The sequence below is a fragment of the Myotis daubentonii genome, chromosome 4, assembly GCF_963259705.1.
Source record: "Myotis daubentonii chromosome 4, mMyoDau2.1, whole genome shotgun sequence".
Taxonomy (NCBI): Eukaryota; Metazoa; Chordata; class Mammalia; order Chiroptera; family Vespertilionidae; genus Myotis; species Myotis daubentonii.
In genome coordinates this window covers 107,591,527-107,875,498 of record NC_081843.1, presented here as the reverse complement: position 1 = coordinate 107,875,498, position 283,972 = coordinate 107,591,527, and the positions used below count along the sequence as shown (strand labels likewise).

General features: G+C 41.4%; 3 protein-coding genes and 2 long non-coding RNA genes across 17 annotated transcripts; 3 read left to right on the top strand and 2 right to left on the bottom strand.

Moving 5' to 3' along the window:
• Positions 1–100,411: 100,411 nt before the first annotated feature.
• OXCT1 (3-oxoacid CoA-transferase 1) lies at positions 100,412–230,797 on the bottom strand. Of its 2 annotated transcripts, XM_059694861.1 has the most exons (17): positions 230,565–230,797; positions 222,608–222,716; positions 222,146–222,236; positions 214,309–214,444; positions 209,018–209,167; positions 204,466–204,572; positions 202,028–202,088; positions 165,014–165,121; positions 163,419–163,533; positions 158,840–158,934; positions 156,734–156,782; positions 152,458–152,530; positions 151,770–151,845; positions 126,177–126,266; positions 115,395–115,475; positions 109,513–109,614; positions 100,412–102,294 (listed from the first exon to the last, which is right to left on the bottom strand). In XM_059694861.1, the coding sequence occupies exons 1-17, from the start codon at positions 230,640–230,642 to the stop codon at positions 102,253–102,255; spliced, it is 1,563 nt and encodes a 520-aa protein (XP_059550844.1). In that variant the 5' UTR covers positions 230,643–230,797; the 3' UTR covers positions 100,412–102,252. The 2 variants fall into 2 exon arrangements, with proteins under 2 accessions (XP_059550844.1, XP_059550845.1); XM_059694862.1 differs by lacking the exon at positions 115,395–115,475.
• On the bottom strand, positions 187,380–189,217 carry LOC132232459 (uncharacterized). The gene is made up of 2 exons (XR_009452430.1): positions 188,449–189,217; positions 187,380–187,595 (listed from the first exon to the last, which is right to left on the bottom strand). It is a non-coding gene; the product is annotated as an uncharacterized LOC132232459 (long non-coding RNA).
• LOC132233727 (uncharacterized) lies at positions 229,435–234,144 on the top strand. Of its 2 annotated transcripts, XR_009452705.1 has the most exons (4): positions 229,435–229,498; positions 229,709–229,740; positions 231,269–231,328; positions 232,014–234,144. It is a non-coding gene; the product is annotated as an uncharacterized LOC132233727 (long non-coding RNA). The 2 variants fall into 2 exon arrangements; XR_009452704.1 differs by lacking the exon at positions 229,435–229,498 and having other exon boundaries at positions 229,524–229,740; positions 232,014–234,143.
• Positions 234,145–246,473: 12,329 nt separating this feature from the next.
• RIMOC1 (RAB7A interacting MON1-CCZ1 complex subunit 1) lies at positions 246,474–263,025 on the top strand. 6 transcript variants are annotated; one of them, XM_059694854.1, is made up of 8 exons: positions 246,532–246,694; positions 247,885–247,991; positions 251,226–251,369; positions 252,413–252,544; positions 253,635–253,749; positions 258,959–259,145; positions 260,184–260,295; positions 260,419–263,025. In XM_059694854.1, the coding sequence occupies exons 1-8, from the start codon at positions 246,595–246,597 to the stop codon at positions 260,449–260,451; spliced, it is 930 nt and encodes a 309-aa protein (XP_059550837.1). In that variant the 5' UTR covers positions 246,532–246,594; the 3' UTR covers positions 260,452–263,025. The 6 variants fall into 6 exon arrangements, with proteins under 6 accessions (XP_059550842.1, XP_059550841.1, XP_059550837.1 ...); XM_059694856.1 differs by having other exon boundaries at positions 246,541–246,673; XM_059694860.1 differs by lacking the exon at positions 246,532–246,694 and adding an exon at positions 246,802–247,428.
• Positions 263,026–264,847: 1,822 nt separating this feature from the next.
• Positions 264,848–278,595, top strand: FBXO4 (F-box protein 4). 6 transcript variants are annotated; one of them, XR_009452703.1, is made up of 7 exons: positions 264,848–265,079; positions 266,448–266,683; positions 268,309–268,529; positions 273,030–273,105; positions 273,206–273,381; positions 276,880–276,974; positions 278,230–278,595. XR_009452703.1 is itself a non-coding variant. In XM_059694851.1 (7 exons), the coding sequence occupies exons 1-7, from the start codon at positions 264,891–264,893 to the stop codon at positions 278,317–278,319; spliced, it is 1,008 nt and encodes a 335-aa protein (XP_059550834.1). In that variant the 5' UTR covers positions 264,848–264,890; the 3' UTR covers positions 278,320–278,595. The 6 variants fall into 6 exon arrangements, 5 of the variants coding, with proteins under 5 accessions (XP_059550834.1, XP_059550835.1, XP_059550836.1 ...); XM_059694851.1 differs by having other exon boundaries at positions 273,206–273,326; positions 276,880–276,954; XM_059694852.1 differs by having other exon boundaries at positions 273,206–273,326.
• Positions 278,596–283,972: the final 5,377 nt, after the last annotated feature.

Here is a 283,972-nt window from a genome sequence, read left to right as displayed (position 1 = left end):
TTTGGCCCCTTGAGTGTGGCTCTTCCACAAAATACCACGTGCAGGCGCGCACGTACGGTGCAAAGTTGACTTAAAACTTTAAGTAAAGTTTATTAAGTTAATTTTAGGGAACGTTGTGGAGTGAAAGAAGATGTAGTGTCGAGGATTGAGAAAGGATGTTGAGATGGTTTGGACATATAGAGAGGATGAATGAAAGGAGATAGACGAAACAAGTATACAAGATGAGTGTGGATGGGAGAGTTGGAAGGGGTCGACCTCAGCGAACGTACCTCAATCAGATTGAGGATGTTTTTAGCAAAGGCCAGCTGAGGAGTACCCTAATTAAGTTAATAACAATGTACCTACCTATTTTTTAAGTTTAAAAAATTTGGCTCTCAAAAGAAATTTCAATCATTGTACTGTTGATATTTGGCTCTGTTGACTAATGAGTTTGCCGACCACTGCCCTAACCTGATAATCCTTTTACTGTTTACCTTACCTTTGAAATGTATGTTTGCTTTGCTAAAGGGCAAAATGTGTAAATAAAAAGCACTTCACTAGAGGATGAGGCTTCCGCCTGGCTTTCCCCCATGCCTTCCAAATTTATATTTCTTGTCTAGCCCCTTTTCCAGATTCCTGAACCCTTGCTGCAAAAAGACTGAGGCATATATCCACCTGAACTTATTTGCCATTTGACTCACTGTAGCCATATTCCACATGTTTCTTTTGCTGATGTAATAAGTATACTCGAACTTTCTCTCTACATGCCTTTCTTATGTTTTTTCAATAATTTAACTTTACCCATGCCCACTCTCCTATGATATTAAAGGGAAGGGTATAAAGGAGTCTGGGCATAACACCAACATTGTCTGTTATCCCTTTGCTCATAGCTTTGATCAGGAATCTGATTTATAAACAAAATTAACTTGTAGGTGGTTTTTGCTCTTCTTTCACTTGATTCCTCCTATGATCTTCCTTTCAATCTAAATATCTTTAAGTTTGATGTTATTCCTCTAGAATTTAAATTCAAAGGACAGTTCTTGTCCTTACCTCTATATTTTCAGATCAAAATTAATATTTTCCCATAAAATTTCTCCTTTCCTTTCTAACTTGCATACATTATGAATCTCTTCTGTTGTACAGTAATTCAGACTGTTCAGGTCATTTCTATGATGGGTCAACATATTAAACAATGGCATAACTAATATATATATATATGTATATATATATATATATATATATATATATACACACACACACACACATACATACACACACACACACACACACACACACACCTAATATGCAAAGTGTCCTCTTGGGAGTTTGACTGACCAGTTCACTCACTCGCTATGACATGTGTTGACCACCAGGGGACGGAGTGGAATGAAGGGAGGCTCTGGCTGGCAGCTGGCGGCCGCCAGGGACCCTACCAGTACACGAATTTCGTGCACTGGGCCTCTAGTCTCATTATAAGAGCTCACTAAGTTCTCAGTAAACACGCCTTTCTAAGGAAAAGGAAAAGCTCTGTGGTAATCCCGAGGCTCTGTGCTTTGAGGAGCAGGGTGCCCAGAAGAATGGGCAATGATTCACAGAAGCAGCCAAAGAAAAGGATCTACACATGTGAACCTCTGTTACATTCCCTGGGTTCCCTACTGTGAGCACTAGACCTTGTACTGGAATGCAAGAATATCCACTTTCTACTCTAAGCACACACACACACAAACACACCACTTCAGTTTTGCCTTTTGTGGATTATTTTCCCCTATAAACTCCATTTTTTACATAATCTAATTTCAGACATACATATAAATTATAAGTTTTAATGTGATCTGCTCTGTGTCCCCAACTTCTTCCACTCAAACCTTAAGGTGTTATCTTTTTAATGAGAATATACTTCATTGCTTTGACTTCTGGTAGATTTGTATCACATCAGCTCCTCCGAGTGTCTCAATGACTTTAAAGAGCCATATAGGCCATTAAGTTGAGAAGGTGGGAGACAGGGGGGAAGAGGATCTGGACATTTAACAATGATTACATTAAGTCCATTAAGAAGAGTGCACAGCTTGACAAACATCATTCCTATCTGATGAACAACCTCTTCAAAGACTGACTGTGCAGCTTTAGAAGGGGCTCTGGGTTGGTAATTAATGTCAGTGTATAAACAGCAGATTTAAATGTGATCAAGATCACATTTCCATGATTGAAACATTATATTATGCCAAGTGCATTTATCTCTGGCAAGAGTGTAATCTAAAGAATGTTCAACCACGCATTAATGAGGTCATAAATCGAGTGTGGTTTCACTGCAGAAATTCAAATGGATAGTTTCTTTGGGCAGCTTATTTGAAGACTATAAATTTATAAATCTCTGAATATTTATCTCTCTTGTACACGTGTGCACACTTATGTGTGTGTAAAATTTTATTAAGATCTTCACTGTGTTGGACTATTTAAATGACTGGCATTAAAAAAATACATATGTATTGAATTAAACTTGCCCAAACTAATAGTTTTAACTTTAAGATGGATTAAGACTTTCTAATAATCCTGTATTATATTCCTTTGAATAAATTTTCTGCTTTAAAAAAATCAAAGTCAGTGTGAATGTCTTTTGGATTATGGTTGCTTCACATTAAGAAGAAAATTTTGAAATGACTCTGTTGGGAAGGTAGACTTGTCTTTCTGTACCATCATGTTTATTGCAAAACAACCAGCATCAGACAGGCTTGAGATAATTTCTCTATCCTCACCACTAACTCCTAGCTATTTCTTCTAAGGCTATTATCAATCACTTTTTAATCTTATACTTATTTGTTGAGGGAATTAAAAACTGATCATAACTGACAAATCTAAAAATGATCACTATAGCAATTATTTAAGAAGCTGCTGTCATCCCTAAGGTTGGAGAAACAAGGAAGATGATTTGAGGCTATCAGATTTCAGGTGCTTGGAGCAGGGGTTCTGATGAGTAGAGACTCGGACCTCTGAAGAGATCCATTGCCCAAGCTGTGAGGGTGCCTCTGAGGGCAATGAGACTGATGCCAGAAGTGTGGCCATTCTGGAACATGGGGAAAATCTGGGACCTGCTGCCAGTGAAGACCCTCGCTAGGGCAATGCCAATAAGAGCATCAAGCTGCACAGAAAGGATGAACTCCCTTCTCCATCATCCGGCCTTCCAGTATCCTTTACTGCCCCCTATTGGCATCACCTAGCAGAAAACCAGCTACTAAAGCAGAAACTGTGCAGACTTCCTTATCTCAAATCTGAGATAAAGAAAAGTGGATTTATCACCAAGGAAAAACAGCTTAGCAACTGGCTTGTGTGTTATCCACATCCTAATCCCTGAAACTTGTGTATATATTACCTTACGTGGCAAAAAGAGGCTTTTCAGATGTAAATATGTTAGGGAATCTCTAGAGAGGGAGATCATCCTGAATTATCTGAATGGATCTGAGGGAATTACTAGAGTCTTTACCAGAGGGAGGCTGGAGGGCAGGAAGGTCAGAGTCAGGGGAGGAGAGGGCGGGGACAGAAGAGAAGAGAGAGAGGGGTTTAAAGTTACTGTTCCAGAGAGGACATAATGTTGGATTTTTGTTATACACTTTAATCTAATATTTTTGTTATCAATCAGAGCTTTAACTCAAGACAATTGAGAAAATAACACTTCCCACTCTCCTCTCCAAAGACAGAAGCTCAGAGAAAATTGTAAGGCACTCTCCCTAAAGTGCTCAGTAAATATTGGCAACTAACTAATACCTCTTTTTACATTTCCATTACTTCCTCTAAGAAGTTGCAGTTTAATGGATTTTTCCCCAGAGGAGTTCTGCCCACCAAACTCAATTCAACAATGCTGTCCCCTGCTGTGGAGAGACCAGCGTGCCCGCAGTGCCCTGAGTGCTATAGCTTGTGTGGGCTGATCCTTGAGCAAAAGCTGGAATAATCAGTTCTTAAAGAGGAGGGAAAAGTCATGTGATGGCCTGTAACTTTGAAAAGAAAATTGCCTGTGTAGAGAGTGGGAGAAATGCATGAGAAATTTTTAAAAAACAAAATTCATTGAATAAATATTGACTGGCTTGTCAGTGGTCTGTCTTTTAGAGACGGCATTTCCGGGGTTGGCCCTACAATACTTTTAGCCAAGATGGTAAAAAGAAAACAGGACACTTTTTAGAAAACAGAAAGAAGGAATCTTGCCACATTTCCTTCTCTCCTTCATCCTTGTTCCCCTGCCACTGAGGTCTTAAGTACAGCTCTGGCTGGACCTCGGGTCAGTTTTCTCGATCTCATATGGGCCATGTGGAGTCTCAGAGAGAATGGGCTGTACTGTATCCACCTAGGTCTCCTTTAATATATTTTAAATTAGTTTTATAATTATCAATATAAATATTATATTCACACAGCAACAACAGGGGGCTCTCCCCTGTGGAGTTAATTAAATGCCTATAAATTAGCTCAGCTCAGTCTGCCAAGGCTGCATAATTTCATGATTTAAACGTGGGCTTTAATTGCAAATGGAATGAGTTTGAATTCCTTTGAGTTTTACTTTTATTATAAACCTCCCTAGCTCCTTCTCCTTCTGATAGCCAATAGATAACCGTAATTTTTCATTTCATCATTTTTTTTCATGTCGCTCTGTCTTGGAGCTAAAGGAAATATTTGAGTAATCTGTGGTTCCACGAAGGAAAAAGCACACATCACATTAAATCTAATTTTCAGGAAATTTACTGAAATTTTTGATGGACAAGGAACTGTGCTCCTTGGCCCTTTAGAGTGCCTCATGAAATTCTGTGCAGTATGCTTTCCTCTCCATTCTCGGTGTGACTCTGCAGCTTCAGGAATCAAGAACAGACCCCACAGCAGCGATCCTTTGAAAGGGAATTTTGATTGACTAACTTTCCATCAAGACGAGTGTTCCCAGCATGTGAGAATATAATGATGCTTGCTACATGCACAGTTGGATGCTGCCATAAGCAGCACATTTTTTAACGTCAGATCAATCACCCCTCTTTCCTCTGGGTGGGGTTGCAGTCCAGAAACATTGCCCATTGATAAACTAGCCCTCCCTTACCTGATGGCCAAGTCGCCACTAGAATCAGAGAATTATGGAAGGAAGCATTTTTGCAAGTACAGCACAGTCCTGTGAAGTCTGTTCTCTAACAGATTTCTACTGTAAAAGCCAAGCAGTGTTCATACAGGGGAGAAAAGTCTCACACTGGGCTCAGTCAGAAATTATTGACAAAGGAGAGGTTGTGCTGTTTTCCAAGAAAAAACATGTTTTCCCCCCGAAGTAGCCAAGAAGTTGGAGTTCACTCCAGAAGGTCCCCTTCCCTGATGGAAGGTCTTTCTTAGGTCTGTCTACATATGCTGGGGTACTCCTTAGCCTTCTCTATGCAGTTCTCAAGTGTGTACCTGGAAGAGGGATGGATTGGGGAGTACGGTCTCAACCCCAGCTTCATCACTTTGGAAAATGATTGACCTCTCTGAGCCCCGATTTCCCAGTTTGTTAAATAAGGACAAATAATGCCAAAATATAGACATATTTGGATATATATATATATATATATATATATATATATATATATATATATATATATATATCTATCTTAACCTCTGTTCCAGGATGTGATGGCCTGTCAACATTTTAGGTAATTATAGAAAGTCATATAAAATAGATGACATAGGATTTTGAGGGGGTGATATGTTCTGTTCTATATCTTGATTTGGATGGTGGTTACACAACTGTATGTCTTAGCCAAAATTTGTAGAACTGGACACTAAAAAAGGAGAAATTTTGCTGACTGTAAATCATGCCTTAATACAATGGTTCTAAACCTTGGCTACACATTAGAATCACCTGGGAATCTTTTTAAACTCCTGATTTCTGGGTCTCATCCTCTGGAAATTCTGTTTCTTTGTTATGGGGTGGGGCCACAACATTAGTAACAAAGAAACAGAATTTCCGGAGGATAAGGCCCAGAAATCAGGATTTTAAATAGATTCCCAGGTGATTCTAATGTGCAGCCAAGGTTGAGAACCACTGCCTTAATGGAACAATGGAGAAGGATAATGTGGATAGTGTAGGAAATGGCAATAATTAATCATATCTTTTATTCATCATTTCAGGTGCTCAATGAACTTATAGAGAACTTAGTTTTTTAAAATATTTTCCTTCTTAGACTTAAATCCCATATTTTTTACTTTATAAAGTTGTAGTCACTTCCCAGGTGTTGGAAATGAGTTGCCATCTCATTCTCTAAACATAAAGCAAAATGTGGAGCTTTGTTTATCTTTCTTAACAAACTCTCCACTTTTATGTATTAATTTGAGGAACTATTACAAGATCACCCTGTTCCTTGCATGACCTTCCTCAGAGAATGGTGTGACGAAGACCTCCTGTATAAGTGTCAAAACTTGCAAAGTTCTGTGCCAGTACGAAATGGGAGAAAAGGACACTTGCTGGTTCAAACACTCAGACTTGAGAGCTCAAAAGCAACAGGTTTCGGCAGTGCCCTCGGCCATCCCGGATCTGTCTCCTGCTTCAATGTTGGGGGCCAGATGTAAGCTGGCAAGGTCCTTGCACCTGCAGGGGCTAGCAAGGCTGGGACCCTTACCCACACAGTTTTCCCAGACTTGTTTGGATGGCGATTATCAGTAGAATGAGAGCAACATTTGTAGAATGAGAACAGCCTTTCATGGCTTACCAAGAAGTCTGTAACTATTTACTGAGATATGCTGTACTGAGAACTTGTCCTTCTGCTGTGTCTCTCCCTTAGAGATTAAGAGGAACAAAGAAAACATTCCTCTTGACAGACCTCCGATTCAGTGTTGTGTATAAGTAGGATTGCATAGCTAATAAACTCACTTCAGTTCATTGAGAGAGCTGGAGTCCTCCCGACCCAGCTTTCCTGTCTTTCTTTCTTTTCTCAATTCCCACCTCCCTGCCTCAGCCTGGCTCAACCTTGTCAGGCTGGCCCTGACACTTCAACAGAAGAGACCCACGGACACCCCTTCCAGCCTCGGGCCACTCTCCTGCGTCTTATCCTGTCACCACCTTCAGAGCCACCTCCCGGGACCAGCCAACACACCATTTTTTTTTATACCTTAAATTCCTTATTGCCGAACAACCATAAGCTCCCAAATTCATCAGAATTATTCCACCCACCCAGGGGGAGGCTGCGGTCCACGCCGGGCCAGCCTGCTCTGCGCCGCCTGCACCTACCTCTCTCTGGGCTTCTATTTCCTCCCGATGTGGCTCCGGAGGGCGGAGAGTTGGAGGAATGAAGCGCGAGGGCTCCCAGCGCAAAACCAGCGCGGTGGCCGCATTCTCTCCAGGACATGCTGGGTGGGCAAAACTCAGGACTCCATGGAAGCCCCCTGGCCTTGGAGAGGGGCCTGACCCAGGCCCCCTGGAGCTGCAGGCCCTCAGCACTGTGACTTCCTGCAGAACCACTTCCGGGTGAGGAGGTGAAACTCATTAAGAAGATGGGCGACACCTGCCTCACCTCCACAGGCTGCCGCCCCCGGGCTGGGCGGGGTGAGCATCTTTTCAAAAGGCGTCCCTCAAGCTCAGTGGTTCTCAGCCTTCCGGCCCTTTAAATACAGTTCCTCATGTCGTGACCCAACCAGAAAATTATTTTCGTTGCTACTTCATAACTGTAATGTTGCTACTGTTATGAATCGCAATGTAAATATCTGATATTGGATGGTCTTAGACGACCCCTGTGAAAGGGTCGTTCGACAGGCAAAGGGGTCGCGACCCACAGGTTGAGAACCACTGCAGCCTCTGCGTCTCCTGGTGTCTGACTTTTACCTGAGCCTCTCCCCCAAACTACTGCCATTGTTTTAGCCACCCTGGAGCCATCTCCCATGCATTGGACCAAATGAAACAATAAAGCTTTTTGCAGAAAAAAATACAAGCAACAGGTTTCACTTGTCCAAGTCCTGCCTCACCAACCACAGAAAGGGGCATGTAGTGACTAAAACATGTGAGTTCTAGTCCCAGCTCCTCCCCTTACTTGGTGACTTTGACTGATCCTTCAATAGACACAGTACCTATTTTATAAAAATTGAGGTCAGCTGAGACAATGTGTACAGAAACATGATTAAATTGTTAAGTCTCATATAAATATCTATAATGATAAAAGCGTAATATGCTAATTAGGCTTGGCAGCCAGACGACCTTCCAGATGAAGCTGGGGCTGTGAGGGCCGAGCCTCTTGCATGAATTTCATGCATCGGGCCTCTAGTAAGATAATATTACTAAGGATGGATATGTGTGGGCAATTTTGACCATACAGCTATGTGTCCTTTTACATATGCATATACCTGTGTAACCAGCACTGAATTAAGGCATAGAATATTACCAGCACATGAGGAATTTCTCTCATACCTTCTCCCAATAATTACACTTCCCCTGAGATAAACACTATTCCAACTTCTGTTAAAAACACATCAGTTTTACCTGTCTTGAACCTCATTTAAATAAAATCATAACTTTCTTTGTCTAGCTCTTTAGAGAATAATTATTTTGATATCCATGCATGCCATTAATCAGTAGATTCTTTTTTATTGCCTGCAGCATTCCATTGTATAAATGCACCATGCTTGTTTACCCATTCTACTATAGATAGTTTGTTCTTCATTATTTTTAGCTATTATGAATAATAATTCTGTTAACATTCTTCTAGAGGTTTTGGTGAACATATGTATACATTTCTATTCCTTGTGTAACTAGGAATAAAGTTCCTAAATTATATGAATGCACATTGTATTTTATATTTTTGTAGGGATTTTTAATTGTCTGCCTCCTCACTGGAACGTGAATTCTATAAGAGGAGGAACTGGAGGTGGTCACCAGTGCACTCCAGTCAATAATTGTTGAGTAAAAGTCGAAAGACTTTGATAGAATACAATGAGATGGTTGTGGTATGTGCCACAAAAGTATATACATATAAAAGAGAGGATAGTTGAGTAGAGAGACCTAAGCAATATGAGGAGTACGCCACGTAATCCTTGGGTATGGATTCTCTGCAGTGGGCAAGTAATAATCTCAACTCCTTTTCTAAAATAAGTATTTCTGAAGAGAGACACCTTTTCTGCAATTTCAAAGAATCTAGTTATTTTCTTAACCACTTTGCAAGCCTAGGAAAATCGCACATTTTCTTTCCCATCATCTTCTAGAATAGCAAAGGTCAGATTCTGATCTGAGTCTCACAGCAGGAGAGCCCCCTTAAGCATCTGTGGTGCCATCTCAGAACCACACTGGTGTTACTGTCTGTAATGACGTAAGAAGAATTCTTAATTAAAACATGCCTCATTTGTTGACAACTAAGCTCCCTGCTCAGATGGCCAACCAAAGCACAGATCAATCAAGTTCCCGGGTCACTTACAATTTGATGTGTTACTTTAGCCAGGCAGTTTTAAATCCAATTATCTAACAGCCAGTTTCACCCAGTTCTGGGGGAAATTGAACAAACCGCTGTATAATTTTTATCTGCCATGGTATGAAATAAGAGAGATGAAGCTAATGCTGGGGTATCAGAATTCCTGATATCAGACTTTAAAGAGGAATATGATTAGGGAGGCAAAGAATATGATTAGTTTGCAGGAGGGCCTACTGCCCTGTCACAGTCAATTCACACCTAAGGTGGAAGCTTTTCAAGGAAACTTGCTAAGTGACAAAACTAGTAAGGCAACAGTAGTAAGATTAGCTATTGGAATGTAACCGTTCTCTTCCTACGTGATGCTGTGAAATCTGTGAGTCCATCTTCTCTAGAAAGTCAGGGGAGATTTCCTATTCCCCAAAGCACTTCAAGTGTCTCAGTGATAGGCTCTAGAAAAAATGGGTGGATTTGCCTAATTAGTGAATAGCTGGAAAGCACTTTGAAGAAGCCTATCATCAAAGGAGTTATTTAAGTGAAAGGATCATTGGATTATACATTTATAGTCAAGTGAGATGAAAAGGGTAATCAGGGGAGGTGATATAGCAGTTAATCCAGAGGCTGTGAATGGTTCCCTTCCCACAATAATAGTCATTGCCAACAAGTACATTCAGATCATTGACCGGAAGAAGATTCTCTCCCTATATCAGTGAGCTGAGGCTCTCTCTCACCTGATATTCTTTCACAAGATATTAAAATACATCTCATCTGCAGGTAGTACTTGCGTTGGGAGACATAACAATAATGTACACAATTTTCTGAGGACTGAGCTAAGTATTTACCATGTGTATTTTATTTACAACCCAAAACAACACTTGGAGACAGGGGTTGTTACTGGGAAATTTAGGATTAGTAGTTAGTGACCAGCTGTTGAGCCTTGAAATTAGAATTCAAATCCAGCTCTAACTCCATAGGCTATTTCCCCAACTGTTGCACTATATTGCCCTGAGAGTCCTCATTTTCTTTTTTAGTTCCTTAGTTATATCCTCCTAACATTTTCTATTTATATATACAGACCAGGGACAAAATATAGGGCATCTTCTTGGTGATGGACAACTTTTTGGTGTCAGTCTGAATGCTCTAATGCTTTGTACATTATGCATCGTTTTCTAATATGTTTAGCTTCAGAATTCAATAATGCATATAATATTGTATTACAAAAGTAACACATTTTCCTTTGGGGCAAAGTGTTACTGAGTCATTTTGAGGACTGTGAAAAAAATAATTAAAAGCTGTTAAAACTAACAGTACGAGGAAAAAATAAAGACAAATATTTGACAAAATAGTTTCATAATTTCCAAGAATTATCTGAGCTACCTGTCCTTCTATGTCCAACCAATCCACCAGCATTTTTTCATCTAATACTCAGACACTTTCATAACTTCTTTCATCACTCAGTCTGGACACAAGGTCAACATTAGATGGGAGATCAACTAGATGACTTCCTACATAGTAGCATCATAGCCAGTATAGTCTCCAAATTCTATCTTATCCCAAATTACTCTTCTACTATCATTAGAAGGAAGCTAGGATTTCCACTTCCTGTTTTAAGTTCAATTCTTATCTTCATGAGATTCCATTGCAGGTTTCACCCATGATGCTTTAGGACCACTTAATCTTTAGGCAGAAGTCCGATTGGGTAGAACCCAGCAGAGATCAGAACAGAGCATCAGGATTGGTCCATCTTTCCTGGAGCTTACATTACAGTGTTGGGGAGACAGACAATAAACACAACAAATATGTAGAATAGGAGCACATCAGTGTGATACACGCTATATTAGTTTGATAGAGTTGCCATAATGATGTACCATAAGTTGGGTGGCTTAAAACAACAGGAATTTTTTTTTTTTCATAGTCTGGGGGCTAGAAGTCCAAAGTCAAGTTGTTGGTCAGTCCATGTTCCCTCTAGAACTCTGGCTAGAACCCTTCCTTGAATCTGGTGGTAGACATCAACACTTGGCTTGTAGCTACATCACTCCCATCCCTGCCTCTGTCATAACATAGCATTCTCTCTGTGTGTCTGTCTCTTCTCATAAAGACACAAGTCATGTGAGTTAGAGCCCACTCCAATGACCTCATCCCCTCCCAGCCTGCCCAACACTCCTATCCCATCCCACCTGTGGGAAAGCTGAAGTGAAGAATGACTCCCACCACTAAGGTCAGAGCCAGGAGTAGCCTGAGAGCACATCTGGCACTTTGTAGTCAGTGCCCAAAATGCCACACTTGAGAAAGTCAACTTTCAAAAACTCACCAATTTCATGTCCAAATACACAGAGACACTTATGGAAAAGAGGCCACTTGGGTGGTGGTTTTTTCTTCAGCTACTTGTTGAAGCTTCCTTCCCACCCATTTCATGCCCCGTCCAGCCAAAGGGTTCACCCCAAAGGCTGCGATCTCCTTCAAGTGTGTGGCCCTGTTTTCCTCTATTGCGGCACAGTTGGCCTTGTTAATGAGGCCCTGGGGGGCAAGTTCACCATTGCCAATGCAGCTCTCGCCCTGGTTGCTGATTGCAACCCAGCATCAAAGCTTCAGAGCGCTTATTACCATATGTTCCATTTCCCTTTTTAGCACTCCTTGGGCTCTGTGTTCAGAGACAAGGTACTTCCTCCTGTCGGGCTGCAGCAGTATTTAGAAGATGACTTGGGCTAGAACAACAACACTGAGTCGAAGACACCATCTGGAAGAGAACGTTCTCACTTTCATGAGTAGCTATGTTTCAGCACATGACTGCATATACGTATTAGAAGGTGCTATCAGTTAGCCTGAGCAGGTAGCATGTTTCTCTAGACTAAGATTACCTCTCCCCCGTCAGCCCCAATAATATCAAGGAAACCTGTTTGGATGGAAAGAAATCTCAGACAGGCATACTAGGAATGTTTCCTTGTAGCTGGAAAAACAAAATAGATTCCGCAAATTAACTTCTTGTTTGTTTTTCCTGAGATGATTTTCCAGAGGGTTGACATAAAAAAAGAATTTCTCCTTCAAGTTCCATGCTCTGACTGTGAAAGAAAGCCTTGTAGAACTAAAATCCTGTAAGTGTTGTCTCTTAAAGCACCAGTGATTTTATTTGTAGCTTGTTTAAGGGAATGTTTTACAAGTGTGGTTTGTATTTATATTTAAGTACCCTGGCCACCCCCACATACCATACAATATGATCAAATTTATGGGGGGAAAAAGATTTATGTAGCAATATTTATACCACAGGCAGGAAAAGGCTACAGAAGCTTATAAATATTAACTTGTTATGTAGGAGTTCAATTAAACCATGTCTTACACATTTTTCTTCTTCTAAAACTCTTAATAGATTTCTTTCCAGTTTGTGGTCATGATTCCCAAAGGAAAACTCCAAAGCTGCCCTGGTTTTCTTAGTAACGGAATCAGGTATAAATTACAGTCCTGTATTTCCAATCATCTGTGTCCAAGAAACATATTAAAGCGTGCTTCCAATTGACATATTAGAGTCTGTAGGTAAGCTGGACTTTACAGAAAGAGGGTAAGAGGAAGGGAAAAGAAAGGCACAAGAAGCAAAGTAAAATAAAGTCACAAGGAAAAGTAATACAGTTTTATTTTTCTTATCTTCACTACAAAATCTTCAAACAAACAAAAAAGATGGTCAGGCTATTACTTTTTTAATAAATTGCTAATTTCTGGGGGATTTGTAGGTTTGCATTAAATAATAATATGTTACTAGATTCTTCTGTAGCTACCCACGCTAGCCTGAAAGGTAATTCGAGAAAGTTTCCTGGTGGCCACCTACTTCTTGGTGAGTAGAAGAGAATCATAGAGGCCCAAGGCATTGATCATGAGTAAGAAAGATTGTGGAGTAGGAAACCCATCAGCCAGGACTCTAAGAGTAATATGTTAACTGTTCTTAAGGATATCTGGTCTTCCAGAACTCAGACTTACCCGTCCTAGCACACCCTTCTTCCTTCAGTGACCTGGGAACTTAAGGCATAGACTGGCAATTCTGTCTGGAGATCTATATTCACTTAAAATCAAACTCTTCTAGACACATAAATTCCAGAATCTAAAATTAAGAACACATACCAGCTCTATGCCCTTAGGGAATAATTTTTACTTTCTTTAAGTCTTACAATCATCTTCTAAACAGAAGGGGTGGAGGGATTGGGCCTTGTTCAATGGGCACAGAGTTTCAGTTTAGGAGATGAAAAAGTTCTGAGGATGGATGTTGGGATGGTTGTACAGCAATGTTAATGTACTTGGTGCTACTTATGCTTAAAATGTTAAGTTTTCTGTACTATATATTTTATCACAATAAAAAAAACAACACAGGAATAATAGTGGTACCCCATGGGATCATTTTGAGAATTACATGAGGTAATAAACAGTCTGCATGTGGCTGGCACATAGAAAGTGCTCAGCAAATGCTTATTATGATTGTTATAAGTCATATTAACGTTAATGAAAATTGACTCAGACCCCTACAGGAATCACAACCAGTATCACTGCTCATCATTCCCAAACTCATCACGTCTCTCAGCTCCACTGCATGGTCATCACCTTCATGTCTTTTTTTAAAAATATAGTTTATTGATTTTTTACAGAGAGGAAGGGAGAAGGATAGAGAGAGTTAGAAACATCAATGAGAGAGAAGCATCGATCAGCTGCCTCCTGCACACCCCCTACTGGGTATGTGCCCACAACCAAGGTACATGCCCTTGACCGGAATCGAACCTGGGACCCTTGAGTCCGCAGGCTGACGCTCTATCCACTGAGCCAAACCAGTTAGGGCCACCTTCATGTCTTGGTCCCCAATTCCTCTCTTTACTCTATTCCTATTCCAAGTCTGTGTTCTCTCCAGCACCTTTATAAAAGACACAGTCATCACAGAAGTCCAAGCTCTTTTAGTAAAGTGTCATGTAAAAAACAATCTCTAAAAACACTATTTTAAATTCAACTACCAGTTGAAAAAAATACCTTCAAAGTGACTAAAGCTTTGACAGTTGCAAAACTAGCCATAGATAAAACTCTGAAATAAAATTTGATTTCTGGTTCCTCCTGCTTTTGCTTAGATGGGAAAGTTTCCAACAGCCAGTACTTTAGGGTTTAAAGTCATCTTCAGACACGTCCATTCATTCTCTTCATCTCCCTACAGGTGACACCCCGGGATTATCATTCCTGACTCTGCAGTTTGATGGTGTTGTGTTGCCTGTATACACTAACACGATCCACCCTCCAAGTCTTTCCCCTTCCTCCAGACACCCCCAAAACATAATGGTTAGAGATGGAAAGAACCTTGGAAATCTTGCCGTCAATGCCCATCGTTTCACCAATAATACATGTCTCTGCTCTGGAGCGCGCCATCTCCAGGCTTCTCAGAGACCCTGCATCGTCCATAACCCCTCGCTCCTCCATATCTGCAATATTGCCTCACAACTTGTCTTTCCAATTTGCATTTTATATGCTCAAATGTCTCCTACCTTAAAAAAAAAAAAAAACCGTTCTCTATCTATAACTCCCTCCAATTCCTAGTCTATGTCTCTCCTCTTGCAGTCCAGTTTCTCAGAGGAGTTAGCTCACTCTTCTCAGGTCCTCTACTTCACAGCCCAAGATGGTCTAATGTCTCTCATCATCACTCTTCCAAACTTGTTCTCTCAGGCCAACAACCCAAGTCTTCTAGTCTATGTGTTCACTTTCCAACCCCATCTCCCCTGACCTTTTCATCGCATCTGACACTGTTCCAGTACTTCCCCCTTCAAGTACTCTCCCCGGACTTCCTTGTTGCCATTCTCTCTTAGCTTTTCTTCAGCTTCTCAGGTCACGCAATGTCAGTGGTTTTGACTAGCTGCCCATCTCTGCCCACACAAATGTTAGAGTGCCTCCGGCTATATCCTTGACCTTTATTCCTTTAGCTTTCACTCTATAAAACTCTTTCTGGGAGATTGTTTCACTTCAATTAGTTCATTGGTCAATAATTCTGAAATCACTTGCTTCCGAGCTCTCTATGTAACTGTCAACCTGATGCCCCCACTTTGATGATCTGTAAGAAACGTCAAGTTCAAACTGCTCCTATCATTTTCCTTTCTTCCAAAATATGTTTTTCCTTCTCTTGTTTTTTAATTAATGGTTATGTTATGCATGCAGCTGCTCAGGAAAAAATCTGGAAGGCGTCTTCTTTCCTCCCTCTTCTTTAATCCCATTTAAATGTTCATTTTTTTTTATGCATTTAGACAATTGAGTGCCTAGTAGGTTCCAAGCACTATTCCAAACTATCATCTCTACTCCATCCTGTTGAATCCATTCTCTTACTGAACTAATAATCTAATTTGTCAAATTATCTTCTTCACCAACCCCTTAGTTTATGCTTCAGGTTTTACCTGAACTATTGTAACAGTCTCCTCACTGTGCTGCATTCTCTCTTTCTTTATTCCTCTCTATCTTATAATATTTAACCTTCCATATTGCTAACCTCTAATTATGAAAACCTTCAAAAAAGTTTTACAATGAATGACAAACAGCATGTACTCTCCACTTATATTCCACAATCGTTAATATTGTATAGGTACATTTACTTTATTTCATTCTTTTAGGTACTTTTATGAATATAAAAATAGTCACATTTTTATCTATTCTATTTGAAAGTAAGTTGTACAAAACATGACACTTCACTCCTATGACTTCAGTATACGTATCTTATGAATATGAAGACTGTCCTGTATATGGTAACCACGATACTATATCTAAGAAAATTAACAATAATTCCATGATACCCTGTAATATAGTCCATATTCCCAATTCCCCAATTGTCTCAAGAATGTCTTCTATGGTTGATCCCTTTAGCTTCAATCAGGGTTCCATCTGGGTTAACCCACTGCATCCCATTGTTATCTCTTTTACATTTTAGTTGAGAATTATTCCCAGTCATTTTTTTTAATGACATTGACTTTTTGTTAAATTCCAGATAGTTGCATTGTAGAATGTTCCACTTTCTCAATGTGTTGGCTTATTTCCTCATTAATTGATATGCTAAATTTTAACACTTAGTTGGGATGCTGACTGACAGCTCTCTGCTTTCTTCATTGTAACTGTACACTTTCCCCCTTTTTAATTGGAAAGGGATTTGTCAGGTGACTCTCTGGCACCATGCTAATATTCTGATGCCCAACAACATTTTACCCAATCTTTTAGCATCAATTACTAAGTTGGGGTGATCTTTTCAAAATGTAAACTGATAGTTTTTTTCTCTTCCGTCATTTTCTATTACTACTGAATAAAGTCCAAAACACTTAGGATGTCTCTGAGTCCCTTGAGGTCTGCGTATCCCTCAAACTGCCCTCTCTTCTCACTCTATGCATTCTATCCAAATAGGTTTTCTTTCAGTTTCTCTGCCTAGATACTTCACACATTTTGTTTCCTCACTTGAAACATTAACTCCTACTCATCATTCGGATCTCTTCTCACATATTATTTCATGGGGAAGCTTTTTATAGCCTCTCAGACTAGAATAGCTTCCTCCACAACATGCCTCATTGTATTTCATATCATGATATCAGCTCCAGAATGCCTGCTCGATGCCTATCCTGCCTGCTATGCCACATACTAACAGCAGATCCGGGGTAGATGTGCAAGCCAGACTGAAAGTTCACATATGCTGCCTTTAGCGATGCATTTGACCTTCTAAATATCTACTTTTCTGCCCTTTCTGTTTACATTTTTTAGAAAAACACACAACAAAAACCACAGGACTTGAAGCAAAGCTGAAAGTCTCTGTAAAGCCAGATAATAATGTTTTCCTTTAATCTAATCTCTCTTGCAAAGCTATAGATTCCAATGGTGCTTAGTAGGCAACAGAGAGTCTGCTTCTCTGAAGGGATAAAATATCCACAACAGTTTCACCCTGATTTTTGGCTTAAGGGAAAGAAGAGAAGCGATTTGATGTTCTTTTTGTGTAACTACTGTTGATACAAAAAGGTTTGGCCTGAAATGTTGGCCTCTCTGTTCCCTCCAGAGGAGGATTAAAAGGGAGGCAAATGGTATTGCATTTAATTTTTCTTCCTGCAACTTAAGCTTCAACTAAATTTCGCTTTTCAAGTCCTTTTAACTTGTGGAGATTCTTGCTGTGCACAGAAGCAATAATTGCTATCATTATTATGTTATTCTGCCATCCGGAGGACATCAAAACTTAAAACAACCCATTGTTATCATTTTAGGTGAGAGAACACATCTGGACACCAGCTGCTGTGGCAATGGTTGGGGTGTGTCCCTCAAAGGCCAGGACTTCCAACCACTCAATTGTATATGTCATTGGGTAGCCTTCCTCCAAGTAAATAACAGAGTGGAGGGCAACTTGGGATTTTTTCAAGAGCATAATAGTTTGAAGCAAACTTACAAATTTTCCAATATAAGATTAAGTTATCCATGCTGTGTATATTAACAGTGAGCATTCTGGCTGGAAATAAGCTGGATGTTCTTCTGTACAGTTCTCACTTGACTGTTTTTCATTTGGTCAGCTCCTGTCACTCCCCTTCAGGATGGCCTCCTGTGCCCATGGGAGGAGATAACCAGTTTTCATCATGTGCTTCTCACAAGGTCAGCCTTTGGGGTGAAACAGGGCCCTGGAAGGCTGATCAAAAGCTCTTGGTCCAAAAATGACTGGTCTCAGTCTAAACATGAGCAGTCCTTGAGAAGAAAAAGGCAGAGGTTTAGGTGGAAAGGGACCAAAGGCTTTTGGTTTTTTCTAACAGCCACATTTGAGGTTGCTGTCATGGCCTCTTACTGAATCTGTGCTCTCTACAGTCTCCTCAGCCCCTCTGAGCCTCTCTTGTCTCCTGAGGAGAAGCCACTGGCGGATACTCGATATTCCTACTAAAATGATGACGGTCCGGTCGTTTGGACCATGAAATGAAACAACCACCCAAAGGACACTTTCTCCAAAGGCCACATGTCAAAACCCACTGAAGACAAAACCTACAATCAGTGAGGTAAGGTATTACCCTTATTGGAATCAGAGAGGTCCAAGTGCCTTCATTATAAATAGTTGGAAGTACGTGGAAAAGTATAGATAAACTGAGTATAGAAATATTATAACTATATTCAGCATTTAGACAATACCCACTAGGTATGTGCTTGAGTGAAAGGATAAAGGTCCTCACCCACAAGGGGCCAATAGTTTTGTGGAGGGAGAGATACAGCAACAATTTACAAAGTGTTTGCACAGAAATAACTGTGTAATAACTGAGGCGAGGTCACAATGATAGACATTATCTCTAGGGGAGACAGAAGAGAGTTCACAGCAGAAGTACAATATGAAAGGGGCCTTAATGGATCCGTAGGAGTGGATTAGGTTTAGCAAGAACAATGGTATCTGAGGGCAGAGGGAAATGTAGCAAGACAGATCTATTTCTGGCTTGGTGCTACTTCTCTAGGTGAGCTTTTCATTTTTTAGCACCTGCCACCCAGCATCAGGTAATTTTGGCTAATAGGTTGAAAATGAAGACTCTATATTAATTGAAATGGCCTGAGAGTGTAAGAGAAATGTGCTACTCAGGAATGTCAAGTATAGATCATTTTATTAGATTGTACATAATGGAATAAAATGCTTCAATGTGAAGAGGTTCACAGTCTTTCCCTGACCTCATTTGCCTGGTTATTTTCTTCTCCCTTTCCTCTTCCTCAAAGAGAGAAAGGATGAAATTTCCCCCATGTTCAGTTTCTTCAGAAAATAGTGCAAAAGAAAGCACTATACTTGCAGAGGCCTGACTACCTCTGAGGTATTGGAAGTATAGGAACATGTTGTGGCCACAGATGGCATAGAAAAAGAGTTGGCTTTAGAACTGAGATGATGGGGATTGGATAGCATGGATGACAAAGTTCTTTGGGGTAGAGGAAACCAGAAGCAGATAAGAGCAGTTAATATAGTTGCCATGAAATGTATATTTGGACCCTTTAATTGAGGGAGGAAGACAAGGAAAGATTAGAATTTCTGTTTGGGTTTGGCTTATTTAGCTATGACCTGCTCTGATTGTGAGTCAGACAGCAGATAGTTCCAGAAGGACTTCATACATGAATTACATAATTCTGTACTGCAGATTCATGCTTAGCAACATGGGAAAGGGAGAGAGATAGGCATTTACATTTATCAAACACCTGTCATATCTGTCCCACTTCAGGCATTTTGTTAGGCATTTTACATACATTTCTCAAAACTCACATTGGGTTCCTTCACCTTACTTTCAAAGCTGCCCACCCTTGGGAACCTCTAGCTGCTGTTAAATGTTCCTGCCGCACCAGGTTTATATGGCGATGCTCCCAATGCCAGATTTCTCATCCACTCAACACTCAAGCCATCAGACATTTCCCAGATCTTTTAAATCTCCACCAAAATTTAGCTGTGGGTCAGAGCCAAGCTAGAAAATTGATTCACAATGTATATATTAAAGTTTTCCCATATACCATTCCCCATATATGTGTAACTTTGAAAAATGTGGCTGCGTGTAATGAGATTTTCACCCCACCCATGCTGTGGTTATCTGCTCTTGGTCCTTCTCTATTAACAAAGAAGGGCTTTGCCCTGCCAGTGTAGCTCAATGACTGAACATCACTGGTTTGATTCCCAGTCAGGAAACATGCCCGGGTTGTGGGCTTGGTCCCCAGTAGAGGTGTGCAGGAGGCAGCTAATTGATGTTTCTCTCTGATCATTGATGTTTCTATCTCTCTTTCCCTCTCCCTTCCTCTCTCTCTCTAAAAGTCAATAAAACATATTTGAAAACAAAACAACAAAACAATGAGGGGTTTTTAATGGCGCAGGGTTCTAATGAGGATTCACTATTATCTGACAGTTCCTCAGTGGTGCTCCCTCTTTGTATCAGACTCCTAAGACTGTTGTAACAGATTACTGAAAACTTAGTGGTTTACACCAAGAGAAATTATTCTCTCCCACTTCTGGAGGCCAGGGCCACACTTGCTCTGAAGGCTCCCAGGGAGGGTCCTTCCTGTCTCTTCCAGCTTTGGGTGGCTCCTGGTGTATCTTAGTATGTGAAAACATGAATCCCATCTTTGTCCTTGTCTTTACATGGCCTTCTTCCCTGTGTCTGTGTCCTCTCCCCTTCTGATAAAGATACCAGTCATTGGATGTAGAGCTCACCTTAAAAATAGGATGATTTCATCTTGCAATCCTTACCTAATTTGGTCAGCAAAGACCATATTTCTAAATAAAGATCACATTCTGAAGCTCTGGCTGGACACGAAGAGGGGGTGGGGCCCTATTTGACCCATTACACTCTTTTCCGTAGTCGAAAAGGGAAGAATAAAGGCTGAAGGGGGACAAAAGCTCCCCTGGGCCCTCCTGGGGGTGCTGCTTCTCTGTCTACCTGTTTCATGAGGTGGCTCTGCATGGCGACAGCTAGACCTCACCTGCTTGCTGACAGTCTAAGAGGCTCCTCCAGAGCAGCTGAAATACTTTGCCTTTTTATTGCCTTTCGTCACCGGTTTCCATGAGCCTGTTTCTAAGATGTCCAAGCCACCCAGAACACTCACGGGGACTTTAAATTACCTTTCAACCCGCGCCTCCTTCAGGCTGACTAATTTGTGAGTGACTCCCTCATTGAGAATTGCTGTTTACAATGATTTTTCTCATGCCCACTCTGCATTTAAATAAACTGAATTCTAGATGTGGCTCAGGTACTGACTGTTGTGCCTATTTTCAGCCTGCTCCCCGTGTTCTTTAAGTCACTTTTCACTGTGTGACAGTTTTTCCATTCCAGCCAAATTGAACTAAGCTTTTCAAGTGAAAATGGGAAAATTGGTAAAATCTGCACCACTCTTGCTGCCCGAGTGTGAAGTCTGTGTTTTCTGAACACTAAGCTCAGACACGTGATCTAACGTGGATGTGTGCACTCACTGGAATGCCATATTTAAAATTCAACTTCTCTGCAAAGTTAATTTGTTATGAATACAGGAGTCTCAATAAACACTAAGCCAGGCTTTGTGAAAACATCCAACTACAGTGCCATTGCCTTCTGTGAAGACAAAAATATTTCCAAGAAAAGAATATTCTCAACTTCCAGGTAAGATAATGGCGTCGGTAAATGCAGTACTCACCTTCTCTCACAACCACATCAGAACTACTAGTAGCCCTGGCCGGGTGGTTCAGTTGGTTGAAGTGTCATCCTGTGCATCAAAAGGTTTCAGGCTTGATTCCCAGTCAGGACACATACCTAGGTTGTGGGTTTGATCCTGGGTTGGGGCATGTACAGGAGGCAATTGATCGATGTGTCTCTCTCCCTCTCCCTTTTCCTCTCTCTAAAATCAATATCTTTCAGAATTGAAGAACAGATAAAGAGCTTCCAGGCAAGAAAAAGCTAAAGGGGTTCATCATCACCAAACCAGTACTATATGAAACATTAAAGAGTCTTTTTTAAGAAGAAGAAGAAAAAGATTAAAAATATGAACAACAATGCGGCAATAAATACATATCTACCAACAATTGAGTATAAAAAAAAACAAAATAAATGATTAAGCAGAACAAATAGACGTTATAGATATAGAGAACCTTTTGATGGTTGCCAGATGGGAGGGAAGTTGGGAGTATGGGTGAAAAAGGTGAAGGGATTCAGAAATACCAATTGGTTGTTTCCAAATTGTCCTGTGGGTGTACAGCATAGGGAATATAGTCAATGATATTTTAATAACTAGGTATGGTGTCAAATGGATGTGAGATCTATTGGAATGAGAAGTCACCTTCTCATCTCTTTAGCTACTTTTGGCAGATCATTGAGTAAATAATGTAATGTCTAATCACTGGGGTATACACCGAAACTAATATAATACTGTATGTCAACTGTAACTGAAAAATAAAAATAATTTTTAAATTAAATAAAAAGAAAGACTATTCTCTTATGTCAAACTTTTGTTTACCTGATTTAAAATAAAAATTAAGATAGAAAATGGAAAAGACACTTCAATTTTAGAATTTTAGGATAATCTGTGAGAAAGCAAGATTTGTCCTAATATGTACAAAATATCTAAATAGTTTGTCTTAATATGTGCAAACAAAGCACTATTTCATGATTCAACAAATGAATTCCAAAATAATCATCTTACCAGAGAAGAACTATAAAGATGTTTAAGCTTTAGCCAATAGAGTGGCAAGGTATTCTAGACAACCAATTTAGTAATGTGATATGCAAATTTATCAACAAAGTAGATAGAAGTATTCTAATTCACTCTAAAATGCAATATCCTTCTTTAGGCCTTTTAAAACTATTTTTTTGCAACTTCTCAACTCCTAATTTGTTTAAACATGTTCACTTTATTTTCTTAGTTACAAAAGGATATTCTTAAATAAGGCAATTAATTAGGCTACCCATTTAAAAATATTAATTTCCTTCTTATAAAAAGAGAATGTTTGCCTTCTCTTCATTTCACACAGTTATTTTAAGTCACCTTCTCATCTCTTTAGCTACTTTTGGCAGAAAAAAAGAAAACACAATCATCATCATTCACACCCTATTTCAGGACTCCTTCCTGAATCTGCTAACAGCTTGAATGAAGTCCAGCTATTATCCTTGGGGTACAATGTAAGTAAATGAGCCCAATTCAGATACCACAAAATTTCCTGTAGGAAATAACTGTTCTAATATCAGCAACAAACAGGTCAATCCCAAGTTTGTCCGTCCTCAAATGCATATTTTTGCTGTTTCATTCTAAACAAATCTCAGAAATGGTCATATAGTCAAGAGAGGCTGAGCAGAGCCCACATTGTTCTTCCTCTTTGCTTCATTTCTCTGATCTCAGGCACATCTTCAGATGAGTAAACTGCCTTGCTCTCTTCCTAACCTTTCACGTTCATTCCTTGATCACTCCCAATTGGATAATCCCATTTGACACAGAGAATCAGAGAAGAGTTGCAGATACAACTTGGGGCATCTCCTTAGCTCACACCCATTGCCTCTGAGGTCTTGCTCATGTCCAGCCCCTACTTGGTAACAGGCCTGGTCACAGGGCTGGGCAGACCGGCCAGGCTGAGACAGCCATCATCTGTGCCCTACAATGACCGCTCCAGTCTGGACAAGCGACATGTGCTGGGAAAGAAAACCCTTCTTTTCTCTCTGGTTTCTCACTGAACGGATACAAACCCTGAACTCTGGCAGCTTTGTTTCCTGACATTCACAGCAAAAAGGAGTGAGGGAAGCAGATGTCAGAGATTAGGAGATAATCCTATGAGTCACTCCCATGATCCAGCTGCCCCAGAGGACCGTCCCATTCCCTCTGCTGGATACAAAAATAAATCAATCATTTTGTTCTTTCAGATTAAATGGGATTTAGTTGGTTGTGTGCCTCTTACAACTGAAAGATTCCTGAATAATTGTAAAAAGGTGGGATTCTGGGAACAAAGTTGAGCATAAGCCTTAGGCACACTATCAAGTGAGACCACCTAGAGATTTACCCTTTTGGGGGGATGGGGTGCTGGTGGCAGTGACTGGAAAGGGAAATAAAGGGCAAGAGAGGAAAGTCCAAAGCGTAGGATGTTGTTGTAAGTAGAGGTAAGGCAAGCATTCTCCAATCTCCAGAGCCCTATGTATCAGGGGATGTACAGAGCCCAGGCCAAGTAAGAGGTGTGTGGCAGCAGGTGTCACAGGTTTGACCTCTGGGAACTACCTGACAGGTAATGAATGACTCGGTAAAGGAAAACAAGCCGTAAGTAACTAGCCGATAAAGATTCCTTGAGCCAGTAGATTCACTATGCCCAGGGGGTTGATTGCTCGCAGAGTCTGGGGTGGAATAAAATAAGTTGCAGGCACAGGTATCTGTAGCCTCAACCACTCCTCCCCACACAACCACTTCGATTGACAATGTCTTTCTGCAGGCTTGCATTTAATTCAGAGCCCTGAATACACTATTTTACTCTTCTTAACAGGTAGGAAGCTCTTTCAATCCAGTTAATTCCAAGTTTCCAAATAGATCAGGCTCCTAATACTGGTATTTGTTTGTGTGAGTTTAAAAAGTAATTCTTCAAAATGTATTTGAGTTTAGTAGCTTTTTGAGGGCTGGTCTAGAAACCCAGTCATGAAGAAAATTGTTGCAATGGGAAATGGACTCTTAGCTGAGACTCAGGACTCAGCACATTTCTCCTCAGCCAGTTTCAGCTTAAAACCCAACTACCGCAGACAGAGCAAGATGGGATTGAGAAAACCTTTTCCATACCCTGCATTAACAGCCAGTGCAAGGGAAGCCTTGGATGGTCAAGTTATCTATTGCTGTAGAACAAACCACTTCTAACCCATTTTATTATGTAAGTATAAAATCTGGGGTCAGGAATTTGGGTAAGGATCTGCTTAGCAATTCCGCTCACTTACAGTCTATTGGGATCACTCATGCCTGATAGTCTCATTCCTTAAACCTAGAAGATCCCGAGCCCTTTACACATATGCCTGAAATCTCTGCAAGAACAGTTACAAGACCAGGCCCATACCTCTCCATGTGCCCTCAGAGCCTCAATGACATGGCATCTCAGATTCCATGAGAATAAAGTAAAAGCCGCCTGTCCTCTCAAATGCCAGGTCCAGATGTGCAGAGTATTGCTCATATCATAGTCTATTGGTCAAACTGACACAGGCCAGCCCAGATGCAAATGGAGAGAAAATAGACCTTCATCTTTCTGTGGGAGGAGCATCAAAGAATGTTCAGCCATTCTTAATTCACCACGCTGCTCCTCAAGGACTCCTAAAAATGCCACACACTCATAATGGCCACAATCCTGGGGTCTTGCCTTGTTTTACTGTTCAAACTCTACTTTAGATCCCATTTCTACAAATTGCTTCAGATGAGTTCAATGAGTTATCATTTATTCACTACTCATTGGGAGAGAATAATATTCCAGGACCAGTGCCAGATCCTGGAACTATAAGCAAGGCAACCAGATCATTTCTTTCCTTATGTAGATTGTACTCTGATAGGTAATATAAGAAAGTGAAACTCAATCACCTTAGCCTCTGACAAGGTCTATTATGGGGTATTTGGGGCATGGAACATGTTCCAGAAGAAGTGACCTATAAAGGAGGACCTACAAGTTGAGTGGGAGCTGGCCAGACAAAGAGGGGAAGAGCATTCAAGGCAGAGAGAGCAATGTGCAAAGGACTGAAGTTTTTATAGACAGCATGGCGCCAACCTGCTTCTAGAGTCAAGTCGGAAAGCGATGGTGGGTCTATAAAGAAAGAAGTAGTTGAAAGAGGAGGCTGGAGAAGTTATCAGGAACCAAGTCAAGAAAAGCCTTGTAATCATTGTAAGAAACAGAACTTTATTCTTAATATGGGAGTCCAAGAATAATAGAGAACTGAAGGATTTCAACAGAGAAAAGATATGATTCGATTTGTGCTTTTGAAAGACCTGCCTGATTGCTGTAAGGGGAACGCACTGGATGGGCACAAAGTCGGAGGCAAGAATATTTAGCAGATAGCACAAGAATACAGGTGAAAGGTCATGGTGACCTGAATAGGGTAGTGCAGTCCATATAGGAAAGAAGTGGGTCTAGTTTTGAAAGTTATTCAGGAAAAATTGATTGGATCTGGTGACTGGATGTAGAGGGCGAAGGAGGTGAAAGAAAAAAGGCTGCCACCCAGCTTATGATTTAAGTTTTTGGGAAGATGATGATGCCATTCACTGAGGCAGGGAACACAGGAGACATGTCTGGTTTGGAGGCATTGAACTTGACATATCAATGAGACATCCACATACAGATGTTATATATGTGGTGAGAAGAAACCCTTCAAAGGAGATTAAAAAGGCATGGTCACAGGGGTTAAAGAAAAAGGGCAATGCCACCAGAACCACAGTAGTCAGTGTTCAAGAAAGCGTGAGCAGAGTGATCAGTAGTTTCACATGCACGCCCTCTGCGCCAGGCACTGAGATGAAAATGGAGCCTAAGCGTGACTAGGCTATTCGTCCTGCCCTAGGAAACATTATTGTGTTATTTCCCTGTATCTGATCCCTACCTTGGCTCCGTTCGTACTGAGGTTTTTATCTTTCTTCCAAAAATTCTCCTGGAATCTGAAGTCCTGGCCCAAATCCCAGTATAGATGGCATGGTACCCAGTCATGCTAACTCTTATTATTCCTTACAAATCATCCCTGATACGGTGCTTAACTTCCCACTGCGAGAAACTGTCTACATTCCTTCCTCGATTTGATAGAGATCTGTTGTTCCAAGACCCCTGTTATGACCTGGCTTATTTTGTTTCTAACTGAGTGCAAAGACCAACTCTCCTTCCCACTGCCCCTACTCAGCAGGAGCCACTTGCTCTTGTATATAGAATGACACAAAGTTGGATGGGCAAGTGACAGAGGACCTGTTTTCTTGAGGAGAAGAGTTCAAAGGAGCCTCAAGACCTGTTTTTAGTCAAGAGTGTTCTCATTCCCATCATTCTGGCAGCTCTTTTGTATGTTCCCTTAAGGAAGGTACTGTGAAATGTCTTACTTCTCTCAGAGGACATTTATCAGTGCGGTACTGACCCTGCAATATCTTTGGACGGACAGGTTTTATTCACGACTGAAGTTCTCAGCCTTTCCTCCTATTCCGTCCTATACATTGGGCTCCCTGCAGGGGGGGAAATCAGGGCAGACCATGGAGTCATCTGCCCTGGTTCTGCAGTGTCACCTGGCAGATGGAACCTCACGGCTGGGCTTTGGAGGAGGGCATTCCTTCCTGCCACTGGCAGGAATGTAGGGCAGCTTCTTTTTGGCTCATAAAGTTGTCCTCTGTAAACACCATAATTTTGGCTGTCTGGTCCTTTCTCAATTTTCCATGCTAAAAGGAGCTGAGCCTTGGCATAGATAATACACAGTATACTATGTGGATAATAGCTGGAGAACATATTATAATGGATGATTTTTTTTTTGTAATAGACATGATTTTTTTTCTATCTATGCTTTGCCTAGACTGGTAGTAAATGGGCATCCAGCAGTGTTGTGGAGAGAGGAGAGGGTATTGAGGAAAAGTAAAGCTATGATTTTTTAAATTTCTGGTGAAACATTGACATACAGTTTATAAAGTGCTGATTGTGCTTTTAACCAAAAAAACACACACACAAGAGAACTTAATTATGGTGCAATTCAGCATACAGCAAAAATTTCAGAAGAGGGAAGTCAGATCACACAGGAAGGTGACCTTCAAATGAGTACCTCATAAACCCAAATTTGCATATAGTCAAAATTATTCTCAACATTTCTTAAATTTTGACAATGTTTCATGCTTTTGATTTGAATGTACTTTAATAAGTTCAGAATAGTCACTTTTTCTTACAGAGTTAACGTGGATCACTGTTCCCTTGGTAATCAAAAGCATACACAACTCAAGGATCTCACCAAGCCTTGTCTTAGAGCTCCCTGCTGGATGAAGAACTAAACATAGACATGCTTAGGGTGCTTCCAGCTGGCTACTGGTCCAGAGATGGCCTGGACCGAGGAGTGAGCAAGAAGTCCCAGTTCAAAGTGCTGGTAGCAAATAGTTGGAAACAATTGGCAGTAAGTAAATCTCATTTGAACTGAAACATGGTCTATATAATACACACAATTCTGTGAAATAATGGAATGGTCTACATAGTTACACTAAATGTGTTATGTGTCAGTAAGAGGCAACATGGCTGCAGGAGGGGCCAACCTGGCTCTCACTCTCATTTGAGTAAATTTTCGCTTATTAACTTGCAAAGCAAAAAGAGCTTGCATCAATTGATTCCAGCAAAAAACTCAGAAAAATCTCTCAAAATATTCTCATTGAAAAGAGAAATATGACACATTTTAGAGAAGCTCCTCTTCTTCCCAAAGCCACCATCAATCCCGGTGACCACAGCAGTATCACACAACGGCTTCTCCTTCACTTACCCAGTAGTCCTTGAGTCTCCATCCAAAATATTTCCTCTTCAGATGTTTCCTTTTCAAATTGGACCTCAGTAGTATTTTAGATCTTTTCAAGATGGTGACAATTAGGTAAGTTCTAGGAGAATTTAATCCATACTTATGTTTTGCTGTTGTTGCTTGAGGCAGGATAGCATAGTGGGGAAGGGTGGGCTTCAATGCAGATGAGCGTGGATGCGAAACCTCATACCTTTATTTACTGTCTGTGTGACTTTGGGCAACTCTATTTGCCTCTGTAAGTAAACAGGATTAATATGACCTATTGCATAAGATTATTGTGAAGATTACATAATATTTTAAGTTGTTAATATCCACTAAACCATGGTACTCAAACTTCATTTATTTATACAACAAGCATGTGCAGAGATTACCGTATCCTTAAGGTGTTGGGGATAGACAGAGGCATAAGTTTGTGACTTTGAAGGAGGGGAGGGATATCTAATCCAGATCTGAAGGGAGGCCTCTTAGAGGAAAGACCTATAGACTTCATGGAAGTTGACCGTATAGGGAGGGGGTATGACTAGGACAGCAGGACCCTGAAGTGTGGAGCTTGTGCCTAGACCCCGAGGCAGGGACAAGCACATTGAGTATGGCTATCACATAGGAAGTATCTCAAAGTAGAGTCTAGACCTGAACTCTCCAGTTTGTTACCCAGGAGGTATTTAAATTTAATTCACTTAAATACATTACAATGCAGTTTCTCAGTTGCACTACTCATATTTTAAGTGCTCACTAACAGCATGTGGCAATGGCTATGATATTGGACAGCACACATAGAGAAACATTCCATTGTCACAAGAAGTTCTGCTTAGAGAGAAACTGGTCTAGACTGTCAGTATGGGGTACTGTTTAGAAATATTAATTTTCAAGTCAGACCCTAAACAGAATAAAACAAAATCCCTGGGGATGAAGTTTGGGAATCTGAATTTTTTAACATGTCCCCAGGTAATTCTAATTGGAAACCAGAAGTATAAACTGTGAGGAAAAGTCAAGCAAGTGATAAAACCTGAAGAGTAGGGATTCCTTTGAAAAAAGAGAATGAAGAAATTCAATTAGCACCCTTCAAACTTTTCTCCATTGTGCTGCCAGAAAGATTTTCACAAAACTCAGATCTCCTCTTGCCAACAATCTTCCCTGGGCCAGCCTTTCCATTGTTTTTAGCAAATAACCAAAATCTCTAACATGACCTGCAGATATCACTCTCCTTCTTTTAGATCCCTGCTTCTTTCCTGTTCCCAACTACACCATGACACTGGGTGGTGCTCTCATTCTCCCCACATTTTGCCTTCAAAGCCCTAACCCTTGTTTGCAGCTGTCCATGAAGGTCCCTAGGCTCCCTGAAAACAGAGGCCATGAATGCTTAGTTAATCGTTGTCTAATCAGCACCCGGTAGAGCACCTCGCTCATAGAAGGTGTTTCACAAATGTTTGTGAATGAATGGATGAATATTTTAGAAAGATCACTGGTATCGGAGTGGAAAATGAATTGTAGTAAGCTTGCAAGTGGCAAGGCATAAAGCAGAGAGCCAAACTGCAAGTGTTGTAAATAGTCCAGGTGAAAGATGATGTGATCCCAACAAGAGCATTGGTATTGAGTATGGAAAGGCAGGGACAAATCTAAGAAACAGAACACAAGAGTCAGCAAGAACTGCAGAATCTGCATGATGGTGAATCTGCACTAATTGTCATTTTCTAGCTCTTTAATGTACTGCTTTCAACCTATCTCTTCAAATGCCAATAGTCCCTTCTCTTTGATTCATTATCCATTGCTTATTCTTATTCTCACCAGTTGGTTTTTGGTCTCAGCTACATTTTAATGGATGTCTTCCTCAAATGCTCAGGGCCATTAACCATAGGAATCCTCAATGAACTTTTCTCACTGGCTCTCTCTTAATCTATAAGCTACAATTTGATTTTTCTGTAAAGAAGAAGGAGAATGAAACTCAACAGGAAGCTCATTTGTTCAAAAGCAGAACATCTGACAAACTTGGGGCTTGCTTTTTCTGAAAATGTCAGATCTCTGAAGATAAAGAACTCTTGAAAAGGTTGTCTAAATAGCTAGCTATCTCCTTTTCACTTACTCGTAATTCCACTACATCATAGCAACCTATACTGAGGTAATGTAATTTATAATTATAAATCGCATTAAATTCCAAATCCTATATTTTATCTTTAGTTTGCTCTGCTTTATCACTCAGGCTCTGCATGATCAACCGACTGCATCAGTCACTCCTTTCTCTATAGTCCTATGGCCAGAACAAATGAACCACCCAATCTTACATTTTGTTACATTATCTTCTATTTATTGCCCTTAGATTCCTCCGTGTGTGTCTGTCTGACCTTCCCACCTATCCAGGAGCAGGCACACCTGTCCCTATTGTCTCCCTGCCTGCACTCCAAGTTCTCAGTAAGCAAGCAGCTGCTTAGTAAGTTGTTCCCTGAAGTTAACAATTTGAGTTGCTTGGTTTTCTTCAGAACATTTTTCAATTATCGAACCTCCCTGCAAAAGGTAGGATAGCCATTCTCTGAAATAGTTACCCTGTTAACCCATTTCAATTTACTCTTTAACTGAATATCCACATCCTCCATGTCTTTGCTCATTCTGATGCCCACAAGCAAACATGCTTCATTGACACTTCCTTGCTTACCTGCTTTATATTCTTTTAAGATGGAGGGTCTTGGGGTTCTGGGTCAAGATGGTGACATAGGAGTATCTTGGGCTCACCTCTTCCCACAAACACACTGAATTTGCAACAAACTATGGAACAAATTCCTCTGAAAAAGAACGAAAAACAGTCTTATCCTACGTGTAGGGTGAACGACAGAGGCCCACATCAGAGCAGGTAGGAGGATGGACACAATCTCGCCATAAAACCCAGCCCCGGGGCAGTGAGCCACAGTCAGAAGGGAACACACTAAAGCATGAGCTTCTCCCTGAGGACTGAAATGTTTGAACCCTAGATGGAACCCCCAACTTTTACAACCTGCACCTGAGGAAGGAGTCCCTAAAACATCTGACTTTGAAACACAATGCAGCTCATGTCCAGGACCCACAAGATTATGGCATCTGAAACAGCTCTTAAAGGGTTTGTGGACACACCTGCCCCAGAGCCCAGGGCAGAGGCAGCCAATGGAGAGGCCCTGCCTTCATAGGAATGAGGCTCATTTCCTAATCTTCCAGCATCGGCCTGAGGGCAGGCATCTAGTTTACCACAACTAGTGCTGCTGGCTGGTGGGCACCATCTCCCTCTCCTCTGCCTGCTCTGGGCATCTGTTTTGTTTGTTTAATGCTATGCTAATGAGAAAGGGAATGCCTTCAACTCTATGTCACCCCAGCCTTCCTCTGTCTATCCTGAGCCTTCTCCAAGCCCCTTAGAGAGGAGGATAGCTCATCTTTCTTTATGTTTCTTTAGAGCACTCTTTTTTTTTTCTTTAAATAGCCTTAGGTTCCTTATATATTTTTATTATTATTGATTTCAGAGAGGAAGGGAGAGAGAGAAACATCAACAATGAGAGAGAATCATTGATCAGCTGCCTCCCGCACGCGCCACATGGGGGATCAAGCCTGCAACCTGGGCATATGCCCTGACCAGGAATCCAACTGTGACCTCCTGGTTCCATAGGTTGACACTCAACCACTGAGCCTTGCTGGCTGGGCCATATCACTCTTTTGTTTTATTCTTTCCCTTTTTGTGTGTGTGATGGGGAAGCACCACAGTATAGGAACTACGTGTATAGGCTTTGAAGTAAAATAAAAGCCTTGGATTCAAATTTCTGGCTCAAGCAAATCATGTAAACTTCTAGGACACCTATTGTCCTCAGATATAAAACAGGAACTGCAGTAAATATTTAGGCTTATTTGTAAGGATTAGTGAAACAATAAAGTGCTTAACCCCCTTAATATAATAAGTAACATACAAAAAATTGCCACCTGTGTTCTTTTGCTTGATGTAGTCACATTTATATTAGACACAAGTAAACTCTAACACATCCTCTAGTCCAGCAGTGTCTAACTATTAAATCTCATGGCAAATGAAAATTCCAATTTTGTTGCATTGATTATTGTATATTCATACAAAGGCACTCTCAATACAGGGGCAATGAATGATCATCAAATGCATGACAAAATAAATAATTATAATAGGTTGAATACCAGCTTTTAAAATACATTGTATCTATACAAAAGACAAATGAGAGGGAAATTAAAAATAAATACATTCACGGAGACCCCTAGCTGTTTTCTGTTCATCTGAGTTGTCAGTGTGCTTTGTTTTTAGTTTTGTTTTTCCTGCAGAACAGTAAAGCTGCTGGATTTTGCTCTGGAAATGGAACCAGGAAAGGCAGCATTTGTTCTTTTTCTCTCTGAGAAATATTGCAGAGTCCCATGTTCCATGAAGAGTATAATTATTTCCACAATAACAGAAGACAGAGCAGTCCCAGGTGCTGCGTTTGCATTGCACTCTGTGGGTGAGGCCATCATTAAGAGCTTTGTTCTCAGTGTCACTAGATACAGGCACCGCTGTGCATTTCACAGTTGCCAGCTCCAGTGTGTTCAGAGTCAGACTCCCCCAAACACCCTGAAACAACCTCTCTCGGAGGAGGCCACCCCTTGTAGAATTTTCATCCTGCCTTTCTCTTCCTCAGCCAAAGACCCGAGGAGAGCAGGTGTCCAGAATGACAGGGCTCTTCAAGTGCTGGCAAATATCCCCTCCAACATGCACCTTCGAAGGCTGCCTATGGACCTGCCGAGATGAGATTGGCTCCTACTTTATCTGTATGTGCTCTCCATCTTCCTCCCACACAACTTTTGGGCCTCATGTCCTCTTTGCAATGATCAGAGGGAAGCACGACTCTAGTAGTTTTGACCTGAGCAAATGAAGGATGGAATTGTCGTAACTGAGACGGGGAGGAATGCCTGAGAAGCATGTTTCAGGAGGAAGGGAGGCAGGGTGGCAGAGCAGAGTTCATATTATGTTGGAAACATCTATTATGCATCCATGTGTAGATGTCAAGAAAATAGTTGAATATGAGACTCTAAAGTTCCTGGAAGAGGTCAAGACTGGATATATAGATGTGATAGTTGTCAGCATGTAGATGGTATGTGAAGCCATGTGAACAGATGCAATGACCAAGGGAGTTAGAATAGATGGAAAAGAGAAAAGCAAGGAACTGAACTCTGTGACAATTGAGCAATGATAAGATGTAGGGGAGAAGAGGATGGATAAACAATTAGCATGTTTTTATTAAATTCATTTGCTTCTCTGCATTAAATATTTCCAGGTTCTCAAAATCACTTTATGGGACATGTTTGCCCAATCTCAGTACCATGTTTCACTTCCCTTGTGAGAAGTAAATGAACTGAGCATGCCAAATGGAATAGAGCATTATGGCATGAACTATACAAAGAAAAGAGAGACCCCTACATCCCACAATTTGAGCCCCAGACTTTTATTATTACAGGCCATGTACCATTAGTTTCTATAGAAAGCAAGCCACTTAAAACCCCTAACTCTTTTTATACCTGAATCATTGTAGGTTCCATTCTCAAAAATATATGTACCAGATTGAATTCTTAAACCTAAATGCAGTAACTTACTTTTTTTTTTTTTTTTTGCCTATAGACTTCACTAGAGACCTGGTGCACGAAATTCGTGCAGGGCGGGGGGGGGCGGGGTGGGGGGATGGCTCAGCCCAGCCTGCACCCTCTCCAATCTGAGATCCCTCTAGTAATCCAGAACCACTGGCTCCTAACCACTCACCTGCCTGCCTACATGATGCCCCTAACTGCTCTCCCCTGCCAGCCTGATCACCCTAACTGCCTAACTGTTCTCCCCTGCTGGTCTGACCCCCCTAACTGCCTATCTGCTCTTTCATCCTGACCTGATCCCCCAAACTGCCTAACTGTTCTCCCATGCTGGCCTTATCCCCCTAACTGCCTATCTGCTCTCCCCTCCTAGCCTGATCACCCTGCCTACTGCCACCTCTCCCTTCTGCCTTCTCCAGAAGCACTGGCCTTCTCACCTTCTCCCTTCTGCCTTCTCGTGGCATGGTGCTGGCCTTTTCACCTTCTCCCTTCTGCCTTATCCCACAGTGCCAGCCTTCTCACCTTCTCCCTTCTGCCTTCTCCTGTGCCGCTGCCCACCCTCGAGTCGCCTCAGGCTGATCCCGCCTTCTCCCAGTGACTCCTAGCTTCTGTCTCATCTCCTGGAGCAATGCCCCATGGTGCACATAGGAGCTAATAAAGAGCTAATATGCTAATGGTTCAGTTGTGACCCATTATGGCATCCTGGTTAATTTGCATATTACATAGATAGATAGATAGATAGATAGATAGATAGATAGATAGAGATATAATTAGATGTAGCTCATCAGTAGTTGAGCAAGGTATTTTTGAATCCAGGGCTAAATGCTCATTGCATTAAACTTATTAGCTTTGTGTTACCACATACTTGAAAAGCATGCCTTTTGAGTCTACCCATTTCCCTTTCTCCAGGCAAGCCCTTCTCTGCAGAACTCTAGATGCGGCCAGACATGCCTGAGGCCCAGTGAGAATACTACTGAAGCTCAAGTTGGAGCCCCTGGTATACTCAAAAATACCTCCTAATTTATTTGTTTAGACAACATGAGATATTTTCTTTCCCAAGGACATGCATGTAAGTCTATGTGTGTATTCCTGTTGAACACCAAAGTAAGGTAGGTGCAGGGGTGTGTGTGTGTGTGTGTGTGTGTGTGTGTGTGTGTGTGTGTGTGTGTTTAGAGTCATGTCTATTCTTATTAAGGGTGAAAAAACTGGATTTTAAAATATTATTATTATTTTTTTAATATTATTAGTTGCCTGGCCATGTACCATTTTGCATTTCAAATGTTGCATTAGAGCTTTATTCTTACCCTGCACTGGATTTTTAAATGCAAGAAATAACCTTGAGCCTTCAGCTGAGAGTGTCTCATTGCGCACAGACAAAAGCTAAATCAGGACGGTTTTAATCGTGCTGAGATGTACTCTCAGAGTCCCCTAGAATCTGCGTGACTCCATTGACAGTGACAAATGAAAGCGGTCTCCACTCTTCACCAGACTGCTCTGTCCTAACTGGGGTACATTTAGTACTAAGTCGGGAAGCAAGTAAAGTGTTCCTGTGTTTCCATATTAGCACATTTTGGGTGTTCTGTTGTTACCTTTTTTTTAGTTAGTTATTTTACTTTTAAGCTACAAATAATAGCAAAGAAAAAGAAGCACATAACTGCGCACAAATTCTCCTTTGCTATTTTAGCCCCTAAAATGGAGTTTCATGTTAATATTAACGAAAGGTAGACACTGAGGCTCAAAGGGAGTTTCAGGTTATTAGGGAAAATTGTTTCCTGGAAGAAAACTGATACCCAAATGGTATTTATGCCATATTCTGAAATGATTGTGACATTTGAGAAAAACAGTTAAATGTGACCTTCACCAGGAATCATAAGATTATATCATTTTCAAGAGAAATAAAAGGGCATTAACCAAGGCTTCTTTTGGACTACATTTCCAAATTTTATCTACTGACTAGCATCTCAAGTAGGAGACACTTGGACTTTGTACCATGAAATGTCCAGGAAAGAGTTTGTCAGAGTGATTTCTTTCACAGACACTACAATGATAGCATCCAGCAGTTCAAGGAAATGAGACACCATTTACCTAATAGATAGCAGACCATAGGTAAACGAGGATGCACCAATCTTCTTTTCCCCTCCAGTGTGAGGCTAAAACCGAATTTGTCTCCTAACTATGTCCTCCTAGTATTCCAGGGGATAAACGTTCAAGAACAAACTAGAAGCAAGAAAGTCAAGGAGGAGGTGATATTATCATAGTTCCCAATATTGCTTGCAAGAAAAGCTTGATTTCTTCAAAATTACTTTAGCAACTGAAGTGATTAGTCATCTTGTGACAACATGGAGTGCTCAGCACTTTATTCCAGAAACTGTTAATAACCTATGGGCATCTGCTGGGAAAAGGCAGAAAGGAGCTGTGTGAGAAACACACCAACACAGAAATATATTTAATGTCCAGCTGTGTCATATTTTAAGGCTGGGTTCAGATCATAATGTTCTGGTCACTTACTTCTAGCATTCTCTATCCCAAAGAGTTCTTTTTTGGAACAGGGACCATTTGCTCCTTAACCCTTTGAGCATGTTAAGGATGTCTAAGTCTCTGCATGTCTAGGGGTCTCCAGAGACCAGAGCCTCATAGAGAAGCAATTTTCTTCCCATCTTGGTCTGATTTCATTGTCTTGTCTCCTTGCCATGAGAGCCAGATTCTGAGCAGGTAAATTTCCCAAGCCAGAGTAGCAAAAAGGCTACCAGAGAGTATGAATTCGTATGACCTGGAGTGAGACAAGCAACCCTGTGGGCAAAGCTCCAACCTCTGGGTACCAAACTCTTAAGTTGCAAAGGATAGAAAACCCCACTCAAACTACATAAGCAAATGAGAAATGTAGATTCTCGGAACATAAAAACAGAAATGGCTCCATTCAGTCAGCATCGTCTGCAGGAACAGTATCTGGCTTATGTTGCCCATGCCTTCCTCTGTGTTACTCCCTATCAGAGAGCTTTGCTCATGTTGGCAGGACACCTGTCAGCAGCTTCAAGCTGGCATCTTCCCAGGCCTAAACCCATGGTCAAGAGAATAGCTCAATGAGTAGAGCAAAAGTCCTGGAATTAGTTCTGACTGGAAAAAACTCACCTTCACATAGGCCCTGTGCCATTGCTAAGCCAGTCCTTACAGAAAGAGAAAATGATGCCCAGATCACTCATTCCTGGATAACCAGCTATACCTGGAGCCAGAGCAGCATCCGTTCTGCAGGAAGCACACAGACCAGGCTGGGTGAGGGATAAAGTCCCAGGGTAAAGTCACAGCACTCCACCATGACCAGAAAAAGAGGGCATAGACATGTGCAGGCAAGAGCAATAACTGTCCATTAAGCATTATTCCACTGATTTTTTTTTACAGTTCTAGCTATGCATAGTCCATTGAGCTTTATACATAAATATGCAAACATACATGGGCTTCATCCCTCAAAAATTCTGCAACATTAGATGCAGGGTGGGAAGTGGATGTTTGTATTTTGAAAAAGCTCTGTAGATGATTCAGTGATCGTCTAAGTCTGAATCAATAAATGGTCTCAATTAGTTCATTTTTAAGTGAATGTGATAAAATAACTTAGCAATTCTTAAACTTCCCAGCTGTGAACCACTTAAGCAGTGCCGAGAACACTATCTCCCAACTCGCCCACTCATACTTCAAAGGCACTAAACACACCTCCCTCATCAGTGTTGTTTCAATAGGGTACCACTCAAGGAAACCTTCTTTTTAAAACATTTGAAACAGGACTCTGAGCTCTGCCCTACTTATAGTAATGTGCTTGTCAAGGTTTCCAATGTACCTCAGAACATTTTTGAAGTGTTTGGTTAATGAAAAAATTCAGCTTAGTAGTTAAGAGAAATATTAAAATATAATAATATGTCAAATTCAACAAACAGCCACTTTTCCCATGTTACACATAGATCTTGGCATCACATGAAGCTACACTTTCTTTAAAATAACATCACACATCCTCCTCTGACAAGTCTCCTTTCCTGCTCACTATTTGTTTGACCATTCTTTGTCCTCATGAGCCTCAAGTTCATTGACAATTCTATCCTATCCATATCCAATGGCCTCTACTTGTCATTATGTCCTCCCTTACCCAAATTAGACTCTAGAGTCAACAAGTTCAATAACAATGCTCAATACCTCTCTGTCTTCTCTCGGTACTTGCCAGCCCAAGTCCTGGACTTGCTCCAAGCTTGCACTCAGGCAGCTGAGCTTTGCTGGAGACCGATCCCAACATGCAATATTTATCATGTCCCTGTTCTGCTCAGAACCCTCCAGTGGCTTCTCATATCATTCTTAGTAAAAGCCCAATCCTATCCATGCTCTGGAACACTCTGTAACTTGCCCCACTGTTTCCATTCTAGCCTTGTCTTTTCTCATGTGACCCCAGCCACTATGATGCACTCTGACCTCATTGCTGATCCTTCTTCCTGCCTCAGGGCACTTGGATTTACCTTTATCAGGTATTTCCTTGCCTAAAACACTCTTTCTAGACATCTAAAAGTCTCTGTGCAAATGTCTCTTTCCCTGACTACCCTGTGTAACAGATATCCTATCTAGTAAAGAAGGAATATGCTAACTGACCCTCACATCATCGCAAAGATGGTGGTGCCCACAGCTACAAGATGGTGGTGCTCAGTCCCCTCAGCCCCACTGGGGTGGCAGGCGCATGGCAAGGCCTGGCCCACCCATAGGCAGGCCCAGCTGCTCCACATGCCTTCCTCCAGAAACCCCCAGTCCCCCAGCCCCCCAGCCACCCAGGGTCAGCCCAAGGCACAGGCAAGCCTCGGATGGTGGCTACCCAGCTGCCCAGGGCCACCCGAGGCTCAGGTAACCTGGGCGGGCTGAGGCTTGCACTGCCAGCAGTGGCAGCAACAGAGGTGTGATGGAGCATCACCTTCCCCTGTCACCAGATCACCTCCTGCCCCTAAGGGCTCCCGGACTGTGAGAGGGGGCAGGCCAGGCTGAGGGACCCCCTCCAGTGCATGAATTTTCATGCACCAGGCCTCCAGTTCTTTCATAAATGTACATGGTGTTTCTGTACAGCACCCATCACCACCTAACATAATATAGATGATATTTATTTCTATGACATTTTCTTATCTTCCTCTGCAGGAACATAGACTCTATAGTGATATATAATTTGTTTTGTTTGCTATTATAGCTTAGAACAGTACTAACAATAAATATTTGGGGAGAACCAAGATGGCGGCGATATAGGCAGACGTGTCCCAGGTCGTGTCCCGGAGCAAATGGAACGAGCAGCTGAAGCTAGTAACACTCACACCGAATTGGCGAAATTGCTCAGCTGGTGAGAGGGTTTACAGCCTGGAAGAGCAGAACTCCCCTGGTAAGGTAAAAAAAAACCAGGGATTTGGGCAGGAAAGTTTGCCAGACCTCTGAGCCCAGAGAGTCGGAGGGAGACCGCGTGGCAGACAGCCGCGTCCCTTGGGACAGGCACAGCCCCTGACGGGGGAAAGGAGAACCGCGGGATTCCTGGCGCCGCCAGGGAAATTGAGAGCTGGGTTCTGTGATCACGGAGGACTGAGCCTAAAGGGGGCAGCCTGAAGAGCTGACCTGACCATGCAGTCCCGGTAAGAGAAGAAGCTTACAGAAACCAAGCCTTCCCCGTTTCCGCGGCCGGCATTTGTTGGTTTGTTTTCACTGAATCCTGTTCATGGGACATTTCGGATACAGACACTCACCTGTGCTGAAGAGAGGGAGAGTGTGCTGGGGAGTGGAATCTGGGGAGAGACTGGGGAAAGAGGGGGAGCCAGGAGAGGTGGTAGTGAATTGAGTGCTGATACACCCCAGAGCCCGGGACTGGGGCAGCCACCCGCTCCTGAGAGGGAGTCTCCTCCCCCCAGCCCCCAGGCAAGGAGCACAGCCACACCCAGATTCCACCCTGTACGAGATCAAGGATTAAGATAACCTGATCAGTCCCTGGGAGTTAACAGGGTCTGGCCTATAGGGGGATTTTCAATCCCAGCAACAACATAGCGCCGGTAACTAACTATTATGCAGTCAGCTCTGGGCAGTGAACTTCCACTGGACAGAGAGGCCCTATAGCCTCAGAGGCCAACCCCAGAACACTGCCACCCAGAGGCTGACCCACAAACTGACTCTTTGCTAAACACAAAATAAGGCAGTCTGGGAAATAAATGCGGCATGCTTTAAAATAAGGACTGTGGTTTACAACACAGAGGAACAGTATATCGCAGGGAAACTCAACACTCTCCTGAATACCTGGAAGGTCTAAGGCGAGCCACACTGAAGAATAGAAGAAACGAAGGACCTTCACTACTGCAATTTTTTTTCTTTTTTCACTTTTTAACTAAGAAACCAATTTTTTTTTCATTCTTTTTTTTTCTGTTCTTTTTTTTTTTCTCTTCTTTTTTTTTTCTTTCTTTTCTTCTTTTTCCATCACCTGATTTTACCCTTTTAATTACTATTTTTAACCAGTATTATTACTGCTACCATTTTACCATTTTTTAAAGTGCCATTTTATTTTTTCTTTATTTTATTTTGGGATTAGTGTTCACCATTCTATTTTCATCGTTATATTATTGGTTGTTTCTAGTTTGCATTCATATCCAGGGAGCTGTTGCTGGAATTTGTTGGGATTAATGGCTGTTCTATAGGAGTATTCTCCTCATATAAAAAGTCTCTTCCCTCTTCCACTTCATTCTCTCTTTTCGCTCTTTTTTTTTTTTCTTTTCTTTTCTCGCTTTTATTTTCCCCCTTCCTTTTTCCCAATTTCATTTTTGCACTCCCTTTTTTTGGTCCCTACTTTTCTTTTCCTTTTTCTCTTTTATCTTTTTCTCTTCCTTCTTCCTTATCCCCTAATTCTCTTAATTCAGGTGGTCACCTTTAATTGGGGTTATTAATATCGTGAATATATTTGTGTATAGTGCCTGGTACGTGGTGCCTTGTTGTGTTGTATTTTGTGCCTTTAAATCAACGCAGCAGATCCAAGCAACAGCAACCTCCTGAGCACCTCATCCTCTGCTGAGGAACAGCAGCTGTACGTGAAACCTCGCCCCACCAGCCGGAAGAGCCACCACAGCTGTGAACAGCACCCACCAGAGGAGCTGCTGCCAACTGAAGAGCAGCTGCTACCGCAACCGCCCGAAGAGCAACCACAGACCAAGGAGTCACTGCCACCAAGGGAGCAACCACCGAACAACTCAACGTCTAGATATGTCAGTGAGATCAAACATGGGTAGACAAAGAAACCCCCAAAGGAAAGAGAAGGAGGACTCTCCAGAAAAGCAGCTAAGTAATACAGAGGCATGCAACATGACAGATAAAGAATTCAGAATAAGGATCCTAGAGTGCATAAACCGGATGGAGGAAAAAATCGACAACCTCTGCAAGAAGCAAGAAGAAACAGATGAAAAAATCGATAACATATGGAAGAAGCTAGAAGAAACAGATGAAAAAATCGATAACATATGGAAGAAGCTAGAAGAAACAGATGAAAAAATCAACAACCTAAGTAAGACCCAAGAAGAAATGAAGAGTGATATAGCTGCAATGAAAAACTCCATTGAAAGTATCAACAGTAGACTAGGAGAAGCAGAGGACCGAATAAGTGAATTAGAAGACAAGGAAGCAAAACACACCCAAAATGTACTGCAATTGGAGAAAAAAATTAAAAGACAGGAGGAGAGCCTAAGGGAGCTTTGGGACAACATGAAACGAAACAACATACGAATAATAGGAGTACCAGAACAACAGAAAGATGAACAAGGATTAGAAAACCTACTCGAAGAAATAATATCAGAAAACTTTCCTGAGGTGGGGAAGAAAAAAGTCACACAAGCCCAGAGAGTCCCAAACAAGGTGAACCCGAAAAGACCCACACCAAGACACATCATAATCACCATGGCAAATGTTCAGGACAAAGAGAGAATCTTACAGGCTGCAAGAGAGAGACGGAAAGTTACATACAAGGGATCTCCCATTAGATTGTCAAATGACTTCTCAACAGAAACACATCAGGCCAGAAAAGAATGGACTGAAATTTACAAAGTGATGCAAAGCAAAGGACTGAATCCAAGAATACTCTATCCAGCAAGGCTATCATTCAAACTTGAAGGGGAAATAAGAAGCTTCACAGACAAAAAAAGACTAAGGGAGTTTGTCACCACCAAGCCAGCAATGCAAGGAATGCTAAAGGGACTGGTATAAAAAGAAGAAATAAAAAGCTCAGAAAGAAAACAGCCACACACACACACAAAAAGAAATGGCTACAAACAAGTACCTTTCAATAATAACTTTAAACGTAAACGGACTAAATGCTCCAACCAAAAGACATCGAGTGGCTGAATGGATAAAAAAACATGACCCATACATCTGCTGTCTACAAGAAACCCACCTCATTAGAAGGGACTCACACAGACTGAAAGTGAAAGGATGGAAAAATATCTTTCAGGCAAATGGAAAGGAAAAGAAAGCTGGGGTAGCAATACTTATATCGGACAAAATAGACCTCAAAGTGAAGGCCTTAACAAGAGATAAGGAAGGCCACTTCATAATACTAAAGGGATCAATACAACAAGAAGATATAACCCTGGTAAACATATATGCACCCAATGTAGGAGCACCCAAATTCATAAAAAAACTCCTGGAAAATATCAAAGGAGAGATCGACAACAATACAATCATAGTAGGGGACTTTAATACACCATTGACAGCACTGGATAAGTCCTATAGACAAACAATCAGCAAAGATACAGCAATCCTAAATGACTCACTAGATCAGATGGACTTAATAGACATCTTCAGAACACTTCACCCCAAAGCCAGAGAATATACGTTCTTCTCAGGTGCTCATGGGACATATTCAAAAATAGACCACATATTGGGTCACAAGCAAAGTATCCCCAAATTCAAGAAGATTGAAATCATAAAAAGCGTCTTCGCAGACCACGATGGCATAATATTAGAAATAAACTACAATAAAAACAACCCAAAATACTCAAACACCTGGAAGCTGAATAGCATGCTATTAAATATTGATTGGGTTACCAATGAGATCAAAGAAGAAATTAAAAACATCCTGGAAACTAATGACAATGAAAACACAACAATCCAAAACCTATGGGACACATTGAAAGCAGTCCTGAGAGGGAAGTTTATAGCTCTACAGGCCTATCTCAAAAAACAAGAAAAAATGGTAGTAAATCATCTAACTCTACAACTCAAAGAATTAGAAAGAGAGCAACAAGAAAACCCCAGAGTGAGCAGAAGGAAGGAGATAATAAAGATTAGAGCAGAAATAAATGACATAGAGACCAAAAAAACAATACAGAAAATCAATGAAACCAAGAGCTGGTTCTTTGAAAGGATAAACAAGATTGATAAACCTCTAGCCAGACTCACCAAGAAGCAGAGAGAGAGGACCCAAATAAATAAAATCAGAAACGATAGAGGCGAAATAACAACAGACCCCACAGAAATACAAATGATTGTTAAAAAATACTATGGACAGCTTTACTCCAACAAACTAGACAACCTGGAGGAAATGGACAAATTCCTAGAAAAATACAGCATTCCAAAACTCAATCAGGAAGAATCTAAAAATCTCAACAGGCCAAGAACTATGGAAGAAATTGAAGCAGTCATCAAAAAGCTTCCATCAAACAAAAGCCCAGGACCAGACGGCTTCACAGGGGAGTTTTACCAAACATTCAAGGAAGAACTAAAACCTATCCTCCTCAGACTACTACAAAAAATTCAAGAGGAAGGAACACTTCCAAGCTCATTCTATGAAGCCAGCATCACCCTAATACCAAAACCAGGTAAAGACAACACAATGAAAGAGAATTACAGGCCAATATCCCTCATGAACATAGATGCCAAAATCCTCAACAAAATCTTAGCAAATCGGATCCAGCAGTACATCAGAAAGATCATACACCATGACCAAGTAGGATTTATCCCAGGGATGCAAGGATGGTACAATATCCGCAAATCAATAAACGTGATACATCACATAAACAAATTGAAAGAAAAAAACCACACGGTCATATCAATTGATGCAGAAAAAGCATTTGACAAAATTCAACACCCATTTTTGATAAAAACTCTCAGCAAGGTGGGATTAGAAGGATCATACCTCAACATAATAAAAGCCATATATGACAGGCCCACAGCCAACATCATACTCAACGGACAAAAACTAACACCATTTCCCCTAAGAACAGGAACAAGACAGGGATGCCCCCTCTCACCACTCCTGTTCAACATAGTACTGGAAGTGTTAGCCATTGCAATTCGGCAAGAAGAAGAAATAAAAGGCATCCAAATTGGAAAAGAGGAAGTAAAACTGTCCTTATTTGCAGACGACATGATATTATACATACAAAACCCTAGAGATTCCATCAAAAAGCTACTAGACTTAATACATGAATTTGGCAATGTAGCAGGATACAAAATTAACCCCAAGAAATCTGAGGCATTTCTATACACCAATAGTGAACTTTCAGAAAGAGAGATTATAAAAACAATCCCGTTTACCATTGCACCGAAAAAACTAAGCTACCTAGGAATAAACTTAACTAAAGAGGTAAAAGACCTCTACTCAGAAAACTACAGGATGTTGAAAAAAGACATAGAGGAAGACATAAACAGATGGAAGAACATACCGTGTTCATGGATTGGTAGAATCAACATCATCAAAATGTCCATACTACCCAAAACAATCTATAAATTCAACGCACTTCCCATTAAAGTACCAACAGCATACTTCAGAGATCTAGAACGAACTTTCCAAAAATTCATCTGGAATAAAAAAAGACCCCGAATAGCTGCAGCAATCCTGAAAAAGAACAAAGTAGGTGGGATCTCAATACCAGATATCAAGTTGTATTACAAAGCCACTGTTCTCAAAACTGCCTGGTACTGGCACAAGAATAGGCATATAGATCAATGGAATAGAATAGAGAGCCCAGAAATCGGCCCGAACCAATATGCTCAATTAATATTTGACAAAGGAGGCAAGAACATACAATGGAGCCAAGATAGTCTCTTCAATAAATGGTGTTGGGAAAATTGGACTGATATATGCAAGAAAATGAAACTAGACCACCAACTTACACCATACACAAAAATAAACTCAAAATGGATAAAGGACTTAAATGTACGACAGGATACCATAAAAATTCTAGAAGAATCCAAAGGCAAGAAAATCTCAGACATATGCCGAAGCAATTTCTTCACTGATACAGCTCCTAGGGCACTTGAAACTAAAGAAAAAATGAACAAATGGGACTACATCAAAATAAAAAGCTTCTGCACAGCAAAAGAAACCATCAACAAAACAACGAGAAAACCCACTGTGTGGGAAAACATATTTGCCAATGACATATCTGATAAGGGCCTAATCTCCAAAATTTATAGGGAACTCATACAACTTAACAAAAGAAAGATAAACAATCCAATCAAAAAATGGGCAAAGGACCTAAATAGACACCTTTCAAAAGAGGACATCCAGAAAGCCAAGAGACATATGAAAACATGCTCAAAGTCACTAATCATCCGAGAGATGCAAATCAAAACAGCAATGAGGTACCATCTCACACCTGTCAGACTGGCTATCATCAACAAATCAACAAACGACAAGTGCTGGAGAGGATGTGGAGAAAAAGGAACACTTGTGCACTGCTGGTGGGAATGCAGACTGGTGCAGCCACTATGGAAGACAGTATGGAGTTTCCTTAAAAAACTGAAAATGGAACTCCCATTTGACCCTGTGATCCCACTTCTAGGAATATATCCCAAGAAACCAGAAACACCAATCAGAAAGGATATATGCACCCCTATGTTCATAGCAGCACAATTCACCATAGCTAAGATCTGGAAACAGCCTAAGTGCCCATCAGTAGATGAATGGATTAGAAAACTGTGGTACATCTACACGATGGAATACTATGCTGCTGTAAAAAGGAAGGAACTCTTACCATTTGCAACGTCATGGATGGAACTGGAGAGCATTATGCTAAGTGAAATAAGCCAGTCAATAAAGGAAAAATACCACATGATCTCACTCATTCGTGGACAATAGAGACCATTATAAACTTTTGAACAATAATAGATACAGAGGCAGAGCTGCCTCAAACAGATTGTCAAACTGCAGCGGGAAGGCCGGGGAGGGTTGGGGGGCAGGAGGTAGGGGGGTAAGAGATCAACTAAAGGACTTGTATGCATGCATATAAGCATAACCAATGGACATAAGACACTGGGTGATAGGGGAGGCTAGGGGACTGTCTAGGGCGGGGGGATAAAATGGATACATATGTAATACCCTTTGTAATACTTTAAGCAATAAAAAAAAAATAAAATAAAAGCAAATAGATTCTTACTACAAAAAAAAAAACAATAAATATTTGTTGAATGGATAAGTAAATGAAACAAATATATTCTTACTATTATAAGTTCATGGTCACTAACTTCAACTAGGCTTCAACATTCCCTGGTAATTCCATTATTTCATCTAATCAACACAATCTGTCACTGTACACAATTATTATTTCAACTCTTCCACTCTCTTTAAACCTCTGACCCTCTTCTCCACATAACCCCTCCCCAAAACACACACTCATTTATATATCCCACAACCCACCAATCGTCCTTCACAACTGACAGCCTTACTTGTTACTTTATAGAGATTTAGATGCTCACAGACAAGAAACCCCTATATGCCCTGTTACAAAAATTACATACATTACCATCTGTATACTCATATTTTTCTAATTCCTCTCGTTATATAAGTTAGTCCCTTCTCTTCTTTTTTTTCCCCCTCCTACCTTCTCAGGAAATACCGCTTTCTGAATTTTTAAATAGCTTCCAGTCTATCCCACCTTCTTTTTTGGGGAGAGGGAGGTAAATTTTTCTCTTCTTACATATTTACTTTTTATTTTATTGAATGTATTGGGGTGACATCGGCTAATAAAATCATACAGGTTTCAAGTGTGCAACTCAATAAAATGTCATCTGCATACTGTATGCACTTACCACCCTAAGTCAAGTCTCTTTCCAACCCCACTATCCCCCCTTTGCCCACTTCCACCTCCCCCATCCCCCTTTTCCTCTAGCTATCACCATACTTTTGTCCATCTCTACCAGGTATGTGTCATACACACACACACACACACACACACATACACACACACACACACACTTTTTTGGCTTAATTCCTTTACCTTTTATCACCCAGCCCCCCTTTTCTCCTCCCTCTGGAAACTATCAATTTGTTATATGTATCTATGTTTCTGTTTCCATTTTGTTTGTAAAATTGTTTTGTTGAATAGATTCCAAATATAAGTGAGACCCTATGGTATTTGTCTTTCTCTGACAGACTTATTTCACTTAGCATAATAATCTCCAGGTCTACCCATGTTGTCACAAAAGGTAAGCTTCCCTTCTTTTTTTATGGATGAGTAGTAGTTCATGGTATAAATGAACCACAGCTTTTTTATCCACTCATCTACTGATGGGCACTAGGGCTCTTTCCAGATCTTGGCTATTGTAAATAACTCTGCAATTAATTTAGGGGTGCATATATTCTTTTGAATCATTGTTTCAAAGAAGTTTATCCCATCTTAAAACACAGAATTCTCTCTTTAGCCACCAAACCCTCTACAGCAAGCATGTCAAACTCAAAGGCTAACATGGGCCAAATAAATGAGGCATGTGGCCCACAGGCCACGAGTCAGTCTCTCTCATCTCCCATTCATTGCCAAACTTTTAAAAGTAATTTCCTTCCCTCATGTCTCTTGCCTCACTTCCCACATTCCTCGGGCCACTCTAACCTGATTACAGTGTGCACCCAACCTCTCACAAGAATGGCTCTTGCTCAGGTCACCCTTGGCCTACTTCAACACTGCTAAAAGGCATGGGCATTTTCAGTCCTCATCTCAGGTGAATGGCCAGCAGGATTTTGCACTGGTAGCAACTCCTTTAAAAATTCCAACCATCTTCTTTATACTTTCTTCATATCCTCCTAACTTTCCTCTCACCTCTTCAGCCTAATTAATTTCTACTCTTTTCTTATTCTGCAAATCTCAGTTCTCAACTCAAAGGTTACATTATGTTGTTTTTTAAAATATGTTTTTATTGATTTTGAGAGAGAGAAAGGAAGAGGGATAGAGAGATAGAAACATCAATAAGAGAGAAACATCATCCATTGGCTGCCTCCTACACACACTCCCACCAAGGATTGAGCTCACAAGCTGGGCATGTGCCCTGACCTGGAATCGAACCGGCAACCTCTTGGTTCCTGGGTCCATGCTCAACAATTCAACCACACAGGTTAGTCTCAAAGGTTATATTTTTTAGGGGAAAGTACCCTGAGTGCCAGACTGAAAGGTTTTCCTTGTTCTAATAGCTCGCTCTAGTCCCTTCCTGGCACTTGTCACAGTAAATCATCATAAACTTGCATAATTACATGACCAACATTGGCTTATTAAGGAATACCTTCAGAGCATAAACATGCCTATACTTTACCACATCATTAATTTGCTAATTGATATTTTGGTGGTCTACAGTTTTTATGCTATTATTCTTTAAATTTTAGGCAGTGAAGATTCACTACTTCTGCATTGGGAAGAGAAAACAATTATTTTAAAAATAAACACTTGCTGGTTGAACAAATACTTTCATTATTTTTTCAGGAAAAAAAGTATGAACATTGCCATTGTCAAAGACCTCACAATTTTAAATAGCAGCTGATGCCTCATCCCACCTCTAGAGGTTTCTGGTTTAATTGGTCTGGAACGAGGTTTGGGCATTGAGGCTTTTAAAAGCTCCCAGGTGACCCTGATGTGCAGTCACGTTTGAAAACCACTACGGAAGAGGATGCTTCTGAAATACTTATCAATACCCTTTTTACAAGTCGAGAACTGCAAGAGGGAATGTACCTGTCGGTGTAAATACAGATCACGTGGCTCTCCAAAGCCAAGACCATGTCAGTTCACAGTTCTGTGTAAGTGCCATGGAATCACAGGCTCGTGGTGATTAACACATCTAAGTGGGGGACCATTGGCTGAAATGATTCAGGGAAGATTCCTTGTGCCTACTGATTTGGAATGTGACTTACATCTAAAAGGGACATTGCACAGATGCTCGTTCCAGGCAGCGGCCTTGAGTCCCTTTCACTAAAGAGGCAGCCAGCTTCCCAACTGGTAAGTCAGTACAACAGACACTCTCATCCTTCAACAACTGCAAGACCCCAGCTCGGGGCTCCAAATGGCTGGGTTTCAATCCTGGCTTTGCCACTTGGGAGGCTGTGAACTTGGTCAAGTCCTTTAAGGTTTTTCAGCCTTTTTATTGTTCATATTGGGGAAACAATAGCTGTATAATAAACTATATAATAGTAACTATTTCAAAGGCTTGGTTTGAAGGTTAAGCAAATAGTGCATGTAAAGCATTGAGCATAGTGCCTAGCCCATAGTAAACACTTAATATACAGCAGTTGTTACTTTCTCAAGTCAAAACTGGAAATCCTACCAAGGACTGGAAAATGTTCATTTTGTCCATTTAAAGCTTATTTGTAGGTCAAAGAAAATCAAAACTGAAATTGTGCAATACCTGTAAGGTAATAAAATTGAAAATAGAACTAAAGAATACTACTAAAGCTATAGTCATATCCCTATATTCTTATACCAATGAAGAAAAAAGACTATGATTGGTGAAATAAGTATTCAACAAAAGAAATCTAAATAAAGCAAAAGAGATTTAATATAGATAGTAGCAAAATTAATGAATTAGGTAACAGAAAATTATAGTCTTAATTAATAAAGTCAAGATCTAGTTCTTTAAGCAAGGACAAAATAGATAAAATCTGAGGTCAGCAAATGTCTTAACAGGGCAAGAAGAGAAAGCACAAATGTAGGGTGTGGAAGGAGACTAACTTTAGATTGTTTACCTTTAATTGTTATATCCTGGGCATGGCATGAACTAGTAGCATGAGATTCACATCTTGTTAAGTGTTACATTTACATTTTTGCTCTTGTTCTTAATAGCCCATTAGTGGTTTGGGACAAGTAGCTGTAGCTCCTGGAGCTTGTGAGTCCATAGAAAATCGCAGACTTATTGGCACCTTGGGAACCAGTTGCCAAAGCATCCAATGAATTGCTAATTGCAGTATTTGTGCATCAAGTTACGGTTTAGAACAATATGTTTGTTTTTTGGTGTCTGTTACTAAGGAAATCTCAGGGACACACTCTGGAAGCATAATGCAATCTCTAGAGAGGCTGATGTACTAGAAGAGACCGGGAAAAATGTAATTGAAAGGAAAGGTATCATCACTATGATGGCAAATTGCAATGGAAAGGCTAAAAGTTCAAATGGCAACAGGCTTAAAATATCAACACTTGTTAAACCCCTGGGACTGGGGCCAGGAAAGGAGAACATGTGTTTGCATTGAGAGTTATTGGTATAATAATGCTTCTTTGAAGTCAGGAAATCTTCTCCATTCCCTTGAAAGGCAAAGCCCTATTGTTGTGTGATAAGCTAGCACCTCAAAGGGGTTCATAACTGGGCAAGAGAAAGTGAGGATGTCTTCACATCCTGCTGTGAATGAAGATCAGTATTATGGCCAGGTGGCTTTCAGAACATATTATCAGCTGATCAATAGCTGTCCTAGCCAGACCCACCTGCAAGCACACTGAGTTCAGGGACCCTGGGCATTTTTATAAAAAGATGTATTTGATTAAAATATTTAAATTTTTACATTTATGAGGACCAATTGAACTGGGGCATGTTTCTGAATTTGTATTACTGACCTTTTTTGCACTTTTGACAGTCTGATTTGTAAGCTTTCTCCTTTGGGAAATTGGAGAACATGCCTCCTTTGAGACATCTCCCCTCCTTCACCCAGTCTGTCATACACACACACACACACATTATAGCTGAGCCTCAGAGGGTGTGCTGGTAAACCATCTGACTAGGAGGGGAAAAGCTCTGATTTGTAGTGTTCGCCCATTTCCATGGTGTAAATATTCCCACGGTGGTTGATTTCAAGCTATGAACCAGCTTTAACAACTGGCAAAGTTCCTGAATATTTGCAATCAGCTCTCATAAGCCAGTTTCCTCCAACTCCCATATTGCTGTTAGAATGTGTCTTCTTTATATTCTGCTCCCTATCCTATAGTACTTAATCATCAAGCAGTTTATGAATTGGGGGAAAAGACACAATTAAAGTTTGGAAATAATGGGTTTAGGTAGCATTACCTTTCTTATTGACAAGATTAATTCCACTAGGATGATTTTGTTTGGTGTGGAATTAGAATAGACCATTCGAATGAGAGCCCTAACTGGTTTGGCTCAGTGGATAGAGCCTTGGCCTGCAGACTGAAGGGTCCCAGGTTTGATTCCGGTCAAGGGCATGTACCTTGGTTGCGGGCACATCCCCAGTAGGGAGTGTGCAGGAGGCAGCTGAATCAATGTTTTTCTCTCATCGATGTTTCTAACTTCCTATCCATCTCCATTCCTCTCTGTAAAAAAATCAATAATATATATATGTGTGTGTGTATATATATATATATATATATTTTTTTTTTTTTTAAAGAAGCTTCTTCCAAATGAGAAACTTTCTCCTACCTGAAGGCATGTATGGCTGCCTGCTCCAACAAGACAGGAATAACTAGAAGATGTTAGTAAAGCAGTGCTGCTATATTTGATTGACAAGCCAGTTCTAATCTGTGAAAGTCTAGATAGTACAAGTCTGCTCAGAGTTCCTGAAGGTATATGACAGCCCTCAAGATCTAAAAAAAAGAATATTGAAAAATGTACACAAGCACTTTATAGAATTATTGTGTAATTCAAGGAAAGAGATCACATGGGTTAGAGAAACAGCCCAGAGTTAGCTTTGGGAAGATGTGAGCAATTCCAAAAGACTATTCTTTGGGAAAGGGGGTAGAGGTAGGTGGAGGTGGGCAAAGGATAGATGAGGGCGGAAAGAGACTTGACTTTGGGTGATGAATATAGCACACCATGCAGTATGCAGATGATATTTTGTTGATTTGTACAATTGAAACCTATATGATTTTGTTGATCAATGTCACCCCAATAGATTCAATTAAAAAATAAAATAAACACTGTTCTCTACTGCAGCGCTGGTTCCTTTGAGTTCTTATCAGTGGTTTTGTTTTTTTTCTGTCCCTATTGTTATGTATGTCATAGATTTAAAGGATTACATTGGGATGTTACCAGAGTCATTCAAAGCTGGTAGAAAGTCTGCTTCTTTTTACCTATGTTCCTGTCCCTGGCATAAGAAATGAAGGATAAGGCATAATTCCCATGTCAAATGCTAGGTGAGTCCATACAAAGCAATAAGCATTATTTTACCTTTGTAAAAGTTATGGGTGGTGGTGATGGTAACCAGTCCAAGTTAGTAGAAATGTTAGAATAAGAATCCTAAAAAAAAAAAATCCTTACTAAAAAATAAGAAATCCTAACTGCAACAAAAGTAGGAATAAACAAGTGGGATTACATCAAACTAAACGCTCCTAAAAAGCACATCAAAATAAAAAGCACAGCAAAGGAGACCATCAACAAAATGCAAAGGCAACCTACTGAATGGAGAAAATATTTGAAAAGTATATATATGATAAGGGGCTATTATTCTAAGTATAGAAAGAAGTCATACAATCAATAACAAAAACAAACAATCTAATTTAAAAATAGGCAGATCTGAACTGACATTTTCCCAAAGAAAACATAGAGATGGCCAACAAATACATGAAAGGATGCTCAAAATCACTAATCACCGGGGAAATGCAAATCCAAACCACAAAGAGATATCACCCCTCCCCTATTAGAATGTCTATCAAAAAGACAAGAAATAAGCACTGGTGAGGATGTGGAGAAAAGGGAGCCCCTGTGCACCGTCAGTGAGATTGTGAATTGGTGCACCCACTACGGAACACAGTAGGGGGGTTCCTCAAAAAAATTAAAAATAAACCACCATATCATCCAACAATTTCACTTCTAGGTGTTTATCTAAAGAAAACAAAAACACTAACGTGAAAAGCTATATGCACCCCCATGTTCAGCACAACATTATTTACAATAGCCAAGATATGGAAGCAACCTAAGTGCTCATTAATGGATGACTGGATAAAGAAACTGTGGTGGTTTATATACAATTCAATCATTAAAAAAGGAATGGAATCTTGCTTTTTGTGACAACATGAATGGACTTCAAGGGCATTATGCTGAGTGAAATAAATCAGACACAAAAAGACAACTACCACACAATCTCCCTTATATGTGGAATCTAAAAACAAACAAACAAACAAAACCCAAGCTCATAGGTGCAGAGAACAGATTAGTGGTCTCCGGAGACAAGGAGTGGGGGATGGGATAGATGGGAGAAAGGGGTCAAAAGGTAAAAAAGAAAAGAAAAAAAAAATTCCAAACTTGAAAATTAATGGAAATTACAGAGTACAGAAACTCCAGATCAGAAGTGGAATTCAGTTTGGAAGGTCTTGATGATTTTTCCTTGACTTGAAGGCAAGCCTGCTTAGTCGACCTCTCTGTCCCTCCTTTCCTGTTTACCCCAGCTCCCTTCCCCATCTCCCCAACTCCTGCAGCTTTCCACTCCCTCCCTCCCTTCTTTTTAGTCTCCTGTTGCACTCTCTCCCAAGTGTAATCTGGTTTCCGTTCAGATTTTCCATTGAACAAATCACTTCAAGCAGCTTGTATATAAGGTAACTATGGTTACCAATCTACAGGATTGTCCATGAAAGATAATGTGAAGATAGATAACCATCATCTACTTGGGGCAAACACATTGAAGAAGCACCATCCAAAATGCCCAATCCTCCCAGGTTCAAATAAAAACAGCCTCCGTTGATACCATCTCCTGAGGGAAAAATCACGGCCAAAGAATGCATTTTAAAAGTTGATGCAAGACATGGGTAGAGATTTAATCCTCACAATGCTCCAGGTCTATAGTCCTTAGAGAGTAAGATCAGCAAGCATTTTTCTAATTCCAAGACTGGCCCTGGGTTCATTTTTTTAAACCCTGCTGTACTTTTACTCCTTTCTATTTTTATCAAAGTAGCATCCATAGCATTTATAAATCAAACAGTATAGTAGAAGCAGTACAGTTTTGTGGGTAAGAGCATAGACTTTGAACCAGGTTGCCTGGTTCAAATTGTGGTTGAGCCCTTTCTAGCTAAGGGTACAGGGAGGATTACAAAGGGGTGATGGATATGATTACTATCTTGGTTTTGATTATAATTTCATGTGTGTGTGTGTGTGTGAGAGAGAGAGAGAGAGAGAGAGAGAGGCGGGCAGAATGGTCAAATTGTGAATTTTTAATAAGTGAATCTTGTATGCCAATTATACCTCAAAAAGCTATTGCAGAGTAAATACAGAGACCACAGGCAGTATGCAATAATGTCATTGATCCATTGAGAGTTTTGTCAGCTACTTTAAAGCAGTGCAATGGATGGACTTCCATTTTCTTGCCTAGATGATCTGGCCCCATGTATTTTGGTGGATAAAAGTGGGTGATTTCAAAAGGAAGATAAACAATCCAAACAAAAAATGGGCAAAGAACATAAATAGACACTTTTCAAAAGAGGACATACAGAAAGCCAAGAGACATATGAAAACATGCTCAAAGTCACTAATCAGCTGAGAGATGCAAATCAAAACAACAATGAGGTACCATCTCACACCTGTCAGAATAGCTGTCATCAGCAAATCAACAAATGACAAGTGCTGGCGAGGATGCAGAGAAAAAGGAACCCTCATGCACTGCTGGTGGGAATGCAGACTGATGCAGCCACTGTGGAAAACAGTATGAAGTTTCCTCAAAAATTAAAAATGGCCCTGACTGGTTTTGCTCAGTGGATAGAGCATTGGCCTGCAGATTCAAGGGTCCCAGGATTGATTCCAGTCAAGAGCATGTACCTTGGTTGCAGGCACATCTCCAGTGGGGGGTGTGCAGGAGGCAGCCGATCGATGTTTCTCTCTCATCAATGTTTCTGACTCTCTATCCCTCTCCCTTCCTCTCTGTAAAAAATCAATAAAATATATATTTTTTAAAAAATTAAAAATGGAACTCCCATTTGACCCAGTAACCCCACTTCTAGGAATATATCCCAAGAAAACAGAAACACCCATCAGAAAGGATATATGCACCCCTATGTTCATAGCAGCATAATTTACAATAGCTAAGATTTGGAGACAGCCTAAGTGCCCATCTGCAGATGAGTGGATTAGAAGAGTGTGGTACATCTACACAATGGAATACTATGCTGCTGTAAAAAAGAAGGAGTTGTTACCATTTGCAACAGCATGGATGGAACTGGAGAGCATTATGCTAAGCAAAATAAGCCAGCCAGAGAAAGATAAATATCACATGATCTCACTCATTTGTGGCATATAATGAACAACATAAACTGATGAACAAAAATAGTACCAGGGACATAGAAGCATCAAACAGACTGTCCAACCTATGATGAGATCTACCAAAGGACTTGTATGCATGCATATGAGCATAACCAATGAATACAGACAGTAGCGGGGGTGAGGGCATGTGCTGGGGGTGGGAATAGCCCGGGAGAGGTCAATGGAGGAAAAACGAGACTCATGTAATACTTTAAACAATAAAGAATTTAAATTTTTAAAAAGTGCGTGATTTCTAGAACTCACAAGATTTGATGATGAATGTTGTTGAAACAGACATACATTATTTAGGGCATAGTCTATGACTACAAGACAGGACGAGAACCCTCAGCCTACTCATTTGAGATCCTGTAGATCAGTGGTTCTCATCCTGTGGGTCGCGACCCCTTTGGGGGTCGAACGACCCTTTCACAGGGGTCGCCTAAGACCATTGGAAAACACATATATAATTTAATATTGTTTTTGTGATTAATCACTATGCTTTAATTATGTTCAATTTGTAACAATGAAATTGGGGGTCACCACAGCATGAGGAACTGTATTAAAGGGCCATGGCATTAGGAAGGTTGAGAACCACTGCTGTAGATCATTCTCCATCATGCCAGAGGCAGACCATGGGCAATGGAATGACCCTAGGGTTCTGAATCAGATCTGGACTGGAATCCAAGTTCAGCTAACTACCATCTCCGTGGCTTTAGGCAACTTCCTTAAACTCAAAAATTTTATATCCATAAAGTGAGGACAATAAGAAAACTTGTCTGGTCGGAGTTTGATAATTAATAAAATAGCGGACATAAAGACTTAGCTCAGTGCTTGACACTGATATAAGCTTCCTACCTCCTTCCCTGTCTACTCCAGCAAGATCCATCTCCTTCCCATTCTCCAGGTAAGTCATGCTCATCGTTGTCTCACTGTTCATGACCACAGTTATTCATACCGGCCTCATGTATCTGACTTTATAGAGTATAGTGTGCAGATGACCAAATGTGTACATAGGCTGAATTAGGGGATGGCTATCCATGTTACCAAATTGGTGCTTATTTTATCAATAAAATAGCCACAAGTTTCCTCAAGATAGCTCCAAACCACAGAGTATTAACCAGTTAACTGCCACGCATCCAAAACGGAAACCATCCTGCTTGGGTCTATAGACGCTTATGGCGTACAAAGGGTTAAAAATGCCCCTTGCTTGGCAAACTTTTATGTACATGTGAAATTAGGTCTAACCAATACATAATTTTCCAGGAATCTATCAATTTTTTAACCAGAATAAAATTTTTAAAAAGCAAAATGTGTCCTCTGCTATGTAATAATATTCAAAGTGTCCTTTAAAATAAACTTCACCATGAGACTCATCTATACCTTGAATGCAGAAAATCCAATCCAATAGGAGCAATGAGTTTGCTCTCTCATTGAATTAAAACAGGAGAGATAGATACAGAGAGACAGGGGCGCAGAGGGACAGAGACAAACCTAATAGATTGGAAAGAAAGTCTGACAGTTCACAAGAATTCCACTTATATCTTTACCATTTCCAAATATATTTCATTCTGTAGGCTTTTAATATCAGAGGGGTAAACATGATCAAATGTTCTTTTTTTCCAAAAGTTTTGCTTAGATCCAATCTTGCTGAAATGAAAGTTCTGGTTTGAAGTTGACTTCGTGAAGCAATATTTAGATACATATATTTATGTCTTAAAAATTCACTCAAATACAGTGATAAAATAGATAGTGGCAAGATTTTCTGGCATTCTGTATTCATTTTGTTTTTGTTCTTTAAAATCCTGAAATAGAAACTATAAAGTACATAAGAGCAATAAAGCTGAAAATGGATTCAGATATTATACTGTCATTGGTAACTCCTCAAATCTGAGCAGCAAAGGCTAAAATGGCACTATGACAATACAGGCTGAGGGTTCCTGCATCACAGATCTCTGGGTTCTTATTAGAAATACTAATTCCTGGCCTTACTCCATATCTTCTGAGGACAGCTCCCAAGAACCAAGACTGGTTTTTCATCACCCATGTGACTCTTCACACTGAAAATATTGAGAACTCCTGGACTGTCCATTGGAATGGAGGCCAGGAAGTAGGCAGGAAATACAGTAAGTCCTCACTTAACATCATCTTTAAGTTCTTGGAACAGAGGCAAAACAACCATCGGGTAGCCAACTTTACTATAGGCTAATTGATATAAACAGGAGTGAAATGTCTAGGAATTTCATCAATGTTATAATAAGATAGTGTTGAATGAAACAATGTTATTTGAGGCCCTGCTATAGAAAGAAAAGAATTGAGAGAAAATCCTATGTAATAAAATATGATAAGTGTCCGACGATTGGACCATTCAACCAGTTGCTATGACGTGCACTGACCAGTAGGGGGCAGATGCTCCGACTGGTAGGTTAGCTTGCTGCTGGGTATCTGCTGATCAGGACTGGGTGAGAGCGGCTGGACACACCCTGGAGCCCTCCCGTGGTCTTTCCCCGGCCCTGGACACTGGTGGGGTCCCTCTGCCTTACCTGCACCCTCTCACAATCCGGGATCCCTTGGGGGATGTCAGAGAGCCGGTTTCTGCTCGATCCCTGCAGGCCAGGCTGAGGGACCCCACCGGTGCACAAATCCCTGCACCAGGCCTCTAGTTTCCTATAATAGGCAAAAGAAAAATTTCACCATCCAAGGAGATGCGATACTGAGCCCACTGTGGAAGGTCTATGGAGTTGGCTTTGAACAGGCTCCAGGACAGCCCAGCTCTGGACCACGGCATCTCAAACACTGCTGTCTCCACTCAGCAGACCAGCAGGTGGACGGTGCTGAGGTCCTCCCACAGAAGCAGGAAAGAGCAGCCTCAGGTGCTGGGAATACTGAGCGGCTTCCCGAGTAATCCCAGGGTTCCTTTGTGTTCAGGGCACCTGGTTGGGAGAAAGCGGGGACAGGGCCACTAGCTGCTACTGGGAACTAGTGAGGAGTCACGGAAAGATCTTCCCCACTGGAGACTCCACTGTGCTGCCAAATGTTGTTAAGTAACAAATGTTTACTTAAATCTTTGGAATTTAAATGAGCTTCCCTGCTGTTTTGGTGCTCCCCTCTCCTCCTCCTTATCCACCCCCCCACCCACCCACCCACCCACCAGCAGTCCTGCCTCAGACCACAGCAGGCAGATCACCCCCCATGCCAGCTTCCTGCCTGTTGATAATAAATAGTCGGGGAGGCTGCAGCGGCAGCCCCCACAGACAATGGTTCCCAGAGACTGATAAACACAAATTCCCTTGTAACTCATTTCTCTTCTTCCTGTTTGAGAGAGTGAAGATAGAAAGCAGGCATATTTCAAAGGGCTGGGGAGCCTGTTTTCATCCTCAGAGCTTGCACTGTGAGCAGGACTGATAACTTCCCTTGTTCTGGGAGTGCAGGCCTTGTGATGGGAGGAGAGCCATTCAAATAGCTCATGTCAGCCTATGAGGACACACCTTCAGGATTGTGGATGAGCTCTGTAAATGCGGGCCACCTTCCCTGGGAAGTGGGACCCATGTTGAAAGTGGGAAGGGCAAAATCCAAAGAGACTTCTCTTCCCTCTTGCAGAGGTCCTTCATCACATAAATGAGAGTGCTAGGACTCTTTTCTTTTTAAAGGTATTTGGAATCAAGGAATTTTGCTATTAGAATATCTTTCTAAGCTCCATAGAGCCCAGATGCCTCCAAGGAAAAGGAATGGGGTGATCCGCCCCTTTTTTTCTACTTAATTCTCTATTCTATGGCTCCTAGGTGATTGTATTAAACTGGGAATATACCTAGACTCAGGGTATACTAGTCCCAGAGGTTGTCTGTGGTGGAAGTCCTCTGGACTTTCTGGTTAATGGTCCTTTATGGGGAGTAGATCTCCCTGGGAACACTGCTTGCTTTCTGATACATGTCAAGCTCATGACTTTTATTTTATTTGTTCCCCTGGATCCCAAGTCAATCAACCTTCATTGTATAAACAGGACAAATACACTTAATCATTTTGACCTTTACTTTTTCCAGGTTAATCTTGGAAAAAAAGTCTTCTAGCCTCCATGCAAACTTTCCAAAAACAGACATCCATTTTCAATGACTGAGAAGTGTACATGGATTTCAAACTCTAAGGAAGGTGAGCAGAGGGAGCCACTCATGTGCTTCCTTGGCCTCCCTCCACTTGGACTTAATTAAGATCTGGGTCACTTGACAGTTCTGCCCAAGTGTGTATCGAGGAAGCCAGTACATCGAGGAAAAAGAAGAATCCTCATCAGTGATGGCAGAAGGGCATCACCACATGAGCATGCGGCTCCCAGGACAAGCCCACCTATCAAGACCCATGTCATTCATTTATCTGAATCAAGCCAGAAAAGAAGGCAGGCAGTGAATCACTTAAAGTCAATTCTGAAAGCTGAACTTAACCTCAAGGGCCATGAGAAGGCCTAGACTGTATTACAATTGTGTAATAAAGTGGCACAATTGATTTATTTAAATACTAGGGGCCCGGTGCACGAAATTCGTGCACTGGGTGTGTGGGGGGGAGTGTCCCTCAGCCCAGCCTGCCCCCTCTCACATACTGGGAGCCCTCAGGCTTTGACCCCCATCACCCTCCGATCGCCTGATCGGCCCCTTGCCCAGGCCTGACGCCTCCGCCAGAGGTGTCAGGCTTGGACAGGGGACCCCCATCTCCCCCCAATCACTGGCTCTGGCCCCCACCCAGGCCTGAGGCCTCTGGCCCAGGAATCATGCCTGGGCAGGGGATCCCCATCTCCCTCTGATCGTTTGCTCCACCCCCCGCCCAAGCCTGACGCCTCTGACCCAGGCTTCAGGCCTGGGCAAGGGGACCATCATATCCCCCCAATCTCCAGGTCCGCCCCCCACCCAGGCCTGATGCCTCGGCCAGAGGAGTTGACCCTCATCACCCTCCAATCACCAATCACCGGATCGGCCCCTTGACCAGGCCTGAGGCCTCTGGCCTAGGCGTCCGGCCTGGGCAGCGGGGACCCGCAGCTGCAGTGGCCCCGCGATCGTGGGCTACGCTTTAGGCCCAGGCAAGGGGCCCCTAGCTCCTGGGACTGCCAGCTTCGACTGTGCCCAGCTCCCATCGCTGGCTCCACCCCTACTTCCTGCTATCACTGGCCAGGGCGGCAAAGGCACCTGATTCTCCGATCATGGCTGGGGGGCAGGGCAAAGGCGACCCCAGGGCCGCCTTTGCCCTGCCCCCCAGCTCTTAGCTCCCCCCTGGGTTTCCAATCACTGTCAGTGGCAGGGGGCTTCTTCCTGCTTTCCCTTTCGCCTCCCTGCATTGTGCCTACATATGCAAATTAACCGCCATCTTGTTGGCAGTTAACTGCCAATCTTAGTTGGCAGTTAACTGCCAATCATAGTTGGCAGTTAATTTGCATATAGCCCTGATTAGCCAATGAAAAGGGTATCGTCGTACGCCAATTACCATTTTTCTCTTTTATTAGATAGGATTACCTCCCTGGTAAGAACAAATATTCTGATATTAAAAACATTACCCTGAAGAATGGCAATAAATTCCCTTTAAGGGGACATGTGTGATCTCTTTGTATCATTAGTAAAACCATGCCATCCGCTGTCTAATGTAATAACACACCCACACTCGTCCCCACATACATTTAAACTACTTTTGGAGGATATGAGGAGCTTGTCTCCCAAACCATCAGTGATAAGGTTTCGCTCTGAGAATCATCAGCATCCAGAGAGAGCAGCTCAGCCTCTTGATTCAAGTCCTAAATATTGATAGACCAAGAGAAAGAGTCATTGCTTTCAGGTAGACAGCTGTTTTCAGTTACTTTCCCCCTTTGTCTTTTCATTTAAGTGAAATGTAGCCATCCTTTGTCAATATATATAATTATTTATATCTGAATTTAACTTATACAAATAAAGGATGAAAAATCAAGATGCGTTTCAAGGATGTGGAGAAAAGCAAAGCCTTGTGCACTGTTGGTGGGATGTAAATTGGTGCAGCCACTGTGGAAAACAATAGGGAGGTTCCTTAAAATATTAAAAATGGAACTACCATACAATTCAGCAATCCCAGGAGGGTATCTATTTGAAGGAAATGAAGTCAGTATCTTGAAGATGATTATTTTCATTGTATTAGTTACAATAGCCAATATATGGAAACAGCCTAAGTATCTACCGATGAATAGATTTTTTAAGTGGAAAAGGAATATATATACAATGGTATGTTATTCATCCATAAAAAATATATGCTGCCTCTATTCATCTTATAACTGAAAGTTTGTATCCTTGTACCAACCTGACCTTTCTACTCTCTGTTTTTATGAGTTTGACGTGTTTTTTTTTTAGATTCCACATGTAAGTGATACCCTGCAGTTTTGTCTTTCTCCGTCTGGCTTATTTCATTAGCATAGAATGCCTTCCCATTTGTGAGTTTGTGATCAGCTAGTTGTAAACGCATTTTCTTTCTGCTAATGGTTGGACCTCGTAGCTTTTCAGAAGTTGCAGGTTTAACCAATGATTAAATAAGCAATGCTTTTAAACACTCCCCTTGGTCCTGATTTATCTTGCTTCTTCAAAAAATATGTTTGTCAGTAGCCCTCACAAAACCCATTTTAGTATTCTTTTCATGGTCTCCGGCATCAGCTAAGCCCTATATTCTGCCTGATCAAAACCTATCTAATTCCCCAGTTTCCATGGTTAGAATCTTTCCTCTGGTATAAAGTGGTGACCACTAAAAGAAGGACATAAAATTCCAGCTATTAGCCCCCAAACCATTAATGCAATGTCACACATCTGCTTATCACACTGATGTAATAGAAAGAGAATTAGACTTAAAGCCAAAGAGTGGGCTCTGAATTCTTGCTCTACCATGCGTTATGAAAGCCACTTAACTTCATTAGGCTTTGGATTCTGGAGCTGTGAAACAAAAATAATAACTACAAGAATATGGTAAAGATTAAATGGGATGATATATTTTAAAGCATATAGAACAGACTTTATGATGCCTATTATTGTTTTAAGAACAGAGCATTGAACAGTCAGATTTAACGGAGTGTGGGGCAGAAACTAAGATTTGTCTAACCAACAGTCAATTTCCTCCTCTTTTTTTAGTAATCCAACTTTGCTCAGGTTGAAAATAGGCCCGGAATTAAAATAATCCTTGTCAGCATGAACTACCTGCCTCTGAACGTGAGAAAGTAGACCTGTCTTTGCTCAGGCCAATAGAGCTGGGTTTCTCTTACCTACAGCAACTGTAATGCTGACTTAAGGAGGGAGAGACGGAAGAAAAAGGAAGCCCCAGAGCACAGGTTGCTGGCTGGAGCACATAGGGTCATAAGAACAGGTTGTAAAAGGGGCAGGGAAAAGAAATGGAAAAGGTAGCAGGTTATTACAAAAAAGAAAACTCTTGACTGTGTTCACACTGGACCCAGACTCAGCACAGTCCTTGGAAGGCCTGATGGCTATTTATCGACCACAGTGGAGACTGAGCACAGGCCGCACAGCAAGCAGCAACTCGGAGCTGCAGTCCTCCCTGTAGGACAGAATTTCTATTTCTCCACAGAAAAGTGTTTCTTGCTGCCATGTTCCTATTTTATTAGGCGTAAACTCATTTAAGAGCTCTTAATTTTGAACCATTTTTCATGTTTATGTTTCAAAAAAGGCTTTTTTCATTGCTAAGCCAAGCAAATGGATTCGCTTGCTAGATTCATTTCAATCTAAGATCAATGGATTCTTTCTTCCTTTCCTTCTATTTTTTCTTCTTTTTTTTTTCCCGTGCTAAATTGAAACATGCTTGTGCTCAGTTTCTACTTTTAAAGAAATCAACTGATCTTAAATAAACTTCGGGCCGAAACCAGTTTGGCTCAATGGATAGACCGTCGGCCTGCGGACTGAGGGGTCCCAGGTTTGATTCCGGTCAAGGGCATGTACCTGGGTTGCAGGCACATCCCCAGTGGGAGATGTGCAGGGGGCGGCTGATCGATGTTTCTCTCCCATCGATGTTTCTAACTCTCTATCTCTCTCCCGTCCTCTCTGTAAAAAATCAATTAAATATATTTTAAAAATAAATAAATAAAATAAAAAAATAAAAAAATAAACTTCAGGTGTGAAAATGACTCGAAGAGATGGCCAATACTTAATAGAAACCAAAGCCACAGAAATTTGTTGACTGCTTACCATCTCATTCCCACACCACCTGAAGATACCATTCCCTAAACTTCATGAGCATACAATGAGGAAACATCAGTTTGGGCTGTTGCTATTGAAATCACATCTTAAAACAAAGCAAGGGGCAACACATAGAGCTAAGGTGATACAAGTGAGGGCCTCCCCTCAGGCACAAAATGTAAGGGCGTTCACTAAAACTCAGTAATTAAGATAAACAGTACTTTATGCAATATTTTTAGAAATGCCATCCCGTTATGCCCAGATTTCAGGATCCCCAAGAAACCACACCAGGGAGCCAGCCGTGTCCGATGCAAAAGCATAAGAGTCTTTATTTCAAACCCAGGTTTGGCTCCCCTACCCTCCTTACTGACTCAGTGGCAAGTGGCAAAAGAGAACTAGCCCGGTGGGAAGAGGGGTTTAATAGGGGGGTTGGAGTAAGGGGAGGAGAGATGACTGTGGGCCCTGCCGATTGGCCAGGTGCAAGTCGGTGTCTTGTTACACAGGATGTGGTCATATCTATGGCGCGCACGTCCCTTGATTGTCATTGGTTAGTTTTAAGAAGTCCTGGTTGTGGCTAGCAGAGGCTTGGGCTTCCGGGAAGAAGCCTTGCCGAGCACATGGCTGCCCAAAAATGGAGGATTCGGGGCAAGATGGAGGGCGCAGACCTCGCCCTTTCATCCCCCAGACTCCATGATGAATAAAATATAAAGTTAAATTAAATGAAATCTGATCCCTCATTTGCATGACTACCCTCACTTATTTCATCTTAATCACAGCCTTGATGTCACATTACATTGTAAAGTCTTCTTTGGCTCCGATTCAATCCTTCCCTGACCCTATAGGCTGGGACAGATGCAAAATAAAAGCACACAGAGAGGCAATAGGCATCGGGGTGAACCTTGGGGCACCGACGGCTCATGGAGGCTCGAAGCCCCACCCCTTAGTGGAGCTTGTTAATGGGTTTCTCCAGAGGATAAGTGTCTTCCCCTCCCCTGGTCCCATCTCCAAGGTCACATTGATGTCCACTTGACCTCTGAGTGTTCAAGCACAGCCTGGAGGATTCCCTGTGTCCTCTCCTTGAATGGGACATCCCTACTCCGGCTCCACTGGAATTGATTTACCCCATCCTCATGAATTCTATAGCCTGGGTCACACCCAGAGGTCCTCTCTGAACCCAGGCTTTAATCACATCCCAGCAGGTCTTGTGCTCAAGCCCTCCTGGTCCTAACAGAGAATGGTTTTTTAAAAAAAAAATCAAGTCAGTAAACAATAGTGAGTTGATATTTTTCTGTATTTTAAAAAAGTTAACACTATGTTTTTCTATTTTCATAAAAGGAACCCAGTGATATGGCTTCCTGTTAATAGCTGTCTCCTTCCTCCCTTCGGTGTGGCTAGAACCACCCAGGCCAAATTGGTCTTCTTTGTGAAGCTCTCATTAGTGCAAATAGCACAGTAGGTAAAAATGGAACTCCAACACCAGGCCTTGTTTTAAATGCCAGGAGTCACATGTTATGCTTTTAGGCAATCCTGCCAGCAACAATACTTGATTTAGGAAGGTGTCTGATCTGAGGCATTAACCAGAAAAAAATAATTTATTCCTCCACTTCTGTCCCAGCAGAGTACTACCTTGTGAAAATGAAAACAACTCATGTGGACCCCACAGAGCGAGCAGCATGCATTGCTACAGAAGCAAATGTTTCCGAAATATCTTGCAGACCACATTGGAGATGACCTGTTATCTCCTGGTAGTAGTTCTGAATGATACAATCTGACTGTCACTAATGCCATTTGATTTAGGCAAAACTCTAATCCTCCCAGCAGGAGAACCAAAACTATTTCTGAAGTTCCTTTTCTGGGAGGTCAGGCACCATGCTTGTGCATAAACCCAAGTTGAAATGAACTGTAATCTGTTGCTTTCTTCTAGCATCTTTGTATATGGGGTTTCCTAGGGGCAACTGTGAATCATATGGCATATTTATAAGGACTGAGCACTAACTCTAATGTTATGATTTCCTTAATTTTTATGACAAATACAATGTCTATTTACTTCTCCCATATTTCAATCTTCTGGCTTCTGAAAAGTTGGATCAAGTAGAGATCAAGAGGTCGATCTACTTTAGGTGACTCCTTCCTTATTCCTTATTCTATACCCTTATTGCTCCCCACTAAAGTACCCCAAAAGAGGCTGGCTCTGTATCTACTGTGGACATCAGAGGGAGGCCAGCTCCATTTAGACTATGATGTCTCCGAGGTAGGTGGCTCTGTGTACACTGTAATGGTCATTGATTAGCACAGGGGAAGGGGCCCTATGCCTGGCTGCTCTCTGAGGGAGAGCACTTTGCTTTTCCACCACGTACTCCTGGGAACCTACTGTCCTCAGTGTACTGTTCAAGCACTGAGGTTGTGAGGTGAACTGTGGGTATATAATGGTGGATGAGGGTAGAGGCTGTCCAGAAGGAAACTTGGTTGTCTGAGGTCAAGAGCACAAAGGAAAAAGGAGGCTTTTGTTTCACATGGGGCCTGGTTTTAAGACTTGTTTTTGCCCACGTACACAAGCCCTTCAAAAACCTGCCTGGTTTTCCATTCTTCTATCTGCCCTGGCGCCCTGTTTTACTCTTCATTTCTCCATGGTTATTTCTTCTCTTTTGGTTAAAAATAAACAGTCAGAGAAAAGGCCAGTACTCTCAGGATCTAAGTGAGAGGGGTAGTGGGGTAAGGATGGGGTGGGCTTGAGCAATCGAAAGGCTTTAGGGCCTCAATGAGGTTCTGGGGTCTATTTCACAACATATCTCTCCTCGGTAACACTTGCAGCAGGAAGCCCGAACACAGAGCCTGAACAAGCCTCCTTTAGAAAGCAGCCCTGGCATGATTATCTGGATCTCCAGGCTCACCGAGTACGCCACTGTGATCCAGAGGCCGTCATTCAAGGTGCAGCGAAGGTAAATGCCTGCATTCGAACCAGTCAGCCTGGCAGAGACTGACGACTGATCACCACGTTGGCATGAAACTATCCTCACAGGTGGTGTCTGCTCTCACCATGACCCAACTCTGAGATCAAATATCTGGCTGCAGCCAGCTTCTCATTCTTTCTCTCCAGCAGCCTTAGCATCCCCACGGCTATCAAAGGGCATTCCCCCTGGGCTTGATGAAAAGGCCAGGCTGGCACCTCTAATTGAGCTAGCAGGAGCACAGGAGTGGGGAAGTTAAGACTCCTTTGAAATGTGCTTCTGACCTGAGGGTGAGCAGGGGCGGCCGGAGTCAGTAACACAGTCATCTGCTCCTGGCCTTTGCCAGTTTCATCCCAGAATTTCTACTCTAGAGGGAAGACATACTATATATAAACTCATTCGTTTCATCAGATTTAAAGTAAGGAAGGGAGAAAAGCAAACACCATATGATATCACTCATATGTGGACTCAAAAACAATATCAACAAAAAAACAAAAAACAGAAACAGACTCATAGATACAGAGAACAGACTGATGGATGCCATGGGAGGGGGGGGGGGGGTTAGGGAACTGGGTGAAAAAGGTGAAGGGATTGAGAAGTATCGATTGGTAGCTACAAAATAGTCATGGGGATGTAAAGTAGAGCATAGGGAATGTAATCAATAATATTGTACTATGCAAGGTGCCAAGTGGGTACTGGAATATCAGGGGGAACACTTTGTAAAGTATATGATTATATAATCATTATGCTGCCCACCTGAAATTAATATAAAATAATGTTAAATGTCAACTAATTGAAAGAATTAAAAATGTAAAAAAAATAACAAAAAATAAATAAAATAAGGAGGGGCACATAACCTTTTTTTATTTGGTATGTCATACATTTGTAGGCATTTTCTGGTTTTCTCTACCCTTTAATGGAAGTGGCTATCAGTCTATTCATTATCCATGATTGCCCCCTTGATTAGATAGATCCAGATGCCATCCAATCAAAGACTTCATTGCCAGAGGGACTAATTAGTTTTATCTCATTTCAAGGCTTCTGTACTCATGAATCCCAAACAGCTTGGAAATGTCCGTCATTGTCACATAAGGGACAAGAAGATGAATGGTTTCACACCTGCCTTTTTTGGGATCCATACCATCACCTTCACATCCAGTGGACAACATTGATTTGTTGTGGTGCTGGCGGTGGTGGTAGCTGGCATATCACATCACATGATACTTTAGAATGGCTGAGAGGCAGCAGCCAGAAGTAGGAAATATGAAGGGTCCAGATGGTCTCAGGCCATTTTTCTTTCTGTCAATTCCCAGATATGTGACTTTGAGTAAGTCATTCTCCTTCAGTTTCATCATCTGTAAAATAAAGATGATAAAACAAATCTCTGTACTACCTTCTACACAAGACTATTTTGAAGTTCACAATGGATCAAACATATGGACATGCTTCAAACATAATGTCTTTAAAAATTACTCAGTAGTTATTTCCATTCACCATTTTGAGCTATAGTCCTCCATCACTTATGAGTAGAAACCAGCTGGGCATAGTGTGAGGTAGCACACAATAATTCAAGTTCATCACCAGGACAATTCAGTCATTGACTCAGAGTAGGGAGAACCATTAATCTACTTCTCTCCGGATAGTTCCAAAGCATTTATTACATGGTCATACCAGGACTGAACTTCAAGAGTCCACTCCCTCCCAAAGCAGGTGAGCCAGAGGTGAAAAAATTGGGCTTTCATCAATAGAGTCAGAGTTAGGAAAATAAGTGATGTAAAGAGAAGCCATTATTACTAATAGAGGCTTGGGCCTAAAAATAAGGGGCATCCATTGAATTTGTGGCACAGAGACATAAAGGAAATATATCTGACCTGGAACAGATAGGAGTGGGGTGGGATATCTCTGAGTTGGATGATCATTTTACCATAGGCAAATCATTATCACAGAACTTACAAGGATTCTTCGAGTCCTTAGAGGAGCCCAAGCCATCATTGCTCATTCTCATTGATCACATCACTATAGATGGTTATTACACAGGATTCATGAAAAAGTTGTGTAATGACTGGGACCCTGGGACTGAGTAGCCTATGGCAGTGGTCAGCAAACTGCGGCCCCTTGAGTGTGGCTCTTCCACAAAATACCACATGCGGGAGCACACGTACAGTGCAACTGAAACTTCGTGGCCACACTCAAGGGGCCAAAGAGCCGCATGCGGCTCGCGAGCCGCAGTTTGCCGACCACTGGCCTTGGGGGAAGGTCTCCAAATTGGTGACAGACAAGACACTGCTCAGCATCTCATAGCCCTCATCAGGCCCTGTGAGACAGGAAGCTCAAAGCGATGTGCTCAACTGACAACAGGGCTCACTCCCAGGAGTGAAATTTGGGAAGCAGAGGTAAGTGAGGTACCCTGAGGATTTCTGCCTTTAGCTTAGAACAGTTTTATTTTGTGGGTCTTTGGTCTACGGTGCTAATCCGGTATGTCTGGAGGGGATATTCAATTTGCCATGCTTCATTAAGTATCTACTTACAACCTTACAAATAATAATTTTCAAATCTTTTCCTAAGATATTTGAAAACAAAACCACTAATCTACTTCTCTCTGGGTAATTTCAAAGCATTTATCTCCATAGTAGCCGAGAAGGCAGACAAAAACAAATCTAATGACAGGGGAGGAGGAAATGTCCTCGGTGTCCTGCAGGGACGCCAGGTGAATCTGAAGGGACTTGAGCATGATTGGGGTGCCCTTCTGTCTGCCAGATACAATCCTGAGACACGGCGAGCCAAGCTTTTCAGGCACTGAGGTTTTCTTCCCCGGATTTCAGTTGTTTAAATGCGATTCCTTTACTCTGCTGAAAATGTTTGCTAACTGAATTATTTCAATCTGTTGTTGATCAGACTGTCTGAACTTTACACAGGTTGGAGAATTTATCTTCCCCAGAGCCTCCCAATTGTAGGTGCAAACATTTTGTATATAAGATAGAGTCCTATTTTTGTCTCCCTCTCCCTAATTCCCAACTCCAGACATGTTAGAAACTGAGACAATATACAACTGTTAGATTTTATTTGAGGAAATAATGTCTCTTGAATATTTCAGTATGTCTATCAAATCAAGATTGTATCATCTGTACTCTTCAGCTCTCCCCACATAACACACCTGACTTACTTGACATTATCATAAAATATGGTGTTTCACAAAAATGAATTTTCTAGATAACTGTAACTTACCCATTAGAGCCCTTGAATGTGTCTTCTTTGAACTATTTTATTTGAAAATATTTCTAAAACACATTGGATGCTTCTCTGCCTCTTTTTTTTTAAATATATTTTTTATTGATTAAGATATTACATATGTGTCCTTATCCCCACGTTACCCCCTACCCCCACCTCTCTGCCTCTTAAACAGAGGTTACTTGTCATCATTTTGCCTTTATTTTGCTCTGCAATTCAGGGTCAACATTATAAACATCCTATTGCCCTGCAGGATTGTAATACAGAAATGTTTTTCAATGAGGGTGGAGAGGACTCCTCCCCTACACAAAATGGCCTTGGGCTACTGCGATGTTTGTTTCTTTGTAGTTCTTGAAGCTGCATTTTCTCTTTTCTCTGCATCCTCCAGCACAATTTGGCCATCAATTGTGCTCACTCTAATGGGTTTGCTTTTTCTAATGTACGTTTATAACATATTATGAGCAGAAAACCCAGCTTAAGCTTGTTAAAACTTTGTATACAGCCAGAATATATGGGCACAAAGTGAAATGCAGCTGAGAAATAGCCAGAAAGTATTTATTTATTTATTTATTTATTTATTTATTTAAATATATATATATATATTTTTTTTTTTGATAGTCACACTTTTTTTTTTTTTTATTGCTTAAAGTATTACAAAGGGTATTACATATGTATCCATTTTATCCCCCCGCCCTAGACAGTCCCCTAGCCTCCCCTATCACCCAGTGTCTTATGTCCATTGGTTATGCTTATATGCATGCATACAAGTCCTTTAGTTGATCTCTTACCCCACTACCTCCTGCCCCCCAACCCTCCCCGGCCTTCCCGCTGCAGTTTGACAATCTGTTTGAGGCAGCTCTGCCTCTGTATCTATTATTGTTCAAAAGTTTATAATGGTCTCTATTGTCCATGAATGAGTGAGATCATGTGGTATTTTTCCTTTATTGACTGGCTTATTTCACTTAGCATAATGCTCTCCAGTTCCATCCATGAAGTTGCAAATGGTAAGAGTTCCTTCCTTTTTACAGCAGCATAGTATTCCATCGTGTAGATGTACCACAGTTTTCTAATCCATTCATCTACTGATGGGCACTTAGGCTGTTTCCAGATCTTAGCTATGGTGAATTGTGCTGCTATGAACATAGGGGTGCATATATCCTTTCTGATTGGTGTTTCTGGTTTCTTGGGATATATTCCTAGAAGTGGGATCACAGAGTCAAATGGGAGTTCCATTTTCAGTTTTTTAAGGAAACTCCATACTGTCTTCCATAGTGGCTGCACCAGTCTGCATTCCCACCAGCAGTGCACAAGTGTTCCTTTTTCTCCACAACCTCTCCAGCACTTGTCGTTTGTTGATTTGTTGATGATAGCCAGTCTGACAGGTGTGAGATGGTACCTCATTGCTGTTTTGATTTGCATCTCTCGGATGATTAGTGACTTTGAGCATGTTTTCATATGTCTCTTGGCTTTCTGAATGTCCTCTTTTGGAAGGTGTCTATTTAGGTCCTTTGCCCATTTTTTGATTGGATTGTTTATCTTCCTTTTGTTAAGTTGTATGAGTTCCCTATAAATTTTGGAGATTAGGCCCTTATCAGATATGTCATTGGCAAATATGTTTTCCCACACAGTGGGTTTTCTCGTTGTTTTGTTGATGGTTTCTTTTGCTGTGCAGAAGCTTTTTATTTTGATGTAGTCCCATTTGTTCATTTTTTCTTTAGTTTCAAGTGCCCTAGGAGCTGTATCAGTGAAGAAATTGCTTCGGCATATGTCTGAAATTTTCTTGCCTTTGGATTCTTCTAGAATTTTTATGGTATCCTGTCGTACATTTAAGTCCTTTATCCATTTTGAGTTTATTTTTGTATATGGTGTAAGTTGGTGGTCTAGTTTCATTTTCTTGCATATATCTGTCCAATTTTCCCAACACCATTTATTGAAGAGACTATCTTGGCTCCATTGTATGTTCTTGCCTCCTTTGTCAAATATTAATTGAGCATATTGGTTCGGGCCGATTTCTGGGCTCTCTATTCTATTCCATTGATCTATATGCCTATTCTTGTGCCAGTACCAGGCAGTTTTGAGAACAGTGGCTTTGTAATACAACTTGATATCTGGTATTGAGATCCCACCTACTTTGTTCTTTTTCAGGATTGCTGCAGCTATTCGGGGTCTTCTTTTATTCCAGATGAATTTTTGGAAAGTTGGTTCTAGATCTCTGAAGTATGCTGTTGGTATTTTAATGGGAAGTGCGTTGAATTTATAGATTGCTTTGGGTAGTATGGACATTTTAATGATGTTGATTCTACCAATCCATGAACACGGTATGTTCTTCCATCTGTTTATGTCTTCCTCTATGTCTTTTTTCAACGTCCTGTAGTTTTCTGAGTAGAGGTCTTTTACCTCTTTAGTTAAGTTTATTCCTAGGTAGCTTAATTTTTTTGGTGCAATGGTAAACGGGATTGTTTTTATAATCTCTCTTTCTGAAAGTTCACTATTGGTGTATAGAAATGCCTCAGATTTCTTGGGGTTAATTTTGTATCCTGCTACATTGCCAAATTCATGTATTAAGTCTAGTAGCTTTTTGATGGAATCTCTAGGGTTTTGTATGTATAATATCATGTCATCTGCAAATAAGGACAGTTTTACTTCCTCTTTTCCAATTTGGATGCCTTTTATTTCTTCTTCTTGCCGAATTGCAATGGCTAACACTTCCAGTACTATGTTGAACAGGAGTGGTGAGAGGGGGCATCCCTGTCTTGTTCCTGTTCTTAGGGGAAATGGTGTTAGTTTTTGTCCATTGAGTATGATGTTGGCTGTGGGCCTGTCATATATGGCTTTTATTATGTTGAGGTATGATCCTTCTACTCCCACCTTGCTGAGAGTTTTTATCAAAAATGGGTGTTGAATTTTGTCAAATGCTTTTTCTGCATCAATTGATATGACCATGTGGTTTTTTTCTTTCAATTTGTTTATGTGATGTATCACGTTTATTGATTTGCGGATATTGTACCATCCTTGCATCCCTGGGATAAATCCTACTTGGTCATGGTGTATGATCTTTCTGATGTACTGCTGGATCCGATTTGCTAAGATTTTGTTGAGGATTTTGGCATCTATGTTCATGAGGGATATTGGCCTGTAATTCTCTTTCATTGTGTTGTCTTTACCTGGTTTTGGTATTAGGGTGATGCTGGCTTCATAGAATGAGCTTGGAAGTGTTCCTTCCTCTTGAATTTTTTGTAGTAGTCTGAGGAGGATAGGTTTTAGTTCTTCCTTGAATGTTTGGTAAAACTCCCCTGTGAAGCCGTCTGGTCCTGGGCTTTTGTTTGATGGAAGCTTTTTGATGACTGCTTCAATTTCTTCCATAGTTATTGGCCTGTTGAGGTTTTTAGATTCTTCCTGATTGAGTTTTGGAATGCTGTATTTTTCTAGGAATTTGTCCATTTCCTCCAGGTTGTCTAGTTTGTTGGAGTAGAGCTGTCCATAGTATTTTTTAACAATCATTTGTATTTCTGTGGGGTCTGTTGTTATTTCGCCTCTATCGTTTCTGATTTTATTTATTTGGGTCCTCTCTCTCTGCTTCTTGGTGAGTCTGGCTAGAGGTTTATCAATCTTGTTTATCCTTTCAAAGAACCAGCTCTTGGTTTCATTGATTTTCTGTATTGTTTTTTTGGTCTCTATGTCATTTATTTCTGCTCTAATCTTTATTATCTCCTTCCTTCTGCTCACTCTGGGGTTTTCTTGTTGCTCTCTTTCTAATTCTTTGAGTTGTAGAGTTAGATGATTTACTACCATTTTTTCTTGTTTTTTGAGATAGGCCTGTAGAGCTATAAACTTCCCTCTCAGGACTGCTTTCAATGTGTCCCATAGGTTTTGGATTGTTGTGTTTTCATTGTCATTAGTTTCCAGGATGTTTTTAATTTCTTCTTTGATCTCATTGGTAACCCAATCAATATTTAATAGCATGCTATTCAGCTTCCAGGTGTTTGAGTATTTTGGGTTGTTTTTATTGTAGTTTATTTCTAATATTATGCCATCGTGGTCTGCGAAGACGCTTTTTATGATTTCAATCTTCTTGAATTTGGGGATACTTTGCTTGTGACCCAGTATGTGGTCTATTTTTGAATATGTCCCATGAGCACCTGAGAAGAACGTATATTCTCTGGCTTTGGGGTGAAGTGTTCTGAAGATGTCTATTAAGTCCATCTGATCTAGTGAGTCATTTAGGATTGCTATATCTTTGCTGGTTGTTTGTCTATAGGACTTATCCAGTGCTGTCAATGGTGTATTAAAGTCCCCTACTATGATTGTATTGTTGTCGATCTCTCCTTTGATATTTTCCAGGAGTTTTTTTATGAATTTGGGTGCTCCTACATTGGGTGCATATATGTTTACCAGGGTTATATCTTCTTGTTGTATTGATCCCTTTAGTATTATGAAGTGGCCTTCCTTATCTCTTGTTAAGGCCTTCACTTTGAGGTCTATTTTGTCCGATATAAGTATTGCTACCCCGGCTTTCTTTTCCTTTCCATTTGCCTGAAAGATATTTTTCCATCCTTTCACTTTCAGTCTGTGTGAGTCCCTTCTAATGAGGTGGGTTTCTTGTAGACAGCAGATGTATGGGTCATGTTTTTTTATCCATTCAGCCACTCGATGTCTTTTGGTTGGAGCATTTAGTCCGTTTACGTTTAAAGTTATTATTGAAAGGTACTTGTTTGTAGCCATTTCTTTTTTTGTGTGGCTGTTTTCTTTCTGAGCTTTTTATTTCTTATTTTTATATCAGTCCCTTTAGCATTCCTTGCAATGCTGGCTTGGTGGTGACAAACTCCCTTAGCCTTTTTTTGTCTGTGAAGCTTCTTATTTCCCCTTCAAGTTTGAATGATAGCCTTGCTGGATAGAGTATTCTTGGATTCAGTCCTTTGCTTTGCATCACTTTGTAAATTTCAGTCCATTCTTTTCTTGCCTGATGTGTTTCTGTTGAGAAGTCATTTGACAATCTAATGGGAGATCCCTTGTATGTAACTTTCCGTCTCTCTCTTGCAGCCTGTAAGATTCTCTCTTTGTCCTGAACATTTGCCATGGTGATTATGATGTGTCTTGGTGTGGGTCTTTTCGGGTTCACCTTGTTTGGGACTCTCTGGGCTTGTGTGACTTTTTTCTTCCCCACCTCAGGAAAGTTTTCCGATATTATTTCTTCGAGTAGGTTTTCTAATCCTTGTTCATCCTTCTGTTGTTCTGGTACTCCTATTATTCGTATGTTGTTTCGTTTCATGTTGTCCCAAAGCTCCCTTAGGCTCTCCTCCTGTCTTTTAATTTTTTTCTCCAATTGCAGTACATTTTGGGTGTGTTTTGCTTCCTTGTCTTCTAATTCACTTATTCGGTCCTCCGCTTCTCCTAGTCTACTGTTGATACTTTCAATGGAGTTTTTCATTGCAGCTATATCACTCTTCATTTCCTCTTGGGTCTTACTTAGGTTGTTGATTTTTTCATCTGTTTCTTCTAGCTTCTTCCATATGTTATCGATTTTTTCATCTGTTTCTTCTAGCTTCTTCCATATGTTATCGATTTTTTCATCTGTTTCTTCTTGCTTCTTGAAGAGGTTGTCGATTTTTTCCTCCATCCGGTTTATGCACTCTAGGATCCTTATTCTGAATTCTTTATCTGTCATGTTGCATGCCTCTGTATTACTTAGCTGCTTTTCTGGAGAGTCCTCCTTCTCTTTCCTTTGGGGGTTTCTTTGTCTACCCATGTTTGATCTCACTGACATATCTAGACGTTGAGTTGTTCAGTGGTTGCTCCCTTGGTGGCAGTGACTCCTTGGTCTGTGGTTGCTCTTCGGGCGGTTGCGGTAGCAGCTGCTCTTCAGTTGTCAGCAGTTCCTCTGGTGGGTGCTGTTCACAGCTGTGGTGGCTCTTCTGGCTGGTGGGGCGAGGTTTCACGTACAGCTGCTGTTCCTCAGCAGAGGATGTGGTGCTCAGGAGGTTGCTGTTGCTTGGATCTGCTGCGTTGATTTAAAGGCACAAAATACAACACAACAAGGCACCACGTACCAGGCACTATACACAAATATATTTACGATATTAATAACCCCAATTAAAGGTGACCACCTGAATTAAGAGAATTAGGGGATAAGGAAGAAGGAAGAGAAAAAGATAAAAGAGAGAAAGGAAAAGAAAAGTAGGGACCAAAAAAAAGGGAGTGCAAAAATGAAATTGGGAAAAAGGAAGGGGGAAAATAAAAGCGAGAAAAGAAAAGAAAGAAAAAAAAAAAAGAGCGAAAAGAGAGAATGAAGTGGAAGAGGGGAAGAGATTTTTTATATGAGGAGAATACTCCTAAAGAACAGCCATTAATCCCAACAAATTCCAGCAACAGCTCCCTGGATATGAATGCAAACTAGAAACAACCAATAATATAACGATGAAAATAGAATGGTGAACACTAATCCCAAAATAAAATAAAGAAAAAATAAAATGGCACTTTAAAAAATGGTAAAATGGTAGCAGTAATAATACTGGTTAAAAATAAGAAGGTAGTAATTAAAAGGGTAAAATCAGGTGATGGAAAAAGAAGAAAAAAAAAAAAAGAACAGAAAAAAAAATTTAAAAAAAAATTGGTTTCTTAGTTAAAAAGTGAAAAAAGAAAAAAAAAATTGCAGTAGTGAATGTCCTTCGTTTCTTCTATTCTTCAGTGTGGCTCGCCTTAGACCTTCCAGGTATTCAGGAGAGTGTTGAGATTCCCTGCGATATACTGTTCCTCTGTGTTGTAAACCACAGTCCTTATTTTAAAGCATGCCGCATTTATTTCCCAGACTGCCTTATTTTGTGTTTAGCAAAGAGTCAGTTTGTGGGTCAGCCTCTGGGTGGCAGTGTTCTGGGGTTGGTCTCTGAGGCTATAGGGCCTCTCTGTCCAGTGGAAGTTCACTGCCCAGAGCTGACTGCGTAATAGTTAGTTACCAGCGCTATGTTGTTGCTGGGATTGAAAATCCCCCTATAGGCCAGACCCTGTTAACTCCCAGGGACTGACCAGGTTATCTTAATCCTTGATCTCGTTCAGGGTGGAATCTGGGTGTGGCTGTGCTCCTTGCCTGGGGGCCAGGGGGAGGAGACTCACTCTCAGGAGCGGGTGGCTGCCCCAGTCCTGGCCTCAGGGGTGTCTCAGCACTCAATTCACTACCACCTCTCCCGGCTCCCCCTCTTTCCCCAGTCTCTCCCCAGATTCCACTCCTCAGCACACTCTCCCTCTCTTCAGCACAGGTGAGTGTCTGTATCCGAAATGTCCCATGAACAGGATTCAGTGAAAACAAACCAACAAATGCCGGCCGCGGAAACGGGGAAGGCTTGGTTTCTGTAAGCCTCTTCTCTTACCGGGACTGCATGGTCAGGTCAGCTCTTCAGGCTGCCCCCTTTAGGCTCAGTCCTCCGTGATCACAGAACCCAGCTCTCAATTTCCCTGGCGGCGCCAGGAATCCCGCGGTTCTCCTTTCCCCTGTCAGGGGCTGTGCCTGTCCCAAGGGACGCGGCTGTCTGCCACGCGGTCTCCCTCCGACTCTCTGGGCTCAGAGGTCAGGCAAACTTTCCTGCCCAAATCCCTGGTTTTTTTTTACCTTTCCAGGGGAGTTCTGCTCTTCCCGGCTGCAAACCCTCTCACCAGCTGAGCAATTTCGCCAATTCGGTGTGAGTGTTACTAGCTTCAGCTTCCATTTGCTCCGGGACACGACCTGGGACACGTCTGCCTATATCGCCGCCATCTTGGTTCTCCCGATTTTCCAAATATATTTTTATTGATTTTAGAAAGAGAGAGAGGAAGGAAAGGGAGAGAGAAACATCTATGAGCAAGAACCAGTGGGGCTATATAAAGAAAGTACATGAACTTATTATATGAGTATTGAGAAATCCATTTGATTTGTACAAATATTACTTTCTGGCCCTGGCCAGTGTGGCTCAGTTGGTTGCTGGTTTGATTCCAGGTCAGGGCACATGTTGGGGTTGTGGGTTTGATCCCCACTAGGGGTCATGCAGGAGGCAGCCAATCAAGGGTTCTTGCTCATCAATGTTTCTCTCTTCCTCTCCCTCTCTCTCTCTATAATAAATAAAAACATATTTAAATAAATAAATAAAATATTACTTCCTGGCTGTTTCTCAGCTGCATTTGAAATAAAATAAGTGACCAGTGGAAAAGGGGAGTGTTCCAACATTTAGACATGTGACATGTCTTTGGAGTCATATTTGTTCATGGCATATTTTTGGTAAAACCAGAGTTCACCAGCCATTATAAGTGTGAGGCAGATGTTGGAAGGGATTTCTCTATTAGGAAAGGTCTCCTAAACATTATTAGCCTGTCAATATACTGAGTCTTGTTTTTGATCATTGGACCACTGACAAAATTAGTTTGGCCATTTTTAGCTCCTACACAAAGGCCTTGGAGATGGAAGGCTTGTTAATGTCCTGGGGTTCGCACTTCCACAAAAGACCAAAGGAGAAAGCTTTGACCATGCCACGCCTTCTGGTTTCTGTGATCTGCAGGAAAGGCCATGAATGGCCACGCTTTGTGGAGGCCGGAGGGAGAGAGAAACATGTGATACCACAGGAAGCTGGGAACTGGGGCAGCTGAGTATAGTCAAAGGACATTCACAGAGAACCCAACAAAAAAGGAAAAACACCCTTGATTTCGTTTTCCTCCTCTCTTCCTAAATGCTTAAGGAGCTCGGTGCCCCGAAAGGAAATGGAGTTAAATTTGTTTTACCTTTAGTACCTGAAAAAGTTGCTAGTGCAAATGTCTGCAGGTTAGTCCATTCTCTTTGTATTTTTAAGCAGACCCTAAAAAAAGAAAACGATAATTGAGAAAACCCTCTTCTCAGTCTGTTCCAATAAGTTGGCAGGCTGTAAAAGTTTGAAGGAATATCTGAACCACAGCCCAGCTCGACCTGAGCTATTACATGGCTATCAATTCCACCCAGTCTATTTTGTCATCTGGCCATGAGCTTCCTTCCTCTAGTTCTATAAATCAGCAGCAAGCTGAAGCTCTTAAGAAGGATCAGACAGATCATGGCCAACCAGCTTATTTTTAAAACATGGACTAGGAGACCACAATGTATTTCTCTTGATTATATCTGTGGTCCTTCCCTCCAACCTAAAAAAAAAGATGCAGTCTTTAAAATATATCACTGCTGCAGCAAGGAAGGGCTCTCTTGTTAGAGAGTAATAGCCATTCATCCACTTAGTCAATCAACAAACATTTATTGAGAACCTAATGTGTATGAAGTCTGTGCCAGGATTCGGGATAATAATAGGGAAACAAGCCCAAACTGGGTGCTTGCAGAGTTTGCAGTCTAATGGGCAGACAAGCATTACCAAAAAATAAAAATAAAAAAAAATCACACAAATCAAGAATTTAAATATCACCATGGAAAGTGCCCTGAAGAGAAAGGTCAGCGAATTCTGAAAGGGGGGACTACAACCAAGCCTGGGAGTCAGCCAGGAGTTTCCTGAGGATGAGGCTTCTAAGCTGAGCCTGAGTCTGAGCAGGTGGAAAGGTGACCAGGGAAAGATTGGAGAAGCATACACATTCAGAGAGAAGAGCAAATACAGAGCCCTGGTAGGAGCTCTGCTTGCTTACAGCGGTCATGTGAATCATGAGTAAGCACATTTAGAATCTGCACGGTCAGTCATTGAATCCTCTGCCTCATGAGTCTGCAGCTTCTCCCCCTCCCCCAAGTCCTTACCAGGCCACCACAGCTGCTCAGACCCCCTCCTTGTTCCAAAATATTGATTATATCCTTCTCTTAGTGCTAAGCACTTACTGCCTTAACCAACTTAAACTGCCTTAAACTGTATTAGTCTGCTCAGGCTGTGACAACAAAGGACCATAGACTGGGTGATGTAAACAACAGAAATTTATTTCTCGCAGTTCTGGAGCCTGGAAAGTCCAAGATCAAGGTGCCAGCAAGGTAGGCTCTATTCAGAGAGTCCCTCGGCCTGTAGGTGGCCACCGTCTCTCCCTGTGTCCACTTGACCTCTTCTTCAAGGCTGGAAAGGGGAGGGAGAGAGAGAGAGAGCTCTCTGCTGTCTCTTCTTGTAGGGGCACTATGAGGGTCATACCTTCATGACCTCATCCAAACCTAATGAATGCCTTAAGGCCCCATCTCAAAATATCATCACACTGGGGACTAGAGACCTCAACATATGAATTTGGGAGGAGGACATAAGCATTCAATCTACAACAACCCTCTATGCATATGTGTCTTGCCTCCATAGCTAGGTCATCAGCAAGAGTTCTGCTGACTTGTCCTACATATCCCTAAACCCCCCAAGCATCTTGTCCATATCCAGTGCCCCTAGCAGTTAACTGATTGCTGGCCAGAGAATTATCTCTGCCCCTCTGCAGTTAATCAAACACACAGAGCCAATTAAATACACCAGGTGTTACTTAAGTGACCCATGTGAGTATGACTTTACATGTCAAGTGATTCAATATTTGACTAGAAACACAAACCTTTTTTCTTTGGTTTAGTGTGTGTGTGTGTGTGTGTGTGTGTGTGTGTGCGCGTGTCTGTTGAGGAGTACATTTTTTCTACCTGCTTTTTTAGCTGCTGTTACTGGCATGATCTATTCCTTGATGAAATCTTTATTTCCATAAATAGTTAATATTAGAATAAAAATAAAACCCGCTATATTAATGCATGCTGAGGGCAACACGATTCCAATTTTGCAATCTATGTACATATGAGAGTTGGGAGGGCAGAGTAATTAAAAATGGGACTCAAACCAGATTGTCTGAGTTTGAATCTGAGCTCCACAATTCAATAGTGTGAGACTCTTGACAAATTACTTAATCTCTTTCATTTATATGACAGGTTTAATAATAGCACCTATATAAAAATTTTATAAGAATAGCTGAGTTAATATTTATAAAATATATAAAACAGTGCATGACACATTGAAATCATCACACATGCTTTCATACATAACATGAAATAAAATAAAGTGAAAAACAAAACAAAATACAAATGTGTTACATAAAAGACCATGAATAGATATGCAAATATGTTGATAGAGGTGATATCTGATGATGAGGTTGATTAATACTTTCTTTGGGTAGAGAGGGGGGTCTGTTTTCCCCAATTTTCTATAATAAACATATATTTTTGAAGCAAAACCAAGAATAAAAATGTGTTATTATACAATGTGTGCATATATGTATAGAGAGACACAACCCATATACAAATATAATTGTTTAACTGCTTACAAGTCAGTTTCCTCTTCTGAAAACCTGGAATAATAATTATCTTACAAGGAGGTTGTAAGGACTAAATAGGTAACCTATTCAAAGTGCTTGTAAGGATTAAAAGGGGCTTACAACAGTGCATAATGCATAGACCTACTATAGGAGTATTAACAACAGCCAGGGACTTTGACAAGGCAGGGAGGGAGAGTCAGAGAGTGCGGGAACAAGGGGCTTCAAGTAACTGACTCTTGCAAGCTTTAAAAGAATAGATTGGCAAATCCTCGGGTGGGGAAATACCTCCCATATTGATCGTTATTTATAATAAGTGATAAGGACCAGGCCTCAGAGAAATTGTAGCAAGGCCCTGGGATGGGCTCTGCCTCTCTATGCATGTCTGGGCTGGGTGAGGCCCACTGAGTCTGTGAGGCCCAGGCAGGATGAAGGGCTGACCCCACCTCCACCCCGGCCCATCAGCTCAGCCTGGGCGGTGATGAGATGTGGGGTGCAGGAGGCTGCAGGCCTCTGGTCACTTCTACCCTCATAATCCTCTTCTGTCTCCTTTCTCTCTAATGTAGTATCATACGGTTTTCTCTTTACCACAGCCCTGCTACCACCCTGTGATAGCAGTTCTCTCGGGAGTGGTTTCCTCACTGCACCACCAACCCACCAAAACACCCCATGACGCTAAAGAAAACTGCACCCCAGCTCTGCAAAAGGGCCGGTCTCTTCCCACCTATTGGCTCCTCTGCCAAAACCCCTTCCACCTGAAGACCCAGACTCAATATATAAAGGCCCCCACTTGGTGGGACTGAATCTTCATCCTGGAACTGTCCTCTCCATGGCTGGTTCTGAGTGTGCTTGGAAGCCCTGGCTGAAGTCAGCTCCCAAGCTGGTGTGTCCCTCCCATGAGGCCTCGGAGAGACTCTATTAGAAGAAGATGGATTCCGGTTTTGTGGACCCTGGAGTAAGGAAGGGAGGTTGATTTTCTAAGTGATGGACCTCTATCTGGGCTTTTGAAAGCCATCCCTTTCCTGCATTGTGCCTGATTTTGAGCAGGTGGCCTTTTCTATCCAGTGTAGGATAATATTAGTCCTAAATTGGCTCGTAGAGCTAGGATGCCCTTCTTAGATGTGACCAGCACAAACGTCTGCCTCAGTAAAGCTGAATGTCTAGTGATGCTGCTATTTGTCTGGTACATGTAAAGATGTTCAACATCACCAATCATCAGGGAAATGCAATAAAAACCGTCACGAGACACCACCCCACGCCTGCCAGAATGGCCACCATCAAGCAGATACCAGTGTTCGCAAGGATGCGCAGAAGAGACTAGAACTTCATTGTTCCGACCACAAAAAAGAAAGGACAATTATGTAATATTATAGAGGTGCTCATTGTTGCTCCTGTGGCAATAGAGATGGGTTTTTTCCCTTGAAAAATGCCGTGTCTCTGTTGAGTGCGACACATTCACTCCAAATTTCCTGTTTCAGCCAGTGGAGATTTGTCACCAGGTGACATGCTGTACATTTCCTTATGGCATATCAAGACTGCCTGAAAGATATATTACTTCAATTAGGTGTGTCATACCATCTGCCACAGACAATCCAAAATGCCCTCTCTGCCACCTGATGGAACAGAGATGATTTATTCAGAAGGTGGCTGGAAAGTTGGCAAAGGCTCCGGGCTTCATGGAGGGAAGAGCCACTGTCAGGAGACACAAAAACAAACACCTCACCCATGATAAGAAGGGAATGCCGGCTGAACACAATGTACAAGGGAGCCCAGCAGATGCCCTTATTAAATTAGCTTCGTTTACAGTAGATTGCAGGTCCCAGGCTGGCTTAACATGAATGGATCTTGACATAACCGTTGGAACCTGGAAGCCTGATTAGTTTTTCTGCAGCTGCTCAGCCACACCACCTGCATATGTTGTTGTGCAGGTAACGTGCCGTTCTGAAAAGCCTCCTCATTAAAGACTGACATGCACATTGCCATCTACCACCCCTCGCATGTTTGGATGGGAGGTGAACAGGGATGTGGCATGCCGGTAATTACTCTGATTTCCTTCCTCCCAGCAGGATGACCAGGAAGAGGGGAAGTGCACACTGAATGCTTTTTATGCTGGAGAATTAGCAGTGAGGTGTGAGCGGTACGCATGTGGTTCCCAGAGGAGAGTGGGGCCTTCTGTCTTCCTCGTAGCAAGAATGCGCTGGCTCACACCTTGTCACCACCAACCCGATTCTTTTTCCCAGCCAATGGGGGGTGGATCTGACCCAGGCTTGTGGTTTTTTACCCCACCCCTGGCAGCTTTGAAACCCTTTACTCAGAAACTCTCAAGGAAAGCATTGCTCAGTCTCAGCACTGTTGACATCTTCTGCCTGCCACGTCTTTGTTGTGGGGGTGGGAGGTCCTGTGCATTGTAGGATGTTTAGTAGAATTCCTAGTCTCTACCTATCAGATGGCTGCAGTATCTCCCCAGTCATGACATTCAGACATGAAAATGTCCTCTGTGTTAGGAGGGGCAAATCGTCCCTGATTAGGAACCACTCCATTAATAAGTTCTCCGTGGTAAGTCCCATGTCACCTTTCAACCAACTGCAACCTGTTGACATGACCAGTGATAGCCATCTCAATGACTAAGAAGGAATATCCGTTGTTTTTCCATGCTGGTAATAGAGCCACCAAGGAGACCAAAGTCTTGGACATAAGAGATTTGTGGCTCTAACATTATTAAAATCCTGTTCCTACCAGTCATGACAGAGATAAAAACGCCAATTTATGAGTGGGATTAAACTGTAATATTAGCCAGCCTCCCTAAGGTGATATGAATAGCTCCTAACAAAACAATTTTGATTCAGCCAATGTTCGGCAGATTGTCAGAAAGAATAGGGGATGGGCACCATATAACCAAATCGATTTAGGAATGAAAGCATTCGGAGCTTGTCAGCTGCTCCCCCTGTGTCCATGTGTAGTCCTGCCAAATAGTGTTGTCCACTCTTGGCGAACTCTTGAAGTCACCGTGCACCAGTGGCCTCTGCACATTTATCCTCATTATCTCTAAATATAATAATGAGAGTCTACATTCTCATGGAGCCTTAACACATTTCGTACCGCTCAGGAGTTTGCTCGTGTTTCGCACGCCATCTGTTAAGGACCGCTCATGAGTGTTCTCGTTTCTCACGCCCATGGAAAAAGGAGCGAATCTAGATACTTATGTAAATTTTGTTTGGTCCCTCTTCATAGAGGAAAATGTTTTATGCAGTACCATACGCTAAAAAAGTACTAAAAACTTTGTTTTTGTAAATAAAAATGTTATAATTATTGAAAAACAACACCTAAAGTGCATTATGATGATTTAAATAACGTGCAGTTTGCCCAAAAACGTGCGGTCCCTGGTGTATGTCTTAGAGATTTCTATGCGGTACACAATGTGTTATTAAGTTACTTCCTGATACTCAAGGGAGACATGAACTATTTTACGTCTCCAGGGCACAGCAACAACAGTATTGTTGGTGACACCTCACTGCCTGGAAACAGTCCCTTAGTGTTTGGCACAAAAGCATGAGTTCAGTGCAAGTGACAACATAATAACCCTGTCCCATAAAACAGAGACATACGTGGTGACCCTAATCTGTACACTGGGTTACAGGGAACCATAGTCCTAGTCATGGTGAGCAGCTGAGATTTTATTTTTTCCTCGCGAGTTTTTGTAGCACACTCATATTCAAGCTAGAACTTTGATTTTTGTTCTTAAGTCCACGGTTCTTGTTACATAATAAAGTCTTGTAACTTATCAATCAGAGTCTCTTGCCTCTGATAACTACAGCACACACTAAAGGGAGAGGAAGGGAGAGGGAGAGGGGGATAGAAACATCAGTGATGAGAGAGAATCATGGATCAGAATCATTGATTGGCTGCCTCCTGTGCGCCCTACACTAGGGATCAAGCCTGCAACCCGGGCCTGTGTCCTGACCAGGAATCGAACTGTGACCTCCTGGTTCATAGGTCATCGCTCAACCACTGAGCCACTCCAGCTGGGCTCCAGCAAACACATTTTAAAGAACTCCAATACCCTCCCAAAGCCTACCAGGAGAAGTCAAGTCTTTAGACTTGGCAGACTATTTAGACACCGATGGAAACTATCACATTGCCGGTCTGGGAGCAGCTTCTCCTCAGTGAGAACTTACTAAACAAAGACCCTGAGCACCCCCTGTCCTGCCAGCAGGATCCTTGCCTTTTCCAACCAGCCCCACTTCCCTCCCAGGGTTGTGAGAATCCCAGCACCAACATAAACCCAGCGTGTAGCACGGGGCGTTGGTGTTCAAAGTGTTGTTCATGTGCTCAATCCTTTGAACATAGCAGATGGCTTTTCAATTTGTCTAGAAAACCCCTTTAGAGAGTACGCATTTGCTCATTAGAGTGGTTTTGTTTCAGGCCATGACATTTTGGCATATCCACACCATCACGACAGTGTTGGAATATTTATCAGCGAGCCAGCCCCACTCCCGGCCTGAAAGGGCACGTGGATTCATTTTCTTCCACACTTGGTGCTGATATGCCAGCTGATAAAACACAAATAGCAGGGTAGGGATTTTCAGTTTCGGACCACACTGTTAATATACAGGGTTACATTCCCATGGTTGGATAAGCGAAAGGATGTCAGGGAGTTTCCCCAACACAAACAATGTTCTTCTCACTTAGGTAGTAGACATTTTTTTCACTGTGATTGCAGTGTAAAGTCTTCTGAGGCCACCTCACATTTCAAATCCAGACACTCACCTATCATAAGTACATGGAATAATTTCCATAGCAACCAACCCTCCTTCTTTTCGGTTTTTTAGTATTGTCATTTTAAAATGCAAAGCAGCTGGTTGGTTAGTTGCATAAATCACAGCCCCGCCCCCCCCCCCACCACCACCACCACCAATGGAATTGATTAAAAATGTGCAGAACGTAGTGGTCTTATTTTTCTAGAAATTATAGAATGTTCAATAAAAGCCCAGTTTTTCATAATCACGTAGCTTTGTGCTATTCTTTCTCATGACTTTAATCTCTGTATCCTTGCCAAAAAAAAAAAAAAAAAAAAAGGAGCCAGAAATAATAAATACTTTCCAAGCCGAGCCTACCATGGAGGTGGGTAGTTTCCATTCCTTTCATCTTCCCTTATTGTAGCAGCTGAAATGGGGCTCTGGAGAGCGTTCCATTCCTGAAATGGAGTCTTAATAGATGCTGAGAGAGTTGCTGGGTTATCCGAAGAATCCTGACCGATACTGATGAGGGAAAAACACTTCAGAAAACATCCCAAATTGTTTGAATCTAGAGACATCCATGTGAACAATCACCAGTCTAGTTCAAAGTTTTTTTTATGGAAACCTTCTCACAGGAGAGTCACACTCCACACGATGCTTTCCCTCCTCCTGTCCCCACCCATGCCTACCTCTCTGCCCCCTCCTGCACCCCAGCCATCAGAGAACAAGCCCTCCCAAGGCCGTCTCCCTGGGTGCCTGCCTCCCAGGCCATCTGTGAAAGTGCTTTATGCAATATGAGTGCTTCCCAGGGGCTTCTGAAAACAGATACAATGACTCTGGAATCCATAAACCTCTTTTGTCAGTACCTCTCCCAGATCTGAGCGGGAAGGTTTCCTGCCCAAGGCTCCATGCTGAAGAGAGCCCCACATATCACAAGCACACACACAACGTGATATGAAGCACATGGGTGCCTCTGTGTTGGAATCTGCTTCTCAGCTGTGGCAACATGCAAATTCTAACTTTAAATATTCATGCTTCTAACTGACACGGTTCAGGCCCTGGGGAAATGTTTCCTCTCATCCGTTTCCCTATATCCTACTGGTAGAAACCAAAGCCACGATACCCAAACACCATGAAGGTCTGGGTTATGCCCCTATTGGTAGTGAATATGGATACAGCGAGGGGCCAAAGGGGGATGTAGGCAGCAGATATACTAAAGTTAAAAAAATATTTAAGACAAATTAATTTGTCAGACCTTACCCTCAGCATGGAGGTAATAGCTTCATGCAGAACAAAGGATCATTTCCCAGGAGGGCTGAACATCACTTTTCTTGCTCTTCTTTGTGTTCCAATTCATGATTCTGGAGATCTTCATGGGTTGGTGCAATATTTATAAGAGTTGGACTTGGCAGAGGAATATTTTGCAAACAATTCATTCTTCCCTTAAATGTGTGCATGTAGGAATAACACCAAGAAGCATGATACCATTTCTTTATGTTGGCAACTAGTTGGAAGATGAACTGCAAATAGTTCTATAAGAATATTTAGTAAAATGGAATAACATTTAACAATATATCTAAATATCAGCTTCATTTTAATTCTTTTTATTGAAAATGTTATATTCATTAATTGCAGTCTACATTTTTGCCTTTAAATTTAATTGGTAATTACCAATATTAAGTTTTATAATGCTATATAAGAATAATAGCTTTAATCCACTCATCTGCTGATGGGAACCTAAGCTGTTTAGTATAATAAATACAAAAACTCTCAAAAAAAAAAAAGAATAATAGCTTTACAGAAAATTTTCAATTTGTCATTTATGAAGGTAAAATTTCAAGGTAGGGAAATACAACATATTTTATTCAAAAGTTTGTCAATTGATTTATAATTATCAACGCCCAGTACACACAAATGTTAGGAGCAGGCTTGTTTTTTGCCTTTAGTCAATAATTCCCAATTTTTCCTTATGACCCAGCAATTCTACTTCTGGGTACATATCCAAAGAAACCCAAAACACTACTTTGAAAGAAATGCACCCCTATGATTATTACAGTGTTACTGACAATAGTCAAGATATGGAAGCACCCCAAGTGCCCATCAGTAGACACGTGGATAAAAAAGCTGTGGTACACACATACAATGGGATATTACTCAGCCATAAAAAGAATGAAATCCTACCAATTGCAACAGCATGGATGGACTTAACGGGCATTATGCTCAGTGAAAGAAGTCAGTCAGAGAAAGATAAATACCACATGATTTCAGTTATTGTGGAATCTAAAAAACAAAATAAATGGACAAATAAAATTGAAACAGACTTGTAGACACACAAAACAGACTGATGGTTGCCAGTGGGACTTGGTGAAAAGGGTGATGGATTAAGAAATACAATTGGTAGCTACAAAATAACCATGGAGATGTAAAGTACAGCATAGGGAAAGTAGTCAATAATATTGTAATAACCATGCATGGTTGCCAGTTAGGTACTGAAAACATCAGGGGGGACACTTCGTAAAGTTTATGATTGTCTAACCACTATGTTGTACACCTGAAATCAATACCACATAATATTAAATGTAAACTGTAATTGAAAAATAATTTTTTAAAAAAGAATTAAAAAAAAGAACAACAAAAAACAGACTTCCCAATTTCATGTTCCTTTTCTAGATGGCCTCTCACCAGGCTCACCAGGCTCCTCTCTCCAGACTACTTTTCTAGAGTTTCCTTGGATTCTCAGCAGGAAATAAAAATGGCCCAAAGTTATACAGCTTCTCAAGCCCACTCCCAGGACTTTCTCTTCCCTGATCTTTTCTTCCAGCACTCACAGATACACAGACACACGATCTTAAGGCTAGGGAAGTGAAAGCTGTCAAAGCTGTCTTACTAGAATGCTGGGCAACCTCTCCCAAATCTACCTTAAGATGTGTGTGCAAATGGAAAGAGTTTCCTTCTTGCCCTTCAACTTGTGACTTTATGACCCATTCTAAAGTGATAAAGGATTTATTTGCATCAAGTATGTAATGCATATTCTGTGAGCAAGGCAACATTTTCTCATTAGTGAGTCATTCTCTCAAAAAAAAGAAAGAAAGAAAAAGAAAAATGACTCATGTGGGCTACAATTAGTTGGTGAAAGTTTCTAGAACATTGCTTTTCAATAGTCCTTATATTTTTAGATCTTTGCTTATTGTCTAAATTTAAGGTGTTAAACATGCCTTTGAACTTTATTTGAAGTAAACTACTGTTGTATTTCTATTTTAAGAATGCTAAGGTCTGGCTAGTGGGGAGGAGGCTATTTCTCTAATCTGTGCTTTAATGTGTACAGGGATTGTCTCTCAGATGTGTAATGCATCTGTAAGATGGTATTAATAACAATTTGTCATGATTAGGGACAAATTAGGTAGTCCTTTGACTGTCATGTTGTAATCCTAATGAAAACTGTCAAAATAATTTTATTTTCCTCTGAAATATCTCAATCAATTACCCTTAGCTGATTGCCAGAACATTAACCTTGGTTTGCCTTTCAGATCTGCTGTTCCCAGAATGGTGTGCATATAGATATGGTATTAAATAACTCACCATTTAAAGTTGATTTGTTAGATTTTTTTCTCTGCTATACAAATAAAATTGATTCTATTAATCATGAAAAAATGTATTAAGTATTTTCCTGGGTTTAAAAAACATATCTCAAAGTATCAAATGAACCCTAACATTTATGGCTGGTGCAGGTCCCATTCAGATTTTTAATGTCCATAGAACTCCTCTATGATCACATGGAACTTTAAAATAATTGACCCAACGAAGTGACATCTATTGCTAGGATTAGTATGGGAAATGACACCCATAAGATCTCCTTGATAATGTTGGGGAGACCAGGCTTCCCAGGAAGGTCAAACTCATGGTTCACATGAATGAAGCAGGTTCAGATAACAGGCGAAGGCAGACCATATATTAGCATTTTAATGGCCCAAGAGAACAGGGTTTATATTGGCAACAACATCCTTGAAACCCCCATCTCCACCCCAGTTCTGTCCCTCAGTCCCTTTTTATTGGAGCTTTGTTATCTCTTAGAAGCTGGGAAAAATTGGGGTGCTTGTACAGAATAATGATTCATGGGTCCCTCGCCACAAAGCTGAGTTCTTAATTATTCCAATTGCCTTTGGGAAAAATACAGGAAGACTGAATTATAAATAATATTGAACTTCTCAACAGTTCAGCAAAATTTTGCATGAGTAGTCTTTATGCACTTCCTCCTATACTTGATTATAAACTCCTCAAGGATGTAATACCTTAATCAATAAAGAAAAAAATAAACACCTCAAGGGCAGGAATAATACTAACGCATCATTGCCTGCCCCAAATATCCACCACCATGGAGATATTCAGATATTGTTTGCTGATTGCGCAAATAAAGGAATGGACTTCTGTCTCTGATAAGATGTGTGGTCAGGTATCCAACGAAAACTAAAAAGACAGGAAAATATTTTTTAAGCCTTATTAATTGCATTGAAGACATTGCAAGGTTGGGGGTAGGGCGGGATTTTCAGGCCAAATTCTACCTGTGGTAGAAAACACAGATAAGTTTATTTTCTTGTAGGAGGAAGCCAATCTTGCCCTGAGAACATTTGCTAAGCCTTGTAAACCTGAACTTCAGTTTTCATGGCCTCCCTGGTACAGGAACAGAAAGCTGTCAAGTGGAGAGTTTAATGGGAGACCTTTTCCTTCGAAGCTTCATTTTCAGAGTGAGTCTGACCAGATATAAACTACTTTTCTCAACAGGAGGGCACTTCAAGGAAAGTTGCTTTGGTGCTGAACAAAAAAGGGAGAAATGTCCCTGACAAGTTATAAACAAAAACTGGTCATTATTCAGATTTGCAAACTAAATTGAAATTCACTAGAAACCTGTAACAAATGTGCTACATTGCTACAGGATATTGATGGTGGGAGATTCTGTGCATGGGGGCACAAGGGGTTTGTTAACAACTCTGTGCTTTCATTCAGTTCTGCTGTAAACCTAAAAATGCTCTAAAATATAAAATCTATTAATTAAACAATACTTTTGTAAGGAGAATGCACACAGTCAAAACCCAAAAATATCCAAAGAAACACGTCTTCATGAGTAAAATTGAGCAGAAATTTGAGCAGAAATGGAGCTCTTCAATTCTCAAATATTGAAGTAATAAGACCCACAATTTAAAATAAATCAAATACAAAACTGACAATATTTTCAGGAAATATGAAACATAAAGTACAGTGTAAGAGATTTGAATGACAATGAGAGAGTACTTTCAGAAATGATAAATATAACACCAGCAATAGAAAACTCAACAAATGGATTTATCAGCAGATTAGATACTTCTGAACAAAGACATTGTAAACTAAAAAATAGGCCAAAGGAAACACTTCAAAATGCAGCACAGACAAGAGATGAAAAGTCTGAATAAACAGCCAAAGACAGAGAAGGTAGAGTGAAGGTCCAGAAAGAGAAGAAGAAGGAAGAAACTGAGGCAATATCTGAAGAGATAATGGCTGACATTTTCCATGATTGATACTAGATATTGATTCATAGATTTAGGAATCTTAAAGAATACCAAGCAGGATGAATATAAAGCAAACCCTATCTAGTCATATCATAGAGAAATTGCTCAACAAAGACCACTGGGAATTTTAAGGTAGTAGGAGGGAAAAAGATGATTACCATCAAGAGTTACATTTGGACTCACCATGGACACTGTAGAAGATTGGAGTGATAGCTCTGATTTGCTGAGAGAAAATACTTGTCAACCAAGGGAAGGGAAAAAAACTCAGTCTCAGAAAAAGGAAAAGTTGGCTACCTGCAGACCTTCTCAAAAGGAAAATCTAAAGGAAGAAGGAATGTGATCACAGATAGATCTATGATGCAAAAGGGAATAAGGAGCATATAAAGTGGTAAGTGTGAGCACGTATTAGTGAACATAATACTGAAGCAGATGTAAGTTATCATAGATATGTAAGCCAATCCTGTCCAAATTACACAGATGATCTGACTTCTTCTCACTACATGCATTGCCACCAACTTAAGCTAAACCAACATCATCTTTTGCTTGGATTGCTGCAATGGTCTTTCTCACCTGTCTTCTGCTTCTGCCCTCAGCCAGATTGATCCCTTACCCATGTAAATCAGTTCATGAGACTGCTCTGTTCAAAACACACCAATGGCTCTTATTTCCATCAGAATAAAGGCACAGTCCTGGCCGGGCAGGTGTGGCTCCTGGCTCTGTGGTTGAGCATCAACCTATGAACCAGGAGGTCACCTTTTGATTCCCGGTCAGGTAAGGTCACATGCCCAGGTTGCGCTCGATACCCAGTGTGGGGTGTGCAGGAGGCAGCTGATTGGTGAATCCCTCATCATTCATGTTTCTATCTCTCTCTTCCCGTCCCTTCCTCTCTGAAACCAATAAAAATATATTTAAAACAAGAAGAAGAAGAAAGTTCTGAAAGACCTATAAGGCTACAGGATCAGGCCCCTTTTGTCTCTGGCCTCATTTCATAAAACTCTTCCTCATTATCTTTATTCAAGTCGAACTGGACTCCTACTGTTTTTGAACACATCAGAGAGGTTGCTGCCTCACAGCTGTTAAAGCTCTGCTCCCTCTGTCTAGAATGTTCTTCCCTCAGAAATACATGTCTCCCTCTCTCACCTCCTTCAGTCATCATTCAAAAGGTACCTTTTCAATGAGACCTGATTGGGAAAAGGCACTGAGGAGGGTACCTTCTAATGAACTGGTATTGTTATATTCCTTGTGTTACTTGAGTGTTTGATTTACAACCATTCTTTAAAATCATTACATTTGATTTATTCACACCTCTATGTATTTCAACACTAAAGATGAAAAGTATTGAATGAATCAACAAACAAATGAACAATGGCTGTTGATTGGCAATTGCCTTTTCCAGAAGAGCTCTTACCTTGGGTTTCATATAACATTTCTGCTCACAATTTGGGAAAGTTAATTGAACAAGACTTCTACCATCCCTCCTGAAATTGCTAGCAGTCCTATGCTTTTAAAAGAACACTAAGTTTTTTTAAAAAATAAATAACAGTAGGTATTCCCGGAAACTCATTCAATAGCATTTTAAACAATAAGTTCTTATTTTTTTCTAAAGCTTTTTCATCTTCAAAGTTCCAGCTGAAGCTTGGGATTTTGTTTGCTTTTTGTTCCTAAACTAGGCAATCTTCATAACAACTGTATTTCAATGGAAACTCCCATACAGTTGTAAGAAGCCAGATCCTTGCCCACTATTGTGGCATGCTATTGGCACCACTGAGGAATAGCCAACCAAGGTGATAGTTTTAATTGTTTAGGCCATCTTTAACTCCTGGTTTTCCCTCAAGCTTATGACAGGCTTTGGAACTAAACATGCCTACAGTCAAAGCCTTTCTTTACCATTTACTCACTGGAGAGCCTCCAGCAATTTCACTACTTCTCCAAGCCTCTGTTTCTTCAATCTTGCAGGGTAAATGAAAAGATATGAAACAAGACAGGCATGACACCTCTCTCCAAAATCTAACACATAATAGATAGTCACTATATGGAAATAATTATTATAGCAGAGTAGATTTGGCTGATCCAGAGGTGAAGAAGATGTGAATGGGGTCAAGAAGAAGAATAGAAGGAAGAATGGAATCCATTTCTTTCTATAAATGCATTCTCCAAAATGTAGGTAGGATTTAGATTACTAGTCAGTCTTTGGAGGTGACAGTGAGTTATCTGTGATCAGGGCACACAGAAGCTAAGCGAGGAATGTGGGTTCTCTCAGGCCAACAGTCTTTCAAACAAGGCTCAGTGCCTCTGAGGAAATCTAGAGCCTCTGGAAGAAATGCATTGTTTTATCTTGTCCCGACCTGCAGCTGTGTCTGGTGCCTGGGAGCAGAGATTCCTGTGGTCCCAGGAAGGCTGCACTGAGTTCTTCATTTCAGTATAGGTTAGGGTTTCTCTGGTTAAATTCTACCTCCTCATCTATTTTCTTGAATATACTCATCTTTTTTTTTTAAATCTGATGATTCAAACATCTGGATCACCTGTCTGTTAAAAATTGTGGCAATAATTGGAGGTCTGCTTGAAAGGAGTTACTGTTTTCTTTCTGCTGAGGAGTCAGGTTTTAGACAGATCACCTTAATCCACTCAGGAACTGACATGTTTTGGAGAGATGTTTTCATCTTTACAGAAGCTTGTCTCTTTCTGGTCCCCCCTTACTCCTCAGGTATAGCTCTCCTGGGGAACAAGTTGCATTTCTAGGCTGTTGACTAGGACCCTCTCTTTTCAGCTAGCCCTGATTTCTAATTTTTGTCTCTAAATTCATATGGCAGTTTAAGCTCTTCTAAGCCTTTCAGACTCTTAGCTGTCACTTTATATTTACTTTCCCAGTGTTTTGCCTTCACAAATATTATAAATTGGCAAATACTGCAAGGGGGAAATGCCGTGGAATTTCAAGCTTAAAAATCTGACTAACCTCCTGTGCTTCTCTTTTGCCTCCGAAAGTTGCAGCCTCACTGTGTGCTGTTTGACACCCTCTAACATTTTCTTTGTGGTGGTGGTGGAGGTGGGCACCTAGCATTCCTTGTTGCTTCCTGTGGCTAGTTTTATCATTAGCAATCTACGCCAACATTACTGGAAGTAGAAAAATCTCCTTCTTGCTTTTTTAAGAGTTATTTTTCTCCCTTTACCTTAAAAATGCTCTTTGCTTCACTGAAGCAGATGGATCTGGAAATGCATGTAAGTTTTTCATAACTTCTCATTACAGAGCACAAACAAGCTCTCACCTAGTACTTTCACATTTCAAATCAACAGGTGTCCCTGGGGGTGAATGAGGACTAGTGAGTAGCCACCAGGGGTGTGTATATTCATCTTTAATGGCCTAATGGTTCAGAATTTTTAAACTGCCGTTAATTTCAATGCCAGTAATTCTTGGTCTTGTATGCTACACTTGGCCAGGAAGAGGACAGATCATCAAAAACCACAGATAATCCAATATCTCTTTTGGCCATTGGTTTCAAGCTTTCTCTCTGAATTATTTTTTTTTCACTAGAGATCTTATTTTACATAAATATTTTTTATGTTCCAGGGGACACACAAATATGCAAGAAAATTTCCAAAGACAAAAGAGAGAGTAAAAGTGGACAGGTAGGGGTCCTGAAAAATTCTTCAAGTGAAAAACTATCTTTTATATGAAGAAGAATTTTTAAGTGGTACCATGTATCAGGCACTTAAGATATATTTTTAATAGTAACAACAGCCCTTTAACATATTAGAAAACAGAGCCAGTGTGGTTAAGAAACTTGTTCAGAGACATCCTACTAGTAGTGGGTGGCATTCCTAGGTAAAACAAAGCAAACTACTTCCTATTATTAATGGAGAGATTACAACTTTTTTTTTATTCCAGGTGGAAAAAAGAAGTCCAGCAAACCCAGCCAGTGTGGCTCAGTGGTTGAGTATTGACCTATGAACCAAGAAGTTACGGTTCAATTCTGGTCAGGGCACATGCCCAGGTTGCAGGCTTGATCTCCAGTAGGCAGCCGATCAGTGATTCTCTCTCATCATTGATGTTCCTATCTCTCTCTCCCTCTCCCTTCCTCCTGAAATCAATAAAAATATGTATTTTTAAAAGTCAGCAAGAATATCCACCAAGGTTTTGAGCAGACTTAAAAGCAGTATTTGAACTTTCAGTTATTTTTACACATATTATTTTCATTTACATTTTTATTGAGATAATTCCATATTTTCATGCAGCTGAAAGAAATATACTATATATAATACTGAGATCTCCAATTTCCTATTACCTGTTTTCCTCCAATGGTATTATCTTGCAAAACTATATTACAATATAGCTATGTATGGTGTTAGATGGGTACTTGATTTATCTGGGTGATCGCTTCATAAGTTATATAAATGCCTAGTCACTATGTTTTACACCTGATACTAAGATAATATTGTACATCAACAGTAATTGAAAAATAAAAAACATTTAAACTATACTACATCAGGACCAGGTTAATGACATTCATACAATCCACCAATTTTATCCCCATTTCTCCAGCTTTACTTGTGCTCATTTGTGTACATGCCTATATATTTATTTCTGTACAATTTTATCACACATGTGCATACATATATCTATCACCACAGTTACGATAAAGACAGTCCCATCACCACAAGGATCCCTCATGTGATCCTGTTATCACCACACCCACCTGCCTTCCTCTCTCCCTCCCAGGTCCCTAACCCCTGCTAACCACCATCTGTTCTCCATTCCTAAAAGTTTATCATTTCAAAGATGACACAAGTGAAATAATACAGCATATAATCTTTAGGTTTGGCTTTTTCCACTCAGCATAATTTCCTGGAGATTCATCCTCGCTGTTATGTGTATCAATAGTTCATTCCTTTTTACTGCTGAGTCATGTTCCATGTCTTAGATTTACTGCAGTTTGGTTTAACATTTACCCATTGAAGAACATCCAGGCCAGCTTCCAGGCTTTGGCTTTTATTAATAAAACTACCATAGACATTTGTGTATAAATAAAAGTTTTAATCTTTCTGGGATAAATGCCTAATGGTGTATTTGGTAGGCCATATGGTAACTGCATGTTTAGTTTTAAAAAATAAAACAAAACTGACTACTGTTCTCCCAAGTGGCTATACTATTTTACCTGCCCAACAGTAATATGGGATTTATTTAGTGTCCACATCCAGAATTTGGCATTGACACTATATTTTATTGTAGTTATTCTGATAGGTGTGTGGCGATATCTCATTGTGGCTTTAATTTGCATTTCCCCAATGGCTAATGATGTTGTCTTTACATACTTTTGGCCCTTGTTTTAATTCTCCTATTTAAACTGATATTTACTTTATTAATGATTAAAAAAATTAAATAAACTTGATTTTTAAAATCCATCCCCTTCGTCTCTCCTCCTTTGAGACTCCAGTTCCTCTTAACTAAACTTTTTATCCAAAATCCAATGGACCATCACCAAATCTCCTTATTCATGACTGTGGTTATTATAAAGATGCTGAAATGGATACTGCATTTATAAACTTCCTCTGAAAACTTTGTAATATAGAAAATTTCAAACATAAACTAGAGTGAATAGTATAGTGAACTCTCTTGTACCCATTGCCCCCAGCTTCAAGAATTACCCAAATTTTGTCAATATTATTTCATTTATTTTTCTCAATTTTTGTTATTATGTTCCAGGGTATTTTTAAGCAAATCCCTATATCATATAACTGTACTCATGAGTCAATACCTTTCCTTGACAAGGTCAAGTCATGAAATTGTCTAACCTGAAGACTTTAAATTGAATATGGAGCAAAGGTTCAAAAATGGTCCCTTTTTGTATATTGGGGGGGAAAATCAGTGCTTGCAGAATATGATCTATTAGGCAGGTGTACTTCTTAGAATGTTTTATTGAATTATTTTTAACATAATTACGCTTTCTGGTCTAGATGTCACTTTACAGATTGGCAGAATGACCTTTTGTGCTATGGTCTCCATAAAATGAGAAAAATGCTACCTTCTTTGTAAAAAAGTCATATGAGATAAACACATGGGTCAGTTATTTTTTTGACTTTAAGTCCTCATTTTTTTTTCCCTTCCACCATAAGAAGTGACTTTTCAGTTTATGCCCAAGTTAACTTCTGTAACCATGTCCAGTTCCACCACCAGCTCTGTGTCCCCGAAACAGTTCCGCCTCTCGTGGATCCTGCAGACGACAATGAGGTCATGTCCCACTTGCTTCTTTTCTGAAACACACAGCTGGCTCAGTCTGGTCAGCGAGTCTCATGGCTGCATTTCCTGAGTCACCACAGTATTTCAATTGACCCCTTCAGAACAGATTGCATCTATGTAATAGCCTTCCACAATAAGACTTCTACACTCAAATGACAATGGCCTTTGATTGGTGTGCCCCTTTCTCTGGACCAGGATTGTTCTACTTCGTATCCTTCCCATAACTCTCTCTCACAGAAACTTCAGATTTTCTCAAACCACGCATAAGAGATTGTCCTCCAACCAGTCCTTACCAGGAGTATGGCATTGTTTATGGTAGAATTCCTTTGGATTTTGTACAGATCACAATTCATAAATTACTTGATCTCAATGTTTTGTGTTTTGCTTTTTTGTTTGTTTTTGATTCATTTAAAAAGCTGCTTTTTTTCTAAACATTTTACTGAACAACCTGTGTCCTATTTAAAAATGTGCTGAGCAGGGGATAGTATGAAATCTAATTTCAAGACCCTCTGAACAGTCTTTCATGATACACATACTTTCCTTCACATAAAAGAAAACTCAACACAATTATGAGTTTACTCTTAAATGCAATTATTTAAGAGCTATTTCTCTCCACTCCATACCCCTGGCACCTAGCATGCTGCTTGCTCAGGCAAGTGCTTATGCCAGCTATCAATTTCTTGCCTTCAGGCTCCAAACCCGCCCTTCACTGCCACCTGGCAGGATGCTAAGGGTTGTCAGTAGAAGGTGCTGGAGAGACAGTGGAGGAGGAAGTTTCTCCTCCTGGATGGTGTTGCTCTCTCAAAAGGATGCTGCAGCTCTTGGTTTCTCCATTGTCCAACCCCAGCAGCACACACGGCTCCTCCAGCATCCAGAAACTGCTGCCCAATCGGCCGCTCCAGGTCCTGGCACCTGCTGTGCCTGGTGGTCAACAGGGCTCCAGGGGCGGCAGCTCCCCCCAGCACTCCCTGAGATGGCTCTGCAGTGAGCATCTCCAAGAGACACCTCCCTGTGAGCAGCTTCCCTGGAATCATTCCAGGAGGCTTTGTGGCAACTACTGAAATGTGGCTCCCCCAGGAGTCAGCTTTCTCTGGCACCTCAGAGGCAGACTTCCTGCAGTTCTGCTGGCCCAGCACCACGTGACTTCTCTGCGACCCAGCAAGCCCAGCTGCTGTGCGCCTCCCCACAGGTCTGGATCTTGGTCCTGGAGGCGTCTTCCTTGGATGCTCTATGTCAACACTACGGATGTGGCTGGTCCTTACACCCACTATTCATGTTATTTCAACTTCTCTTGCTTTCTGACTTTCCAATTCCTCATCACTCCAATCCCATTATAATTAATATTTCTTTTTTAAAAAAATATTATTTACCAATTTGAGAGGGGGTGGAGGAAGAACCTAAATGGTTACTGGCATATCACCAAACCAATTTTGTGTTTATTCGCTGTTATTATTTAGAGTTACATATTAAAAAGGAAAAATTGAATTGTGTATGACTATGATCCCGTGCCACTGAATTAATTTATCTGCTCTTTAATTTATTCACTCCTTTACTAAAAATTTATTGAACAACTAGTTTGCCAAGCACACACAAATAGATTTCTTGGGATAATGAGAGTTGATAAATATGCAAAGAGAATCCAGATGGCCAAGCCAATAGCAATTTCCTTGAATATCTTATTTCAGAAATCCTAGAGTTCAAGATTGCCTTTAAAAGGACAAGAAAAACTGACAATTCTGGACCACAGTAATATTCTGGTACAGCATTTTAAAGACCTATCAGTATTTTACAACCAGATATATTAATCACATCTTAGAGAATCATGATGGAAAATAGTATACTCTCTCCATTTTAAAGATGGAGAATCTGAAAATAAGCTTAAGAAACTCAAGACCACAGCCCGTGAGGAAAGGGAGAAGGTTAGTGCAAACAAACCTATCCATTGGATAAATCTCTCTTTTACTTCCATTGGAATAATTTTCAAAGCTGTGCTTACAATGCTGAAATTGCAAGAGAAAGAAAACCTCTATCCACCTTACTACCCACCTAGAAATGGTCTTAACACATCATCTCTGGGCCCAGGTATAAACAGTTTTTCTCACATTCTGCCTAACTCCTACAGGAGACCACATCCTCCTAGGACTCGGGAATTAGAAAAGTTGTTTGAGTTCACACTCTGGTTTTAAGGGACAAAGACCCAGCTCAGGGAAATGGGCTCACATACAAAGGGAAGCTGGTCTTAGGCACATCCAGAGTCAGGAACCCAAACACTATCAGGAAACTCCCTCTCTACTGCTCCAAATACATTGCTCTTTGTACTCAGCTTCCTTCTCTCCAGCTGGAGCTCAGCTGGTGGGGTATGTGTTGGGATTGGGGGTGCAGAAGGGAGAAGGGTGTTGGCATCAGACTCACATTCTCATGGCTTAGTGACTAGAAAGGAATAAGAAAATTGGCTTCTCTTTCATTTTGTTTTTAAACATGGGAGAAACAACCTGACTGGTACATCCTGGGTCATATACCCCTGGGTATAACCACTGTGTACAGAAGACAGGTACCCAAAATGACATGTCCCGGGCAAACACCCAGTTCTTGGCTAGGGGAGAGCCTCTTATCAGAGGAGAACACAGATGCTCGGCAGACTAGCACTGAAGCCAGTGCAAAATGCAAGCAAACTCAACACACCACTAGAAAACTAACCAATGTATGTGTATCCGAATGAAATGTCAAATAAAAGCAAAAATATATATATTAACATATGAAGCCAGGGATAGCCAATTTTTATAGACAAATGATTGGCTCTGATAAGGAACAAAGTGCAAAATTCATTTAGGTAAACATTTCATTGTTCTTTCAGAAGAGACAATATATTTTTTTTTTAAAGAAAAGCAACAACTTGATTAGAAAAGTGTGCTGACTTTTGTTGGTGATTCTACCAATTCTGTTGTATAGTTCCCATGTGTAATCACACCATTCCCAAATGAGAAAAAAGGACAATCACACCAATATATATAAATTTGAAATATTTATTGTATTTCTTATTGCATTTCTTAATATCCATAGCACTCTTTAATCAAGAATATAAAGTCACCTGCTTAGGTTTCGCCATTTAAAGTTGAGAACATTCTTAGAAACACATTGTCTTAAAGTAACAGACTGGAATGATAAGCAAATAAGCTTGCAAATAAAGCAATCATCAATACCACACATTTTTCCTAATCATAACTCTAACGTAGATATATATTATTCTCTAGGCCTCACAAATTCTAAAGAATCCATTTTACCAGTACTGGGAGAGTATGCTTTCAACCATGAAGCTGGTAGAAAAGACTATTTTATATACGGAGTGTGCTTCTTTAAAAAAAGCCTTTCTCCTCCCTCTATTACCATGTATGACACACAATAGCTGTATATGAAGAGAAAGTGACTTTCAATGACAACCATCACCCAAAAAACATGAATAAATCCCTATGTCAGGAGCCAGAGGAGTAACACAGCGTCCTCTGCTATGCCTGCCTCTGTCTGGCGAACAGCAGTCTGGCCTGTCTTTAGGGTGCTCAGACTTCTCACCCCATATATTGCTGGGTTACCCCTGCAGCAACTGTTTGGTACTGAGGATACCTCTAAGAAGTTATTCCTTACAAAACCTAATCCACTATGTTTATTTTTTAACAATAGAAATTCAATCACCGCTCTTCAAATCCTAGATTTGCTCATCCTTACTTCCCCTACTTGCATAGAGTTGAATTAAAAGTACTTTGTTCAAGGAAGTAGTCTGGTCAGAAGAAAACATTCTTCTGTAGGAAAAGGCACTCAAATTTAGAAACTTTTCTGACCAGAAATAAGAGAGCCTGAAAAGAATAAAAAACAAACAAAAAACAAAAAACACACCTGTGTGTTCACTGTGACAATGGATTCATGATAAATTATCCCACAGCCCTTCTTGGCTGAAGAGCAGGTATTGTTCAAGTTGCCCACTGGTCCTCAATAACATAGAGAAAGACTCTTAAGGACCTTCTGGATACATACGAATACTGCACTGCTTCACAATGAGGAAACTGACTAGATGACTGAGGCACTGGCAAAGCACAGATGGTTGCTTGGTTGCTTGGTTGGTTGGTTGGTTGGTTGGTTGGTTGGTTGGTTGGTTGGTTGGTCAAGGCAACTTAGGTAGGATGTCAGCACCAACAGGCCCTGCACTGAGTCTCCCTCCTGCACAGTTACTCCTCCCACACAGACATGCCCCTGCCTCCCTTCTTCGGCATCCATTTGGTTACAGAAAGTGTGGGAGGAAGAGAGGTGCTCTAGGAAAACAAGATGGAATCGCACAATCAGAGGCTCCCTCCAAAAAGTCAGAGAATGCCGAAGGAAAATCAATCGTTAAGACAGCATTCCTCCCAATCAAAATTCACTTGCGTGTTCTCTTCAGGACCCAGTACAGTGCTGCCTTGGTTACCCTGGGGGAGGGGTCACTTTCCTCCCTCGCTCTTTTTCTTCACAATTTCTTTAGGAGGGAGCGTACATCATTGAAACTCTTCCTACAGCCCCATCTTGATGCAAACTGCATGCGATTCAGTGTACGTACCACAGAAGATGGAGAAAAATTCAATGCGAGCACCAATTGTAAAGACATCCTTCCAAGAACTTATAAAACAAATATTATAATCATATATGTATTTTTTCTTTTTGTTCATCAAAATGTCATAGCACGCTTGAGAACAGGCTGTATAAAGCATAAAATGCTAGAAAAACCTAGTCAAAAGCTGCTTGTTCAGTATTCAGTTATGATTACTGAAACTCTACGTGGTTAAAATGAAAAACACACAGCCTGTAATAAATGTTTATTCCACGTTTCAAATTGTGATCTGCTGCATTGGCATGAGTTTTGGTGAAACCTGGTAAAAGAAAGAGAGAAAAAAATAACCAAATTATGAAAAACCTCACAGTATACACATCTTTCCTTTCAGTTTCCAAACGTGAAGGATATCAACATGGAACATCACCTCTCCAGGAACAGCACCTGGAATTTCCTCATTTTTCCACCCTTAGCCTAGACAGAGAACTCCTTTTCTGCTCCCATGTTGTGTATAGTGGTTCTTAATGTTCTTCCACAATAGCTCCTAAATTAAGGACCATTAAGATCAAAACAAGGGGATGGAGGAGGAGCAGAGGGAGACAATTAAAGGGTCCAGATAACCAAGCTCTGTACTGAATGAATCACTGAGCTCTGAGCTTACTGTCTCTGAGACCTCACTCAAAACTGACATTGAGGCACACGTCTCAAAATCCTCAGAACAGGTCCCGTCAATCCACAGATTTGTTCAGAGATACTTAATGTAGTCTTTGATTAACTGGATACACGCAGGGTTGGGGCAAAAGAAGGCTTACAGTCGTTCGTATGGAAAATACTACAATTAATAAATAATAATGTAAGAATAAACTGTGTTTTGTGTACTCACAACTGTAAATCCACTTTGGCCCCACCTTGTATTAATGAAGAGATGTACAGTCAATGAAAAGGTTTTATCAGAATTTTCATAATCAGAATGGAAATGACATAAAAGCAGTAAAAAGATTCCAAGTTATTACAAAAAAAGAGGTAATAGCATTAAAAATATCAAATGTTGACTGTATTTATGTTTGACGTATGGAACAGCAAATGCATTCCTAGGAGTCTTGAAGCAGAGAAACATAAGCACAGGTCTACATTTAATGGTGGAAGAAGAAACCTCAATGTCTGTAGTCTGGCTTCATTTTCACAGATCTTTCAAGAAGCAATGCCAGGTACAGATTTCTTCATTCAATCTGGCAAATACCCACCAAGTCCTAGTAAACAATAGTCCTCATGGAATACACAGTAGAAAATATTAAAATTTAGGTGATTTTTTTGAGCCCCTCAAGGATGTGGAGATCGAAGTGGGCCTACCTAGTGTGGACCTTGAGGAAAAAGATGCCTCCTAAGCAGGGCTCCTGTTGGCTAACTGGGCTCAAAGACAAAAACAAAAAACCAGAGCCTAGCAGCCATTTCTACACAGGGGACTAGCACACAAACTGCACTTTAGAGAGAAACCCGCACGAAACTGCCACCTCTGTACTGAATTGTCTGCCCGCACAGTGCTTCTGCCATCTGAGCCAGCTCTTGTAAAGAAAGGAGTTCATGAACTCCCATTGTTTTTTTTATTCAAGAAAAAACGATCTTAAATATAGTATTTTTTTAAAATATACTTTTATTGATTTCAGAGAGGACGGGAGAAGGGAGAGAGATAGAAATATCAATGATGCGAGGGAATCATTGATCGGCTGCCTCCTGCATGTGGGCCCCCGCTGGGGATCGAGCCCACAACCTGGGCATGTGCCCTTGACTGAAACTGAACCTGGGACCCTTCAGTCCACAGGCCGATGCTCTATCCACTGAGCAAAACCAGCTAGGGTTTAAATATAATAATATTACATGCAATAAACATTAATATTTCAAGAAAAAAAGGATTTTAAATATAAAAATATCAATACTAACATACTATGATATCACAAAAGTTGTAAAAACTATTAAAAATCTGCAAATAACAGGATTACTTCTATTATATTCTAAAATGCTTTTCCACCCTCTGGCTCTATTTTTGTTCATCAGTTTATGTTGTTCATTATATTCCAAAAATGAGTGAGATCATGTGATATTTTTCTTTCTCTGACTGGCTTATTTCACTTAGCATGATGCTTTCCAGGTCCATCCATGTTGTTGCAAATGGTAAGAGTTCCTTCCTTTTTACAGCAGCGTAGTATTCCATTGTGTAAATGTACCACAGTTTTCTAATCCACTCATCTGCTGATGGGCACTTAGGCTGTTTCCAAATCTTAGCTATTGTACCAGTGCTGCTATGAACATAGGGGTGCATATATCCTTTCTGATTGGTGTTTCTGATTTCTTGGGATATATTCCTAGAAGTGGAATTACTGGGTCAAATGGGAGTTCCATTTTTAATTTTTTGAAGAAACTCCATACTATTATCCACAGTGGTTGCACCAGTCTGCATTCCTACCAGCAATGCAAGAAGGTTCCTTTTTCTCTGCAGCCTTGCCAGCACCTGTAGTTAATTTGTTGATGATAGCCATTCTGACAGGTGTGAGATGGTACCGCATTGTCGTTTTGATTTGCATCTCTCGGATGCTTAGTGACTTTGAGCATGTTTTCATATGTCTCTTGGCCTTCTTTAAGTCCTCTTTCAAAGACTCCTATTTTAACCAACAGGACTGAGGCTTTCCCCATCCAATCAGAGCTGCAAAGCTCTGACCAACCAGAGTGGCTCTATTCTGACTAATCAGGACAGTGCCTTTTGGACCAATCAAACTGCAAGGATTTGGAGTCCTCATTTGCATGAGAACTGCTCCATTCTGGCTCTGGGAGTACATTTTCCCTTTCTTAAGGCTGTGTATCCCTAGCTGAGCTGAAATACGAAAGATGTTTCAGCAGAGCAGAGTAGAACAGACCAGTGCTGGCCAGAGCAGATTAGCACAGAATGGAGCAGACCAAAGAACAGCAGAGCAGCACAGCACAAAGCAGACCATAAAGCAGTAGAGCAAGGTTGTCTAGCTGGAGAGAGGCCTGGCCCCAGGGCCACCTGGCTTCAGGGCTGCCTCAGGTCCTGCTGTTTCACAATTGAGCTATTTTGCACTGAATAAAGTTTCCTTCTTCACAGCACTCCAAATTAGGGATTCCTGCTGGCCTTGAATTGGGGCCAATGAAAGCATTTTGCCTTCCAGAATAAATAATATTTTTGTTAAATTTAGGAAGGAAGAAATGAAGGAATGAGTGAATGGACTAGGTAAGCTTCAAAGAACTGGAAGAAAGGTTTCTAACAGAGATTAAGTCAGTATTAAAAATAGGAGTAGACAATTATTTGGACTTGATGAGGTTAAATATTTTTAGTTCATTTATACATTATTTCTGTATTAGCGTGCCACAATGTCAAGAGTTAATATCCCTTTTCTATTTTTCTACTAAAAGAATGACATGGCCAGAATAAAAAGGATCAGTGTGCCTTGGTATAGAGAGCTTAGAATAAAGGAGAGCTCATTCAGACTTGCCAGTTCTAAGAACAGATGTATAATAATAGACAAAATAGGAGACATCTAACAAGTAGATACAAGTCACAGCTCATATTTGCACGGAACTTCGACTCTCCAGAAAAGAATAAAAGACATAAGGACTCTGAGTATTTAGAAAGTGTCTCTCACAAACAATTCTTTAAAACAATAACAACAAAGCATTTGTGGAAATATTTTTTTTTTTTTGTGGAAATAATTTAATGAAATAAAAATTTTGCCTTTTTTTGAAAGAGAGTCTTTATAGAATTTCCTCTAAAAGCACACAACGCCTTAATTTCTTAAACATCTCATCCTTTTTCTTGTCATGTTGGCCCTATTTTGAGCTCTTAATTTCATTTATATGCTCAATGTGGAAACTGACTTTTATCAGAAGATGAAGCTTTATACACACTGACGTAGCCTCTGTGGTGTGTTCTTTTTTTTTTTTTAATGAAAACATCTACTAAACAACCATTTTTTATTCTGTTCTCTCACAGTCTCATCAACATTGAAAGCCCATGCAAGCTGAAGCAGATTGTCCTGCCACGGTGATCTACGGACTAAGCATAAGACTACATGATTTCAGTGCAGAAGATAAGCCAATGATTTGTCTTCCCAGTCCACTGAAATCCCAAGAGCATACTGTTTAATGCTGGTATAAGGCCAATTCATAATAGATATGAAGAGCATAAATTTATTCATCGGGGCAAAGATTGTCTGCAGCTGGCTTCTTTCAGATCCCACTGCAAACATATCAATAAGTAGTATCCTCATGTAATGTTATGTCACGGGTGGTTTCGGTGTATTTCTGCCCGGAGAATAAAACCAAGACCCTTGGCAGTCGGAACTGCGCCAATTTGTTCTGTCTCCTTCACATGCCATGGCCTTCTGCAGGGACCATGTGCTGCTTTGCTCTCGGCCACGCGGAAAGCAGCTCAGAAGTAAAGGCTCACCTCTGTGAAGACAGCCTGCGGTTTTCCAAGGCTGCCTGTAGCTGGGCGCTGACATCTCCCCCACCTCTAGAGTTCCTATCTGAAAAGCCTGTTGTGGCCCGGAAGGTATGGCTCAGTGGTTGAGCATCGACCTAAAAACCAGGAGATCATAGTTCCATTCTGGTCAGGGCACATGCCCAGGTTTCGGGCTCTATCCCCAGTGTGGGACAGGCAGGAGGCAGTCGATCAATGATTCATTGATGTTTCCATCTCTCTCCCACTTCCTCTCCCTCTCCCTTCCTTTCTGAAATCATAATATATATAAAATGCCTGTGTGGCTGTCCACCTCAGCCACACCCTCCATCCCAGCCTTTATCATAACAGTGGCCTTTTCACCTCTCCCTGCCCGGCTCCTTTATCTCTCTCTCTCAAAAGATTCAGAGCTCAATCCCCAAGAAACACAGAGGGAAGTCCCTTTCTTTATAACAACTGCATTTTGAAGGAGAGGGATCATATGGAACAAGGTCTCTGTCCATTATAAATTGGCTTCTCTTGCTGTGAACCACTCTTGACCAGAATTATGTTTGGAGTGTGATGAAAGTTCCAGAAATAGAGCCAATTATTTGCATTTCTATGACAAACTTTCCACAGCCTCCTTTAGAGTTCCAGACATATATGACCCTTAAGAAGCTTTCCTACCAATTGAAAAGCAAATTCCTCCTTTCAGCTGACAATATCATGAATATAACTCATCATACATTTTTTTGGTCTTTAACACATTTTTTATGAAAGCTGTTTCAGGTAACACAGATAGGATGCGATTTTCTTCCAGTTTCAGTGCTGCTAACTGTACTGTGGTATACAGCAAAGCCTTAGTAATACTTTTTTTAAAATTGGCAAATGTTTCATTATAATGATTATTTTTTAATACCCGGAAACTACAATTTTGTCATGTCCTGTTATCTGATGCTGTCATACACTATCTTTTTCTTTGAAATTCTCAGTATTTTCTCAATCAGCCTATATCCACATTCTGTATATTTGGCCATTCACTTGCCCATCTTCTTAGATATAAGGGACATTTTCGCAACACATCCTCATAATTACTTTGACCTTGGTTTTTCCTTTTTTTCCTTTATTATGCAGCAACTTGGCTATTCTCTTCTAGAATATACACTTTCAGTTATACAGTGAAGGCTGAGTGGGCTTTTTCTCAAGCAGAAACCTTGATTAACATGCATAGTCCCGTGTGGACCAAAATGCTACCTATACCATCCTAATCACATGGATAGCTTGTGAATTATAACACAGAATTATCAAATAAAGTAATACTATGCTCAGAGTCCTTTTATTATTAAAAGTATCTCACTGATAACCCAGCTACTGAGCAGAATGTTTTATCAATCAGAGCATTCCAGTCCCTAGACAAGCAATCCACTACATGTGATTTCATCTGCCAGGGTCTAAAGCCATGCCATTGACCATCAGATCCTCAAAAGCTAGTTCTTTTGTCAGGTGGTTCAGCTATGCTACACTTTCCATTTTCAGGGCAAAACTGACATACAAATTAACATTTCATCTCAGCGGCCTAATTTAGAGGACACAAGATGACATGCCAATGTCAAAAGAGAAGGAGGGGTGATGCTGTAATAAAAGAGGAACCCCTGATATATTTTTCAATGTATAAAGACATGGAAACTGGCACTTAAAAAAACACACAACAACAGTAAAAATCCATCTTTTTCATTCCTGATATATGGACAGGGCTTAAAAATAGGCTCTTGCAATGAGGCTTTTCCCTTGTATACTCTCTTTGGCAGCAGAGAACTGAACACTGTATGGATCTCAAATATGCTACCTACTGAACAGGGCTGAATCATCCACACAGTGGGAAAAAATGAAGAAAAGTTCATTAAGTAAGAATGGTTTGCTTTTATCACTAGATTAAGGCATTCTAAATAGTTAAAGTATAGGCAAATCCCATTTTTACCCCCTGAGGTTATTGAAAAGGTAATTAAACATGTGCCTTTTGTGTAAGGCATTGCTGGCAGACTTCTTTTCTCCCAAGAGAAATTTGGAAAAGGTTAATAGACAAAGACCTTCATACAGTAGCAGAAGCAGGTAAATGTGGATAATTAACTATGCAGCAAAATTGCTTTTATGGAAATCAGTTATGCATGGATAGGTACCGGTCAGGCATGTAGCACCCAAGGAAGAAATGTATGAGCTCTCTGCATGACTTATCAAATATGTTTTGTTAAACTACTTTCTCCAGGATCTGTAGCTGTGACGTTTCCCCTCATTATAAATATATTTCATTTTAACTAGTAGGTCTGTTCTTAAAAAGGCATGTAAGCAGCAAATTTGTTTCCTTCATTTTCTTCAGAGCCATCCATCCCCTCAATTCCCATTAGGTAGGTGATGGATAAATAAGCATTTATACTAAAGGGCAATTATCTACATTGCAGTATTATTCTTCTTTGTTTCAAAAAGGGATTTGGAGATTTCTTAAATGGATACTCCCTGAAGAACTTATCTACTTTGTAGGTCAGAATTTTATGTACTAAACTTGTCTTCAGATATAGGATCTGCCTATTTTGTGACTATAATCTGGCAGTGTCGGAAGCCCAACATTCTAATAACTTCAACAGATGGAATAATCAGGCATAGAAGCTACTCAAAGAGAAATTCATAAGTCACAGATGGGCTTAAAAATAAGGAAGTACCAATTCTCTGTGTGCAGCTCACATTTTTTAGTCAATCAAGTTCAGCCACGGCTGATGTGTAACCCAAGAAGGGAGAATTGCAGGGGACTTTACAGAGAGTAGCTTAGAGTTCAAGCTCGCTAGACCTTCTGTTTCCAGCAACTCCGTGTGGTCCTTCCCCTTCCTGCTTCAGACTCCAAACTCTGGCAGATGAGTCACAGCCTATTCCTGCTCCAACCTGCTCTCATCTGGAGGCCCCCTTCCCTCCACTCCTGTTCTCTGCAAAGGTCAACTCCAAAAATGATCACAAATGAATGGTTCATGTCCTGTAAACACCCATTCATCAAGCTGGTGACATGGGGTAAGTGGCTGGATTGTTCACAGAAACACTTACTGCGAAGTCACACCCGGTGCTCTTCTTGATGTCGTCCACTGTCAGGCCTTCCCAGAGTTCAATCAGAGTCAGCCCCTTCTTGCTGTCCACATCAAACACAGCCTGTTGGGGCCAAGAACATGACAATGACGATGGCTATCACAGTGATTATTTTATAGCACAAAACAGAAACAAGCTCTCAAGTTCTTAAAGGAGAGACAAGACCCAGGACAAAGATTCTGAAAATCAGCCATGAAAAAATGTCAAATGAATTCTTACATCTTGGGGAGAATAAATGCCAGCTCCCTAATTGGCAATTAGCTGTGGAGCACCATTGATGCCAGCAGCCAAAGGAGTGTTGACTATTGATGCCATTTGCTACTATTATAACCAGTTTTTTGTTTGGTTTGGTTTTGCTTTAAATATATTTTATTGATCAAAGGGGAAGGGAGAGGGAAAGAGAGATAGAAACATCAACAATGAGAGATAATTATTATCGGCTGCCTCCTGCATACCCCCCACTGGGGATTGAGCCTGCAACCTGGGCACATGCCCTGACCTGGAATTGAACCATGACCTCCTGGCTCATTGATAAATGCTCAACCACTGAACCACGCCAGGCAGGCATAACCCGGTTTTTTTGTTGTTGTTTTGTGTGTATGTGTTTATAATTACTTTACTTTGGTTAGGTCTAACAGTTCTGGTCAAATTTTCAATTAAATGATTAATAATGATTTGAAGGAAGAAAGGAATGGGGCAAAGTAAGGAGGGAGGAGATATTTGGAAGGTGAAAGCACAGGAATGAGAGGGAAAAGCTGATGGATGCTCCTGGGTCAAGAGTTACAGGAAACAAAAGAAGGTGCTTGGAAATGGCTCAGAGTAATCAAAGCAAGAACTGTCCTGACCCTGAAAGACCTCCACTCCCAGGTAAACACTAAACCTTTCCCTGTCAGTCCTAGTAAAAGCACACAGGTCCAAGAGGATGGGCAGCATAGCATGGGAATCTCCATCTAGAATGCAAATCACATGAAGATGCTTATGTTCAGAACACGAGAAGGCCAAGCTCACTCTAAACATTCCATTAAACACCCTGGCTGGTAACACAAGGTGAGGGTAGTGCCCGATGGTAAAGCTTGACCTCTGCAGGTAGGCTCAACCTGTTGTATCTGATTTCAAACACATGCTGTCACACTCAGTTATGACAACCGGAGTAGAAGAGGCCCACAAAGTCACTTACTATAACTTCCCACCAAGAATTCTTCAAAATGTTCTTCTGAAATGGGTGCCAGGGCTCTGCTTAGGAACTTCCAGTGGCAGGAGGCTCACTGCTCAGGCAGATAGATGCCTATGGATGGGAAGCTCTGGGTAGAAGTCACCTGCTCAGGCAGATAGATGCCTATGGATGGGAAGCTCTGAGTGGAAGTCACCTGCTCAGGCAGATAGATGTCTATGGATGGGAAGCTCTGAGTGGAAGTCACCTGCTCAGACAGATAGGTGTCTATGGATGGGAAGCTCTGAGTGGGAGAGCCAAGCTGCTTCCCTGCGACTCCAGCGTGCTGGGTCTCCAAGCTGGCCTCCCTCCAGCAGGCATTTCCTCTTGTGGTTTTCATGGTCAGCTTCCTCTTCCTCAGACTTATGCATTAGGCTGCGCAGATCATTCCTCTTCTGTAAACTGACCTTAAGTTCAACTATTATTTGAGGGTTCGGATCTTTCCTTTCAGCTGGCTTGGAAGTAAACTCTACGCTGTCGCTTTGGAACATGCTCCTGGTTAGGAGGCTAATCTGAACACACAGGGTGTAGAAGGAAGAACTTTGGCTTAGAACTTTTGCAATCTTTGGTGATGCTACCTTCACAGCTGAAGATGGATATCAAAAAACCCTGCTTCCCAGGGTTAGTCAAAGATACTAACCCTGTCATACAGGTCAAAGATACTAACAAATCACATCCTGCACACCGGGCATCCTGCCTGGACACAGCAGGACATCACAGGGGCTGCTATAGGAATGGCCTTTCTCCTTAACAGCTCACCTTATTGTCACCTGTGTGTGAACCCAAATCAAAACCCCCAAACACTTATTTGTCTCCAGTTAATCGACATTTCTCCACAGGAGCACAACATCAAGGCAACCAGTGATACAGTCTCTATTTGTGTGATGAATTTACAGATAACCTAGTTGATTTTGCTGGAAAAGATAGTTTAAATTAAGAGGAAATATTTCGCCGAGGCCGGTTTGGCTTGGTGGATAGAGCGTCGGCCTGCGGACTGAAGGGTCCCGGGTTCGATTCCGGTCAAGGGCATGTGCCTGGGTTGCGGGCACTTCCCCAGTGGGGGATGTGCAGGAGGCGGCTGATCGATGTTTCTCTCTCATCGATGTTTCTAACTCTCTGACTCTCTCCCTTCCTCTCTGTAAAAAATCAATAAAATATATATTTTTTTTAAAAAAAAAGAGGAACTATTTCAGCAGACTTGCTCTTTGTTTACTCATTTTTATGTTTCTAAAAAAAATATTCGTTTTGAGAAGGGGAAAAATGCTCATTTAGGAATGTCTGCATGCTGCAATAGTTTATTTAACTCCAAATTGAGAATTAAAAAATTGTAATGGATTTTTCCTTTGCAGAAACTGAGTCTGGAGTGCTGTTCGCACGGATTTCCTTTTATCTGTATTACGAACAACTGTCAATTTATCCACATGGAAGAAATCAGAGAAACAAAGTCTCTGGATGGCGTTGTTATTGAGAACAGGCAGGGAAGAGATGGAAGAGAAGATAACTGTGGCTTCGTGACCAGACAGATAAACATTATGGTAAAGTGAGTTATTGCTTTTAAAAAACTTTTATTAAAACTTTCATCAAACCCCAATTAGCTCTTGGGTTCATGTATTGAAAAACCAAGTATCTGTTATTAAAAAGAGGAAAATTTACTTTGGAAAGATTTAGGAAGATTCCCATCTAGTGGTATAAAGTGCAAACAAAATAATATATTTGATGAAAATAAGAGGCTAAAACCTAAGAGCTATACAATAAATTGTTCAAGTGCCAAGGATGATACTGCAACTGCTTTATTCACGTGGCATATGAGCAAATTAATTATTTTATCACCAGCATAAAAGGCTCCATATGGATAAAGCAGTTAATCACAGTCTGGGTGCTGGGAGAAAGGCACCTTTCATAATCTCCTTCTAGAAACAGGAAACTTGGAAATCAGGGTCATAACATTGCCATGGCCTCTTTCAAATGGCAAATGAATGGAATTTTCCAGAAGAGCTGAAAACGGAATTCCAGTCCCAAGTCTGCTCCGCAGGGCTGTACACATTTATCGTCCTCAAAGGCATTGCATTCTCATACTTACTCATTCAACAGACATTTACTGGGTGACTACTGTATAGAACACAGGGGTAAACATGTACCACTCTTCCTTGAGGTACCAAACATTCCATACACGGCTGCCTGTCACTCAACTCATTTCTGCTACACACGGTCACCTACAGTTAAGGCTCCAATGATCCCCGCATGCTAATGACTTCCACAAGCCTGTTCAGATCGTGATTTCTCCTCTGCGCTCTAGATCCACATCTGCAATCGTTGGTTAGAAATACCTGACTGGATGCTAATTATTCAAGAATATTGACTTGAGAATGTCCAACCCCAGCCTATTCTTTTCCTGCCTCCCATTCTTCCGCCCCTTCTCCCCCTACACTAAGCGTCACTAAGCGTACAACAGGTCGACCACCCCCACCAGCCAGAAAATGTAGAAATCTCCTCTGCTTTAGTGTCCATGTCCACATCATCGAGTTAGGCTGAGATCATCATAAATCTCTCAGATCTGCTCCTGTCCTGTGGTTTAGGATCTTCAGTTCTGGCCCAGAGCAGTGGAGGGGACTTGTCACTGGCCTCTGTCTCATCTCTTCTCTGCTTACTCTACTCGAAAGCTACAACGCTCTTTCTAAAATGCAAACCTGATCAACTGTGTCCCCAGCCACTAAAAATCGCCGGAAGGCTCCCAACTGCCTTCCAGATAAAACCCAAATTTCCTAGCAAGGCATTCACATTCCTTCATAATGTGGCCCCTCACTGTCTTTTCAACATTGGCCTTCAGAACCTGGCTGTTCCACGCTGTTCCACACTGTTCCACCTGCGGGTCCTCGCCTAGGCTGTGTTTTCTTAACACCTCCCAGGCTCTGCCCACTTTCTTCCCTTTGCCTAGAGGAGCTTCTTTGGTCTTATTCTCACTTATAAAATTCCTAGTTATCTTTCAAGACTCAACACTCAATCTATCAGTTTTCTTGGCAAGGAAAGTATAATACATTGAGGCAACAAGCATTCACTGTGTCCCGCAAGCACCATACTAAGTGCTGAATAAACAGTGCTGAGTGAGATGGCAGAGCTTCAAGGTCATGTGAATACAGCGGTCAGTGCTAAGTCAGAATAAGTACTGGGATTCGGAGAAGCTCCGGGAAGACTTGGGGAGGGACAGAGAAGACTTGCCAGAGAAAGAGAGAAATAGCTGAGACATAGAGATGAGCAGCAACGAGCCAGCTGGATGGGGTGGAGAGAGCATTCCAAGGACAGAGTCAGGGTGTGCAAAGTGCCAGAAGAACACGGTGGGGGGATGTACACAGTTCGAAGCATTTAGTGTGGCTGAAGTGGGGACATGTTAAGGCAGAAAGTGGGAAACTGAAACTGGAGGAGAAAAGGTACAAACTGTAAAATGCCTTGCAAAACATGTTAAAGCTTCTTTTTACCACCTAGAAGCTTTCGCTGACACCCTCCCTGGCTGTCAGGCAGCCTTCCGGGATGTTCCCTCCTCAGCATCTGGCATGCGCCTCTCACAGTGTTCCAGGTTTACATTCTACCTGCTGCTACTGCAGAGGCCACGCTCTGCTTTCTGAGGCTAATGCTGGGGACAGTCTGGTTCAGAGAAGGTGGCTTCATCAAGACACAGAATTGAGAAGATGACACCCTCCTCGCTCACTTATGAGAATGATGTCTTTCCCACACCCTCAGTTCAACTCTGGGTCAGAAAGAGGAGGGCAGACAACTGTCCAGGAGGCTGCCCTCTGATGGGAACAGCTTCTAGTGGCACCACCAGCCAATGCTCCATCTAAGAGGAAATCAATGTAGGAGGCACTGAAACACGGACAGTCCACTCTCTGACAGGGGCTGGGACACGAGGGAACCACAGACAAGATTCCTGGGTTCAAGGTGGGGCCTGTACTGCGATGGGCATCCAAATGACTAAAACCTATTTTTTTCTGAGCTTCCTAGAATAAAACCCAACAATTTGTACATGTGGTTTGGGAAAGCATAGAGGAAAGGTAGAAAGGATAGTCTTAACTTTGTATATATCATCCATCTTAGCAGTCCAAGCATAATGAGCAATAAAACTTGTCTTGGACTACATCACAGTCAAAATTACAAAGGGCAGCAGTTCAATTCTGTGTACCTATGTCCATTTCCAGAGAGTTGCACATTAAGAATTCTACATTTTGAAACATTAACCTGATAAGTTTCTCTATTTAGTCTACCCACGGACTATACTATTAAACTAATCCTATGACTACCGATGTAAAACACTTTCAGAGCATAACAAAAAAACTCTAAAAATGCTTATTTAAAAAAAGGTGGAGGCAGACATTAGAGCAGCCATTCTCAACCTGTGGGTCGCGACCCCTTTGGGGATCGAACGACCCTTTCACAGGGGTCGCCTAAATACATTCTGCATATCAGATATTTACATTACGATTCATAACACTAGCAACATTACAGTTATGAAGTAGCAACGAAAATAATTTTATGGTTGGGGGTCACCACAACATGAGGAACTGTATTAAAGGGTCGTGGCATTAGGAAGGTTGAGAACCCCTGCATTAGAGGGAATAAAAGGAGAAAGGAAGGCATTTACCTTTTCAGTGATGATGCGGTTGACACACTGCTTTCCAGTTAATGGCAATGTACATTTCTCCATGATTTTATGTGTATTTCCCTGTTTTCAAAAAGAAACATCAAAGAGAGAAGTTACGGACTGATGTTTATCTAGAACTGACATAACTGCAGGACAAACAGAACTGTCCCCTAAGTGCAGGCTGATTCCACATCTCTGCACGCTCAGGCTTCCACTTTCTTTTCTGTCCCTAAAATAATTCAGGGACAACACCAAACGAATAGCCAAAGGCCTAATCATTTCCTTGGGAAACACCCTGCATGAACTTGACTTCTCACGCCCCACTCCTCGCATCGTGGAGCAAGAAATTTCACTTCTCGTATCCTGCTTCTTTTTCTCCTCTAGGGAATGGTCTCCTTGTAAACATGAGCTTTATTGACCAAGGACAGGTAGGAAGCATACACGGAATTGCAAATGCATACTATCCCCTCTAAACATTTTTTATTCATTAAAAAATTAATGTATCAGCAGAAAACAGCAGTCCTTATCTCGTTCAGTTCTCTTAGATCTGTTCTCAATAGGAATCAATTTCAATTATTTTTAGCATTGTCTTTTATACTTCTATACATTTTTTTCTTACCTCTGTATTTTAAAATATAATGTTGGCCATGAAATTTTTATGGATTAATCAATATTAGTTATTATCTACTAACTCCTTATTGGGGCATATGAAGACTTAACTCTCCCACAAACCCCCAACATCCATCACCTTCATTCAGTTCCTACATAGCTATCGCAACTCGGAGGTAACTTTATAGTCAGAATTTACATCACACTGATGGAACGACCATGTAAAACTGCCCATTGGTAGGCCAGGCAGTTTAGTAAACCAGGATTAGATTCTCTTATACAACCATTTGCTTTTCCTGAGCCTCATTTTTTTTACTGGTAAAATGTGTGAACTGGCCAAATCCACATTTTCCCCCAAAATTTCCTGTAGCTACAGTACGCTTTCTTCCAACGTAAAATAAAAGAGGGATTCAGTGTGGAAAGCAGGTTTTTTCCTATTAGCCTCCCTGCCCCCAATTTCTAACCTCCCTTTCCCCCCTATAGCGCCCCCACCCCCCCGTGGCCCCTGAGGCACATCTGTGGGGCACAGTTGTAACAACAGCTTTGACAATGATCTGCTCTTCAGATCACTTCGTTCTGATTATATCAGTTTCCTTTCTAAGTAGCAAGCATCAGGAGCCCAGACTAATCTTTCCCTTGAGGCTGAAGGCTGACCTAGAACATCTATTAAAAATGGCTGTCAACTTCAGCGGGGGAAGCGGGGGAGGGGTAAGCGATCAACCAAAGGACTTGTATGCATGCATATGAGCACAACCAATGGACACAGACACTAGGGGGGTGAGGGTATGTGCTGGTGGGTGGGGGAGGCTGGGGGAGGTCAATGGGGGAAACTCCTTTTTGGGGGGTCTAAAAGCACCACACATGATGTCATCAGCATCCTGAGACATCTCAATGTTTACCTACTTCAACATGCACCTGCTACCTGGTTTACATCTCTCTGAACACTGCTCAGACCAAGGATGTGCTGTTCAGAGGCAAGGGCTTAATTAAGATTTGACTCCTTGTGATAACCTGCCAAGGCACCAACACACCAGTAATTAACAGGTTTTAGTGTACTAAATCCAATGTGTGGCACAAAAGGTACTCAGTACTTTTGAATGAATTAAGGAGATAGAAAAGGGAAGTCTATTGGGAATCTTGGATGGATTTCAAAAAATAACAACAAGCTCTATTACTTTAATTTAGTCAAAACTAGAGCTGAATACATATACAGTGGTTAGACATTATACCTTTAATAACAAGTTACATGCTTGTGGATCTTACTGTATAAGAAAATTTATAGCTGTAGAAATAAAACCTCATTTTCACTTCATTCTTAATTATCTATTTTCCTTTCCCGATTTCAATGGAAGCATGTACATGTCATAGAAGCTTAGTTAAAGAGCTGAAGTTAACGATAAATGTGTGAACTTCTACAGCTATCAGGTCTCCTTACACTTTTTAAAAATATGTTTTTATTGATTTTAGAGAGAGGGGAAGGGAGAGGGATAGATAGAAACATTGATGAGAGAAACATCGACTGGCTGCCTCCAGCATGCCCCCTACTGGGGATCGAGCCCGCAACTGGGGCATATGCTCTGTCTGGGAATCGAACCAGTGACCTCTTGGTTTATGGGTCAATGCTCAACCACTGAGCCACCCCGGCCGGGCAGGTCTCCTTACATTTAATGTAGCTGAATAAGGCTTGCCACAACGAATCCATGTCAATCTGCGAGCCTCTGAAGAATGTTCTCTGCAGGGAACTCTTAATCTATTCTCATTTTTGAGCAAAATCTACATCTAGTGTGACGAGATAGATGCAAGTGTCTAGCACTTAGCAAGTGCTCAAAGTGCAGGAAGCAGGATGGGTTGAGCTACATGCAAAATCCTAAGGTTAGTGGGGTCTTGTTCATCCTAATCATTCTGCTTCTTTCCCCACAAAGAGATGCCAGATGAGGCAGAGGAACGCATGTGAAGTGTAGCATTAAGAATGCTGAGGGCTCCTGACCTCAATGTGCCCCTATGTGCCAGCTCCCTCATAACCTCGGTGAGCGGAGTCTCTTTCCTCCACCTGCTTCTCCAGCTTTTCTCTTTCTCCCCCTTCGTCACTGACAGGCCTCATGCAAGACCCAGGAGTTCACCCTCTTGACTTTAAATAACTTGGGGCCTCAGTACCTTCTATTACTTGCTTCATGGTGATCTCAGTTTAACACTTTAGTAGAGACAATTCTGGTTAAACGATAATAGATCCCCTTGTTATCATAGCAATAAGCTCCATGCTATCCCGATAAACTTAGTCCCGAATAACAAGCTCTTTTCACATGATGTTTGCACTTGATGACAACATTTCATTCACCAGAGGCAGCAGAGCATTCCCAATCCGTAAGAGTCTGCTTTACATCAAACCCCATTTTATGCCCACATTTTCTGTTCGGTGCTTCCTAAATGTGGCTGCAGCATATGTCCCCTTGGAGGCACCTTCTTTGGGAATGCCCTCGTGGCAAGCTGAAGGTAAATTCTGGAAGCTGGTTGTTCCTTAAGAGACCAGGTCTTGAAGCCTCTGTGCATGCTACCTGGAACACACATCACCGTGGCCCCATCACCCCACATTCAAGTGGCCACACCTGCCGACCCTCAGGACTTGGCTCAGGTGTCATCTCCCTCTCCCATGCCCCTGCTCCGGTGTCCACAGACACCCCAGTGCTTCCTTCCCTCACCACACATGCTGTCACCGTCAATCTCCCTTCACACCCCCACCCCAACACTAGACTCCAGCTCACTGAACGCCGAGATGATTTATATCCACATCTATGCAATGAGTGGAGTGCCAGCAAGCCACAGTGATCAAAACTGCTGTCTGAATATTGTCATTTTGATTCGAGGAACTCTGAGTCTGAGATGTAAACCACCATGTGACTGAGGTTTAGAGACCGTTCGAGGCTACTTTCTGGTCCTGAAACACATGTCTGTACCATCCCAGCACCTCTGAGCTCACTAGGAAAAGCACAGCTAGAAGGAGTGTGTGTGTGTGTGTGTGTGTGTGTGTGAGGAGGGGGGGCTTGTAAGACTGAGAGACAGACAAAGGCATGATCAAGGGAAGAAGCACAGACATCTCATGACTGCAGAATGACACATGCAGCTTTACACGCAAAGAGAGAAACAGTGAATGACAGTCCCTCCACCGCCTCTGCTGCTCCTCCTAAGCGTCAAGGCTGCATCCATCCCCTAAAAAGAGGGGCTACAAAGGCGGGACTTGGCAAGAGAAGGCTCAGTACCCTGTCTGGTGACACACCAAAACCTACCACAGCCTCTCTCTGGGCTGGCCAACATCCGCTGACAGCAGCCTGGATGTCACCGCCCTGGAGTCTTCCTTCTTCCTACTGGTCTCAATGCCTAAACCAAGTGAAACAGCTCCCATACATTTACAACAAATATCAAAGATTGGGGCCGCCGTATTACCAAACACGTGACTGTCAAATCGCCGTGGTGATTGATGTGCTACATAGAAAAGTGGGATTTGCCAAATAAAGGAAATCAAATCGCCGTGGTGACTGATGTGCTACATAGAAAAGTGGGGTTTGCCAAATAAAGGAAATCAAGGTACACAGAGTAAAAGGACAAGAGGGTGCTGTTACTCACACTGAGTTTACCCTCAGGGGGTATCTGTGGCATTTCCCCTTATTTCGTAGGGTTTCCAGCAATCCACATGGGACTTCGCTAGAGAGACTTGGCGGGCGCTAACGTGGAGGGCGGTTGCTCTGACAAATGGTTTCTATAAGGCAGATGTAATAACCGTTTGTGGTTACAGGCACGTTCTCAAGGGGAGGACTCGCCAAATGAGACAACACACACAGCGAGCCATTTCCCTGAAAACACTCTTTAGGGCTATGAGACTTAGAATAGAAGGCCATTGTTCTTCCATATAATACAGAAACTTTTATCATGGCCTTTTGTTCTCTCTACTACTGCAGGGTACAATCTCTGGCCTAAGGATGCAGAGCCCAGGGATGAACAGGAATCATTTTCTCTTTCCACTCATGAATTGTCCTGGTAACTGAGAAAGCTTTTCTTAGCATCACCTTTCCATTTAAGAACTGTGCACACGCAGTCATAGAATTTAAAGTATTAGTTTAATTAAATTCTAGAAGGCATTTTAACGGGGCTTGTTGGTTGCTGGACTGAGTTCTGCTGTTTTTCCACATTTTAACATGTTTTGCAGGCATTTCCATCATTCCGGGAGAAATAAAAAGGCATTTGCATTTTTTAAAGGTGAATGTTCTTTTCCAAACAGATCCAGCCATGAATTATTAACAAATTATAAAATATTGACAAGCTTTTATGAATGAAAAATAATTAAACCAGCGGGAACTATGTTAAGTATCATTTATCCTAACAAAGGAAGGTTTATCTGGGGATTCTTTTCAATGTTGCTGAAAATTATCTCAAAAATGTTTCCCAGTAAAGAGTTTCTTAAAAATATCCTTCATATAAGTTGGCTTTTGGTAACACATTTGGTCCAAAATTAATAGGATTAATAAACCTCATTTATATTTTATAATTCCTATCCCCAAAAAGTAAAGACAAGTACAACAGCATCCAAGATTTCCATATGAAACCTTCACTACCAGACACAAATTGAGCTTCATAAAAACAGTGTTCACAAAGATTTATTCTCAACTTTCATGACAATATAATTACAATTCTTTTGATCCCTTCAGAATGCAGACCTCCTACTGTAATAAAAATAAAATCCAAACCTGTTTTAGAAACAGAGCTCTCATTTATGTTCTTTAAAACAGGTACTCAAGCATCGCTTGTTTCCAATAAATGACAACTATGACTGAACTTCTTTGCTTTTGTGCTCGGAAAGCTATACCCTTAGGAACACACCTCCAGCACCGATGCTGAGAACAGAATACTTTCCTTTCCACTGTTAGTGGTGATGGTACTCGCCAGACAGAAATGTTTAGCAAAAGAAAATGGAGGCCCAGAGGCAGAATACATGGATTCTCAGCTTGGTTTTGCTCTTAATTTTGCACTTGACTTTTATCAGAATATTTAAGAACCATGAAATACAGTTTGTCTTTAAAGGGAAACAATAAGACCTATTTCACAAGAGTACTGCCATGATAACATAAAGGCAGTAAGCAGATAATTGCTTGGAAAGAGTGAAAAATGCCCTATATGTTCAAAGTAGCATTATAGTTTGAAGAATTAGTGAGTTCCACAAGTATTTTGAGTCCTACTGTGCATCAGGCATGATTCTCCTTGGTTGTTAGGATAGAGAGGTCCCCAGGCTGACATTCTAGTGAAGAAGGCAGATGAAGAAGCAGGGGCTTTTGTTTTATATAACATGGTAGTTAGGAAAAGCTTCTTTGGTGTTTTGAGCAAAGACCTGAGTGAACTGAGAGAGTGAGCCATGCAGGTCCTAAGGAGGAGCATTCCAGGCACAGAGAATAACAAGGCAAGGCCCCTGAGGCAAGAGGGTGTTTGGAATCTTCCAGAAACTTACAGGAAGGGAGCATGGCTGGAGCTCAGAGGATGAGAGGGAGAATGGTAGTAGATAGAATCAGAAAGGGGGATGGAGTCAACAGACCACGGAGGACCTTAGAGACAACAGTAAGGACTTTGAACTTGAATTTAAGTGAGATGGAAAGCCATGGGGGGTTTCTGAGATGAGGAAGAAGTAATGTGATTGACTTCTTTTTTTAAAAACATCACTCTGAGCACTGTATGAAAAACAGACCACGCACGCGCATGTGTGTTTCCACCCAACTCTTCTGTTTGCTCTTTGACAACAGGAACCTAATTGTTAATCCCTCAACATGCACTGTCTTCCTGCACCCCAGTGCCCAGTCCCTCAACCTGCAACACTAGGACCAAGCTCTGGCCCATCCTTCAGGTCTCCAGGCAGATGCTGCATCCCATGGACAGCTCCCTTATACAGGAACTGGGTGCTCAACACCACACTCTACTTTATACCCTCTTCTATTTTAAGTATTGATTTCAATGACTCTCTCCCCATTAGACTCTGAGCTGCCTAAAGGAAAGACCACATCTTTCCGATGTTTATATCCTCAGACCCGATGATGATGCTTGGCACCTGGGGCCTGGTGCTCCATAAATATTGGATGCCTGAATAAATAGGTAAATCAACATACTCATACAAGGTAATTCTACCAAATTTCAAGCAAAGCATCAAAGAATATTCCTTTGGTCATTCATAATATCTAGAGATGGGAGGCACTAAGCCAACGAATTCATAAAACACTGGCTCACTCAGGTGTGACAGTGCAGAAGTAGGCGTGAGCCAGAAAACAAGATTACAGGGGTATGGTGGACACAATATTGACAGTGCCTGGTGTAGGGGTAGGAGCAGAAAATACCAAGGGTGCCTGCCTTTCCCAATGGGGCTGGGAGATAGTCTCTGCTCTAGGGGGTCTACGCAGAAGGAGAGTGTCAGGGAAATGAGAATGATGTCACTTGTGTGTGTGCTGCTGTTGAGGTGGGTGTGGAACAAGCAGGTGGAGTTGTGGAGGTGTCTACTAAGGAAAAAATACAGTTCTAGAGTTCATCAGAGTTCCAGTGTATAATTTCAGTGTGAAAATAAGGAGTCCGGAATGAAAAATAGTAGTTGGTGGCAAAAATTTAGATAGCAGCCAAGAAAGGTGTAGAGGATGAGAAGAGCATAGCGGCAAGGATGGAGTTATGAGGAATCCTGACAGGAACCCATGAAGAAGGAGACAGGGCACGTAGGGATCCAGGCTGGTGGGGCAGCTCTGTGAGCCTAGCAATATGCTTTACAACCTTGGGCCCAACACTACTGCTGCAGATAGCCAGAGGGGGGGAAAGAAAGTCCAATGAAATCTGCTTTCCCATTAAGGACATGGCTCAAAAATTACACACATTGCAAATACCCAAACGCCATTGACCCAAACTTGGTCACATGGATGCATCTACATGCAAGGGGTTCTGGGAATGTAGTCTGTCCCTGGGCTAGCATGTATGTGCACAGGTAAAACTTGGAGAATTCTAATACAGAAGGGAAGAAGGGGAGATGGATCCTAGGAGACACAATTTGATTTTCAGATTGCGTTACCTACTTTGCTGATACCTATCTCACCAAAGCAAAGCATATTTTGACTCACTAAAACGGAAAAAGAAAAAGAGGAAATTCTGAAACCTAAAGCTTCAAGTAAAGGGCAGGTGTGGGCTGGTGGAGAGGTAGCTTTGGTGAGGATGTGACAGGTATGCTATGATGAACACAGGCTGGATGACACTGAGGGAGACTCCAACCTCCACCACTTACCCAGGCAAGTTTCTCACCTGCCCCCGTCCCAGTCTTCCTTCACAGGGCCACTGAGGCTCACGAAATTCAGCACGTGCGATGCCAAGCAGAGGACCCTGCACCTAGTGAGAACTCAAACTGATACTCATTTTGTTTGTTTCTTCCCATTTTTCAAATGCAGAAGAAGGACATGTCAAGAGATGAAAAGAAGCTCAAGAAAGAAGGTGGCTGGACACCACAACACTTGGCCTACTTTTCCATGTTGCCTGCAACCCTGATGTCTAAGCTTATAGGGAAATCATGCGGCGATGCCAGGTGCACACCAGTGCCCCCGTGGGGTCTCCAGAGGCAGCTTTAAGGCAGGGAAGAGTTGGGAAGGTTCCTCTAGAGCAGCCCTGGCAGGCAGCCCAGTTCCAACACCAGCAGCTGCTGGCTGCTTGCAAAGGCTGGCAAGGAGAGAGTTTCCTTTGTCTCATTAGAGCAGCAACAACACAGGCATGCTTCTAAAGGTCAGGTAATGCTATATGGATAAGCCACCTGCATCTGCTCCCCTATGAGGAAGTGGTACCTGAAAACCACCTAGCAGCCCCACCCTCTCAGAAAAACATGCTGCCTCAGGATACGAGATGAAATGTCTTTTCACGACAATGAAACTTTTAATCCTTCGTGGCAAATGTTTCACCCTTGTGTCTTACAAAGCTCACGGGACTTCTCCCCTAAGCTGTTCACTTAATCATTAGGCAGAAGTTACCTGGCATTTCTGCCAGAACAGATGGCTACCTGGAGAGGCTACCAGGAGTGAAAACCTGTCTCCCCTCCATCTCCTTTCCAGCCTCTACCAACTGTTTGGCCAGAGTAAAAGATGCAGAAGAGAAGCAGGAGGTCTTGGTGTTGCCTGGAGCTGGGCCAGTAACAATGAGTCCAGGTGAACGACAGGAGCAACCACACATCTTGAACCACGGATAGAAAGTGAAGCTGGCAAGAAGAGAAACCTCTCTTGGTTAGCTTTCAAGATCTTACTTGTGAACAAATCACTGTTATTACTTTAATCATAAATATATTTTTGTTAGTTTATTCAAGTGAAAGTATCTAGGGAAAAATATCTAACTTCAGTTCTGTTCTAAAACTCAAGGCCATTTCCCATGGAGAGAAGAAAAAGAAGAAATGGTAACAAAAAAATATCTTGCTTCTGTGCAAAGCTTTAGAAGGGGTTTCTAATCAGAAATTTGAAGCACTATTTCTTTTCCTCTATCAAAATTTCCAGCTGAGGTGAAAAAACACACACACATTTAAAACAAAGAGAAAGAGAATTTCTAAATAGAGGCCTAATGTTTTGAAAACAACTGCACCAATATAACTTAAAATGAGTAGGACTTAAGTAACAACAAAAGGAAAGTCAGAAAAAAGTGTTGTCCAAATAGACATAATGTTCCAGAAAATTGGACTTCATTTGCATGCTTGGCATCCTTCCGCCTCTGAAACGAGGTACTTTGGATGCTTCTGCAAGGCATCTCTTAGAAGCAACCTGTGCTGGTTTCATTTCCAATGTTTCATATTTATGCTCCACTGCTCACTTCCCACTGTTTACTAAACAGTTTATGATAATCCCACATTTATTACAGTTTTTACAACAGAGCCATTTCACAGCACACATCTCTCTGCAACAGAACTCCCCATGGGAAGAAAGTCAGAAGCCAATCTTGCAGCTCCATGATCTCCCCCTGTGCTGCACCGCTCAATGAAAACAGGGCCAACTACCACTTCCACTCAGAATAGCAGGTCTCAAGGTAGGAATAGGCAGCATTTGCTTTAAAACTAAGAATTTTAAAGAATTTGTGGAAATGGACAAAGGGCACAAAAAAGAAAGAGGGCACCACCCAATAGCAACATTTCAAATCATCCAAAGTCCATGGATTCAGGTCAGCAAAGCAGTTATGCTCAGCTGGTCCTAACACATTGAGTTGGGAACAAGGAAGAAAGTTACATGGATTGCTCTGAAGTTAGAAAACTGGGCTTCAGAGTCAGGGACCCCCAAATCTAATCTCAGCTCCACTAGTTATGTAGAACTCTGGCAAATTACTTAACTTGTTTGAAGCTGTTTCTGCAACCATGAAAGATGCCTATGATCAAGTTCATGTGCTTGTACACTCAACAAATGCTTAGTGTGCTGTTGGCACTCAGTGAGCTCAATACATGGAAACTATCATCATCACTATCATCACCATCATCTTCATCTTTATCACCACCAACATCATCATCACCACCATCATCATCATCACACCACCACCATTGCCATCATCATCAAATGTAAGTTCCATGAGGTCAATGATTCAATGATTTTTGTCTACTTTTGGTCAGTGCCTAGCACTTAACAGTCACTCAATAAATATTTGATGATTTGTTAAAATAAAAGTATGATACTTTTCAGAATCAGGATGCTTTCTGTCACCTAGCCCACAATTTTCTAACACCTTCTCCAAATGGCACCTCACAGCCTTGGTAAGAGGCCATATTGTCCATTTGAAAATAACTGTTGTTAAAAGACCTATATTCTGCTACGTTTTTCATTTTTCACATGGATAGCAACCACTATAATCATCTTTACAACTGAATCAACACATCTGCTTTGACATCTTTTTATTGCTTTGAAGACGCTATAGCTTTTACTTTAGATGTGTCTACAAGGCAAACAATCAAAGAAGGTCTTGATATTTGTGCTTCATTCAAAGTTAAACAATAGTTTAACTGATAGTAAGTAACTGCCTTTGTTTATAATCTTCCCCTCAAAGTATAAATGCTATCAACTTGAATAAGCCAAAAAAAAAAAAAAAAAAGAGGCCATGGTCAGGTAACCAGGTGTATAGGATTTGGGTGCATTGAGAATTTCCAAAAGCTGCATGCGTTACCTTTGCAGAATGCTCCATGGTGACCACCACCTTGGTTTTGGCACTGGACACCAGATCCATAGCACCTCCCATTCCTTTCACCATCTTCCCCTGCAAAATGGAAACAGAAAATAAGAAGTAATTCTCTAACTTTCATTTCTTTAGTATGTGGCAGAACAAAAGTAACTTGCAAGAATAAGCCACTGAAATAATTAATGAGGAAAAAAATACCATTGACCTTCATTGCTTAGTATATGAAGGCTTACAACCTTAATATTTCGTTTTTCTTTCATTTTAAACACATAACCGTCACTACTGAGTCTTTAATTATAGACCCTTTCCAAAGCTCTCCCTTGGATATTGTGTAGAATAAAATGCCATTTGGTGGTAGCCTGAGGCACTCATGGTGTCTCCCTAGTAATGAGTAATATTAAAGGTGGGTCTGTCTTTCTAAAATGACATTTATCTTGCTCTTAGAAAAGCAAACCAAAGCAAAATGAAAAATAGATTCCTGCTCAGCAAAAACAGAAAACAGGCGCAGAGTTCAGGGTCCTTTCACCATTACCACCCTATTTTTGTCCATCTGTCCATGTCCTCATTCATTAAACATTTTGCAACCACCTGGTATGTGCCACACTCTGAATAATTCCCACTGTATTCTCTCTCGTGGTTGCAGAGTTTTGGAAAAAGCAAGTGTTTCCAGAGATGATGAAATAAATTTCCACTCTAGTATATAGAGGAGAATGTCTTCTAAGATTGAAAACTCCTTAATATTTTATCTATTTTTTTACTCCAAGTGCTTTTGCTGATTTGACAGTAAACACTTCCAGGGCTCTCAGCTCCGTTCCCATAATTTCGTAGCTATAAGGAGATTCAGCAATGCACTCACACCTGGTTTTAAAATAGTCTCAATCCCCTGCTTTCAGAAATATTTTAGAGGTGCCCTAACCGGTTTGACTCAGTGGATAGAGCGCCGGCCTGCGGCCAGGTTCGATTCCAGTCACAGGGGTGGGCAAACTTTTTGACTCGAGGGCCACAATGGGTTCTTAAACTGGACCGGAGGGCCGGAACAAAAGCATGGATGGAGTGTTTGTGTGAACTAATATAAATTCAAAGTAAACATCATTACATAAAAGGGTACGGTCTTTTTTTTTTTTTTCGTTTTATTCATTTCAAACGGGCCATCCGGCCCACGGGCCATAGTTTGCCCATGGCTGGGTCAAGGGCATGTACCTTGGTTGTGGGCATATACCCAGTGGGGAGTGTGCAGGAGGCAGCTGATCGATGTTTCGCTCTCATCGATATTTCTAACTCTCTATCCCTCTCCCTTCCGCTCTGTAAAAATATCAATAAAATACATTTTTTTAAAAAAGAAATATTTTAGAGGTCAATGCACCACGGCATGAACGTGAATTAGATGTGCAGCATAAAGGGGAGGAGCAAGCAGTTGGGATGTTTTCGTGGTCAGGAGTCACCACTGCATGAGATGGGTAGCAGCTGGCAAGGCGTGGGGGGCGGGAAGCAGGAAAGGAGAGGAAGATACAGAATGAGTCTTCGCACACATGTAAGTCTGAAGTGAAGCCGAATCCATGTGGAAATGTGTAATTTTATACTTCTATCAGCCATGCCTTCATCCCTATTCATCTGCAATTTTACTATGTTTGGCACCAGGTCATGCTATTTCTGTGGACAACACTGATACCTCGTGGAATGACTCATGGATAAGTCAGAGAGGGAAGCAATAAATGTCTAGCATAAACTCCAACACTAAGGAAGTTTGAGACTTTCAAAGCATCAAACGACACAAAAGTATGTCCATTTTCATGTCTCAACCTGCTGTGCTGAGAACATCCGGCCAGTCTCAGCATCCACACACTGTGTCCTTGGGCAGGCTCTAAGCGTGTAAGTGCTAGAAGAATGATGAAGCCAAAAATAAGTAACAATAAAATAAAACCCAGAAAACCAAGCCAGTGTGTTAAAAAGTCCTTGCGTGTTTTTTTTTAAAAAAAAGCATTCCTGAATGCGAATACACCACAGGCAAATGTTGTCCCCCATGGCACAATGAATATAGTAGAAACTTAGGAAAGCCTCAGACTCTGGCCAATTTAGGTGGATCTGAATTACACATTTTAAACCGTTGTCCATTATTTCAGAAATAGTTACAGAGCGCCTACTGGGTACAAACACTGTGCTGGCAGGACTACAAGGAGCTCTAAAACATGGTGGGAGAAATATTTTGTTTCTGTTAAAAATAAATTCTTGTGTGACCCAATGTGAATGCACAGCCCTCGTTACTCAGAGAGTCAGGTAGTCTGAAGCCTCACCTCAAAGCACATGCTACAGATTTCAAAGAATGATCTTCATACTTACAGTCAAGATTCGGTGCGGGACCTGAGCTCTGTCCTACTAACCCACTGGGTGATGCTGGCAAAACACCAAATCTCTCTGGCTTTGGGTTTGTTATCTATAAGCCAGGAATAAGCATATCTGCCCTATGGCGGAGCTATTGAGACGAGTGCATGAGATAATGTGTAGAAAATTGTGTACTATGTAAAGTGTATAAATGTGTTGACGTAAATCTTCATCGGTCAGATTAGTTTACTGAATGTCTAGTATGAGCCTGGCCCTGGACAAGGTGCTGGAGTTAGAGATTATCAATCCAGGTTTCTTCTCCTCATAATCCTTATCTGAGGGAGGGAAAGTATCCATGAGTAATTCAAGAGACTTGGACCCAATTTCCTTCCCCTAAAAGAAGCACACCCGCCCTCACTGGTTTGGCTCAGTGGATAGAGCTTCGGCCTGCAGACTAAAGGGTCCCAGGTTCGATTCCGGTCAAGGGCATGTACCTTGGTTGTGGGCACATCCCCAGTAGGGGGTGCACAGGAGGCAGCTGGTCGATGTTTCTCTCTCATCGATATTTCTAACTCTCTATCCCTCTTCCTTCCTCTCTGTAAAAAGTCAATAAAATAAAATAAAAATTTTAAAAAAGAAGCACACCCCACTTCTCCCTCACCACAAGGGAGAGCTAAGAGCCTTTCCCCTGGGTCCTTATCCTATTCCGTGTGTCATTCTATCACAGTAAATTTCAACTTTTTCTCTTTCCTCTTCTTTTTCCTTCTTTTTTGCATTGTCAGTGCTTGGATGAATGAGTGGATGGACACACAGATTAAACTAACATAGATATGTTCCCATCTGGCAGAACACAGGAAATACAGCTGCTAGGAAACAGAGACGGAAGGAAGAGGCTGGGGACTGCCAGAGGGGGTATTTCACAAAAGTAGTCTTCCAGACGGGAAAGAGAACAGCGGTACCATCTCATCCAAAGCATTGACAGGAAAAGCCTTCAAATATTTGGTTTTTCTATTACTTTCAGGATGTTCATTGTATTTGAAAAAGAAAAGAAAACATTTCCCTCCATTTGGATTTTCAAATGATTTCTGAAACAGAATCAATGAGTAAAGGGAAACAATTCACTCTATTTATACCAGCAGGGGAAAAAACAACAACACAGGGCTGTTGTTTCCATACAAAAACTATATACCAACAAATTGGGAATCTGAAAGAAACGAATAAATTCTAGAAACATACAATCTTTCAACACCAAATCAAGAAGAAACAGAAAATCTGAGCAGACCAATTACAACTAATGAAATTGGAGCAATAATCAAAAAACTTCCAATAAACAGAAGTCCCAGACCAGACAGCTTCACAGGTGAATTTTACCAAACATTTAAAGAGGAACTAACACCTATCCTTCTTAAACTATTCCAAAGTATTCAAGAGGAGGGAAGACTCCCAATCTTATTTTATGAGGCCAGCATTATCCTAATTCCAAAACCAGATAAACACATTACAAAAAAACAAAATTATAGGCCAATATTCCCGATAAACAAGATGCTAAAATCCTCAACAAAACATTAGCAAACTGAATGGAGCAATACATTAAAAAGATCACACACCATGATCAAGTGGGATTTATTCCTGGGATGCAAGGTGGGCACAATATCCACAAATCAATTAGCGTGACACATCACATAAACAAAATGAAGGTTAAAAATCATGTGATTATATCAATAAATGCAGAAAAGTCTTTTGACAAAATCTAGCATCCATTTATGATAAAAACTCTCAGGAAAGTGGAAATAGAGGGAACATTTTTAAAGGCCACAAGTGACATACCCATAGCTAACATCATATTCAATGAGGAAAAACTAAAAGCAAGATCAAGAACAAGACAGGGATGTCCGCTTTCACCACTCTTACTGAACATCGTACACAGCAATCAGACAAGAAGTAAAAGGCAACCAAATAGGAAAGGAAGAAGTAGAGCTGTCATTTGCAGATGATAGGATTACTATGTAGAGAGAACCCTAAAAATTCCACCAAAAATACAACTGGAACTGATAAATGCAGTAAAGTAGCAGGATACAAAATAAATATCCCAGAATCAGTTGCTTTTGTTATTGTTGTTGTGTTAATCCTCATCCGAGGATATTTTTCCATTGATTTTTAGAGAAGAGTGGAAGGGAGGAGGAAAGACAGAGAGAAACCTCGATGTGAGAGAGATACATGAATGGGTTGCCTCCAGCCTTCAACCAAGTATGTGCCCTTGACTGGAATTGAAACCAGAACCCTTCACTCCGCAGGCCAATGCTCTATCCACTTAGCCAAACCATCTGGAGGCTGGGGCTCAGTTGCATTTTTATACACCACAATGAATGATCAGGAAAGGATACTAAGAAAACAATCCTATTTACAACTGCAAATGTGTTGACGTAAATCTTCATCGGTCAGATTAGTTTACTGACAAACAACAACAACAACAAAACATCTGGGAATAAATTTAACCAAGAAGGTAAAAGACCTATACTAAAAAAAAAAATTATAAGACACAGAAAAAAGCAATTGAAAAAGACACAAATAAATGGAAGCATGTACCCTACTCACAGTGACCTCCAGGCACTGGTCCATAAAATCCTCTCACATGAAATCCTCAATCTTTTTTGCTTTCTGCAATCTGGACACTTGACCTCCAAAGTAACCTTGGAAAATACTGAGCTTTCTTCAGTTTCAGTCCTTAAAAGATTGTGTGTCACAGAGACCCCTTAGAATCACACTGCATTGTTCAATATGAGGGTGGGGGGGCAAGGAGAGACAAAAACATATAGAGGTGCTAAGCCACGGAAATTGAGAGGCTCATTTGTTACAGCAGCCAGCATGAGTGATATAATGATGTGGTGCCCAAATGAGTTCTATGGAGGGTGAGAATTCAATGTAGAATTAAAACCAAACGCTACATCTATCCAACAGAGCAGGGTCCTGGAGCAGGCCTCTTAAGGGAGATATGTGGAGGTGGGTATATGCCAGGTACCGAGCTAGGCACTGTAATGCACGTCTATTCAAATGTCCAACACACTGCTTGGCATTGTACACACATGAGATGCTGACTTCATCTCCATCTTTATTTTCCTTTTCCAAACCCAACTCCCTATTCCACATAAAAAATAAGAAGCTGATAAAACAGAGGGGTTAAGGAGGTAAAAACATGCCTTAAAATAAATCACGAGAGAAAGTGACACTTGGAGAAAAATAGGCCTCTAATGAAGAGGTTTTGGGGGCATGCTTGGAGCCCTGGACCAGAGTGAGACAAAGTGTGGTTTTCTCTAAATCTCATCAGCAAACATGCAATTCTTGAATGGTGCCACTTTCGTTCTAAAATGTATTCTGCCTAGAATAATGCAGAGATGATTGCTGGATACTCATTTCACAGCCAACTCATCTTTTTGCAGTTAAGGGCTGACCCTGATATCAAGGATAGAAAGATAGAAAGAATACTGAGAGAGAGAGAGAGAGAGAGAGAGAGAGAGAGAGAGAGAGCGAGCTAGCTAGAAATGCTGCATGTACTATTATAACAGATACACATCTTTTCTAAAAAAAAAAAAATACTAACTCAAGTATCATCCTTAAATCATAAATATTTATTGAGGGTTTATTATAAGCCAGGTACCAAGATAAAATGAATATAATTACCTACCTTTTTCTAGAAAATAGAAATTAAAATCATTATTTTAAATATATTCTACTTAATTTGACACTACTTCCTAATATTAGAATTTTTTTAAAAAAGAAACTCTGGTGATAAAGCAATAACATTAAAAATACCTCAGAGCATCAAAGTACAAACATTAAATTGTACTTCCAAAGAAATAGTCACTCAAATTCTAAATATGGCCTTTGGTGACATTTTAAGGTTTTAATACAATCGAACTGTTCTGTGAAGTGCTGTTTAAAATAAACATACCAAAAATCAGTCTTGCCATCACCTTTATGATTGGTATATTAATAATAGCTTATATGAAGATTCTTTTTACTTCTAAATATTCCGGTCTTAAGTTAGAAACAAGTTACAATACAGAAACAATTTTTAAAGCATTTTAAACTAACATTATGTGCCTCACTGGAAAATGTGAATCGATTGGACGTAAAATGGAAAGATAGCTATGCAGTGATCTATTAATAAAACCAGGGCTTGCTCAATATTTCACACCACAATCTACATGTAAGCCTCTTGATTTCCGTCTCACTTCCTCATCATTAAAAAATGCTCTAGGAAAGAAAAGGACCTCTAAACACATTCCTAGCTACAGTAGGGACGAGGGAAACTAGGGCACATAATAACATTTGTTGAAACACAGAGAGACAGGTTATAACTCCATTTATTAGGGAAAATAAAAGATGTACAATCTGCCTTAATTTAGCAAAGTTATGACAAAGTTATAGCGGACTATTTCTTTTTTCTTTGTTATACTTTGCATTCGAAACCAAGAAAAACGCAAGTTTCCGCTCAAAGAGGAATTGCATTTCCCAGGAGATGTGCATTGAGAACATAAACTAACTAATAGGGAACTGGAAATATAATTATAGTCTCCTGCTAGGTAAGTTAACAAAATTGCTCATAACAGATATGTCATCAATCATAATGTGGGCTCAAAAGGTGTCAAAAAAAGCAGTACTTGGGTGAACTCAGAATTTTATTTCAGTAAGTTCTCCTTTGTCCTTGTTCTCTCGGGGACCTTGTTTCATCAATGACCCCCACCCTCCTGGTTCTCCATCTCCCCATCTCCGTAGCTCCTCTCTGTTGATCTCCCAACGCCCTGAAATCGCTTTCCGCCTTGACCATGATCTTGAAGTGAAGACAACTCAATCAGGTCTCTCATATTTAATCATCTGATTCAGTAGACACTTTGTGAGTCTTTCTACTACTTTCTGCACTATTTCCCACCAACTCCTTGAAACTGTCCACTCCTGGCTGCCGTGGCACAATACCTCCCTCCTCGAGGCTCTCGGGCTCCTCCTGGCATCCGTCTTCCACGCCACTTTGTGTGCCGGCCAACTTAAAAGCTCTGTTCTTGGCCTCCTGCTCTTGTTTCTACTTGTTCTCGAAGAGTAACTTCTCAGAATATAACCTTACCCTGTCTCTGAGGATACCTAAAGCCACATTTCCAGCTCAGATCTCTGCTCCCAAGTTTCAGATATCAACTTTCAAAACCTCCTCAGCCACCCTGAAGCACAGTTGGTTAGCTGCTTTCCCAAACTGCACCCTCTTGCTGGTGGGCACATAATAAGGCTACATTTTCCAGCCCCCCTTGCAGTTGGAGACAGTCACAGGAATAAGCTCTGGCCGAGGGGAAGTGGGTGAAAGTGATACAGAACAGAGCTGGACCATAAAACTCCCCAAGAACAACGCTCCATGCTCCTCCCCTTTCTGCAAACCACACGTTGAAGATGGCAGAGCCATGGGATGAAAGGAATCTTGGCCACCGAGTTACTGCACAGAGAAGAACGGCCAGCCAGACAGGGACTCGCTGCTGGTCCATGTCAGTGAGAAATAAAAACTTCCGGAATATTGTGTTAATCATTACATGGCTCAGCTCAGTGTGTTCCAAACCAAATTAAGCATCTTTTTTTTTTGCTAATCTAATCCCTAATGTCCCATCCCCTAGTGGCCATCTATCCACCTCAAGTTCCAAATCAGAAACTTCCTGTCTCTTGCCTCTCTGTGCTTATCTATGTACAATCAACCGGTCATCCAATCACAAAGAACTCCAATTTTCCCAATAGTTCTTGAACTTGACCTTTTCTCACCCTAGCTAAGATCCTTGTGATTTCCCCCTACAGCAGTGGTTCTCAACCTTACTAATGGCACGACCCTTTAATACAGTTCCTCATAATGTAGTGACCCTCAACCATAAAATTATTTTCGTTGCTACTTCATAACTGTAATTTTGCTACTGTTATGAATCGTAATGTAAATATCTGATATGCTATATGTGTTTTCCGATGGTTGCGACCCACAGGTTGAGAACCGCTGCCCTAGAGTATTATAACAACATCCCTAATAAGGAGCCTCTGTCCAGCCTTGTCCTTCTCAAATCCTTCCAACCCACAGCCATGAAAATAATCTCTGTAAAATGAGCATTTCACATCATTCCTTGGCTTAAAACCTTCACTCGTTCCCTAGTGTTTCAGGGTCAAGTCCAAGTGCCTCCACCTGACAAATACAGGCCTGTGAGAACCTGGTCTCAGCCTGCTCTTTCCTTACAGCCCAGCACCCACTTCTATGCCAAGAAGTTGCTTGTACACGGCATATGGCTTCGCTGTGTCACCAAGTCCCACCCACCCTCATTCCATCATGTCCTCCAGATTATCTTTTACACATCAAACCACGACCACTTTTCCAGGAAAAGCTCATGTGCTCCTGTTCTATCCCAGCAACAAAATTAGATCAGACCTCTTTGGGCTCCTCTCACAGCATCTTTGCTTGTCACCATTTTAGAATTTACCACTTGACTTGTCTGAGATCAGGGCTGACAGCCACTGGCAGGTAGTGGCAAGGCCACACAGGTAGTTATAATTGAAATTCTCCTCTTGAGAGGCACCCTTCCTCTCTGTAATCAACCTGCCCCCACTGCCGTCATCTGGAAGCTGAGAATACCACAGAGCCTCCAAGCCCCCTCCAGCCACGACTGACATCTGTGCTGACTGATCACATCTAACCTGGCTCATCAGTCCTTGTGCCCCAAAGAAATCAGTTAATGTCACACAGCAAAAATGAGTTCTATTCCTGGCTATTAACACCGATTATCGCATTTATAAAAGTATAAATACATTCAATAATGTCTTCCTGGTTCATTTATGAAACCTCATCTCTCCAAGTAAAGAAAAAGCCCCAGGGTACATAAAATTGATGAGAGGTCATTAACTCTACTTTGTTCAGGAAATTAATAAGCATCTATTAAGTTAATAGTTAGAAGCATGAAACTTTCATGTTTTCCTAAAGTACAATCAATGTATGATGAAGTTTGTGCTTATAAATGAGGCACTTTAAAGAGGTTAACCTCTTTGTACAGGGTCAAAGAGACCAACACTCCGAGCTTTCTATTTGCTGGGTTAATGAAATGGACAGCAGGGGGAAAACTCTGTGCTATTCTTAGCTCTGTTCTGAAGCTGCAGTTTCAGTTTTCAGAGTCTATTCATAATTCTGCAGAGAGGAAACAGATCAAGCTGGCCCAGGAAGCTCAGCTTGCTTTATCAGGCCCCCTCAGGTACCTGGGCACAGACATCAAGCACCGCTCCAGGAAACATAAATTAATAGATTATGTAATAGGATACAATAAATAAGTTACTTAATTGAGTTTATGAAATACAACTAAACACTAAAGCTTCTGGTCTTTTCCATTATCCAAAACAGAATAAGTACAATCTTTTAAAATCCAAGGGTAAGTTATTTTCTGCATTAATAACCTCTCCTTTCCATTGGTCACTGAGAAATGTATGAGAATTATATGAAGTTGGCCACATGTGACCATGTGTGACCTACAAACACAGGAGTTTCATATGGTTGGATCAAACTAATGTTCTAATGGTGGGAAAACAGATCTCACTTGTTATTATAAAAATTTGTTTAAGGTTTATATTATTTTTAGGAGATCCCTAGATAATCACAACAAAAATGACAGCTACAATAGAAATGGAAAGGTACCAATTATTTTTATGTCTCCATCTACTAAAATAGATCAATCCCCCCAACAACTCATTCACATGGAATGTTAAATTATTACTTAAAAAAAACCACAGGAAATAGTTGTTCTCAGAAATTTGACTTTCGGATTCTTTAAAGAGGGCAGGGTTGGTGGGGATGAAGGAAGGGGATGTGAGGATTAGAATGACAGGCAGGAGCATGCTTGCTCCATCACTGCCTCCCACCGTCTGCAAAGCTCTAAAGAGCAAATGACAGAATTATTATAATTACGCTGCCATCTCTGACAGCTGGGTCGAATTTTCACAGAGAGACACAGGGGCTGAGAGAACATTATTAAGGAATACACTGAAATCATTACTAGTGTTTTTACCCACAATAGAAAAGACCAAAAAATAATGCAGCAAAAAATTTAAAAGTAAAAAAACACAAAGAAACAAAGCACTCACTTAAGAACAAGTGTGTAAGAATGGTAAGTCTACCGAATGTGGTTGCCCTACTGAGCAAGTGTCAGAGGCTGAGGTGGAAGGAATAAAACCATTTTGATTCTGCACTGTTAATAAGTACTGTTTATTCCCAAGATGTCCTCTGGGCTTCACTGAGGACCAAGTTTAATGACTGCTAAGTACCTCCCATGGGGGGGTTAACAGCTATGAACATTAATGGCGAATTGACAACTCTGGTCACTGTTTGAGTTATTTCCTCCTGCGCACACCCTAACTTGTAAAAGGGGGATCAGTGCCTCTCCGTGTGAAGTCAGTCCCAGCTCCGGGTTGCTAAGAAAGCACAAGTCAGTTTGGGGACTAAGAGAACCATGAGCAGTATCCTTCCATGGAGGTTCACATCCCGGACCAGTATGAGGTCTGAGCCCAGGAGGGAGAAGCAGGTCCTCCTGGTGACAATGACCCACCTCCGGAGCCATGGAGACCACTAAGGGTGATGTCCCTGTGGGGGGTCCTCAGGGCACAGGCATCAGTCTCTCTTCTAAAGAGTGGAAGCTGAAAGTGCAGTGAAAGTACAACAGCTCCTCCCCCAGAGGGAGAATGAGGTAAAGAGACAAACTTCTTCAAATACTGAAATGGGTTAGGATAATTATTTCAGAGAATTTGCCATAAAGTTAATATTTTTGAAAGATACACAACAAGAAAAATTGAGAGAATATTAATTTCTTTCTTGCTATCTTTTCCATTCAGTGACACTAGAGCAAGCTCTTGAATGGCAAAAAAAAAAAAAAAAAAAGCCATCCTATATAATAAAAGCCTAGTATGCAAATCGACCGAACAGCCGAACAGTGGAACAACTGGTCAGCAGGGGGTGGGACCAGCGGGCAGACAGTGCCAGGCGAGCCAAGACAGGTGCCAATAGGCAGAGAGAGGGGACAGCAATTGGGGGGTGGCAGTGACCAGCGGCAGTGGAGGGGTGATCGGGGAGGTGAGGCCGGTTGCTGGCCAGAGCTGCAGAGGGAGGACAGACTGCGGCTTAGGCCCACTCCCTGAACTAAGCCATCAGTTGGATATCCCCCGGGGGCTCCCAGACTGTGAGAGGGTGAAGGCCGGGCTGAGGAACCCCCCAACTCCTGAGTGTGTGAATTTTCGTGCACCAGGCCTCTAGTGTTGGGAATAAAAATGAAAAGTAACAAGCTAAAAAAACTTATGGTGAAGGTCTTGGTCATGTAAAAATCAAAATACTGAGGATAGAATGAAAAAAAAAAAAAGAAAGATATTCTTTTGAAGTAAAAGACAAAGGTCAGAAGAGGCAGAAATATAGAGAAACATAAAACTTTAATTCATTTCTTGATCTGCCAGTGTCCTAACTCCCTAAACTTTGTAAGTGATCATTGTTAAGTTTCTGAACTTGAAGTTCTCAAAAACTTTATGTAGCACCTATAACACCAGAGATGGACGTTACATGCATGAAAAACAGTATTAAAAGTAAATGTCTAAGTAAGTAAACAAACTTGATAATTCCAGGTCCACTTCATATGGAGCCCAAGTTAAGGTACATTTTACCTTGATACCTACGCAGGCAAGGATCAAGAGCTGCAGTGAACGGATGTGTTCCTTTCTTTGCTACAACACCCTGTGGCAGACATGGCTGCGCTCACATTCTCTTGACACTCAAGCATGGCAAACACTAAAAATGAGCTACTTTTACTCCCAAGAATGCCATTTGTAGGCCTAATATTTAGAAGGAAACGATTACCTTGATAATCACCTTGAGGCAAAGCTATTCAGAAAGGACTTACTGTTTTCCCTAACCTCCATGAGCAGATCTAAAACAGGAAGTTGTTGACTTTTATTATTCAAAACTGAATGACATGGGATGTCAAGTACAGCAGAGGGAATATAGTCAATGATAATGTAATAACTGTGGATGGTGTCAGATGGGTACTAGAGTTATTGGGGTGAAGCTTCATAAGTTATATAAATGCTCATTATGTTGTATACCTGAAACTAATATAATATTGTATGTAAACTAACTGAAAATTCATTTAAAAAAAACCGGAATAGGTGTGGGCTAGTATGTATGCACACAATACTTAGCTCTGTCCACTGAGCAGGCCTACACGGAATGATATATAAGTAGCAAAAAGCAGACCTAACATTCAAGGTTTCAAGTAGTATCCTTAAATAAAAGCAAACAGGGCTCCTTGCAGAAATAACTGATTCTAGGGGCAAGAAAAATATAAGACAAGCATCTTTTAATAACAAAGTAAGAGACACTCAACAAAATAAATTTTTTAATGGAAGTGAACAGGAGCCAAATTGAGAGAGCTCCCAATGGCTACAGCTGGAACAATTTGTGCATGAAAATAAATTAACATGGTATTGGATTGCCGGGGTCCAACCCCAGCGGGTCCAGGGGTCCCCAAAGGTGAGGACGGAGTCGGCGAAGAAGGAATGACACGGAGATAGTATTCAGTTGATCAGAAGCCTAGCCAGGATCTCTAGCCCGGATCTCCAGCCAAGTTCTGGTCTGGATCTCCAGAGAGGTTCTGTGTCCATGTTCTCTTGCTAGGTTCTCCAGCCAGGTTCTGTCCAGGCTCTCCAGTCAGGTTCAGTGTCCAGGTTCCAGTCAGGTTCTCCTGCCAATCTCTGTAGTCAGGTTCAGTCCAGGATCCCTTGCCATGTTCTCCCACTAGGCTCTGTCTCTAGGCTCTGAGGCCAGTCCCTCTCCAGGATCCTCTGGCATGCTCTCGCCAGCGAAGTTCTTCTGTCTCTAGGCTCCGTGTAGGTTCTGTCTTCTGAATTCTGTCTCCTGAGTTCTGAGTCTTTCTGTCTTGTTACAACTGTATTTATACCAGTTGATTCAATCCTATCAATCTCTATTACAAAGGTTAGGGCGTTTCTTATCTCCATTCCAGGGAGAAAAGATTATGTAGTTTAAGCATGATTGTTCGTAGTTAAAGGGATTAATTACCCGCCTGGCACTTAGTTGAGGGGTTTTATTCCCTCCCTAACTTCAGGGGAAAATCCCTACCTGGGGATTCAACCTTTCTCGGAGAGGTGACTTTGGTTAAAACACAGCGCCAAGAAGGTGAGCAAACATATTAAGAAAAGTATGCCATATATGCCAGGTCCCTTGAAACAGCAAGGATGGACCGGCTCCCGGCATTGGATTATAATTAAAAGTATAAAATATACATGAGTCATACCGCTAAACAAATGATTAAATAAATAAATAGATAAATAAATAAATAAGTAAATAAATGCCAGATAAATCTTCTCCTTACATGAACTTCAGATAATAATATCCCTCCTATAAGACACTTTTGAGGTTGGGCTAAATCTATTGAGTTACTTCTAAAGAATAAGGTAGGGAAAGGAAATAGTAACTTTATAGTGAACAAACCTGGTAAATACTACCTTACTTGCAGAGAGTAAGTAGATATGATAAGCTTTCCTTTATTTAAAAAAAAAAAGAAAGAAAGAAAAAGAAAATACAAGGAAAAGCTAAGCGTATTACCTGAAGTTCTAAAACAAGTCAGAAAAACAATTGGATGAAGTCTCTTCCTAGTATCCAGAAAGAGGTAATTGAATCTCCAAAGAAGATGCTTCCTATTTTAAAATGTCCATTATGTTGAACTTATTGCAACATTTTTCTTTATTATTGCTTCTGATCTGCTGGATGGTGCTAATTTAGTTGGGAGACAAACAGTAAGCCTACAGATGTTTTCTGTAGCTTCAGTCTAGACAACTTCTAAAAATGCAGTCAGATCCTCTAGGACTAAAATTACAAAAATTTTCCAAATGTGCTTAGCAACAAACCATGCATCTTTCACCAACCTGAAGCCATGATGTAAGAAAATTAAATTTCCTAAAAACGATATGATTATGAGCAGAAGTTACATTCAGGATAGAAATATGTTAGCTGATAAAGCTTCTACATGTCAGAGTAATAAGTTTATTGTATAAGAAATTCTAGCAATAAGAAAAATATTGTTTTTTTAAGGAAGCTATTTCTATATTATTTATAGATTAGGTTTTCAGGGTCTAATTATTTAGATATTATGCTTATTTGTCTCCATTTTAATATACATTTTTGGCCCTTTATTATTTTATAATAAACTAGAGGTCTGGTGCACAAAATTCGTGCACTCAGGGAGGGGGGTTCCCCAGCCTGGCTTGTGCCCTCTCACAGTGCGGGAGCCCCGCGATCAATCTCCCCAAACAGGTAGGCCCCGCCCACCCATCTGGGGCTCCTTGATGGATTGCCCCAAAGAGGCAGGCCAGGACCTGACTCCGCAGCTTCACATGGAGCCGCCGGGACCCCCAGCATCACTGTGCATACAGCATCAAGTCCCCACCCACCCATGCACACCTCCCCGCACACATAGCCCCGCCCACCCGCGCACACCCGCTGTGCACACAGCCTCCTGGTGGTGGGTTGTTACAGCATGAGGGCATCACGGCGTGAGGGTATGACGACCACACAGGCTTTTATTAGTAGAGATACATGATCTCTACCAAAAGATGGTAGTTCCAAAAGCAGAGATAATACCCAAATCACAGAAATAGCTGCCCAATCAAAAATTCCCTCATCCTGTACTATAAATGTTTTAGGCTAACCTATAACTCAGAAATATGCAAAACAGGTAAGTGGCTAAAACCCATCAAATCTTTTGTACTTGAATTAAAGCCTATGAGCCTCCCCTGAAGGGATCTGTATTAGACCTTCACGAAAAACAGATTTATTGTTTTTATTCACAATTGTAACAAGGTGAGTAATCTTGTTTTCCATCCAAAATTATACTGAGAAACTGGCACTTAGCTAAATTAGGATAATCTGAAAAAATAACATATAAGTAATATCTTATTTTCTAATCTATTCTCTATATATGAAGTAGCATTTCAAATACTCCAATAAGCTAATTGAGTTACCACGTGATAAAATGGTCAATGGTGAATTTATTGGGTACAATCAAGGTAAAAAATTCTATCTGCCTTACACCTGGCTGGTGTTGCTCAGTGGTTACAGTGTCAACCCGAGCACTGTGACCGATGGGGAAACAGGTTCAATTCCCCATCAAAAGCACGTACCTAAGTTGCAGTTCGATCACTGTCCCTAGTCAGAGCACTTTCAAGGACGCAACCAATCAATGTGTCTCTCTCACATCAATATTCCCCTTCCTCTCTCACTCTCCTTCTCTCCCTCTCCCTACCTCCCTTCTACTCTCTCTAAAAATCAATGCGGGGGGTGAGGGTTTCTATCTGCCTTTTACATAGAAAAAGTCCACTATACTGGCTGAAGAGGGGGGGAAAGGAGAAAGGAAACTCAGTGTAAAATTCTGGTGATCTTTCCTGTCATTCTACTTAGATAGCGATGGTCTGGAAAGAGGATAAGATGAGAGATGGGAAACTGATGTTTGCTCAGCTCAATTCCATATACCTCTCAGAATTTGAACTTATCAATATGACTCTAGGACCCACCTCCGCAGCTTCACAAGGAGCTGCCAGGACATATGTTGTCATATCATATGACCCCAAATGGAAGCCATATGCTCTACTGGGTTCTTAATATCAGTGAGCTGATCTAGCACTGTTCCTGAGGGTCTTATGCATCCCAGTGCTAATATAGCCAAGTGCTGGAGGTCCTTCAACATGGCCACTCATATGCACTACACTGGAAAGGAATGCAAATAAGCCAGAAGCAGCAATGCATGAATGGATTCTGCAAATAATACAAGCATTTAGGGCTCTCTATCTCTTCTGAGTATCATTTGACTTGTATGCCACAAGCTTTGAAATCAAGTTCTCGTTTTCATTCATTCCTAAGTAATTTGTAATTTCAGGTATGATTTCTTTTTGGATTCAGTGTCCTATGAGGAAAGAATGTGTGGCAGATTTTATGGTTTCCCAGATTTTATGGTTTAACAAGAAGTAAAACACACTTTTAAGTGCAATTTGACTAATGTGATTTGCACCTTAGGGTTGACTTTTAAAAGGTTACCGCCCATAAAAATAACTATTCGCATTTCAAAACCTTTGGATTACCCAAGGCTCAGTAATCCAAAGTTTTTAGATCTATATATACTTAAAATTTTCCCTAGTAAAACTATTTTGACAATAAAAGTAATAATCAAAAATTATCTCTATACTCGGCAAACTACAGGATGTTGAAAAAAGAGATAGATGAAGACATAAACAAATGAAAGACTATACCATGTTCATCCACATCATTAAAATGTTCATACTACCCAAAGCAATCTATAGATTCAATGCACTCCCCATTAAATTACCAACAGCATATTTCACAGACCTAGGACAAACTCTCCAAAAATTCATATGGAATAAAAAAAGACCACGAATAGCTGCAGCAATCCTGAGAAAGAAGAACAAAGTTGGAGGGATCACAATACCAGATATGAAGCTATATTACAAAGCTACTGTTCTCAAAACTGCCTGGTACTGACACAAAAACAGACATATAGACCAATGGAACAGAACAGAGAACCCAGAAATCGACCCAAGCCATACTGCTCAATTAATATTTGACAAAGGAGGCAAAAGCATACAATGGAGTCAAGACAGTCTCTTCAACAAATGATGTTGGGAAAATTGGACAGATACATGAAAAAAAGTGAAACTAGAACTCCAACTTACACCATACACAAAATAAACTCACAATGGATAAAGGACTTAAAACATAAGACGGAAACCCTAAAAACCTTAGAAGAATCCATAGGCAGCAAAACATCAGACATATGTCATAGCAATGTCTTTACTGATACAGCTCCTAAGACAATGGAAAATAAGGAGAAAATAAACAAATGGGACTACATCAAAGTAAAAAGCTTCTGCAGAGCAAAAGAAACCACCAAAAAATAAATAAATAAGAAAGCCCACTGAATGGGAGAACATTATTTGCCAATGTTATATCTGATAAGAGTTTAATCTCCAAAATGTATAGGGAACTCAAACATCTTAACAAAGGAAGATAAACAGTCTAATCACAAATGGGCAAAGGACCTAAATAGACACTTTTTGAAAGAGGACATTCAGAAAGCCACCAGAATAATGAAAACATGCTCAAAGTCACTAATCATCGGAGAGATGCAAATCAAAATGACAATGAGATACCATCTCACACCTGTCAGAATGGCTATGATCAACAAATCAACAAACGACAAGTGCTGGCGAGGATGTGGAGAAAAAGGAACCCTCTTGCACTGCTGGTGGGAATGCAGACTGGTGCAGCCACTGTGGGAAACAGTATGGAGTTTCCTCAAAAAATTAAAAATGGAACTGCCATTTGACCCTGTGATCCCACTTCTAGGAATATATCCCAAGAAATTAGAAACACCAATCAGAAAGGATATATGCACCCCTATGTTCATAGCTGCATAATTTACAATAGCCAAGATTTACAACAGCCTAAGTGCCCATCAGCAGATGAGTGGATTAGAAAACTGCAGTACATCTACACAATGGAATACTATGCTGCTATAAAAAGGAACTCCTACCATTTGCAACAGTATGCATGGATGGAACTGGAGAGCATTATGCTAAGCGAAATAAGCCAGGCAGTGAAAGAAAAGTATCACATGATCTCACTCATTTGTGGAATATAATGAACAACATAAACTGATGAACAAAAAAATAGCTCTAGAGATATAGAAGCATTGAACAGACCGTCAAACCTCAGAGAGAAGGCGGGGGGAGGGGGGGGGAGAGGGGAGGGTAAGAAATCAACCAAAGGACTTGTATGCATGCATATAAACATAACCCATGGACATAGACAGTAGGGGTGTGAGGGCATGTTCTGGGGGGTGGGACCAGCTGGGGAGATGTCAATGGGGGGAAAAGGAGACATATGTAATACTTTAAACAATAAAGAATTAAATAATAATAATAATTGATGAGAAGTTCACAGCACAGTGGTTCACAGAAAAAATGCATAATACACATAGAACTTTATGATTTATTCTATGAGTTTTAAAACAGAATTGATCTTGGATAGGAAGAAATAAAAAATGTTGAATTTGCCTAAACCTCCAATATATATTGAAGATGGGACATCTCATTTAAAATGTTTGTTATTTCCAGTTTTTCTAATAAGAACTAGATATCCCTTGATAAAAAATGTCTGTTAGGGATTCTCTATAGTAAAAAACAAGTCTTATTGATGGTGATATGAATTTGGTATTATAAGTAAATTGGCTATACAAACTGTATACAAATTCTCTCTATTAGAATTTAGATGTATATCTGTTATCATGGTGTAATAATTATTGGCAACCTTTCATGTTCTCAAAATGATTTGGTTTAGACAACAAGTTATATGATTGCACTAATTTTAAAAGACATAGAATTAAATAAATGATCTCCAGGATCTTAAAAAAAATTGTCTCTAGCCCTGGCCAGGTAGTTTAGTTGGTTAGAGCGTTGGCCCGATATGCCAAGGTTGTGGGTTCAATCCCCAGTCAGGGCACATACAAGAATCAACCAATCCACTATAATAAAGAGCTAATATGCAAACGATCATCGTGCCCTCGCCTGGTGGGGCTTGACGGGGGACCTGAGGCTGTGCCCCCAGCCCAGTGGGGCTTCACAGGGGAGGGGCCGGCCGGGTCTGGGTCTCATGTGATTTTGAGGCACAAGCAGGTGGGCGGGGACTTGTCTCTGGGTCCAGTGGCATGCCCCAGATTCTGACAGGGGGGAGATTTTCATATACATTTTACTAATTTTCTTTCATCTCTGACACTTCTATTATAGAAAAAGGGCAAATAGCAATATTAAAATATTTCCTCTAATTCCCTTTTAATGTGCACAAATTTCATGTACCGGGCCACTAGTGAATTCATAAATAAGTGGAACAACAAATTGATGTTGCTTCTCCTCTCTCCCTCCCCCCTCCCTTCATCTCTCTCTAAAAGCAATCAATAAAAACTATCTCTAAACCAAAGGAGTAAAGGAAGAAAATAAAGATTTCATCAACTGGAAATGCCAGATTTCATCATTTAAGATTGGGTCTTCAAGATTCATTAGCCTTTAGCTGCAGGGTCACACTGTCTTTGATGCTTTGGCTTCATTCCCTGCTAAGTCATACCAGCAGCACCATTATTTGTGAAATTGCTAATAATGGATTTCTAGGAGACCTCATCTATCATTTTTAATGTTTCCTCCCCTCCTTTTAATGAGAAGGAGCTGCTATTGTCATACAAACACATCATTAGCCACAGGGATAGTTACTGAAAACATCAAATACAGTCAGTGCTCATTCTCGCTGTAAAGGAGGAGAGGAGAGAAAGAATGACGGGAAAGGAGGGAAGAGAAAATAAAGAAACTGATTAATTGGTTGCTTGCTTTTTTTAAAAAAATGACCAAATGCCCATTCTATGCATAGAAGTCTGTTCGTCTGTTCTGACAGCGAGGAGGAGACGGCGAGCATGTGTGTTGGGGGGCATGTAGCGCCATGCCTGGGAGTCAATCAGGTGTGTAGGTCACCTTCCTTTCAGTCTCAGGTTTGGATACATGAGTTCCAGTGGATAAAGTTCGTAGCGCTAAGCACTTGGTCACAAACACATCATATGAAGCACAGCGAGGAGAAAAATATTTCCTTCCCTTCAGAGCAAAAACAGAGACAGCAATCAAAAGACAAAGCTCTTTAAGATTGCTGAGAACTGAGATATTCCACACACACAAAGTCTATTTCACTGTCTCATATCCCTTTGCCACCTAAAATATTAACATTTGTGGGAACCTAGGCAGAGTGAGATGACTTGCTAATGGATTTGTTATTGTTTCTTTATGATCTTAATTTTAATCTTTTTTTTAACCTCAATTCAGCATCCTCCTTTGCAATGATTCCCATGTTTCTACAGTTATGTTTCACTGTTTTCCATTTAAGCAGCATTGAAAGCTAATTATATAAAAATTCTAGTAAAGGACACGAACTCTCCCAAAGAACTCTCCCGCTGATCAATTATTTAAAAAAAAAAAAGAATAAATAAGACGTTTAAAATACTTCACACATGAGATTATATAAATTATACCTGATTAGGCAGTGGAGACTTTAGAATCTGAGAGCTTACAAAAAAATAAAACGCAGAACATGCACCTGGTCCAAACAGCACCTTTCAAACTCCCAGCTTGACTAGCATCATCTGAAAGGACCAGGGAGCATGGGGCCAGCTTATCCCATGACCACTCTCCTGCCATGTAAGAACTTTCCTGTCCTGTGTCCTCACCTTCTCATTCTCCTGAATTCTGTCCCAGGTGGGTGCTAAACAGTGAGTTGGGGGAGGCAGTGAATGAAGAGAAAAAGCAAAAGAACTCCATACAACCTTGGGCTAATGTGGGCAGCCTGCCCTGACCATGGCTGGGGAGTGTACGTGAGAGGACACGCACTGCTTTGGAATGCATATTACAGCAGGTTCACTATCTTGGACTGGACCCTTTAATTCTTGAATCAAGACTGAGTTTGTGAATTAAAGTGACCCAGTGACAGTTGATGATCTAAGAATGAGCTGAAATGCCACGCAGAGGGAAAGCTTCCCTGATTGCATAAAGTTAAAGGCGCCACATGAGATAAAAATAGCTGTGTTTTGATTTCATCCCACGTGGAGCTTGTTCAACATATTGGATACGGAAAACACGATCACACACATGCTTGTTAACAGCTGGTCTCTTAAGACATCCACTAACACAAAGGAAAGTCTCCATCAATGCTGTCTCTTAAGGTAACCAAAGATAGCAGAGCTGGAACAATGTTGATAAGAAATAGTAATGCTAAGAGCCCAAAGCAAGGTCTCCAGAACAAAAGGGAAGAGGATTAAGGTACTCTCTAGAGGAGGAAGGCACATTGTCTGCTCTGTAAACACAGAGGTTTTTTTGGAAAAATCACCAAATATTTGGAAATTTAATGACATACTTCTAAATAACAAATAGGTTCTAAAACAAACTCACAAGGGAACTTAGAGAAATATCTGGAAGAGAATGAATATGAAAACACAACATGCAAAAATTGGTGGGATGTCACTAATGTGTGCTAACAGAGAAACTTATAGCATTACTAAGTTATATTAGAAAATAAAGGTTTCAAATCAACGATCTATGGCAGAAATTGGCAAACTTTTTTGTAAAGAGCTAAATATTTTAGGTTTTTCAGGTCATATGGTTTCCATTGCAACTACTCAACTCTGCTGCTGTAGCACAAAAACAGCTATGGGTAATAAAGTGGCTGTATTTCAATAAAACTTTATTTACAAAAACGGGCAGTGGGGCTAGATTCGGTACATGGACCATATTTGCTGATCCCCATTAGAATATTAGCTTCATAAATGTGAAAACTTTAATCTATTTTGTTTCCTGCTGCATCTTCAACCAGTGCATGGCCTTTAATATATGTCTAATAAATAGCTGTTGAACGAACAAACTAACCTACAGAACAGGCATATGAGTGAAGCATTATCATTTTACAGATGTGTATACTAAAATGAAATAATTTGTCATGCCACCAATAAGTGACAGAACCAGCATTAAGCACAGGCCTAATTCCAAAGTTCTGTGCACTTTCCCCTACAGTACACTGATACAGCAAAAGCATCACTAAATAATTATAAAAGCATCATACTGTCAAATACCTATTCTCTAACTGTCCTTTTCCCTTATCCATAGTTTGTAGTTTCCTCAGAATTGGTACCAAATGAACAGGTATCATAATGTTAAAACCATATATATGCAAACATATCAACACTAATAAAAGAGAAAAATGGTAATTGGCGTACGAGCTACCCTTTTCATTGGCTAATCAGGGCTATATGCAAATTAACTGCCAACTAAGATTGGCAGTTAACTGCCAACAAGATGGCGGTTAATTTGCATATGTAGGCACAATGCAGGGAGGCGAAAGGGAAAGCAGGAAGAAGCCCCCTGCCACTGACAGTGATTGGAAACCCAGCGGGGAGCTAAGAGCTGGGGGGCAGGGCAAAGGCGGCCCTGGGGCCGCCTTTGCCCTGCCCCCCAGCCATGATCGGTGCCTTTTCTGCCCTGGCCAGTGATAGCAGGAAGTAGGGGTGGAGCCAGCGATGGGAGCTGGACACGGTCGAAGCTGGCAGTCCCGGGAGCTAGGGGTCCCTTGCCTGGGCCTTAAGCAAAGCCCACGATCACGGGGCCGCTGCAGCTGCGGGTCCCCGCTGCCTGGGCCGGACGCCTCAGCCAGAGGCGTCACGCCTGGGCAAGGGGCCGATCCTGCGATTGGAGGGTGATGGGGGTCAACGCCTGAGGGCTCCCAGTATGTGAGAGGGGGCAGGCTGGGCTGAGGGACACTCCCCCCCCCACCACCACCCAGTGCACGAATTTCGTGCACCGGGCCCCTAGTAAAGATATAAATATATATATGTTTATATCTTTATCTCCTAATCTTTATATTTCTATATCTGTATCTGCAGATTTAATATTTATACTACAATTGATGCAACAAAACCCCTAGATTGAATCTTGGACACAAACCCTTTAATTATATAAGTAGGAAGACAAGAAAGCTACCTTCTTTAAACAGTCATCATATTTAGAAGACCAAATCAATTTCGTGCACTCATACATGTAGCACACATGAGTATGACATTAATTTTTATTCTTTTTTTTAAAAAACGTAAGGAAAAAACAAACACCAAAACATCCTATTCTTCTCTGCCTCACAAATCCCTCATTTCAGCTCTCCACGTAGGAGCAGGCCCTTGGCTGTTGCGTGGTTCAGATACAGCAGCCCCGTCCCATGGGCCACAGCTGCATTCTTTCAATAACCAGTTCCCAGAGCTGATCATACACATCTGCTTCCCTTCACAAGTCAATAATCCATGGCAGCTGTTTTTCAAAAATAGGCATTAGGAAAGCCAGAGCAGTTCTGAATATAGATTCTACGATTGCACGTCTTCCTACATTTTCGTAACTTGCCTGGGTTTTACCATCAACGTAATAATCAGGGAACTGGAAGGAGCCGAGTTGCTGTTTTGTTCAATTTTCTCTCTTCAGATGCTCAGGGCAGAATTTTTAAAAAATCTGTGTACACGGGACCAATGCTGCATACTAAGAAGCTACTGAAGAATAAAACAAAGAGCATCCAACACCATTTTCCCGCCTTAAAACTTAATGCATCTGACATCGCAGTGATTAATGGGCATGCCACGATGCAGAAAAACGCAAGGCTGTGCAACCACTGGAAGATTATTAAACCCAGTAAGAAGATAAAAGTCAATGAAAAATGATATAATAAAGCCGAACTTTGCAGATGCGTGACTGCCAGATCTTGCAATAAAAATATATCTACATTTTATAAATCAACATACTAGTAAATATGTGGGGCAAATAGATTGCTCACTGAAACTGAGTAAGGAGGCTGAACTGTACCTCATCCATAACCAATTCAGAGCAGGAAACCTGTCCTCAAAGAGTCTAATTTGGGGTAACTGAACATGAGTTTAGGATGAGTGTGTTGTACTAGCAACTGCTTCATGTTACACAGCCAGCAAGTGACAAAAGCAGGATTTTAACACAGGTCTGTCTCACCGCCAGGCCCTTGCTCTTAGCGGCTAAGCGATGAGAGCCAGACGGGACCCCTGAAATTAGAAACCCTCCGTTTATAGATGAGGATTTGACCCAAAGAGCTTCCATGCCGTGTTCAAGGTCACACCTTCATTACTGGTACAGCAGCGCTAATACCCAGGGGATACTGTTCTACGTTCCTTCTACTACCCATCTGGCCTTTTTCTAAAATTTGAAAATAGAAATACATTCTGATTTCCATAAACTGCTTATCGTCACTGCACAGTGCTCAAGAGGCCCTCTCTGATTCGTTGAAGCCTCCAAAAGCCTCTTGTGACCACGGCTGATACAGAACAACAAACATTTTTAAAGGAAAACAGCAATATAATCAGTAATTAGCTAAGGGTTTCTACTACTAAGGGGTCAATCATATATTCCCTTACATTGTAAATATGGATTCTGACCATTCTTGAATACACTGGTTCCCAAACCTGGTTACACACTGTAATTACGAAAATCTAAGAGATTTCCCAAAAACTCTCAAATCATAGAACAAGAGCCTCAATTCCTAAACCCAATTCTTTTTAGCTGGTGCTACAGAGAAACACACAGGAATCCTTAAACATAGCACACCTCAGAAGAGTAACCTGAGCTACCAAATGAGCTCATAATCCCAGCCCTGTGCTCACTGCGGTCTCCGTGCACAATTTGGAAAGCGACAACTGGAATACTATGAACCACATTCCTAAATCGGCTCATTGCAGTCCTTTCTCCAAAGTGTATTCTGATAGGTTTCTTCCCTCATTTAGGTCAATAGTAAAGGAAAACCATTTGCATTTCACGAGCATGTTGGAACATCCCAGGTTTTGTTTTCCATAATAGAAGACAATGTGATTGGTTACTTCTGGGGTCATGTGAACAATCAAGAGAGGACTTTAGCCCTAGCTGGTTTAGCTCAGTGAATAGAGCATCGGCCTGCGGATTGAAGGGTCCCAGGTTCAATTCTGCACATGCCCGGGTTGCAGGCTCAATCCTCAGTAGGGGGCGCACAGGAGGCAGCCAATCAATGATTCTCTCTCACCATTGATGTTTCTATCTCTCTCTACCTCTCCCTTCCTCTCTGAAATCAATAAAATATATATATATATATTAAAAAAAAGAGAGAGGACATTAATCACTCACTGTGAATAAGAAAATAATAGGATTAATATAAAATTTATAAACTTGTTCAGGGCTCTTTCCAGTTATAAGGAGTTACTTATAATAAACATTTGTATTTCTTACTTTTATGATAGAACATAATTATACCATTTTTTAAATCTTCCCTACCTCTTTCTTTATGGAAAATTCTACTTTGGCCCAGATCTTGCCTATTTTTAGTTCCAGCTACATAATAAACTGGCAAAGCTGAATATTTCTCAGGGTTTGCTTAATTAAAATTTGACTCAAATAAGAAAACACAATACAATATTTCTTTATTGTTAAAATAATTATTTTGTATTATCATGGCAATCTGACAGGATTTTCCTTAATGTTTCAAAAATAAGTATTCTGACCCAAGCATAGTTCAAAAGGAAAATGTCCACTTACAGGGATCATCCAGTTAGCCAGGTCACCATATTTGGAAACCTGCATGGCTCCTAGCATGGTCAGGTTGACATGTCCTCTGAGAAAGAGAAAGAGGAATTAACAGGCAAACTTCACAAGCTTCATGTCCCTTCGCTGGAAACTGCCAGCAATTAAAATAAATAACTCTGTATTCCCCCAAATGCAATTGCTTTCCCCCACCCAACACCTGATTTCCAAATACATCAGCTCAAGCTGATGTGGAGAAATAACCATTAAGAGTTCTTTTTTAAAAAATTATAGCTCATTTCGCTTCCAAAAGACAAATTAATACAGTTGTACACAGTGAGTTTGTTGCCTTCAGTGAGGGAGCATGTGGCTTGATTGGAAGGCAAACATGAGCTAGAAAATGAACACAAAGTTTGTAGAAAATGTCAGGGGCCTCAGAAAGAACTTTTTAAAAATGTTTGCTTCGTGATAGCTGGCACACAGATATAAATTCCATTTGGGGGGCTCTTTTAATAACAGCAGGCTGGCTGTTCCCATTCCCGACATCCGATGTGAATAATTTCACATCTCTGTGCAGCCGAACAAGCCCAGGATGGTTTTCTGGCGGGGAGACGTGTCTATGTTCAGAGCCTGGCTGACACGCTCCGCCAGTGACTCAGCTCCTTCCACAGTGTGAAACGTGAGCGGCTTTGTCATTACATACCCTCTAATCATCGCGAATGACTCATCGCTGGAGAAGTAAGAGGCTCCTGGAAGAACAGTAACTGTTTCCTTGCCTAAACACACACACACACACACACACACACACACACACACACACGACAAAGGGAAAACAGGGCTATTAGATTTCTAAGAGTACTGTGGTGGAGAGAGGGGTCAGAATTGTCACTAACACTGTTCACATTTGCCCTTGCATGGTGGTAATAAAGAGCAAACCCATTTTTTCATTTTATTATTGTTCTGAAGTTCTCTACAGACAATGCAATACCCTTCCAGGCCCCCCAGCAGCCCCACTCCCCTCACCAGCAGGTGCTATATGCTAACAGGACTGAGGAGAAAGAATCCAGTGCTACCGTGGTCGCTGGAGCAAAAAGATTGTGGAATAACCATGAAGAAATGCAATTCTGAAGGGAATAGCACAGGAGATGCACCTCAGATATTTTTAAAAAAACAACAATGAATAACCTAGAAAGATTCTTTAGCATCATTAGGGTTGAATCTTCTCTTTCCATCTCAGTCTCTATCTCTCTCCCCCTCTCATCTTTCCTCTCTTGACCTTGAAAGTTTCTATGAAGGCCCTAGGACTTTGATGAAAGTAGGAAATAACATTCTAATACCGGCCAATGTATTTAATGTAACCCTCAAGAGGACCGCTCTCAAAACTTACATCTCATAATAGAAGTTCAGAACTGCGCAAGACCTTCATCTAATACTATCATCTGATTTACATCTACGCTCCTTTCTTCTTGTGATCTATTTCCTGTCTGTCCGGGAGCTTCGGGTGTCCAGGAGAAGCTTCTGGTCTTGACCAGAATAGTATTCACAGGCCCTTGGCCAAAGGTAGGTCAACTGTATGACCTACCATGCATGACCCCGGTGTAACAGGACAGAGAAAAAGAAAGGGAAGGACTAGAGAAAGGATCCTGGATACAACAGGACCAGAGGGGTCTGACCATGCCCAGCCGTGCAGCACAGCAGTACCCAGCTTCTCAAGTCTTGCCCGAAAGCTCACTTCTCCATCTCTATCCCTCTCCATCTGAGCTCGAATGTGGAGAAAGAGGAAGACTATTTATATCATGCTGAAATATTTATCCCCCAAAGGAGTTGGATGCTAAACAACAAAAACATTTTCACATCTTCCAAAGTACCATAAAGCTGAAGAGCTTTAGAAAATACTTTCTAGTGTGGTGAGTAGGAGCTTTTAGACAGCACATAAGAGCTGAGGGATGAAATGAGATGTGCATGCAATGTCCTCAGCCTAGTGCCTGGCACAGAGAAAGGACTCCATAAACGTTAGCCTTGTCATTCCTCTCTCTGAACAATGCTGTCGCCCCTCAAGGAATTACTACTCCAGGACCAAGCATGACTGTTATGGTGGGTCATACAGCCAGCCTGTGGACCCCAGGTTTCAGGACAGGCCTAATACAACTGAACCTTATCCTGACACAAATTCCATGTCCAGCAAATCCCGTTCCTCACCAATCCTGTGAGGTGGAGAGGAAGCAGGACTATGTGGTAGGACAGTAAAGCAGAGGAACATAAACATTTCCGTTCCTTTGGTCTCTGTGTTAAATCACAGTGACTTCGCAATGGCAATTTCCACGGGCTGTCGTACATGCCAGGTGCTATTTACCACGTCACAGGCAACCCTGAGGTCACTGCGGAGCCTCAGCTCTCCCTATGTGATTTATGAGGCACAGTTTTATTAAAGAGCCCGGACAGCACATCTCATGCAGGAGCTGTCAGGCCCCTGCCAATACATTCTGGTCTCTTACAAATTACATTTTTCAGAAGCAAAGTTAATTTTTAAACATCCAGTAACTAAACAGAAATAGATATTCTAAAGCTGAATCCATGCTTTTCAAGTGCAATATCAAATAGGGTCAAAAAAAATAACTATAACTAATAATACAATCAATACCTTAAAGAAAAAGGGCTCAGTGTATAGGAGGCAAAGGCCAGAAGCCAAGCCTAGAAGACTGTGTGTATCCAGTCCCTAGCAAGGTGATCCTGAGCGCCTTACTTCACTTTTCTGGGCTCAGTTTCCCAATCTGTATAATGAGGTTTCACCTGAGGCTCAAACTATATCACACATCTAAAAAAGTATGCTGTAAATTATTTAGTGTTATAAAAGTGTGATTTGTTTTGACATAGTCATATGAGATTATTATTTAGAAAAATGGGATCCTTAGAAATAGCTTTATTATTATTTTAAAATTTCATGCACTGATTTTACCCAGACACTTAATTCAATATCCATTTCAAGAAACTCGTATTTTTTTTAAAAAATTCCTTTCAACTTAACGCAAACAATGGGTTGATCTCTCAGGTAATTTTCAAGTTTAAGGAGTTGAGGAAACGGACAATTTGTATTCTGGGTTCTCTACCTCAAAGCTTTTCCTCCCTAATTTGGACAGCTCCAAAATCTAAAGCATCATAAATCCCAAAGAGGACTTTGATGAAAGAGTTAGAATATTATTAAACTGCTTTGCAGCTTGGCTTCCCAAAAGCACTGAATTACTGTTTTACAAAGCAGTTTAAGATTATACGTGACATTTCAGAAGTTGAAATACAAAACTGGTGGCTTCGTTAGGATGGAGCTACTTTTAAACTCAATCAGAAATGCCTACCATCCAACAATGTCATTAGAAAAGATTAACTATTTTTCTAAGGAAAGTGGGTTCCATGAACTCAAGCCTGAAATTTAGAAAATGGAGTTATTCATTTTGCAAATAACTCACTAACATCATAAATTAATTAGGCCAAGAAGCAAATATTTTCACAGATCAATGAACGACTGCTAAAGGGTACAGCACAATTAAATTACAGCCTTGGCTAAATGGCATTGCTTTATCACAGTGGGCCTTTCAGCGTTGAGTCATGTTAACTAATTCAACTATTCAACCAGAAGCTGTTTTACTTCCAAAAATTCTCTAAGAATCAAACATCAATTCTTCTCGGCATCTGGCCTTTAAGCTCAGCTCATTTTCCTTCTCTTCTGAGATTGGCACCTACTATTTTTGAATGTGGAGTAAGAATAATACGTTTTCAGAGATAGAGTGAATAGGAGTAAAAGAAGGGTACAGACAAGCAGGCTAAGAATCGCATAAAAATTATCTTCTCATGGGCAGTCCCATGCTAAGGATAATCATCGGCCCCAACAGAGAGGCAGCGGTGGTGCCTCCAGCATGGGCAGTGACGCTGGCCAGGGCCTCCAGCCTGCATTAGGTTGCTAATGCATGGACTCTAGGTTCTAGTTGCACAAAGAGCTCATAATAAGAAGTAAACCATCTGAGTGTGGGAACAAGGAGCTGACAAGACTAGACTCCCGAATTCAAAGAAACTCTATATATTACTCATATCACTGGGTCATACTTAGTGGCAGACACTCCCTTCAGCACCACCCTTGAACCTCTGAAGGATGCTCTCTGACTCTGATGAGGACTAGCGGACAGGAAGTGGCTCCTATAACAGAAACCTCCATGCACCAGATCTTTTCTTTTTGCCCCTATGGATCCACACCCACACTCTTCTCATCATGAGAGTGCAGACCTATTTCAACCTGGAATTATCCAAGGGGAGGCTCAAGCAGGAGACCCAGTGAAGGAGACCCACCTCACCCTCAACCTGGCTGTGTTCCTTCCCTTTTCTGTATTTTTGTTCTTTCTGGGAGATGTTAGGCTATGTTTCCTAACCTTTGTTGCAGTTTTTCATATATATATTTGAAAATTGCCAGCAATTATATATATATTCAGCAAGAGTTTTGTTTAAGCAGTCCTAATTTAATTCTTCATACCGAAGGCCATAGTTCCTGTTAGGTGACTGACCCTCTCTGACAGCTGCCGCTTAAGGCCTGCCTATGGGTAATAATAGTAACTCCCTGTACCATGGTATCTTACCATCCTTCCCTGGTTTCCCTAATCCTGTCCACACCCTTGTCAACTGTCCCTCCCTTCAGGCTCCTCAATACCCCCAGTTATAGCTGGGACCCTGACCGATTAAACCACCAGAGCTCTCACCATGGGATGTAGCTCCACCTAGAATTTTGCCTTGAGCTTAGTCTCCCTAATAACAGTCCTCTGACAAGAAGTCAGGCAACAATGGGGCTTGGAAAGCTCATCTCCCCCCCTCAGTGAAAAATACAGTGACTACTCTCTAAGAAAAGACAAAGAAGCAAGCTCAACTCCTTACTGGTATCTGGAAGAGAACTAAATCAACAGCAAGGAAAACACTGGGAAACTCATAATGAGTGAGTTTACCTGCATTGATTAGATCTGCATCGACTTCATTTTCGAATGGATATGGACCCTGCCAAATGAAACAAATGAACCAATGTCAATTAGTAACAGAAGTTTCTCACTGAACTGAACACCAATACTGTAATATAAACAACGTCTCTAAAACTCCAGGAAATCGTCTTCAGAAGACTTGAGGTGAATCTTCAAAAGATAATTCTGGTATTTGCATGGCTGTGTTTCTCACATTCTTTCTCACAGTCTTCCCTACACTATGTGTTTCTCATAATCTTTCCTACACTAATATCGTGACTAGGTAAGTGAAAAATATCTTCTAAATATGATCAAAGTTTGAAAGTAATATTAAATTTTTAGAAATATATGACAATAAAACAAAAAGTATTCACGGCCTACTATGCAGCAATATTATTCATAAACCTTCCTCTTAGCAAATATAAACTAAATGGCTGCATTCTTGATAGAACCAAGAATGAGGACATATTGGCTGTAAAATTTTAACGGACTTTCTAAGGACCAAAATTTTATTTTTTAAGTAAATTGAAGTGGTAACTAATGTTTAGACCTATGTAAATTTCCTTTTAAACATTGACCCTGGGTAATTCATGTAAACTTATTTCCCTTATTTCAAACTGAGGGAACTGGTCACTCTAGATAATCCCTAAGGTACCCAAACAATACACGTCTTCTTTTTTGTTGTATTGTTTGTTTCTTTGTTAATCCTCACCAGAGGATATTTATCCATTAATTTTAGAGAGAGTGGGAGGGACGGGGAGAGACACAGAGAGAGAAACAATGACTGGTTGCCTCCTATAAGTGCCCAGACCAGGGCCGGGGATGGAGCCTGCAACCAAGGTACGTGCCCTTGACCAAAATCAAACATGCAAACCTTCAGTCCAAGGGCCAACACTCCACTAACTGAGCCAAACCAGCCAGGGCCTAAGTCTCTGACTTCAATACGAATCTGATTTCATCCAAACACGTATCATTTTTGTCTTTGAAAATGGTCATGATTATTGCCTCAATCAACCAGTATCGACTCTATGCTTATAATCATTATTTATAATATAAATAATGGTATACATTTTTACATATATAATTTTTTTACATATATAATTTTTATTGCATTAACAGTTATAATCCACTGAGGAACAATAAAGATTAGGAATACTATAAATTGGCAAATTATAAATAATCTCTGCCATAGTTCATAATTAAATTAAAAATGTCATCCAGGAAGCAAATGTGCTTCTTTTATTCATTATAATACTGAGGAAAAACTGTGGTCAAATTCTCTGAGAATACTGAGCTCACCTGCAAGGTTAATTCTGAGGAAAAGAAAATTCTACCCTTTGGGACAACAGGACCTTAAAACACATTGATGAGAAGAATTGCTAAGACTTTCTGAATTAATCAACTGTCAAAAAAAAATGTCCCTGCCCTAAATAGAAACCTTACTCTCCCGTTTTCACTCGGAGCCTTACTGAATTTTATTTCACAGAGACTGGTTAACCTTCATTCTTGTCCAGCCACACAAGAGTTAAAAGTAGTTAACTAAAGAGCAAACTGTGAAGCAGGCACGGGGAGATGGAAACCCATTACCTGATAAAGGAGGAGCAGTGAAAAAACTCGCATAGTCAGGAAACATCTGCTGCAGCAAATATAACACTACATACTCACAATGACCACCACTGTATGGGAAAGTTAAATATTTTACTGTGATGATAAACAAATAGAAAAGGAAGGCTGGGAACTTTAAGCTAACAATTCTCAGTTATTAGAAGATTGCACTACATGGAATAGCTAGTTCTCCATCAAGACTGCATAAATACATAGAAACATGGAACAGACTGCGGAATCTCAGAGGGAAGGCAGGGGTGGGTGAGTGGGTAGGAAGAGATCATCCAAAAAAACTTATATGCATATATGCATAACCAATGGACACAGACGATGATGAGGGGCAGGGGGGCATGGGGGTTGGCAGGGGGTCAATGGGGTGGGGGGAAGGGTACATATGTAATACTTTCACCAATAAAGATAAATTAAAAAAAAAAAAAAAGATGAGCAAGGGGAAAAAGGACTGCATAAATAAAACTTTAATTTCTATCTTACCAAACCCAGGATTCCATTTTCACTCTGCAGATGGATAGTCATATTTGGGCTGATAAAGTTGCTGGCCAGAAGTGGGATTCCTATGCCCAAATTAGCTGGAAAAGAAGATGTTAAGGTAGTATGTGGAAAAGGTAGAGAGATTTATGCCATAAATCTTCCACATACATCAACCCGAAGAGAAGCCTTCTTTAAAGGCCCTTGCTCTAAATGTAATTACTGAACACATTCTCCAATCACCCTCTAGGCACTTTTGTAATTAAAAAAATAAAATAAAATAAAATCACTAATTAATCACAGCTTTTTCAATAACGCTGATATGCTTTCCCATAAATATATCAAAGCAGTGGCTTTAGAAGACCAGCCAAGAGGTCATTTTCACTGTAAGACATTCTGTTTGCATTAACATGCTCAGCAAATTTAGACTGATGTATTATGACTTGTGACTGATATAATATTATTAAATGTGGATTGACCTTTGTTTAAAAGCAATTTTGACTTTTCAAAACTCCAACTAAAAATAAGGATGACTTAACATTCTTAAAAAGGGCTACCATTTCTAAATTTTAAAAATTTTCTGACAATACCAAAATGTCTGCATGAAAGTGTTTCATCTCCTTTGGGTCACTGAGATAGCATCCACTGGTGACTGAGTCTTCCCTAAAACACAAGGGGGGATGGGGCATAAGTTTCAGTGAAAAAAAATTGTAACTATATAAAAAGTAGCTGGGCCTTGACCAGTTTGGCTCAGTGGGTAGAGCGTCGGCCTATGGACTGAAAGGTCCCAGGTTTGATTCCGGTCAAGGGCATGTACCTTGGTTGTGGGCACATCCCCAGTAGGGAGTGTGCAGGAGGCAGCTGAATCAATGTTTCTCTCTCATCAATGTTTCTAACTCTCTATCCCTCTTCCTTCCTCTCTGTAAAAAACCAATAAAATATATATATTTTTAAATGTAGCTGGGTTAAGGCATCAAAGAGTAACTGAGGGTGTTGAATCTTCTTCCTTAGACATCAAAATAGGATAAATCCTAATATGTACCCAAATGGTGTGGGTTCAGTCTTGCCTCTCAATACCAGCAATCTGAACAGATCAGCGATATGTAGATAAAAACTCACAGACACAGACCACAGTATTGTGGTTACCGAAGGGGAAGAAGAGGGAGGGTGGTAAAGGGTAAAAGGGTCGAATATATGGTGACAGAAGGAGATTGGACTTTGGGTGGTAAACACACAATCCAATATACAGATGATGTATTATAGACTTGTACAATTCAAACCTATATAATTTTATTAACTAATGTCACCCCAATAAATTTAATTTTAAAAAGGATAAAAAAGATATGCTGCCCAGAACTGCCGACTATGCTGTCCACTACTGCTCGAGAGTGGTAAACACTCACTGTTATTTAAATGCAGTCAAAATCCAAACACTCGTTGTACTAATTACCTCTTCCTATCTCTTTTTTGAGAAAATACTTAAAAGATTAAAAATGGCGGCAGAGTAGGTGGATGCAGCAAGGACATGCTCCCAAGAACAAACTGGAATTACAATTAAAATACAGCAAAACTCCCTGAATCATCAACAGAAGACTCACAGGAGAGAACCCTGATACCTGAGGACTGAAAGTGGAGGCCGCATAGAAACTGGTAAGAGGTGCAGGGGGGCGAAGGCACGAAAGGGCTGGCCAGGTGCCAATAGGCAGCAAGTGAAATTCCAGAGAGATATCTCAGCTATGGGGGTTGCCACTGAGAACTCTGGGGTCTAAGCCCCAAGCTGGGCCCTGCAGCAGAGAGCACCAGAACTGAGAAGGGTATCCACATAACATCTCCCTGTGAAAAGCAGCCAGGTTGCTGTCTGCCAGGGAGTGACAGCTGAAAAGTCAGGCACCCTCTTAACGGGCCAATGCACAAAATCCCCTGTAGAGCTGTTACAGAATTTACCAGGCAACTGGAAAATACACACAGGAGTACTTGGAGATACAGGAAAAACCCATTTATTTCCAGATGTACTAGTACCATGACTCAGGGGAGTCTGTTTCCAAATCCTGAGCAAACCAATATAGAGGAAGCTTTCTCTTTATACCCTTTGGTTTCTTTGTCCCCAAATAAGACTTCTGGACCTTTCTTGGGCTTTGCAAAAAACCCCATGTGTTGGGATGGGTGCCGTGAGACCACACCTAAAGGCCTGTCCTGGCGCCACCACTGATAACCCTGTCCAAGAATTGTGTATTGTTCATGGTTTATGGCCTCTGTAAAATGTGAGTATTTAGGTAAACAGGTCTGGCAAGACCAGATAATTAAGGAAGGAGCAGTGACTAGACTATAGGCTAACGGGAATGTGCATTAGGGATACTATTTAACTAGGTACAGAGTCAGGCTGCTGATCTCCCCCCGCAAAATGTCTTATTTTCTTCATAAGAGTCACCCATCTTGTGCTCTGGCAGAGGGAGGGCAGAGTGGACTAGAGCTGTGTAAGCAAAAGCTAGGATTGAGGACTCGGAGGTTAGAGCTCAGAAGGCAGACATCCCAAGTTTCCTAAGCTGAGTCATTCCCTCACATAGCAGACGACATTTTTCCCACACAGACATTTGCTATATAGGAGGCCTTGCCTGGGGGAAAGACAGTTGATGCACCCTACTGGAAAATACCTTGCCATGAGGCCACTTAAGAGACTAAAAATAACTACTAGCCTCCAGGCAGAAGCAACTGCCCGGCCCTGTTGAAAAAACTCTTGCCACTACCTAGGACATTACCTGGGTCGGGGATCCTATCAGTCTGTAGGCAGAAGTGGTCTCTGGAGGCTTTGAATCTTTGCCTGTCCTAACTAGTCAGAAACAGTGTTTGACACTGTCCTGTACTAGAGATTGAGAGGTATAGAGGATCTACCTAATACATAATCAGAAATCCAAACAGACAGCCAAAATGAGGAGACAAAGAAGCAACCCCCAAATGAAAAAACAAGAAAATTCTCCAGAAGAAATAAATGAAACAAAGATAAGAAAGTTATCTGAAACAGAGTTCAGAGTAATGATGGTAAAGATGCTTAACAGCAAGAAAAAATATACAGAAACTATGAAAAAAGAACAATTGGAAATAAAGAATGACATAACACAAATAAAAAACACATTGGAAGGAATACACAGCAGTGGGGAAGCTAAGGATCGAAGACAGGGTTGAAAAAAAATCAATCAGAGAACCAAAAAGAAAAAATAATGAAAAAACAGGAGGACAGCTTAAGGGAGCTGTGGGACAACGTGAAACGTAACAATATTAGAATAGCTCGTGTGCCAGAAGATGCAGAAAAGGAGAAGGAATAGAGAATGTGTTTGAAGAAATAATGGCAGAAAACTTCTCTAACCTGGTAAAGGAAAAAGACACATAAGTTCAGGAGGCACAGAGAACCCCGAGCAAGAAGAACCCAAACAGGCCCATGCCCAGACACATAATTAAAATGCATCAAAAAAAAAAAATTAGAGAAAGTACTTAAAGAAGAATTTGAGTCATTTACTGAACACCCTTATAAAACATCAGACATAAAAAAGGATACTCAAGAGACCTTTGTCAGAGGAAACAAGGGCCTGTTAAGAAGTTGGGTCTTATAGAGAAAGACAAACACCATATAATTCACTTATATGTGGAATCGAAAGAACAAAATAAATGAACAAACAAAATAGAAGCAGACTCATAGACACAAAGAACACAGTGATGGTGCCAGGTGGGAAGGGGCTAGGGGACTGGGTGAAAAAGGCAAAGGGATCAAGAAGTACAAATTGGTTGTTACAAAATAGGCACGGGGTTATGAAGTCCAGCATAGGGAATATAGCCAATAATATTGGAATCACTATGCATGGTGCCAGGTAGGTACTGGAAATATCAGAGGGAAACACTTCATAAAGTATCTGATTATCTAACCACTATGCTGTACACCTGAAACTAATATAAAATAATACTGAATGTAAACTGTAATTGAAAAATAAATTTTAAAAAAAGTTGGATCTTACGTTTCAACGAGTATGCAAACGTCAGAATACAGAGAAAGCCAAAAGCACTGGCTATAACTAGTACTTCTGAGGTTTAAAACCCTCATCTTGCGTAAGCTCCAATCCCAGTAACATTTAGCCAAATGCCAAATTGCACTGAAGTCTATAGTATATGAGAAAATAGCTAAACAAATTTTTGGTCACCATTTTGTTCAAGAAGGCAAATGGACTATAATTCCAATTTCATATATCCTTCCCTTTGTTAAATTTTTATTTATTGGTTTGGGAGAGAGACAGAGACATCAATTTGTTGTTCCACTTTATGCATTCATTGGTTGCTTCTTGTGTGTGCCCTGACTGGGGATCGAACCCGCAACCTTGGCATATCAGGAAGACACTTGAACCAACTCAGATACTCGGGCAGGCCAACTTCATAAATCTTGATATCTGTAGATTATATGCCACACTTGGTAAAAACTAATCAACCGCTTTAAAAGTTACAAAGGTCTATAAAAAAATCGCCGTGCAGCAGGCCTGGTAGCCTGAAGAACATGGGAAAAGGAGGGCCTCGTCTTTGCCAGTCCCACAAAGATAAAGGATACCATACATGCCATCCTCAAATTCAAGGGCTGCCCGCTTGATGATGCGCTCCCTCACATTATCTCCAGGTTTTCCGGACTTGGCTTTTACATCTTCCTGTTTCCGGGTTGATAAACGCTTTAAGATCAACAGAAATAAATTAGTCATAATTGAGGTACACCTTGGATTTTTATCACTGTAAAGCACAAAAGTTTACTAGAAAAAAATTGAACTCTCTCCTCCTACTACTATGAGGCCAATCTGCAATATAACAGAGTTAAAAAGAGAAAAAAGAGAATACCCAGAAATAATTTTTTTAATCCTCACCCAAGGATATGCTTATTGATTTGTCAGAGGGGAAGGGAGAGAGAGAACAAGAGAAACATTGATGTGAGAGAGAAACATCAATTGGCTGCCTCCCATATGCACCCTGGCCAGGGCTCAAACCAGAAATGTGCCCTGACCAGAAATCGAACCCACAACCTTTTGGTGCACAGGACAACACTCCAACCAATTGAGTCACCTGGCCAGGGCACAAATAATTCTTTAGAAAATAAGGGATTGAGGTCAGATTTATTTGAAGGGCAAGGTATCCTTGCTCTGTCTCTTTGAAGCAATTAATCCCCCTGCTCCTGTCACACTGACTGCTGCTACTGCCACCTCCCAAGGCTCCTACAACTGCACTCTCCTCCAGAGCTCGGGCACTGAGCCGGAACGAAGGGAACAGGAACAGACTTGGGCTCTGCTTTCGCAGGGCTGCCAGAGTGTGTTTACCAGGTGTTGCTCTCTCAACAGCCTATTTCCACCTGCAGAGTCTGGACTGGTTTTGCTACCAGCACATCACAGGGCTCAGGCATATCCAGCAACCAGCCAGGAAAGTATTTCCAAAGCTGAATCTCCTAACACAGACTCTGGTTCCTATTTGCAAATGTTCCATCATTTCTCCCTAGCTGGCTGACATCAGGTTTAGATCGCAGAATGCCTTTTATTTTTTTTTTTTTTTTGTCATCCAAAGGATATAGCCTATCTCTGATTCCCTGATACCCCCAATACATGTTTATTCTGTTGCTGATCCCTAGACACGTATGAATCTTGGTACCCATTCTGGTCCAGATGGTCACTCTTCTAGCTCTGAGTATACTTGAAATACCTCCAATGCTCCTGCAAGCCACTCCTTGCCACAATCTCCTACCCACCAGCTGCCTAGAGCCTAATGCCTAACACTAATGGGAAGTGGCCTTCTTCCCGGACTCTGTAAACCGTAAAGCAACTTTAAGACATTTCTGCATGATCAAACATGGACAGTCCAGCAGGGGGACAGCCTCGGAGACCTACTTATCCTTCTCTACCCGAGGGACAGGGGAGAAGCAACACTATGCATCTTAAGTCAGAACACTCACAGGAGCCTGGAAACCAGGATCACCAGGCACTGTTGGGCTGGACAACAACACAGGTGACATGTCCCTTCACCTGTCCCTTCACCATGAGAAGCTCATACTAAGACCCAGAGAGAGGCTTCCTGCTCGGCTTTAATTCCCTCTTATCTGGAATGAACCCAGGGACACACGTCTCTGATAATCAGACCCGGAAATACTGACAGTGAAGCTAAGTCAACTACCTCAATTCTTTTCTCATATTTTTCTCCCTTTATAAGGCGATGTACATAAATCTTAGGAATATGGATGTCTTCTGGGGCAAAGGATCCAACATCCACAATTTCTTCAACCTATACAAAGAGAAAAAGAAATTTTAATTAAATAGTGAAAGCTTAAAATGAACCCTTTTTATTAAAAAAAAATGAAGTATATGCATCTTCACTTCCAACTTGGGTTGTATACACAATATAACAATACACACACACACACACACACACACACACAGGTGGGTGGGCAAAATCCTATACCAGGGATTACAAGAGGCATTTTAGTGATGGTGTACCTGCTGCCCAACAGCTGGGAAGGAACAGGACACGGAGGACAAAAGCTACCTTCTTTGATAAACAGACAGATCTTGACCCAAATCAAACAAATCTCCCAGGAAGAGTCAGGAAACATGAGGGCATCTAAACTGAAATAGTGGGTACAGATGTGCACCGACGTTCACCTGAGAATGAGTCAGGGGGAGGCAAGGAGACCCCAGCATGTGCTCTGAACCTCTCCACGCTCCGGCATTTCCTCCCCAGCTGGTGACCAGGTGGCGGAGGGGGGGCAGGCAGGGCAGCTGAGCACTGCCACCTCCTCCACCCACAGAACTCTCAGTCATTAGGACTCATTCCCACCTTTACACTTATTCCATTCAACTCTTCGAAGACAGTCCTGACTTTAAAAATTCATGTGTACAGGAATCCATTATCCTAGGGATAAGCATGAAGACTTCCTATTCATGAAGATATTTACCACAGCATTTGCTAAAATATGAAGGAGTTGGAAACCACCTAAATGGTTAATGATAGGACAAATGTAAAATATATCTGCTGTATCCACATAATGAATAGTTAATGACAGCTCATAATTCAATGTTGGCTCTTTGGTCCTATGTGCAAATTATTTCTATACCTACCAAAGACTGAAAGGGAATACACTGAAATACTAATAATTATCATCTCCGGGTGATAATACAAGTTATTTTTGTTTCCCTTCTACTTTTATAATGAAGGAAACCTACAATGTTCTTTTTTTTTTCAATATGCAATAGGCATCAAGTAATTTCCAAAACGAGAAAGTACATACGTGAGAAATGTGATATATTCCTTAATTAGTTAAATAAGTACCAACTAGCACATGCGAAAAAGAAAACAGCAATGCTAAGAAAAACGGTGGTTTCTAAATTCTGAAGCACTTACAAGACTTTGAAATATATTCAGAAATCCTTTTTGCTTCCATTTTTAAAAAAAATAATGTGAGTTATTCCCCATGTCTAACACTCTTCCCAAAGCTCAGGGCCTTCTGCCTCTTGCTTGCATTATTGCAGCAGCTCCCTAACTGTTCTCCCTGACGTGACTCTTCAGCAGGGGCAAGAAATACAAGGGCAAGGGACAGAAACTAGTACTTCTCACTGACACCACAAATGCTGATGGCAACCAATCACTCTTCTCCTCTGGTTCCACCAAAGAAAGTTTCGACAAAAACAACAACCCCAAATTAAGACAAAGTTTCTTCACTGAGAGTAACTGCATCACGACTTTCCCAGCGAAGGAGCGGAAGACACTGGTAAAACAACTCAGATGAAAAGCGCGCATCGGGTAACACCCCAGCACTGGGTAACACCCCATCGGGCCCACGCTTTGCTCTCCTGTTAGGATGATTTGCACACGGTAAAGTGCACGTGCAGCATCTGTTCAAACTTCATCCACACTCAACAGTATGGAAAATTTCTATACAGAAATCAATGCTTTCTCCGAGTTGGTTGGCTGACTTCCATAGCAAAGGAAGAAAAGAATGTGAAGTACAAACCAACCGGAGAAAACATGTTTTCAGACAACCTGTGAAAAGAGTTTTTAAAAAACTGAAGAGGCAGGACCATCTCAATGCTACCCACTGAAGGGGGTGAGGCTTCTGGGCTGGTTTTGTGTGATCACGAGAAAGAACTAGTGTGTGTGTGTGTGTGTGTGTGTGTGTGTGTGTGTGTTGGGTGGGGGGGGCATCTAGTGAGATCAGGCAATAACATAAGAGTCAAAGAAATCTGAAAAGAAAAAATGAATAAAATGCACTTGTTAAGGAAAAAGTAATAATAAAAGTGTGTAAGAGCACTCACAAAGGATGGCAGAGACACACCTCCTAAAGTCACAAGTGGGTGAGATAGAGAAGGAACAAAGAAGAGGCCTCAGTGCAAAGCAATGGGCATGCGCAGGTGTCCTCAGACAAGGTCAAGTTGGAAGCAAGGTAGCTAGGAACCACCCAGACTTCTCCTTGGCGCTGTGCATAGATCTTGTGTGGCACCATCTGGTCCATCTAAAAAATCCAGACACTTGAGGCTTCTCTAATTAGTACTTGTCGTCAGTCATTAGCAGGAAAATTGAGGCTAGGAAATGTTAATTATTATTGATTTGAACTCTCTTTTCCAAGGTTGCTTTCTCTGCCCTGCACGCATGCTACTTTATAATTCTGAAAAGTTGTATAATAAAGCTCGGAGAGAGATCAGAATTCATCCTTGGGTGACAATGTTTTTGTTTTTACTTGGCAAGTACTATTTATATCTCAGGCAAAGGAACAGAGGAGCTGCCAGGCAATAACTTCCTTATTTTTATTTATTTATTTATTTTTTTAGTGACAACCTCCATCCGTTACAGCCACAGAAACGGCCCGACCCGTGGAGGCTGCTAGTGGAGAAGGCTGTGAACCTGCAAACCCGGATGTTTCATGATGCAAAGTGAGGGCTGTGGGGGAGGGAAAGAGGCAGGAATCACATGGCAGACTTTTTCCCTGAATCATTTTAACTTTCAACAAGATTTCGAATGACTGGGTTGTTCAGTTGGTTGGAGCATCGTCTCATACACCAAAAGGTTGCAGGTTCAATGCCCGGTTGGGAAGCATATGGGAGGCAACGAATCGATGTTTCTCTCCCTCTCTCTTTCTCCTTCCTCTCTCTCTAAAATCAATAAACATATTCTCAGGTGAGGATTTAAAAAAAAAAAAGGTTAAGAACGAACATTCATCTTTTGCCAAGAAATAAAAAAAGCAGACAAGCAGCAGCAATAATGTCTGTCATCCTATGAAACACCAACCCAAATCAGCAAAAGCTGAAGCCTAGAAAAATGGAAGAGGAAGGCAATGAGCAATAACAGAGCCAGGTACGTGCTGGATGCAGAGGTGCTCTGGAGGTCAGTTTAAGCGAGAGAACAGGTAAGATGAAGAAAACGTGGAGAAAAGGCAAGTCAGCATGCAGGGCATCCTTCCCCAAAACCCAAAGAAAAAGAAAAAATTTTCATTAATCCAAAGGAGCAGAAAAGTCCCTATCTTCTTAAGCTTCGTGCTAAGAAATGAGATGACTGGTACAAAACATAGGAGAAGATGGCATGAAAGCTAAAAAGGCTTGGAGCACATGCATGTGGTCTTAGAGGTCTACATGGGAAGGCACAGGGACTGAAAAGACGAATGGCTATTAAAGAATCTGAAGCCTGCCCTAACTGGTTTGGCTCAGTGGATAGAGCGTCGGCCTGCGGACTGAAGGGTCCCAGGTTCGAATCCGGTCAGGGGCCTGTACCTTGGTTGGGGGCACATCCCCAGTGGGGGGCGTGCAGGAGGCAGCTGATTGATGTTTCTTTCTCATTGATGTTTCTAACTCTCTATCTCTGTCCCTTCCCCTCTGTAAAAAATCAATAAAATATATTTTAAAAAAAATCAATAAAATATATTTTTTTTAAAAAAGAATCTGCAGCCTTAAAAACGATGGCAAGTATGATGGCACAATCGTTACTGAAACCTGATTGACTGGATCTGAGGCCCACAGACATTCCACCACGTGCAGTGAAAATAAGCTGCCCACGTATGTGAAAGGACAAGGAACTAGGCACACATCCGGGAAGCCACGACCTAGGGCAGAAATGTGAGAAAGTGTATTTAAAGTGATTTCAAAGAAGAAAGAATATCACCCTAATGACTATGGAATCAGAGTGCTCACTAAACTAAAGAGGCAGATAACATATTTTTATAGAAATGATAAAGTCGGCTCAGAAATAAGACAGTGCTATTATGAGAGACACTAATTTTTGAACATCTTCTATTCATGATATTCTGCTGATAAATCCTCTATTGTCCTCTGACAAGTTCTATCTCTCAGAATGAAACCGTGAGACAGAAACCGTGATTCCGGACTTCCAACCAATGAGGATAGCTGCTTGGTAAAGCAGAAATGATGGGAACCCTGAGAGAAAGTGCCAAGGTAAAACTGAAATTTGTAGGGGACCAGGAACTGAATCCCGGACATGCGTAGAAATGGATCCAGATCTGGGAAGAAAAGCAGATTTCAAAAAGTTGAGAGAAAAAGACAAGTGGGTTCAAGTGGTCAGAAACTCTTAGTGACAAACGGGGCTTGCCAGGCTCTCACCCCCACTCGGACAATGTGCAGACAGATCGTCCTGACGACGAAGAGAACGACGTGGAAACAAACCAAGGTGGAAAATGGTTTCTGCTGGCTAGGAGAACAAAATAGGCCAATACTAAGTGAACGAAATTCACTAGGGATCAAGGTTAATGTAATTAAATAAATGCCTGGACTAATACATTTTTTTGAAAAGGAAATAAAAGGGTTTAGCTAACTACCAGCTCAAAGACTATAATGTAGAGCAGCGGTTCTCAACCTGTGGGTCGCGACCCCTTTGAGGGTCCAAAGACCCTTTCACAGGGGTCGCCTAAGACCATCGGAAAACACATATATAATTACATATTGTTTTTGTGATTAATCACTATGCTTTAATTATGTTGAATTTGTAACAATGAAATTGGGGGTCACCACAACATGAGGAACTATATTAAAGGGTCGCAGCATCAGGAAGGTTGAGAACCACTGATGTAGAGGATACCCCAAAAACTCCAAAAGAATCTTCCTTTCTCCACTTGCTGTCCAACCTCAGAGTTCACAATAATCATCTTCAACCAAATGTCCCTCATTACTTAAGTAAAAACAGTTCTTCCCCCCTCCATTATCTCATTTAGAAACACTGGGTAAGAAGGAAAATGGATGATGCAGTTTAAATTCTTTAGAAGAAAAGGTTTACCTAAACTAACTCAATTTATTAAAACTAAGACTAGCAGCAAAATAAGTAGGACAGATTGATCCCCCCAAAAAAACAGAAATATTACTTTACTCAGAGACTATCCCAATAGTTTTTATAGTGTGAGAATTGTTTTTTAAAAAAACAAACTTAAAGCAGTTTATTGTAAATATTGTTTTCATTCCCACTGACTCTAATACCACATCCAAACAGTTTCAGCCCATGCTAGTATTTTGCTAACACATTTGCTTTGACCAAAAATTCCAATCTTCAAATAACATTCAGGAAGTATTATTAATATACAATTTTATGTCACATATTTTCCTTAAAAAATTTTTTTTAATATATTTTATTGATTTTTTACAGAGAGGAAGGGAGAGGGATAGAGAGTTAGAAACATCGATGAGAGAGAAACATCGATCAGCTGCCTCGCGCACACTCCCTACTGGGGATGTGCCTGCAACCAAGGTGCATGCCCTTGACCGGAATCAAACCTGGGACCCTTGAGTCCGCAGGCCGACGGTCTATCTCAGGGGTGGGCAAACTTTTTGACTCGAGGGCCGCAATGGGTTCTTAAACTGGACCGGAGGGCCGGAACAAAAGCATGGATGGAGTGTTTGTGTGAACTAATATAAATTCAAAGTAAACATCATTACAAAAAGGGTACGGTCTTTTTTTTCTTTAGTTTTATTCATTTCAAACGGGCCGTATCTGGCCCGCGGGCCGTAGTTTGCCCACGGCTGCTCTATCTGCTGAGCCGAACGGGTCAGGGCTCCTTAAAAAATTTTTATTAGAACTGTAGCAAATCCAGAGAAGTAATTAAAGTGAGTCCATCTACCCGAATGAATTAAAATACTTCTAACATGTTAATTCAAAGCACCAGTCTTATCTATAATAGTAAGAAAAAAAACTATACCATTATCACATGGCCCCAGGAAAGCAGGAAGACATGATATAATTAATAGAATTAAACTAGGAACATTTTCAATGAAGAGTTATGGAGAAACAGGGAGAAAAAGAAAGTTTGTGTTGGGTTTTACAGCCCCAGAAATACTGCCTTCCCTATTAGTGATGCTGACTAAAATGTTAAAAGGTTACTATGCAACAGGGGATGAATATGCCATACTTATTTATATAAAACTACCCATATTAATCTTAGTAAATGTTAAAACCAGCTTGTTACTCCAACCTGGTTTTTTCTCTCAAAACTAGAGCTTGCATGTTAAGTTTTTTTAGTATACATCACAATCCAGCAACTTCAGCTCCTGTGTGACCCTAAGGAGCAGCCTGACCTTCAAGGCCCTGGCACCTGGCACAGACGGCCGAGACACAGGAATTCACCGACAAAAACCAGATGGCCAACTCAAGGACACTGCCTGCATGCCCCCAGTCCCTCTGCCTGATCTCTTTGTTCTGCTTTCCCTCTCCTTCCCTATAAAAACCTCTGCCTGCACTGAGATGTGAAGAAAGAGTTTTGAGGACAGGAGTCTACACATCTTCTCAAGTCACCAGCAACTTGAATAATCTCCTTTCCTTCTTACCAGCACCAGCTCATGAGTTTGGCTTTTGTTGCTTCAGGCAGTCAAACCTGTGTCCCGTTACAACTACTCTTTAAGACTTGCTTCCTTCCATTTTAGGCTGTTAATCATCTTCGGAGTTCTTGATTATGCAAGAACACAGTATTTAACACAAACTGCAAGGGAGAATTGGGTTAAACCAGTGGTTCTCAACCTTCCTAATGCCACGACCCTGTAATACAGTTCCTCATGTTATGGTGACCCCCAACCATAAAATTCTTTTCGTTGCTACTTCATAACTGGAATTTTGCTACTGTTATGAATCGTAATGTAAATATCTGATATGCAGGATGTATTTTCATTGTTACAAATTGAACATAATTAAAGCATAGTGATGAATCACAAAAACAATATGTAATTATATATGTGTTTTCCGATGGTCTTAGGAGACCCCTGTGGCAGGGTCGTTTGACCCCCAAAGGGGTCACAACCTACAGGATGAGAACCACTGGGTTAAACTCTTTCATCTCCAGAACACAGATAATGGCTGTTTAATCTAACAGAATTGACTCAAATTCAGCTCGAGAATGACTCAATAATTCCTAAATTTAAAATCACTTCCCATGTGCAACAGATAACAACTTCCTTTTTCATTTCATCTTTTAAATGTTCTCCATATGTTTTCAATTCTATGAAGCAGTAAGCAAAGCAGAATCCTAACCCTATTTATTTCATTACAAATTAAAATGCCATGTTGGTTTTCCCTGATTTAGTCTAAGAAAGGTAGGCATAACACAAAAGAATAAACTTCTAAACAAAATATCCTCTTTCTTCTCTCTGTGCTTCAGTTTCACAGACTAGCCCTTTAAGTCTAAGAAATTCAAACATCATCACATTCTCTGCTGTGATTTTAGCATTGAGATAAAATGGCCCTTCCCATCATACAAACAGCAGACACACAATCGGGCTGGAATCACTTGGTTCCTGATTTTCAAAACAAACTGAATTTCAGCCTCTAGTCCTCACTAGGAAACCAGGATCAGTCCTAACTTGAAGGCCCTCATTCACAGCAATGATGGAAACCTACAGGGAAGAGAGTTGATTGAGGTCCCAAATCTAGAACGTCTTCTTGCCATATACACCTCATCCCCAAAACTCAACACCATATTTTAAAAAATTAAGAATGACAATTAAGAGAAGAGCCCTGATCTTTTAGTCAGAATTTACCCATCACAGAAAAGTGGCTGAGGTTGATAGAAAAGAGTAGTTTATTGATGCCAATACTCTGTAAGAGAGTAATTTCTGTCCTTATGAATCTAATGTCATACTGACTTCTTCCATACTTAAAAAATGAGATAACAGAGCATGCTTCAGAGAACTAGATTTGGGGTCAGAAGATGCAGATTTAGGGCTGAGCCCTAATTATCATCTAGAACTGTGTTCTTATGTGAATCACAGTCATTTCATCTCTAAAATGTGCAATTTTAACTTTAAATGATGCTCAACATTCTTCCCAGGCCTCGTGTAACGGCTCTCAATGGCCTTGTCCTGCTTAATAATAGACTGAGTTGCGTTTCAGAGACAACAGACCAAAACCACAAGTCATGCAGCTGAAGAATGTGCAAAGGAGAGAACTTGGACCTGCCGCTGCACCGGAAACCAAAGTCTCGTACCCCCTTCCCCCAAAGGAACAAAAGGACCAGGACATCATTGAAACTGGAACACCCGAGCTTTCAGAAGCCAAGGGTCTGCTGTGTAGGAAGATCTGCTGTTGACATCCCTTAACCGTAGTGGCCAAGTTTCAAGGTCCTCTGATTAAACCTTGCCCACCAGCACTTCCACTACCTGTTCCCCGGGCCCCTTAAAAACCCTGGTCCAGTGAGCAAGATGGATCTGGGGGACCATTAGTCTCCCATCTTCATGGTTGGCACCTTCTCGATCACTAAACCTTTCCTAACTCCAATCTTTGCCATTTTGAGCCTTGGCCTTTCGCAGCACCAGGCACTCCGACTTTGGTTAAGTAACACTTGCATGTTTTATAACAAGACCTTAGAGTCCGCACATTAATGCATCTTTCTAATTATTCTAGGTTGTTGACCCCTAGACCAGTTCCCTCCTGCTGGGTGTATTTTGGTAAATGAAACACATGATTTTAATTCCATGCTACTTAGTATCTTCACTACCCCTCTGAACGTGTGCGTTTGCTATGCTAATGCTCTCCTGACTAACCAGGCTATTGCATTTACTGAACCAGTTTATGTGCCACCGATTTTATAATCCTCTGCATGTCTAGTTAACTACCACATGGCTTGCTCTGCTTTAGCTGAGTAATAAGAGCCTCCTGAATGAGACACACTATCTATTTCAGCCAGCATTCAAAGGCACACCTTGAGATAAAAGGATCCTGGAGAAGTCAGAGGCAGCGAGGCACAGTAATAAGGAAGGGAATTACAGAACGGCTGGCAGCAGATTATCAAGTCTCTCGATGCAGGGCCCAACAAAGGCCTCAAATAAAGGAACAACCACTGAGCACAAGGCATTTTTTGCTTTCTCAGACCACGGCAGGATAATGATGTCAATCGACTAGAATGGGCAGAACATTTCTAAGCCTGCAAAGTGATGCTTGTATTTTAAAATCACTAGCTCTCGGTAACTCCAACATCATTTATTGAGCATCTATTATGTCCCAGGCATTGTGCCAGGGGCTGGGAATACAAAGATGAGTGGAACAAGGTCCTATGAGGTGCTCAGTCGAATGGAAGAGATAGGTAAAAGATAGGTAAACAGCTAATCACAATATAACATGGTAATAAATGCTTCCACTGAGCAGAAAATGAAATAAGAAGGGTGGGAAGGGCATACCAGGCAGCAGGAATGGCCTGGAGTCAAGGAAGGATGTGATCTATAGGGGAGGGTGAAGTGATGGCCCCCATGAGAGGATTTAGGATACACAGAAACAGGGTGGGCAGAGAGAAGTTCGAAATTGTTATGTTATGTCACGAGGAACCTAATTTTGGAAAAGCTATCCAAAATAGCAACAGCTACCCTGAACAGAAAAGAAATGCGATTTCCTTCATTCTTCAAAAAACTCCCAAGAGAGTTCACCTTCCCAAATGCTATCAGGACAGTTTCTTTTGATTATGGTGGCTTCTCTCCAGAAAGAATACTATTAACAGCTTGGCAATTATAGCCTCTCACTATTATTAATTTGGTTGTGCACCTGGATTTTCTAGGGACCTAATAAAAGGCCCCAGGGAAAATTTGAATATATTCTAATTTTAGGAGGCTGCCATATGCTATAGGATCAAACTACCGAAATGTGTTTATAAGAAATATAACCAGCCCAGCCAGCGTGGTTGAGTGTTGGCCTATGAACCAGATCATCACATGCAGGAGGCAGCCGATCAAGGATTCTCTCTCATCATTGATGTTTCTATCTCCCTCTCCCTCTCCCTCTCCCTTCCACTCTGAAATCAATAAAAAATATATTTTCAAAAAAATTAAAAAGAAATATAACCAAAAACACCAAAGGGGTCAATGAGTAATGCTTATCATTTTTCTTCTCACACATTTCTTCTTTAAATCACTATGTAAGCCAGGACCTGAAAATGCCTTATTTTTGTAAGTTATAGTCTTGAACCAGAAAGATTTAGAGAGTAACTCCTAGATAAGAAAAAAATAGCAGCTAATTTTTAAAATGAAACAATCTTACATAAGCCTTAATTATCGTTTCAGCATTTGTAGACTAGCTCTATATTTGAAGTGGAAAAAATAACACTTTGACAAGGTCTCTGAAAGGAGTGAGGAAAGCCACTGTTATTTTCATGGGAGTGACTTTAAAATCACAAGGTAAATTCTTAACACAAACCTGGAATAAATCAATAAGTGGGTCAAAAGTTGGCAGTTAAACTGAAGGAGAAAGCAAAATTAGTAAATGGAATCTTTGTCCTTTTTACAATAAGATAATTTTGTTCTGAGAGCATTCCCCTCGGTTTATGTCAGTCTACTATGCCTTATTATCCAATAACCTTTCCGGAGAGAATATCATAGATAAAGAATCCAAAACCACTATATTATGTTAGAGATGCCCTCTGGCCCTTTCCTCCCTTCTCTTTTTCCACAGAATCTATGTCCCCATTTGCAACGAGATGATTTTGTGGGAAATCGTGACCATAAGTTTGAAAGAGCTGTCTCAAAACAGTGAATCAACAGAGCAACTGACTCACGCCTTATTTTAGGAATGGGTTCTGTGGGGATAGCTGCCAATCACGGTTACCTTCTCTTGGGGAGCCTTACCCATCTTTACTTCCTCAACTGGGTTCTGCTGCGGGTTTCAAAATGCTCTTCCTTATCTAGTCTACTAGCACAGCAGATCAAGTTCAGGCCCAGGGTGGGGAATCCCCCAAGAGGCTGGGTTCGAACTCAGAGACCCGAGCTCCAGAGCACACATCACCACCATCCTCCCTTTCCCCCTCACACAGCTCCTCATCTACGTGGAAGACTCAAGAACACCTGGGAGTGAAATACTAGAGACATGGATTCCTATAAAAATAACTAGAGTAATACTTACAGCAACATATAAAACCACAAAAGAAATACAAACAGCCAATCAATATTTAACTCCCTCGGTCATGAAAGATATGCAAATTAAAACAATAGGACAGCATTTTTCACCTAGCAAATTATCAAAAAAATTTAAGTATAATATCCATCTACTTTCATATGTTATTACGGGGTTATAATTGAAATTACCTTTGTGGGGAACGATTTAGCAATATTTATTGAAAGTTTGTAAAATGTTGATGTACACAACCCAAAATCCACTTCTAGAAATTTTGTCACAGAAAATAGACATGCACAGGAATAAGGATTCTCACTAAAGCATTATTAATAATCGGGAAAGATAAAAAACAACATAGAAGTCCAACAGTAGAGAGCTGTTAATATAAATTGAGTATAACTACCAAATATCCTTTTGGGTGAATATTTAGTAAACTCCAAAAAAAACCTTAATGTTCTGCTTAATGAAAAAATATATATACAATGTGGCCCTAGATTTTATTTTTTAAAAAAACAAATTAAAGAAATCAAGACAAGAGACACCCCCAATTCCATTTTTTCCCCCCTCAAGGCCCTTGGTTCTATGCAGGAAGGTTCTCATTTTATAGCTTCTAGATCATTTTATTTTATAAGTTTTAAGAGGTTAATGTTACTGAATGATTTTTAATTTTGTGTTTATGGAAGTATTAACATTGTCCTGGAGCTACACTTAGTTGACTGAAAAATTCAATTAGCTAGATGTCTATGACCCTGCCAGTAAAGAGATAGTAAATTATATTAAAAACTAGAGGCCCGGTGCACAAAAATTTGTGCACTCGGGGGGGGGGGGAGGGGGGGTCCCTCAGCCTGGCCTGTGCCCTCTAGCAGTCTGGGACCCCTCGGGAGATAACGACCTGCTGGCTTAGGCCTGCTCCCGGGTGGCAGAGGGCAGGCCCAATCCCTAGGTGCAGCCCCTGGTCGGGCTCAGAGCAGGGCTGATTGGGGAGTTGGGGCGCCGCCCCCTGTCACACTCAAGGCAGGGTCGATGGGGAGGTTGTGGAGCAACCCCCTGTCACACACAGAGCAGGGCCCATCAGGGGGGTTGGGGCTCTGTACCCTGTCACGCACAGAGCAGGGCCGATCAGGGGGTTGGGCGCTGCACCCTGTCACACACAGAGCAGGGTGGATAGGGAGGTTGTGGCCCCGCCCCCTGTCACACACAGAGCCGCAGGGCAATCAGGGGGTTTGGGCGCTGCCCCCTGTCACGCTGATCCCGGTGCCGGGAGGCATATTACCCTTTTACTATATAGGGTAGAGGCCTGGTGCATGGGTGGGGCCGGCTGGTTTGCCCTGAAGGGTGTTCTGGATCAGGGTGGGGGTCCCCACTGGGGTGCCTGGCCAGTCTGGGTGAGGGGCTGAGGGCTGTTTTCAGGCTGGGGGTGACTGAACTCCCAAACGCTCCTTTTTTCCTTTTTTTTTTTTTTAATTCTGGGCCAGCTTTAGCTTGAGGCTTGGCTCCAGCTCTTAGGCCTCCGGCTGAAAGTAGGTTTCTGGCCTTTGCTTACAATGTTGCCAATCTGCTGGCTGAAGTCGGGTGGTATTCGTTACAATGTTTCTTAAACTGCCCGCTCAGAGGCCTGCAGCGACAGGCGGGGAACGTTGGTTTCCTCCGTCACTGAGGCAACCAAGCCTCATGTTAGTTTCAAGCTGCCTGGCTGCCAGCCGCCATCTTGGCTGACAGTTAATTTGCATAACTCGCTGATTAGCCAATGAAAAGGGTATCGGTCGTACGCCAATTACCATGTTTCTCTTTTATTAGATAGGATGTGAATACTGAAAAGTGTAAAGCAAAAGGCACCTACCATTATTCCCTTGTGCTTAAAAACTTGAATTCTGGAGGCAGAAAGAAATGGGTCTCGATCTTAACTCTCCCTCTTACTAGCTTCATTTACATAAATTGTTCCTTATTCTTCTTTCCTCTCTTGTAAAGATAAAAAAAAAAAAAAAAACCTCTGGTTTGTGTGGCTCAGCTGGTTGGGATTCATCCTAGGCACAAAAAGGTGGCCAGTTGAGTCCCGGTCAGGGCATATGCCTGGGTCGCAGGCTCCAACCCCAGGACGGGGTATGTATGGAGCAGCCGATACATGTTTCTCTCTCCCTCTCCCTTCCTCTGTCTCTAAAAATCAATTTTTTTAAAAAAATCTTTAAAAAAAAGATAATAAAACCTACCTCATCGGTTATTATAATTAGTGACTTAAAATGCTTTGCACATAAGTGCATGGTATAAATAGTACTTGTCACTATTGTTGTTGTGATTTTCATTAAATCTGGCTATAACTTTCACCTCGCCAATATTTCAATTTGTAGAGTCTCTTGCACTCTGTGTAGGGTATACTTCAGTTGTATCCATTATTCTTGGAGCATTTTACTACCCTTATTTTATGGGAATTAATTTCATGAAAAGTTTTCCTATCTCCTTATAAAACCTAGTCCTCTTTAATACACACATAAAATAGTTGGTAGACTAAAAACATGAACCGACAAAGAGGAAAAATAACTGAAAACTTCTTGGGTACAAACATATTGCCAAAGCATTAAGAAAAAAATCTATAAATAAAACAGTAGCTAAAATACTTCTTTTTTATCAATTCTCAAAATTAATGAGCTGTGCAAATTCTTCAATTTGAGAGAAATTTAAATTATATGGAAAAAAAAACTCAACAGCCTTAATCCTATAGCTTTTTAGAGTCAACCTGTAGTCATCCGAGTTTGGTAATGGTGAATTTTTCTTCCCTGAGTTTTGTCTGTGCCAGCAAAGCTTAAAATTTTAAAAGTGAAATTATAATTGAAAAGAACCTTTTTACAATGCAAGGCAAAACTTTAATCCCTTTAGCAAATTATTTAAGAAAACTAAATAGTTTCTTTAAAACTCCTCCTCCTCCTCCTTCTTTGAACGACCCAGCTCCTTTTCACATAGAGCACAGAAGAGGCACTAGATTTCTTCACACCTCTGTTTAATTTCCCTTCTATAAGGCTTGGACTTAAGATTCTCTTCAAAGGAATTGAATGTGGACTTGGTCATTCAGTGACACAGACATTGTGCATTAATGGTAAGTTTCAGAAGCCAAATCGGAGAGGTGACCTATATTCTTGGATACGAATGGTCTTGAGTTCTTCATGGAATGAACCACAGAGTCAAAGACTATTGACTTCCTAACAGTTGAGTCATTCTTGGTTTCTAATCTTTCACTGTTTTTCCCAAATTAACCAAATATTTCAAACTATTTCATCTAAAAACAAACAAAATAAGACATCGTTTTTCATGAGACTGAACACTCAATGGGACAAAGCCTTTGCAAGGAAGCAGTGAAAACACACCTGCAGACTGATTGTGTTTCTGGGTAACAGTGTGCTTCATCCTAAGGAAATACGGAAAAATACCTATTTTTAGACCCTTTGTTTGCAGGCAGTGGTGTACTCGTGGTTAAACATAAATCATCAATGGATATCTCTTTGTTCATTTCATTTCTCTTCTTCCCAGAAGAGTAACAAATGTTATTTTCACTCCAATAAAGTCAAAATGGATATTCAGTAGGAGCAGGTTTCATTAGGAGACAAACTTTGGTTTTCATCCCAAACCAGAATCTCTGAATCTTTCAAACCAAAGTACAAAAAAAAAAGACACATAGCTAACTGACTAGTGGTTTATTTAAAATATGACAACAGAGAGAGGTCGCCAATGTTTTAGGGTACACGGTCTGAAAATATTAAATAGAAAATTCCAGAAATAAACAACTAATAAGTTTAAATTGTATGCCATTCTGAGTAGCATGATGAAATCTCACACGGCCCGGCTCCATCCCGCCTGGGCCATGAGCACCTCCACACTTTATAAGCTTATATGCTGGCTGCCTGCTAGTCGCTTAGTAGCTGTCCTGGTGATCAGTTCCACAGTCCAAGTATCACACTGCTTGTGTTCAAGTCACCCTTATTTTATTTAATAATGACATATTCACATTATATTGTTACAGTATATTGTTATAACTTCTATTTTGCTATTATTGTTGATAACCTCTTACTGTGCTTAACTTAAAAATTAAATTTTTAATTGGGCTTATGTATAGTATAAGAAAATAGTATCTAAGAGGGAACAAGATGTCATAGTGCTCCCCTCAAAAGTTATCATAGGTTTTGCATAATATAGGAGTTCAACATATTTAGATTGATTTTGATGGGCTTTAAATATTAGGTAATTTACTGACGAAGCTGACAATATATTAAAACATCATGTAGGTTAGTTTTTATATAAAACAGTAAGTTTTATTACTGGGGGGGGGGGTGTATAGAATCTCCATTCCCTTGGACCTGGAGAACTTCAGAAGACAGGGAAGGCTGGGGAGGGTGTGCCTTGCTAGCTGCCACCCTTTACATAGTTCTGCAGGCATCATTATTGGGTCAGTGAGAACAATAGCAGTCCTCTGAGGTTTATTAACCAAAGCAGCAGGAGGGACCAAGGTGAGAACACAGCACTCCAGAGCTTTAGAAAAATGCATTCAAACGCCCTATCCCACTGGTGCTCAAAATAGACCTGAGAAATAAAAGCAAGTAGCAGGTGCTACAAAGAAGCTGGGATTCTAAAGTACTTTGTCCAAGGTCACAATTCTAGTGAGAGATAAAAATGTTATTATTAATCTCAGGTTCTATTCACACAAAAAAAGAAAAAAAGAAAGAAATATACTGACCTCCAGACTCACTCCTGGGACCTCTTTCTCTAAGTCAGTGGTTCTCAACCTGTGGGTTGCCAACCTGTGGGTCTCGACCCCTTTGGGGGTTGAATGACCCTTTCACAGGGGTAGCCTAAGACCATCAGAAAACAAAACACATATATCAGCGGTTCTCAACCTGTGGGTCGCGACCCCTTTGGGGCTCGAATGACCCTTTCACAGGGGTCACCTAGCCCATCGGAAAACACCTATATAATTACGTATTGTTTTTGTGATTCATCACTATGCTTTAATTATGTTCAATTTGTAACAATGAAAATACATCCCGCATATCAGATATTTACATGACGATTCATAACAGTAGCAACATTACAGTTATGAAGTAGCAACGAAAATAATTTTATGGTTGGGGGTCACCACAACATGAGGAACTGTATTAAAGGGTCTTGGCATGAGGAAGGTTGAGAACCACTGCTCTAAGTGGTCTTTTCCCTTCCGTGACTCTAACTTATCAAACACATGTGGATTAGTCCCAATTACATAACCCCTTTCAGACCTCTCTTCCAGGCACTACACACGCATGTCTGCCCAGGCCTGCAACATCATCACTTGAGTGCCTAAGAGCTCCCCTTCCCCTCCCTTCTCCTGCAAGGCTCTTCCTCCCAGGTCCCATCTCAGTAGGTGACACTCCATTGCTCAAGTCAGGCCTGGGAGTCATTTTAATCTCTGCCCTTCCTCCACCCCTACACCCCACATCCAAGGCATGGGCAAGTCTGATGGAGTCCTCTTCCAAAATATTGCCTATACCTCAATCCCACTCCCCTTCCTCACCTCCATTCCACTGGAGTCCAAGCCACCATTCCTGCTTGCCTGGACCACTGGCCACCTGGCCTCCCTTATGCCACCATAAAACCCATTCCACACAAGACACCGAAACTAAAATCATGACCCTTTCATTTGCACTAAAAAAAGTCCAAGCTTCTGTAACAGCCCACAGAGCTACCTGCCTGCATGTTCAGAGTTTTGCAATTCTTACTGATGAGCATCACAGCAACAAAGACCTGGTGTTGTCTGGGCATGTCAGTGGCAGATGGAGCCAGGACTTAACCAGCTCTTCCAGGTGTCCTTGTCATTAAGCCACTCAATTTCCTGTGTTCTAGTCCCAGAAACTCATCCAGGTCTCAGTTTTCTCACTTGTCATATTGTAATAAAACGGATTCTCCTCACATCTCACCTTATGATTAAGAGAATCAAATGAGTTAATATAATACGAAAAATGCTTTGAAACACATCATACAAAGTAATAGGAAATGCATGCTACCGTAGGAAGGGTGCTCAAGTGTGGAGTTTTCTGAGCCTTTGTTTACAAGGGGAGTTAAATGAATCTAGCCAAAATAATCAGCTTTGGTTCCTCATCATATCCAGCTGGTTTGTAGGGCTTACGAGGACTGATGCCAAAAGAGGACCATGCTAGGCTGGGGACCATGGCTAACTTCCTGATTTTAGGCTTTACCGTGACAACAAATAAAAAATAACCAGATAAATCTTACAAATGTGTTTCTGACTGAAAAGAAAATAGGATTCTAAAAGCCACGGTCTAGAGAAGGCTGAGAAATCCGCCTCACCAGGCCCAAAGTCTCTCTACTCCTCTTCCTCCTCCCTCTCTCCAGGATGTGGAGGGTACAGCTGCAGAGGACATGACAATCGGGGTTGTAAAGGCCTTCCAGACCCCAGGGACTTAGGATGACTCCCACCCTGGAAACTGCCAGCCAGCAGGCACTGCAGCCACATGCTGGACCCCGGTCGGGTTGGAGAACTCACGCCATCACACAGGAAGCCACATTCACCTGGCTGAGCATTTGTGTACAGGAAAGAATGGCTCTCAAGTACAAGATCAGGTCAATAGGCAAGAAAAAGCAATTTGCTCCTAATAAAATGTCCATCACTAGGCAATTACATTAAAATCAGAATGACTAACAAAGGCACTGAGATGTTAAAGAAACTGTGGGTGCACAAACAACTTGCCATCTATACTCTTCCTTTCTTCAAGGTTGCCCCCAAAACAGGCCTGCCAAATTGTAATCATTTCACTTATTTTACACCCTTTCTTCTTTTATTATTTGGTTTAGTTTTTTCATTCTCTTCAAACTACTTATTTTATTTTGGTTCTACTTAAGTTCATTGGTTCTTTAAAAAAATAACACTGCATTGACATTTAATCTATTCAGATTACAGAAATGGAAATTAAGCTTTAAATCAAGGACCTGTAAACTTTTCCTGTAAAGGCCCAGATGATATTTTAGGCTCTCTGAGCTACAGGCTTGCCTATGTCACATATACATTTTTTTTCTCTTTAAAAATCATGTTTTTATAGATTTTTAGAAAGAGAGGAAGGGAGAGGGATAGAGAGATAGAAACATTGATGAGAGGAAAAAAAACATTGTTTGGCCACCTCCTGCATGCCCCCTACTGGGAATCGAGTCCACAACCCAGGCATGTGCCCTGACTGGGAATCAAACCAGCGGCCTCTTGGTTCATGGGCTGATGCTCAACCACTGAGACATAGTCTTAGCTCCTAAGCAGTACAAAAGCAGGCCATGGGGTATAGTTTACCAACATTTTCATAAATAATAACAACTGTAAGCTAACAGTACATACAGAACATACAGCAATACACAACATGAAAGCCTTTCATTCCAAATGAATCACACTGGTTCCACAGGCTTCCTCTCCCTGAAGCAGGCACTAAAACCAGGAATGCCTATATCAGAGGAGGCTGGAGAACAGGCCTTATTTTTCATGAGGCTAAAAATTCTGCCCAGATATTTTTCCTCCTCCAACCCTGGGTGGTCAAGGATAAAAGATGTTCGCTCAGAACTAATGAAGCATCACTTGTAATGTATATATTTACAATGAAATTTAGAAGCCTCAATTAATACAATTCGGGTTGACAAAACACAAATGTGTGAAACCTCATAAATTATAGAGACAAAGCCCAAAAGCCAAAAATAGCTGGAATCAAATCCACCAATCCATCAAAAGAGAGGGATGTATGTTATTAAAAAGACTTTCTTTTAGGATCCCTGAACTAACAATGAAAAATAGCACCAAAATTCTGTAAGGATAATGGCATACAAATGACTTGATGTAATTGGTATTTCTGCTTCACAACGCAATGAGTCCATTGTACCTGAGATAATGGAACTCTCTCACACAGTTGCTGCATTGTTACCAAGCAACAAGAAATAAAATGTCAGGATTAGTACTTGATTTGATAGACTTTTATCATCAATAACCATATTTCTATTCTGCTATTATTCAGGATGTGAAAGGTCACTAAGCTAAGAATTATATTGAGCAATCGACAAGAGTATACCAAAAATGCAGTAAAATTAACACTGGACATTCACCGAGTCCATGTTTTTTATATTTACTGCTGTTTGGTAGAAACAGCAAATATCAACACAATAGTAATATGATGACTGATATAGTCATTTTGCCAAAATACTCAACTACAATGTGTCTTCATTAAATACATCTTCATTAGCATTCAAATAGTTTTAAACCAATGTTGCATGTGATGAAAATTTAAGGAAATAAAGTCTTTAAATACTTCAATATTTTGAAATAAGTAGAATCAATCACTTCATTTAGCTTTAGGTTGTATAAGGATATTATCATCTGTCAAAGAATTCTATATCTGGCTAACTTTAAGGCACAATAATTATAGATTGCTTTTTCAGAGTAATTAATTAAAAAACATGAATAAAATCTTATAACTGGAAAACGGTAAGACAAAGAAATGTAAATTAAAGATATTACATATGTTAACGGATCTAAGAATCAGTGAATACAAATGACATCCATCACTCACTACATCCATCCCAAAATTTAACACTTAAAAAGGTGACTGTACTCTGTCTTAGGATCAAGGACTCCCAAGGTAGGTGGGAAGAGGGTGTTCCTTCCTTTTGTATTGTATCAAACAGCACTCTCACCCCTTAAAAAAAAAACAAAAAAAAAAACTGGGGAGTGTTGAACTCAACAGGCCCACATGGATGAAGTAAAGAGAACTGGGATAAACAGTTTCTGGTCAGTCTTCCTCATTCTAACCAACTAACTAACTAACTGAAGTGGGGAGCTTTACCAGGTAAATACAAAAGTGCGGTGAAGGGCATTTAACATATTGGGCTTTACCCCGAGTGTCAAATTTGACATTTCAGCCAAGTTCTCATAAATATTATGTCTCCACATGCCAATCAGAGAATCGTGTGTGTGAATAAATTCCATACGGGTCTGAGCAGCAGTTGCCTGTAAATGGATGTGTGTGCTTGAAACTGAATCTGTCTTTTGACGTGGCTGGAAGTATTTCTTTTAAGTGTATAGAAGCTTTAAATTTTTTCCTGTTTACACTTTTTTCCCCTCTTACTGTCTCTCTTGGAAAAATTTTGAGTTTCATGCTTCCGAAACTGCAATATCATAAGGCATTAGCACTCTGAAGATTAGAAATGAAAGAAATTTAAGAGGGAAGGAATTAGGTTTATCCTTTAGGCATTGTCATTTTCTCTAAAGCAGGAGGGCAGATAACCAAAGTCTCTAAAACACAAACAGTAATTGGCCTGCTTGGTGGAGATTAAACGTTCACAGGATCCACTGACAGGACTGAGTCCTGGGGTGAAAATCCACTGTGCTCCCCCTTCCACTGGAGAGGGAAATGACAGCCCCTTCCAACACTTCTGCTGAACTATTCATGAGGAGTTACCAACGTCAAGTTCTCCAAACAGGGCCTGAGAGGCACAAAGGCCAGGACGCTCCAATCTCAAAACCACATGCTTCACTCATCCAGTTTTAAAGTCAGATCTAGGCTTAACCATCTCTTGGGAACAACTGCAAAATGAACTAAAAATATGAATTGTATTTCACATAGCCTCGGAAGAAGATGTAGCCGTAACTCTCAAGAAAGTTAGCCTCATGTAAGAATCCACAGGCAACCACCTCGCACTGAAGAAAGGAGGGTGTCGGCCGATTTTTCAAACCCACCAGGAAGGCTCCTGCCCCAATCTTTTCTCTTGAGACCCTCCCCGGTCCTACTGGCCAGATGGCTGCCTGTCTCAGGTACCCATCAGGCTTCCTTGATTCCCTGAGGTCTTTACTCAGTCATCTCATGAGACCTGTTACTGAGCACCCTGCCCAAAATTTCAGTTTCTTCTCCTGACATTTCCTAGACCCCTTTCTGCTTTGTTTGTCCTCTTTAACATTTAATCAATATCTAATCCACATATATTTTACTTATTCATTGTATCTCATGGCAGAACGTCATGTTTCACTGTTTTGGTCACTGCTGTACCTGCAGAACCCAGAACAGTGCCGGGCACACTAGAATCTCTGAGCTTCATTGAACTTTCCTTAAAAAGTCGTTGAGTTATAACATCCGGTGCTTGTTAAAAAATAATAAAGGATGCCCCGTCAGTGTGGCTCAGTGGTTGAGCAACAACCATGAACCAGGAGGTCACAGTTTGATTCCTGGTCAGGGAACATTCCTGGGTTGAGGGCTCAACCGCCAGTAAGGCGGGGGGGGGGGGGGGTGCAGGAGGCAGCCAATCAATGACTCACTCTCTTCATTGATGATTTTATATCTCTCTCACTCTCACTTCCTCCCTGAAATCCATTAAAAGAAACAGAGTTAAAAAATAATAGAGGAGGAGAAAGAATGAGCTAGGGTTGTATAGATGGGGCAGGAGTGACTGTAGATTAGCAGACACCGGAGCTGGGGGACTAGCTCAGAGGGTTCATTACACTCTGATTACTACAGTGGATGTTCACCATCCTTCAAGTAAACATTATAAAGAAAAGGTTTAATGTCATTTAACTGTCTTCTCTCCTCACCCACCAATCAGAAACAACACGTCTCTGCTCAGCAGGCTGGCAGATGTCCCCCTAATCCTTCCCCCTGGTTAATCCGCACAGAGAGGTGGCAGGTGGCAGCCGTTGGTACAGAACACAGAAGCCATCATTCCCACAGCTTGGCTCTCATGACAAAAAACAGCTTAAGATATCAATATGGAAAATATGTCCAGACCTTATGACTTAGAGTTTTTTGTTTTAATTTAAAGCAAGGGATCGATGAGCACAATATTCCTGCTAGTGGTTATCTCTGCAGGGGAGAGAGGCAGATGAAAATGAGTGTGGACCATCCTCTCCTTCTCACGTCAGGTGGGTTCACAGTGTTGAATTCATTATGATGCTTCCCAACTCACACGGACTCCATGTACTTACTAGTTGTGGGCACCAAGCACCTCATGTGTGTATATTACATATCACAGAAATCATGCTTTCACAAGCAAATATGCAAATATATAAATATATCATAATATAAATAAAATAACTTTATGCGGGATTGGGCCTAAACTGGCAGTCGGACATCCCCCGAAGGGTCCCGGATTGGAGAGGGTGCATCCCGTGCACGATGTCCATGCACAGGGCCTCTAGTAATATAAATAAAATAACTTTATTGAAGTTGTGATCATGAATACCCTGATTTTAACTAAAAGCTGAAATTAGCCAGGATATAAAAAGGCTTTGGGAAAACGTTGCTCTCTTCTACCACCAGCCAGGCACAAGCAGGATGAAGTCGCTGGGTGGTTTGGTCGCCGGCAGCGTCAGATGGCAGAGTCAGATGACCTCCGCTGACAGCAAAGGCAGGACGGGCTGCTCGCAAGAGACACAGTGTCAACAGTCTCCTGAGTGAAGCACCCTGTCCCTCCCTGCAGGCTTTCTATTATAAGTTGCTTTTTTAATAAAAAATGTAGAAACAGATCGCTTCTCCAAGAAAACGAGGATGGTGGAATATGCACCCAGGAGACAGGCAGGAGGCGCAGGAAGTGAGGGTAGGTAACAGGAGTCCTCCCGAAGCCAAATGAATTCCCCTGGGCAGGCTCGACAGTCTGGCTCTGCTTATTACACACCCAGACGCTCCCAAGCTGCTCCCGGCTGCCTTGTGAAGTTCATCAGCACAGACTTCACCCACTCAGAGGGAGGTCCAGAAATAGCAGTGTCTGGCCTAAAAAGAGAAGCATCTTTCTGGCGTGGGAGCCAGTGTGTCCACCCACTTGTACTTATTTTTCCCAAGTAACTACCGGTTCCTTAAGAGGGGAAGAACGACACAGCCAGCATCTGCTATGTCACAACCTTGTGGCGAGGCGTGCGGATGGCTACAGGTTTTAAGAGACAGCCCTGGCTGGTATGGCTCAGTAGGTTAAGTGACGTCCCAGGCACTGAAATGTTGCTGGTTCGATTCTTGGCAGAGCACATGCCCAGGTGAGTATCGGAAGCAACAGATCAATGTTTCTCTCTCGCATCAATGTTTCTCTCTCTCCCTCTCCCTCCCCCTCCCTCTCCCTCTCCCTCTCCCTCTCCCTTCCCTTCTCTAAAATCAATAAAAACAATGTTTTTAAAGCAAGTGACAGAGTGTATATTCCTTTGCCACCCTACTTCTAAGTCCAAAACATTTTAAGATGTCTAAGGGAATCATCTCTAATATTTATATACTTATAGTTCTAACCTCCTTAAGTCTCAAGTGACAGGGGAAAGGTGGGAAGACGCAGCACTGTGGAGTGGCAGTGGCTTCAGGAGACAGGCTCTAACCCAGATCTGCTCCTGGAAAGTCCTCCATGTCCTTCCTCATCTATAAGAGAAAGAAGATACGCTAAGAGTTCTACAACAAAGCCCTGTCTGAGACGTAGGGTGTCGTCACTGTCAGTTCCCACTGCTTCCGATACTGCCGTCTCGGAATAGTCAGCCAATCACCATGTTTAGGGAAATTTGTGGAAAACTGCAACGTTTAAAGAGGCTCCACAATAGAATAAACAGAATCTAGAAGAAAGACTGAAGGGACCCATAGACTCTATGGCATAGAGGAATATATTGGTCAAAAAATCTCCCTCTCTGCTTGATTCCAACAGTTAGCATTGAAATGGGCTACCTCCAGATTTTTGATCTTTAAAAAGTTTGAAACATCACCCACTTATGATGATTTGAGAGTACTTCATAAAGTAATGGGAAAAAAGCAGACACCCTGGGATAATCTCTCTAGGGTTCCAGCCAAGCTCCATGTAGCTGTGTGACATCATGTGTGTAACTTAATCTTTCTGTGTATTCAGTCCTCATCTGTAAAACAGGGATAATAATGGCTCCTACCTCACCTCACAGGACTATTGTGAGGATTCAAACAATAATGTACACAAAAAATACAGCAGTGACTAATCTATACTAAATACTTGCTGATAGTAGCTATTATTATTGTTAATATTTCACAGGCAGAAGAACATGTGTATAATTGATGCTCTCTGAAGATTCCTCTTAAATACCACACTTCAGAGACCAGGTCAGAATCACCGTCATGCCAGGGCCACTATACAGGAGAGCAGGACAGGGCTAGAGGGAAGGGTTATGGAACCCTGGCGGCCAACCCTGGGGTGCACGGGACATAGCAAGAGGAGCTGGGGTCCAGGTTGTCCACTATACTCAGAATAATCCAAAGTCACAAAGTCAAAATAGACTTTTCGTATCAGAAAATACCCAATCTACTCATCATTCCAGATTCCAAGCTATGTCCTACTTTCGAGTTCTTACAATTCAACCTACCAACACGTGAACCTTCTACCATGAGCATGCAGAAGGCCATGCCAACAACAATCTACTGTCTGGGGAGCTGTTTTGCTTATATTCCTAAAGTACCATGACACATTAGAGTTCACCTTGATCCTTCTAATTAAGTGCTGTCCCACAGACGTTTTCCTATCTGCACTGATCAACACAGTAGCCAGGAGCCGTATGTGGCTGCTGAAGTGACACCAATTTTTACTTATTTCATTGTCATACATTTAAATTGTAGAGTCACATGTGGCTAGGAACTCCCATGTTGGACAGTGCAGGTTAGTCTACTGGGAGTGGCTGTCAGTAGGACTGTATTAAAGGGATCCTAATGACAGCCTGGTGCTGACAGGAAAAATAAGATGGATATTTATTAACATATCTATTTCAAACTAATTTCCATAAATCTTTTCATTGCAATGCTGCTTTATTTCTATAGATGATAGATCAGACGTGTGTTCAGGATCAGGGATAGGCCTTAATCATATTTGCAGCCACAGTCACAGTATTTGCTCTCCTATTCCCTTCCACCGAAGAGAACCTCTCTTTCTAACATCTGCAGTGATTCTCAGATACTTGAGTGTCATTTTCTGCTCTTGGAAGAAATAAAATTGGCTGTAAAGAACCAGATTATGAAAGAAAGAAAGAAAGAAAGAAAGAAAGAAAGAAAGAAAGAAAGAAAGAAAGAAAGAAAGAAAGGAAGGAAGGAAGGAAGGAAGGAAGGAAGGAAGGAAGGAAGGAAGGAAGGAAGGAAGGAAGGAAGGAAGGAAGGAAGGAAGAAAGAAAGAAAGAAAGAAAGAAAGAAAGAAAGAAAGAAAGAAAGAAAGAAAGAAAGAAAGAAAGAAAGAAAGAAAGAAAGAGGGAGGGAGGGAGAAAAAAGGACTTTCTGACCGGTTTGGCTCAGTGGATAGAGCAATGATGGCGAACCTATGACACACGTATCAGAGGTGACACACGAACTCATTTTTTTGGTTGATTTTTCTTCATTAAATGGCATTAAATATATAAAATAAATATCAAAAATACAAGTCTTGAGAACCAAGATGGCGGCGATATAGGCAGACGTGTCCCAGGTCGTGTCCCGGAGCAAATGGAACGAGCAGCTGAAGCTAGTAACACTCACACCGAATTGGCGAAATTGCTCAGCTGGTGAGAGGGTTTACAGCCGGGAAGAGCAGAACTCCCCTGGTAAGGTAAAAAAAAAACCAGGGATTTGGGCAGGAAAGTTTGCCAGACCTCTGAGCCCAGAGAGTCGGAGGGAGACCACGTGGCAGACAGCCGCGTCCCTTGGGACAGGCACAGCCCCTGACGGGGGAAAGGAGAACCGCGGGATTCCTGGCGCCACCAGGGGAATTGAGAGCTGGGTTCTGTGATCACGGAGGACTGAGCCTAAAGGGGGCAGCCTGAAGAGCTGACCTGACCATGCAGTCCCGGTAAGAGAAGAAGCTTACAGAAACCAAGCCTTCCCCGTTTCCGCGGCCGGCATTTGTTTGTTTGTTTTCACTGAATCCTGTTCATGGGACATTTCGGATACAGACACTCACCTGTGCTGAAGAGAGGGAGAGTGTGCTGGGGAGTGGAATCTGGGGAGAGACTGGGGAAAGAGGGGGAGCCGGGAGAGGTGGTAGTGAATTGAGTGCTGAGACACCCCAGAGCCAGGGGCTGGGGCAGCCACCCGCTCCTGAGAGGGAGTCTCCTCCCCCCAGCCCCCAGGCAAGGAGCACAGCCACACCCAGATTCCACCCTGTACGAGATCAAGGATTAAGATAACCTGATCAGTCCCTGGGAGTTAACAGGGTCTGGCCTATAGGGGGATTTTCAATCCCAGCAACAACATAGCACCGGTAACTAACTATTACGCAGTCAGCTCTGGGCAGTGAACTTCCACTGGACAGAGAGGCCCTATAGCCTCAGAGGCCAACCCCAGAACACTGCCACCCAGAGGCTGACCCACAAACTGACTCTTTGCTAAACACAAAATAAGGCAGTCTGGGAAATAAATGCGGCATGCTTTAAAATAAGGACTGTGGTTTACAACACAGAGGAACAGTATATCGCAGGGAAACTCAACACTCTCCTGAATACCTGGAAGGTCTAAGGCGAGCCACACTGAAGAATAGAAGAAACGAAGGACCTTCACTACTGCAATTTTTTTTCTTTTTTCACTTTTTAACTAAGAAACCAATTTTTTTTTTCATTTTTTTTTTTCTGTTCTTTTTTTTTTTCTTTCTTTTCTTCTTTTTCCATCACCTGATTTTACCCTTTTAATTACTACCTTCTTATTTTTAACCAGTATTATTACTGCTACCATTTTACCATTTTTTAAAGTGCCATTTTATTTTTTCTTTATTTTATTTTGGGATTAGTGTTCACCATTCTATTTTCATCGTTATATTATTGGTTGTTTCTAGTTTGCATTCATATCCAGGGAGCTGTTGCTGGAATTTGTTGGGATTAATGGCTGTTCTATAGGAGTATTCTCCTCATATAAAAAGTCTCTTCCCTCTTCCACTTCATTCTCTCTTTTCGCTCTTTTTTTTTTTTTCTTTTCTTTTCTCGCTTTTATTTTCCCCCTTCCTTTTTCCCAATTTCATTTTTGCACTCCCTTTTTTTGGTCCCTACTTTTCTTTTCCTTTTTCTCTTTTATCTTTTTCTCTTCCTTCTTCCTTATCCCCTAATTCTCTTAATTCAGGTGGTCACCTTTAATTGGGGTTATTAATATCGTGAATATATTTGTGTATAGTGCCTGGTACGTGGTGCCTTGTTGTGTTGTATTTTGTGCCTTTAAATCAATGCAGCAGATCCAAGCAACAGCAACCTCCTGAGCACCTCATCCTCTGCTGAGGAACAGCAGCTGTACGTGAAACCTCGCCCCACCAGCCGGAAGAGCCACCACAGCTGTGAACAGCACCCACCAGAGGAGCTGCTGCCAACTGAAGAGCAGCTGCTACCACAACCGCCCGAAGAGCAACCACAGACCAAGGAGTCACTGCCACCAAGGGAGCAACCACTGAACAACTCAACATCTAGATATGTCAGTGAGATCAAACATGGGTAGACAAAGAAACCCCCAAAGGAAAGAGAAGGAGGACTCTCCAGAAAAGCAGCTAAGTAATACAGAGGCATGCAACATGACAGATAAAGAATTCAGAATAAGGATCCTAGAGTGCATAAACTGGATGGAGGAAAAAATCGACAACCTCTTCAAGAAGCAAGAAGAAACAGATGAAAAAATCGATAACATATGGAAGAAGCTAGAAGAAACAGATGAAAAAATCGATAACATATGGAAGAAGCTAGAAGAAACAGATGAAAAAATCAACAACCTAAGTAAGACCCAAGAAGAAATGAAGAGTGATATAGCTGCAATGAAAAACTCCATTGAAAGTATTAACAGTAGACTAGGAGAAGCGGAGGACCGAATAAGTGAATTAGAAGACAAGGAAGCAAAACACACCCAAAATGTACTGCAATTGGAGAAAAAAATTAAAAGACAGGAGGAGAGCCTAAGGGAGCTTTGGGACAACATGAAACGAAACAACATACGAATAATAGGAGTACCAGAACAACAGAAAGATGAACAAGGATTAGAAAACCTACTCGAAGAAATAATATCAGAAAACTTTCCTGAGGTGGGGAAGAAAAAAGTCACACAAGCCCAGAGAGTCCCAAACAAGGTGAACCCGAAAAGACCCACACCAAGACACATCATAATCACCATGGCAAATGTTCAGGACAAAGAGAGAATCTTACAGGCTGCAAGAGAGAGACGGAAAGTTACATACAAGGGATCTCCCATTAGATTGTCAAATGACTTCTCAACAGAAACACATCAGGCCAGAAAAGAATGGACTGAAATTTACAAAGTGATGCAAAGCAAAGGACTGAATCCAAGAATACTCTATCCAGCAAGGCTATCATTCAAACTTGAAGGGGAAATAAGAAGCTTCACAGACAAAAAAAGACTAAGGGAGTTTGTCACCACCAAGCCAGCAATGCAAGGAATGCTAAAGGGACTGGTATAAAAAGAAGAAATAAAAAGCTCAGAAAGAAAACAGCCACACACACACACACACAAAGAAATGGCTACAAACAAGTACCTTTCAATAATAACTTTAAACGTAAATGGACTAAATGCTCCAACCAAAAGACATCGAGTGGCTGAATGGATAAAAAAACATGACCCATACATCTGCTGTCTACAAGAAACCCACCTCATTAGAAGGGACTCACACAGACTGAAAGTGAAAGGATGGAAAAATATCTTTCAGGCAAATGGAAAGGAAAAGAAAGCTGGGGTAGCAATACTTATATCGGACAAAATAGACCTCAAAGTGAAGGCCTTAACAAGAGATAAGGAAGGCCACTTCATAATACTAAAGGGATCAATACAACAAGAAGATATAACCCTGGTAAACATATATGCACCCAATGTAGGAGCACCCAAATTCATAAAAAAACTCCTGGAAAATATCAAAGGAGAGATCGACAACAATACAATCATAGTAGGGGACTTTAATACACCATTGACAGCACTGGATAAGTCCTATAGACAAACAATCAGCAAAGATACAGCAATCCTAAATGACTCACTAGATCAGATGGACTTAATAGACATCTTCAGAACACTGCACCCCAAAGCCAGAGAATATACGTTCTTCTCAGGTGCTCATGGGACATATTCAAAAATAGACCACATATTGGGTCACAAGCAAAGTATCCCCAAATTCAAGAAGATTGAAATCATAAAAAGCGTCTTCGCAGACCACGATGGCATAATATTAGAAATAAACTACAATAAAAACAACCCAAAATACTCAAACACCTGGAAGCTGAATAGCATGCTATTAAATATTGATTGGGTTACCAATGAGATCAAAGAAGAAATTAAAAACATCCTGGAAACTAATGACAATGAAAACACAACAATCCAAAACCTATGGGACACATTGAAAGCAGTCCTGAGAGGGAAGTTTATAGCTCTACAGGCCTATCTCAAAAAACAAGAAAAAATGGTAGTAAATCATCTAACTCTACAACTCAAAGAATTAGAAAGAGAGCAACAAGAAAACCCCAGAGTGAGCAGAAGGAAGGAGATAATAAAGATTAGAGCAGAAATAAATGACATAGAGACCAAAAAAACAATACAGAAAATCAATGAAACCAAGAGCTGGTTCTTTGAAAGGATAAACAAGATTGATAAACCTCTAGCCAGACTCACCAAGAAGCAGAGAGAGAGGACCCAAATAAATAAAATCAAAAACGACAGAGGCGAAATAACAACAGACCCCACAGAAATACAAATGATTGTTAAAAAATACTATGGACAGCTTTACTCCAACAAACTAGACAACCTGGAGGAAATGGACAAATTCCTAGAAAAACACAGCATTCCAAAACTCAATCAGGAAGAATCTAAAAATCTCAACAGGCCAATAACTATGGAAGAAATTGAAGCAGTCATCAAAAAGCTTCCATCAAACAAAAGCCCAGGACCAGACGGCTTCACAGGGGAGTTTTACCAAACATTCAAGGAAGAACTAAAACCTATCCTCCTCAGACTACTACAAAAAATTCAAGAGGAAGGAACACTTCCAAGCTCATTCTATGAAGCCAGCATCACCCTAATACCAAAACCAGGTAAAGACAACACAATGAAAGAGAATTACAGGCCAATATCCCTCATGAACATAGATGCCAAAATCCTCAACAAAATCTTAGCAAATCGGATCCAGCAGTACATCAGAAAGATCATACACCATGACCAAGTAGGATTTATCCCAGGGATGCAAGGATGGTACAATATCCGCAAATCAATAAACGTGATACATCACATAAACAAATTGAAAGAAAAAAACCACATGGTCATATCAATTGATGCAGAAAAAGCATTTGACAAAATTCAACACCCATTTTTGATAAAAACTCTCAGCAAAGTGGGAGTAGAAGGATCATACCTCAACATAATAAAAGCCATATATGACAGGCCCACAGCCAACATCATACTCAACGGACAAAAACTAACACCATTTCCCCTAAGAACAGGAACAAGACAGGGATGCCCCCTCTCACCACTCCTGTTCAACATAGTACTGGAAGTGTTAGCCATTGCAATTCGGCAAGAAGAAGAAATAAAAGGCATCCAAATTGGAAAAGAGGAAGTAAAACTGTCCTTATTTGCAGACGACATGATATTATACATACAAAACCCTAGAGACTCCATCGAAAAGCTACTAGACTTAATACATGAATTTGGCAATGTAGCAGGATACAAAATTAACCCCAAGAAATCTGAGGCATTTCTATACACCAATAGTGAACTTTCAGAAAGAGAGATTATAAAAACAATCCCGTTTACCATTGCACCAAAAAAATTAAGCTACCTAGGAATAAACTTAACTAAAGAGGTAAAAGACCTCTACTCAGAAAACTACAGGACGTTGAAAAAAGACATAGAGGAAGACATAAACAGATGGAAGAACATACCGTGTTCATGGATTGGTAGAATCAACATCATTAAAATGTCCATACTACCCAAAGCAATCTATAAATTCAACGTACTTCCCATTAAAATACCAACAGCATACTTCAGAGATCTAGAACGAACTTTCCAAAAATTCATCTGGAATAAAAGAAGACCCCGAATAGCTGCAGCAATCCTGAAAAAGAACAAAGTAGGTGGGATCTCAATACCAGATATCAAGTTGTATTACAAAGCCACTGTTCTCAAAACTGCCTGGTACTGGCACAAGAATAGGCATATAGATCAATGGAATAGAATAGAGAGCCCAGAAATCGGCCCGAACCAATATGCTCAATTAATATTTGACAAAGGAGGCAAGAACATACAATGGAGCCAAGATAGTCTCTTCAATAAATGGTGTTGGGAAAATTGGACAGATATATGCAAGAAAATGAAACTAGACCACCAACTTACACCATATACAAAAATAAACTCAAAATGGATAAAGGACTTAAATGTACGACAGGATACCATAAAAATTCTAGAAGAATCCAAAGGCAAGAAAATCTCAGACATATGCTGAAGCAATTTCTTCACTGATACAGCTCCTAGGGCACTTGAAACTAAAGAAAAAGTGAACAAATGGGACTACATCAAAATAAAAAGCTTCTGCACAGCAAAAGAAACCATCAACAAAACAACAAGAAAACCCACTGTGTGGGAAAACATATTTGCCAATGACATATCTGATAAGGGCCTAATCTCCAAAATTTATAGGGAACTCATACAACTTAACAAAAGGAAGATAAACAATCCAATCAAAAAATGGGCAAAGGACCTACATAGACACCTTTCAAAAGAGGACATTCAGAAAGCCAAGAGACATATGAAAACATGCTCAAAGTCACTAATCATCCGAGAGATGCAAATCAAAACAGCAATGAGGTACCATCTCACACCTGTCAGACTGGCTATCATCAACAAATCAACAAACGACAAGTGCTGGAGAGGTTGTGGAGAAAAAGGAACACTTGTGCACTGCTGGTGGGAATGCAGACTGGTGCAGCCACTATGGAAGACAGTATGGAGTTTCCTTAAAAAACTGAAAATGGAACTCCCATTTGACCCTGTGATCCCACTTCTAGGAATATATCCCAAGAAACCAGAAACACCAATCAGAAAGGATATATGCACCCCTATGTTCATAGCAGCACAATTCACCATAGCTAAGATCTGGAAACAGCCTAAGTGCCCACCAGTAGATGAATGGATTAGAAAACTGTGGTACATCTACACGATGGAATACTATGCTGCTGTAAAAAGGAAGGAACTCTTACCATTTGCAACGTCATGGATGGAACTGGAGAGCATTATGCTAAGTGAAATAAGCCAGTCAATAAAGGAAAAATACCACATGATCTCACTCATTCATGGACAATAGAGACCATTATAAACTTTTGAACAATAATAGATACAGAGGCAGAGCTGCCTCAAACAGATTGTCAAACTGCAGCGGGAAGGCCGGAGAGGGTTGGGGGGCAGGAGGTAGTGGGGTAAGAGATCAACTAAAGGACTTGTATGCATGCATATAAGCATAACCAATGGACATAAGACACTGGGTGATAGGGGAGGCTAGGGGACTGTCTAGGGCGGGGGGATAAAATGGATACATATGTAATACCCTTTGTAATACTTTAAGCAATAAAAAAAAAAAAAAAAAAAGATTAGAGCAGAAATAAATGACATAGAGACCAAAAAAACAATACAGAAAATCAATGAAACCAAGAGCTGGTTCTTTGAAAGGATAAACAAGATTGATAAACCTCTAGCCAGACTCACCAAGAAGCAGAGAGAGAGGACCCAAATAAATAAAATCAGAAACGATAGAGGCGAAATAACAACAGACCCCACAGAAATACAAATGATTGTTAAAAAATACTATGGACAGCTTTACTCCAACAAACTAGACAACCTGGAGGAAATGGACAAATTCCTAGAAAAATACAGCATTCCAAAACTCAATCAGGAAGAATCTAAAAATCTCAACAGGCCAATAACTATGGAAGAAATTGAAGCAGTCATCAAAAAGCTTCCATCAAACAAAAGCCCAGGACCAGACGGCTTCACAGGGGAGTTTTACCAAACATTCAAGGAAGAACTAAAACCTATCCTCCTCAGACTACTACAAAAAATTCAAGAGGAAGGAACACTTCCAAGCTCATTCTATGAAGCCAGCATCACCCTAATACCAAAACCAGGTAAAGACAACACAATGAAAGAGAATTACAGGCCAATATCCCTCATGAACATAGATGCCAAAATCCTCAACAAAATCTTAGCAAATCGGATCCAGCAGTACATCAGAAAGATCATACACCATGACCAAGTAGGATTTATCCCAGGGATGCAAGGATGGTACAATATCCGCAAATCAATAAACGTGATACATCACATAAACAAATTGAAAGAAAAAAACCACATGGTCATATCAATTGATGCAGAAAAAGCATTTGACAAAATTCAACACCCATTTTTGATAAAAACTCTCAGCAAAGTGGGAGTAGAAGGATCATACCTCAACATAATAAAAGCCATATATGACAGGCCCACAGCCAACATCATACTCAACGGACAAAAACTAACACCATTTCCCCTAAGAACAGGAACAAGACAGGGATGCCCCCTCTCACCACTCCTGTTCAACATAGTACTGGAAGTGTTAGCCATTGCAATTCGGCAAGAAGAAGAAATAAAAGGCATCCAAATTGGAAAAGAGGAAGTAAAACTGTCCTTATTTGCAGACGACATGATATTATACATACAAAACCCTAGAGATTCCATCAAAAAGCTACTAGACTTAATACATGAATTTGGCAATGTAGCAGGATACAAAATTAACCCCAAGAAATCTGAGGCATTTCTATACACCAATAGTGAACTTTCAGAAAGAGAGATTATAAAAACAATCCCGTTTACCATTGCACCGAAAAAACTAAGCTACCTAGGAATAAACTTAACTAAAGAGGTAAAAGACCTCTACTCAGAAAACTACAGGACGTTGAAAAAAGACATAGAGGAAGACATAAACAGATGGAAGAACATACCGTGTTCATGGATTGGTAGAATCAACATCATCAAAATGTCCATACTACCCAAAACAATCTATAAATTCAATGCACTTCCCATTAAAGTACCAACAGCATACTTCAGAGATCTAGAACGAACTTTCCAAAAATTCATCTGGAATAAAAAAAGACCCCGAATAGCTGCAGCAATCCTGAAAAAGAACAAAGTAGGTGGGATCTCAATACCAGATATCAAGTTGTATTACAAAGCCACTGTTCTCAAAACTGCCTGGTACTGGCACAAGAATAGGCATATAGATCAATGGAATAGAATAGAGAGCCCAGAAATCGGCCCGAACCAATATGCTCAATTAATATTTGACAAAGGAGGCAAGAACATACAATGGAGCCAAGATAGTCTCTTCAATAAATGGTGTTGGGAAAATTGGACAGATATATGCAAGAAAATGAAACTAGACCACCAACTTACACCATATACAAAAATAAACTCAAAATGGATAAAGGACTTAAATGTACGACAGGATACCATAAAAATTCTAGAAGAATCCAAAGGCAAGAAAATCTCAGACATATGCTGAAGCAATTTCTTCACTGATACAGCTCCTAGGGCACTTGAAACTAAAGAAAAAATGAACAAATGGGACTACATCAAAATAAAAAGCTTCTGCACAGCAAAAGAAACCATCAACAAAACAACGAGAAAACCCACTGTGTGGGAAAACATATTTGCCAATGACATATCTGATAAGGGCCTAATCTCCAAAATTTATAGGGAACTCATACAACTTAACAAAAGGAAGATAAACAATCCAATCAAAAAATGGGCAAAGGACCTACATAGACACCTTTCAAAAGAGGACATTCAGAAAGCCAAGAGACATATGAAAACATGCTCAAAGTCACTAATCATCCGAGAGATGCAAATCAAAACAGCAATGAGGTACCATCTCACACCTGTCAGACTGGCTATCATCAACAAATCAACAAACGACAAGTGCTGGAGAGGTTGTGGAGAAAAAGGAACACTTGTGCACTGCTGGTGGGAATGCAGACTGGTGCAGCCACTATGGAAGACAGTATGGAGTTTCCTTAAAAAACTGAAAATGGAACTCCCATTTGACCCTGTGATCCCACTTCTAGGAATATATCCCAAGAAACCAGAAACACCAATCAGAAAGGATATATGCACCCCTATGTTCATAGCAGCACAATTCACCATAGCTAAGATCTGGAAACAGCCTAAGTGCCCACCAGTAGATGAATGGATTAGAAAACTGTGGTACATCTACACGATGGAATACTATGCTGCTGTAAAAAGGAAGGAACTCTTACCATTTGCAACGTCATGGATGGAACTGGAGAGCATTATGCTAAGTGAAATAAGCCAGTCAATAAAGGAAAAATACCACATGATCTCACTCATTCATGGACAATAGAGACCATTATAAACTTTTGAACAATAATAGATACAGAGGCAGAGCTGCCTCAAACGGATTGTCGAGCTGCAGCGGGAAGGCCGGGGAGGGTTGGGGGGCAGGAGGTAGGGGGGTAAGAGATCAACTAAAGGACTTGTATGCATGCATATAAGCATAACCAATGGACATAAGACACTGGGTGATAGGGGAGGCTAGGGGACTGTCTAGGGCGGGGGGATAAAATGGATACATATGTAATACCCTTTGTAATACTTTAAGCAATAAAAAAAAAAAAAAAAAAAGAAAAAATCATGATTACCCCATAAAAAAAAAAAAAAAATACAAGTCTTTGTTTTACTATGGTTGCAAATATCAAAAAATTTCTATATGTGACACAGCACCAGAGTTAAGTTAGGGTTTTTCAAAATGCTGATATGCCGAGCTCAAAAGGTTCGCCATCACTGGGATAGAGCGTCAGCCTGCGGACTGAAGGGTCCCATGTTCGATTCCGGTCAAGGGCATGTACCTTGGTTGCGGGCACATTTCCTGTAGGGGGTGTGCAGGAGGCAGCTGATCGATGTTTCCCTCTCATCGATGTTTCTAACTCTCTATCCCTCTCCCTTCCTCTCTGTAAAAAATCAATAAAATATATTTTAAAAAAGAAAAAAGAAAAGAAAAAAAAAAGGACTTTATCCAGGATAATACTTAATGTCCCTCAGTACTTAGAGGAGAAATATTGACTTTTGGCAGTTTTACAAAAGTATATAAAATCAAGAGGGTCAAACCATCAATTATTTTAAGCTACGTTATAGGCCTTCCTTCAGTAATTTACAGATGTGTGCCATGACAGGTCATCAAAATGATTCAGTAAGTAATATAAAAAAAAATTACACAGAGAGAGCAAACCACATTATCTATTTTAAATGAAGAAACTATACCAAAGCCATTGCTCAGGAAACCACCAGGCCTGAGTTGAAAGTACCACATCCCCCAGCACTTTAAAAACAATACACTTTACTTTCTAAAAGAGGAATAGAACTGTAACATTCGATTGTGTCAAAAATACCACTGTACTGCCTCCATGAGATACCATTCTGGCCACTGTATGCAGGAATCAAAGAATGTCACGCACAACACCACCATCTTCCCTAGAGAATCCACAGTTTCTAACACAGTAAGAATGAACTTCTCCTGATACAAATAACTATTTTCCGGGGGTTCTGTCTATAAAAAGTCATGTTGGGACTGCACCCGAGAAGCTGCATTTTACCCAAGGACCGGAGATGTTCATGAGCTGGTCCCATCTTATTCTGGTGAGACTCTCACAGCCAGAAAGCAACCATCACAGCAAAATTTCAGCGATCGTATATTCAAATCGAATCCTCCCATATCCCAAACGGAAAGGCTGTCTTTGTGGGTCATCGAAAAATGAAATGAACGGTTGTGCTTTTTCTTGAACTAATAATAATACAACATCAAGTTGAAAATGAACACCAGGAAATCGGCGAGCACCCCCACGCTTACCTCCACCACTGTGGTTCCCGCAGCTTTGCACATGGGCAGGTTGAAATTCCGGGCGCTTTTCCTACACAAGGAAACGGGGAAAGGAGATCAAAAGTCAGAAGTGTCTCCTTCAACTTTAATTACAGACTAGAGGAATGTCTATAAACTAAGAACCTGCGAAATCTTTTCGGAAAGAGTGTATCGTATCTTTTGCCTTCCTCTTTTTTCTTGCTTTTTATTTATTTTTTTCCAATTATAGTTTCCCTTCGATTAAAGTTCTATAATTATTTCATAAGTAAAAACAATATGATACCCACTTCACTTCACTCAATAATATAGCTTTTTATAAGGTTGAGGGGCTATTTTTCATATTCAACATGCAGATTTTATAGAAAAATAAAATGGATATTAATACACCTATTTGATACCAATTTCCCTAAGCCTTTTCATTGGGATGCTGCTTTACTTCTTATAGTTGAATACTTCACTAAACTTGCTCTATTAAAATAGTGAGGGAAAGTAGCAAGGACTTTATAGGAGAGGGTACAGTATTTCTATTCTCTATTAAGGAGAAGCCTGCTGCTGAAATTAAGTACAACATTCATTGGGAACCTGTGAGTCATCTGGAAAGGTCATCCTGGGAAGCCAATTTCCAATGAAAGTACAACACCCACATCAGACACGGAGGTATAAAAATGTCAAGAAGGTGCCAATTTCGCTGATGGTTTTGCATTCCCAAGTTCCTACACCAACGTACTTCCTCTAACCATAAAAATGTATATATATGTTTGTTTCTGAGAGTGTACGTTGATAAAAAATCTTCTTTGATAAAGAGCACTAAGTCACACTATGGTTTACTGGAGCTTTCAGGCCACCGGTGCCTATTTCACTTGGATTCAAGGACAGGTGTAAGGACAGGTGTGTCCTTGTGTGCTCCCAAGGCAGAGGGGCACCCCCACTTTAACCTCGGCCAGACCTCTGCACCAGGTGTTCACTCTTCTAAAGTCAGTATCTTAAGAATCGAAGTGACCTGACCATGGGTGATATGCGCTCTCATTTCACATCAAAGCGTAATGTGTACTTGAACCACAAGCATAAAGCCTGTACTTAAAATAGCCCTGTGCAGTGCTTAGATACCGGGGCCAGGCAATGGAGCATGGGATAAATTCGTGGAAATATTTTGAATAATTCATCTCCATTTGCTGCTATACAATTTCATTGCTTTTTTTTTTAAATAGCAATTGAACTTCACAAACAATACACCAATGTGTCAAGTGCGATAGATATGATGCAAAATGTCTTCTGTAATGGCCAAAGTTAGCTGTAATTCCAAAAACTGATTGAATTCAAGAAATCAAACATAGTATACATATTATAAGTTCTTCAGAAATGAACAAAAACAGTGTGAGAGTGGTCACTGAGTATTTAGCTGTGATCGCACAAAAGCTGCATTTGATAAAGATAAAAAATTGCTAACTAAAAGCAATAAATGACAATATTATGAGAAAAAAATGATTTCTATAACCTAATAGGTGAAATTTTTAATACCAAACATTTTGAAAAAGTTTTTAACTTTATGCATATATTGAAAGGTGGTATAATTTTAAAAAAAACAACAACTATATAATCTATAAATCCAAAATATTAAATACTTTTTTAAGTGTTAAGCAAGCTTATGATAATCAAAAGATTTTCAAGTCTATTAAGCATATCTTTGGCCATGCAGCTAATGAGAATAAAATTGAGCACTATTAAGGTAAGACTTCTAATAGACAGCAATAAGACCGGAAAAGGCCTGACTTAAGTAATTACTAGCAATATCTTTCCAGAACATCAAAGTAACTTGGGCATTTGAAGACAGTGCATGTAAATAACAATCTACAATAATAAAAGCATAATATGCTAATTAGACCAGATGTCCTTCCAGACAACCTTCCAGACGAAGCCTGGGCTGTGAGGGAAGCCCGGGTTCTGGGTACCAGAAGGAAGCCGGTGCCATCAGCCAGGGGCAGGAAGGCCTGCTCTTGCATGAATTTCGTGCATCAGGCCTCTAGTATCAAAATAAAATGTAATTGTGTGCTTTTCTCACGTTCTGTAAGCATGTCAATATTGCAACAGGTCTTGGCAACTAAAATACACGGAGGAAAACATAATTTGTATGGGACTAAATTCAAGGGTATATGGGTGCAAATACTTAACAAGCAGAGCAACGTGGACATCCACCAATCAGAACAGACACCCGCCAGTACTCCGTAACAGTGAGACTGCTGTTCATACACACACACACATACATGCACACGCACACACGCGTGCTACTGTTAATTTTCAGCCATTTTAAAATAAAATTTTAAATACCAAACACATCAAGATATCCATTTTGTAATCATAACTTGAGAAATATTGAAATATTAAGTTGCTGAAATGCACTACATTAGTCTTTTTTAAGGCCATCACACTACCTGAAAATGATGTTTCCTGCACGGTCTGCCTTCCAGGCTTTCACCAAGGCAAAATCCCCTGTAATCGCTTCCTCCAAAATAAAATGTTGACCATTGAACTCCCTCACCTGCAGGAGACAAAGGGAGCGCTGTCAGGTATTTGCACGGCTGCTGTTTGGTTGTGATATGAGCTCTGGCAAAGGCAGATAAGAGGGCACAAGCTTAGCTGGGAAAGGTTTCTCAGAGAGAGAAGAATCTAAAGGGAGACCCGAAGGATGAGTGTGGTAGGCAACTGGGACTGAGTGAAAGTGCTGGAAGGGGGAACTGAGGGAACAGCATGTGCAAAGGCTCAGTGACAACCTGAGGAACTGAGCTACGACTGTGTATGTCAGTGTTCATTTTATTACCTGTGTCCATAGGTTACATATTGAACATAATACCTGTCCCTCTTTCCCCATTCCCCAAGGAAAAAACCATACAATGTACTGTTTATATAAGTGAAATGGTTCTGCCCTAGCTGGTTTGGCTCAGTGGATAGAGTGTTGGCCTGTGGACTGAAGAGTCCCAGGTTCGATTCTGGTCAAGGGCACATGTCTGGGTTGCAGGCTCAATCCCCAGTAGGGGGTGTGCAGGAGGCAGCCAATCAATGATTCTCTCATCACTGATGTGTCAATCTCTCTCTCTCCCTCTTCCTTCCTTTCTGAAATCAATAAAAAATATATTTTAAAAGAACAAAAAATAAATGAAACGGTTTTCAAAGTCCATTCACCTCTCTTAATTTTTTTAAAAATATATTTTATTGATTTTTTACAGAGAGGAAAGGAGAGGGATAGAGAGTTAGAAACGTCGAAGAGAGGGAAACATCGGTCAGCTGCCTCCTGCACACCCCCTACTGGGGATGTGCCCGCAACCAAGATACATGCCCTTGACCGGAATCAAACCGGGGACCCTTGAGTCCACAGGCTGACGCTCTATCCACTGAGCCAAACCGGTTAGGGCCACCTCTCTTAATTAATATATAATCATCTGTTGCGATTTGAATTGGAATTCCTAGAATTTGTAGAGGAATTTAGAGAGAACTGACACACTATATGGTCCCACCCATAAACATAATATTTTTTGAAGTCTCTTTTACTTCTTTCAATAGTTTTGCAATTTTCACTCCAAAAGCTTTGTATATGTTTTTAGGATTTAGTCACAGGTTCCTCATAGTTTCTGATGCTACTATAATGCGATATTTTATTCTATTATATCTTCTCTTCTGGTCTAATGGAATGCTATTGACCTGTGTATGCTTACTGCCGTTAGTTCTACTATGAATGGAGGGGTCGGGGTGAAGAAGGGAAGAAGCTTAAAGCAAAACTATGTAACGGCCCTGGGAACAACGTGGAAGCTGTGCTCCATCCATCGCTATGAGGATGGGAGCCATTTACAAACAGCACTCCATTCCCGTTACCACCGCACCCCCTAGTGGACAAACAGCATGCGTTTTATAGAAAGCTGCCCTAGAAAGTTTGGGTACATTAACTTCTTTAACTATACTATGGTTTAAAACTAAAATTCTTTCTTTTTTAAAAAAAAATTCTTTCTTAAACAACAGCTTCCTTAAAGACATTATCCCACCTTCCTTCTAGAAAATATTGAATTTATGGAATCAGTGATGAATGAGGATCTCATTTAATAAAAACGTAGGCAAGTTATGTAAAAGATATTTGTAAACTGCACATCAATATCTAGTTTTTTTTAAAAGGGTATTATGTATTTAAGAGTCATTACTGTGAGCATCAATGATAATGTTTACCTATGGAGTATTTTACATACAGATCTAGAAAACTACATATAGATCTAAATATATGCTAACCCCGGGAAAAGTAAATTTTTAAAAATTGGCTTTTTAAATTTTAATTATATAATTTCCTGACGATCTACGCACTAGCAGTTGGTGAGTTTTAGTTATTATTCTAAAATTTTAAAAAAGAGAAGGAATTGGTTTTGTCTAACTGGCCACTCTACTCACTTGAAAGACTTGTGCATTTCATGGCCTCAACTTCATCTTCCAGTCCTTTCTTGAATCCACTCCAGTCAAATTTTCATCACTCCAGAAAAACCCTCTACTCTAAAAGAATTACCCTTTAAAGTCACCAACGACCTCTGTGTCCAGATCTGATGGTCACTTCCCAATACGCTATTACCCAACCTCGGCACACGCCGACACATTTGATCACACGCTCCTTTGTAAAATGTCCCATCTTTCAAATCGCCTGGGTTTCCACTTCACTCACTAGACACTTTCCCATTCTTTTTTCCTGCTCCTTCAAGGCCTCTTCCCTACCTTTATATGCAAACGAGGTGTTCTCTCTCTGCTCTCCAGCCCCAGCCACTCATCTAGTCCCAAAGGCTTGAATACTCTATGCCGATGCCTCTGAGTTCCCATCCCGAGTGCGCCTACTGCGCGGCTCCTCTTGGAGCACGGTGGACGTCTTCAACGCACCGGTCTCTGCCAGAGCTCTTTGCTGACCCCCATGCCCAGCCCCTCTCAACAAGCAGCATACTTGATTCTGTCTTCTCTTCCGGCCACCACCAACCCACCAGTCAATCCTGTTGGCTTTACTATGAATATATACCCCTATTCCAACCACTCCTCACCAATTCCACTTTACCTTCCCACCTGGATTAATGCAACAGCCTCTTAATCCCTTTCACTGCTGCTGCTCTTGGTTGCTGCAAAAAAACCTCACTTCCCCACAGCTACAACTTGCCAAAATGTAGCTCAGATCACATCACTCCCCCCCAACTTTCCGCTGGCCGCTCACCACTCTCAGTAAAATCCACACTCATGTGATCTGGCTCCTGTCTCTCTTCAACCTTCAGTCCCACTGCTCTCAGCCTCACTAACTCTGTTCCAGTCTCACCACCCTGCTGTTCCACACACAGGGCAAGCCTGCCTCCGGACCTTGTCCTCCTTCTGCCTTCTGACTAGATCACAACCCTGTGATCTTTGCCCAGCTCTTTCGCCTATTTTATTCAGGTCTCTCTACCAATGTCACCTTCACAGTGAGGTTTCCCTAACCCTACCTGAAACACTGCCTTCGCGGCCACTGATCCGTCTCTCTGTCCTGGCCCTACTTAACTGACATGTGTGTTTGTCTATTCATTCCCTGTCAGTTCCTCCACCACAGGGGGGACTTGGTCTAGACCCCCCTTTCCAAAGTTCCTGGGAAAGAGGAACTCAACAAATGTCAATAAATTAAGGAATTCACTCACTTCCCCTTCCTATGATAAGCAAGGGAGATAAAGAGCTAATAGGAGTTGTTTCAAGACAAAATTACAAACTACTAGATTCATGTACCCGACTCAGGGCAGAAATGAACCCAGATATTCAGGACAGAGTCTAGTGTATCTTGTGTTTCCCAGGGTGAGTTAATGATAGCGAGCTCCTCAAGTATTAACCCAATTTTCTGTCCATCTTTACCTATATTCTTAAGATCCATTGTAATAAATAGACTCTTGCCTTTTACTTGGTCAGGAACTTTTGAAGTTTAATTAGGCATTAAAGATGGAATATCAAAAATGTCAACAAAAGCCAAGGTCACCTTGATCAGAACGGCAAGGCTCCAGGTAAAGGGCTTGCTCAGAGGACAGCAGGGCACAGGTTCGCGGACCTTGCATCTTCCCTCAGAAAGGGGGTGCAGAGCTAACATCTCCATGAGCAGAAAGTTGATAAGAGATCACCCCTTGATTCTAAGTGTTCACTTTCCTAGCGACAAGCTGAGCATCTCTGCATTCTGTGCTCACTTCCTGGAGCCAGGGGGGCATGGAGACGGGAAAGATGCTAAAAACCCAGTCATGAAATATGGGCCTGTGTATGCTTAGAAGTTGCCTCAAATCTAAGGCACCTCAAATATCTAGAGTTTATTTAATGATAAGCTTATTTAACATATTTTTCAAATTATAATTACTAATCATTTGTTTGTTTATTACCTTTTTGAGGGACTAAGAGCCTGTTTTAGTTCTATGCTTTCCTAGTATGTGCGTGAAGTTACCCCCTATGCAGCACTTTAAACAAAATGAAGTTATTCAGCCTATAGCTCAAGTGTGTCTAGTGTACAAAATGAAGGTGATAATGTGAACTCCCCATTCATTCCACTACAGAATTCCATATTTTAATATTGAGGATAAACTTGTGATTGCCTTGGCTTTTTCTCATCCTTCAATTGCACAAGAGGCCTGAGCATGAAGCCTTTAATAGCATTTATATCAGGTAGCTACTCTACTTTCCTCATAAGCATAATCAGCAATTATAAAGACTCCTACATTGGTAAAAATTCAATCTTAACTCGCACATCTTATACAGTTGCAGTTTTTTCTCATTTACTTAATCTGGTTTCTCTGTATGATTTGAATGAATAGCAGATGCTCAGTTTTAGCTGGAAATCATACCTAACGTATTTATGCTAATGAATGGCAGTGCTTGTTCTCACATAGAGGTGGTTTTATACCGATTTCCCCAACGAGTCACCAGAACCCTGTGCTCACAGTGGGGTCGGGTGTCCCCTGGATGACCGCGTCCTACCTCTCGGGGCTTACTGGCAATGGCGATGCTGCCATCCTTGTTGTACTTGATGGGGGCCCCTCCTTCTTGCACCAGCGTCCCATAGCCTGTGCTGGTGTAAAAGGCAGGAACTCCAGCGCCGCCGGCACGAATCCTCTCTGCCAGTGTGCCCTACAGGTGAGCAAGCAACACCCCACAAGGTCAGTACGCATCCCTCTGCACGTGGACACAGAGTCAAGCGGTACCTAGCGGTACCTAGCATGGTAAATTGGTGTATTTCACTAACAACATACGCTAGGAGATTAATTTAAAATAATTACTGCCTCTCTAGATAACAACCTTTCTATTCTATTTTTTTTCTCTTTTTTTGTTTTCTTTCATTAATTTTTAGAGAGAGAGAGAGGAGGGGAGAGGAAGAGAGCAAAACATCGATGTGAGAGCAACATCAATGGGTTGCCTCCTATACACACCCCAGTTGGGGACTGAACCTGCTACCCAGGCATTGTCCTGACAGGGAGTCAAACCGGCAACCTTTCAGTGCACGGGACAATACCCAACCAACTGAGCCATGCCAGCCAGGGCAGCCTCTCTATTCTTAATCCACAACATGTAACTGCTTATTCACATAATGACGCTTTCACCTTCCATGTCACCTGCTGGCTTCGACGACATGTTCAACATCAGTCTATTTGTACTATTTTTAAGTGAGTTTTCAAATCTGACACATGTAACTTCAACTATATATATTAAAAATCACAAAAATAAATTCTGGGTTTTACTGTGTGCTATATGTAGGTATGGCCTGAATCTTATCATCAGTAATAATAAATGATTATTGTAGAATAATATAAAATGTTCAAATTTATCTAGAATGTATCCTAAACCATTCTCGTATTTGATCTACAATATTATCTAAGGAAAAATCCAAACTACAACATATAAGTAAATTGGTTTTCATTTTATTTTTATTTTTTAATATACTTTTTATTGTTGATAGTATTACAGATATCACCCCTTTTCCCCACTTTACTCCCTCCTCCCAGCTCCTACCACCCCCTCCCCCATGTTTTCACTATGCTATTGCCCATGTCCATGGGCTATGCCTGTAGGTATATAAGTTCTTTGGTTTATCTCTTCTTATACCCCCAACCCCACATCAAGGTATGTCAGTCTGTTCCATGCCTCTCTGCTTCAGGTCTTATTGTGTAAACTGGTTTTTAAAAACCAAGAGTCCTTCAAATTTTGTTTCAGAGGACAAACAGCTGTAGGCAAAGTTTCTTTGTATCTCTCATTGGTCACCTTCATTTCCAAGCTCCCTCCCACCTCCAACTGCCTTTCCACGGAGTCTGCCAGAAGGCAACAAACTCCAATAGCACATTCCAACACCCTCTCCACCACTGAGGGCTGTGGTTACGGTCCAGCTACATCCTAGTCACGCTGGACTGCTAAATGGCTAATCAGTAGTAAGAATGAGGTTAGGTATTAATGGCACGGTGTTAATATTGTCCCAACCTGAAACCAATGTTCTACTTTAACTGGGACCTAAACTCAAAGAAGGAACTAATGACTAGCATTTGAAACACTGAGGCATTCAAGCACGTGGGATATTCTGGGGAAGGGGGGGCCTTGGGGCTTCACTGAAAATATGTATAGATAAAACACTGTTCTACCCTATCCAAAGGATAAGATGACTGTACTCTGTGTTCCGGGTATTTTAAGTTACCAACGTACACAAAAATTCAATCCTCAAACCAGCCCTAGGTTAGAATGTGTTTTATGTCCACCCACCCTAAATGCTTCACTCCTTCTGTGTCCCACTGGGCAAGAGCCTGAAAACAGAATGGTTCTGCAGAAACCACCAAGCCCCACATCCACCCCACAGGGAGCCCTGATCCCCAACTCTTCATCTACACTCCCTCCTGACTCTCAGGCCACCAAACAAGTTGCCACTACATTGAGGAGGGAGACGCTGACCTCGTCAGCTTAAAGAAAGAATGTAAAAGAGATATTAAGGAAGCTTTTCAGACCAAGATAGTAGCGTAGGCAAACAGCCTGTACTCACAGCCTCCCACAACCACATCAAAATTACAACTAAAATACAGAACAACCATCATCTAGAACCACCAGAAAGCTGGCTGAATGGAAGCCCTTCAACTAGAAAAGTAAAGAAGAAAGCACACTGAGACTGGTAGGAGGTGGAGAAGCACGAAACAGGCTGGTATAGCACCCACATGTGCCGCTTTTTTAATCGGGAGGGAGACTGTCTCTGCAGAGGCCACCAGGAGAAGCAAGGAGTCCTAGCCCCACACCAGACCCCCAGCCCAGGGTCCCAGAGCTGGGAAAAGAAGTCCCTGTGGGCAGTAAGAACTATGAGCTGTAAAAACCAGTGTGGATTGGGGCTCAGTGACACAGAGGCTGCTAGAGACCCAACTGTCCCTCTTAAAAGGCTGGCACCACAAACTGAACTTACAAAGTCCTGCTCCTTCTGAGCTCCAGCACCAGGGTGAATCTCTGAGGAACACAGACACATATGAGGAGGAACTGGATTGTCTGGCATAGGGGCAGGAACTCAGGGGTGGCTTTCTACCAGACAGAGGTGCTCACAGGGATCATTGTTCCTATACTGGGACCTCCCTGGTCACAGGGCTGACTGTCAGCTTCAGTTTGCTCCACCTTGTTGATTCCCTGTGACCCCGCCTCATTCAATTTACAACCCCACCCAAGCTGTGTGCAGCAGCTGTTGCATATGAATGACCTGTCCTTGCTCAGGCTAAAATCTCTCAAACAAGCTGCAGGTGGGTCTGGGAGCCCCAAATCTATCAATAAAAGACCCAAGACTCAGTACAGCACCAGCCTGCCTTGCTTCACAGTTGGGCCTCATGTGAGCACTTCCAAACCTGATACAAAGAGGAGGAATCTGCAGATCTCTGCAGATCTCTCTGTAGCTCCTGCTGAGTGGCCCCAGGCAGTGGCTGACTTTACTCCTCCCTGGAGACCCAAGAGCCAGTGTCAGTGTCAGACCATACAAGATTACAACTCTACACATCCATAAGCAACACACTCAAGGGGCAGACTCAGTGAGCACCAAAGCCCCATTGAAGCAAGTCCTGCTCCATAAGGGTATCTCCTGCATAGCAGCTCTCCCACTGTAGTCGCAGCTGGTCCTCACAGCCAATTGGCCTGGAGGTCAATTCCTCCCAGTAACACCAACAGCAATCAAGGCTCAACTACAACAAAACTGTGCACACAGCACACAAAGGGGTGCACCTAGAGTATCCATCCCAAGTGATTGGGGAGTCTGAGCCACCGGGTCCTATAGGACACCTACTCCATGAGGCCACTCTATCAACTCAAGGACACATAGCAACTCTATCAATACACAGAAACAAACAAAGAGAAGCAGCCAAAATGCGGAGACAAAGAAACATGTCACAAATGAAAGAAAGTGAAGAAAGTAAACTACTGAATATAGAGTTCAAAACCACAATTATAAGATTACTCAAAAATCTTTAGAAACCTCCAAGGGACTTAGTGAGACCTTCGAGGATCTTAGTGAGAATGCCAAAAAAATGGAAAAGGACCATTCAGAAATTAAGTATACACTGACTGAAATAAAGAATACTATACAGGAATTCAACAGTAGACTAGAGGATCCTGAGCATCAAATCAACGATTTGAAATATGAGGAAGCAAAAAAACACCCAACTAGAGAAGCAAAAAGAAATAAGAATCCAAAAATATAAAGATATTGTAAGGAGCCTCTGGGACAACTTCAAGGGTACCAACATCCGCATTATGGGGGTGCTAGAAGAAGAGAGTGAGCAAGATACTGAAAACCTATTTGAAGAAATAATGACAGAAAACTTCCCCTACCTGGTGAAAGAAACAGACTTACAAGTCTAGGAAGCACAGAGAACCCCAAACAACAGGGACCCAAAGAGAGCCACACCAAGACACATCATAATTAAAATGCCAAGGGCTAAAGACAAAAAGAGAATCTTAAAAGCAGCAAGAGAAAAGCAGTTAGCTACCTACAAGGGAATGCCCATATGACTGTCAGCTGATTTCTCAACAGAAACTATGCAGGCCAGAAGGGAGTGGCAAGAAATATTCAAAGTGATGAATAGCAAGGACCTACAACCAAGATTACTCTACCCGGCAAAGCTATCATTTAGAATTGAAGGTCAGATAAAGAGCTTCACAGCCAAGAAAAAACTAAAGGAGTTCATCACCACCAAACCAGTATTATATGAAACATTAAAGGGTATTCTTTAAGAAGAGGAAGAAACCCTGACCGGTTTGGCTCAGTGGATAGAGCGTCGACCAGCAGACTGAAAGGTCCCGGGTTTGATTCCGACCGGGGCATGTACCTTGGTTGCAGGCACATTCCCAGTGGGAGGTGTGCAGGAGGCAACTGATCAATGTTTCTCTCTCATTGATGTTTCTAACTCTCTATCCCTCTCTCTTCCTCTCTGTAAAATATCAATAAAATATGTTTTAAAAAAAAGGGGAAGAAGAAAAAGATAAAAAATATGAACAACAAAATGGCAACAAATATATACCTATCAACAATTGAATCTAAAAATCAAAGTAAACAAATAAGAAATCTAATGAACAGAATAAACTGGTGAATAAAATAGAATCAGAGGCATGGAAAAGGAACAGACTGACAATTCTCAGAGTGAAGGGGAGTGGACGGGCAGAAAGAGATTAAACAAAGATATTATATGCATGTATGCATTACTTATGGACACAAACAATAGGGTGGTGAAGGCCTGGGGTGGGGCAGGACCCAGGTAGAGGGAGGCTAAGGAGGGGGGGAGGAACATATGCAATTATCTCAACAATAAAGTTTTTTTTTTAAAAAAAAGAAATATTAAGGAAGTTCCTCTCCCATGTATATGCCCTCCGACAAAATAAGGAGGAATGCAAAAAATATACTAGGCTAATTTTCAATAGCTCCAAAAAATGAAGGCTAAGGTATCTCAACCTATAATATAAACACCCATATGAGTTGACCTTTAGGCAACCCTCAAACATTTCAGCAAGTCCTTTTGCATGCTTCCAGTATAATTTACATTCTAGTATCAAGCTTTAAAATTTATCCTGTTACCTAGAGATCTTCATCAGAAATACTTCCTTTTTCTGTTGGATAGCAACAGAAAATATTAGATTCTAGCAACCAACAGGTGGGACCTACGAAATAGCATTCTCTCTGCCTTACCCATCTTGCACAAAGACATTTCTAGAGAGGAAAAGGTACATTTTAAAACAAGTTAGTATTGTAAAAGAAAAGCAGAGTGTCTTCTTACCTGAGGTGTCAGCTCTACCTCTAATTCACCAGATAAGTACTGTCGCTCAAATTCTGCATTTTCTCCCACGTACGAAGAGATCATGCGCTTTATCTGCTTGCTTCGAAGCAAAAGGCCCAAGCCAAAGTTGTCAACCCTGGAAGGAAAATGCAAGCAGCTTACAACCAAAGGGCCATCTGATCGAACACTAATGTCACTTACATTGAAAAACATGAAGTTGTATTAATTTAAAGGAATCCTATCTACGAGGCATTGAACCCACATTCTCTCTCAGCCGCCCACCACCCAAAGAGCGCTGCAAGGTGGCTATACTTTCTTATTTTACAGTTGAGGAAACTGAAGCTCAAAACATTTAAGTGATTTTTTTTCCCCAAGATCTTGGGTAGTGACACCAGCCAGTCCTCAAACCCACATCAATCCTACAATTCGATCCCCGCCCCTTCCGTTCTTTTTGCTGCTCCAAAGTGACCCTGGTCAGAAGATGAGCAAGAGATGGACTGGTCCCTGCCCTACACTTCAGACCCAGGCATAAAGGCAGTGCCACTGTCCCTAACCTGCACTGGCCCCAGAGAAAGGCTCAGATGGAGAAAGTCTTTCTATCCAAGAACGGGGTCAGGGACATTCTCATATTTAAAAGACAGAACAGCAGACTCTTGAAATATGGACCCAATTATGAGCAACGATGAATATTTTCCTTGTATCATAGATATACAGTGAAATGATGAAGACCCACTCCAGAACCCTGGCCCTGGCATGGGAAACAGTGGAAGGGCACAGGTCTGATGATGGATCATTAGTGACATCTACTTGTTTGAAAGGAGGCAAGTAGGTAGGAATGGTGCCCGTATGACAAGCCACTGACATTTCTCCCGACCCTTTCTCCCATCTTCACTCCATTCTCCATCCTCACACACACAAGTGGTGGTTCCGCTCAACTGACAATCTCCTAGCTTTCAGAATGGATCGCTTCCAAGCTCCTAACCTCCCCCAGGCAGTTCTGACACCTGAATACTTCAAAGTAATCCAGGTGACAGGTAACTGCCAACCTTCTTCTAGATTTGTTTCCTAGTCCCAGCCTTCCAATACAGAATCTCATAACATTCCCCCTCATGGTTATAACAAATAGCCACATGGTTTATTCTCACATATTTCAAAAGAAAACTAGAGCCTAAATCAGTGATGGCGAACCTTTTGAGCTCGGCGTGTCAGCATTTTGAAAAACCCTAACTTAACTCTGGTGCCGTGTCACATATAGAAATTTTTTGATATTTGCAACCATAGTAAAACAAAGATTTATATTTCTGATATTTACTTTATATATTTAAATGCCATTTAACAAAGAAAAATCAACCAAAAAAATGAGTTCGCGTGTCACCTCTGACACGCGTTTCACAGGTTCGCCATCACTGGCCTAAATAATGTTTGCAAGTGTACTTTTGCCATATGCGGAGAATTCCCTGAAGATTAATAATACACTTGTCCAGCAGAGGGCCCCAAACACTAAAGAGTCTCTGTGTCTCTTAGGAAATTAGTTCTTGGGGCACTCTCATACACATAATGCTGTGTTTGGTTGGTTTAGTTTTAACCTACTCCTAATTAACACCTAAGCAGGCCCTCACTTAACAATTCTGTTCCCTTAAATTCAGCTCCACCTGCAGCCTGCCCCTTCTCACCCAATGGCAGCACCCCATCCTTAGAGATCTTCAGCACAAACTAAGGGGGGTGAGCTTTGACTGTCACACACTGTGGGGGCATCCTGACTCCGCCTTCAGAATCTATGCAGAATCTGAGCCTGTCACTCTCCCTCCTCTGTGACCTACACTGTCGCTTCCCTGGACTCCGCAGTCACCTTCCCAGCTGCTACTCCTGGCCCCTATGATCCTACTCGCCAAATGACAGACAAAAATACAGGCACAAAATAAAACGTCCAGTCATGTCACGCTCTGCTCAAACCCTGCAATGGAATTCACTTATTCAGAGGAAAAGCAAAGGTCTCTGGAGTGGCTGGGCCCCATGTGATGGGATGCCCAGTCCTGTCTCAACCTCACTCCTCCCAGGTCCTTCCCACTCTGCCTCTGCTGGCCTTCTTATACTCACATCCTGCCCTGGGTCCTTCACGCTGGCCTGTCTGTGTCTCCAAACTCCTCCCCAAGATCGCTGCATGGCTCACACAGGTCCTCCCCCACCCCCCACTTCCTTCATGAATCTGGCCAGCTGCCCCTCCATGAGTCCTGCCTGGATCACCCATCTTATACCAAAACCTGCCCTCCACCTTCATGCTCCCAATCCTCCTGGCTCTTGTTCTTCGTGTAGCACTATAACCTTCTCACACAATGGCAACTTACTTATTTTGCTTTGTTTACTACTGTTGCCTGCCTCTGCCCATTGGAAGGTTAGGTCCACAAAAGCAGAGAACTTGTCCTGTGTTGTTCATGGCTGCACCCCCAGCACCTGGCCGCATACACAATACACAGAGGGCACTAGAGCCACAGCTGCTGAACGACTGGCAAATGCATGACTTGCTTCACTTCCCCCTCCTCCCTGGCTCCTCTCTAATAAAAATGAGAGTCATCAAGTCCTTATGCCGGATATTTTCTGTTTGCCCCCTGCATCCCCCAACCCCACATCCATTGAGCTGGCCTGAGCCGGGGCTGGCTGACGTGTGTGGATGGAATCCTGGGCCCTGCCCTCTAGTTTCCAGTTGGGGTCAGCCACTGCTGATGGGGTCCAGCTAACGGGAGGCACCATCAGGAGGATGGGGTGAGACAAGAATGATGTCAGGATCTGTATTCCCCTGGCTCACTCCCTGGCTAAGCTGCAGCGCCCTGGAGAGCCCTCTCCCTAGAGCAGCGGTTCTCAACCTGTGGGTCGTGAACAATGAAAATACATCCTGGATTTCAGATATTTACATTGTGATTCATAACAGTAGCAAAATTACAGTTATGAAGCAGCAACGAGAATAATTTTATGGATGGGGGTCACCACCACATGAGGAACTGTATTAAAGGGTCGCGGCATGAGGAAGGTTGAGAACCACTGCCCTAGAGCTTTGTTTCAGGTCCCAACAGCTCCCTCCCCTCCTTCCACCAGGCACAGGGCTGCTGAGCTCTGCGGCTTACCTGTACTCAGGCTGCTGGTACCCAGGCTGCTGGTACCCAGGCTGCTTTCCAAGTCCTGACCATTCCTCTAAACCAGCGGTTCTCAACCTGTGGGTCACGACCCCTTTGGCGGTCGAACAACCCTTTCACAGGGGTCGCCTAAGACCATCCTGCCTATCAGATATTTACATGACGATTCATAACAGTAGCAACATTACAGTGATGAAGTAGCCACGAAAATAATTTTATGTTGGGTCACAACATAAGGAACTGTATTTAAAGGGCCAGAAGGTTGAGAACCACTGCTGTAAACACAGTCCCTTTGGTAAGCTTTCCTCAGTTACCCAATATGAGCATCCCACTGATATTCTCTGGAGCCCTGCCTCAATTACATCCTAACATAAAATAACCCACGAAGGTGGATGCAACCCACTTGCTTTCTGTAGCATTAAATATCTGACCTCCCTCTCAGCGCACAACGCCACACCATGAACCAGAATACACTGAGTCATTCATTGACCTGGGGATTTTCCTACCCACTTTCCCAAACTCCTTGGGTCTCTGTTTGGCTTTTCGATGCATTACACACTTGAACTTGGCCCTGTCTGGAGAGGACCTCTCTGTATTTGTTGATTCTGGCTCTGGAAACCATGTGTGCTTGTTGGGTTTGTTTGTTTTTCTTTTCTTTTCTTTTTTCTTTACTTTATTTCTGGATTAGGGCCTGGCATAGCAACTAAGCAGGTCACAAGATGCTCGGCCGGGCGACTGCCCGCCTGGCGCACAGTCAGTGTGTGCCTCCAAACACGCTGCTAGGCAGCTAAGTGTCTTTCTTGCCTATGATGATACAAAGTGAAAAAGGCAAGACCCTTCCTCACAGTATAAGAGAGAAAAGAGACAGCCATGATCTTTTGCAAATGAGGAACATACTAATTTTCCTAGAGAAACATATATTAAAGCATTTTGCAGCTTTGCAGTAAAGGTAATTCTGGTGAACTTTCAGAGTGACTCTCGCTTGCCCTTAGCAACCAGCAGCTTACCTGCCCAGAGAGAGCTAACCTTTTCCCTGCAGCGCAACACTCAGGTCCCAAACACGTGAGTGATGAAAGAAGTCTAAATCCAAGAATGAGTTAAAGGGATACACTCATGTTCTGCAAATATTTATGACACTGATTTTCGTTTTCTGAAATCTCATTGAACTGGCTATTCTGGCCAAAATGAAACTCTGATAAGAATGACATTGCAGCCGAAACCGGTTTGGCTCAGTGGATAGAGCGTCGGCTTGCGGACTGAAAGGTCCCAGGTTCGATTCCGATCAAGGGCATGTACCTGGGTTGCGGGCACATCCCCAGTAGGAGATGTGCAGGAGGCAGCTGATCGATGTTTCTCTCTCATCGATGTTTCTAACTCTCTATCTCTCTCCCTTCCTCTCTGTAAAAGAATCAATAAAATATATTTTAAAAAAAAGAATGACATTGCAACCATTTACCAAACTACTCCTTGCTTACTCGCATTTTAGACATCCTTAAATCTCATCATACAAGTTATTCTTACTCTGATCATCCCAAGAGTATTAAAAGAAAAAACAATGCTGTCTTCAGATATAAGGTTGATTGATGGCATAGTTATATGGGAAACATGAAATCTTCTGTGAGCCAAGCACACAAGTTCAAGGGCATACCCCAGGGGAATGCTTCCAATCAGCCAAGAGGGCCTAGACCTCCCTTCAGCGCCCCCCAGAGACGCAGCTGCCTCAACAAAAAAGAACTGGGAAAGCAATGGAGCCACTGTCTGTCTCCTGGTTCAAAACCAGCAGTGCAGAGTCAGCCATCTTATTTAGAGGCCCTCACAGAACTCCTACCCTGGCCAGGACAGCACTGCACCCAGGTGACGGCACTGAACTCCCAGGCACAGGCACCTCTATCACCAGGTAGTATTTGTTCGTCTCCCACAGGGAAGTGGGGCTGGTCTTGGAGTTGTCTAAAGCCCCACCCTCAAGAACGGAAATCAAGTAAACAGCCTTGCAATAAAGAAAAGGGCAGACTAATACAACACGTCCATTCTCTCCTTGGTGCTGCAATTTAATTGGTTGATACATAGTTTGTTGTGAAACTTTGGGTTCACACAGGCCTGCAATTCATATGTTAAAGTCTTCCAAAAATCAACGGAAGGCACATTGTCAGTTTTTCCTGTCTTCCTAATCAATCCACATCAAACTGATCCCAAAAGAGGGGTTAACTTATCTAGACTAACAGGCGCTGCTCCACAGCGAGATAAGTGGTGCCTCTGGGCAACAGGTCTTCCTGATCATTAAAAACAAATGAAACAAAAACCATCAGGAGTCCTGCGCTTTGCAAAGATTTCCAAGTCAGGCAGATCTTTCCATAAAAAGAGCCTTTTCCTAAATGAGAAAATAATGATTACTTCTAATTCCAAAGTCTCTCCATTTACCCAATATTTCAAACCATGTCATTGGCTCTCTGATGAAGCAATGCTATCTGACTCAGGTGGCCTAGACAAAGCCCTCACTACTGCAGAGTAAGGGTTTACACCCCCTAATCAGGAGCATCGGTGCCTGCGAAGGGCTTTCTGTGTTCCATGAAGTAGGTGATCAGTACCTACTTTGCATCGAGAATTCATGCCTGGCTGGTGTGGGTCAGTGGTTGAGGTCACTTTTCAATACCCAGTCAGGGCACATGCCCATGTTGCGGGCTCGATCCCAGTAGAGGGCATGCAGGAGTCAGTCTATCAATGATTCTCTCTCATCATTGATGTTTCTAACTCTCTCCCCCTCTCCCTTCCTCTCTGAAATCAATAAAAATATATTTTAAAAGAATTCATATATTTACACCAGCCTTGTAAGCACTGAGCTATCCTGAAAACCCACAAAGTACTGGTCACCAAAAGTATGTTTAATAAATACAAAGTCAGCTCAAAGGGCACTGGATGTGCTTAAGAAATATCAAGTGACTGTGAATAAATTACTTCCCTATTTACAGATGAGTTTCCTCTGTTACATGAGGGAGCTGAACAGCTGAGCGCTACAACCCTGCCCAGCTCTGACATTCAGTGACTCTGAGCACACAGTAGGGACAGAAAACCACTCTGAGTAACAGGACTGACCTGCAATGTGTATCGGAGAGAATAAATACAATTCAGGATACAAAGAAAAGCTAAAAGTTTCCAAAGGAATTCAGAAAGGGGCAAGAGAAGTTTTATACTTGGATAAGGCTTCTTTGAAGATATGTAACTTAAGTCAAATTCTGAAAAATGGGGAAGATGTGGACATACAGAGAAGAGGTGGGAGAACCTTCCAGATGAAAATAATGGCATAATGCATATAAGCCAAACCAATGGACATGGACAACAGGGGGATGAGAGCATGGGGGGGTGGGGGGAAGAATGGAGGTTAATGGGGGGAATGAGGACACATTTGTAATTCCTTAACTAATAAAGAATTTAAAGATTTAAAAATAATAATAATGATGGCATAAAGAAACGCAGCAAAGGAAAAATGACCAGAAATGTAGGATCAGTTTTGTATCCTAAATAACCTGTGCTATTTGCTCTAAGCTGAATTTGTGATTAATAGGTTATACTGGAAATTCAGTTAATTAAAGAAAAATTGTTTAAGATGTTTAGTCCTCCATGATTGACAGAGAGCCGGTGATGATTTGTCATTTTGTATAAAAATAGCTTTTTCCTTTATAACTACACATACCGCCCTAACCGGTTTGGCTGAGTGGATAGAGTGTCAGCCTGCGTACTCAAGGGTCCCAGGTTCGATTCCCATCAAGGGCATGTACTTTCGTTGCGGGCACATCCCCAGTAGGGAGTGTACAGGAGGCAGCTGATCGATGTTTCTCTCTCATTGATGTTTCTAATTCTCTACCCCTCTCCCTTCCTCTCTGTAAAAAATCAATAAAATATAACTAAACATACCTTAAGGGCATGTCATTCATTATTAAAATGTTATGGCTTTGTGTTGACCGTTTTGATATGCCATCCTACTATCTTAAGTGCTGCTACATATCCTCCTCCTCCCACCAAGACCAGCAACCTTTTTAATGATTAACGATGTTCCTTACCTATCACCAAGAGTAATGGCATAATCCAGTGAGAGGACTTAAAACAGGCTGCAAATTGATGTCCACCTTTCCTAATACAACATGCAATAACATACAACATAAAGGAATATCTCTAATTTTTAAAATGCAGGGGTCAATTTAAAAATATATATTTCAACTTTACAGTATGTTTGAAATTAAAATAAAAGCACATCAGATTAAGATACAAGAATTATGCAAGTCTCCTTTACTTATGATTAAGAAGTATGATACCATCCTAGCCATTTTGGCTCAGTGGATAGAGCATTGGCCTTCGGACTGAAGGGTCTCAGGTTCAATTCTTAGTCCCAGTCAGGTGCGTGTGGGAGACAACCAATCAATGTGTCTCTCTCACATCGATGTTTCTCTCTGTCTCTCCCCATCCCTTCCACTCTCTCTAAAAATCAATGGGAAAATATCCTTGGGTGAGGATTGACAACAACAACAAAAAAAGTATGATACCAAAAGTATTTGAATAGATGGAACCATGACTCCTGAGCTTATTAAGCACTATCTTTTGATGTGGGAGCATATTGCTCATTTAAGGGGGAAAACTTTCATTTCATTGATAGACTGTGTAAATAACATGGAGAATTGTCATTCCCTTCAAACCTATGGTCTTAAAAGTGCACTCACCCTGCATTGTTGCTGACTGCGGTGAGCCCCTTGACTCCGGTCTTCAGCAAAGCTCCGATGAGATTCTCTGGAATGCCGCACAGCCCGAAGCCTGCAAGCAGCCAGAAAGGTCAACCGTTTGTGAAGAGAGGAAACTTGTTTCAGGGAAATGTGTGTTATTCTCTTTCAGTAAAAAAGACAATCTATAAGCACCTATGTAACCTACTAAGCAAAATGCACAGTATCTCAGCAACTCAATAAATAGACATAAAGCTGATCCCAAATGTTTGACACCAACATACAGCACCAGACATCACTGTCCAGCCCTCAATTCACGAGTATAAAGCCAAGTATGATGTGTTAATACGGCTACACATCATTCTTCTTGCACTGAACTGCATACGGACTACTGCCCCACTTTACCATTGAACCCTTATGCAGCCAGGGCGCTACCATCGAAAGGAAAACAACACTATTACTCACCACCAACCAGGATCTTTGCACCGTCAGGGATATCTTTTACAGCCTCCACTGGATCTTTGTAAAATTTGGTATGGCGACATGTGCTGGTTGAAAAATAGCAAACACCTCCCTAAAACATTAAAAAAAAAAATTTAAGTGAATAATCATTTGGAAATATGTCTTTACTTGCATAGCAATTTATTCAGTTTTTATATATACAAGGACAGTTTCACTATGTCCTCTTTGAAAGAGTGGGGCCATAAATAGTTCATCTTAAGAGTAAATGAAGCCCTAACCGGTTGGGCTCAGTGGACAGAGCACTGGCCTACGGACTGAAGCATCCCAGGTTCAATTCCAGTCAAGGGCCCATGCTGAGGTTGCAGGCTCCATCACCAGTAGGGGGTGTACAGGAGGCAGCTCATCAATGATTCTCATCATTGATGTTTTCTATCGCTCTCTCCCTCTCCCTTCCTCTCTCTGAAATCAATAAAAATTAAAAATAAAAATAAATACTGGTAAATAAAAAGGAGTGGAAGGGACATACTCTATCCAGATTACCATTGGAGTCCCCCCATGATCTATGTCTTCTATTATACAAGGGACAATGCTGTGATATTTGTGGCCACACAAAAATAGATGATCAAGCATCGATTTCTGATAGTAACCTAACCTTCCATTCAATCCACAAATACTTACTGAGAGCCTACTATAGGCCAACTACTGTGGTATTGACTGTGACCTAGTCAGTATTAAGACATGACTGCCGCTCTCAGGGAAGTACAGCATGACCAATACTACCTGATCCAACAATGCTGGGTAACAGAATGCCTCCTAAAGGAACAAGTAAAGAACAGCACACAAAATGACTCATCCCCATCTGGGGCTTGGAGTTCGGATGCTGTTGAAAAGTAGTAAACGATTACCTGCAAGGGAGGCATGGCTAGAATTACTGTCACCTCGTCAGCTTTCAAAATCCATTTTTAACTGTTTCTGTCTTTATACTTCACCCACAATAGGTACAGGACAAATTGGGAAGCCCATATGTTGCAAGCAATCACTCATCCTCAACATCTCTTTTTAGATAGATATATAGATATAGATATAGATATAGATATAGATATAGATATAGATATATATTGGCTCTCCTCTAGTCTCATCATAATATTCAACCCGAATAGGGGAAGGAGAGAGAATGACACCTGACTCCTGACAAGTCCACTGCCAATCAGCCTCCCAGACAGACATCCCATTGGGGGTAAGGTAACAGCATAAAATAGCATTTCTAGCATCCTCTTCAGCCTTTAAAAACTCCTGTTAGAAAAAGTGTCACTTAGTACAAAAGCCTATTTAAGAGAACTTTACTGAAAGTCAAATGAGATTTGCAGAGGTGGAGGTCACACGGATGACTTTTGTCCCTTTAAATTTCAACCGTGGTCAAAGTCAGGCAGGGCATGAGGTAGGCCTGGCACATCACCCAAACACGGGGAGCAAGTGGAGGCAGAGACAGAAAGGGCCTTCTTGTCTTCCTTATCTTCAAGTAGCAAGGAATTTTTTTATTCTGTTTTAAACACACACATACACAAATATATTTTTAATCTTGGAAATTAAAGGTTTGGAGCCTGAGTAAATAGGTGAACAGAGCGCAAAATAGAGTTGAGGATATCTCCTGAAACAAGAGAAGAGAAAAATACACAGTTACGTAATCCAACCAACTCGTTTTGCAGGTCACGCTTCCAAAGCTTAGGAAGATCTTGTCGCGTCCCCAGCACTTTTGAAGCAGGACCAGGTCCCGGGTTTGTGCCTTCTAGCACAAGGTCCTTCCATCACCGCAGCTCCCCGTGGTCTTTAAAAGTCCTCCATCTTCTTCTACTTCTATTTCACTGTTTATACACAACAAACCTTTCTGAGTGTCCTGCTTTCTCAAGAAGAAGTCTGCTGTCAATCTCCAAAGAGGAGACGGGGCCTTAGCAGGATGAGAGGAAGGAGATGAAAGATTTGTCTGCAGGGGTGGTATCGCCCTGACTATTTACCCACGGAAAGAAACACAAGTCCTGTGGTGAGGAAGTCAGAAGAAAACTCATTTCTCCTGAGACCCAGAGAGCTCTTCAGATTCACGCAGCATAGACTGGGCAGGGCCTCCAATCCCTTCTTTCAGCAGATAATTATGTCTTCATGCCAGAAATCATAAAGGAGCTGGGCCCACACCCCCAGAAAGTTCCTCAGAAGTACTTTATTTTAATTTTTTAATCTTTTTTTTTTATTGTTTTCAGAGAGGAAGGGAAAGGGAGAGAGAGATAAACATCAAGTATGAGAGAGAGAGAATCATCAATCAGCTGCCTCCAGCAGGCCCCACACTGGGGATCAAGCCCACAACCCAGGCATGTGCCCTGACCCGGTGGGGATCGAACCATGACCTCCTGGCTCATAGGTCAATGCTCAACCTCTGAGCCATGCTGGCCGGGCCCTCAAAAGTATTTTAGAAAAGACCCAAGAGTTTCACATTTACCCGGATAACCAAGAGTTTAAAAGCAATAAAAGTGACTCATGTTTCTAGGGACTGTGAGGAGAGCTCAGAACAATGAAGACCCTACAGGCACTCAAATTTGTTTTTTTCATTTTTCATACATTCAGTTGACAGCATGTGTTGCCATTTAATCCACGTGTTATGCTGACATTTGATATCTGATGGTTGAGAAACCAATGGTGTGGCATAATAGGCCACACTCCCCATCTCCAAGTCAAGGGAGTACTGCCAACACCTTCTAAGATTAGGCGGGGGCGGAGGGTGGGGGGAGTGCCTCTAATAATATGCTGCTCTCACACTGACCTCTACCTTCTAATATATTCTTAATACCAAAACAGTGATATGAAAAGACCCAAGCACCATCTGCTAAATAAACAAAGAACCTTTGAGTTTGCATAAGTTACCTAAAAGAATGAAGAATAATGAATTGTTCAGCTTTGACATCTATTTATTGTGAGATACCCCCCCCCCCAAGTCCTCCTTTATGTTCCCATAATGTATTTCATTTTGCTTTTCCACTCTCTTACCTTCGGCAAATTTCCATGTTATTATTACTACTATTTCTGCTAATACTGTTGGGGGAGCTAAATAATAATGACTCAGCACTGAAGTGTAAGAAATAATCAAAACTCTTACAGTGCAACATTTTTATATTTCATCCATTTCTCCTTAAGATAAGTTTTGTCTACAAAGACCCTTTGCCCTCTACATCACATTTTTACACTTGACCTTTGAGGTTTGATTCCACTGTTGAACCTAAATGTTATCACATGACTTCCCAATCCAGAATCTTTTTCCTCTAAACACTTCTGCCATATTTCTTGCCCCTATATTTCTCTTTTTCCTGCCACTCAATACCCCAGAACTTAATGAAAATGCACTTCATGGAAGACCTTTCAGGGAAAATCCAAAAAGCACACTGCTTTTTCATTTTAAAATACATTGTATCTTAAAGATATGGAACTGTACACCCAGCTATTTACCTTGTCACCTTCCAGTTAAGTAAGTCAGGACATAGGAACACTGATACTGCCCACTTCAGTATCAAAGTGTGATTAACAGAAGCAGGGAAGAGAGGCCACATGGAGAGGTGAGGAGAGCCCTGTTAGAAGGAACAGGCAGTAACACGCAGGGATACACACACCCACAGACCTGCAAGGATGAGGATGGCCATTGCCAAAGGAGGAGCTGATGTGTGCTGACATGCTTTAGCTGTGCAGGGGAGGGAAAATAATTTTCCTTCTACCCTTTTAAGGTTCTTTTGACTGCTCTGATCATCAAATTGACATGAGACAGGAGAAAATGATCAAACTTATCATGTACATATGGGGGTTCCACTAGAACAGTGATGGTGAACCTTTTGAGCTCGGCGTGTCAGCATTTTGAAAAACCCTAACTTAACTCTGGTGCCGTGTCACATATAGAAATTTTTTGATATTTGCAACCATAGCAAAACAAAGATGTATATTTTTGATATTTATTTTATATATTTAAATGCCATTTAACAAAGAAAAATCAACCAAAAAAATGAGTTCGCGTGTCACCTCTGACACACGTGTCATAGGTTCTCCATCACTGCACTAGACTATGGGATCCAAGGAAAAACCGGGCAGCTGAGGCTTACATGCTATCTTGAGCTAAAGAGAAGGAATAGTGGGGGGTGAGGGGACATCAAAGGGCAAGAAGGCAATTCACATGGAGATGGAAAAGCATATATTTGGTAAGTAAATGTTTGCTGGGCCATCTTTAAACAGTGAGACCCACAGAGGACATTGGCCACGTCCCCGTCTGTCACATACTAGCTCACATCCTAGCTCTGTCTGATGTCTCCCTTCCGGGAGCAGGTCCTCTAGCTAAAGTCTTTCAGGCAGTTAGGGGGGAGGTCAAAGGTTTCTCCTGAGTCCTTCCTTAAGAATAACCAACTTCAAATAATCAATATCCCAAAAGAAAGCATATATATGGGGTGGCAAGCTCTCCTTCCTCTCAGCCGTCCAGCACGAAGCCAGTGTGCCCAAGGTGGAATGTTCATCTTAAAAGAAACACCGCCAAGCCCGCACTTAGGACATGAATATTTCACAAGGCAGGCGCTCAAAGGGAGTCACTAGCACCAGCAAATTCCCCCAGCAGTGGCAGCCTTGGCGCTCAAGGGGACACCCATGTTCGCTTCCAATGCAGGTGCGATGCCAGACACCGGGAAGGAGTGCAGACGGAGGGCTGCTTCGCGCCTGGTGCACCAGGAAGCTGGAGGGGCTGTCCAGGAGCTGCCTCACTGATGCGGGAGGGAATCCAGGAAGGAGCAGCTGCATGTGTCAAGGTCAGAGAAGGGAAAGGGGCCCATGGGGAGAGGCTAGAAGAGCAGGCTGGAGACGGAGAGGCAGACTGAGGCAGGCTGTTCAAGGCCTTAAAGACCACATTAAAGGGTTTCAACTTCCTCCTTCCCTGAGGAAAGAACAGCAAAGCTTTTGAAGCAGACAGATGTCACAGCTCTCATATGAGAATCTACACTGGGGATGTGGCAGGGGAACTCATTGTTTCCTTCATCCATCCGCTTTTTCAAAAATACCTACTTTGTATCGAATATAGTAAATACTGGGGACAGTGCTTTAAAGAAAATACCATACAAGCATACCAGTAGTCCCTGCTCTGATGAAACCTGCACACTAGCAAGGCTAAAAGTCACTAAATAATTACAAAATTAGTACACGTGACACCAGTGATCAACTAGGCAGTGGTTCTCAACCTTCTGGCCCTTTAAATGCAGTTCCTCATGTTGTGACCCCCAACCATAAAATTATTTTCGTTGCTACTTCATAACTGTAATTTTGCTACTGTTGTAAATCGTAATGTAAATATCTGATATGCAGGATGGTCTTAGGCGACCCCTGTGAAAGGGTCGCTCGACCCCCAAAGGGGTCACGACCCACAGGTTGAGAACCGCTGAACTAGAGGTAGAGAAAGGAAAGGAGAGAATGTTTTCAAGCTTACACACTGGATTGACACTGGTCTGTTAACCATAAAGAAAACAAAACAACCCTAACTGGTTTGGCTCAGTGGATAGAGTGTTGGCCTGCGGACTGAAGGGTCCCAGGTTCGATTCTGGTCAAGGGCATGTACCCAGTAGCGGGTGTGCAGGAGGCAGCTAATCGAACTCTCATCAATGTTTCTAACTCTCTATCCCTCACCCTTCCTCTCTGTAAAAAATCAATAAAATATATTTTAAAAAATCAAAGCAAGGGAGGGAAAAGCCCTATTGTGGCTGGTTCCTTCTGAGTCAGAAAAGCTTGAAGTGCTGAGTGACCTCTAGGCGGAGTCGACCAGTAAGCTACCCTAGAAGGACTGCAGCTCAGCAGTCTGGGGCTGGAGAAAGGTCTGGGAGAGATAGTTACAAGGAAGAGAGGTCGCTAAAGTGTTAATGGCGATTTTTCCCCCAGTAATAACTTTCTATAATGAATAGAGAAAAGAGTACTAAATACTCCCTCTGAAGTAGTAATGGAGAAGATACCTTCAGATAGTCCATTCTAATCTAAGTTCTTGCCAGTGGTTCTGAAAGTGCAGTCCTCAGACCAGCAGCCTTAACATCACCTGGGAACTTTATTAATGCAAACTATGGGACCCCACCCAGGACCAACTACATCAGAAATTCGAGGGGGGGGGGAGTCTATCTGATAAAGCCTCCAGGTAATTCTGATGCACGTTCAAGTTTTATAGACTTGCCTATTATAGATTTTAAAAAACAACAACAACACTGTCTCGTTTTGTTGCTTATGTTTAGCAGAAAAAATCTCAAGACTGCTACTTAAAGGGTCCTCCCAATAATGCAATAAACATGTGTTGCGTACCTAGTCTATGCAGGGTAGTGTGTAATGTTGAGAGAGATGGGGCATAAGGCATATGGTCCTTGCCCAAAAGGAAACTTGCATCGGGTTAAGCCGACGGTACACACCTGAAGTTAAGCAAGTACACATGTAACCATTTAACTGAAGTAGGAGGCAAGGATTTAAGCAGCTCGGCACTTACTAAGTGCCAAGCGCTGGAGAAGTGCTGGGAAGCAGGTGTTGTTAGAGCCTGCTACGCAAACCTGAACGTGAGAGTCTGAATCTTGATAGGAACTTTGAATGACAAACTGCAAAACCCATAATGTGTAGCTCGGCCATCTAAGCAGAGGTTTCCTGGGCTTGGGCCTGGTTTAATGGTATACCTAAAGGTGAGAAAATGAGTAAATTGCACTTAGGTAAGTAAGTAATCGCCATGTGACTGACCTCGCCCAAGGGCCTCTCCCTATAGTGGTTTGCATTCTGGCATGCAAGTCAGTGCCTGGCTGAAGGTCGGGTTCCCTTTGAATAGTGCCCCACATATCCGAAGCTATCTGCAGTGACCAACAAAAGCATGTAGGGGTCGAACGTTCCCGTTCTCAGTCATCCCCAGCATCTAACTAAGGGGCCCGCTGCAGTCATTGCTCTCGGATATTGGGGGCGGGGAGGATAGGAGAGGCGTGGGCCGGCCAGGAGCTCTCAGTGAGCAAGGCGCGCTTGCAAGCTCAGAACTATCACTCCATGCGCTACTTAGTAAAAACATCACTTTTCCTTTTGCCTTCTTAGAAAGCGGTTCCCATGGTTACAAGATAGCGGAGGTAAGTCGCCCTCGGGCCCCAGCGCTCAGGCCCAGTTTCCGCCTCGAGGACTGCAGACTGGAGTCACCTGAGCGGGGGCTTCCCAGCTGGGGCAGAGCTGGGGGCCAAAACACACAAGAAGCAACAAAGGGACACCACTCGGTGGAGAGTTGGCAGTGACGGCGGAACAAGGATGCCAAAGGGCTTCGAAGACGGAAGTCTTCCACCCCGGATCCCTGGGGGGCGTCGGGGGGAGGGCCGCCGGCGCCCGAGGAGCGCGAGGGAGCCCCGGCGGGACCGCGGCCGACTTCTCCGCTCGCTCGGCAGCGAAGACGCTCCCCCGCCCCCGCCCGCCCCCGGTTCCGCTCCCCCCAGGCGGGCGGCGCAGCCGGGCCATGTAGGGGAAGCGAGCGTGGGCTCGGCACCGCGTCCCCGCCGCACCCAGCACCCGCCCCCTTGGCGGGAATTAACCCGAGCCTCGGCCAAGTCGGCCCCGGGTCCTGAGCCCCGAGACCCGCAGCGCAGGGCGCACACCCACCCGCCGCCCGCCGCCCCGGAAACCCGCGCTCCACGCCGGGACCTCAGCCGCGCCGCTGCCGGAGCAGAGATGCGCGCCCGCTCGCCCCTTCCCCGCCTCTCGCGCGCTTCTGGGCCTCGCCTGGTCCCTCGGGGAGCGCACGCAGGACGGATCCTCCGCGGGGACCCGAAAGGGCAGCGCGGCAGGGAGGCGCCGGCGCATCTCGGTGCCCCGGTGCCAAGCCCAGGGCGACTGCCCGCGGAGCAAACGCGGCAACACTCGGGGTGTCCCCTGCGGTTTTCCGTGACCCACCTCCCATGCACTTTACCTTGGATCGGGGGCCCCAGGAGCCGCGCGCCGAGGCGCAGAGCCGTGGCCAGGAGCAGAGGAGTCGGAGAGGTGCCATGATGAGCCCGGCAGGGAGGCGGCGGCGGCGGGAGCGTCCCGAGGCTGGAGGCGCCGGGCAGCCGCGTCCCTGGAAGGAAGGGAAGGGAAGGGAGGTGCGGGGGTGGGCTGGAGGCTCGGCCGCGAGCTTGTGACGTCCGGGTCCTCCCGCGCAGCGCGCCTCGCCCCCCTCGGCGGCGGGGAGGGGCCCGGCTCGCTCTTTTTCCGGGTAAGTGGCTGGTTGGCGAGCGCTCTGCCACCCTAGCCCCTTGGTCCACAGTTTAGCTTGGAGGGGGGCACGGTGTCTGCTTTCCCAAGGTCAGGGTTAAGTCTGGGCATTCGGGCGGCGCAGGACTGTCACTTGCTGCTTTTCCAAGTCGCCTCCCTACTTTCCCTCCCCCGTCTATACGGCGTTCTCCAGTCTTCCATTTCTCAGTCGCCTCTGCCACACTGGCCCTGCTTTGTGTAGCGAGTTTGCTTTGAGGACCTTCTGCCATGCGGTGTGACCAGGCAGGCCTGGTCAAGGCTGTCCTTGGTCAAGGGGGACAAGAGGAGGACTGGGCCGCTGGGACATCTCCCCACTCTGCCCCATCATCCACGTCTGTTTTTTTTGTTGTTGTTGTTGTTTTTTGTTTTTTTTGTTTTCAGAATCTTCCATCCTGGCGTCCCCGGAAGCCCAGAGATTACTCAGCAGATGCAAACCTACAGGTGTGGATTCCTTTGATCTTAGTGTCATAACTTTATTCTAAACCGAATTAGGATTGCTTATTATTCTCAGAACTGTCATTAAGGTTTACGTAAAGTAATTCCTGCAAAGCTTCTGGCCCCGTTATAAATACTCCCTGGGCAAATGTGAGGCGGGATTCTAAGTGTTCTCAGGTGCAATGGTGAATGGGCATGGCGCTTCCCTTTGCACCAGTGGACCTCCGGAATGAGGCCCAGAAACCAGGATTTTAAAAAGATTCCCAGGTGATTCTAATGTGCAGCCAAGGTTGAGAACCACTGCTTTAGACCAACTCCTGGAGGACATGAGCCAAGTCTGATGATTTCTTCAGGACCCTATGCGCTTAGAGTGGGAGGACCAAGTGGAAACACAATGAATGTTCTATTTAAGGGCTGACCAAATCCTAGGAATATGGCTGTTCATTGTGAACCAAAGCAAAGCAAATAAGATCATTAAATGCGACCTTAGCTTCCTTAGCAAGTAAACTAAGGCAATGACCAATCACAGGCCAGCTTAACTTGTCCCTAAAAGCACTTCCCTTTCACGGTATTCTTTTAACTCTGAACTGCCCTCCCCCCATGAATATAATTTAAGGGAGCAGAATGCCAAGTTAGACTATCCAATTACATAAGAAGAAATTAACTTAGTAATGCCCGATATTTTCAACAGAAGTTGGGTAGAAGGGAAATCCGGGTATTGGAACTAAAGTCCCTTTGCAAGGCCTACTACAGCATATCGCAGATGTGGCATAGACTGAATGTGACAAAGCTGACAATCCCAACTGGGTCCGCTCCCCACTCTCGCCCTTCCAGAGGGCACACGAAATGGGAACTGGCCTTGGCAGTGTTGGCCTCGGTCAGATGACTCGCTCTTCTTGGCGGCTCTTACTGTGCTCCTCCAGAGGAAAAGACTCTACATCTCATGGAAAAATCAGGCTCTTCACTCTATGCCCAAAACATCCTGTACTCTTCTTTGATGACTTTATGAGTTCTTTTTGTACTTTTTAAGTAAAACGTGAGTATCGTCACCTGGAACAAATTGCAGGAAAGATCTTCTGGACAGATTTCCCCTCCTGGTTCCACAAAGCCATTTCCCTTTTAATCTGTGTACAAACCTACATTTTAAAATGATCTGAATGTTTCTGAACTAGCAAGAACAGTTCCTCCTTGCTTTGAAGGGTAATTTGTGGCAAGTATAGCATATTCTGGAAGCTTTTCTTTATGTAATCATGTAGAGCTTAACTTCCACATTTTTTAAAAGTGGGATAATTGAATTGAATTCAAAGCTTTTAAGCAAAAGGTCTGATTCCAGACAGACAAGGAGGAAGGTTTACTTGTATTATTTTATATATGACCTGTATTATGGCATATCTGATATATTTATATATACATAAGTTTATATATATGTAAATGTATATACTATATATACCTCTTTCTAGCAAATGAATACAGGCAATGTGCCAGAGTTAGTACAGTTGTAAATTGTCATTCTCTACTTGAGGGCTCTTTATTTAAATTCTCCTAAAATATGATGAATTAGCATCATCTCTCATTATTGAAAAATAGGACATAAAAACAAAAAAGGACATCCTGCCTTCACATTAGGTGGAGTGTTCCTCCAGGTTGATATTGAGGATATATGAAGGCTTATTTCTCAAATGTGGCTTGACTGGTTTAACTAGTAATACGAGTTTTTAACTGGGTCATAAAAAGAAGTATGAATGCTCCCTTTCATACAATGGTCCTTTATATATAGAAAAGAAATTTCTGCCCTAGCCGGTTTGGCTCAGTGGATAGAGTGTCAGCCTGCGAACTCAAGGGTCCCAGGTTCGGTTCCGGTCAAGGGCATGTGCCTTGGTTGCGGGCACATCCCCAGTAGGGAGTGTGCAGGAAGCAGCTGATCGATGTTTCTCTCTCATTGATGTTTCTAACTCTATCCCTCTCCCTACCTCTCTGTAAAAACTCAATAAAATATATTTAAAAAAAAAAGAAAAGAAAAGAAATTTCTTTGGACAAATATTTCTTCTCTAGTGGATTTGAAAAACATAAGTTTGAAAGTTCACATGTATCTAAATTTGCATTGTTTAATAATGCAAATCATCATCCCCTAATATACCTATTTTGTAAGCTTGTTATTTTCATAGATTCTTTGAAGCATTGCCTTGTATGAAAAAATATGTTCTTAATAGTTGTTCGGTGGATTAAAAAGTGAATTGTTTGTGTATTTTTCTTAGGGGAAAAGAAAAAAGTAAAATAAGTGCTTGGGATTGTTGGAGAAGGCTCAACTGGAATGAAAATGTACATTGTGTTAAGGTTCCAACCCAGGCTCCACAAACCATCTAACCTTAGGGCCTTCAGAAATACTTTAGAGTTCCACAAATATTATGTTTTGAAAGTATATATAAACTATTCTATTAACTCTAACAAAGCAGTAGCATCTACACTCAATTGTAGTGTAGCTTTGATTTTAACATATTAAAGATTACCAGATGATGCAGTTGGGAGGCAGACCTCAGAGTAATATATGACAAAGTTGGCCTTTTTAAGCAGTAGAAAAAGATGAACAACTCCCTACATTTGGGTTAGGACAATTCGCTGTAAATTTTAAAAAATAATAGATCATTATTATCAGGATAAATATAAAAGACAATCCAGGTTGATTGAGTTACTAAATATATTTTAGAAGGTTATTATGCCACCACTGAAAAATAAAAAAAATTTAAGTATGTGTGGAAATGTTTAGGATAATTGTAAAAGGCAGAATTTAAATTGTGCTATGTAATGATCACAGCTGTGTGTTATATATTTTTACATTAGGCCCAAAACTGAAAAAGACCATGCAAACAATGAGAGAAGAAAATATGACTAGGGCAGGAATTTGGGTATTTTCCTGAATTGTTTAAAATATCGTACAGCTTTTAATTAACTTTTAAAAGCGGTATCACATAGTTTTAGTGTGAGTTCAAAATATGCATTTTGGGATCTCAGAGGTATTTCCACTTACATATTCATTGTCGTATTATTCACAATAGCCAAGATGTCAAAGTAACCTGAATGTCCATCATGGATGAATGGATAAAGAAAATGTGATATAATCAGTCATACCTTGCAAAAGAAGGAAACCCTGTCATGGATTGCAACATGAATGAACTTGAGGTTATTATGCTAAGTGAAATAAATCAGCCACAGAAGGACAGAAACTGGATGATTCCACTTATATGAGGTATCTAAAATAGTCAAACAGCAATTAAATCTGAAACTCTTTTGATTAGTCAATACTATATAATAAAGCCCTAATATGCAAATTGACCAAACCAGGGAATAACTGTTCACTATGACACGCATTGACCACCAGGGGTCAGACACTCAACACAGGAGCTGCCCCCTGGTGGTCATTACGCTCCCATAAGGTGAGCGCTGCTCAACCAGAAGCCGAGCTCACAGCTGGTGAGTGTAGCAACGGTGGTGGGAGCCTCTCCCGCATCCACAGTAGTGCTAAGGACCCCTCGGGGGATGTCTGACTGCTGGCTTAGGCCCGAGGGAGCAGGCCTAAGCTGGCAGCCGGACATCCCCCAAGGGGTCCCAGACCATGAGAGGGTGCAGGCTGGGCTGAGGCCGCCCCCTCCCCCTGTGCACGAATGTCATGCACCAGGCCTCTAGTATATAATAAAACAAAGGATTTTTTGGTACATTTATTTTTTTTTAAGTCAAACTTATAGAAACAGAGTAGCATGGTGTTTCCCAGGCGTTCAGGGGAGAGGGAAATGAGGAGTTGGCTTTCAACAGGTATAAACTTTCAGTTATGCATGATGAGTAAATTCCAGAGATCTGCTGTACAACACTGTACCTAGAGTTAACAGTGATGTATTGAGCAGTTAAAAATGTGGTAGAGCATAGATCTCATGTTAAGTGTTCTTACCACAGAATAGACCATACATATATTTCATATAGAAAATATGTTTTTCTATACAATATATTATTTTTATATTTTGTAAAAGTAGAAAGCATCCCCCCTGGTCCCCAATCTCAATCTGGTAATCCAGGAAGTCTTTTGGAAGAGCAGGTACTGTGTTTCACACCACACACTAATATTTTCCTCGGCTGCTCAGAATGATACAGCAATATGTACTTCTCTATAGATGAATGAGGGTCTCTGACCACTTTCCGTGAAAATAAAACTCTTCAGTTGGCAAACAAAAGGATCAAGATAATATCTTATCTCCTCCCCTATGTAAATCATTAATGGACATCAGCCAGCAGAGCGGTGACTTGAAACACTGCGCTGTCCAGCCTCCTGTACACCTGGGGGTTTCGGCTCAGGCGTGCCCTGCAGCTGCACTCTCAGATACCTAAGCAAACACTCCCGACCGAGAACTGACTAATCTAGTGCCTAATTCTAGAACATGGCCATTCTAAAGCCCTGAAGTGCTACTCGCTGGAATGCAGTCAGGAGAGTACTGAGAGGAAAGGGGTTGCAGAGTGGATAGCGAGCTGTTAGTACCTACCCCATGTCGGGGAAAGGCATGCAGATTTTAACGGGCAAGCTTCAGTTCCCATTTTGGATAAGAACCTTGGAGAAAAATTGTTTTCCTAGCAATAGCTTGTGATCATTATGACTTTTCACTGTCTTTATTTTCTGCATGTTCTAAAGTAGTGGTCTACAGACTTGTTTGTGTGTGTGGTTCACCCGAATGAATTTTAAAGTTGAAAACCACATGTACATCAATACATACATACATATACATACATGTTATACATGTGTGTTTATTTCTTTATAAATTAAATACAGTGATTTTTATAACAGCAAACACAATACAGTGTCAGTAGGGGACTGTTCTGTAACAGTTTGTTATGTCATCAGTCTCTGGACTAATTAGTCTATGGACTACTCATTCACGCTTCCTTCCACTGCCTAAGGGCTGGGAATTCAGTTGTGAGTAAGACAGACAGATATGGCCGAAACCGGTTTGGCTCAGTGGATAGAGCATCGGCCTGCGGACTGAAAGGTCCCAGGTTCGATTCCGGTCAAGGGCATGTACCTGGGTTGCGGGCATATCCCCAGTGGGGGATGTGCAGGAGGCAGCTGATCGATGTTTCTCTCTCATCGATGTTTCTAACTCTCTATCTCTCTCTCTTCCTCTCTGTAAAAAATCAATAAAATATATTAAAAAAAAAAAGACAGACAGATATGGTTCCTGACGTCATGGAGTTTACCTCTTGGTAGAGAGTAAGACTGAACAAGAATTCATCCATTCTTTCTGCAGGGGATGGTCAGTGAGAAGTACAGTTTTAAGAGAGTGTGTAATAGACATAAAGGGGAGAAGGGTGTCAAGGAAGACTTTCTGTAGGAATTGTCCTTAAATTGGGACCTGAAGAATCAGCAGAGGCTAGCTAGTTGAGGGAGGACAACATAGTTAGAGAGAACAATGTATGCAAAGCCCTAGTGGGTATAAAAATAAAACCCAGAATGAGTAAAGGTGGACTGAAGACAGATTGGGTATAGGATCTTGAAACATGTGGGAAGAATTGTCCTTTTCCTAAAAGAAAAAAAAAAAGCCATTGAAGATTTGAACCAAAGGGTAAATTGATCAGACTTGAACTTTATAAAATATCACTCCAGTTGTGGTGTGAAGAATTTTTAAAATTATCAATTTGTGGTTTTCTTCATTAACACCATTAAAGTGACGATCTACATTTATTGACATAAAATTGTGTACTTTCCAATGCTGAGTACACATGGTATGAGTCCACGTATGCAAATTATTAAAATGTGAATGCATATATATGCACACAGAGATCCATGAAGATGTGTTTAAATGTGTATTGAAATGTCTGACTATGTATGGGTGTGTAAAATGCGAATGGTTATCTGTTAGTGGGAAGACAATGAGTGAAAATTGCTTTCGTTTTTGTGCATTTCAGAATTATTTTATTCTAAGCACCAATCATTTTACAAGGGCAATAAGTCTATTTTCTAAAAATGTCTACCTCCATCTAAATACCTGGAAAAAAGGTTAGGGCCTATGTCTTTTCCATGTCTTTCTAAATCAGTCTGGTCTCCTATGTAGTACTCAGGCTCCCTTGAGAGTCATGCGGTCCAACTTTCAGGGTAAGTCAGTAAAATTACCTTGATAAGAAATGTTTGGAGCCATTTGTGATAAGGCGAGTCTAATAGTCCAGGTTATTTGTATAAATAAATATTGGTTTAACAATAAAAATGAATTACCTCAGAAATCAGTTAATGACTTTACAACAGAGTGTCCTTAAGAACCTCTGGCACACCTAATTGAAACATAGCAGCATATTGCCTGGCCAGAGTGGCTCAGTTGGTTGAGCGTTGTCCTGTGCACCAAAAAGCAAAAAGCTCTCACATCAATGTCAATGTCTCTTCCCCTCTTTCCCTCTCTCCCTCTCTCCCTCTCTCCCTCTCCCTCCCTTCTTCCCTCTAAGCATGTCCTTGTGTGAGGTCAAGACTTGAGAATGGAACCACTCATGGGTGAGTCTGACTTCCTGACATCTTGGCTGTGTGACTGGATGGACCACCTCCAGACTTCTAGAATCAGAGAGAGAAATGAGCATTTACTGTGTTTAAACCTCATAGTGGTGGTTTTTTTCTATAACACACAGCTTAATCCGAACTCACTGATCAGTGTTTAATTGAAAGAAACCCTTTTTAAGGTGCGTTTGCCTCTCAAAACACACCTTATGGTCACAATTTCAGCATGAGAAAATGCTCTTTGTTATAAATATAAGTCATCAATTTGGGGGTGAACAGTCGAGATATTCCTGTGTCTGATATCTCTGTGTATGGCAAAAACCATGACATCATGTGTAGTAAAAAATGAACATATCCTGTGAAAATAGTGTCACTTCAGTGCTAGGAAACTGCTTACTAAAGGTATCCTATAAAGTGAATGTCGGATTTGCACAATATGATTTCTGCTGGGTAGAAACTGCAAAGAACTCAAGATACAGCGTATGTATGCACATATGTTTCGTAGCTTACATATAATTTGGTAAGACTGAGAAAAGCAACAGAGACTGTCCACATGGTATCATTAGTGTTAAAAGTATAAAATGTGTCCAGATTAACTAGGCAAGGGTGTGTTGGCCTTTGGATAATTGTCTCTGAGGGACTTAAAGAATCTGAAGTTCTGATCTGGACTGGATGGAAGGAACCTGGCGGGGGGGGGGGGGGGGGGCGGGGACCCACCTGCTCCAAGGGTGTGGGTGACCTCGGCCTGGCCTGAGGGACATGGTGGGCTCAGGGATAAGCACATGATGGAATTCAGATGCGTGATGCGTGAGGGTCAGGCTCTTCCGTTTGGTTCTGATTGTTAGGGAAGAAAAGGCTCTTCCTTTCTGACGATTTCTAAGTGTGAGCTTGGGAGCCCAGCCTGTGTGAGAATGAAGCAGCCTGGAGGCAGGGGAAAGGGAGTTAGTTCTGAGGGACCTTGTTCTAATGCAGTGGGTCTCAACCTTGGCTGCACATTAGAATCACCTGGGGATCTTTTTAAAATCCTGATTTCTGGGCCTCATCCTCCAGAAATTCTGTTTCTTTGTGATGGGGTGAGGCCACAACATTAGTAACAAAGAAACAGAATTTCCGGAGGATGAGGCCCAGAAATCAGGATTTAAAAAAGATCCCCAGGTGATTCTAATGTGCAGCCAAGGTTGAGAACCACTGTTCTAATGACTTTATTTTGGTCTCAGTTTGACAGTTACATCAGCTAACAGATGATTACACATATATTTTTAGCTTAAGCTATTTTAGGTCTAATTTCCTGTCTGTTACAACAAAAGAGCCCCAGGTGATTGTGGCAGAGATGACCAATATCCATTCTTGTTTCCTCCCAGAGTAAGAAAACCAACTGCTTAGCACTGAAATGCTATGTGTTATGAAAGCCCTTAGTTCTGGGAAAAGCAGGACAGCTGGTCACCCTGGGAGGCACATGGCTGCCTGGAGGAAAGCCTGTATTTTCCAGCCTGGAACGGCCGTGTGATTAAGCTCTGACCAGGGGAATGTAAGTGGAAATGGTCACCGCAGGTTCCAGGAAACCTCCATGAAAGGAGAGAACAGATCTCCCTCTCTTCCTTCCCATTGGCTGGAACATGAATGTGGTGGCTCCACCAGCCACTTGAGGTCAAGGGCAAGCCTTGGGAATGGAACCACGCATGGGTGAGTCTGACACCCCGACACCTTGGCGCGCTGTGTGACTGTGGATGGACCACCTCCAGACTTCGTGACTCAGAGAGAGAAATGAGCATTTACTGTGTTTCAGCCTCAGGGTGGTTGTTTTTTCTATAACTCACAGTTTAATCTAATCTCAGTGTTTAATTGAAAGAAACCCTTTTTAAGGTGTGTTTGCCTCTCAAAACATCACACCTCCTTTACGTTCACTTTCCAAACTCAACTCGCTAGTAGGGTCACATATGAGAAAATGCTCTTTGTTATTTGGGGGTGAACAGTAGAGATAACAGAGGTAATGGGGCTCTTTACGACATGTTTGTAGTGGAGGTGTTTGCTTGCCTACTTGGCATCTGCTCCTCTACTTGTTAACAGAACCCCAGTTTTGTACAGATTTCCATATCCACCCCTCTTCAGCGCACTCTGCACAGATCAGACATGGAACATGAACTTGTTATTTAACGTTTTTTATTTTTTTTATTTTTAAAAAATATATTTTATTGATTTTTTACGGAGAGGGAGAGAGATAGAGAGTTAGAAACATCCATGAGAGAGAAACATCGATCAGCTGCCTCTTGCACACCCCCTACTGGGGATGTGCCCGCAACCAAGGTACATGCCCTTGACCGGAATCGAACCTGGGGCCCTTCCGTCCACAGGCTGACGCTCTATCCACTGAGCCAAACTGGTTAGGGCTATAGTTAGTTTTATGTGTCAACTGGGGTAGGCTATAGTATTCAGTCATCTAAACAAGCACTAACCGTGTGTGTGTGTGTGTGTGTGTGTGTGTGTGTGTGTGTGTGTAAAATCACCCCATTGGTTCCCTTTCTCGGGAGAATCCTGCCTGGTACAGATTTGACTAGCATAAGGGCAATTTTGGCCCAGGATCAGGAATTGGTTTGGGGCCAGGTGTGCTCAACAAGACTAAACCAACGTTTGGTCTGACATTCAGGACAAGGCCTCCTAATGATTCTATGAGAGCTTCTGGCAGTCGCTGCCCCTCTGCTCCTCTGACATCCTGTCCTCAGCCGGGAGGCCTGGAAAGGCTGCAGTCGCTTCACTGTCAGGCCAAGGACAAAGCCCACGCAGAGGGAACGCAGGCCAGAGACCTCCTGGGAAATGCAGCGGGGCCTCTGGTTCACGTCAGCCCTGAAGCCTGTGCTGCCTCTGGGATTTGTTTTCCAAAACATGCTCTTCCTCACTGTTTCAATGTAGTTTCCTGACTGCAGCCAAAATTTAAGTTGCAGCCAAATGTATTCCCCCGATACAGAGCTTTTCATTAAGACAGCGAGTACAGCTGATCTGTTGTAATCCAGGTTTTGTGTGGATATGGTTTTAAAATGTTTGCTTATGCATATAAGCCTAACCAATGGACACAGACAACAGGGGGGTGAGGGCATGAGTGGGGGGGGGGGAACGGGGGGGCAAGGACACATATGTAATACCTTAATAAAGAAGTTAAAATAAGTAAATAAATAAAATGTTTGCTTATCAGGGATTTAAAGTGGAGATATAAATCAAAGTGCAGCTTTTAATGGATTCTTTGCAAGTCAAGTAGCAATTACTTGTAATGTTTTCGAGGTGTTCTGTTAATTTGCACTAGGATTATTAAGATTGGTACGGTTGGAACTTCTAATAATGTACTCTATCTTTAAATGTCATGTCCCCAACAAAGCACACAGCTTGGAAGCTAGCTGGTATTGCAATAGTGCATGCTTATTAGAATTGGTTTATTTGGCAGATACATCTTGCAGGTAATATGGATAGTATTTAAAACACTAAAGGAAACCGTATAAAACAAGGCTGCCCATGGGATGGGGAAAAAGATGAATTACCCTGGGGAGTGGAGCAGGAGAAATAGTTTCTTGTAAGATAAAATGAGACCAGGAAAACCTAAATGGCACAACTGTCTTTCTGTTCTGTTCCTGGATGAATTTATTCTAGAGCTTAAATTATATAGTTCTTATTATTTAAGACCCCTCTAATTATCAGGCCTTTAATTTTTTCAAGCTCTTTTAACACAGATCAGCTCTTAATTACCATCCTGCCTATAGGGCAGTGGTTCTCAACCCTGGCTGCACATTAGAATCACCTGGGGATCTTTTTTAAATCCTGATTTCTGGGCCTCATCCTCCAGAAATTCTGTTTCTTTGTTACTAATGTTGTGGCCTCACCCCATCACAAAGAAACAGAATTTCCGGAGGATGAAGCCCAGAAATCAGGATTTTAAAAAGATTCCCAGGTGATTCTAATGTGCATCCAAGGTTGAGAACCACTGCTATAAAGGATCAGACTCCTCTCCCCTCTCCTCCTTTCCCCTCTTCTCCTCCCTCCCCTCTCCTCCCCTCCCCTCTCCAAACTCAAAAACTGAATTGCCGCCCTAGTGGGTTTGGCTCAGTGGATAGAGCATCGGCCTGCTGACTGAAAGGTCCCAGGTTCAATTACAGCTAAGGGCTCATGCCTGGGTTGTGGGCTTGATCCCCAGTGGGAGGCGTGCAGGAGACAGCCAATCAATGATTCTCTCTCATCATTGATATTTCTATCTCTCTCTCCCTCTCCCTTCCTCTCTGAAATCAATAAAAGAAGTATATTTTTTTAAAAATGAATTGCCAATTGCTTTTTCAGATGAATGTAAAAAGTCACATTAGATAAAAGTTTTGTTCAGCTTGGGTTTACACAAAGACCTCTATGCCGGGGTCCAGCCCCAGCGGGTCCAGGGGTCCCCAAAGGCGTGGACGGAGTCGGCGAAGAAGGAATGGTCTCGATCTCCAGCGAGGTTCTGCTTCGGATCTCCAGCAAGGTTCTGTGGCCATGTTCCCTCGCTAGGTTCTCCAGCCAGGTTCTGTCCAGGCTCTCCAGTCAGGTTCAGTGTCCGGGTTCCAGTCAGGTTCTCCTGCCAATCTCTGTAGTCAGGTTCAGTCCAGGATCCCTTGCCATGTTCTCCCGCTAGGCTCTGTCTCTAGGCTCTGAGGCCAGTCCCTCTCCAGGATCCTCCGGCATGCTCTCTCCAGCGAAGTTCTTCTGTCTCTAGAGAACGTTCTGTGTAGGTTCTGTGCCTAGGCTCTGTCTCTCTTGGTCCTGTCTTCCAAGCCCTGTGTCCTTAGTTCTGTGTTCTGAGTTCTGAGTTCTGAATTCTGTCTCATGAGTTCTGTCTTGTTGATTCTGTTCTAAGTTCTGAGAGTTTCTGTCTTGTTACAACTGTATTTATACCAGTTGATTCAATCCTATCAATCTCTAGTACAAAGATTAGGGCGTTTCTTATCTCCATTCCAGGGAGAAAAGATTATGTAGTTTAAGCATGATTGTTTGTAGTTAAAGGGATTAATTACCCGCCTGGCACTTAGTTGAGGGGTTTTATTCCCTCCCTAACTTCAGGGGAAAATCCCTACCTGGGGATTCAACCTTTCTCGGAGAGGTGACCTTGGTTAAAACACAGCACCAAGAAGGTGAGTAAACATATTAAGAACTGTATGCCATATATGCCAGGTCCCTTGAAACAGCAAGGATGGACCGGCTCCCGGCACCTCTAGAAATCAGTAAGACTGAATTCTTGTCTCCCTCCCCAGTGAGTTCCTCCTCCAGGGTCCTGAGTCAGTAAATGCCCTGCCATTGGCCAAGTAGCTCCTGACAGAAACCTGGGAGTTATCCTCACTATCTCTTTCTCCTTCACCTCTCACCTCGAATCCTGTCACCAAGTGCTATTGGCTCTACTCATGTAGTGCATCAGACGGATTCACTTCTCTCCGTTTCCACTGTCCCTATGACCACCTAATTGAATAAATGAATTGGCCATGGCCAGAAGACAGGGTCAATTAATATGGACATGGTCAGGGGGGGCTCACTCTGCCCCCACAGGTTCATTGCCATGGTTGTGAGTGAGGCATTCCCCTCAGGAGATAACCTGTGCTCTTCAGCCTCACCGTGCTCTAATTCCCCCCACACCACCAGCAGCCTTGGGCCTTTTTTCATTCCTGCAAACTACCTAGCTCTCCCCAAACTCAGAGTCTTCGCACATGCTGTTCACGGTGCCTGCTATGCTATTCTCCACTGTGCTGGTTATAGACTTATTGACCCTCAGCTCCCAATTTATTTTTATTTTTATTTTTTGCTTGTTTTATGAAAAATCTATCTGGTCCTTTAAATGTATTTTTCCTTTGTCAGCAGACACCATGTCAAGCTTTGTCAGTAGAGGGAACTAGAGAGACACCGCAGGAGGCAAAAGGTCTTCCTGGGTCTTGTTTCCTTTCTTGGCGGCTCTGGTACGTGGGCAGCTCCTCTGGCATCAGGCTCCTGCATTCATGCCGCTTCCCTGGCACCCCCGGGGCAGTTTTGTAGCAGAGTGCCTCGTCACCGTGAGCAGCTTTCCCAGCACCCTGCAGATGCAGAGTTCTGGCAAGTTCCAGAAGGTGGAGTTCCAGCAAGTTCCACAGGTGTAGAGTGCATGGACTTCCCTGCCACCCCGCCACCAACAGCCATGAACACTCCTCCCATGGGGTCTGGATCTCTAGCTCAAGGGTGTTCCTTATCTTGCTATTCCTCTGTGTTACTTCTTACTAGCCAATCCATTTTGACTCCAGTCCCCCCTTATAGTTAATAATTCTTTATATCAAATTTCCTTGTTCCAATTCCATGTGGTTTCTCTCTTCTGATTGGATCTCGACTGATACACACCCTCGCTCTTCACCTGGCTAAATTTTATTCATCCTTTCGATTTTAATATCATTTTCTCATCTCTCATATCAAATCATATCCCTCTCCTTTTTATTCACAACACCTTCGACAATTCTAAAATTGCATATTCATTGTGTGACATTAAGCCTTTGCCTCCCCTGACTTGATAATAAGATCTAGGAGGGTAGTGATCACGTTCATTTACTGCTATAATCCCAGTGCCTATCATAGTGCCTGACCCAACAATGGTCATTAAATAAAAAGAAAAGTAAATCTTTAATGAGGTCCTATTATATGCAAGTTGCTGGTGGCAAGTTAAAAAAATAGAACTCAATTCCTGTTCCACAGGAGGGTGACAAATTTATATGAGAAAATAAGACCCATACACACAAAAAGCAGTAAAGGGAAGTTTCCAAAAGAATGACATAAGCTGTAAGTACTAGTGATTCAGAGACAACTGAAAACTTTATTTTTTAAAAGATTTTGTGTCTTATAAACATCCTGAGAAGTCAGTTTCTTCTTAGATAATTGGATTTTACCCATTATACTAGTATATAAGTGGGGAGGAAAGTGGAACAAATGAGATTAGTTATTTTAGAAGATATTTTTGGTAGATTCATAGGGAGTTAGTAATTTCTTTCAGAAGTTTTAAAATGTAGCATGTTTTATTTTTTCTATTCATGTAGGTTTCCAAAAATAAAAATAAATAACTATAAAATTGGAGAAAACTGCTCGTGTTTCTTCTTTCCTAGGAAGTGCTTTCTCTGGCTTTAAGCACTTTCTTTCATGTGCATTGGTAAGGGCTGGCTGTTATCTGTTTATATCCTTGGGGGGGGGGGCAGTCTTCTAAAGGTAGGTGATTACTTTGGCATGATCTTGGACGAAAAGAGAATCATGTGTTCTAGGATTGGGAGTGGTTAATAGTTGCACTCTGTCCAGTTTCTTCATCTGGAAATGAGGGCTGCACTGTATTCTCACAGGTCCCTTCCAGCTCTCTCCGAGGACATGCACATATGTGAGCCTTCAGTTGAGCAATAATTCCCAGTGCCAAGTATGTTTCTTGCTGAAAGTTCGTCATTGTTTAATGAGTCAGTAGAATTGTAAATTTTATTTAAAATATACAGTGAGGTTTGGCATTTTGAGGTGTTGAATGCTCCTTAGTTTTGACTCCTTAGCCCACGTTGTCATATAATGCAACTTTCCTGGCCTCCAGCTTCCTGATTTGAGTAATATATTGACAATATAACGTGGAGTTTTTGTTCAATTAGTAAACATTTTCCTGGTACGCATTCTGTACCAGGCACTCAGGACACAGAATTAATACAGGATTCCTGTTCCCTATGTTTAAGGCGAATCGGAGGAGGAAACTGGTGTTAAAAACATCAGTTAGAAAGGCATTGTGGTGATTCACTTATAAAACACAATACACCATTTCCCTATATTTAGTGTAAATAAAAACACTGCCTTCCATAAGAAATAAGATAGAATGGATATTTTTCAAGATGTACGGTGTCAAATTGCAAAACGAAAAAACTGAGTTAAAGATTTGTTTGATCATAGGCTTGAAAACAGGGAATGCAAAATGAAAGTTAGACTCGCTAAGGGCTTTGAAACTCACAGTGGAGGATGAACTTTGCGCACAGTGGGCGCTTTACACATATACCAATAAATCTAAACGTCAAACAATAAGAATGTTTGCAAATGCAAAATGTGGGTACTATTGAACGCGAGACGGATAAAGGACTTTGAATGTCAGCTTAGCCAATGCAGATCAGAAATGAAACAAACCCCGCTGCTCAAATGAAGATTTGGAAAAGCGACACTCAACTTCCACTGGGGCTTGGAGCTCCGCACCCAATTACCTCTCGGAGACTAGGATGAGCTGCAAGGGGGCCATCGGGATTTCCATTTCTGACCAGATTATAGTCAGGCATCCAAAATTCCCAGACTTCCCTGCGGGCTCTACTGAGTACGGCCGCAGCTCGGGGTAGGGAGGCGCGAGCCAGGGACCGCGCACCACCTGCCCGCCGCCCACCCGCCAACTGCTGCCAACCTCCTCCCGGCTCCCCGCGGAGAGAGCTGGCTTCCCATTGGGTCAGCCTGGGGGCATGGACGTCTCCGATTGGCTTAGAGGAGGGCGGGGCAGAGGCGTGTCCCGACGGCACACCCGCCCCTAAAGCCTGGCCGCTCAGGATTATGGGAGGGAGGATTTTTCCGAGAAGGAAGAAATATCCCCGAACGACCTTCGCCTGCCCGGGTCTGCACATCTCGGGGGCCCGAGGCCCCGCCCACCCACCCGGCGGGCTCCGCCCCCACGCCGCGCCGGCGCCCGGGGATCAGGTGACCGCTGGCGGCGCGGTCACGTGCTGGGGTGCGCCCGCGGCTGGTGGCCATGGCGGCCGCAGGCTCCAGTGTGGCCAGGCGAGTGGAGGAGCTGGGAGACCTCGCGCAGGCCCACATCCAGCAACTCAGTGAGGCCGCCGGCGAGGACGGTGAGGGGCGGAGGCGGGGAGGCGGGCGGGCGGCGCAGAGCTGGCTGCAGCCGGGGGCGCGGGGGCTGCGGCCTGCGATCGGCGTGCGCCCGGTGCGCGGTCAGTGTCCGTCCCGCAGGACTCACATCGCCCTAAGCGAAGGCGTTGGCGTCGGGGCTGCGATTTTATCACCCGTGACACCCGCGTGCGTCTCGGTCAGATCGGTGCTGCTTGCCGTGCATTGGCTCGGGAGCTCGGGGACCTGGGCAGAACCCGAGAACAGGGACCCCGAAAGTTTGCAGGTTCGCGCTGGTGACAGCATCCAGGCCGTGGCGGAGCGCGCAGGGAAGAGCTAGGCCGGTGCAGCAGTAACACTTCTGTTGCTTCGTTGTCAGTTTCTGTCTTATCTGGGATTCTCAGCTCAACTGTAAACGGTCTTCTACGGAAGGCTTTGCATTGGTTCTTGCACCCACATCACCTCGGTTCTCACAGGGCCCCCTCGGGACCAGAACACTTTTAAACAGCAGCGGTTTCCTTAAGAAAGAAAAAAAATGTAGAGAATTGCCTCGACTTCTGAATTTAAGTCCAGTTCTCTTTCATGACTTCTCTGCTGCCTGTAGAGTTTATGTTTTTTCTTTTTGAGTCTTGAGCCTTTATTTCAATGCAGATCGGCTTTTAAGTTCTTGCGGACTCGCTGTCATCGCACTCAGGGAATGGTAGTGGGACATTGACCCCAGTGATTGAATAACTAGTTGGTAAGTTGGTTGACGAGGGTCTATGATGAGATAGCGCTAGTTCTAGTCAAGATTATTTGCGGAATTATTTTTTTCCTAGCGGTGTGTTCTTCAAAATCCACAGAATACCCAGAAGCCACCTTCTTTTTCGGTGTGGTAAGTCAATCCCAGGATGCACATCAATAGTTCGTTGATTGAGAGTAGAGGCTATTACCTGCAACTGTATCTAAGATACTTCTAAAGAAGCTACTTAGGAAGTTTTCAGTCTAGCTTTCCAGAATAAATTTCCATGATAAATTAGTTTAATTAGGATTAGGCGTTATGTTATATTTGTTTTACATAAACTATTATTGCTGTCATGCTCTTCTCCAGTGCCAAACATAATTTTATTTAATCATTTAAGATCCATAACTTTTTTTTGTTTAAATAACAGTCTGAAATTATGTGAAGTAATCAACATGTTTTTCTCTCTTACAGATCACTTTTTAATTCGGGCCTCTGCAGCTCTAGAAAAATTGAAACTCTTGTGTGGAGAAGAAAAAAAGTGTTCAAATCCATCGAATCTACTAGAACTTTACACACAGGTACTAAGACAGATGTGGTTTCTGACATGTTATGGGGCAAATTGCTTAATTAGAGGATCGATTCCAATGTTTAGGTCTAATAAAATCATTTTATTCTCTATTTCAAGTGTTTGATTTTGTTCAAAAACTCTATGTACAAATATACAGACTTGAAACTTTGAGGCAATATGCAAAGAAGTAAAGATTTAGTAGATTTATATTGATAAGAAAAGTAAGAAAAAAAAAAAAAAAGCCCTGACCGGTTTGGCTCAGTGGATAGAGCGTTGGCCTGCGGACTGAAGGTTCCCGGGTTCGATTCCCATCAGGGGCATGTGCCTTGGTTGCAGGCACATCCCCAGTGGGGAGTGTGCAGGAGGCAGCTGATCGATGTTTCTCTCTCATCGATGTTTCTAACTCTCTATCCCTCTCCCTTCCTCTCTGTGGGAAAATCAATGAAATATATTAAAAAAAAGAAAAAGAAAAGTAAGGAATAAAATCTTGCAGATAACAGAATTGCTTCCCTTTATAGGTAAGTAAGCAAAACAGGACTATGTCCAGTTTTGAAGGTTTTAAAGGTTATTCAGAAGAAATGGAGGATTCTAAAGAGCGCCAGTTATTTCCCCCCTGAAATTCTCCTTTCCTTAGGATTCTGAACATGACTCCCTCTGTTATTATCATGCAACTCTAAGATTGTTCTGTTGCCCCTTTTCCCTTTTTTTCTTTTGCTTTGCTTTCAAATTCAGGCCTCTGTATGGACAAGATCTGTTTTCTTGGTTTTCTCAAGCACTGCTGAGGCAAGTTGACATTAAACATTATTTCATTACTAGAGGCCTGATGCACGAAATTCATGCAAGAGTAGGCCTTCCTTCCCTCGGCTGCTGGCTTCCCTCTAGCACCCAGGACCCAGGCTTCCCTCGAAGCCCGGGCTTTGTCCAGAAGGTCATCTGGAAGGACATCTGGTCTAATTAGCATATTACGCTTTTATTATTATAGATAGTAACTAACATTCGTACAACATCTTATAGTTAATAGAGTGCTTCATATGCCCTTACTTGTTCCTCAGGGATAATACAGATGAGTGCTTATAGAAAGTAGAGTAATTGGTGGCTATAAGAGTAGTGATGGGGAAGTAATTATAACATAGGGAACATAGTCAGTAATATTGTGATGAGCCCTGACCGGTTTGGCTCAATGGATAGAGTGTCGGCCTGCCGACTGAAAGGTCCCAGGTTTGATTCCGGTCAAGAGCATATACCTTGGTTGTGGGTACATCCCTAGTAGGAGGTGTGCAAGAGGCAGCTGATTGATGTTTCTCATTGATGTTTCTAACTATCCCTCTCCCTTCCTCTCTGTAAAAAATCAATAAAATATATTTTAAAAAAATATTGTGATGACTATGTATGGTGCCAGTTGGGGTACTGGAAATATGTAAAGTTTATGATTAACAACTAAGCTGTACACCCCAAACCAATACATAACAAAAAGAAAAGAAACAGAAAGCAGCCCTAACCGGTTTGGCTGAGTGGATAGAGTGTCAGCCTGTGGACTCAAAGGTTCCAGGTTCGATTCTGGACAAGGGCATGTACCTTGGTTGCAGGCACATCCCCAATAGGAGGTGTGCAGGAGGCAGCTGATCAATGTTTCTCTCTCATCGATGTTTCTAACTCTCTATCCTTCTTCCTTCCTCTCTGTAAAAAATCAATAAAATATTTTTTTTAAAAAAGGAACAGAAAGCAGAGTAAACTTGGTTAACCTTCAAGTGTACAGTTACAGCATTTAGATGCCTGGCACTGTGTTTTCTGTTTGGAGGAACATAAGATGGCTTCTGCCTTCAAATGTCATGGTCAAATGAGTCTGTGACAGCTACTCCCAAACCCCAAAGAATGTTGTGATTATTTGCCAGAACTTGCCCTGGCCTTCTTTCCTTTCAGAAGGCTCCCAGCTTGTGTCATTTCTTTCACATGAGAGTTTTAAACATCTTAATTTATTTCTAAGAATACGGCAAAAGGCCCTAGATTTATAGTCCCCAGGCTCCCTTGGATCCCACTCATGGCTCTGAATCAACAGGTCACTTTTCTTAGGATGATCTCCTTCCTGGCTTAACCTCCACACAAGAACGTTTATCACTTAAGTAGTGCTGTGTGCCAAGTAATGTTCTAAGTCAGTGGTTCTCAACCTTCCTAATGCCGCGACCCTTTAATACAGTTCCTCATGTTGTGGTGACCCCCAACCATAAAATTATTTTCATTGCTACATCATAACTGTAATTTTGCTACTGTTATGAATGGTAATGTAAATATCTGTTATGGTATATGTGTTTTCCGATGGTCGTGACCCACAGGTTGAGAACCGCTTTACATGTGTCAATTCATTTTATCTTCAAAGCAAAGAACTTTGAAGGTCATTTAGTCCAATTCATTTTACCAATGAAGAAACTGAGGCTTAAAAACATAAATTGACTTGTCCTTTGATTAGGTGATTAGTGGTAGAACTGATACTAGAACACAGTTTTGTTCATCTTAGTCCAATAGGTTAAAAAAAAAAAAAAGGATTGGGTAGTTTTAAGGTACTTGAACAGAGTGTCTTGTATTTAAGAATGCTGGGGGAAGGAAGGTCAGCATTAATTTAGTATTTTAGTAAAATAGCTATGAAGTTTTCCATAAAGTTCATCTTGGATTATGTTTTCAGCTAGACATTTTGCCTACTTTTCAAATTTAAACATTTATTGATTGATTTGAGAGCAAGGGAGGGGAGGAGAGAGAGAAGAAATAGAGACATTTATTTGCTGTTCCACTTGTTTATCCATTCATTCATTCATTGGTTGATTTTTGTATGTGCCCTGACCAGGGATGGAACCCACAACCGTGGCTTATAGGGACTATGCCAGGGGTCCTCAAACATTTTAAACAGGGGGCCAGTTCACTGTCCCTCAGACCGTTGGAGGGCCGGACTATAGTTTTAAAAAAAACTATGAACAAATTCCTATGCACACTGCATATATCTTATTTTGAAGTAAAAAAACAAAATGGGAACAAATACAGTATTTGTATTTGCATGTGGCCCGCGGGCCATAGTTTGAGGACCTCCGGACTATGCTCTAACCAACTGAGCTATCTGGCCAGGGCCTCAAATTTAAATAGTGCACTAGAAAATTTAAATGTCTAATAAAACATCTGTACATATGTAAAGTTAAACTGTAAGCGTTATTCAGGTAGAAATCATTTACAGCTATTGTTTTCTCTTGTACATCATCAGGCTATTCTGGACATGACATATTTTGAGGAGAACAAGCTAGTAGATGAAGATTTCCCTGAAGACTCTTCCCAGAAAGTAAAAGAGTTGATCACTTTTCTTTCAGAACCAGAAATTTTAGTTAAAGAAAATAATATGTACCCAAAAGTAAGTTTTACACTCGTGAATGATGGTGAAGCTAATTCTTGCTGTATGGACTGCTGTTCAGAGTCTGTGTTTTTTCTTCTTGACTATGTCTGTGTCTGTTTTAAATTAAGATTGAAGGAGGGATTACACTTCAGACCACTGTCACACCTAAAGTATTATATTTTCTAAATATGTTTCAGAATACTTTCCTGATGTAATTGTATTGTAATTACAGTGCCTGATCATTTTCTAAGCAAAGATACTTGCTATTTCTGCTCCCTTTACTTTTGCAGACACTGCATTTTCTTGAGGGTCTACATTTCCCGAGTAATTTAATGACCACATCCCTTGTCCTTTTACAGTCTTGCTCCGTCCCCAACAGCTCCCCTTCCTCCCATCCTGGAGATAGGCACCCAAGGATACCGCCTTAATCCCCTGACCGTCTCTATTCTTGCTTTACAACCTGTTGTATGCTTGTTACAGCATCCTATTTAGATGATTCCAAGATTTTTATCTCTAGCTATGGCTACTTTTTCAAGGAAATAATTTATCTTTAACTGCTTGCTGCTTATTTCCCCTTAGATATCGTTTGTGCTGTATGTGTTCATGAGGGGATGCTAATTGTAGAAACAAATACTCCCAAATTTTAAATGACACAACACAGCTTTGATTAAGCTTGTTTTTGTGTATATCTTTTTATTATTTTATTCTAGCAATGGTAGATAAAGGTAAGATCTTGTTTCAAGTAACATGTAGTTCTAAAAAACTATCTTTTAAGTCAAATTATTGAATGTTTATATTTTATATATATTAGAATTTGCTACTAAAATATTTAAACTGTATTTTCTAAAAATATTTATAAGTGGAGTAGTTATTTTAATTTTCATGTAGCAATAGATATCTATTTCTAATTGATTCACAGTACAGCATTCCTGTGTAAATAGCTAAACGAAGAGCAAATGTTGTGAATTAAGTGTTTTTAATTTCTCAGTATTTTGAAATTTAACTTGTATTTTTACAGACATCAAATTTCTCTTCTTAGCTCTGTCTCTGTTGTGTTTCAGCACTGCGATTTACTTGGGGACGAACTCTTGGAATGTCTCTCTTGGCGACGAGGAGCCCTACTTTATATGTATTGTCATTCTCTGACCAAAAGGAGAGAGTGGCTCACGAGGAAATCTGGTTTGCTTAAAGAGGTACGAAGGCATTCCTCAGCCTTTTTTGATTGTTAAGTTTACAGGTTCCTAAAAGCTGTCTTTGGTGTGGTGTAAAGACTATTGGAACCAAGGGGTCTTCATTCCACGTCTTTTGCTTACTAGCTGTGTAATCGTAAACAAATTGGACTTACTGTGAAGATTAAGATTTGCTTACTGGAAAGTTCTATAAGTTCATGATTTTTTTTTTTAAATATAAGGTAGACAACATATATTATTTTTTAAGCATAGTTTTTGGCCTGAAGAAAACAAACGTGGTTGTGAGCCTCTCTGTCAGCAGATCACGCCTGAAGAACCCACGTGACTCTGCTGCTAGAAAACTGGCTCTGATTTGGTTTGACTCTGACCAAATCAATAAATCTCAAGACGGTCTTAGTATTGTGTCACTAGGGAGTCTAACTGGGGTTGATTGTACCTATTGTTCATGGGGGCCTGGAAATGAGAGGTCACCCTTTTAGGTGTAAAAATTTGAGAATATCATTTCTAAATTATAGTAAGTACATACATATTTTTAATAAATTGTTGAATACATCATTTTTTTTAAAAATATATATATATATTTATTGATTTCAGAGAGGACGGGAGAGAGAGAGAGATAGAAACATCAATGATGAGAGAGAATCCATTGGCCGCCTTCTGCACGCTCCCTACTGGGGATTGAGCCCACAACACGGGCATGTGCCCATGACTGGAATCGAACCTTAGACCCTTCAGTCCTCAGGCTGATGCTCTATTCACTGAGCCAAACCAGCTAGGTCTGTTGAACACATCTTTATCCTTTTCTTCCTCTGAGAACATTTTTGACAAGTATATTACTGAATCGTGTGTTCTTGGTTAATGATTTTTTTCTTCCATACTCATAACTGGAGCGTTTTGAAGATGACACTTTAGAATATGTATTACAAAGGTTTTGAGGTAATGGATCCTTAGACTATTGAAATGTAATAGCAATAAGACCTAGCTATTTATTAGCCCATTTTTCTTGAGTAAAGAATGGGAAAAAGTTAATATTTGAAGTTCCTATAGCTTTGTATGTAATACTTTCAATTCTTTGGCTTTGACTTTCATTTAGTACCTTGTTGATGGAATCAGTTACTTGCTACAGATGCTAAATTATCGGTGTCCTACCCAATTAGATGAAGGAGTTTCTTTCCAAGACCTAGACACAGCTAAGTTACTGAGTGAAGGTAATGTGATCTCTTTTGAAGTTTTTGTTTTTAAAGTTTTTTAAAAATTTAAGAAGTTTATCATATTTTACTCTGATTTAAGTACATTTCTAATTACATCATAGACAAAAATAAAATGGCTTCTAAAAATTCAGAGATCTTCTCATGTAATAAAGAAAAATACTGCTAACCTCTCTGTTTTGTAATTTTGGGAGCGTTATATATCCTGTTACATTTTACATCCCTCCATAGCCCTGATCAGCAACTTGGTTTTACTGCTTGTAACAGAAATTGGAAGTAACTTTGAAACAAGATAGACCTATACTTCTCTTGCACAGCAAAGACCCAGAGCTGGTTATGTTGGCTTCCTGGTGTCATCAGGTTCCTATGTTTTTCCTTCATCATCTTTAGAATCAGAGTTCTTCAGCTTCAGAGGAAGGCACTGTATAGAGAATACATTGTGAGCAGTGCTTCCCAGTGCTGTGCAGCATGCGTCCCTGTGAGAATCTGCTGGCGTTCTCAGTATCCCAGCATGCTCCTGGAAGCCTCCCTCTCACCTCTGTTTCAGGCTACAGGGATGGCAAAAGATGCCTCTTTCACCCAAGTCCACTCACTCCTTTGGAGCATCACTTCATCTGCATTTCACTGGCCACATGGAGTCATGTAACCTCAAGGGAACCTGGAAAGTACAGTCCTTTTCTGGTGCATTGCCATCCCAAATAAAATTAATTCTCTTTACCAAGAAAGAAAGGGAGAATGAATGAATATTGGGTGGTGACTGTTAGTGTCTGCCATGAACATCTGTGCACTTAAAAATGTTTAGAATTGGATATAGAGGATCATCTGGGTTTTAGACTGAGGTGCAGGAGAAAGAACCACTTATTTTTACCATCTCTTTTACAAATGTAGGAACTGAGGCCTTGATAAACCAGATAATACCTGTTCATAGTCATGTAGCTGGCAAGTGATGTACATGATCCATGTGTAAACTTTCTTTTATACTTGAGCTAAAATTTTGATGGGGGGAAATCAAATATGGGGAAAAGAAAACTTCTTAGAGAATATTCTATATTTTCATTTTATAGATATAGTTTAATTCTCCTTTGTTAGTTCTGTAGGCTTTTTCTATTTAAAAAATTGGATAGAAAAAAACATGATATAAGTGTCACTAATATACGACTGGCTGCTGATATCCAAAAACTTTTAATTTCAGTGTATTCAGGCAAATAGCCTGTCCTAAAGAAGCGTTATTGTGAATACAAAGCGTTCCTTCAGTAGACATTTTGACAGACATGGGGTGTTTTGATTTACTTATGGGAAGTACTTATTCCAGACAGCTAGTGAACTGATTAGCTGCATTCAAAATGGCTTTTAAAAAATCTCCTTATGCACTTGCATGGATTAACTTAAAAGAAAAAGTAGGAGTGGGCACTAAAGCCTATTTAGAACCAAAGAAAGTGGCACAAGCCATCTATTTCCCTACTCCCATTTGTAGCCACAAGTAAGATACTCTCATGGCCTGAAACTTTTTCTTCAACATGCATGTGATACTGGTGTCTGCTCTTCTTTTTTTAAATTTAATTTATAGGGGTGACACTGGTTAAAAAGATTATATGGATTTCAGGTGCACAATTCTACAACACGTCATCTGTAACCCTGTATTGTGTGGTCACCACCTCAAGTCAAGTACTGGTGTCTTCTCTTAGATCATCATTTGCTCTTGCCTCTAGCTTCTATTTCATCTATAGCAGGAATTGAAAGAGGCAGAGAAGTCACTTTTTTTCCAAAAACAAAGAAAACGATATTATGGCCATATTGGATTTGTCACAGTGCTTGGTTCTCTTTTGCTGTTGGCTTCTTGTTCTCAACTGAAGCTGTTTGCTCCTCTGTAATTCCTCTCTCAAGATAACTAGAAACCAGCAAGTCTACTTTTCATAGGCTAAATTACTCCAGAGACCCCATCAGAGACATTTAACTATTTTTTCATTTTTTTGTTAGCCAATATAAAACATAATTCTGAAAATCCCCAATTCTCATTAGGGAGAAGAGTTCTAAACCAGTCATCAGAATATTTTTATGGACAGATCTTAATGATAATTTACCTAATTTTAGATAAAACAGTTTATACTTAGTAATATTTTTTTCTTTCTTTTTCCAAAGTAAGGTAATCATAGAGTGCTTTGAACATTACCTATATGTCATTAAGTTTTCAGCTTTTAAAAATGACCAAGTGATGTATTCAGTAAACCTCATTACCCCATCTCTGAGCCTCATCCCTCTTGGCATGTCCTTATAAAAATAGCCTTGTCAGAATAACCCTGGAGTTAACTAGATTAAATCAAATACTGTTGAGCTTCGCACACCTTTGGTTTATGCTGTTATGCCACTGAGGACCACCCGCTTCCGGCCACCCTTTGGCCCACTGCTTAACCAAGAAACTGGACTTCAGATCCCCTGAAGGAGTGGCTCTGAACTGGCATTGCTGATTGCCAGGGCAGCTTGCTAAAAATACAGGCTTCTGTGTGCCACCCGCAGGTTCTGATTCAGTATATGGGTCCAGGAATCTTGAGTAAGCTCACATAATTATGATGCAGTCAGATTGAGACCTCACTGCTCCTAGGGATGCCAATCTGCCATCTTTTTAATGTGGCAGTCTCCTTTCTGCCCTCATTCACTTACTCTTCCTCTCCCGCTCTGTATTCCCCACTTTCATGTGTGTCCTAGACTGTGCAGGCAAGTGAAGTAGTTTATCTAAAAACAATAGACTATAGTTACAGAGTAGTAGATTCCTTGGGGCAGTAGAGAGGTAGAAAGTGCCTAATTTTTACATTGTTCATCCTTTTAATGCAGGATATTTTAATGCAGTAAGTAGTTTAGCATAGTCCACAGCATCATCATCACCCTAGGTCCTAGGGGTTTGTTAAAAATGCAAATTCATAGACCCAACTCCATACCTGAATCTGATACTGTGGAGGTGGGCGCCCAGCAGTCAGCATTTTAGCACATCCTCCCTGTAATTCTAAAGCAGGCTAAAGTTTAAGGACCTCTCTTTCTCGTATAGCCATTCATTCGGTCCCTGGTAAAATCTTCCTGCAGGATATCTGTGTCCCTTGTTCAGCAGTCACCCCTTCTTAATATAAAGAATGAGGTTCACTTGGAGTTGGGCACAAAATAAGATCCCAGTTCTCACCCTACCCAAGTGGCTTCACTTTCTGGGATAAACTTCAGCTCTTCCTCCCCAAGCTGCAGCCTGCTTTAGGTTCAACCTTCCCTCCATTTCGGCTTCTACCTCCTTCCTGTCCTCCACCAAGTTTTTTATGCCTTTTTTACACCACTGAGGACCACCCCGTTAATTTTAGGAATAACTAAGCAAGGTGTAGGATTACAGAAATAAAAAGGCTATGCATTCAATGAAATGCTGAATCTAATACAAAATATAATTCTGAATAGCATCTAATGCTGCTTCAGCTTTTTCTCTGAGGTTTATGTTATTTTAAGTATGAAGGAATAAAGTAAAAAGCAATGATTATGTGTAATATGTACTGTACTTATTAAGTGAATGTTGTTTTATACATAGAAAGTATAATTAACATGCCAATGTTGTCTATCATATTTTCATGAATGCAAGCCCAGATTCTGCTCTTAAATGATCATTTTTTTAAATTGATATAACAGTTTGATGAGTCATCTCTTCAGCTAAACCTGTTTCTTCTCTTGCTACTGTTTATAAGCAGGATTTGAGGGGAAGTGAAGGGGATAGCTCTAGGGACAAATGCTAAGACTATGAAAAGCTTGCAGTAGAGTCAAGATGATAGAAACTGTAACGGTTTTGAAAGTTGAATTTTTCTTCTATTTTTGTGTCTTTAATACCATCATAATCCTTTCTGATGAGTCATATTAGGTGAGCAACTGAGATTATGATGCTCATTTGAGGTAGACTTTTCTAATCATACAAGTACCTGAACATTAGAATAAAAAAAACTATTTTTAGTGCCTTTAAGAAGTTTACTAGTCATATAGTTTATACCATAGTCAATTATTTATATATTTTTATTCCAAGTCTGTTCCTCTTTCTACCAAATTAATATACTTTGTGTGCCACAAATGTTTAATTATATAATTGCCTTATTTCATAATAAGATTGCTTTAACTTTTGATGAAAATCCTGCATGTATTCCCTTTTCCTGGGAACATAAAGCATCTTAGATATAATTTAACATCTTTGATAATTTAGAATTATATGGTCTCTCAGGGTGATGTTTCTTTAAAATACATTTTTATTTTATTTTTTTTCTATATTCTTAGTGATTTTAGAGAGAGAGGGAGAAGGCGAGAGAGAGAGAGAAACATCAATGATGAGAGAGAATCATTGATCGGCTGCTTCCTGCATATCCCCTACTGGGGATCGAGCCCGCCACCTGGCCATGTGCCCTTGACCAGAATCGAACCTGGGACCTTGCAGTCTGCAGGCCGACGTTCTATCCACTGAGCCAGACCAGCTAGGGCTAAAATACATTTTTATTGATTTCAGAGAGGAAAGGAGAGGGATAGAGAGACAGAAACATCGATGAGAGTAAATCATTGATCAGCTACCTTCTGCACGCCCCCCCACTAGGGGTTGAGCCCACAACCCAGACATGTACCCCAACTGGGAATCGAATCGTTGACCTCCTGGTTCATAGGTCGACACTCAACCACTGAACCACGCTGGCTGGGCTCAGGGTCATGTTTATGCATGATAATTTCTGTAGACTCTTGTGGAAATGTAGGAGGTGAAGTATACTTGACTGTAACTGTCTTATTGATTCTAGAGTACATCCTAAATTAAAAGTTGTTTTCATGGTGGCCTTCAGGGAGACTCTGAGTACTCTGAAATTATGTGTAGAATTTTGGGCATATGCCCCAGGAGAGGTTCCACTGATTAGGTTCTCAAAGAGGCCTTAAAGAGGATTCCAAAAAGATTAAGAACACACTGACCTAAATGATCTGTTTTAAAAAAGTCTCTGACTGTACTCTTTTTTGTGGGGGTGGGGGGGAGGGTTCTGTTTATAGATAAAATAAAAATAGAGTGTCAATTCAGAGAGGATTCATTAGTGATATTTGGCTTTTCTAAGTGTAACTATTAAATGAGAAGGAAAAATGACATAAAAGGAATTTATTAGAGTTTTATTAATCAGTTTCTTTTTTAATGTTTTAAATTCTAATCTCTCAACCTAAATGACTTCCCTAGGAATATTCAGTGACATTCACTTGCTGGCTATGATGTACAGTGGAGAAATGTGTTACTGGGGATTGAAGCATTGTGCCGATCAGCAGCCAGAAAACCAGGGCATGGACGCAGGTGTTTCTGGAGCAAGCTGCACTACACACACAGAGCCCTTGGATTTCCGAGAAGTAGGAGAGAGAATTTTGAAAAAGTATGTATCTGTGTGCGAAGGACCCCTGAAAGAACAAGAATGGAACACAACAAATGCAAAACAAATTTTAAACTTTTTTCAGCATCGCTCTAACTCGTAAGTTTAGTCCTTTTCAAACAGAAAAGCAGAAAGACCCATGAAATGGAAACATTCCAGAAAAGAAGACATATTGACACTAAGAATGTCACACTACATAAAGATGCCCATCGTGGTTCCCTTCTAAAAATGCCATCACCGTAGTTCATTATATATTCTTAACTCTGTGAAGGAACAGTTCTCTCATTTCTAAAACGGCATGTATGTTATTATAACTCAGCCTGAACTACAGATATCCTGTAACTAATATTAAGGAAGAATCCAATTTAGCTGTACAAAGATTTTTTTCTGTTACTTCAGATTATTATTATTACTTTAGAGCGAGGAAGAGAGAGAGAGAGGGAGAGAGAGAAAAAAGTTGATGTGAGAGAAAATCTATTGGTTGCCCCTGACGGGAGAGCAAGCCTGAACCTGGGTTTGTGCCCTGACCAGGAATTGAACCCTCCACCTTTAGGTGTACAGGATGACGCGCCAACCAACTGAGCTTCAGATTATTTTTTTTTTATTGTGGTAAATTGTAACATAAAATTGACCATTTTAACTATTTTTAGTTCTGTTTATCTTGAAATTTGCTGTGCTTCAAAAGTTAAAGTCAAGTCACCTCATTGTTTGGATATATGCTACGCATGTAGAAATTGGCAAAATTATGATGAATATTCAGATTCCTTTGCCAGAATAAGATAAATAATGAAAGACTTCACAAAAGAACTGTTATTTAATTATTTTGCCATGTACTACAAATAGCATTTAACTCTTTTATCCATCCTATTAGGCATTTTATAAAAAGTTAAGATGATTTTCTTATCTTGGTAAAAGAATATGCATGGTTTATCAAATGAGTAATAAGGATAAAAACCAAGTTAGGTTGCTGTTAGCTCATATGTCTGCAAGGCACATCTTTTCCTAAGTATTGACATTTTTATATGTTTTTGTCTTTAATAGTAGAGTGAGTGATCAAGGCAGAGAGCCTAACTGCTGTCTTGCATACAGTCTGTCTACCTCTACGCCTGGACTTCGTCACATTCCCCACCCTACTCCATGGCCACACCTGGAGGTCACCATCCTGAGTTTCTCTTTCTGAAATCTTAAATTTTAGTGATTGATGATCATTCTCATCTGCCTAGCTTTTCTGCCTCTTCATGTTTATTCATTCTTTTCTCCTTTACTTACTTCACAGCCTCCTCCTCTTGACTGCCGCCTCTTCTCCTAAACTATCCTATCAGCCCCTTTCAGATGTTCCCCCTTCCTTATCCAGCCTCCGCCTTGGGGGAACCGACCCTGCGAATCCGTCTTCCCCTGGGCCTTTACCCTCATCATTCTGTGAGCCCTCAACATTGAATCAGTTCTGTCGTTCACCTTTTCTGGATGCTGCGTTCCATGCAAAGTACACGCAGCCCTTCAAACTGGAACTACTTTAAGTGTCTCAGCCTCAGCTTCAGAGGAGCCCTCAGTGTGAGCCTGTGCCTGTGACCAGTGTGGCCCCTCTCCCTGTCCCACTGAGGCTGGTCCAGACCACGTTTCCTCTGCCCCCTCCCCTCCCACATGGTTAGGTCCCGTCTTACAGGAAACCGAGACTGTGAGGTCCGTTTCTATTGACCAGCTTTGCCCGACTCATTTAGAGGAAGAGGAGCCTTCTCCCTCTTGAAGACCAATCTCCACCTGTCCTGTCTGCCGTCTTCCTCGTTTCCCCTGCGGCTGCTCTCTGGGCCTACCTCTGCCGTGTTGATCTTCCCTAGAGCCCACCCTCTTTCTCTCCCCCTTCGCTCCCCTCTTCCTTCCGTCTTCCTCCTCTTCTTTTTACTGATTCTCCACACTCTTCTTACGTGACACCCTTCAGAGCCATGGCTCCTGTTGCTCCTGGAATCTCGACATCCCCTGTGGTGACAGGGATCCACTGCTTGACTGTTGTTTTCCTTCTGATTGGTAAACTTCGTATTTTAAACATTTCTCTTTACACATAATACTTAACACATCTTAGGCCATTGGTAAAGTGTTTTGAATTAATAAGAGGCATGATTCTAAGTGCCGAGCTCTGCACAAAAGGGTGGCTGCTAGGATTCCACACTGCCATGCCCTCTACCTACACCAGTGTTGACAAGGCAAATCGCACCTCAGGAGTAAAGTGTTATGAGAGTTAGAGCCTGAGAAAACAAGAGAGCTTCCTTTTTAAAAGCTGGGAGCTTCCATTTTGCCTTCATGACCTTGTGAACCACGTGGGTCTCACTGCTGGTGCAGTTAGGAGGGTGCTGTAAGGTGCTTTTTACTGGGTCTACCCCACACACAATTGGAGGAGAATTTTCCATCCCCCACACAACTGGAGGATAAGTTGTATGCCATGACCGTTACAATACTTTTTACTCTAGTGTATTACAAAACAATGATCACATTTTTGTATGTTAAAGCCTGCTAAGTAAATTCTGTTTCATTTAGAATGAAGTCACTTCAAGATACCAAATATTCCACATTAGGAAGGTACTGTAATTCACTTATCAACACTTTTATGTGCCTTCTACATGCCGGGTTTTGTCCTGACACCGAGGAGATAGAGCTTCGTAAAACACCCTCTTTCCAAGTTTGTATTCCTGTGAAGGAAGCTGACACATTTTAAGAAATAAATGGGTAGCATGTTAAGTGATGAGTGCTGTGCAGAGGAGAAAGCAGGGTCAGGGGCTAGTGTGACTGGAGAGGAGTGCTATTTGTAGGGTGGGTGGGAAGGCACCGCCAAGCACCTATTTACTTTAACATTTGTGTCTTCAATTTCCACCCCTTTGGTTAAATGCCTTGAACATTCAGTCCATTTATAAAGCTCTTCTTTCTGATGGAAGTTCTGATACTGCAATGAGAAGGGAGTCACTGCATGTGACCATGTCATTTTATTACATCTATAGGCTGCTCTCCAGTGTGGGCTTGACCGATGGGTGAGCGATGACCTGAAGGCCTGGTGCATTTTTTTACACTTGGGTTTCTCCTTTGGGTTCTCTGATGTTTACTAGATCTTAAACTCTGTTAATGGATTTTTCATAATCTTTATATTTGTGTAGTTCTTTCCCTATATGAATTTTCAGATGTCAACTAGGCTTTGAGATTTAAAAGCCTGTCCACCTGGCTGCATTGTAGGGTTTCTGGCTACTGTGGATTGTATCATGCTGATTAAGGTGCAAATCATGACTAAAGACTTTCCCTTATTCCTTTGCATACCATAGAGTGAGGTGGAGTCATGGCTAAAACCCGACAATATAATTACATTCCTTCCTTTACCATCCACTGTGAATCCTGTGGTGTTCATTAAAGTGGGAGATGTGTCTGAAGCATGCTCAGATTAATTTTAGTGGCATTTTAAAAACCCACAGCTGGTTGACATGTGAGTTTTAGTTTGCTTATCACTTCTCTCTCTACCTTTCAGGGTTCCTTTTTCTGGCTCACATAAGGATACCCCATCTGCCATAGAATCCAGGATTCTGTAGTTCTCTATTATCACTTGTACTATTATTTTTTGAAGATCTAATTGACTTTATTAACAGAATCATGAACTGGGGACTATTCCATCTAGGAACTAGAAGGTGCTCCCTTTTTTTGGTATTATATTTTAGCACAATATGAGATATATTATGAAAGTATTACATTAGAATAATTTTAATGTATCCACAATTAAAGTATGTGTTGTATATTCATGCTGGTGTTCTCTGTTGTTATTGTTTGTTTTCCTACTTGTAGTGGAAACTTCCAAGTAAAATGTTTTAGAGCATATGAATTTTTAAGAAAAAAATTAAACCATGTTCCCACATTTGTATCTTGTTCTTTGTTTTCTTCTATATCTGGGTGTTGTATGAGAATGAAACTTTTATCATCTCAGTTTACTATTGAGGTCTGAATATTATTTCTTGTCCTAATAACATTCAGACAGGAATATAAGTTCTGTGCCAGAGGCCTGAGGTTGAATCTCAGCCCTGTCATTTCTTAGCTGTGTGACCACATAAATTACTTAGCCTTTCTATGCCTTAATATCTCATTTAACACAGGAAAAATAATAGAACCTCACAGGTTACTGAAAATTAACGATCAGTGTCTACACATGGCAAGAGTTCAAAAGTTATTACTACTACTGTTTTCTGTCATGTCTAGTTCTGTGTATTGGCATACCTCTTCATTGTGCTGAAAACTATAGTACTCATCAGCCCGAATAATTGAGTGACAAACTCTCTGGCCAGGGAGCACTCGTTGCCATGTTCCCAGTTTGAATGGTGCCAGCCATTCCAAATGGGATGTTGTAAGCAATTATTGGTTGATAGTGAGTTGGAACTAGATTATATAGAGCTCAATGTAACTATTATATCCATTCTTAATGGAACTTTAAAACTATTGAACTATTGCCCAGCTGGTGTGCCTCTATGATTGAACATTGACTATGAACCAGGAGGTCCTGGTTTGATTCCTGTTCAGGGCACATGCCCAGGTTACGGGCTTGATCCCCAGTGTGGGGCATGCAGGAGGCAGCCAATCAATGTTGATGTTGATGTTTCTTTCTCCTCCTTCCTCTCTCTCTAAAATCAATAAAAATGAAAAAAAATAAAACGATTTGGCTATTTGGGGGGGAGGCGTACTTTTCTTATTGGATGGTATAAAAGATAATGCCATCTTGCTCTCTCTTGAATAATCCTAAAGATTTTAAATTATATGTTAATGATAACATTAGATTGACATGTTTCTTTAAGAACTTTTGAGCAGAGAACTTTGGAACAGATTAAGTGATGTAATCTATTAGAAATAGACGGATACATAGTACTAAGTATTTGTGCGCTTCTTACCAATAGAGACCATACCCATTTCAGTATAATCGATTATCTTGTAATGTGGGCAATGGTAACTATAAAGCTCTCTTTAAGGTAAGGCTGCACAAAGGGAGTGAGATGGACACGTTTTGAGAGAGAAAAAACTCACTCGTGGGATTTCAACCGTACTGTATCTGGTTTCTTATTCCAGCCGCATTTTGCTGCCCTTCAATGAGGTACGTTCAGCAGTTTTTTAAATGCATTTATATTTCCATATAGTGGACCTAGCCGCCTCATTTTGGCATAAGGTCCTTGGTGACTGGGCTCCTGACCGCCTCTTTCATATCAATTCATGTTAATAACCCTCCAAAAAGCAAGTGATAAGCTGGGGGCTGAAAAACAACCAGCCAAAAACCCCACTAGGTACTAAGAAGGAAGCAATCGGTTAGAAAGCCCCGGGGAGGGGAGGAGGGCCACCTAGGGAACAAGGAGTCAGGGCCAGGTAGTGGAAACAGGCCACATCCTGCAGGTAAGGACGTTATCGAGGGGGCAAGAGATTTGGGGCCCGGGGAGCGGGTAGCAGAGTGCTCTTCCGAACGATTAAGCGATGTGACCTGTGTGACATAGACTTACACACAGTTCTAAACACGTATTGTGTGCCGAGGCTGAGGCCGAGGCCCGGCGTGGAGGGGCAGTGACTGTCCAGGAGCTTTCAGCTCTTCCCCACTGGGTTTCCTTCTGGGCAGGAGGTGAGCCGGCTCCAGGCGGCTGGGGGGCGGGGCTTCTGGGGGCGGGGCTTCTGGGGGCGGGGTCAGGGGCGGGGCTTCCGGGGGCGGGGCGTCGCGTGACCCTGAGTCAGTCCGGAGCGGCGCCGGCGGCCATGGCGGGAAGCGAGCCCCGCAGCCGGTGCGACTCTCCGCCGCCGCCCCACAGCGACTGGGGCCGCTTGGAGGCGGCCATCCTCAGCGGCTGGAGGAGCTTCTGGCAGTCGGTGGGCAAGGACCGGGCGGCGCCCCGCGCCCCCCGCGAGGAGGCGGAGGAGGGGCCCAGCACCCTGACGCGGCTGCCGGTGAGCGTGGGGCGGGCCGCGGAGACCCCGGGGCGGGAGGGCGCCCCGTCGAGGCCACCCGGGCGCCTGGGCCCTCCCCGCGCCCCGCTGTCTGCCCGGTCCCCGCAGCCCCGGGAGCCACCGTGGGCCCGACACGCCCAGGCGGTGACCCGGCTCCGCGGCGGGGCCGAAGGTCCCGGGACACACCCTCGGGGGCGCCCCGTCACCTGCCCGGCCGCCCGCGCGCGGCGTGTCTCCCAGACGGGCCGGGGGCGACGGCGATGAGGGACCAGCGGGGAGCATCCCGTCTGTGTGCTCAGCATCCCCTCCCGGTTCCGGGCCCAGGTCCCCGACACGCGGGGTCTCCCCCGACCCTCCCGGGGGCCGGGCTGCTGCCTCGCACATACTCCCCGGGCTGCACTCCCACCAGCCGCAGCCGCAGCCTCCCCACGGCCGTCAGCGGGCCGTTTGTCGGGGAGATGGGGACATTCTTGGACATTACTAAACCCCTTCTCCTTGATCCCACTCATTTATGCATAATGAAGGACATTACAGACTGTTGGACAGAAACAGGCAAGAAGCATCGAGCAGACTGTCCGACTACAGCGCGAGGCTGGGGAGGGCTGGGGGGTAAGATGCCAACCGAAGGCCTTGTGTGCATGCATTTAAGCACAACCAACAGGTGCAAGGCCCTGGGCGCGGGGGGCGGGGGAGGAAGAGACTTATGTACTACCATTTGTAATACCTTAAACAATAAAATTAAAAAATTTTAAAATAAAAAAAAATCCCTTCTCCAATGGGTTGTTGACACCTCCCTCTGCCCCCCATCAGGAACTGAGAACAGCGGCTCCGAATGCCGCCCAGTTCTCCCAAGGGCGCAGGTCCTTCGAAACAATTAATGGATTTGACAGAGGAACTCGGATGACAGGTTTACCCTTGGATGTGATCTGGTGATAAAATCAGAAGTTGGCTTGCGAAAGGTTTATTCTGAAGAATAAATTATTTCCCTAAGTAATACACCCAAATGGTCTGGCAGAATACCCCTGGAAAGAAATGAAAGAAACCGGTTATTTTGCTTGAAAAATGGTTGGTTTCCGTGTATCAGAAATTAAGTGTTCAGTTAGGATTCTCTCCTGACGGCAGGAAAGCAACTTCAGAATGATAGCGTTAGGGGAAAATAGTGGCTGTTCAGTTGATCTTTGGTTAACTGGTATAGCAAGCCTTTGTTGCTATTGTCATTTATCCTGATAGATCTAATTAAGACACTGTTCAGTTGATGTTCGGTTTCCTAGTATGATGATAATAACTTTTCTCATTTATTATCAGAAAACAATTTTCCAAGATAAATCTTTCCCCCTTTCACCTGCGTGCCGCTTTCCTCTGTTTCAGATCGACGTACAGCTCTATATTTTGTCATTCCTCTCCCCTCACGATTTGTGTCAGTTGGGAAGTACAAGTCATTACTGGAACGGAACTGTTCGAGATCCCATTCTGTGGAGGTACTTTCTGCTGCGGGACCTTCCTTCGTGGTCTTCCGTTGACTGGAAGTCTCTTCCAGATCTGGACATCTTAAAAAAGCCTATGTCTGAAGTCACTGATGGTGCCTTTTTTGACTACATGGCGGTGTAAGTATCTAGTTTTATGCATGAAAGAGAAGATATTAAATTTGACTCTATTACAAGTCAATAGTCCCACGACTAATTTTTTTTCATAGATTTTTGGGTCTTAGTGTCTGTTCTTTTGTGAAAATTGGGGTTAAGTTAAATGACTTTCTTCATTTTGTTACTTCCCTGTGATGCCTGACCAGAGTATTTGGGTAAATACACATAGTTCACATGGCAGGAAGTGAACCTCTTCTTTAAATTTTCATTATCTTTAGAACACTTGTCATTTTGTTCAATAGTGAATGCTTTCCATATCCAGAAAAGGAATGGCCAGAGGTCAGAAAGCAGTTCGTTGGCAAGGAGAAAGCCATTCTCAAGGTTCTGGGAAATACAATTTTCTCACTAACCCAAAGCATTGACATTTTGGAATATAATGTAGGTGAGAGAATTAATGTTATTGAGCAACTGGTCCCGCAGCCAACCTAGCATCGAGTGTATCTGATGCTGTGAGATCAAACTTCCCCCAGGGATAGTAAAAATCATAGTAACTATCTTTTGTGAGCAAATAAAATGATTTCTGACTCTTACAACCCCGGGTTGATTATTGTTCACATACTGCAGTTGGAAAAATTGAAGTTCAGACTATCAGTGGCTTATATAACTAATTAGTAGTGAGGCTTGGCCTGAGCTATCTAGCTTCAAATTTGATTTATTTTCGTTTTTGAATTACAAGTTCCTAAATAAACACGATTATCTTATTAGGTTAGTAATTGTCTTAACCAGCTTGATTTAGTTAAAGGGCTTTAGGTTTTATTCTGATTGGGTAACTTTATTTTCATTTTCAATAACATGTGGAATTGCTAGTTTAGACATTTATAGCTATTAAAATAAACAGTTGTTTTTATTTTTATGTGATTCTTAGTTTGCTAGGTTAGCTGTAAGGAATATTTGAGCCTCCCTTTATGTTTAACACTAATTGGACTGTTACATTTGAGGCTGTTAATAAAAGTATGTAAGAAACTTGGTTATATATTTTTTAATCTATAGGAACATTTATGCTGACTGTCTGTGTAGTTTATTTCAGTGCAGTGTTTCTCAGTCTTGGTACACATTTTGGACCAGATGGTCTGGGAACTGTCGATGTTTTGAGGCACCCCTGGCTTCCACCCACTAGATGTCAGTAGTACCATCTCACTAACCCCCTGCCGTGATAACTGAAGTGTCTCCAGATGTTGCCAAATGTTCCCTAGACCTGGGGGCGAAGAGAGGAGGGTGAGGAGCAAAATCTCCCCCATTTGATCACTGCTCTATGTAGTGAATTTTAACCATTGAAACAAGTGTTAGACCAAATGTTCCATGAGAGAATCTAAATGAAAGATTAGAAAGTAAGTAATGACTTCCAGCGGAAGACTTTCTCAGTTTCTGGATCAGTAGTGCTCCCATAGCGCCTCATGCTTTGTCCTGTCATGGCACTTGGCATACATATTGTAATGGTGTCTGTCCCCCGCTGTCCTCCATGAGAATTGGAACTATGTAGTCATTGTATCCTTGTACCTAGCAAATTCTCAATAAATTATACATTGTTGATCAAGTAACTGGCTAACTTTTTTCTGTATTAATTTTCTAATTGTGACAATTTTATACAGCTATAAAATGTGCTGTCCATACACAAGAAGATCCTCGAAAGCTAGCCGTCCTATGTATGGAGCAGTGACCTCATTTTTACACTCACTGATCATTCAGAATGAACCCCGATTTGCTATGTTTGGACCAGGTTTGGAAGAACTGAATACATCTTTGGTGTTGAGCTTGATGTCTTCTGAGGAACTTTGCCCAACAGCTGGTTTGCCTCAGAGGCAAATTGATGGTAATTTTCCTGTTAATCTACAGTATATAATAAGTTAACACTTTGAGCTTGACACTAATGTTAAATAGAAAGAAATTCATTTTTTAATTAATTATTTGATGTGATGAAATATAGCCGTGATTTTTAACTGGTGTGATGTGAAAGTCACACTGGTGTGTCACAAGAATTTTTAAAACATGCACTATCTGACTCTAGTCTGGGACAGATATTGGACCTCTTTTCCCTTAGATTATCAAATAAAATAATGACAACAGTCAACATAACAATAGCCGTCCGGTGTGAATGAATCAAAATTATACCTATTTTTGTCAGATCAGCAAAAATATATTTTTGATTGCTGCAGAATCTTAATAATTACTTTATATGTGCCATGACATAAAAAAGATTGAAAATCACTGAAATATAGTAATTTGGTTAATGAGAGCCTTCCAGGTGCCAAAGGACTGAGAGAATTAATGTACTTTTTAAAAGAGGTAAGCTTCCTCTTATTTCCTAAAGTTTATGCAATCCAGAATATAAGATTATGTGAAAGTAAATTATGTAGCCAAGATGTTGTATTTATACAATATTTACTATATTTTAAAAGAATGTTAACAGCAAAAACCATTTGGCACCTATCTACTATGTGCAAAATACTTTCACATAACTGTATATTGAAATTTCAAAAATACTTAATTTTCACCTTCCCCTTCTTTCTATGAAAAAAAACACACAAAACAGAACCCAACAGCAGCCATGTAGTTAGTTGGTAAACAGGATATATAATAAATATAAATGATAATATAATGTAGCTTTACTTATTCATTTATTGAGAGCACTTATTAGATCCTAAAGATGCAGAGATTTAAAACCATATCAAAAATCTTTGTCCTGAAATCACTTGGTCTAGGATGGACAGAGACAAGTGCACAGGTAATTTGAATATGATGCAATTAGTTCCTGGGTAGAAAATTTAGGGTCAGAGAAGGCACCACATTGAATAAGATGCCTCACATGGTCATTAAGATGAGTAGGAGTAGGCAATAAAAAAGACAGGGTAAAATATTCTAAGCAGTGAGAACTACATTTCTGAAAGGACAACACCCTGGTTGTGCATGGCACATTTGAAGTAGCTCTGCGTGTGTAGAGTGTACAGGTGAGAAGACACTTGTGTGCCATGCTTAAGCATTTGGAAGCTCTTAAAGGATTTTAAGCAGAGGAGTGAGGTGGTCGAGATTGCATTTAGAAAGCTCAATCTGGCTTCCTTAAGTGGAAAATTGATTAGGAGGCATTATAAAGACATGGAGATGCATTAAGAAACCACTAATCTATACTAATAAAAGGGTAATATGCTAATTAGACCGAACATCTTCCAGACGACCTTTCGGATGTCCTTCTGGACAAAGCCACAGTGGCGGGGCTGAGGCAGAGGTTGTTAGGGGCAATCAGGCCGGCAAGGGAGAGCAGTTAGGGGGATCAGGTCAGCAGGGGAGAGCAGTTAGGGGGATCAGGCTGGCAGGGGAGAGCAGTTAGGAGCATCAGACAGGCAGGCAGAGGCAATTAGGTGTGATCAGGCCAGCAGGGGAGAGCAGTTAGGGGCATCAGGCAGGCAGGCAGTGGTTAGGGGTGATCAGGCAGGCAGGCAGGTGAGCAGTTAGGAGCCAGCAGTCCTGGATTGCAAGATGGATGTCCGACTGCCGGTTGTGGGATCGGGCCTAAACTGGCAGTCGGACATCCCCTGAGTGGTCCCAGATTGAAGAGGGTGCAGGCCGGGCTGAGGGACCCCCTCCCCACACTCCCACCCCCTTCCCACCGTGCATGAATTTCGTGCCCTAGGCCTCTAGTCCTATATAATAAAAGGCTAATATGAAAATTGTCTCCTTGACCGGGAGTTCAACTGGGAGTTCGACCAGGAGGTGAGGCCATTCGGCCAACCGCCCATGAACCCTCACCCCGGCTGGCCCAGCCCAATCACCCCAACTGGGGCGGGCCAGACCCCACCCATGCACGAATGCATGCACCGGGCCTCTAGTATTGTGATAAAAGTATGAAGGATATAGAATTGACTGAATGTGTAGAGATAGATGCCTGGTATAAGCAATCCACTTGTAGCTCCATTAGGGCAGGAATCTTGTCAGCTTTATTCTTAGCTTGATCTGAGGTATCAGGCACATAATAGGCACTCAATATATATTTGACGCATGAATGAACAAGTGACTTTGTGGATTACTTTATGCATCCAGATCTCAAGAGCAAATTCTGGGCTAGAAATCAAGATTTGACAATCATGGAGTCCATGTGGACTTTGAAGTTTCTGAGGATGGAGAGGAAGATTGTGAACCAGGTGCTGAAATCTTCAGTGAATGTTTGGAGGAAGGGATTATCAAAAGGAAATTTATAAATTACAAGGTCAAGGAAGGAGAGATGGGACTATAGCTGAATGCTGTGTGTGTCTCAAAGAGATGGAGTTTTTCAAGAGGGTTGGTGAGTAATGGTTAAGATATGGCATTGGGGAGTAAAGAGAACATTGACCCTACCTCTTTACCCTGAGATGTGAGAGAATAAGCAAGCTTGTTACATGAGAGTCCACAGTGAGAGAAGCGGCACCTGGGGCAGGCTCATTTCAGGTAAAGCCATGAGATAGAAGGGACAGCTCAAGAAGAGGTTGGGGACATGGAGAAGTTTGTTGATTATGAAATGGCAATTTCATTCTCAAGACAGCAGCTGGAGTGATTGTTTGGAAATGACAATTTAATTATGCCTCAAACCCTGCAAGATCAGGGAAGAATGGAAGGAGGGGTCATTGGCAAGGTGGTGCATTCAGAACAGCCTAGAGATCCTATTAGGCTGAGGATAGATGTGTTGAGAGGGAAATCTCGAAGTTTCTGATGAAAACAAAGATCATGGTGGAATTTACTTCTGTGATCTCTGAGGTTGGGGGTTGTGCACCAGGCCTAGTGGCCAGCAGACTCAGGTCACTTGGCCTGGGATGCTTGCAATGCCAGCCACCAAGATCTATGTATATGTGGTGACATAAAAAGGTGTGGCATGGCTCAGCTTATTTGGACAACTATATTGGTTATAATGCAGGGGTAAGTAGAGACCAGATTATATTAACGTTTTCTTTGCCTGAAGGGAAGTGGCTTTGAAGGGAAGAGGTATAATTATTTAGGCTTTTTTTTTTTAATTTTTAGAGGGAGAGGAAGAGAGAAGAAGAGAGAGAGAAACATTGATGATAGAGATGCATTGACTGGCTGCCTCCTGCATGCCCCCTACCAGGGATAGAGCCCACAACCCCAGTATGTGCCCTCACCGGGAATCGAACCCTGACCTCCTGGTTCATAGGTCGACACTCAACCACTGAGCCTCACTGGCTAGATAGGCATTTTAAAGCAGTCTCTCCCACATGCTGTCGGAAGAACGATAGTAGAGGGCAAAAGTGGATGTAGAACACTGTTTAGAAGTGATTGCAGAAGTCCAAGTGTGAGATGATGGCAACTTAATCTAAAGGGTGGGAGTGAGGATGGAGAGGGGTGGACAAAATCTAAGAGGACATTTTTATAGCAAAAAGAAGTAGAGCCATGGGAGAAGAGAATGCCCTTTCTAAGAGGCAAGAGGGAAAATGAGTCCCTGTGTGTTAACAGCCAAAAGAAGGAAGAGGTTTAGAAAGGAGGACAAGTAACAAAGTTGATGATTCAGGGATAAAGTTGAAAGAAGCTAGTACTATTTGGCACCTGCTATTTGCCAGTCACTCTAATAGTTTTACATATGTAATCTTGTTTAATGCTTACAATAATCCTAAAATGTATTATTACTATACTTCTATGACAGAACTGAGGCTCACAAAAACATGGCTATATAGAGCAAAGTTAAGATTCTAAATCAAGTCTAATTCCAAATTATGCCATATTTTTTTCAATTTTCTAAGTTGGCATTGATGACTCCTCATAAATTTAAAAACAGCTTTTGGGTGGAGAGGGGAGCCATTTCACTGAATGTGTACATGGAGTATAAGACAAATGAGAAACATAAAAATATGAAAATGAGTCTTAGTCTTGAGGATAAATAGTAGTAGCTATTATGATGCAACTGCTGCTGATATGATGATAAAGTTAATGAAGGTAGTGATGATATGAAAAGGAATGTTATAAGCCTAGCAGTTCTTTTTTTAAAATATATTTTTATTGATTTCAGAGAGGAAGGGAGAGGGAGAGAGAGAGAGAAACACCAATGATGAGAGAGAATCATGGATCAGCTGCCTTCTGCACGCCCCACACTGGGAATCAAGCCCGCAACCCCAGGCATGTGCCCTGGCCGGGAATCGAACCATGACTTCCAGGTTCATAGGTCAACGCTCAACCACTGAGCCACGCCAGCCGGGCAAGCCTAGCAGTTCTTTGTCTATGTTTTTATTAAGTGAATGAAAATTGCAAGCAGCATCTTTTCCAACATGAACATTCCATTTTAATTCAAAGCTGTGTTTATTAATGACTTTTTGATAACTGTAATTTTTTTCTTTAGGTATTGGATCAGGGGTCAATTTTCAGTTGAGCAACCAACATAAGTTCAACATCCTGATATTATATTCAACTACCAGGTAGTGCTTCCTACTGGGTGACTTAAGGACTGGAATATTTTAAGGGGATGCAGCCAGTTTAGTGTCTGATTATGTTTTATGTTTACATATTTTCTTATAGAAAGGAAAGAGATAGAGCAAGAGAAGAGCATACAAGTGCAGTTAACAAGATGTTCAGTTTACAGAATGAAGGGGACGATCAACAAGGAAGCCGCTACAGTGTAATTCCACAAATTCAGAAGGTGTGTGAAGTTGTTGATGGGTTCATCTATGTAGCAAATGCTGAAGCTCAGAAAAGTAAGCATTATCGTATTTTCATTTTAAAAGCACTTGCTTTTCAAAGCAAATAAAAAATATTTTTTAGGCTTTACTGTGGTTTCTTAAGAATATGAAGGTTGATTTTATCAATGTGACCCTTTGACCATTCGTTAACAGTGGATTCTCAAACCTTGATGTGTATTAGGATCACTTGGAGAGCTTGTTAAAAACAACTTCCTGGTTCCTACCATGGTGGATTATGATTCATAGATTTGATTGTGTCCTGGGATCTGTTTTGTTTGTTTGCTTGCTTGTTTTTAACAAGCACTTACAGAATTTTGATGCATACCAAAATTTAAAACTGTAACTATATGATACTATTTATTGTATGCTTCTGCACTTTTTGTTATTGCTGTGTTTTTTTTTACTTCTGGTCCTATTCAAATAATTTATGCAGATAACTGAAAATTTTTACCTTAGTTTTAATTACCCAGATACAGAAATGTGTGGTGTGGAATGTTTACTTTAATTAGGTAGATTAGTTGAGAACACTCTCTCTATATTCTGAATAATTGCCATTCACAGTGATATATAAGTATGAAATCAAAATATTTTTGGGCCAAAGTCATTGTTGTAATTTCTCCCTCAAACCCCTGTGAACAAGGAAGGATATAAATAACATAATATATTGTTCTCACTCAGAACACGGTAGCAGCAACCCATTCCTTAAAGAATTTAAAGTTTATGGTGCACTAAAGTTAATCATAACAATAAAAGCCAAATCCATCTTAACTACTGACTAGTTGGACTTGACCTACTGCATTAATGGCCTAACAAAAAAATCATGTCTAGCCCTGACTGGTTTGGCTCAGTGGATAGAGCGTCGGCCTGAGGACTAAAGGGTCCCAGGTTCGATTCCAGTCAAGGGCATGTACCTTGGTTGCGGGCACATCCCCAGTGGGGGCTGTGCAGGAGGCAGCTGATCGATGTTTCTCTCATCGATGTTTCTGGCTCTCTATCCTTCTCCCTTCCTCTCTGTAAAAAATCAATAAAATATATTAAAAAAAAAATCATGTCTATTTTCAGTAGTAAATCCTCTTTACCTCAGTCTTTACAGTCTCTACTGGCTCTATATAAAACATCTAGCAGTAAATTAAAATTTTGTAAGTCACACACAAAAAATAAAAGTGAAATGACCCATTATCAAGAGATAAAGTAATCAGTAGATTGCCTGGATGTTGTCACTCTCAGAAAGGAACATGATTAATATGTTAGGGATTTTCAGCAGAGAGTAAGAAGCTATTAAAGAGTAAAATGGGAACGCTAAGTATAGAAAATATGATAACAGGTGAATAGTTTCTTCAACGGACTTATTGGCAAATGAAACCTTCAAAAAACTGAAAGATAGCTCAGTTGAAATTACCCAATTTAAAACACAAAGAGGAAAAAGAGAAGGAGTGGGGAACAGAGCATCCAAGAGCTGGAGGAACCTATCAAAGGAGAGTTAACTTTTTCTTAAAAGGCTAGATATTAAATATTTTAGTTACAAGAGCCATATGATCTCTCATAGTTACTCAGCGCTACTGTTACAGTGCAAAAGTAGCCACAGACAATTTGTAAATTAGTGGACATGGCTGTTTTCCAAAATAATTTTATTTATAAAGACAGATTGACAGGAATGTAATATGCCAATCCCTGGTCTAACATATATGTGTGTAATTGGAGTACGAAAACATGAAGGGAGGAAGAACAGGGAAAAAGAAAATTTTGAACAGATAATGGCCTATATTTCAACATTACTGAAAGACAACAAGCCATAGATCCAAGATGCCCAGAGAACTGTAAACCTAATAAATGAAAAATACATCTAAATATATCATACTAAATTGATGAAAACCAAAGGTAAACAGAATATCTTGAAGGCAGCCAGAGCAGAAGGAAAGATACTTACAAAGGGCCACAGGTAAGGACAAAGACTCCCTGACAGAATTGCTGCAAGCTAGAAGGCAGTGAAGGGAAGTCTGTACTGCAAGCATGTCAAATTCGCAGCCCTCGGGCCACATGCCTCATCTATTTGGCCTGTGTTAGCCTTTGAGTTTGACATGCTTGCTGTAGAGTATTGCAAATGGGAGGAAACCTTATGTCCAGCAAAGAAATGTTTTAAAAATTAAGGCAAGATCAAGACTTTTCAGACAAACAAAATCTGTGAAAATTCATTATTAGCAGATTTGCACTAGAGGAACTATTAAAGGAATCTCTTTAGGCAGAAGAATATACCAGATGGAAAATTGCATCTACAAAAAGAAATCAAGAACCCTGGGATGAAAACAATAAAACTATATAAAAAGTTTTTTCTAATTTTAAATTCCTTATAATTATGTAAAGGAAAATAGTAACAATGTATTGTGGGTATATGATATTTTTAAGTAAAATATATACTAACAGTACAACAGCATGGAAGGGAGGAAATGGAAATATATTGTTGTAATATTCTATAAGTGAAATTGTATAGTACTATTTAAAGGTAGACAGTTATAAGTTAAGAATTACATTGTAAATCTCTGAGCAACCTCTAAAAAAAGTGTAACAGAGGTATAATTAAATAAGCCAGTAGTGAAGATAAAATGGAGTCATTTAAAAAACTCAATTCAAAAGAAAGAAGAACAAGAGAGACAAAGGAACAAAGAACAGGTGGAACAAGTCAAAATCCAAGAGGTATATGATAGATTTAAATGTCCCATGTTTGTTAATTCATTACATGTTTGTTTTCTATCGGTATGTAACAAATCACCTCTAACCTACTGATTCGAAAGAACACCTGTTTATCAGCTCACCGTTCTCTTGTTAGAAGAATCTCATCCCTTTTAAGGACTCACCTGCTGAGGTCAGGCTCACTGAGGACGGTGTCCCTAATAGGACAATACACCCCAATGATGACAGTGATATCCCATTATATTTGTAGGTTCCTCCCAGCAAAGGGAAAGGGTTTAGACAGGGCACGAGTCATTGGGGATCGCTTTAAAATTCTGCCTACCACAAAATGTCAGTGATTTATATACATCGGTGAAAGGCAGAGACTGCTAATTTGCATAGAAAAGCTAGACCCAACTATATGTTTAAATTTTTGAAATTAAGGACTTTGAAAGAAAGGGTAGTGAATTTGTGAGAGGAAAATATCTATATTAAGGTATTTTTCTTTTAAACTATAGAGACATCAGAATGGTACTATGATTTCCCTCCCCTCTGATTTCACCTAAATACCTGTCCTTGCAAGGCTACTTAATGACATATTAATAAATGAACAAAGCAATAGAGGCAGTTTGTTATGTTTGGGTCCTGGTAATTTTTTTGTTTCCTTGTTCTGTTAGTTTTTACTCTAATTATTTTAGAAATCATTGCAAGTAATGCAAATTAAGAGTTTGACTTCATTCCTTAGGACATGAATGGCAAGATGAATTTTCTCGTATTACGGCGATGACAGACCCAGCCTTTGGATCTGCGGGAAGGCCAATGCTAGTTTTATCTTGTGTTTCTCAGGCAAATGTGAAAAGAACGCCCTGTTTTTATGTGGCACATGAGCTGGGCCTGAATCATCTGAACCACCCGTGGATGGTAAGATCCTATCTTCTCTGGTGAGAAACATCTTACTTTATTTTTCAGGTGTTTTTTTTTTTTTTAAAATTTTACTCTTTCCTACTCATTCTCTTTAATGAAACAGAACAGTATTCTAAAGTCAGTTTTAATAGCTTAATTGATGGGAGTTATTTTAATTGGTGTCAATAGTCTCAGCTGATCATTTGTTCCTACTTGTCTCTCCTGTCATGGGTAAAATGAATAATAATTGGGGATTTTTTTTTTTTTTAGATACCAGTATCATGGTTTTTTCCAGCATTAGTGTATTATGCTTTAAGGGCCATCAGAAGTACAGATTCCATCTTAGAGTTCCTAGCTCTCCAAACTTTATTTTAATCATGGAATCTTTTCATTAAATGAAACCTTACATGAAAGCCCCTAAGTCAAGCATGTCAAACTCGCGGCCAGCGGCTGCATGCCTTCTTTATTTAAATGAAGCATGCGGCCCGCCAGCCTTGAGTTTGACATGCTTGCCCTAAGTAAAATAAAGGAAAATTAATATTGGAAATGCTTTTGCTGAAGAATTTAGAGGATTTTCTTCCTTCTTTTCTCCCCTTACCCTTCCAAGGAGCTCTGGAAACTGGAACACAATTTGAAAGCTACTAATAAAGGTGTACCTTCCTGAGTTTGACTTGCCACTAGGAGAAGTGGCAGTCTTAAAGACATTTTTTTGCAACAAGATGTCACGTTTACCAGTTGACAATCTGGGTTCATTCAAAAATCTTTTCGTTTTCAAAGGGGATCTTTTGGGGGAATTATTTTTCTAATACATACAAACAGGTCATGGAAATGGTAGATCTTCCTATCCCCAAGGATAAATAATAAGCCTTATATTGGTAATAATTAAAAGATATAAGAGATCATATTTTTATCTAAGCTGTCTAGGAGACAATACTTGAGTGACTCATCCAAAGTTTATTGGGATATTTTTAGTCCTTTTTTTGGTGTCTAGAAAAATGTCTGGCCCTAGCTGGTTTGGCTCAGTGGATAGAGCATTGGCCTGTGGACTGAAGGGTCCCAAGTTCGATTTCGGTCAAGGGCACATGCCCGGGTTGCCGGCTTATCCCCAGTGTGGGCCATGCAGAAAGCAGCCAATCAATGATTCTCTCTTATCATTGATGTTTCTCTCTCTCTCTCCCTCTCCCTTCCTCTCTGAAATCAATAAAAGTATATTTTTAAAAAAAATGTCCATCATCATCATAAGATGTTGAACTCAGTTTCTTACTGATAATGGTCTCTCTTCTTTGCTCCTAGGTCCAGGATACAGAGGCTGAAACTCTAAAGGGTTTTTTGAATGGAATTCAGTGGATTCTTGAAGAAGTAGAATCTAAACATGCAAGATGATCCTTGTTTTAGACCTTGGGAACTGGAACCATTTGAAACTTGCTGCTGACGTCATGATGTGAATATTTGCTCAGTCAGCTCATTTTGTCCTACCTTTCTGCAGATGGACTTTATATTGGACAGCTGTAGCTGCTGTGTTTTTAATATAATTTTTGCCTTTTACCTTAAATCAATTATAAGAAAAAGTTTCAGTGCAAGCATTTAGCCCCAAAATAAACCTTTTAAGATTTTTTTTGATAATTTTTATACTTTCCGTCTTTTTAAAAATATTAAATTCTGGAAAAAACAAGTTTGTGCATTTATCATTCCTTGTGGTTTCTGCTCTTTTTGGTTCAAAGATTTCCCTAGTGGGGAATAGCGTATTTGCTAAGCTTTCTATAAGCTTGCTGTTTAGGTCCTTTTCAAGGGTTCTTAATGGGTTATCAGAAAGTGAGTTTTTGTCTATTTTTAATGAATATACTGCTTAAAGACTGGACTATTCTGGAATTGCATTTAATATTATAGCTATATAACATGAATTCTTTTCTGAAACAGTGGAAATTAACTTTACGATATTTAATATTAATTCAGTGAAAATAACTTTTTCTGGAAGTTCTTGATATTTTCAAATAACTGAAAGCTCAGTTCATCTCTAGATGTAATGCCAGAAAGGTTCTAAAACATAAGTGCTGGACAAAACAATGAGACATTTTTCTGCTGTTCAGGTCCGTCCTCTGTCTTTTACCCAATTTCCTCTGGGGGAGAATTGCTGAATGCAATTTATTTTCACATCTGGAGTTCTTCTATTTACAATCGATTATACCGTCATGTTGTCATTAAAAGCTTCAGGGTATTTTTCTCATCCCACCAAAATCTGTCTTCCTATGCCAGGCAAGCTCTTCCACCCACAGATTCCCAGGATAGGTGATTGGTCCCATAAAAAGGGTATATGTAGTTCTTTGATAGCTTCTCATTGGAATTTGGGTTAGTTAGACTTCTTTGTATCTACTGAGCAAGCATGTCAAACTCAAAGGCTAATATGGGCCAAATAAATGAGGCATGCGGCCCATGGGCCAGGAGTTTGACATGCTTGGCCTAGGCTGTGGTAGGCAAACTGCAGCTCGCGAGCCACATGCGGCTCTTTGGCCCCTTGAGTGTGGCTCTTCCTAAGCCTTAGGAGTACTCTATTAAGTTAATAACAATATACCTACCTGTATAGTTGAAGTTTAAAAAATTTGGCTCTCAAAAGAAATTTCAATCATTGTACTGTTGATATTTGGCTCTGTTGACTAATGAGTTTGCCGACCACTGGTAGAGTGTAACCATTGTATCTTGTGTTTTCCTGTTGTAGTAATAATCCTTTATGACCTTCTATGTTCTATCTGAGAGTAAAACTCTTAGTAGTTTTTATAATGTCTTAAACACAGAATCTCCTAGATCACAATGTTTATTAAAACATTTGCACCATTATGTCTACACACAGTAGCTGAATCATTTATCAATGATCATTATATATTGTGAAAAGTTTTTATTTTCCCCATGATTTTCATCATTATTTCATTCTTACTATATATTGTGACGGCTTTTTACTGCCTTTTTTTTGATAGGTTATATGTGCCTTCATATTCTTTGAACCTTGTAATAAGTCCTAAAACAAATTTGTATTAACATACGAAGTCTGATCCTTGCTACAGTCTCAACAGATTACATTTTCTATATTTCAGATTTTCTGGGCTTTTCCTTCCTGAACATCTGTATAAGAAACTGTTGGAGGCAACATAGCTCAGACATTAAGTGCATGGACCCTAAAACTAGATTGGTCTGGGTTCAAACCCTAACTTTATCATTGTGTGATCTTGGACAATTTCCCTAATTGTACAATGAATATATATAATAAATAATATCTATCTCATAGGATTCTTAAACTCTAAGTAAACTAATATTTTAAGGCACTTAGGACAATGATTGGTACCAAAAAGTTCTCTAAAAGAGTTTGTTTAAAAAGTTGTGATGCACAGAACAACGCCATTACCAAAATGAGTTTTTATTTTTAGTCTCATAAGAAAAGCTTGATATAAAAAGCTTTATCTACTTAAGGAGGCATAAATAGGCCTTGCTAGATCTGACAAAATAATTTAGGGGATTATAAGGCCCTTAATTTTTCACAGAAATTTTAATTAAAGGAGACATTTGGCAAAGGAGCATTTAATTTTTCTGTTTGTCCTGAGTAGTGTTAGCTCTTTTCTACCAGAGTACATGGAAGGGCATTTTTTACTTTCTACTTTCTTCTTACTGCTTCTCTGCATCTTATTGAAAATGCAAGATTTATAGGTAAAACAATTTGTCTCTCATTTAAGGCACTTAAGGTCAGCCCCATTTTATTTTCTGACATATTTTTAATAGGAAAAAATACCATATCAACATATCTGTTAATGATTATTTAATTCTTATTTAGTTCTAGAAACTTTTCATGATGGCATGAGAACAAGATTTTTTATTTTGTGTTTTGTTTTAATATAAGGGAATGTATAAGTACAAAGTAGTATTCATTTGACAAACTAACAGAAGACTATTTTTAAATTCTGAAAAATATGACAGTGCTATCCCTAGATTTCCAGAGATGGTATATTGCTACATATAGAAAGACAATTTGTGACCCCCCCCCCCCCCCCCGCACCCCAAAAAAGCTATTTCAACTCAAAGCCTCCAAAGACTGATAGGATTCCTCTTCAAAGGCCCTCAGGCAATCATCCACAGGTGTGGCAAGAGTTTTTGTCAGCAGGATGGAGTAATTGTTTCTGCCTGGAGGTTAATTGTTATTCTCAGTCTCTTAAGGGGCAAGGTGTTTTTTCAATAGGGTGGGTCAGCTGTCTTCCCCCCAGGCAGTACCACCTGTATATCAATTGTCTGCTGGAGAAAGATTACCTGCAGCGTGAGGGACTGGCTCAGCACAGGAAACCGGGGTGTCTGCCTTTTAAACTCTAACCCCAGAGCCCTGGATCCTGGCTTCTGCTCACACAGCTCCAGACCACTCCGCTGATCCTCTGTCATAGCACAAGATGGGTGGCTCCACAGGGGGTTTTATGCATTGGCCCTGTAAGAGGGTGCCTGAATTGCCAGCCGTCTCTCCCTGACAGACAGCTAACCCGCTGCTTTTCACAGCCAGATATTATGCGGGTACCCTTCTGAGTTCTGGTGTCTCTGCTGGGGGGGTCCAGCTCGGGAATTAGACCTAGAGTTCTCCGTGGCAAGCCCCCAGCCGAGATATCTCTTTGGAACTTCAGCTGCCTTCTGTGGGCACCCGGCCAGCCCTTCGCACCTCCGCCCCTCCTACCAGCCTGTCTCCACTTTTGGTCCTCCATTATCAAGATTCTCTCCAGCAAGTCTTCGTTGATCATTCAGTAAGTTTTTCTGTATTTTAGTTGTAATTCCAGTTTCGACCTGGGATTATGTCTGGGCAGCATCAACTTACTCTGCCGCCGTACTTAATCCCTCTGAAAACCTTTAAAGTGCTGATGTAATGTGAATGAAAGAAGATCATTTACTGTGGGACATGTCTCACTTACTTTATTTAATGTTTTCTGTCTCCATTTTTATGGTTCCTACTTTTTTTTTTATTAAAGTCCTCACTGATTTCATAGAGCATCCTTATAACCAGTGTTTTGAACTCTGCGTTTGGTAATTGTCTCCATTTTGTGTATTTCTCTTTCTGGAGTTTTGTTCTGTTCTTTTATTTGGGACATGTTTCTTTGTCTCCTTATTTTGGCTGCCTCCCTGTGTTTGTTTCCGTGAATTGGGTAGAGCTGCTACGTCTCCCAATCTCTGGCTTTATGTAGTAAATGGCCAGTAGGGCCCAGTGACCCAGCCTCCCTGATCACCTGAGCTGGGTGCTTCAGGTGCACCCCGAAGGTGGACTGTGTGCACCCTCCTGTTGTAGGTGAGCCTCGATTGCTGTCAGTGGAAGGGATTTACCCCCAGGCCAATTGGCTGTGAGGACTGGTGGTGATTACAGCAGAGGATCAGCTGCGCAGGGGCCAACGCCACACACTTGCACTAAAATGGTGCTTCGGTGCAGTCTGAAGCTGTCCACCAGGTATGCTGGCTCTGGGACCTCCCAGGAGGTGCAAGCCACGGTCAGCTGCCACCTGTCCCCTGCCAGGGGCCACCCAAATGTGAGCTCCAGTGACCTGCAGATGGCTGTGCTTTGGCTGGGCTTGGAGGTGCCCCCAAGAGGCCAAGCTGTGAATCAAAGCCGGCTGCTGCTCTTGCTGGGCCGGGGGGCACTTAGCAAGAGGTACGGGCATGCCGAGGCCAGATGCTGCTGCTTGTTTGTGGTGTGTGGACTTTGAGAGATTGTAGGAAGGCCTGTAGCAAGAGTCAAGACAGGCTGTTTGCGTGGAAAAGCCACAGGTAATGGCGTGGGTGGGGCCAGGTGATTTTTAACCACCACCTGTGTGGGGCCAGCTGGTTCTGCGTCTCCATCCTCAGACCAGTCTCCTTGTGGCTTCTTCAATTCCCTAGTTCTAGGACTTCTCTTCAGCTCGATTTCAGGTGGTTCTGAATAATGGTTGTTTTGTAGCTTAGTTGTAATTTTGATGTGTTTGTGGGAGGAGGCCGAATATCGCATTTACCTACACTGCCCTCTTGACAGGAACCCCTTTTGTTCTATTTTATTTAGGTTTATTGTAATTTTTCTAATTTTCTTGGTTGGGGATTTAATTGTTGTTCTTCCATTTTATTAATAAAAGTGCTTAAGCTATGAATTTTCTTCTGACCACTGCTTTTATTATATTCTACAGATTCTTTTTTTTTCAGATTCTTTAATATAGTGTGTTTATCAGCATATTTCATTAGAAATTCTGAAGTTATTATTTCTTCTTTACAAAGGATTGTTTCAAAGAAAGTTTTTACATTTTTTTATTGAAGGGTCTTTTTGTTTTCCATATTAAATTTGTTTTTAGTGAAAAAATAGAAAATGAATTTTTAGTTATTCTGTTTATAATCAGAGAATGTGGTGCTAATTTTACTTTATGAAACTTACAGTGATTTTGTGGTGACTTCATAAGTAATCAAATTTACTGAATGTTTCATGTACCCTTGAGAGAATGGTATGTCCTTTTAGACATGTGTCAATATCTACCTTATTGATTACGTTATTTAGATGGTATATATCTATATTTATTTTTTTATTTTTTAATCTGTTTTTGAGTGAGAGTAAAGTATTAAATTCTGCTATTACTGTATTTTTGTTTATTTCTCCCTCTATTTTTTGTAATTTATGCTTTATAAAGGAAATTACTGCATTATCTGATGTATATATATTCATAGCCATTACTTCTTCACTGTGAATTTGGATCCTTTAGCATTATGAAGTAAACTCCTTGTCTTATCTAATGTTTTTAAGCCTAAAGTCTCCCTTTTGGAATATCAGGACTTTATTTACTTGCATTTACCTGATCTAGCTTTTCTGAATCAGTTAAAGTGGCTCTGTTTATTTACCAGTTGGGTTTGGTTAGCAGTTGGGTTTTGCTACATGAGCCAATATGAAATTGTTTCTTTATTTAATAGGTTTTAGTTAAGTTCATTTTTTGATATGATTTTTGCATATTAAGATTTACTGTGTATTTTTTTTGCATTTTTATGTTGTCTGTTTATATTTGTATGTTTTCTATCT

Bases quoted from the DNA above. Each gene is read 5' to 3' on its own strand.
- OXCT1 (XM_059694861.1), bottom strand. From the start codon at position 230,642: ATGGCACCTCTCCGACTCCTCTGCTCCTGGCCACGGCTCTGCGCCTCG. The intron at 214,445-222,145 runs GTGAGTGCACTT...TTTTCCTTCCAG, and splicing joins GCAGTCAGCAACAATGCAGG to GGTTGACAACTTTGGCTTGG. The intron at 126,267-151,769 runs GTAAGTGGACAT...TCCATTTTGCAG, and splicing joins TGGCTAACTGGATGATCCCT to GGGAAGATGGTGAAAGGAAT.
- RIMOC1 (XM_059694854.1), top strand. From the start codon at position 246,595: ATGGCGGCCGCAGGCTCCAGTGTGGCCAGGCGAGTGGAGGAGCTGGGA. The intron at 247,992-251,225 runs GTACTAAGACAG...GTACATCATCAG, and splicing joins TACTAGAACTTTACACACAG to GCTATTCTGGACATGACATA. The intron at 252,545-253,634 runs GTACGAAGGCAT...ACTTTCATTTAG, and splicing joins AATCTGGTTTGCTTAAAGAG to TACCTTGTTGATGGAATCAG.
- FBXO4 (XM_059694849.1), top strand. From the start codon at position 264,891: ATGGCGGGAAGCGAGCCCCGCAGCCGGTGCGACTCTCCGCCGCCGCCC. The intron at 266,684-268,308 runs GTAAGTATCTAG...AATTTTATACAG, and splicing joins TTTTTTGACTACATGGCGGT to CTATAAAATGTGCTGTCCAT. The intron at 273,382-276,778 runs GTAAGCATTATC...TTCATTCCTTAG, and splicing joins AAATGCTGAAGCTCAGAAAA to GACATGAATGGCAAGATGAA.